The 245,076-nt window shown below is 49.9% G+C and overlaps 8 protein-coding genes across 22 annotated transcripts; 5 read left to right on the forward strand and 3 right to left on the reverse strand.

The window, feature by feature from the left end:
• The first annotated feature begins 16,851 nt into the window (after nt 1-16,851).
• Nucleotides 16,852-56,736, forward strand: UBE2F (ubiquitin conjugating enzyme E2 F (putative)). Of its 7 annotated transcripts, none has more exons than XM_084779511.1 (11): nt 17,083-17,421; nt 18,541-18,646; nt 21,461-21,594; nt 30,316-30,345; nt 35,755-35,820; nt 47,367-47,434; nt 48,340-48,410; nt 50,141-50,198; nt 51,412-51,444; nt 53,779-53,841; nt 55,378-56,104. In XM_084779511.1, the coding sequence occupies exons 3-11, from the start codon at nt 21,477-21,479 to the stop codon at nt 55,732-55,734; spliced, it is 864 nt and encodes a 287-aa protein (XP_084635637.1). In that variant the 5' UTR covers nt 17,083-17,421; nt 18,541-18,646; nt 21,461-21,476; the 3' UTR covers nt 55,735-56,104. The 7 variants fall into 7 exon arrangements, 6 of the variants coding, with proteins under 6 accessions (XP_084635638.1, XP_084635636.1, XP_084635637.1 ...); XR_014778789.1 differs by lacking the exons at nt 17,083-17,421; nt 18,541-18,646 and adding exons at nt 21,106-21,208; nt 56,177-56,736 and having other exon boundaries at nt 55,378-56,083; XM_084779512.1 differs by lacking the exons at nt 17,083-17,421; nt 18,541-18,646 and adding an exon at nt 16,852-17,011 and having other exon boundaries at nt 21,464-21,594.
• Nucleotides 56,737-60,410: 3,674 nt separating this feature from the next.
• Nucleotides 60,411-79,197, forward strand: SCLY (selenocysteine lyase). Of its 3 annotated transcripts, none has more exons than XM_084780117.1 (12): nt 60,411-60,596; nt 62,608-62,720; nt 65,841-65,937; nt 68,106-68,286; nt 69,971-70,098; nt 70,298-70,462; nt 71,440-71,546; nt 73,555-73,591; nt 75,407-75,490; nt 76,161-76,260; nt 77,023-77,098; nt 77,874-79,197. In XM_084780117.1, the coding sequence occupies exons 1-12, from the start codon at nt 60,426-60,428 to the stop codon at nt 78,031-78,033; spliced, it is 1,419 nt and encodes a 472-aa protein (XP_084636243.1). In that variant the 5' UTR covers nt 60,411-60,425; the 3' UTR covers nt 78,034-79,197. The 3 variants fall into 3 exon arrangements, with proteins under 3 accessions (XP_084636243.1, XP_084636244.1, XP_084636245.1); XM_084780118.1 differs by having other exon boundaries at nt 60,444-60,596; nt 65,837-65,937; nt 77,874-79,189; XM_084780119.1 differs by lacking the exon at nt 60,411-60,596 and adding an exon at nt 63,728-63,826 and having other exon boundaries at nt 77,874-79,191.
• Nucleotides 79,198-80,558: 1,361 nt separating this feature from the next.
• On the forward strand, nt 80,559-105,240 carry ESPNL (espin like; the record flags this gene model as incomplete). 2 transcript variants are annotated; one of them, XM_084779049.1, is made up of 9 exons in its annotated part: nt 80,559-80,867; nt 81,937-82,127; nt 83,499-83,685; nt 85,915-86,097; nt 93,875-94,006; nt 99,702-99,816; nt 101,025-101,131; nt 101,903-102,097; nt 103,651-105,240. In XM_084779049.1, 9 exons carry the CDS (start codon nt 80,574-80,576, stop codon nt 105,238-105,240), a joined length of 2,994 nt encoding a protein of 997 aa, XP_084635175.1. The 2 variants fall into 2 exon arrangements, with proteins under 2 accessions (XP_084635175.1, XP_084635174.1); XM_084779048.1 differs by having other exon boundaries at nt 80,574-80,867; nt 103,645-105,240.
• A 4,466-nt stretch (nt 105,241-109,706) lies between these two features.
• Nucleotides 109,707-122,313, forward strand: KLHL30 (kelch like family member 30). 2 transcript variants are annotated; one of them, XM_084780830.1, is made up of 8 exons: nt 109,707-109,742; nt 113,334-114,172; nt 115,139-115,274; nt 117,308-117,394; nt 117,724-117,879; nt 119,125-119,313; nt 119,687-119,832; nt 120,992-122,313. In XM_084780830.1, exons 2-8 carry the CDS (start codon nt 113,399-113,401, stop codon nt 121,247-121,249), a joined length of 1,746 nt encoding a protein of 581 aa, XP_084636956.1. In that variant the 5' UTR covers nt 109,707-109,742; nt 113,334-113,398; the 3' UTR covers nt 121,250-122,313. The 2 variants fall into 2 exon arrangements, with proteins under 2 accessions (XP_084636956.1, XP_084636955.1); XM_084780829.1 differs by lacking the exon at nt 109,707-109,742 and adding an exon at nt 111,459-111,561.
• Nucleotides 122,314-125,863: 3,550 nt separating this feature from the next.
• ERFE (erythroferrone) lies at nt 125,864-136,084 on the forward strand. 2 transcript variants are annotated; one of them, XM_084780120.1, is made up of 8 exons: nt 125,864-126,112; nt 128,537-128,659; nt 129,543-129,645; nt 131,522-131,784; nt 131,856-131,964; nt 132,045-132,135; nt 132,861-132,939; nt 133,912-136,084. In XM_084780120.1, exons 1-8 carry the CDS (start codon nt 125,945-125,947, stop codon nt 134,008-134,010), a joined length of 1,035 nt encoding a protein of 344 aa, XP_084636246.1. In that variant the 5' UTR covers nt 125,864-125,944; the 3' UTR covers nt 134,011-136,084. The 2 variants fall into 2 exon arrangements, with proteins under 2 accessions (XP_084636246.1, XP_084636247.1); XM_084780121.1 differs by having other exon boundaries at nt 131,585-131,784.
• Nucleotides 136,085-137,083: 999 nt separating this feature from the next.
• Nucleotides 137,084-165,146, reverse strand: ILKAP (ILK associated serine/threonine phosphatase). Of its 4 annotated transcripts, none has more exons than XM_084780483.1 (12): nt 164,956-165,146; nt 156,886-156,951; nt 156,360-156,416; nt 153,459-153,572; nt 151,206-151,332; nt 147,813-147,919; nt 147,121-147,214; nt 145,660-145,747; nt 144,355-144,476; nt 139,424-139,543; nt 137,532-137,613; nt 137,084-137,328 (listed from the first exon to the last, which is right to left on the reverse strand). In XM_084780483.1, the coding sequence occupies exons 1-12, from the start codon at nt 165,008-165,010 to the stop codon at nt 137,188-137,190; spliced, it is 1,173 nt and encodes a 390-aa protein (XP_084636609.1). In that variant the 5' UTR covers nt 165,011-165,146; the 3' UTR covers nt 137,084-137,187. The 4 variants fall into 4 exon arrangements, with proteins under 4 accessions (XP_084636609.1, XP_084636608.1, XP_084636610.1 ...); XM_084780482.1 differs by having other exon boundaries at nt 153,453-153,572; XM_084780484.1 differs by lacking the exons at nt 144,355-144,476; nt 145,660-145,747 and having other exon boundaries at nt 153,453-153,572.
• A 13,425-nt stretch (nt 165,147-178,571) lies between these two features.
• Nucleotides 178,572-180,285, reverse strand: HES6 (hes family bHLH transcription factor 6). The gene is made up of 4 exons (XM_084779234.1): nt 180,062-180,285; nt 179,897-179,983; nt 179,734-179,815; nt 178,572-179,514 (listed from the first exon to the last, which is right to left on the reverse strand). Exons 1-4 carry the CDS (start codon nt 180,140-180,142, stop codon nt 179,090-179,092), a joined length of 675 nt encoding a protein of 224 aa, XP_084635360.1. The 5' UTR covers nt 180,143-180,285; the 3' UTR covers nt 178,572-179,089.
• A 3,725-nt stretch (nt 180,286-184,010) lies between these two features.
• On the reverse strand, nt 184,011-230,030 carry PER2 (period circadian regulator 2). Its single transcript, XM_084778587.1, has 23 exons — nt 228,641-230,030; nt 218,275-218,523; nt 217,645-217,707; nt 216,553-216,707; nt 213,227-213,348; nt 212,283-212,484; nt 208,547-208,598; nt 207,622-207,764; nt 206,174-206,252; nt 203,620-203,726; nt 202,980-203,133; nt 202,560-202,668; nt 201,598-201,723; nt 200,974-201,058; nt 198,973-199,135; nt 198,761-198,867; nt 197,135-197,299; nt 195,360-195,599; nt 191,197-192,002; nt 189,698-189,884; nt 188,742-188,934; nt 187,208-187,358; nt 184,011-186,118 (listed from the first exon to the last, which is right to left on the reverse strand). The coding sequence occupies exons 2-23, from the start codon at nt 218,502-218,504 to the stop codon at nt 185,969-185,971; spliced, it is 3,789 nt and encodes a 1,262-aa protein (XP_084634713.1). The 5' UTR covers nt 218,505-218,523; nt 228,641-230,030; the 3' UTR covers nt 184,011-185,968.
• Between the last annotated feature and the right edge of the window lie 15,046 nt (nt 230,031-245,076).

Here is a 245,076-nt window from a genome sequence, read left to right on the forward strand (position 1 = left end):
CAGAACCATGTGACACACAGATAGCGTCATGTGACTGAGCAACGTGTGAGGAAGGTGCTGTCCCTGTCTCCCTTTCCCGACAGGACCCTTTGGTCATACTACCTTCCCTGGGAAAACTATAATACACAGGATAAGGGAAGGCCAAGAGGGTCAAGGGGTGTGACCTCCTTCTCTACTCAGGACTGTCCTGTTGGTCCTTGGGTGTCAACAGACGGCAGTGACAGCTTTAATTTGAAAAATAAGATTGAGCTATGAGCCGGGCCGTGGTGGCCCACGCCTTTAATCCCAGCACTCGTGAGGCAGAGGCAGGCAGATCGCTGTGAGTTCGAGGCCAGCCTGGTCTACAAAGCGAGTCCAGGACAGCCAAGGCTACACAGAGAGACCCTGTCTCGAAAAACCAACCAACCAACCAAACAAACAAAAAAAGATTGAGCTATGGCAGTGCGTGCCTGGAATCGAAGCATTTTGGGCTGTGGAGTTTGGAGGATTGCTGTGAGGCCAGCCTGGGGTGCATAGGGAGCCCCTGTTCAAAAAAAAAATAATTGGAGTTGGGAGGGAGAGGGGGAAGGCAAGAAGGAAGAAGAGAGGAAGGGACAGAAGAGAAACAAGCAAAGGAAAATAAGATTGGGCTCCTTTGTGAGCTGAACTGGAGCGCAGCCTGCCTTCCAGGGCTTTGACGTGGAAATCCACAAGGAGGGGGCAACCCAAGACTTTGATAAGTCACAAACTGGAAAAGCAGCAGGAGGACCAGGAAGCTCAGCACGGGAATTGGAGCATGGAGCTGACCGCAGCGTTTCATTCCCCGAAGCTGCTTATGTTAACAAGGTCTCAGGGTTTCCCAGGAAACTAAGCAGGGGCCAGGCAGGGAGGCGGTGAGCCTGGACCCCCTCACGCATCAGCCTTCTAGGGAACTCTGGTCCACTGGGAGTGGATCTTGAGCCATTCATCAAAAAAGAGCCTTCGCAGTGTCCTGCTGAGGACAAGGCAGCCGTGCAGACCAGCAGTCTTGAGTGTTTTGTTCCCAGTGATGTCTCTTCTAAGAATTCACCCCAAGTACGCAATTAACATGTGCAAAAGGGCCCCGTGGGGACTGCGAGAGAGCAGAGCGGAAGAGAGGAGACACCCTCAGTGGCCTCACAGGAGGACCACTCCATCGGATTAACTCCAGATGACAGAAGACAACTGTTTCCTTAAATGACGAATGTGGGGATGTTTCACAGAACATGGAGTTCATTGGGGGGGCGGGGGGAATGCAGATTTTTTTAAACAGGAAATTAAGGTGACCTCTATGTTGTGTTTGTTTGCACACATAGTCCCTGTCCCAAGCCTCATTATGTTGGGGGAAGGTCATGTAATAGGCCTCCCAGAGGCCAGAACAACACGCTCAGGTCTATATCTGGCTGCCACCATCTCAGCTACTGGACGTCACTTCCTGGTGGAGGGTGATACGGTCAAACCCCAGCCGGATGTTCTAGCTGGGTGTCTGGAGCAACTAATTCATCTCTGGTAGTCACAGGGGAGATGAGCTGGCATACGTGAGCCACCTGCCTTATCCAAAGGATGGTATTTGATCTCCTGAAAGACCAAGTGGCCAGTCAGAAAAGTCTCATCCTTAGGGCCAGGCAGGAAGCATGCCTCCCTAGCAGCTCTCAAGACAGGGTTTCTTTGTATAGTCCTGGCTGTCCTGGAACCAGCTCTGTAGACCAGGCTGGCCTTGAACTCTCAGAGCTACCTCTACCTCTGCCTCCAGAGTGTGAAAGACATTTTTTAAAAAGAATTCAAAAATCTACATGTATATGTGTATGAACATTTGGCCTGCACATATGTACTGTACCATGTGCACCTTCCCAGGTTCTCTGCAAGAGCCATCTCTCCGGCTCTGAGATGCTTTTCTTTGTGGTGAACAATAGAAAGCACAGCGATTTTTAAAGACTATTCAGAAAATCAAGTTCCTTATGGGGGTAAGCGTAGATGGGCTAAGGGACTGCTGACTTTATTCTGTCTATTCACACGCAGGAGAGACAGAAAGTTCCCGACAGAGGCAGCTCACAGAATGATGATCCCTCTTCTTGGATCCACCCCAGCCTCACTTCCTGTTTAGCCACACACCATGCGCAGAACTTTCTCCAACACATGGGCAAGAGGCCGGCAAAGCTTGTTCTCTGATCGCCCCTGGTATAAGGCCATGAAGTGGACAGGGGTACCTAGAGGTCAAGAGCAGGTAGCAACTGCTGTTCTTGCTCAGTACAGGCTGGCTGTCATGATAATGTCGGCACCTACACAGCCCAGCCCATCCAAGGTGCAGAAAGATGCGGGGTTCCACATTTTAAAAAAGGGGACAGGAGGTGGCTCAGCTGGTCGAGTGCCGTGAAAGCATAGGGACCTCAGTTCAATCACCTGATCACGTGATTAGAAAAACTAAACCAACAAGCCTGGTGGTGCCCACTGGTAAGCCCTGTGCCAGGAAGGAGAAAACAGGTGGCTCTCTTGGGCTCTCTGGCCAGCGAGCCAACCCAGACCAATGAGATGTCTGTGTGCCCCACCCCCATACACAAATGCAAAGTCAGCATGTACAAATGGCAAGCAGATGCTGGCACCACCTGCAGGGAGGCAAGCCCGTGGCTCCCTGCCCCTCGGTGTCCTACCTACGGAGGAACAAGGGACTCTGTGGCCTTAGTTCAGTGTTTGCCAAGAGAGCCCTTGGCATGCCCCAGCCCTTCACACGTGGGCTCTTCCTTCTGGCCTTGTGAACTCGCCTTTGGACTCGTGGCCTGACAACTACAACTGTGACTGTCCCCCCTGGCTGTATATCTTTCTGCCTCTCAACATGTCCTTTTGTGTCACCCAGAGGCTAAAAGATGAGTGGATAAAAGAACACTTACTGGTGGTCACAACAGGAAGCACTAAGTGCGCACCTTGGAGAGTTTTCCCTTCCCTTCTGTATCCAACAGACCTGAAACACTCTCCCTGGGGCTGCACTGCAGACCCCCACCCTGGCCTCTGTTTGGGGAGTTGGGGGGAGAGAGGGGCGCAGGATCTTGCTTTCTCTTGCTTTTCTGACATCCAGGTGCCAAAAGGCTTGACTCCTCCCCTAGGCTTGCAGATTCCAGTCATGGGATAGGGCCCACCCAGTGACCTCACCTGCCGGCCTCTTTAAAGATCCACCCTTTCAATAGGGATCTGAGATGCTGGGACCTCAACATATGAATTTGGGGATGAGACATTTTGCCCATGACAAAACCCTGCCTCCCCTACTGCCAGCTGGCTCATGGCAGCCAGTTGAATCTGTTATGGGCTCGTGTTGCAAATCTCCATGAAAACTAGGGGAAAAATAACTCTGGCCAGAAGTGCTCCAGATACATCAGAAGAGGGAACAAAACCTGCTTCTCATCAAAGCCCATCAGCTCACATTCTTGTTGGGAAACACAAGGCTCAATTAGGAAGGCGGGCGGTGGGGAGGGTCTCGGGGGAGACTCCTCGGAAAATTCCAGAGCCCGTGTTCCTGGCTTTCATTTTGTCTCGTTTTCAGAAAAATAGACGGTTGTTCCTCTCCTGCTGCCATGTTCATGGCCAGATAATGTTTCTTGTTCCTGAGCTGATAATGTTTCTCCCCACTACCACTTAGACAAGAAACAACGCAATGAGGGTGGAGGGATGAACAAAGAAACATTTTTGTTTTTTCTTGGCTTAACTGGGTCAGCTCTCGGGGAAAGCAGGGATTGTGGGTAGAGAATGTTCAGGAATGTGGGGGAGGTCTGTTGGATACAGAGAGTGGTGGAGTCATGCTACTGTAAAGAAAGAGCTGCCTGCGGGTCAAACGTGAAGAAAGCACTGGTGTGAGTCACCAGGAAGGATTCGTACCTCACATGCCTCTGCTCCCTGCAGTCCTCACTCAGAGGTCATAGGTCATGGACTGATATATAATAGGATGACTGGGGTACAGGTGGGGCTGCGGCACATGCTTGGGTGTCTCCGAGTGTGGTGGCAGAGCTTGGCTGTGAAGCCTAACAGGAAGGGACTGTTCTGTAGGAACATAAACATAGGACTTAGCTCAAGTCCATTTTTTTTTTTTGAGACAGGGTTTCTCTCTGTGTAGCTTTGACTGTCCTGGACTCCCTTTGTAGATCAGGCTGGCCTCGAACTCAGAGATCCACCTGCCTCTGCCTCCCAAGTGCTGGGATTAAAGGCATGCGCCACCACTGCCCGGCTCAAGTCCACTTTTTGATGCCCCCTTTCTCTTCGATCTGTTTTCCTTGTTCAACTTGCTCCTTTCCATCAAAACGCTTCATAAATGTGAACCTCATGACGGTGTCTATCCTAGGCTGCTTTGAGATTTCCTTGGCCAATACAATTAACCTAACACATCTTCACTTTAGCCTCAGGCAGACTCTTTGGACAAGGGCAAAGAGCAGCCCCACTCTTCATCAAAATACCACACGAACAATCTCTAGACAACATGCTAAAATCCTTCTCCTCTGAAGCCTCTTGAGCCAGACTCTTACAGTTCAAATCACCCTCAGCACCACTGTCTTCCATGTTCCTGCTAGGATGGCCCAGTAAGCCCCGCTTAAAGCATTCCACTGCTTTCCTAATCTTAAATCCCCAAATCCACATTTCTCCAAACAAAAGCATAGTCAGGCCGATCACAGCAATACCCCACTCCTGGTACCATCTTCTGTTTTAGTCAGGGTTTTATTGCTGTGAAAAGATACCATGGCCATGGCAATTCTTGTAAAGGAAATCATTTAATTGGAATTCACTTACAGTTTCAGAGGTTTAGTCTATTATCATCATGGCGGGAAGCATGGCAGCATCCAGGCAGCCATGATGCTGGAGGTGCCACTCCCTATGGGCCAAACATTCAAACACATGAGTCTATGGGGGTCAAACCTATTCAAACCACCACAGCTAGGATGGTAGACATGCCTTTCCTGGGCTGATGCTTATGAGGAGGCTGGTGTCCTAGTGCATAGAAGGTGGTCAGTGAACAGCCCTGTTAGAAAGGAACCTCTTGCTCCATTTTGTGTGTCTGCAGAGAAGTTGAGTGGCCATCTGTAATCCCAGCAGACAGAAGAGAGTAGCCTGAGCAGTGGCCATCTTAGTATACAATGCCGAAAACTCTGCCTCAAACAAGGTAGAAGGAGATCGTTCTCTGATCTCCACATGCAAGCTGTGGCACACATACCCTAGCGCACACACACACACACACACACACACACACACACACACCAAAACCACACACATACGCTTCAAAAAAAAAAACTTCTTTTACTAGGAAGTATTCTGCAAATTGAGCAAGACATAGGTAAACAAACAACAACAACAACAACAAAAAACCCTAGCACTAAGATAATTTTTAGCATTCATTTTGATGCATGTTGCCCAAACTTTAATTTAATAGGTACATAAATAATAAATAGAAATTTTAAAAAATTGGCTTATTCTACTTTGTAAGTAACTTTTCCAATTTAAAAATATATTATTAAGAAATATATCAAGGAACCAGGTGTGGTGGCACATCCTTTTAATTCCAGCAGTTGGAAGACAGAAGCAGGTGGATCTTTGAGTTTGAGGCCAGCCTGGCCCACAGAATGAGTTCCAGGACAAGCAGGCCTACCCAAAGAAACCCTATCATGAGAAAAACAAAACAAAAATTAATTTTAAAAATATATCATTAAAAAATGATCATAGAGTTTTTAGAAGTCCCAGAGGCAAGGGCTTTATCTTTTTTGTTTATACTTTTATAAATAATGCCCCGAAGTGTGCTTCCTTATTTTTGTCCTTAAAATAAATGTTTAGAAATAGACAGATGGGTCAAGAGGATCGTTGTGCTTTGAGTAAACACAGCCAGACCCACGACAAGGGCTTGTACCATCCACAGTCACCAATGTCAGACCCACCACAAGGGCTTGCACCATCCACAGTCACCAATGTCAGTCTGAACTGCAGCTTAGGCTTTTGCCTAAAGGGGTCGTGCTTTCTTTTCCTCAGCAAAGGGGAAAATCATCTGGGTGAGGGAAGACATTCTCGGCTGCTGTTCCCACGCATGTCTGACTGTGCGGTGGCCAGGCTGTGTGTCGTGGATACTGACCACAGGAGTCTCAGTGAGTCATCATGCAGATTTTCACCACAAACGAATTCCTCCTCACATGATGTGCGCCAAATCTGGCTTTCTTTAGCTTTTTTTTTTTTTTTTTTTTTTTTTTTGACATCGAAACTCAATCTGTAGCTCTTTTAAAAAGTTGTGTTTAAAAAAAAAAGTTGTGTTTTTCCTCAGGATTTTGTGAGCTCTCCTGTTTGTGTCATTTTATTAAGTAGATTAGAAACTTTCCTCTTGGCTCTGTGTCCTGAGTGGTTTCTGGAGCACGTGAAGCACAGGGAAGGACCGTGGAAATGCTTGGTAGAATTGAGGGGTGCCTCGCCTCTCAGTTGTAAGTGGTGCACACAGGCAAATGCTGAAGAGGACTAAGCAGGAGGATCACCGGGATGGCTAGCCTGGGCTACACCCTAAGCTAGGTGTGTACTGTCAGCACTTGGAGCCGGAGGCCAAGGATCTAGAGTTCAAGGCCATCCTCAGCTGCAGTGCCAACTTCCTCCAGAAGAGATCACGTAAACAAACAACAACAAAACCAAGATGCCCCATGAGGTGATTAGGACATGCCAATTAAAGAATGGAATGTCATTTCATTCTGTGTATGTTATATTGGCAGGTGTGTGTGTGTGTGACAAAATCATGATGTCACTTGTAACCAAGATGTAAAGGATTGTAGCTCTTGGCAAGGTCAAAATATCAGATCCTAGCCAACTTTTTTCTTTTAATGTTTATGAATTTTGTGGAAGAAGATACAAGTGAAACAACTGTGCTTGTCAGAGAGCTTACTGCACTAAGGAGAAACCTTGCTTGGTTTGCACCGGGACTGTAGGAAAAGTGCCTTCATGGCAAGACTCTACCCATCAAAGTACCATGATGTAAAGCTGACAGCTTCCTTGAAGGGTTTCCATTTCAAAAGAGAATGGCTGAGAAGGTAAATCCCTCAGATCCAAGCTCCAACGGGACCACCAAGGAAGATGTTTCCCCAAGTTCAGTCATGCAGAGACTCGGGGCACAGTGCAGCGTGGCCCAAAGAGGCCGGACTACAGTGCCAGCTCACAGTGGGATTTGTCATTGTCCACTTAATGCTGGTCTTGAGAGCATTCCTATAACCAGCCATGAGGAGCACCAGGCTCCCTTATCCTGACATTGCTGGATGGAGTGGTTTCAGCGACAGGTCTGAAGTGTTCTCTTCTTATTGACTTGAAGACTCTCCCTCCGCGTTGGATCAGATCCTGTGTCTAGTGCACAAGACACCAAACACAAAAAGATCAGTTGGGTGGCTTTAGCCTTGAATATGGTTACTTTTGCCACACAGAAGTTTAAAAACTGTCAAGTCAACTTTATTTGCCACTACTTTCATGACTTATACTGCTTTTGCTTTCTTTTAAAATAAAAAGGCATTTTATTTTATGTGTATGAGTGTTTGCTTTCATGTGTGTGTGTGTGTGTGTGTGTGTGTGTGTGTGTGTGTGTGTGTATACACATGCATGCACTTGGTGCCCATAGAGATCAGAAGAGGTCATTGGATCCCTGGAACTTATGGTGATTAATAAGCCACCATATGGGTGACGCGAACTAAACCTCAGGCCTTAGCTCTTAACAAGTGCTCTTAACTGCTGAGCCATCTTTCCAACCCCTCTTTTTATTTTTCTAACTATATTATTTCATCAAGTTTCCCTCTTTTCCTTTCTTTTATTTATTTGTTTTAGGGTTGGGTTTTTTTTTTTATTGTTTTGTTTTTTTTTCTGTTTTTATTTTGTTTCAAACAAAATTTCAATATCCCAGCTTGGCCTTGAAGGGACTCTAGCCAGCCTGGACCTGGCAAACTTGGCTCTGGTGAGCTTTGCTCTTCTCCCCCATTCCCTCTGCCTTGCTAAGAACTGTTAGGTTACATTCCTGAAGCTAGCCACCAAGGTCTAGTTCCTTATCTGGCCACTTCCTCCTCCGGAAGCTGAAGTCCAGCAATCAAAAGCCCCCTAAGCTCACCTAATTAATATGCCCAATTAAAATTAAACACCTCATCCTAACATAGGGGTTCCTCTTTTATCTTTATAAACTGCCATTTTTCTATGTGCCACATCTGTCGCCTCTCTATCCAGAGGCAGTCCTTTGTCCCACTTCTGAGACAAGGACCCTTTCCCCTCCCCCATGTTCCCTTCCCCTTCTCCCTCCTCTTCTATCCCCTGTCATTGTTTCTTATCCCCTGCCCTCTGGGGTAAGTAACTCTCCTTTGTGCTAAGAACTTGGTCTTGGCGGTCCTGAGCCCATACTGAGCCATTCAAACCTTAACCTTGAACTTCTGATCCTCCCGTCTCCAAATCCTGATTGCTAGCATCCTAGATCTATTCCATCCCTGTATCATAGGGATGAGGGATGCAAGGCGAGCCTCTCCCAACTAAGCTACATGCCTCGGTCTGGAAGGGAAGTTTTAAATTCAGTGTCCACCCTGTGTGTGTGTGTGTGTGTGTGTGTGTGTGTGTGTGTGTGTGTACACCTTTGCCTTCCCCAGGACAGCGTTCCAGGGGTGAATTCTCCTGGAGCTGGGCAAGCTTGCTCTTTTAGTTTGCATACTCAGATCTACATTCCACTCGGAAAGTAAACCCCTTTGTAATCTCTTCCTTGAAGTGGTGAGCAGAGCGGGTTGGAAGGTTGAGGTTCAGACCCGCAGGCAGAGCTCCCTTAGCAAGTGTAACTCGTCCGCAAGTGGGTTGTTGTTCGCGGACTCTGTTCTCTCTGCAACCCTGGGATGCCCCCTGGAGGCCGGAGCTGTGTTGCAGCCAGATCCTTCAGCTGTGCTTGCAGCATCTCAGGTCGCAGCCCTCCCCTGGAGAAGCTCAGCCAGAGTTGCTGCTAGCCACACAGGACCCAGGCGGACTCAGAGAACTCGCCCTCTGCCCCTCCTTCCATCCCCTCGCCCCAGCCGAGCAGCTGTTCTCAGCATCCCTAACGCGGTGGCCCTTTAATACAAACACGGTGCCTCGTGTTGTGGTGACCCCACAGCCATAAAGGTCTTTTTAAAAACCTTTTGCTGATTCTTTTGAGGTCATATATGCTGAAGCTCTGCCCACTGTGGAACGCAGTCTCCTGCGGCTGCCTGCAGATCAAGATGTAGGACTCTCAGCTCCTCCTCCAGCACCACGTCTGTCTGCATGCCGCCATGCTTCCCACCATGATGATAATGGACTAAACCTCTGCTCTGTCAGGACCCGTCAGCCTCCCAAGTAATGACACGGAGGCTTTGCATTAACGTAAAAGCTTGGCTTTAACTTAAACTTGTTCCCAACTGCTTGCATAACTTAAATTAATTAAATTAAATTATACTAATCTACACTATGCCATGTGGTTTGTTACCTCCCCTCAGTACTGGCACCTGTTTCTTCCTCTATGTCTGGTCCTCCCTGCCCCCCCTCCCTTGGTGTCCCATCTATATTCCCCCGCTTTGTTGTAGGCCATTCCGCTCTTTATTAAACCAATCAGAAGGTGATGGAGATGAATGTTTACAAAACAGGCGATGCTTCATTAAAGCAACAATACCAAAGTCTGGCTAGTATTCAGCTCGCTGCCAATTAACATTTGAATAATACAAAGACAACGTTTACACAGAGCTCACGAAAACCACCCCAACATTTTCTGTTATAATAGTTGCCTTAGTCACGGTGCCTCTACGCAGCAATGAAACCCTAAATAAGACAAGTATGTAGACCGGATCCCCGCTGGGACCCCTCTCAGGTATCCCGTTGTTGCCCTGTGTCACGGAGATCCTGTGGCCTCGGGTCTGTAGGACCACCCCTTCCTGTACTGAAGGAGTTCAAAGATGAAGTAGATGTTGGCGCGGGCCAGCCCAAAGCCCTGGATCAAGGCCTGAGTTGGTCAGCCTGCCAGCTCTCCTGCACCACCACCACCACCAGGGGGAGCTCTCCAGCACTGCCCCTAGTACATCCAGTGCCGCAGCCAGCATGATTAAGGGCCGGCTCTCATGCCCTTTGGGCTGGCTTACCTGCCTGCCACAGGTGGGAAGGAGAGTGGCATGCACAGACGGACAGAAACTTAATTTTGTTGCTAAAACATAGCTCTGATTTTTGCTATTGTGAATTGTATTGTAAATATCTGGCATACAGGATATTTAATATGCGACCCCTGTGAAAGGCCTCTGAGCATGAGCAGATACCAACATGCAGGGGATAGGGGGGAAGGGATGCTTTCCCTAGGACCTTCGGTATCCCAGATCTCTTTAGAGGTTTCTGTGAGATAGACACAGGATTAGAACCTGGTGCCCTTATATATATGTATGCATTGGGTTCCATCATCCCTCAGGGTCTGTTTACTCCCTCTCACCCCAGGATCTTTCACTAGCTAAACTGGCTGCTGTGAGCCACCTACCTCTGCCTCCACAATGGTAGGACTATAACTGAGTGCTAGCATGCATGGCTTGCATTTGTTTGTTTGTTTGTTTGTTTAATGTATGAGTGCATGTACACCTGCAGGCCAGAAGAGGGCACTAGATCTCATTATAGATGGTTGTGAGCCACCATGTGGTTGCTGGGAATTGAGCTCAAGACTTCTCGAAGAGCAGCCAGTGCTCTTAACCTCTCCAGCTGCTCCTCCCTATGGGAAGGAGTGTAAACTTTGTCACAGGTGAAAGTAATCTTGGCGGGCTTTCCATGGACACTCCCTGAGATTAACCTTGAGATAGACTGGGTGGAGCCATCCTGGGCCTGGAATTCAGGAAGCGGACCAGGGGACTCCACTCGGATTATTGTGTTTCTAGTCGACTCTCGATGGGGAGAGGAGACCACCCCTTGTGCGTGAGAGACACAGGCAGCGACGATAAGAGGAGGCAGCAGGTTCAGACCGAGCTCAAGCACACGTGAATTGAGAAAAGGACCAGCGAACAGGCCGGACCAGCGCGTAGGCCAGAGACACCAAGGGACCCATCCCGTGGAACGGATACAGAAGGTTCACTCTTGTTTCCCTTTAACCTTTTTCCCCTCTTGTGTGAGATAGTTGGGTTGTATAATAAAGTTTAATTTTTAAGAAACAGAGCCAACACCTCCCCCACCCCAACTTTTTAAAATAGATTCTGAAGATAGAACTTTGCCCTTGTGCTGGTAAGGCAAAGACTTCACGAACTGAACTTTCTGACCTTCCTTTTTTTCCCCCCCAACAACACAATATGTAGCTCAGGCTAATCTTAAACAGCTATCCCCTGCCTCAGCTTTCCACTGGGATTGAAAGCACTGAAATACTACTTTTCTGGCATGAGAACTGTGTTCCAGGTTAAAGATTGATCTTTTGTTTTGGTTTGAACCCAAGGCCTCTCCCAAGCTAAGCAAGATGCCCTACCACCAAGCTCTGCCCTCAGCCCAGTCAGAGTTTGTTTGTTTGTTTATTATTTTGTTAGATCAAGCTGATTTTGAATTCACAGAGAGCCACTTGCCTCTGCCTCTTAGTGCTGGAAATAAAGGTGTGCCCTACCACAACTGGCCCCCAGTCCTGTTTTAAAAGAACCTAATTGTCATTATGAAGACAATATAAACAAAAGTGGTTTGATTTTTGTTTGTTTGTTTATTTTGTTTTGAGACAGGGTTTCTCTGTGTAGTGTTGGCTGTCCTGGATTTGCTTTGTAGACCAGGCTGGCTTCGAACTCACAGCGATCCGTCTGCCTCTTGAGTGCTGGGATTAAAGGCCTACGCCACCACCCCGGCTTTTTTTTTTTTTTTCTTTTAAAAGCCAGGTGTGGTGGTGCAGGCCTTTAATCCCAGCACTTGGGAAGCAGAGGCAGGTGGATCATTGTGAGTTCAAGGCCAGCCTGATCTACAAAGTGAGTCCAGGACAGCCAAGGTTAACACAGAGAGACCCTGTCTCCAAAAATAAAAATAAAAAAAGAAAAAAGAAAAAAAAAGGAGGAGGAGGAGGAGGAGGAGAAGGGCTGGACTGGAGAGATGGTTCAGTGGTTTAGAGCACTTGCTGTTCTATCAGAGAAGCCAGCTTTGGTTCCTAGACCCATGTCAGGCAGCTCACAGCTATCTGTAACTCCAGTTCCGGGAAATTAGAGATTGAAGCTTCTGGCTTCCATCGGCACCTGAACTGGTGTAAACATACCCACGTGCAGACACGCATGTACACATAATTAAAAATAATTTTAAAAAATTTAATAAAAGGAGAAAATTCACCCCAAATGCTCCTGCCCTATACAAAAACCACATTTATTTTCTTCTAGTCTCTGATTTGTATTTGTCTTTTTTAGGTTGCAGTCATTGTCTGTATGTAATTTGAATGGTGCTGTTTATTTTATAAGCAATTTTGTGGCTCCACACAGTCTGCATAATGATCGAGGCATATGGCTTTACAGCGTTCCCACAGGCAAACTGGAGGTAGCTTAGGGAAAGGCCGCAGTGCTCACAGTGCTCCCTGAGGGGCCTCCACGTTTCTGCCATTACACAACGCGCCTCTTCGCGATGTGGTTTCCTGGCCTTTGGATTATTTCCTCTGGAAAAGGGTGGAAGTACTGGGCCAAAGTTTCAAAAGGTCTCTCTCTCTCTCTCTCTCTCTCTCTCTCTCTCTCTCTCTCTCTCTCTCTGTGTGTGTGTGTGTGTGTGTGTGTGTGTGTGTGTGTGTGAGTGTATGTGGCAGTTATGTGGAGGTCAGAGGACAACTCTCCTCCCATGTGAATCAAACTCAGGTCATCATGCTTTGGTGGCAACTGCCTTTAGCTGTGGAATTATCTCAGCATCCGTTTTAAAATCTATGTATGTATGTATATATGTATGTATGTATGTATGTATGTATCTATCTATCTATCTATCTATCTATCTATCTATGGTCTTTCAAGACAGAGTTTCACTGTGTAGCCATGGATGTCCTGGAACTCCCTTTGTAGACCAGGCTGGCCTCAGAACTCACAGAGATTCACCTGCCTCTGCCTCCCGAGTGCTGGGACTAGAGGTGTGTGTCACCACCCCTGGGCTATTTATATTTCATGTGTGGGTACATGTGCATGCCTCAGTTTGAGCGGAGAGGTGAAAAGACAACTTGCAGTGGTCAATTCTCCCCTTCTACCAGGTACTGAACTGGGTCACCCTGCTTGGTGGCAATGATCCTTCCTGCTAAGCCATCTGAGCAGCTCCTCCCTCTTTGTCACAGCACCAGGAAGCTGAGTAACAAGCTCCTAAGGGGTTGTTTGGCTGTCCTCTCCTGGCTCCGCCTCCTCTGGAATGCCACATGAGCTGCACCCTAGTGTCAGTCCTGCTGGTGCAGCTCTGGTTAGGGAGGGGACCACTGCACCTGGGTTGTCACTTCTCCCCCACCTCCCACCCGCACCTCCAGTGAAAGTAGAAGCTCACAGTAGGAACCGCCCCCAGAGGTCAGAGGTCACATAGAGATGTAGCCTGTGAGGACACATCCTACACAGTGTCAAATATTCAGGGATAGGGATGGGCATTCGTGTTCCTATTTGGTTCACTGAAGTCTTTGCCTCCCATCTCAACCCCAAAGACCCTGTCTCCAGGGGAAATCCCATCAGCAGCCCGTTCTGAGGCAGTGGAGTTACAGCTTCAACAGTTCAGGCCACAGCATCAGAGTCAAGTTCCTTCTGAGCCTCAAGACATTCTGTTTTAGCTTCTAGAAGCTACTGAACTCACACCCTTAACTTGCCCAAGCCTGTTTATGTCTTCACATCTTTCCCTGAAGTCCTGACTGAGACTGTCCGCCTCATTCCCATAAGGACCCCCGTTATGCTAAACCCACTTGAAAAAAAAAAAAAAACAAGACAAAGGAAGCCAACTCAGGAGCCAAGTCTCTTACCTATAAACTGGAGCTAAAAGAAAACTCTTCACAGCTGGGCACTCAGGGAGGCAGAGGCAGGCTGTTTTGAGTTTTGAGGCCAGCCTGGTATACAAAGCGAGTTCAGGACAGCCAAGGCTACAAAGAGAAACCTTGTTTCAAAAAGTCAAAAAAACAAAACAAACAAAAAAAACAAACAAAAACCAAACCCCCAAAGAAAAACAAAACAACAACAACTAACTATTTACTAGGGTTGCTGTATATAAGCTAACATCACAGTAGGCTCTTAGTAAGTCTCTGGTGAGCACACAAGGCTACTTCAAATGGACCTAGAAGTGACTCGCTTTTTTTGCAATGTTGAGATTTAGGCATATTGGGGCACTGGTGCAAGCCAGTTGTGTCTGCCTCTGCCGTCTGGCTTCAAGGCCTGATCTTCTCTCAGCAGGACCCTGCACAAGAACACCTGGCAAGGGCCCAGAGAAGATCATTAGATGGAAGGGGCGGGGAGGGGAAGAGCTCTGAGAAAGTGCTGGTTACGCTTAGGAAAACAAAACAAAATAGCAGCGAGCTGGACAATGAACAGATGTTTTCTTGAGAGGAGAAGGTGGCTTTGTTAGGTCGGAGGTTTAGGGACAAAGGCAAGATGGCCTGGACTAAGAGGTCCCTGCTCTTCTCTTCTGACCAGGAGCCCTTCCTTTAAAAAGCCCAGGCAACAGCCTGGACTACAAAGCGAGTTCCAGGACAGCCAAAGAGGTTACACAGAGAAACCCTGTCTCAAAAAACCAAAAAATAAAAAATAAAAAATAAATTAAAAGCCCGGGCAAAACACTGGACAAAGCCAGCTCCTAGGTCTGGATTCCAAAGTGACCACTGGACCTGGGACCCACCTACAGGGCCCTGAACTTATCAAATAAGGTTGTAACCCAGGACCCCACCGTCACATCACAACTCCTCCCCTCACTCCCCTTTAAGAAACTCCTACCTCACCTCAGCCTTGTGACTCCACTGGTCTCCTGTAAGATCAGTGAACCGGCAGGAGATAAGCCCCCCCCAATAAACCTGCCTTTTTACTATAAATTCAGCTCGATTCAATTTATTCTGCCACTGGAGAAGCCATTCAGGCTTGTCATAAAGAGTTCACTTGACTACCATCTCTGTTTACAACCTCCCTTAGATCAAAAGCCTTTTTATTTTTGTTTTGTTTTGTTTTCAGACAGGGTCTCACTATGTAGCTCTGGTTGCCCTGGAATTCACTATGTAGATAGGGCTGGCAGGCCTGCCTTTGCCTCTGCGAGATCTGGGATAAAAGCCCTACACAACCACCATGCCTGCTTGCTTTTATTCTTTCTATCTGTGTGTGAGCATATGAGAGATGCACATGTAAGTGTGTGTGTGTGTGTGTGTAGCCATGTGCCACCATGCACATGGGGTGGTCTAAGAATAACTTCCCGATTTTTACTTTGTGTTTATTGAGACAGAGTAGCCTTGGCTGGTTTTGGAACTCTAGTGTAGGCTGGCCTTACACTTCTGTCTGCCACCCAGCTCAGCACAGGAGCTTTTCTCTCTGCAACCTAGGGCAGCTGGTCCTATTTTCCTGAGGATTCCTCTGCCAAAGCCTCACCTCGCCCCACAAGAGACGACAGATGATTCATTCACTGGGCCCAGGGGCCTCATTTAAGGTCTGAAGGGATGTAGCTCAGAGGTAGTGGTTGTTTGTTTGTTTGTTGCTGTTGTTGTTTGCATGTGAGATTTCCTGGGATCCATTCCGCAGAACCGCAAAGAAAATAAAGAAACCTTGAGGCTCCTTGGCCTTTCCACAGCAAAGTCCCTACCTCTCTAGGAGTTGTGCCTTGCTAAGAGACAGTTTCCTGACAGTTTCCATCTCAGGAACAAGTTCCATCTTGCTGGCAGGGTCAAAACTCAGTTCCCAGGCCCTGGACCCCAACTCCTATTTCGCTTCTTAGATGTTTATCATTCTAAATTCCAGGTCAGAGTCCAGCAGGGGACCTGATTGCAAAAGCTGAATCAAGGACTCTAAAACCAGGTGATCCTGAAGCCAGTCACCAAGGTTAACTTCCTGGCTTAACTCCTTGTGTCAAATTTTGATTGGTGCAACAGCCCACTCCCGCTAACCCTCACTTTGTGTTCTCATCCTTTTAAAATGTTGTACAATCTACTTTCAGGGACACGGTTCTGATCCCACAACTGGCTGCCTCCCTGTGCCTGCAGAAAGTAAAAGCTTTCTCGGCTTTCACCCCGAACCAAACAGCCTCTCTCTCCCAACGTCGCCTATCTCCAGTCCCACAGGGACAGAGAAGTCTAATCCCACGAGCTGCAGGTAGATCCTGCACATGGAAGCCCAGGACCTCACATGTGCTAAGCAATTTCCCTACCATTGCTCTCCATGCAGGGGTGCAGATTTTTGTTTTGAGGTATAGGGTATGTAGCTGAGGCTGTCCTGGAACTCACTATAGAGAACAGCCCTTCCTCTGCCACTCGAGAGCTGGGACTGAAGGTGTGGGTCTCAACTCCCCATCTGAAACAGATCTTTACATTACAAATAGGAGCCGGGTGCGGTGGATAATTTACAAATAGGAATACGAGGAAGGGGGGAGGAGCAGGAAGAGTGCCTCCACGCCCAGGAGCCACGTCGGATAATCTGCACCTCTGATAACCCGGTTGGCCTAAGGCAGCCGCAGACAGGTCATCTGTATTAGGCACAGTTCCGGGAACAGGGGCATAGCTCCACCCGCAGGCTCTACACTCTGAAGCCATCAAAACAGCCAAATGAATGGGAACAAACCGGAAAGCCGCGCGCTGGGCTACAAGACGCAGGCGCCTCTGTGACCAATCGGCGAAGGTCTCCCTCGTGTCCTTCACCAATGAACGACAGCCGTCTAGACGGCCTGCGTACACGGCTGCCCTCGCGTGGAGCTACCAATAAAGTTCTTTACAGATTTGAATTTTTTTTTTCTTTAAAGCGCCCACAGCGGTCATGGCACAGTCCCCGCCTCTCCACTTCCGGTCCCGCCGCCGGGAGCCGGTGCGGCTGTAAAGGCCAGCGCGTCTCGCTGCGGCCGCTGGCCGGGCATGGTCTTGGGTGCCGGCCCGCCTCTTCGGACTCGCGGTGCTCAGGTGAGCCGATCGCGCGGGGCCGGGCTGTGGCCGCGGCTCCTTTCGCCCGGTGCCAGGCGGGACCGCGAGGTCGGCGGCTGACGGGAAGCGCTGGGCGGGCAGCGAGCCCCCACGGCTCTGAGGGCCGGGCCGAGGCGGACCCCGTTCGGCCGCCCGCAAGGTCACGGTGCGGAGCTTCGGTCGGCCGGGAGGCCGAGGCCCAGGCGGAGAGGCCGCTGCCGCCAGAGGGAAGCTGGGGGTGGACGCTGCCAGCCACGGCGGCGGCGGGGAGGAGGGGCGGCCGTCCCGCCTGGCCCGGTTCGGTCTCTGACCCGGTTCCGCGGCGTGTCATCTGGGGTGTGGCCTTCTCCTCGGGGGGCTCAGTTTTCTCCGTCTCCGGTGGGCATTGGACCTGCCCCTTGGCGTTGCCGGTGGGTTGTAGTGGCTGGAGAAGGTTTCGCTTGGCCTGTAGGTTGGGAAAAAAAAAACTGCTCTCCTTAAGAACCTGGTAGGGCTGGCTGGTGAAGGGAAAGAGGACATCCCAAGGCCTGGTTATCAGATTGAACAGAAGCTTCCAGAAATGAGCAGGGTGGTATTGAAGAACAGTGAGCCGGTGGGCTTGGGGCTGAGGCTTCCTAGCTGGTGGGGGTCGAAGGTAGGGAGGTCGGCGGTGGGAGACAGAGTCATAGGTGGAAATGAAAAGGCACAGAGATGGGGGAGCTTCAGGTATCCCACCTGGACGGAGCTACCTGGCATTTGGTACCCGAAATCAAAGATAGGCGCCAGAGGTGGTCAGTCAATCAGACTCCTGGGCATTCGTGCCGTACGGACGGTACTGGGGTGTGGGCATTTTTATGTTCGGATCTGTTTCCTTAGGTTTGGGACGTTAAGTGTCCCTAGAGGCCTGTAGTTCTCTCTTAAATGGCTAGGACTGGGATTTGGATGGGAACTCTCAGTGAGGAAGGAGTTAGCCTCACCTTGAGCCGCCTGGCCCTGCACAGGTGGCACAGCCAGATTTCACCACAGCTGCATAGGAATGTTGAGTAAGCATGACTTGATGAGGCTCGGTAAATAACAAGCGGGGATCCTCTTTGGATGGCCTAAGAGCAGGTCCCACCCAGAGGAGGAACTGACTGGGCCAATTACAACTTGTGGCATTTAGAAACTGAGTATGCTGTTCAGAATAGCTGATCTGTACCCGAAACCCTGCCCTTAGTCACAGTGCAATTTTCAAGAAACGGGAAGTTTTGGTCCAAGCTGGGTTTTCCAGAGGTGGGACCGTGTTGAGGAGGGAAAGAGAATTCTGAGGTGAGAGTAGGTAGTCTTCTACCCTTTCTTGATAGTTTGAGTAAGTGTTTTTGTTTGATCCCGTCGTGTGTAGATTGAAGTTTCTGACTGTGGGAACATTTTCCCATGTCATGGGAAAGCGAAACAGATGGTAGAAAAACAGGTGGCTGCTCCAGTCTTAGATCACCCCCGGGATCTTAGATGCCCTAGAAAGTGCAGGTGTGTCTTCTGTCCCAACAAGACCAGTTTTGTTCTCTACACAGATTGCTTTGTTGAAAACGTTTACAACTTACTGACGATTACAAGCTAGAGTCTCCATCAGGATGAGCACACCAGCCAGCCTCTGCCTCAGATAAAGCCTCAGTGCAGGTGAGGGGTGTGAAAACATTCAGCACAGCCCTTGGCCAGCAGTGGCGGGGAAGGCCCTGCCTCTCCAGGGGTGTGGAGCAGCCTGTGCCCTAGCTTCCTTTTCAGTAAAGCTCTGCTGTGACCAGTAGGGGACTGCCCGCTAAACTCTTAATCAGTGCTTTATTTTTCACTTTTCACCATTTGCTTTACCAACACCAAAGGTGAAAACCTGATGCTGCTCATGTGGACCCTCCAGAGATAGATATGCTTGTTGTTATATTGGCCCACTGTCAGACACCCCTGATGCCCCAAGGTCTGGCCATGTGGTGATGGACTTAGACTTGGCCAGGGTTGCAGGCACTACCTCATGATCTCCCTTGAGGAATTCCTGACAAGATCAACCCAGGTGAGGGCCAAGGCAGGAAAGCATTGTTCTATGTTCTGTTGTTTTGGTAGCTTGCGGGCATAAGCCCCCTTGGGGTGGGGTGGGGTGGGGGTGACAGCAGTAGATGAAGCCTTGAAGATGTATGTGTTCTTATTAGGCTCATCTCTTCACATAGATTGCACCTGAGGAGGAGGCAGTGCAGAGTGGGCCTCAAGAGCAGGAGCTGGTGTGCTTTTGAATGGTTGCCAGCTTTCTTGAGGTGTGACTGACTGATCAGGGTTTGTGTAAATCCATGACCACAGTTGTCCCTCCTCCTCCTCTCCTCCCCCGTCTTCTGCTGCTTCTTCCTCTTTGTTCTTTTGAGACAGGGTTTCTCTGTGTAGCAATGACTGTCCTGGACTCTCTTTGTAGATAAAGCCGGCCTCAAACTCACAAGAGATCTGCCTGCCTCTGCCTCCCAAGTGCTGGTATTAAAAGGCGAGTGCCACCACTGTCTGGCACAATGTATCTTCTAAAGGAAAACTAGTTTTTTGTGGTGAGTGCTTTTGGTCTTGGACAGTCAGCTCCATGCCTGTTGTTCCAGGGTGTATGTGTGTTAGAAATCTTCCCCAGATTTCAATGCTATGCTAGCATGCAATACAAGAACTGCTCGGTGCATTTAGACACATGCTGCTGGTTTGGTTTTTTTGTTTGTTTGTTTGGTTTTTGGTTTTTTTTGGTATATTTATTTTGCATTTCCGGTACATGATCTCCCCTTGTAGTCTAGGATAGCTTTTAACTGACAAATTTCCTGCCTCATCCTCCCAAATACTGATGTTATAGGTATGTGCCACTGTGCCCAGGGCAACTAGTCCTTATTATGGCAGGCTTATGAATAGTTTGGAAGATCATATCCACTGTCCTCTTTTTGTGATATGTTGTACAAAATGAAATCTGACTAGGGATACACAGTAGTATGCGAAACTAGGCAAAAGACCTGCATTTGAGGGTTTTTGGTTTTTGGTGTTTTTTTTTTTTTTTTTTTTTTTTTGATACCAGTAAAGAGAGGAATATTCTTGCTTTCAGGGTCTTAGCCTCAAATTTGACCTTTCAAACTTCTCATTTGTAGATTTTATATCCTGCTTGACTGAAAAATTAGCAAGCTGGTATTGGAAGGAAGTACTTTTAAACCAAAAAAGGAAATTACGCAAATATTGAACCATTTACTCTTTCGGGACTCCTCTGAGGGTGTCAGTATGAGGTCTGGTTGATGGAAGTGTGCAATAAAAAATGAAGCAGATTCTGGAGCTAGGACCCCTAAGATCCTAATGTAAATTGTACTCTGGGTGATACTGCCTTCACTCAGGTCCATCAGTTAGAACAAATAAAGCCTTGTAGGGAATACCAATAGTGAGAATGTAGACGGGAAGTTACTGTACCTTCTGCCCAACAATTCTGTTGCTCTAATGCTGTATTCAGAATAAACAACTGAGCAGAGTCAGGCGGGTCTACAAAGCAAGTCCAGGCTCCAGGCCGGCCAAGGCTACACAGAGAGACCCTATCTAGGAAAAAAACAAAACAAAAATAATAGAAGGCTTAAGGAGTGAGTGTAGCCAGCTACACAGAGAGACCCTATCTCAGAAAAAAACAAAACAAAAATAATTGAAGGCTTAAGGGGTGAGTGGAGCCAGGCATGGTGGCGCACACCTTTTAATCCCAGCACTCAGGAGGTAGAGGCAGGCGATCACTGTGCGTTCAAGACCAGCCTGGTCTACAAAGCTAGTCCAGGATAGCGAAGGCTACATAGAGAGACCCTGTCTCCAAAAACAAACAAACAAAATAAAACAAAAAAGGGCGAGCAGCAGTCCTTTATGCAGGTATCAGGGGCATTGCCTCACCTGCCTTTGGATTTTGCTGTCTTTCCCAGGGAGTTTGCCCCAGAAAGCCCAAAACTCACATCCTGGAAGCAGCCAGTGATGAGTCCAGTTTGGGGTATTATAATTTGCTTTTGACATTGACATTGCAAATCAGTAAATGCAACAGCCCTTTGAAGGCTCTATGTACTTTCCTCTAAGGGAGAAGGAAAGCACAGCATCAAATGTCTCTTCTGCCCTAGAGACTTCTGCTCCCAGGCCACACCTGGATCCTATTGCTGCAGAACATTACTTCATTTGAAACCAGTGCGGGTAGTGAATGAGTGCTAGTTGGCAAGCTTGGGGGTGAGTAAGGATAGATTGTGATTGAACTAGCACCCAGTCTGTACCTAGTGGGCATGAAAGTTGTGCCCCCCACAAACTTAAAAAGAATCACATAGCTTATTCAGATTCCTTCTGAAGGAATCCAGTTTTGTTAATATGTGTGGATATTTTTTTAAACAAATTTTAGAGAATCTAAAGTTAAAACACCGGTATACTTCTTCTGTCTATTGTCTGGAGACATGGCCCTTAATGTTACTCTTGCCTGTCTTCCAGAAGAAAGGTGGCAGTAATGCTAACGCTGGCAAGCAAGTTGAAGCGGGATGACGGTCTCAAAGGATCCCGGACATCAGCCTCCACGTCTGACTCTACCCGGAGGGTTTCTGTGAGAGACAAGTTGCTTGTTAAAGGTAATCATCAACCATGGGAGCTGCTCTTACACCCTGTAACAAAATGAAGCTTGCCTGGAGGCTCTTTGGGGATGGATGTAAAGTAGTCTGTGGACTGAAAATACTTTGAAATGACTTTAAAGTAGGATTATCAGCTAGGCATCATGGTATATAGCTTTAAACCCAGCAGTCTGGGGGAGAGGGAGGCCGATCTCTGTGAGTTCAAGGCCAGCCTGGTCTACACAATGAGTTCCAGGACAGCCAGAGTTACACGGAGAGATCCTGTCTCAGCGGATGGATGGATGGATGGATGATGGATAAATAGATGATGGATGGATGGAGTTACTTGGAGATATCCTGTCTTAACAAATGGATGGATGGATGGAGAGAGACACTTACAGTGGAAGGATTTATACCAGGGAAAGGATGGGATTGTAATAGCAAGGAGATGGTGTTAGAACTGTGGTGTCTGACACACCAGGAATATTCTTTGTTGGCTCTGTTATGTTGTGCTGTGGAAAATAAGACAGGAGTTGGCAGGCCTGAGGCATTTGGGTGCTGCTGTTATTTTCCTCTGCTGTCCCTTTTCCTGTGGGATGCATAGCAATGGTTTCCAGCCTAGAACAGGTACTCTTTGGATCCATTTTTGTTTCATGTAGGACACAACCTAAGGAGTCCTGTGCGTATCTAGCGTCTTGTCAGAATCATATCATATAGTACACAAGTGCACGCATGCACACACACACACACACACACACACACACACACACACACACACACCTATATGAACTGTTAAAGCATATTGTACTTTTGTTATTAGAAAGCCTGTTGTGCTGGGCGGTGGTGGCGCACGCCTTTAATCTCAGCACTTGGGAGGCAGAGGCAGGCAGATAGCTGTGAGTTCGAGGCCAGCCTGGTCTACAGAGTGAGTCCAGGACACTCAAGGATACACAGAGAAACCCTGTCTCAAAACAACAACAACAACAACAACAACAACAACAACAAAACCCCAAAAAACAAAACAAACAAACCAAGAAAGCATATTGTACTTTTGTCACAGAATTGAGATGGAGAGATAGCTCTGCATTTAAGAGCACTGGCTGCACTTCCAAAGGTCCTGAGTTTAATCCCCAGCAACCACATGGTGGCTCACAACCAACTGTACTGAGATCTGGTGCCCTCCTCTGGCCTATAGACATGCACACAGGCAGAAGTCTGTATACACACATAATAAATAAATCTAAAAAAAAAAAAAAAAAATTAAAATTGTCCTAAGGTCATAGTCACTGTCCATGTTTGTAAAGGACAGCTCTGTTTGATAGTTTCCCCTTGTGTGTGGGGGGGAGTCGGGGGGGGGGGGTTAAATGCATGTGCATGTTCTTGTGTGCATGGGTGGGGGCCAAGGATGCACAGATGTACGCATGTGGAAGCATATACATGTGGAAGTGCAGAGGTTGAAGGCAGTGGGTTTGTACGGATTTAATAGCATCTCTTATGTACTTCCTATACTTAAATCTTGAATTAGCTTAAGTCTTGACAAGCTTATGGATGACTGGTTGAAAATAAAAATATTGTTTACATTTTGTTCTTGACTATAAGTCCAGAACAACCTAGCTTGTAAGTCTCAGAGGGTAGGATATGGCTGGCCCAAAGCACCGCGTGTGGGTGAACCTAATGGCATTTTAATTTTCGGAATCCTTGAGGTTCTATCTGTAGAGGTAGCCCAGAGTCAGGAGGGCCAGGCTTACAAGTTTCGGGGTGCAGTTTCAGTGCTTAGAGCAGAGTGTTTTATTGCAGCAAAGAAGTCTTGGGGCATCAGCCAAGAATAAATTATTCCTTCTTCACATGATTAATAGTAGCTTTGGTAACAAGCACCTGGGGCCAGGCCCCAAGTTAGGCATCTTCTGCTATGACAAAACTTTATACTCCTTGTAAACAATAGAAATGTCTTTCTCATGATCTGGAGTCTGGGGGAGCTAAGGTTAAGAATACTGAATTCTAGCTGGCCGTGGTGGCACACACCTTAAAAAAAAAAAAAAAGAAAGAAAGAAAGAAAAGAATACTGACTTCTGTGGCTGGAGAGATGGCTCAGTTGTTAAAAGCACTGGCTGCTCTTCCAGAGGATCTGGGTTCAGTTCCTAGCACCTATATGTCAGCTCACAACTGTCTATAACTCCAGCTCCAGGGGATCTGCCACCCTCACAGAGACATGCATACAGGCAAAACACCAACAAACATAAAACAAACAAATCTTTAAAAAAAGAAAAGGCAGGATTCCTGGGCACTTGGGAGGCAGCCAGATTTCTTAGTTCAAGGCCAGCCTGGACTACAGAGCTAGTTCTAGGACAGCCAGGGCTACCCAGAGAAACTCTGTCTAGGAAATAAGAAAGGAAGAAAGAAAGACAGACAGAAAGAAAGAAAGAAAGACAGAAAGAAAGAAAGAAAAAGATGGATGGATTGGGCTCAGGGTCAAGCCACTTGCCCCACGTTTACTAGGCCCTTGGGCTCCATCCCCACCATCACAGAAGACATATATTGCTCTCTGGAGACAACTGTACTCTGTTTCTAAGATGAGACCTTGGTTGCTGTATCCTAGGAGGGAAGGGATGCTGGTTCTTTGAGAAGGAAGAACAAGAGTTTAATGTGGACAGAGCCTTCTGACTTAATCACTGCAGAGCTCTGCTTCCTAATACTAACACACTGAGGATTAGGTTTTCATGTGAATTTTGGGCACATTCAGACCATAGCAGATATTGAGTGTCAAACTGCAGCAGGCACTTTAGTGATAATTCTTGGTTTACTTTTAAAGTCTTGCCAGGTGGGCGCCTCATTTTCCACCTGCGTAGCTGAGACTTGGACTAAGAAGCCTGCAATCATTGGAGCAGGATGACCCGATCCACATCTTAAGAGTAAAGCAGGCTCTCAGAACAGATTTGAAGGGCAGAAATGCAAGTTAACAGAAAAGAGTTTTGACAGGCCAGGCACAGTGGCACACACCTGTAATCCCAGCACTTGGGAAGCAGAGGCAGGCGGATCTCTGTGAGTTTGAGGCCAGCCTGATCTACAGAGTGAGTCCAGAACAGCCAAGGCTACACTGAGAAACCCTGTCTCGAAAAACCAAAAAAAAAATTTTTTTTGACAGACAATATCCACCCATCCTGTGCGACTCACACCCATCCAGGGACTCACTTGGGAGCTTTCAGAAAGCTCTAGCTAGGCCAGTCATGGTGAAAAACTTTTCCAGACAAAAATCCCATTAAGGACTTCGAAAGAGTCTGTGAGTTTAGCAAGATTGCTATAATTGGTATTATTGTCCTGGGGCTCCTGTGAAGATTTCTTCCATGAGTATGGACAGATCATAGGAAATTGTCTGCTTCTCTCTAGGACTTAATACTGTAAGCCACATTCCTAAAGGGGGTGGCAAGGAGTTTGTCATGCAGGACAATTAAAAATAATCTTGAGACAATACAGTGGAGGGAGATGAAGGAAGCAGGAGGCTCAGGCATGATCACACTTTGCTCAGTTCTTAAGAGCTGTCACAGGCTGTCACAAGGCTCAGGCCTCCCTGCTCTGCTTCACTCAGGCGAGGCTGTGTTGAAGGTGTAGGGACTGTGGCTGCAGTCTGTACAGCCATAAAACCCGACAACAGTCCCAGTGAGGGCATCTTGGCAGTGCATCATAGAAGACTCATCTGCACTAGCATCCCAGAGAGCTAAGGGAAAGATTGTAGACACTAACCAGCCAAAACCATGTGCTTTTATTGATGGGGGAGGGGTTCAGTGAGCCCTGTCACTTACTGGTGAAGTGATTTTAGTAGAGGGAGGCAGGACAGAAAGGCTGGGTGCCCACTCCTGTCCTCCTTGCACCCAGGCTAGGCATATTACAGTATGAGGGATTGTGTGTTCATGTGTGGTTGGGCCCTCACTGTCTACCAGGGCTGCCACATGCCCCAGTGCTAATGTGGCTCCTGAAGGGGAGAGATCACCAAGTCTGTTCTCTGTGCTAATCTCCCACACTAATCTCTGGTGGGCCACAGGCCAGCTTTCTAAGGCTGTCACAGCATTTGACAGCATATGAATCTGAGGGGGTAGCCTAACAAGTCCTGCTAACAGTCAGGAGATCAGGCATCTGACTAAACACAGCCTTATGTGTTCTGTTGAAGGTTAAACACCAGTGAAGCTGTTCAGGGAATTTGGACAGTCACCATAAGTGCACCAAACAGCCTAATGGGGCAGGAGGGCCTGGGGAAGCCATAGATAGATGCTCATCTTGGTATTTTCTGTGTTCATGTCAAAAGTCGATGGCATGAAGCCCTGTGCTATGTTCTCAGTGGTCCTAGTGATAGAGGAAACTGCTTTTGGGGGCGGGGTGTTGGTTTGCATTATAGAGTGGTACTAGAACACCTTTGGGCCAGTTAGCAGTATCTAGAAAGTTCGCTTTCTAGAGGGGCTGAGACCTGTGCAGCTGTGCAGATGCAGTGAGGAGATGAGCACACAACCCGAGCCCAGTGTTGTGAGCTGCCCAAAGCAGAAGGAGGTTGAGTTCGTGAGGTAACTGGTAGATTTTGTAATCTGGTTGTGGTCAAGTTTCCAGTGGACTCTGTGGTTTGATCCTTACTTAGAAAGGAAAATAATTTAAATTCTCAGAAGAAAGTTATGTAGCCGCTGACTTACGCAGGGTGCCAGGTGCCTCCCAGAAAAGCCAGGCCACCTAGCAAAAGAGGCATTGTTATCTTGTGAAAGCAAGCCTTTAGCAGTTTAAAAGTACTTTTCAGCTTTCGTTACTTTATGGGGAAATGGTGTTCTTCAGGTGTGAGTTATGATGCTTTGTTTGATGCTCTCAGGCTTGCCAAGCAGCTGACTGGCTACTTTGCTTTAGTTTCATTTGTGTTGACACTGAGATTGTAATTACTGATGCTAACTAACATCAGTATGCCAGCATTTGAAGGGTTGAAGAACCACTTGCCATGTTTGACAACTCTCCTAGAGGAGCACTGTGCAGATTTGACTAAGGGTTTTGTATTTTGCGCTCAGCTAGACAAAGGGCCAGTCATCTCTGTTGAAATCCCCTATCCCAAGCATTCTATCCCTTGCCTGCGCTGGCAGTTGCAACCAAGAACGTTGGTAGGATTCCTACTGTGATCTGTGTTTGGGGCTCTCCTTGGCCTTTGTCTTCCTTGCATGGGTTACACTGAACATTATGAATACAGGCAAACCTTAAATTTAAATTACTGACTGTCATGTAAAATTAGAACTTTTTATTAAGTTTATGTATATAATGCTATTAGATCATATTTCCACAGGCAGTAGTCTAAAACAGTATGAAGGACTGACCTCCAGATTTGCACATTCAAATCTAAACACCTGGGTGTCATTAGGTAATTATTACTTTGGGGAAGTATTCATGAGGGTGGAGGGCCCTTGAATGGAACCAGTGCCCAAGTAAGAGATCCAAGATAGCTTCCTGTCTCTCCTGCCATTTGAACATACTGCAAGAATTTGCTGTTTATAAGGTACCTTAGCTCTTACCAGATTCAGAATCTACTGGTTTTGGCACCTTCAAAATTATGAAAAATTAATGTCTGTTTACAAAGGTTTTTTGTTTGTTTGTTCTGTTTTTCGATACAGGGTTTCTCTGGAATAGCCCTGGCTTACCTGTACTCACTTCATAGACCAGGTTGGCCTCTGCCTCCAAGTGCTGGGATTAAAGGCATGCACCACCACATCCAGCTGGTAGTTTTGTTTTAATAGGCCACATAGACCAAGAGTTAGAGAATAACACTAACTTAAGCGCCTGGGCCTACTGAGGAGTTTTTATGGTAGTGGGGCATCCAGGGTTTTAGAATCCTGTAGCTACTGGATTGTGAGGATAAGACACAGAGCTCAAATTACTAAAGGAATCTTTAAGAGACTGTGGAAGGCTTGCTGCATGCTCAAAGCATGAATGGCAATGGGAGCTGAAGCTCAGCGTATAACAGAGCCTTTGAGTGGAGCCAGGTAGCACTACTTTCTGTCCAAGGTGTAGACAGCTTGGTAGCCTGTTTATTGTGCCGTGTCCTATGTCCTTCCTGTCCACCCCCTACACACACACACACACACACACACACACACACACACACACACACACACACACTCCTTGTGATTATGGTTTTACATACCCAAATGGTGTGTGAATAGTAAAACAATTACTAATCAAATGAATTCATATACATTCTCTGTGTGATGACATTAGCACACACTACTTGCCCTACCTAGCCCTGACTTTGTACTCTTTGCCATTACCATCATCCTTGTCACTACTGTTTGGTTTCTGTGTATTCAGCAGATTGTTTCTTATTTTACTTAGCATGATGTCCTTTGGTCCATCCATATTGTCACAAATGGCAGGATCATCTTTGCTAATGCTGAGTAGTATTTCTTACACATTTCACAGTTTCTTTGTTCATTATTCAGTGTATACTTGGCCTGATTACATACCGTGGCTATCATGAAAAATAACTGAGCTTGGGGGTGTTTGTCCCTCTAAAACAGTGGTTCTCAACCTTCCTAATGCTGTGACCCTTTACAGTTCCTCATGTTGTGGTGGCCCCCAACCATAAAATTATTTTATTGCTACTTCATAACTGTTATCTTGATACTGTTATGAGTTGTAATGTAATATCTGATATGTCAACCCCCCCCAATGGCATCCTGACCCACAGATTGAGAACCACTACTCTAAAAGGTACTGATTCATGTATTTTGAGTGTATACTCAGAAAGGTTGCTCGGCCATAGGGTAGTTGTTTTGTTTTCCCCCTCTTAGCTTTTTGAGGGACTTCTGTTTTTTTATAACTGTATTGATTTACATTCCCATGCATATTGTGTGAGGATTCCCTTTCCTCTGTGTCCTCACCAACACTTGCTGCCTCTTATCTCTAGTGGTAGCCAACAGGAAGATGAAATAGCAGTCATGGTCTTGTTTTGATACTTGGTGATGCTGCGTATCTTTTCATAGAACTTTTCTTTTCTTTTCTTTTTTTTTTGGAGAAATATCTATTCAGGTCCTCTGCCTGTTTTTTGTTTGTTTTGTTTTTCTGTTGTGTGTATTCTGTAGTTTTTATGTTAAACCCTTAGCAGCTACATGATTTAGAGACATTTCTCCCAGCCTATATAGACTACACTTACTTTGTGCTGTAGCATTTTAGCCTACAGTAGTCTCACTGTTGAATTTCTGCTTTAAAAAAAAAAAAAAGTCAGGAGCTGGAGAGATGGCTGAGTAGTTAAGAGCACATACTGTTCTTCCTGAGGACCTGAGTTTGATTTCCAGCAATCACACCAGGCAGCTCACAACTGCCTGCAACCCCAGCTCCAGGAGGCTCTCACACCTCAGACCTTAGTAGGCACTTGCATTCATATGCACACACCACCCCTCCCAACACACATAATTAAAATAATAAACAAAAAAATTTAATTTAAAAGACTCAGTGCTAAAGCCAGCTGGGAGAATTTGCCCCACCACCACACCTGTGAATTTAACAGCTTATGTTTTAAGCTTTTTATTCATTTAGATAGTTTGGGTGAGGACACCTCTCCATCCACAGAAGAGGCTCTATTTCCCAGGTTGTCTTTTCGGTGCTCTTGGGTGTTAGTTGACTGTACATACTTACTAGGTTTGCTGTAGCCTCCCTCTTTTGTTCTGTTGACCTGTTTTTATGCCCATACTATATCTCTGTAATAGAATTTGAAGTCAGAAAGAATGATGTTAACTTTGTTCATTCTCAAGATTCTGTGGGTCTCCATATGGGTCTAGAGGTTCTGTGAAGAATGTCGCCAAAATTGTGCTGGGGATTGCTCTGTGTGAATGTCTTTGGCTGTTTGGGTCCCATTTGGTCTTTAGTTTCTGTACTCAGTATTTTACAGTTTGAGAGTACAATCTTTCATCTCTGTAATTAAATTTAGTTCTGAATAATATTTTTGGTAAATAGGATTGCTTTCTCTCTTTCTTTCTTTCTCTCTGTACAGTGTTGGAGACTGAACCTAGGGCCTCCCGTATCAACATTCTAGCCCTCGGTGTTTCTTCTCTCCTTTCCCTCTCCTCCCTCCTGTTTTTATGTACTTTTATTTTTTAAAGACAAAGTATGGCTCTGGAACTCCTGGGTGGCCTTGAACTTACAGAGAACTGGTATTACAGGTGTGCACCACCACACCTGGCATTGCTTTCTTTTTAATAGTCCATTATTAATGAAACATTGGTTTTTGTGTTTTTTGATTTACTAGTTTTAATGCACGTTTCCTTCTGTTGGGATTGCTAAGGCCTTCTTGGTGTAGCATGTCTTCTGTGAACAGCTGACTGTTCCACTAACTGCTTCCTGTGCTCCGTGGAACAGAAGCGTGAGGAGAGTGGGCACACTGCTTGCCTTATACCTGATAGTAGAGAGGGAGCAGGATACGGGGAAGGAGTTTGGCCTGCAGAAGGCTGCTGGGCTTAAACACCCAGCGAGTTAACAGAGAACGTGAACGGCATGGTCTGAGGCCTTATGGGAGAGGACTAGGGCTGAGAAGTTTAAGTTACAGAGGTAGCCGACTTAAAGGCACCTTTGGGAAAAGGCATAAACACAAATTAGGCTTAAAATATAAATTCTAGGCCAGATTTCAATTCATCTAGCTTACTTTTTTTCTTCTGTAATCTAGAGGGAATTGCTGATTTAAAAGTGGTGATATTATGAAGATTATTATTAACCACAGTCTCTTTATTTCTACAGAGGTTGCAGAACTTGAAGCTAATTTACCTTGTAAGTATAGCACACCGGTCACTTAGTACTATAGAGTGATGACATGAAGAAAACTTGTTTTGTTTTAATGACTTTGCATAGCAAAAAGCTATTTTCTTGTATATGTTAGGGATGAATTTTAATTCTGGACAAGAAGAGTTTTCTGTGAGATCTAATAAAATGAAGTTCTTGCTGGATATGGTGGCACATGCCTTAACCACGGCACTTAGGAGGCAGAGATGAGTTCCAGGACAGCTAGGGTTACATAGAGGGGACTCTGCCTCAAAAAGCAACAAAAAGAGGGTTTTAGTACTTCTGAATTGCACATGTAGAATGTTGTCTGTCTTGGTGTAGTGGAACCATGATAGGGCACACAGCCCTGTTTGTTAATGAGTGTGCTGCTGTTTGGTTCAGAAGGTGTTTAGTGCTGGTTTGTTTTGTGTTTGGCAAAAGGCAAAGCAATTGTGTGGTTCTTCTCACAGATGTGCTCCCTTGCTCAGCCTCTCCTGCTCACATATGGGCTTGGCTGTGCACTTGGATGATAGATATCAGATTTCTATTTTTCTATCATTAATCTTCCTACAAAGCTTTTACATTTCATAAGTTCTATGAAAGCTTTGACCATTTTACTTTTGGGTTTTTTTAGGGAGGGGGTGGTTTTGCTTTTGGTTTTGGTTTTTCGAGACAGGCTTTCCTCTGTGTAGCCTTGGTGGTTCTGGACTCACTTTGTAGACCAAGCTGACCTTGAACTCACATCGATCCACCTGCCTCTGCTGGGATTAAAGGCGTGCACCACCACACCTGGCCTGTTGTTGTTGTTAAGATTTTTATTGTAGTGTTTGATTTTAAAGTAGTTCTGAGTCTAAGGGTGGTTGCAAAGTTAGCTTGTAAGAGCTCAGACAAATTGTTCACTATGCAGCCTTGGCTAGCTTGGAGCTTACTATGTAGACCAGGTTGGTCTCATATAGCTCTGCTTGCCTCTGCCTTAGGAGTGCTGGGATCAAAGGCATGCACCTCCTGACCAAACTGAACAATCACTTTTGATGTCTGACATTAGTGTGTGGGGGGGGTTATGATAGAAAATAGATTTCTTTGTGTCTCAGCCAAAACATCTTAGTCCTGTGGATTGACCTCAATATTGCTTCCATTCAGAACTGAAGGTATTGTCTGGGAATTTTACTGGGTGGAGGGGGGCGGGGATAGCTCAGTAGTAGAGTGCCTTCCTAGTGTGTATTATATACCCTGGCTTCAATCCCAGGCACCAAGTAGTGAAAAAGGAGGTGGGGTAAATTTCTATCTAATAACTGAAAAGTAAAAGGGTGTGCTTTAAAATGCTTAGGAAAGTAAATGTGCATGGTTGTGGAAGATAAGCAGGACACCAAGGCTTGAAGCCCCGTGACAAGCCTGTTTGCCAGGCTCTTTGTCTGTGTTAGGACACTTTCCTATAAGAAAAGAAAAGCATCATACAGTGATTTTCTGTATTCCAGTCCAGTCAGTCTTTTCACTGTCTGTGACCCACAGCTCTCTACTGTCCCTGACTCACATGGATGTTTAATGTGTATTTTCATTAGAGACCACAGAAAGTTTTCCTTTAGAACTTGCTTATGTATTTGATGTGAGTCTTAAAGGATTTGGAAAAGACCTGAGCCTGTTTTCCCATCCTATGGCTAAGATATCAGATAGCACACATTTGACAGGCTTTCTTTCTTTCTTTCTTTCTTTCTTTCTTTCTTTCTTTCTTCTTTTCCCTCATGTTTTCTACAAATCATGCTAAAGAAAAAACAAACCACACAGGCGAATTCTTTGCTGTCTGGGTTAAAACCTTTCCAAACTATTTGTAGTCCCATAAGGATAGCTTTCTGTGTGGCAGTGTGTTTGGGAGTACAGAATGATCTCCGAGCTCTGTGTGTACAAGTGCATAGAAGTTGCTCTGAAAGCATGCATCACCTTAGATAGATACTATTGTATATAAGGAAAACTAATTTTAGAGTTTTAAGCTTCACATTTATATATATATATATATATATATATACATACATACACACACACACACATATACACATATGTACACACATATATATATGTGTGTTTTATATATAAGGATACATTGAAAAACATTATATGTAAGTTGTGAGGATAAGTTGAAAACATTTACATATAGCTGGCCGTGGTGGCACATACCTTTTAATCCTAGCACTTAGGGAGGTAGAGGCAGGTGGATCTCTGTGAGTTTGATGATGCCAGCCTGGTCTACAGAATGAGTTCCAGGACAGCAGGGATTGCACAAAGAAACCCTGTCTCAAAAAAAAAAAAAAAAAGAGAGAGAGAGAGAGAGTCTAGGTATTAAAAATGGACAATGCTAACCTCAAATAATGATTGAAGTATATTCTAAGCCTTCATCTTTTTTCTTACTTGCATCTCACAAAGGATAGTGATGCTATTTTCAAAATAAGGTCATGGTAAAACATTTTAAGATATCATAGACAGAATTCTCTGAAAAGTTGTCTAGTAACATAGGAAACAATCCTAATAGTTAACTAATGGGATTATGTAGAATTAGAAAGTTCTCCACAGCAAAGGAAACAATTACCAGCAAGAAGATACAGCCTACAGAATAGAGGGAAAACCTTTTGCCATGGGTCCATGAGATGGCTCAGAAGGTAAAGGAACTTGCCATGCAAGCCTGGAGACTTGAGTTAGGCTCCTGTAAAGGTGGGTGGAGAGAACCAACTCCATGAGATAAGTTGTCTCCTGACCCACGCACTTGTGCCATGCATGTGCATCATGACACACACGCACAAGTAATTTAAAATCATTTAACAATATTTGCCAACTGTGCATCAGATAGGACGTAAGTGTCCAGGATATATAAAACTGAAAAACTAAGCAAGTCAGGTGTGGTGGTGCACTCCTTTAATCCCAACACTCTGGAGGCAGAGGCAGAGGCAGGTGGATCTCTGTGATTTCCAGGCCAGCCTTGTGTACAAGAGAGTTGCATGACAGCTAGGGCTATTACACAGAGAAGCCTGTCTCAAAAAACATAAAAGAAAAGCTAAAAAACCCAGATCAGTTGATAAATGGGCTAGTGAACTTTATAGAAATACAAATGGCCAGTAAATTCTTGAAAAGTTATTTGACATGCTTGGCTATGAGAGAAATGCATAGTTCTCTATGAGAGAAAATAGTTTTGGGATACAGTCTCAACCCAGTTGTAATGGCTGTTACTAAGAAAACAAATGACAAGACGTGCTACAAACAGAGGATGTGGAGAAAGATGACCCTACTCACTCTTGATGGGAATAACTTTTTGTGGCCACTGTAGAAATCAATATGGAAGTTCTTTAAAAAAGAAAAAGAAAGAAAGAAAGGGAAAAAAAAGAAAGAAAGAGGAAGAAAAATGAAAGAAAGAACTTTGATATAACCCAACTATACTGCTCTTGCGTGTATACCCAAAGAATCCTAAGTCAGCACACCACAAAGTTACTTGTACAGATGCGTTTAGAGCTACATTAGTCACGATAGTCGGGTAATAGAACTTCCACACAATAGAATTTTATGCAACTGTAAAGGAAAATGAAGTCATGGCAGTTGCAGGAAAATGGATGCGCTAAAGATCTCTGCGGTAAGAGAAATAGCGGTGAGCTCCGTGTTTTTTTCTCATATACAAAAACTAAATTTAAAAGTACACATTGGTGAGCCAGGCACGTGCGCATTCCTTTAATCCCAGCACTCAGGGAGGCAGAGGCAGGTGGATCTCTGAGTTTGAGGCCAGCCTTGACTACAAAGCGAGTTCAGAACAGCCAAGGTTACATAGAAAAACCCTGTCTCTAAAAACAAAACAAAAAACAAAACAACAACAAAGTTGTACATCTGTGTATCTGTTTATGTGGGAGTGTGCTCACAAAACTAGGATCATAAATAGGAAGAAACTAAGGCAGATGGAAAGGAAAAGGAGGCTGGAAGTAACTGGATAAAGAAAGGAAAACCAGCCTGACAGCTGTGAGAGGACGGCTAGTTGGGAGAGGAATAGTTGTGACAATGGACGCAGATGCCTGAAGATGCCGTGATGAAACCCAGTACGTGTAGCTAACCTAAAAAATAATTTGAAAAGAGGGGAATGAAGCCAGTTTTCAGTATTCATAGTTCTAAATGTGATTTTTGCAGAAAGTCTTCACCTCTTGCTTTGAATCTCTTTCTAGAATAAAGAATGTGATAGTGTATTTCAGAAACTGCTTCTGACCTCTGTAGGCTGAGGTTTCCCCCACTGCTGTAAAAAAGAAAGCCCGCCAGTCTTAAATTGTTCTGTGCATTTTGTCTCAATGTATTTTGTCTGACATGCTCATTAAATACCAAAGTAAAACAACCAATAGTAAAATATTGTGAATTTGTTAAAACTTTAGCACTAACCTTGCTTTCATGAGTAGCCTGAACCTTATTGTCATTTGTCCCAATCAATAACATTGGACTAGATGGTTTTTAAGGATATTTTTCACTATTTTTGAATCCAATATTTGTTGAGAATGTTATCAGTGTAGAACTGAACAATGAGACTTGTAAGCAGTAACATTAGTAGACATACTAAAGAATTTATGTGTATCTTCTGAGTTACATGAACATAGGAAACTTTCCTGGGTATTTACATAAGTGATAGCTGTCTTTCTGCAGCCTTTGTGAAGGGCAATAGACAATCTCCCTTGCCTGTGTGGTGGCTCTCTGCTGGACTCAGGCCCCTTCTTGCTTGCTGAGCAGTAGGCCCAGAACACTGCTTGGTTACCAGTTAGGCTGTGAAGCCTTTGGTTTTTGCTTTCCTGAGACCGTGTTTCCCTATCTAGGCTAAGTTGGGCTTGAACTCAGAAGTCTGCCTGCCTTTGCCTCCCAGGTGCTGGGATTAGAGATGAGCACCCTGCGCTCAAGGAGCCAGAGGCAGGTGGATCTCTGAGTCTTTTTTTCCTCCAATGTTAACAGTAAACGCTGGGTGGCAGCTGCTCTTAGGTATCTCCTGTCTTTCTAACTTCACTTCTGATGGGCATGCACATCTGTGTGAATCTCTGTGGGGCCGACTGCTTTAAACAGTTTGACCTGGGTGTTCCAAGATTAGTTAGCCTTTACCCACATACACTAATGTCTTTGAGGGATAGTTTCTTTCAAAGAAAATACCACAATTCTCTAATGAAAAGAACTCTTTAGTGACCATTTAAAAGTTGAAGTAAATGCCTTGATTTGCAATTAGCTAGTAAGACTAAGGTAGTGAATGGCAGAAACAACAGAGCCCTAGTTTGCCATTGGGTATACTACATGGTTCCTGCTGAGTGCAGGGACCCACTGCTTGCCTTGGGAGTCAGTACCAATGGCTTCTGTGTGTTCAGAGAATAGCTCAGTATGTGAACCACTGCTCACTCCAGACCTTCCTAATGGCTATTTCTTTTGCAGGTACATGTAAAGTACATTTTCCTGATCCAAACAAGCTTCATTGCTTTCAGCTGACTGTAAGCCCAGGTAATAAATATTCCTGCATACTTCACTGTTCCATGTAATAGCAAGCGTAAAGGTCTGCTCAAATCTCTTTTTCTGGATTTGTCCGATAATATGTTGGTACTCTCTTATTCCCTATGATGATGAGGTCTGTGTCTTGCAGCCAGACAAAGCATAGCAAGTATGAGGCACTCAGTGTTCTGGTGACTCTTGAAAGCCAGGCAGCTAACACCAAGGAAAACTGCCTGCAGCCTACTGTTGAATGTGGGCTTTGAAGTAGTAAGTGCACTCTGCTAGTACCACAGTGGAGCCTGGCCTAGATCCACTTAGCTTAGTGATTGCTTAGCTGCAGGCTCATCTGCAGAGGAGCAGGGAGGTCAAATGAGTCCTGTCTCAGGGCAAAGTCCTCCTTAGAACTGATTACGTGCCTAGTCTCCAGGGGCAGCAGTGTATCTCCTTGGTCAGACTTTTCTAGTGAGGCAGTTACAGGAGGTACTGATTGCCAGCCCATGTTGGCCTCCATTTCCCAACCATTGTCAGCCAATTCATGCTACTTCAGGGTAGGTGGGGTAGGAAGAGTAAGGGAATCAATTCTCAGGGGTTTTCCAAGAAAACCACCCCACAGATGTTTGTAAAGAGGTACCTCATCAGTTGTTCCCCTTCTACGCTTTCTGTCCGAAGTGGAAGTGTTAAAGCATCCAGAGGAGGACAGTATGTAAACGATGATGTTATCAGCACTTCAGAGATGTGAAAATGATTTGGAGGATTATGGTACAGAGAAAAGGGAGAGGAATGGTTTGTCTTCAGGTCATGATGACAAGAGAATGTGACACTTGTTAAGGCTGGAGTGGTCTGCTCTTTCGGGCTTATGAGTAGGTGTCCAGAGCTGTTCTGGGGCAGTTAGGCCACAGATGTTTCTGGCATCATTTGGCAGCTGTAAAATTCATATTGTTTCATGAGCTGAGGTACATAGAAAAAGAAGAAAACAAATAGGACAGAGTTTCATTATAGAAATAGAGAATGTTGTCTTATTTGGGAGGGAGGGAAGAGTGAGGAACTGAGAATAATGAGTCATGGACTAATTAAAAAGTGAGAGATAACAGAATTTTGGTATGTGATAATGAGCCCACGAATAACCGTGGCCTTGTCTCTCTGCAAGGAGAATGGCTTATTTCTTGTGGAAATGTTTTATAATAATAAGTATCCTGTTTCAAAATGTTCTTTTATTTTTTTTAAGATGTATTTATTTATTATGTATACGTGTACACCTGCAGGCCAGAAGAGGGCATCAGATCCTATAACAGATGGTTGTGAGCCACCATGTGGTTGCTGGGAATTGAACTCAGGACCTCTGGAAGAGCAGCCAGTGCTCTTAACCTCTGAGCCATCTCTCCAGCCCCTCAAAATGTTCTTGATAGTTGATAATCCTGTTTACATCTAGCTGCATTGGTGTATGCATTCAAGAGACTGGGGCAGGAAGTTCACAAGTTCAAGGCTAGCTTGAACTACCAAGTAAAAACCTGCCTTAAACCTATGTGAAGGTTTTACAAAGTCCTCTGGGATGTACTTGTAACTTTGGTCTGATACCAGTTGCTTAGAGATACTAGGATATGGTTAGTAGCAGGACCCCATTCTTAGACATGGGCTGCTTTACAGGCGTGCTATCTTTTATTGGGTGAAATGGTGAAGACCCTGCCCATTCTGAAACATCTTGTATTCTCTTTGTTGTTGATGAGGGGCACTGAGTTCTCAGGTGCCTTCTCTCATCCCAGAATCACTGTGAAGAACATTGTTTAGTAAGTACTTCAGGCTCCTGTATTGTAGTGACTTAGGCTCTGTCAGTCCAGTGGCTCCTGAGCATACCTCTGCAGTCCTTGTTGGCTTACAGACTCTTGTCCCCACCCCCACCTCTGAACTGGTCAGCGTTATAATTGTGTTTCTGTGGTTTCCTCTGAGTGTTTCTCCCCTCCCTTCCTTGTTTTACCTGTTTGTTTGTTTTTACTAAAGCCTATGAATGTGGATACTGAGATAACATAGGACCACATCTTCATTCTGATTGTCTCTGATGCGTAAACAACTGTTACAGGATCAGTATTTACTATTCTATAGGTGATAAAAAGACTTTTTAAAAATTACTTATTATGTATACAGTGCTCTGCCAGCATGTACACCTACATGCCAGGAAAGGGCATTAGATCACATTATAGATGGTTGTGAGCCACCATGTGGTTGCTGGGAATTGAACTCAGGACCTCTGGAAGAGCAGTCAGTGCTGAGCCATCTCTCCAGCTGATTAAAAAAAAAATTTTTTTTTTAATTTTAGAACCTGAGAATACAAATTCAAATAATGGTCTCAAGAAGAACAAATATCTCTGGGCCAGTGTTCAGTTGACAATGTAGAGGTCTTACCAGAACTGGGTTAAACTCTGTGCTAAGTTCAACAGTAATGGCTGGTTGGTTGGATTCTGAGATCTTACTGTGCATCCCAGACTGACCTTGAACTTCCCATTCTCTAGCTTCAGCCTCTTAAATGCTAAGATCACAGGTGTGAGCCACCACATCACAGTAAAGTGTTTTTTAAGACTTTTAGTTATTAATACCATACAAAAGCTGCAGATTTTAGCCAGACATGGTGGCACAAGCCTTTCATCCCAGCACTCGGGAGGCAGAGGCAGGCAGATCACTGAGTTCGAGGCCAGCCGGGTCTACAAAGCTAGTGCAGGACAGCCAAGGCTACACAGAGAAACTGTGTCTCGAAAAACAAACAAACAAAAAGCAGACTTTAAAATAAGTTGTTTATATGCCTTATGGTCTGCCTAAGTTTACTTGTTTATTCTAGTAGCTTTTACATTTTTTTGATTGCCAAGTATGGTAGCGCACGCCTTTAAGCCCAGCACTCAGGGAGACAGAGGCATTGGATCCATGTGGGTTTGAGGCCAGCCTGGCCTACAAAGTAAGTCCAGAACAGCCAAGGCTACAAGAGAAACCCTGTCTTAAAAACAGTTTGTTTATTTACTCTTACGTACACTTGGTGTTTGGCCTATATGTATGTCTGTGTGAGGGTGTTGGGTCCACTGGACTTCAAGTTACAGACAGCTGTGAGCCGCTGTGTGGTTGCTGGGAACTGAATGCAGGTCCTCTGAGAGAGCACCCAGTGCTCTTACCTGCTGAGCCATCTCTCCAGCCCTTATTCTAGTAGCCTTGAACAGTGTTGAGGGCTGGAGAGACGGTTTACTAGTTAGATCACTTGTTGCAGAGAACCTAAGTTCAGATCCAAGTGTTGCATGGTAACGCACAACCATCCTTTACTGTAGTTGCAGGGGATCCAGTACCCTCTTTTGACCTCCTTATAGATCAAGTTTAAGTGTAGTGCACATATATACATGCAGGGAAAATACTGATACAGATATAAATCTGAAAAGGTGGTGTTACAGGCTTCTGTGACCACTGTCACAGAAACTTTTGTTGTCTGTATGAGACTGCAGTCACCTCTTGTAGAGCAGTTGCTGGGTTCCATTCATTAGTATTTTCATAGGAACTTTTGTGTCAGTAATCAGGAAGACTATTTTGTCTTGTTTTTCTTATAATTTCTTAGGGTTTTTTTTTTAAAATCAATAACATTGAGCTATTAAAATAAGTTAGAAGCTGGACATACGGCACACGCCTTTAATCTTAGCACCAAGACTACACAGAGAAACAGGGTATATGGGGCGTGGTTAGAAGTGTTCCTCAGAGTGGCTTTGTGTTATTTCTCTCTGAAGTAGTTGGTAGGATTAATTTGCCGGTGGTCAACCTGGGAATTCATTTCCAGGAAAGTTTTTATTTATGAATGAAATGTGTTTGGGAGCTACAGCCAATAGCATTGATTTATTTCTTCTAAGTCAGATTTGGGATAGTTCTTTGTCAGAATCAGTCCATTTCACATACCTGTAGAGTTTTATTGAGGCAAAAGTTGTTTGGAATGGTCAGTTGGTCCTGCTAATGTGCAGTGTGTACGATTGTGCAGAATGTTGTATGTGCCTTGCTGTGATATGTCACAGTTCCAGACAGGAAACTTAAGCATCTCTTTCATACTTCCATCCCTGGTCTTTCTAATGGTTGGTTTGTTTACTTGCTTGTTTAGTTTGTTGGTTTGGTTGGGTTTTTTGTTTTTTGGGGGGGAGTTGGTTTTTTGTTTTGTTTTTGTTTGTCTGTTTGTTTTTTGAGACAGGATTTCTCTGCGTAGCCTTGGCTTCCTAGACTCACTTTGTAGGCCAGGCTGGCCTTGAACTCACAGTGATCCACCTGCCTCTGCCTCCTGAGTGCTGGGATTAAAGGCGTGCACCACCACGCCTGGCTTTCTGATGGCTTTTAATTTCACTGTGAAGTTAACCACTGTGAGAGCAGGGTAAATTTAAGAACAGATTTTTTTCATTGGTGAGTCTTTTCTTTCAAATAACCCTAAAAACAGATGGCAATGTGTTCCCTTCTATGTGTACTAGAGATGTGCGAGCTATCTGCCAGCAGTGTCTTCTGACTTTGAGGAAAACACTCACTGCTCTTTTCTTACTCCTTCTAAGAACTCTGTTGGTTTGAAGTTTGCTTGTGATGGTTCTCAGTGGGCCACTGTGTCACCTAATGGACAGGTATGTCATCTGTTTCATGCAGATTTTTCCTCTTCCTAGCACATTCTCTTTAGAGGATTCTCAGGCCATTTAATACCATTGTTATAAATAGCTTCTGAGCTGAGTTGTGGCTCAGTAATAAGAGTGTTTGCCCAGCATTCCTGAGGACATTGTAGTGACTACCAGTAAAAATTACAGTGTGGGCCAGTAAGATCGCTCATTGGCTAAAGGTACCTGCTGACAAACTGAGGTCAATGCCTGGAGTTCACCTTGTGGAAGGAAACTCCTGCAAGTTGACCTGACTTCCAGTTCACATCTCCATGTGCATGTGGGCACACTAACACATGCTAAACCCACAGCACACTAAAATAAGTAAGTCCATGAATACAACAAACTAATGCAGTAAAAATGTGATGTAAACAATGCATGTTAAGTGTCCTAAAGTGACATGGCATTCAAGTTTTTTTTTAATTAAAAAAAACAAAAACAAAAACCCAACCTTCTGTTTTCAGTCCCACATGTATCTTTAAGTAGTATAGGTGGTTTCCCTATTTTATGTTTCTTGATAACCATGGTTAGCTGTAAGCCCTCATTGTGCTCTCTACCTCTGCTCCTTCTCTTAAGTCTCACTCTCACCTAGAATCCTGTTTAAATTGCAGCCCTTCTTTCTTGCTTCTCCCTTACTGTGTTCGCCTTATGTGGAGGGCTGTCTTGGGTCGATGTAACAACTGTCAAGAAAGTGCTGTTCAGCTAATAAGCTGGACAGAAGGACAGGAAATGGAAGGCGGGACATCCTATAGAGGGGGTGGAACCAAGTTGGACAGTTGAGGGAAAAAGAAGAGGGTTGACGGTTAACTGGGAAGGAGAGAAATGTCTCCGAGGATCATAGTGGCAAAAGCTTGGGGTATATGTATGTTATAAGGTTTAGAGTAGTTTATGTTAGTTTACGAGTAGATTTGTATCAGTTTAGATTCTGCTGGCAGCTTTAAAGTGCGTTTCAGTTTCCCTGTGTTAGTTACTGGCTTCTTAGGCCGAACCAATACAGTTTACTGTAACACCTTACACTGTACAACTTACTTGTCCTCTTTTCCATCAAAGTGTAAGCTTCCCAAGGGCAGACATTGTCTCTTATATTCCCAGTGCTTAGAGCAGTGTTTGGTGGAAACTTACAATTTAAGCAATATATTACAGATTTTTATGCTAGTAAACATGAGATAAGATTTCATGTATAGTGATCTCTAGGCATTTCCCCCAATTCCAGTTGTTTTTTGAGAATGAATGTTAGTTCAATATTAATGCATGTAATACCCGTCTCTCTTATTTATTTTTATAGCTATAACTACTGAGAGTTGCTTGTTCATTAAATAAGTTGATTGACATGTTATAGTTTTATGTCTTTTGTCTTTGTATTTCAAAGGTGTCAGTCTGCTTTCTAGTTCTGTGATAAGACACCATGAACAAAGCAGATTGTAAGAAGAAGGGGTTATTTGAGTATATTGGTTCCAGAGGGATAAGACTCATTATCAGAGCCGGGCACGATGGCGCACACCTGTCATCCCAGCACTCTGGGAGGCACTGGCAGGTGGAGCTCTGTGAGGTAAAGGCCAGCCTGTTCTACAAAGAGTTGTGAAGGATCCATGAAGCGAGGTGTGTGACAGGGGAGGCCCTGAGTGGAGGCCCTAAGAGGCCATTGTGAAGCTGTGGAAGTCAAGCCTGAGTTGCACTCGAGACCTCATGATGTTGGAGATTCCATAACCATGGGATGTCTGCCGAGGTGAGCTGCACACAGAGATTAGAACTAGCCCAAGAAAGAAATAGCAAAGCCCAAAGGGCAAACCACTTAAGCCCCCTAACATCAGATGTAGAGGATTTGGGGTTGCCCTGCTGGGTTTCAGGCTTGCTTTGGTCCCGTGTTTCTTCGTTGTGGCAAGATTCCTTTTGGAAGGAAAATGTATATTCTGTGCCATTGTATGTTGGAAGTACGTAATTTGCCTTTGCTTTTACCAGGGCTTACAATGAAGAGACTGCCTTGAGTCTCGGAAGAGACTTTGCCTTTCAAACAGTCTTGAGACTAAAAGACTGGTGACTCTTGAAGGTGGACAAAAGCATTTTGTAGTATGTTTTTTGACCCTGAGACTATGGGACAGGGAGTGGAATGTGGTGGTTTGAATGAGAATGCCCTGTCCAGGTTCAGTCATTTTAATTCATGATTCCCAGTTGTTTGGCACTGTTTGGGGAGGCTTGGAAGTGCAGCCTTGCTGGAAGAAGTACATCAGGTGGGCTGAGCTTGTAGGTTTCACAGACGCCCACTATTCCCATTTGCTCTCTCTCCTACCTGCCATGCTCCCCACTATGATGGTGGTGAGCTTTTTTTGTTTTGTTTTATCTCTAGAACCATAAGCCCACATCAAATCTTGCATAAATTGCCTTGGTCATAGTGTTTGATCACAGCATCAGAGAGGTAATATAAAAGATAAGTTCAAAATTAAAACTAAAAATCAAGTATTTCATGCCCTTGGAATTGATTGTTAGATCTAGTATATAGCTGGGCTATGTTGAAAGCAGATTAGAAGAAGCCTTCGCAGCCAGGCACTGGAGCAGGTTGATAAGGTTTCTGAGTTCTGATCAAACTTTGCTGACTCCTTTCACACCTGCTGCTCTTCCGCAGGGTGTCGTGTTTTACTCAGGTACTCAGAGATGAGAGCATTGACCATTAATCATTTAGTTTGTTCTTGCTGGCATCATAGTGAATCTTTTGTCTTGTTTTTAGAGACAAGGTTTCTCTGTAGCCCTGGCTGTCCTAGATTCACTTTGTAGACCAGGCTGTCCTCAAACTCACAGAGATCCACCCACTTCTGCCTCCCAAATGCTGGGATTATAGGTGTGCGCCACTGTGCCCGGCTCATAGTAAATCTCACCACCACATTCTTTATACTTTCATCTAAAACTTGGTGCTGCAGATTCGCCTCATTTCAGGTTTTCCGAATTGCCTGCCATGTCTATTAACTGTCAAAGTAAGTCCACTGCTCTCTGCTAAGGTCTTCCTTCACTTTTCATTTCCAAGAGTCTCCTGAGAGCTTTGTCATTTAGGAGTTGTGACTTTCTTGGTAGAGAGCATAGTGTGAGGACTGGGTTTGAGAGGGTGCCCTGGTGACTGCTTTTGGCACATTGTTTGCTTCTTGCAAGGAGAAACAATGTATTCTTTCACAGCAGACAGGGTTTCTCTATGTTAGATTGGCTGTCTTGGACTCACTTTGTAGACCAGGCTGGCCCTGAACTCACGCCTGCCTCTGCTTCTGGGGTGCTGGGTTTGTGTTGTTTTGTTTAAGGCAGAGTCTTACGTGACTTGGCTGGTCTCATAACTTACTATGTAGCCAAGGATGTCAAACTTGATGATCCTGCCTATACCTTTTATGAGTGATGGGATTACAGGTCGCCCGGTTTAAGACTAAACTTCCTAAATGAAACATTAATCATCTGTGGATCATGTCTCAACCCATGGCAGGAACTGTGATATGGTATGTCCGCTGCCGCTTTTGTCTTGAAGAACCACTGTGGAGACTGGGAGATTCAACAGTCTCCCGGTGCTTCTCTTCGCTCTCTGGGCCTGTTCATACCATGAAGTAAAACGCCCTAGTGGCCAGCTCTGTGTGGGTGGGTGTATGGAGGAGTGGGAGGTATTTGTGTGTGGATGTGTTTGTGTGGGTGTGGTGCCTTAAAATAGGGAATGGTTGTGAAATGGGAGGAGCAAAGTAGAGCTGCTAAGACTTCTGGGCCTTGAGAGCACATAGCAGTCATTCTGGTGTAGGGCAAGTTAGTGTCCATGAACCCTTAGAGAATTTCTTCCCAGGAGTCACCTATCTCATCTGTGATTCCTTGAAGGCAAGAGGGAGCAGGCTGTACAGCTCCAGTGGAAGGAAGGTTAAGTCTTCCAGCTGTAGCAGTGGGAGGGGAGCCAGGAGCTTTCTCTTGCTGTATTTCAGGATTCAGTCCCAGTTGCCAAGAAGTAAAATGTCTTTAGCTTCAGTGACTGTGGCTAGTGGTACAGAGTTGGCACACACTGTGCTGGGCCACGGTATATTATGCACTGTAGTCTTCAGCCTGTCGACTCTAGAGGAAAGAAGGCCTCCTTCTCATTGGGCTGTGTGACTGTGGAGCCAGAGGAGCTCAGCAACTGCGGTCATCACCCTGAAACCTGGGCCAGAGCTGAGCGAGGCCTCAGTGCTGTATAAACTGCTCCTTATGCAAATCAGTAGTAAAGTGAGGTAGGTCAGGTCTGACTCAGCTTTAAATAGGGAAGTGCTAACTAAGAAGCAGATTATTTTCCTATGAGGGAAAAAAAACTAGAGCAGTCTATTCTTAGATCATAGTCACTTAGGACATAATTTCAATTATTAAATGAAAAGTTTGGGCAGAAGAAACATGAAGTAAGAAGCACATTAGACACACTAGCATCTTTGTGACTAGCGGGCGGCAAAATAAGAGTAATTGCAATCAGTGAGATACAAAACCAGCTAGAGCAGCAGTATAGTGAGGAGCAGGGGTGGCCACAGCACAGCCTGTCCTGTGTGGGGCGCAGTCACTCCTAAGGACATTTAGAGTGGGCTCTGTGGTCTGCAGAGTGAAGAAGCCTGACAATGGTGATTGAAGTCAAACTACAAGGGAACAAGATCACTAAACTTAGAGCTGAATTTACCAAACAACTTACAAAAACAACTATCTTTCCCCAAGACTTGTTACTGTGTCACAAATCCAGATACATTTACAAAAGGTAAATGACTTTAACATCTTAAAAGAAGAATAATTTGGTTTTTTTGCTCACCATTTTAGGGATGACAGTCCATTATGTAGGGAGGGTGTGGCAAACAGAAATAAAAACAGCATAGGAAGTTGGGCGTGGTGGTGCACACCTTTAATCCCAGCACTCAGGAGGCAGAGGCAAGTGGATCGCTGTGAGTTCGAGGCCAGCCTGGTCTACAAAGTGAGTCCAGGACAACCAAAGCTACACAGAGAAACCCTGTCTCGAAAAACCAACCCACCAACCAACCAAAACAAAACAAAACAAAACAAAACAAAAACAGCATAGGAAGGAACCAGCAAGATGTGGCCCATAGGGCCTCACACAGTGTTGCTTCATCCAGGTCACACTTCACAGTCACCCCAACCAGTTTTCTATTCAAACCCTGAACTAAACATACAGCTCCATGGTCAGAGTCCTCATGGTTGGTTTCTGGAAAAGGCCTCACAAATACTCCCAAGCTGTGATATCTCCTAGGCTGTTCTCAACTTGGTTGAACTGACATGGAGATTAATGTATCAAACAGAGGAAAATTAAGTAGCCAATTGTGAGGGAAGAAAACAAACACCGTGTTCTGTGAAATGAGTGAACTTTTTTACTAAGACATTCACGCAATCTTGGTTGTGAAAGACCTTAAACTACTATACCACATACAGCATCTGTAAAGTAGAACTGGCTTTTTAGAAATGGAAATGTAGCTGAGTTTGAGGCCAAGCATGGGCTACATACAGAGTAAGTTCCAGGGCAGCCATGGCTGCTCAGGGAGGAGACCATGTCTCTAGGTCCCACCCCTAACCCCACCCCCCCAAATGGCAAAAGTGTTGTAAAGTGACAGCTCAGTGATCCAGAGTTCTTGTTCTTCCAGAGGTTCACAGCATCCACACCAGCTCATACGGACTATAACTCCAGCTCTGGGGGCTCCATATGCACTGCCCCCCCCAACAAGCATAACATTAATTAAAATGTTACAAAGGCAAAGGTAAATCTAGGAGCCTTTTTCATCTGTAACATAAAGATACTTGCTAACAAGAGCTGGGCACCAGTTCTTAGGAAAGAAGTGGAAATAACCAGAAACCTGAGCTGTTTCAGCCTTACTAGCAAGGACTGAAATGAAGCACAAAAAGTGTTAGTCTCTTATGAGATTATCAGACTATGAACGTTAAGATCCTGTAATGACAGTATTAACTGTTGGTTAATGTGGCACAGCCTCAAAGTTCCTTTCTTATTTATTTTGTGTGTACAAATGCCATAGTTGATTGCTGTGGTGTAGAAGTTGGTTCTGTCCCCCATGTGGGTCCTGGAATTTGAACTCAGGTCCTCAGGTTTGGTAGTGAGCACCTTTGTTTGCTGAGCATTTTACTGGCCTACAGCCTCAAGGTTCTTAAAAAATCCTACTTTTATCAATGAAGTATTTGCAGATAACTTGCTTTGTGTGTCTAATTCACGTAAAAAGTCGAAGCAGTTGGTCTTAGTGTTGTAGCTCAAAGATGAAGACAGTGCTAGTCATGTCACAGTGAGCCTGGGACTGCAGCGCCCTCTGCTGGCCGCAGCCCCTGCAGCTCCTTGTTGAAGCTGGGTTGGCTCCAATTAGACAAGAGGGACCCTGCTGTGGTGCTTGCAGACCTGAAGAAGCCTGCACATCCTCCTGGGTTCTCGCCAACGCCCATTTCCTAAGGGCATGTGCTTTCCTGGAAGCTTAGCCAAGCACTCACTGAGGCAGTGGGTATAACTCTCCAGTTCCTTGAGCCATCTAGCAGGGTGCTGAGTAAGCATGTGCTGAGTGACACAGGTGCTGGGAAAACAGCAATCAGAGCTCATCAGCTTTCCCACAGAAATGGTATCCTTGTAGGGAAGCTGGCAGCTGGCCTGTAAAGAGTAACTCACACAAGGCAGGAGATGTTTAAGAGAGGCACGCCAGCTGTAGTGCCATCCTGAAGATCCCTGCCCCTTTTTCTCGGAGGGGACCTTTGCCCTGGAGCAGGTGGTGATGGTGGCAGTGTTGACAGAACATGGCTCTGCAGTGCCAGCTTTGCTGAAGGAACCTGGGAACTCTGGTCCTAGTTTTAACCTCTTTAGTCTGTGTTTGCCATATCCTAATTCGTGTTTGCTTTTGTTTCCTTTTTTTTTTAATTTAAAGATTTTTTTGTTTTGTTTTGTGTTTTTAATAGATGAAGGTTACTACCAGGGTGGAAAATTTCAGTTTGAAACTGAAGTCCCTGATGCCTACAACATGGTGGTGAGTAGCTTGTACCTAAACTTCACCCCACACTCCAAGGCAAGGCGTGGAGACATGGGGACACTGCCCTAGGAGCATGCTTCTACAGAAGCTCATTGTGTTTCTTTTGTGACATTAGCAGCAGTTGAGAGTTTTAGTACAGAAACTCACAGGTACTCATTGTGCCGATGTTCTGCCTGTATATTCCCTGTAAATGTCTTTTAACTGATTTTATTCATGGCATAAGGCCAAAACTCCAGAAGCCATTAATTTTATAATTTCAGGTAAATAATACTCTATAGCTATGTGTTAGTCTCGTAAAGAGCTTTTTACACACTAGTTATATTAGAGGCTGCCACATGGCTTTTGATTTTGAGGATAGATCAACAGATAAGTAAGTAGCTAGACAGACGGATTTACAGGGAGCATAGCGGAGGCCAAGAGCCATGCTGTTTGGTGCAGAGCTGGGGCATCGGTGGCATGGGCTGTGTGGAGTGTAAGCACAGATACCAGTAACTCTGCCTCTCAGGAACCTAACACCGTATCTGCACACAAATGTGCACAAGCATTCATGTACACGTACAAATGAAAATAAATTAAAGAATAAAGTAGACTAAACCTGGTCTAGGAAACTGTATTTAGCACTAGTATCTGCAAACACATCTGGCTGAGAAGATGATTTTTTTGAGAAGATGGTCAGCTGTGGATCTGTGACTTTGTGACTTGGGCATAGCAATTTGGGCTTCGGGTTAGAATTTGAGACTGAGAGATCGTGTGCGTGCGCGCGCGCGTGCGTGTGTGTGTGTGTGTGTGTGTGTGTGTGTGTGCGCGCGCGCGCGCGTAAAAAGGCCACACATTGGGGAGATTTGTGAGTGACATTCACTTTCTCTCTCTCTCTCTCCCTCCCCCTCCCCCTCCCCCCCCAGCCTCCCAAAGTGAAATGCTTGACAAAAATATGGCACCCCAACATCACAGAAACAGGGGAAATATGTCTAAGGTGAGTCTCTTCCTCCTTTCTGTACATGTGTGAACCTCTTGAGAAGTGCCTGGGCCAGACTGAAGCAGCTGCTTGTACATTCTGTACTGCCCACTCTTGCCAGGGCCTTGCTAGTCCTCACTGTGCGTGTGATGATCTCTGTTTCCACCTCCTTCAGTGAGCAGCCACAGCCCCAATTTACGACTAACACAGGGTGGATGGTAGTGGGGTAAATAAAACCCAGGAGAAAAATGGCAAGAGTCGCACTTGAGTGACATCAGCCACCTGCACTGAAGACACTTTCCATAATGGTTCTGCTTTCACGGGAGCACAAGGTCAAGGTCTAGCAATTTCAAGTCTCCGTGAAAGGTGACGGCTCTCCAAGGAAAAGCTCCAAGGATAATGGGGAGCTTTTTTCATAGCAGACAGAGCATTTGAGCCTTTTCTCTGTTTGGCTCCTATAGTACAAGGATGTTAATGATGGCTGTCTGGGCTATATGAACTGTTTTTGATCGAGAGCCTCTCTGTTAGTAGGACTTGGACAAGCTGTGAAGGCACTGTTCTCATGTTCAGCTACCCTGGGAAACAGGCTTCTCGTGTTCAGTGTAATATGTTGGGACCTGAGGCTCTTCTTAGGCCTGTTTCTCCATTTTCCTCAGTTAGCATTAACCACTATGTAAGGAAGATGAGCTGTATATGGATGCTTCTCTCTGGTCCTTTTTTTTTTTTTTTTTTTTTTGTCTGATAAATGCAATCAGTGCCATCAACCCATGCAAAAGCCTTAAAATACTGTCAGGCATGGTGGTGCATGCTTTTAATCTCAGCACTTAGTGGGCAAGTGGATCTCTGAGTTCCAGGCCAGCCATGGCTTCATAGTGAGACCCTGTCTCAAAACGAATAACAAAAACAAACAACAAAAAGCAAACACACCATAACAACACACAACAAACCATAAACACAGAATCAAAAGAGAGGATCCCTGGACGGCTGATGGGCCCTGACACTAGACAAAGGAGTTGAGGCCACAGGAGAACACCACTCATCAGCCTGTGTGGTGCCCAGCCACACTGGCAACCAGGACACATGCAGGAACACCATGAGGGGCATTAGGGCGTGTGAGAGGGAAAACAGACCAACCTCAGCATCGGAGGGTACAGGCTCACACACTTTGGGCAAATGTATCCTTCTTTTACAGGTAAAATAGGTCTCGCTATTGGAGGACTTATGTTTTGGATTATGCCTGACACATAAATTATAGGCCCCAATCTTCAACCATTTCTTCTATAGTTTTGTTGCTGTCTCTGTTTCCTGTTTCCTGGCTATTAGACAACTTTTTGTGTGTATATTGTTTTAATAATACTTTTCTGATGGGTATGGTAATACATGCCTATAATACAATCACTCACTCAAGTGGCAGAGACAGGAGAATTGGCACAAGTTTTGAGCTAGCTTGCAGTATGTAGCAAGTTCCAAATGAGCTAGGACTAAGTCCCTGTCTCAAAAAAAAAAAAAAAAAAAGTTTTACCTTTGCTTAGGAACTCCATGTGAAGAATTAATAGTCTACACAGTTAATAGACAAAATAACAGACATTGTAACCTACATATAACTTTGGAGGTGAAGACCGTCCTCAGGAGGAAGAAGACTGAGCAGCCGAGAAGAGATAGTTTTATAAAAGCGCTGCATTCCTTTGTTGTGGATAGAGACTCTCAGTATAGCTGCAGCTCCTCACTAATGTGTGTTTCTCTTTCAGTTTACTAAGAGAACATTCAATTGATGGCACTGGCTGGGCTCCCACTAGAACACTGAAGGTGAGAGTCAGCACTCCTCCTGTAGACCTCAGGCTACCAGCTTCCTGTAAGAAGTACACTCTTGCTCCCTCCTGTCCCAGCCACACACCTTCTGGGTCTGCTCCACCAAGTATTGCTTAGCCAGTTCTAACTGGATGAGCGTCCTTGTTGCTCAGCACCATATCATTCCAGAACGAGCTTGTCGGTTTCAGAACCACAAGAGAAAGCCTCGCAGTCTTGTTCATTCACAGGGAGCTCTTGAGCCTTTCTAAGTGCCTGCAAGAGCTGCAAAGTGTGTAGTTACTTCCTGAGTCAGAAGGACTATAAAGTGATGGGTAGATTATTATTGAATAGGCACCACAAGGGAGAAGAGTTCAAGAAAAAAATTGACCCTGATCCAGTGTCAGAATATGCAGACTTAATGCGGTTGTGCCCTGTCCCTCCCAAACTGTGGTCTCTGACACATGAACCACCCAGCCTTCTGTCCAGTCTTTCCCTGTGTCCTGTCCTCAGGATTTAGCTCTGCCAGGCTGTCCCATTACACAGAAGGTTGTTTTGTCCAGTCCTCCAATCACGACACCTGCTCCTCCTGCAAGTCTCTGGCATGGCTGCCAGTTCCTCTGTAGTCTGTACTGCTCGGGGCTCAGATGCCTAGCCCTCTCCTTCAGGCTTAATGCTTTTCTTCACCTCCAGCTCTAGTCACTAGGCAGCTCACACCAGAAGGTCAGATGTGACAAGATAGGAGGGAGAAAGCAGGGATGTCCCTGAAAATCACAGGACTTTGGAATTGAAGAATCATGTAGAGAAGGCATTTCTGAGCTTCATGGCTCCCATCTGAGGGTGAGATCTCTGAGTGCAGATGAACAATGGTTTTCAGTGCTATTGTAGTGGGAAGTCGTCATCTTAGAAGTGTGAATCTCCCTTAATTCTTAAAGTAAGGAGAGATGGTTAAGGTGTCAAGGAGTAATTTAGCTGTGAACCCCAAAAGGCAGTCATGTTACAAAGCAGCAGGCTTTGTTAGACAAATTTCACAAGTCCAATCTGTGACAGGAGGAGGTAGAGTGTGCATGTGTAGGTAGGCCCATGGCTCATGGTCCCTGCATCTGTTCAAGTAGGGAAGACAGTTACAAAGTTGGTTAGAGGTTAGACTTGGAAGTGCACTACAATGCATATTTTGATAGTCTATGATGTATATTTCTTGGTTACATGTTTAAAAGACATTTCTTTTTTTCAGGATGTTGTTTGGGGATTAAACTCTTTATTTACTGTAAGTATATTACTAACCACCCCCCTGTCTTGAGTTTTTGGCTGCTGGGTTTGAAACACAACCCCAGAAGAGCATGGGCGACTTGGAAGCTAGCCTCTTTCCTATTCTTTAGGGCCAGATGCTGTACTGATGCACAAACCTAGGGGACCTCAGAGACATTTGGAGGTTTTCTGCCTTCTAGAGCATATCTGCTGCTCCTCCTGTCATCTGGGGCACAACATGCTTGTTGTTAATGTTTAGCAAAACAAAAGTAGTACAACTTCTACTAACCTGTGAGGCCCTGCCCAGTGTTGTGTTCCCAGGGAGCACGCGCCTCCAGAGAAGCCAGCATTTGCAGGCATTTCAGGTTCTCCCTGACTCCTGTCAAGATACTACCTGGTCTTTACCATGCAGATGGTCTTACTGGTGTGCTCAGCCATTTTGATGTGGGCCTTGCCTTCTTCTGTGAGATAAAGTATTTATATCCCCTGAGGCTGAGCCTATTTAAATCTTCCCAGCAGTTGGGCTCCACTGTTTTTTAAATAGATTGATTTATCTTTATGTATATGGATGTTTTGCCTGTATCTGAGTCTGTGCAACAGCATGTGTGGCTGATGTTCACAGAGGCCAGAAGAGGGTGTTGAATCCCATGGGACTGAGGTTACAGGTGGTTGTGCGCTACCTTGTGGGTTCTAGGAATCAAGCCAGATCTCACTCTAGGCCTATCTGGGCTGACTTTTCAAGAGGACTGGGCAGGTCAGCTGTGGCCTCTGACCTAAGCCTGGGTATACATGGAGAGGTGGAAGGAGTGTGCTCCCCTGAGTTTAGGGAGCAGAACTATCCCCGAATTGTTCTTTCGCACTTTTAAGTAAAAGTTAAAGATCTTTAAAGGAAAGTCAGGAGGGGGGTGGGGAGAAAACATTCAGGCAAGATCATAAGAGAAAGTATGTGTACACTGAAGAGATACAGCAGATATTAGAGAGAAACTAATGCTTTAAGAAGGAAATGGAGCTGGTGTGTGGCCTTAGTCCTAAGACTTGAGATATGGAAACAGATGTATCTCTGAGTTTAAGGCCAACTGGATGTATATAGTGAGTTCCAGGCTAGCCGGAGCTATAGAGAGAGACTCTTGTCTCCAAAAGGAAAAGAAACGAAGAGCCAGTGAGATAGCTTAGCAGGTAAAGGTCCTAACCTGCTGATAATCTAAGTTAAATCTCCAGAACCACCACTTTCTAAAACTTGTGGGCATGCATACACTGTTACATACATGATAATAAATATTTTTTAACTTACTGCAAGAAAGCAGTGGAGCTGGAGAGGTAGCTGAATCAGTAAAATGCGTGATGTACAAGCATGAGGGGCCTGAGTTCAGTTCCAAGAACTGATGTAAATGGCTGGGCATAGGTTTATGCTTATAATTTCAGCCCCGGAGACAGAAGGATCCTGGAGCTTGCTAGTCAGCCAGCTTGGCCTAACTAGTGAGTTCCAGGTCCCAGTGAGAAACCCTGTTAAAAAAGCAAGGTAGAAGGCTCCTAAGGAAGTAGTACCTGAGATTGACTTCTGGCCTCCAAACACGCCTATTTCCCCACATGTACCCTCACATGTAAGAACCTGCTAATGTGTGCTTACACACAAAGACATTTCTATTTGAAGAGCTTCGTTGTAAGAATGGTGGTTTAAGCTGGACAGTGGTAGTGCACGCCTTTAATCCCAGCACTTAACAAGGCAGAGGCAGGTGAATCTCTGTGAGTTTGAGGCCAGCCTGGTCTATAGAACAAGTTTCAGGACAGTCAGGGCTACACAGTGACACCCTATCTCAACACACACACACCTCCCCCCAAAAGTAATGGTGGCTCAAGGCCTGAGAGACGACAACTCAGTGGTTAAAAGCACTGGCTGCTTTTCTAGAGGACCCAGGTTCTATTTCTAGCATCCACACAGTAGCTCACAACTTCCTTAACTCCAGCTCCAGGGAATCCACAAGCACACACACATAGTAGTACACCTGTGTGCATGCAGGCAAGACACCCATACACATAAAATAAAGTAAGTCTTTTTAAATGGTTGTCATTCACCAGTTACCAGATAGCATCAAATTAGTGTGATTGCTATCATCTTCAGTTCCCCAGAGTGGGGATAGTCATGTGTAGACACACCCTTGACTTTTACTCAACTTCAGCCACCATTTTGAAAACCACCCATGCTCAGCACTTTGCAGTGAGGGACTTAGAAGCTTGGAACTCTCTGAGTTGCTCTGCTAGTGACAGATGCCCTGAGACTTTTTGTAAAAGGAAGACTTGATACTGCAGGAAAGCAGATTCTCCCCACATCATCATGAGTTGCTCTCTTTTTAAGGATCTTTTGAATTTTGATGATCCACTGAATATTGAAGCTGCAGAACATCATTTGCGAGACAAGGTGAGCTGACAGACGGGCTGCTTCTAGGTAGAAGATAGGAGTCTCTTGACTGGAAAAGTGAGAACTTAAGTGGTGGGTTCTGAGCAGCCATTTAAAGCTACTTACATATGATGTGACAGTAAATGTGTGGTTTGCTCATAATGAAAGTGGTTTTTATTGCAAGTAAAACCATAGTAAAATTTCATTACCTCATTAGCAATAAGGGAGGGCTGGGAGGTATAGCTTTGCGGTAGAGCACTTGCCAAGCATTGCAGAACAAACCAGCAAAACCCCACCACTGTGGTTCAGATATGGATCAGGGAAACGGGTAACATCGGGCCACCTGCCTCTTTCCACACCCTTTGCTGAGGTTGTGTACATTTTGTCTTCCCCCCCCATCAGTTCATATGCTCATTCCTTTGATCATTCAAGTTTTTCCCCTACAGGATATTTTCCTACTGTAAGCAGCAAGTCAGTAAACACAATTACATCCTTAAGTACTGGTATTTGATTTAATCCTACAGCCAAATCACTGGATCAAAGATACTGTGCATCCTTAATCTGGACAGTGGGCTAGCTGTTTATCTTTGGGGTCAACAGGGCACTACACACTGCCTGGGACATTTCTTGGCATATCAAGTGTTGCAGTGTGCTTGCTTTGCACCTCTGAATAGTTCTCTCTTATTTTTGAGCCACTCTCATATAGAAGAGTGTTTGGAATTAAAAAAATTTTTTTTTCTAATGTGCCTGCTGAGGGCCTGGCCCTGTGGCAGTTATTTGCACACAGCAGGGGATAAAGCTTTGTTTTGTACATCAAACACTGTTTCTGTCTTGCCTTCTTCAGATGGGTTTGAGGTGCTTCTGGGGGAAAGCCTATAAATCAAATACCTAAGCCCTGGGACCCAGTGTAAATGTAGCAAGCTGAGAGAGTTGACATCACTGCGCCTGTGGCTGCACTGTGGGGCTATGGCTAAGTGGCAAGTGGGTCCATGGATGGTGTATCAGAACCTCAGGGAAGACAAGGGATGGAAAGACACCCGGAACGACTTTACATAAGAGACTCCTATAGAAGACCAGAAACAGTCTCATGTGTCCTGAGCAGGAGTGTAGAAAAACTTCCAGCGTGACCTGGGCTGAGGTGGCTCAAATTGTTGAGCCTTAGTAAGTGTCTAAGAGGCTCATTTCTGTTTACCCAGTGAAAGGGGGTTAGAAGCAACAGGAACTGCAGTAGGAGGCCTCCTGAGGGCCTAGCCTGGATTCACCCTAAAATGAACGCAACACAGGTGGCCAAGGTGGACTAGAAATCTTCTGGCCTGAGTTGAGGATGGGTGTGGGTTAGATGGATTCTCCATTCCACATTCTAACCCTTTGTGGTGATTCCTGGTGAGCTCACAGTGTTGACCAGCTCTGGAAAATGGGAGTGATCTGGAAGACCTTCTGAGGTTTCTGCATAGCCCTCCCCAACCACCTTGTCTGAGGGAATGGCCAGTGTGTGAACCTTTGCACAGGCCTGTTCTGTGCCCTTCCTCACCACACCTTGCACTGTCTTGTGCACAGGTTTGCACTGGAGTCGTGGAGAGGTGGAACAGTGGTGACAGGAAGCCAAGCTTCCCCACATTTGCTGTGTTCCTCAAGTGTCATTTTGCTCTCACTCTTTGTTGTATCCACTCCATCGACAGGAGGATTTTCGGGACAAAGTGGATGAATACATCAAACGCTATGCCAGATGATAAGAGGAGCGATCACAGGTCTGAGGACTTTGTCACAGTTGTCTCTGATGTGAAACAGCTCGAGGTAGCCCTCCTCCCCGTCCTCATACTCCCTGTCAGCCCCTTGGGATTGTTCCAGTGCTACAGCCATGCTGCCCTGAAGAAGACCTTCCTGACTGCGCAGTATAGGTGGCGAACAGCATAATACAGCAAGAAAGTGTGTCTGGGCATCGAAGGGGTTGCCTGCTTCCCTTAACACGGTCACTGAGACTCCTGTCTAGGCTGTCTGCTGGGACTCCTCCGCAGTCATAATGAACTCACCACTGAGGATAGCGCTTGCTTCCCTTCCCCCAACAATTGGTGTCCTGCACAAGTGATGTAATGACATGTTTGGTGTGACTGGCAGATTGGCAATAAGAAACCCGCTATTAACTGTGATTGGATGCACATTCTCTTAGCTTCTTCCACGAATGTTGGCCCTGCCTAGATGTGAAGCTTCCCAGAATGCATAGTCATTCACTGTAGATCTTACTGAAATGCGTATTTTATTTAATGTAAGTATATTTTGGAACAGATTTGTAATTTGTACAATTTAATGCTTTAATTATTTTTTTTCTATTCTCATTTACTTTGTATTCATTGTATAGAGCAAACACAAAGATACTGGGTCAAGCAACTGTTGAAGAGAAATACAAAGAGACCATTCTAGACACATAACTCCAGATGCAGCAGGAATCTTGCTCCTAGACACCAACTTCCTTCAGGTCTACATGTGGCAAGGATGCCTTGAACTTTAGAACCTACACCTGGATGATCAAAACCAAAGGCAGGGGAGGCTACCCAGACACAGCAGGCTGGGGCTTCCTGAGCCAGGGTGGTGGGTGATTTTGCCATGGTCACAGCATGAGCCAGGGGCTCCTTAACAGTTTCTCTTTGCTGTCCTGCCTGGGGAATCAGCTCAGTCCCTGATACTGCCAAGACTGCACTGTGACTGTCTTCCAACTTGCCACTGGATTCAAGTCCTAGTTAGTGGGGGAGCCTCATAGTCCTTGGCAGGCCCAACAGCAGCAGCAGCAGTATATGCCATGCTCAGTCAGGGTAGCACACTTCAGGATCAGCCCTGGACAGACCAGTGGAATATTCTAGTTTTAGACATTTGAACCAGTGAAATCTAATGCAAAATAAATGCATGTCTGGTTTTACTCACTGCCTGCCTAGCATTCACACTTAACTGCCAGTCTTCCTACCTGTTATCCTTGGTTTAGTGTGATTCACAAGGTCAGTCTTGCATCCCACTTGGCATCAGGAATTGTGTTAGTTAGCCATGAGGGTGGCCTCTACTGGCAGGCCACATACCTAGGTGAACAGAGCAGGAAGGATGGGGTCCAACAGTGACTGGTGGTCTAGGACCTGCCCAAGAGCCCCAGCATTCTCCTCTAATAGCCTGGGAGAATGCTGTGACTTAGCCCTCTGCCAGTGTTGGTGTCCCTGGGCACTCAGCAGCCAGTCACTATGATACCATACACCTATTGGCACTTTGGTGCCAGCAGCTGACCATGGTGTCTGCCTGGCAGTGCTAGCATCAAGGTAGGGCTTCCTTACAAGACTGCTTCAGTGGAAATGACACTAGTGCCTATCAGCCTGCCTCAGACTGTGAGAAAGGCGCTAACCTCAGGGTACTACACAGTAGCATTTTATTAGAGGTCAGATAATTTGTGATGTGACATTTCCATCACATGGAAGTCACTCTCTCCAACCCGCAGACACGCCCCCTAGCCTCACCTCTCACGTTGAACAGTGGTGCTTGCCTGACCTCCAGACTGCCAGCTTCTTAAGTGCCCCCTTCCCCAATCTGGCCAAAACAACATTCTAACTAGTCCTTATGACCCCAACCAAACTGGTAATTACCAACCTGCCAAGGAAGTGTGATCCCCAAGCTTATGGAGAGGCTGGGCCAGCACTCTGGGAAACTGGGAAGAGTGGTCTGGCCTGGGGCAGAGGAGCTCTTGGGCAGCTTGGACACTGCTGGCTATTAGCCTCTGCCTCCTGGGTCCTGGCTCTGCTCTGGAGGCGGCTGCTCAGACTTTGGTGTAAGTTGTGTGTTGTCTAGCGCTCTGAGAGGAAAACTCTTGTGGGGTGGGCCTCTCAGAAGGAGGGTCACATCTCTGATTGTCCCTTAAGCACCTACCCTAGCAGGTTGCATTTGCGATCTTTCTAAGGAGCTGAGGCAGGGGTACCATTAGGTGGAGTCCAAGTCTAGGAGTGTACACTGCTGTGCCTCTTCCAGCCCTGCTCTCGCCATTTGTTTGCTGTTTTCTTTTTGTTGTTGTATGGTCCAAGCTGGCCTTCTGCTTTTGTCTCCTGAGTGCCAGGATGACAGGTGCCATAACACCCAGCTCATTTTGGGTTTTTACCGACTGTATAGGAAGCTTGCAGGCAAATTCCAGGGATAGGGTCTTCAGTTGTGGGTGACCCCCGTTTTTTGTCCTGTTCAAGCCCCGAGAACCCTATAGACACCCTGTAGTTTCCACTGAACAGTCAGCAAGGCTCACACTTGCAACAGCAGTCAGCACTGTGGAGAAGCTCTGTGGCACTTCTTCCCAGGGAACACCACTGTGCTACCCCGGCCCCACCCAGTTCTGTAAGTGTAGAGCAGTGAAAGCTCTCAGCAACCTCAAGCCACCCATTATTTGATTTTCCTCCCTGTGAAATCTCTTAGAGGTTATGTTCTGGTTAACTTTTAGTTGATCTTATTAGACCTTAAAAGTCACTCAGATTTCTGTGGACATCAGGATTGTTTTGTTTGTACTCCTGCATGTCAGAAAAGGGAATTGGATCCCATTATAGATAAATGTGGGTGCTGGGTATTGAACTCAGGACGTCTGGAAGAACCAGCCAGTGCTCCTAACCACTAAGCCATCTCTCCAGTCCCAGAGTTTTCTTTTTGGTAAAAATAATCAATAATGGGTTGGCAAGACAGTGCAGTGGCAAAGGTGCTTGTATACAAGCCTGGTGATCTGACACACACACACCCAAGCCATGTGAAAGTGGAAAGAGAACTGACCTCACAGAGCTGTCCTCTGACCTTCACATGTGTCATGACACGTGCTCACACATTAATAAGAATTTTTAAAACGAAAGTCTATAAGCCAGCAGCCACAGTCTCCATTGCCTGTCCCCAGGTGGTCTTCACCGTCATTTAATTATAAACACGCCATCTAAGATTCAGAACACTGCAGTCCCTCTATTTGTGAGCTGAGACGTGCTCAGTAAAATGCTAGCGTATGGTAACACTGTTGGGGATAGTTTTGCCAAAGAAGAATTTGGAAACTAGAGCCTGTGATCCCTCTTTGGAGGACCTGTATCAGGCACAAACAGCACAGGGCTGGTGCAGGAGGCCATACTGCCTGTGCTTACTGAAAGAACTACAGTTGGAGAGTAACAGTGAAAGCCTTTACTAAGAGTCTGTTTGGACATGTTGAGTGGCATAAAGAACTGAATCACCTCAGATCTCAGCTTTGGACTCATTTGATCTCATTCTCAAATTTCCTGAGCCAGTAATTTTTCCAAAAAGTGTCCTAGGTTTTTAGCTTATTAAGACCATTAGCCTCAGCAGACCCTGCCCTGTGGGTGCTGCAGGCTCACAAACGTCTGTAACTCCAGCTTCAGGGGATGCAAAGCCCTTCTCTGAAATCCGTGGACACAGGTACTCACGCATCCTACACATACACATAATCAAAAGGGGTTTCTAGCCAGGCTCACGGCTTTAACCCCAGCACTCGGGAAGCAGAGGCAGGAAGACTCTTGAGTTCGAGGCCAGCCTGGTCTACAAAGTGAATCCAGGACAGCCAAGGCTACACAGAGAGACCCTGTCCCAAAAAATAAGTAAATAAAAGAAAGTACCAGGCAGAAGAAAAAGGGAGAGGCAAAGGTTTTGGCGGTTCTGAGGATTCCACAGACCTCAGTGAGAACAGAGGCATCTCTTAGACTGGCCGCATCAGCTCCACAGCAGTGTTAAAAACATGCAGTTCACTTTTGCGGCCTCCAGGGAGGGCAGGGCATGGTGGGTGTACTTTGAAGCCCCCCCTTCCTAAAGGGATGTGGCATTCTTTAACAAATCTAGTGATTCCTTGGATAAGCCCACATGCAAAACTCTTGATGATTTGAAGTAAAGTTTGTAAAACACATGACTGCCCAATAAAGAAAGCACCAAGCAGCCGTGACCACACTATCAGTAAGCAAGTGAAATAATGAAAAGCAATGCCACCATCGCTACGCTAAAAGAATAGGATAGTGGCCAGTTTGATAAACACTAGAGCTTTCTTCTACGTGCAGAGCTCTCGGTTACATTCTTATTAGCACAGAAATAAAAAGATGCACAGGCCTTGTGCCCCGCAGGCTACAGAGCACCATGGAAGGAGATGAGAGGTCTAGAGTGGAAAGCCATCCTGTGTCCAAGGCCCCGAAAGGTAGAGAGGTAGCCCCATTAGCCATCCTTACTGCACTGTCCCACCTCAGCTTTTGTGGGGTGCACTTGCCTCACCCTCACTCTCCTGCAAGATCAAGACAGCCTCACAGGGAGAGCTGCAGGTCCGGGCTGCTGTGATGCCCCTGGGTTGCACCTCACATCCTAGCACTTGTTCCTCCAGCAATTTTGCGGCAACAGGTGAAGTCACTGGTCCTTCTGTTACTGGCTGACAGCCCAGGCGGGGGTGGGCTATCGGGCACCGTGGCAATAGCAAAAGCACTTGGATCACACGCCCAGAGCGGCGCGCGCTTTGCGGAGGCCGGTTGGGCAAGACCTACCGCGCGGTGGCCGCTGTAAGACAGTTCCCAGCCACAGACACATGACCCCACATAGCCAATCAGCCAGTTAGGGGCGGAGGCAGGATCCCCATGCGGCTCTCAGATTGGCCGGAGCAAGGCGCGCAGCCAATAAGGATACCGGGGGGACTCCGCCCTGTCGGAGACTTTGGGGTGCTTGGGCTTGAGGTGACCTGCCAGCGATCTAGTGATGGAGGCAACGCGGAAGGACACGCGGGTCCGTGCGGAGAGTCCGCCCAACAGGTGAGCTCCCTCCGGGGAACCAGCAAGGCCTGAGGACACCTGGGAGACCTCAGGGAGGGACTGGAGAGGCCGGCTGAAGCAGAGGGTAGAAGGGGGCCCCGGGTGACAGCTGTGCCCAGAGTGGCCTCATTGCCTTCCCAGGTGTCGGGCTCCTTCCCAGTGCATGGGGTTCTTGAAAGCTGGAGTAGGCAGCCGAATCGCAAAAATATCTAAAGGAATCACTGCTGCTTAGAAGATAGGGAGAGCAGCGTGGCCTTGTGACAGGGGAGGCTCTTGGGGACGATCTATAAGACCCTTTTGGCCGCTTCGAGGTAAAAAGTGCACCTTGGAGAGGAAGCCCTGAGCGTACCTGGACGGTTGAAGAGACATATGGGCTCCTACTGGCCACAGTGGCGCGGGGCCTCCTCCCCTGGTGCTCAAAGAGCAGGGGTGGGGTGCCGTCCCTTGTTCAGTCTTTTCAACCCAGAAAGAAATGTGTCATTCCAGAAGCCTCCTTTCCCTCCCCTTCGCATCTTTTTTTTTTTCTTTTTCTTTCTCTTTTTTGTTTTTCTCTCCCCTCCCCCACACCGGCCCCACAAGAGTCTCCCTAATTAGCCCAGGCTTCTCCGGCCTCCTCCTGCTGGGATTATAGGCTTACCCTCTCATTATTTGTTCTCATCTTCAGTACCCATGCCTAGGATGTAAAATTTTGAGTCTCGCTGGACGTCGTAGAGCGTGCCTTATAACCCCAGCAGTGGAGGATTTTGAATTGGAAGCCAGCCTGGATTACACAGTGAAAACCTAAAGGCCTCAGTTTGAGCCTTCACTAGACATTCATTACGCAGTTTGACTTTCTCTAGGAAGTAGCAAGTAACAGAGTCATCTGTCCGTTACTGCTAAAATGCAAACCATAAAATAGCTCAGGCTAGCTATAGATGGGAAAGCCACCGTCACTAGGCAGATCCGTGGGTGTGCAGCCCTGTGGAGTACTTCCTATAGGGCTTCCCTATAGGAAAGCACAGGCTTGAGGCAAAATCTTTGCAGTAATGGTAAATTCATTAAATCCAGCCAGGGTCAGGTGATTCTATGGGGTGGAAAGCAAAGATAAAAGATGAAAGCTCCGGCCTGCTCTATTGTGCTCTTTGGCTTAATGGGCATAGTTAAAATCAAGTGAAATAATTACTATTTTCAGACCTGATTGCCTACCACAGAGATTTCTGGAGGTCAGTGACCCTGCTGAAAACACAGGTAGATAGCTCTTCTCAGTGGGGATCTTGTGGGCTTTGCACTCTGTGTCACCCCACCCTGTGAGTGGAGCCCCTGCTGTGTGGCAGCCTTGTTAGGGCTCAGAGGACAAAGCTTGCTTGTTCTGGGAGCAACTCATCTCTTGCTCCCTAGCACGTGGTAGCTCTTGAGTCAGGTGACAGATGAGGCTACTGTGGAAGACAGGGAGAGAGGGAGGGAAGAGTGGACCGTGGAGTGCCCCCAGGGCCAAGTTGAGACCTATAGTTTCAAAAAGAACAGTGGAGCCTCACCCAGGCAGATACTCTGAGCGGTGACTTGAAAAGTTTAGGTGGGGGTGGGAAAAGAAAACAAAATGCAAGCCTGCCCTTGGGAGGGGCCAGCTGATCAAAGCCAAGGAGGGGAGAGCCACAGAACATGGAAACCTGCTCCTAGAAGCCACTCCAGGAGCAAGGACAGGAGCTGATGGCTAGAAGCCACTAGAAAATTCCCCGGGGCCGAGGGGGGTTGAGGGGGTGGTCCTGGAATAAGGCTGTAGACCTGCCCTCCAGCAGTCAGTTAACCCCCCGCGCTACGGGAGATTGTGACCACCTCATGTGGGGCAGGTACTGGGTGCCTAGAAACCATGGTGCCTCCCGCCAAGAGGGAGAAAAAAACATGGAGAGATGAAGCCTGATGCTCCACCTGGGCCTTCCGTCTGCAGGCAGAGGACCCTAGCTGTGAGTCCCCCAGAGCGCCACAGCCTCCACCCTGCCTCCCTTCCCTTGACAGGCTGTTCTCCTTCTTCCAGGAAAATCTACATGGACTACAACGCCACCACACCTCTGGAGCCCGCAGTCATCCAAGCTGTGACAGAGGCCATGAGGGAAGCGTGGGGCAACCCCAGCAGCTCATATGTGGCAGGTAATTCTAGAAGACTCCATGACAGTAAAGGGAGCCAGGGGCCTCTAAGAGAAAGTGTATACTAGCCTGGCTTGGTGGTGCATGCCTTTAACCCCAACACTCAAAGACAGACTGTCTCTATGAGCTCAAGGCCAGCATGGTCTATAAAGTGAATTCCAGGACAGCCAGGGCTATACACGGAAAAACCCTGTCTCAAAACAAAAGACGGGAGAGAGGGGAGAAGAAGGGGGAGAGTGAGAGAGAGAGGGGGGGGGAGAAGAGGGGGGCCAGAAAATAAAGTGTATGCTTATATGAAGTGGCTTTGTTTGGGACTGAGGTAGACTTCCTTTTTTCTTTCAACTTTAAAGAACATATTCTTCCCATATATAGAGGGAACATTATTATGAAATCCAGTTACTACAATGAATGGCTACATTGCTTAACAGAATTCCCAAAAGTTTTATTAGAGCACACTTTTAAAAATATAAAGCAAAATAATTCCATTTTAATCTTTAAGCATTGTATCCCCAAAGTCTAAATAGCATCTTCTCTGTAGGTCAGCACCGTATTATAATAATCTACCTGATCTGTTACTTAAAGTCTTCTGTCCTTATATGATATTCTAGCTAGGAACCCCACATCTGACACATTTTTTTTCCACATTCATTAATTCATATGTGCATTGTGGATCACACACAAGGATGTCAAAGGGCAACTTGTATGAGTTGGGTTTTTTATTCCCAAGATAAAACACATCTTGAGCAGTCATTTTTAGAATTTTTTTAATGGCAGGTCACTGGTAGTGTCTGGAGTCCTGCTGTCATCCTGATGGCTATAACCTTTCAGGCTGTAACCTGTCACCCTTACCCCCCCTACTCCCACCCCCGTGAAGAAGACCTCCCTGAGATCTGTTTATAAGCCTGTGCCTATTAATCGCCTTTTACGAGACTCACTGTCTACCCCATGCATTTTGGTAATGTGCCTTCAGCCATCAAATCTATGTACTTATGTTGCCCTTTTTCAACAAGTTAAGCTGCAGGACTGAAGAGGCCTCAGTGGACAAAGCACTCCCTCCTCAATCATGAAGATCTGGGAATTCCAATCCACAGAGCCTGCGCAAAAGCCAGGCAAGCTTGACAGCATGTCTGTAATCCCAGCACTCATGAGGCAGAGACAGGGGATGCCCCAGGACAAGCTGACTAGCTAGACCAGTGAGTCTGCAGGCTCCAAACCCTGCCTCAGGTTTAGCATGAGACCCTGAGTAAAATGGAGAGCACCAAGAAGGAGTCTTTATTTAACCCCTGGCTTCCACACGCATGTGCACCCAAACGTGTAAACATACATGCACAGCATAGCACATGCATGTGAACACACATGCACAACACAGCAAATACACATGCATATGCATGCAAAATGAAGTAAAATAAATTTGAAAAAATAAAGATTAAAAAAAGGGCAAAGTTTGAATTTGTTGCTTGGGTTATATAATTATATATAGCGATATATATATATATTTGTTTTGTTTTTTGAGACAAGGTTTCTCTGTGTAAACCTTGCTGTCCTGGAACTCACTCTGTAAACTAGTGAACTTGATCCATCTGCCTCTGCCTTCTGAGTGCTGTGATTAAGGGCATATGTCACCACCATCCGGCTTATAACTATATTTTTCTTTCTTTCCAGTTTGCCTTGGTAATACAGAGTTTTAAAAGTGAATTTTTGGGTGATAATTTGCTTTTCAGCAGCAGCTAGTGCCTTGCCTTCCGAGTTAATGTTTATCAGCAGGTGGCAGGGCCCTGCACCCTGCCCTGAGCTGTGTATTAGGTCACTAAGCTGTTCGCTAGGAACTAAGGGATAGCTAGAGCACTTACGATGACCCACGGTAACTGACTATCACACAGGTGGTCCAGCCCGGGGTCTCACTAGCACCTATGTCCCTTTAAAGGGGTGGGGTGGGTTTCATACCAGTTGCTTATTAAAAACTCTGTAGCAGCTTAGTGACACAAATGCTAGTCACTCATTAGCTTGTCCGTTGGCTCATTTCTGGACATTGCCTTCTGCCTGTTATCTCCGGGAGTACAGTCAAACCTCTGATAGGGTACACTAGAGAAGGCTGGGAAGATTAAGGCATCAGGGGACCTGGGCAAGCAGTGGGGAGACCATTTTGGCTGCTTTCTGTGGATATTGAGTCAAAATGCCAGAAAAGGGAAAGACAAGTGAAAGCATTCATCGCAGATTTTTGTTTGTTTGTTTGTTTTCAAGATACGATCTCTCTCTGCAGCCCTGGCTGGCCTGGAACTCATTCTGTAGCCCAGGCTGGCCTTGAACTCACAGAGATCCACTTGCCTCTGCCTCCCAAGTGCTGGCATTAAAGGCGTGTGCCATGACAGATGTTTCACAGTATTAGGTTTTAAAATCTAGAGCGGCTTGCACGGAGGCTCTGCGCGAAGCGTTTGAGTGCTCTGATGTATCTATCACGGCCTTGCTGGAACAGCCAACAACAGCCGGAAGTGAGCTGAGGATGGTGGAAGGGTTCTGACCAAACGATTTTACAGCACTTGGACGTTGGCAGGGACGCAGCATCCAGTTTAGGGAGCACTGGTGTGTTGGCAGAGAAGCCCCATGGTGCCACCTTTCTCTGACACACTGTCCAGTGGAACTGGGTGGCAGCTAGGACACCTTATTGAAGGCAGATGCCCTCAGTCTTCCTCCTGTGTCTCCCAAGGCTGACCTGCAGCGTGAGAGAAGGCCCTGACTGACTTGGGGGGGTGTGATGTCTCTCACATTGTTTTGCTCCTCCTCCTCTTGTCCTGTGTTGAAAGAAGTGGGCAGAAAGCCACAACTCCCACCCCAACCCCAACCCCAACCCCCAGCATCCAGTCTCAAAGCAAAGCTGTCCTTGGGGAGCTCAAAGAATCCCTCACCTCGAACCAGGAAGTCCTCACTTGAGACCCTTAAGTCCTGGATGTGGGCACTGACTTGCTAAGTGTCACTGCGGCCCCTTTGCAGAGATCCTGACAAGTGGTGTGTCTCCTTCAAGAATCACCCCAGTTCTAGGCTCCCCTGTGTGTGGTTGGACATGGAATTGATAGTAATGGACTTGTTTGTTTGTTTGTTTGTTTGTTTTTAATCTCTTTAAGGTAGGAAGGCCAAGGACATTATAAACACAGCTCGTGCGAACCTGGCCAAGATGATCGGGGGAAAGCCTCAGGACATCATTTTCACTTCCGGGGGCACCGAGGTAAAGCCACGGAGCTATAAATTGCTGTTGAGTACGGGAGGATTTTGCTCTTGACGGTGTCATTTTAGAGTCAGTAGTGCTCTGGCTTCCTCCCGTGTACTCTGAGACCCTCCTGTGATGTCCTGCTAAGTTATTCATATCACTGAGTTTGAGGTTTCATCCGTCCCAGAGGAGCTCATTTTTAAGTTGATCAGCTGTACTTGGCAAGAAACCTAAAGGAAGATTCTGCAAGGCCCCAGGGGCAGTTGTTGGCTGTGGGTCACAGGATGCTTCAGCCATAGCAGCTTTTAAATTAAAAGTGAACTGGAGCTTTCTAAGAAGGGCCATGGGTCCTGCTTGCAGACTGGAGGACTTGGGTTCATTTCAAGCTTACCTGTTGGCTTAGTGTAACCTCTGTCAAAAAAAAAAAAGTCAGTGAGCTCTCACAAAGTAACTTACATGGAAACTAAGTGTCAGAGCTTTCTGTCAGATTAAGAACCCAACTAGAAGGCTGGATATTCCCAAGCCAAGCCTGTAGAGCTCTGGTAACTAGGCCCACAGTTTTGACAAGGACAGACAGTTGGTCAGAAATGGTGTGCCCATTGCAGACCCTGCCACATGACTAGGTGGCCACAAATCTTGCCTGCTCAGGACAAGTCTGGACAGCTGTTGACACAGTAGTAGGCCATAAGATTGTCACATGACTGACCGGGCAGTGTTGCAGGACTAAAGATCACACTCAGGGAGGCAGAGGCAGGTAGATCTCTGTGAGTTCAAGGCCAGCCTGGTCTACAAAGTGAGTCCAGGACAGCCAAGGCTACACAGAGAAACCCTGTCTCGAAAAACCAAAAGAAAAAAAAAAAGAAAGAAAGAAGGAAGGAAGGAAAACATTTAGCTGCTGCCTGGGCTCCTCTGCAGTGTCTGACAATGAAGGGTTCCTCAACAAAAACTTGGATAGCATTTACTTTAAAGGAGAACGTCTGCTTGGGCAGCTGAGGCAGGAGGATCACAAATTTAAGCCAAAAAAAAAACCCCCAGGAAAACATGGAATTCTGTTACAACAGAAATAACAAGTAAAATTTGAATTATCAAAGAACAAGGTGAGGAGAGTGAAAGAGCCGTGGGAAAAATGCAGAGGACTCACAGTTACTCAAGAGCAAATAAAGCAGTCAGTGCAGGAGTCAGAGGCTTGAGCTCCCTGCAGCACAAGGGAAGCCCTGGGGCTCTCACTCTGGCCTCGCGTGACCAGTACTGAAGGAACCCTGCCACCAGCAGCCAGCACATACCGGGGGCCTCTGTGACAAGTATTCACAGATCATGCTGCCATCACAAGTGGAAGTTAGAAACTTTCTGTGGGAAATTAACCCACTGAGGTCAACTACTACATGCCTTGTCATCCAGCCATTCCACGTGTAGGTGAACAACCCGGGGAAACTGAGGCAGTGTACCAAGACTCCTCTGGATTGAGGAAACATTCTTGGCAGTGGTGTTCACGGTTAGCCCAAATCTGGGGTGGACCCAACCCATAAATGCTAATCGCTGGCTTCCGTGAGAAAAGAAGGCCTAAAGGAGGCCCAAGTGTGAGTGCCGGGCCCCTGGAGTCACTGCAGATCACTAGAAGTTACACACACACACACACACACACACACACACACACACACACACACACACACACACACCTGCTGCCAAGCAGAGTCTCCCGGCCCAGATCTAGGGCCACAGACTGTAGAATGACCTGGGCTAGGAAGGCAGGGGGGTATTTTAGTTTTAATTTGATTTTTAGTTTTTACACTTTTTTCTTTCATCTTAGGGGTGTGTGTGTGTGTGTGTGTGTGTGTGTGTGTGTGTGTGTGTGTGTGTCCTCCAGCTTGTGTTCCTCCAACCAAGAGTTGAATACTCTTTCCTGACAGGTTTATGTTAATATAAAAGTTCCTGCTTATAACAAAACAGGCACACTTGAAGTGAGTTCTAGAGTACTTAGAGTGTGGAAACTTTCCGAAGGTGCGGCCCTGTGTGTGTGGGGTCCATTCCCTGGCCTTTTCTTTTTTTGAAGTGTTAGGCACAGAAGAGAGGAACAAATCCATCTGTAGCCACTGGCAGCCTTGCTGAAGGCGCTCTCTCTCTCTCTCTCTCTCTCTCTCTCTCTCTCTCTCTCTCTCTCTCTCTCTCTCTCTCTCGTGTCTCTGCAGTCGAATAATTTAGTAATCCACTCTATGGTGAGATGCTTCCATGAGCAGCAGGCCCTGAAGGCGCAAGCGGCTGACCAGCACAACCCTGAGGAGGGGACCAGGCCCCATTTTATTACCTGCATGGTGGAACATGACTCCATCCGGCTGCCCCTGGAGCACCTAACGGAAGAACAAACAGCAGGTCAGTCAGTGTCCGTGGGGACCAGCCTGCCCCTCAGTGAGGGGGACAGAGAAGCGACTCAGAGCGGCTTATAAGAATTCCACATACGCTTGACACAGGCCAACAATGTTTTGATGAAGTCTAATTGCCTTTTGGGTTTTTGTTTGTCTGTTTTCGCTTTTTGTGGCGTGTCATATCTGAAAAGACTTCGCCCTAGCCCAGGTCATGAAGATTTAGTCCTGTGTCAGCGCCTAGGAGGTTTTCAGCTTTAGTTCTTTAGTTCAGTCTGTGGTGTACTGTGATCTAGGAGCAAGAACCCATTTCTCCTTGTATGGGATTGACTTTGTCTTATTTTTTGAAAACTATATTTTATGTACAGCAATGCAATCAACATGTTAAGTAACACCGCAGTAGAACAATTGGGATAGTTTTAGCTAACCTCTTGTTTCCAGTCTTGGTGTCATTGAGTCCATGTTACTTAGAGATGGGTGGTGGCCGGGAACAGTGATAGCCATAAGGCCTGCTCAGACATCTCATAGTGTGACGGAACCTGGCCCAGGAATTCTCACCTTTGGTTCATAGAGTTCCAGGGGACAAGGGCCATAGCACACCATACGGGGCTTCCCTCCAAACCTCAAGGCCAAGCCTGCCCTGTGAGGGAACCTGGAAGCCGACTCAGATGGGAGAGCCTAAGGGGGAGGCAGCGCCAGCTTCCGGGAACTGTTTTCAGATGGATTCCTTCGGTCAGGGCTTGTCTGATGGCTGTGTGGCCCATGTGCACTGGCCTGCTGTCCACACATCTTTTTGCCACACTTCACGGGATTAGTTTTTCTGGTGTTAGTGTTCTTTTAGATAATGTTTCTTTCTTTCTTTCTTTTTTTTTAGATTGATTTATTTATTTTGTGTGTATGAGTGTTCTGTCTGTATGTACACCTGCAGGCCAGAAGAGGGCATCAGATCACATTATATAGATGGTTGTGAGCCACCGTGTGAGTGCTGGGAATTGAACTCGGGACCTCTGGAAGAGCACACAGTGGTCTTAACCACTGAGCCATCTCTCCAGCCCCCTAAATAAAATTTCAAAACACAAGTGAATCTTCTTACAAATTCACATAATTCCAGCTACAGGAAATTTAGTGGCTGTGCTGTGTATAAGGGCAGAACATACCAAAAAAGAATTTCCTTTCTTTCTTTCTTTCTTTCTTTCTTTCTTTCTTCCTCCCTCCCTTCCTTTTTTTCTTTTTTGTTTTTTGTTTTTTTGTTTTTCGAGACAGGGTTTCTCTGTGTAGCCTTGGCTGTCCTAAACTCGCTTTGTAGACCAGGCTGGCCTCGAACTCGCAGCGATCCACCTGCCTCTGCCTCCTGAGTGCTGGCATTAAAGGTGTGCACCACCATGCCCAGCCTTCTTTTTTCTTTTCTTTTGGAAGAGGAGCATAATTGCTCTTGTATCTTGCATACAGCCATGGCCATGCACAAATCCACCTCAAAATGCAAAGGCCAGAGAGGTCTTCTCCCACTGACTGTCTTGGCTCCAATTTCTCTAGTGAGTGTCTGTCTGCTAACGGAATAGGCAGCTGTTGGACTTCGCCAACTGTGAGCCTTTCTCCTAATGTTTCTGAGCTTTGACGATATGTTCCTCTTTTTAAAAAATATGTAATTATGGAGTCTTTGCATGATATCCTTAATATATATGTTTGTATCTCAGAGGTCACATTTGTCCCAGTGTCGAAGGTGACCGGACAGGCAGAGGTTGAGGATGTCCTGGCAGCTGTACGCCCTACCACGTGCCTCGTGACCATCATGCTGGCCAACAACGAGACCGGCGTCATCATGGTGAGCCGGCCTTTCTCTTTCCAAGGAGGCCCTGGGGAAGAAGGTGCTTGACTGGGGCATTTCCGCGTGTCTCCACTTCTCCTTTTCCTGTCCTTGACTCCGTGGCTTTGCTCTGCCCACTGCAGCTCAAGTCATTCAGTCCGTCCCCATCAAATCAGAACCGCACATTCATTCGGCTGCTTGCCTTTCCCCACTTCAGCCTGTTTCTGAGATCAGTCGGCGTATGAAGGCCCTGAACCAGAGCCGTGCCACCTCCGGGCTGCCCCGAGTCTTTGTGCACACGGATGCTGCCCAGGCACTGGGGAAGAGGCGGGTGGACGTAGAGGACCTAGGTGTGGACTTCCTGACCATCGTGGGGCACAAGGTACGTGTGCAAGGGCTACCTTTCCTCCTCACTGACTTAACAGCCATGGCAGAGCAGAGCCCTCAGCACTGCTGTTCGTTACTGACGAGGTCACTGTCGTCGTCCAGTGAGCTCCGGGTGCCTGTCAGGGACCAGGTGCCGAGATGCTGTGACAACAACTCAGGAAGGGCTTTGTCCTCGGGAGCTTTCAGTTGCATGTGTGGGACGGGACCAGTAACAGCTAGGATGATATCCGACAAATCATGACACGGAGAGCAGGGCACCCCAACCTGCATGGAGCAGCACAGTGGGCTCTGTGGAGAACGGGTGGCAGTGGGCTTGGTACACAGCGAGCCCTGGCTACAGAAGAAACTTATCTGCTCACCTGGAAGAGCATGCCAGCATAGATGAGGTGGGTCCCGGAAACTGTTGCTTCCTCTAACTTGGTTGAACTATGACTTCTCAGCAGGAAGGTCTGGTCTCAGAGACTCTTCGAGTCTCTGTATAGTATAGATACAAGGTCATAGCAAAGACCCCACTCCCCACCCCACCCCCGAGCTTCTGTTTGACAAGGACCAGACATTTTGTGCTCCATTTTGCAGCATAGTCCTTAGCTGGCCTGAGCACACACCAGGACACTTAACCCTTTGCCTTATACCACTGGAAGGCATAGAGTACCATATAGGACTAGCCCTTGGCCACTTCCGGTTCCAGCCCTTTCCTTTACAATCTGCTGTACCCCGTGTAGAGCTCTCCCAATATAGGGCTGGAACAGGAGTCTCCCACCTGCCCATCCTCAAGCTGGGGTCCCGCCCTGCCCCTGGGGTCTCTTGTGACTCTCATACACCAAAGTGAAGGCAGAAAGACAGCCCAGGCCACAAGGAAAAAGCAGGACCACACACGCTCCCCAGAGCACTTTGTGTCTCTAGCTCTCAGACACAAACGGAACAGGTCCCCAGGCAGTTCCCAGTGAGTAAACAGCTGGCTTTTCCTTCCAGTTCTACGGTCCCAGGATTGGTGCACTGTATGTACGAGGGGTGGGTAAACGTACCCCCCTGTATCCCATGCTGTTTGGAGGCGGACAAGAGCGGAATTTCAGGCCAGGGTAAGGTTGGGAGTGCACAAGCTTCTGCCCGGCTGGCCGCGCCACTGTCAGCCAGTGACATTTTGCCGTCTCTCTGTCTCTCAGAAGCACAGTCCACACCGCCCCAATCAGAATCCGGCCTGCTGACTGGTTTCTACCGTGGGGCTCAGAGCTGCAGACTCTTGGGGGTGACTCAGAGGACGTGACAGGAGGTCCCCTTCCTCATAAATGCCTCGGAATGTTGGGTTCCTTGTGCCTGCAGAGCTCCACTGTTCTCTTCAGTGGGGGCTCAGCAAGCACAGAAGGTGCCCCATTTTCCTTTGTGAAACCCCCAGATCTCCATTGCATACATGGTGCTTTAGCCCCAAATCAGTGCTTCTAGAGGGGTGGGTACAGAAACAATGGTGGCTCCTTGACATGAGTTCTACACCCCAAAACCAGCCATCCGGAAACTGCTCCATTTAAAGCCTGCAGGCAGACCAGCCAATCAGGAAGAAGAAACATTAGGTAATGCATCCTCATAGACAGTGTGGTGCCCCATACCAGGAGTGACCAAATAGACACCCAGGCTTCCACCCAGAGGCCCCACCACGGTGTCAGTAGAAATCATAAAGAGACCCCGGAGTCACCGCACTTCAGTTACAGGACACATCCTCTTTGGATATCAAGGGAGCACAGCCCAAGTGAGCCCTGGGATGCAGGCGCTTTCCCTGCAGGACAGAGTCAGAGTGAGCCAGGAAGAGCACAAAGGTTAACCAAGATGCAAAGTCTCACAACACATGAAAATGGACAGGTTTCAGGCCAAGGACTAGAAAGGTCTTTAAGCAAATGAAGAGAGATTGTCAACGTATGTCAACCCCAAGAGAGCAAATATGAGACAGCAGACACCGTGAAATGCTGCAGCAAGGAATCTTGGGCACCCTTGAAATGAGTGAACCAGACGGAAAGCACCATGTTAAGATCCAAGTGGACTTTTTTTTTTTTCTTTTTTTGGTTTTTGGAGACAGGGTTTCTCCATGTAGCCTTGGCTGTTCTGGACTCGCTTTGTAGACCAGGCTGGCCTCGAACTCACAAAGATCTGCCTGCCTCTGCCTCCCGAGTACTGAGATTACAGGCATGCACCACCACGCCTGCCTTCAAGTGTACACTATGTAACTAAAAACTGCAGCAACCCGAGCATCAACGTGGATGGACTGACCAGCAGGATAGCAAGACAAAGGAAAGAAACTCGAACTGAAGGAGAGAGTAATGGGAATGGGACCGCAGGAAATAGAAAACCGGCAGAGCATCAAGGACCTCTGAGGCCATCGAAACTGGTGTGACACGTGTGTCATTGAACTCCCTGTAGGAGAGAAGGCAGAGAACGGGGTCACCTGAGAAAACATGGGTGGCAATAGTGGCACACACCTTTAATCCCAGCACTCAGGTGGCTGAGGCAGGTGAATCTCTGTGAGTCCCGTCCCCAGCACTTGTGTAAAATCTGCGCATGGCAGCTCTTCTCTCTCCCTAGTGCTACGTTGCATGGTGTTGGGTAGATCCCAGGGGCTGTCTGACTAACTCCTATCAAATCAGCCATCTTCAGGTCCGGCGAGACCCTGTCAGGTGAAGGGTGACCAAGGAAGACACTTAGTTCAACTCCTGGTCTCCACATGTGCACACACACGCGGTGCACTTGTATGCACGCATGTGCACACATAGGAGTATATCATATATAACAGTGGCTTTGTGACCAGCTTTACTACAAAAGGGCTGGCTGCCTCCAGGAAATATGTTCAGTGACAGATCTGACACCATCTAGATTGTCCTTGTTTCATTTCTGCTCTAAAATACCCTGACCAAAAAACCCCCCAGGGAAGAAAGGCTTTATTTAAACTCATAGTTGCTGGTGACAGTCCATCACAGCCGGGAAATCAAGACTCCAGGAGCAGCGGGGCCGGGCCACACCCATCATCATGAGTACAGAGCACAGAATGCATGCATATTTACTGTTCCGACAAGCTTATACTCCACCATGCCTTGTCTCCTGCAGGACAGAGAACACGCCCATGATCGCCGGCCTTGGAAAGGTAAGCCTCGTGACCTCGGGCAGGAATTTTGGCCCCATGAGGGCACTGATTAAGGAGAGCCTGCAGTTTCCTTGGTGAGGCCAGAGAGCTCGCTCCAGGTGTGGCACACTCAACATCATTTCAGTGCTTGGGAGGGAGAGGCAGGAGGATGAGAAGTTCAAGGGACCTTTGTTCTCTGTGGTAGGGTAAGTTGCTCCTGATGACCCGGTGGGAAGACAGAACTGACTCCAGAAACTTGTCCTCTGACTTCTACATGCACTATGTCGTTTGCATTTTCACACATGTGTGCGTGCATGCATGTGTGCGTGCATGCTCGTACACCCACACGTGCACACACTCTCTAATAGAATAGTTTAAAGGGCAAAGTCTTTGAGTCTCTTCTAGAATGAGAGGTGGCGATGCTGCCCTCACTGCAGGCAGTCAGGCCTGTGGTCCCCTGCCGAGCTGTGGGGTGTGAGGTGGCGATGCTGCCCTCACTGCAGGCAGTCAGGCCTGTGGTCCCCTGCCGAGCTGTGGGGTGTGAGGTGGCGATGCTGCCCTCACTGCAGGCAGTCAGGCCTGTGGTCCCCTGCCGAGCTGTGGGGTGTGAGGTGGCGATGCTGCCCTCACTGCAGGCAGTCAGGGCTGTGGTCCCCTGCCGAGCTGTGGGGTGTGAGGTGGCGATGCTGCCCTCACTGCAGGCAGTCAGGCCTGTGGTCCCCTGCTGAGCTGTGGGGTGTGAGGCACCCAGGTCAGGTGTGGGACTGTTGGCCTGTCCCCTCTGGAGCCTGAGCTCTGCAACTGCTTCAGGAACTGGGCTGTGCAAGGATGGGCACGTGGGATCCACAGGAGGGAAGCAGAGAAAGAGAAGGACACTGGTGTTCACTTTCTTCATTTTGTTTAGTCCTGGACCTCGGCCTGTGGGATGCTGCTGCCCACTTCTGGGTGGGTCTGCCCTCTGAGGTTCAGCCTCTCTGGAAGCACCCTCACAGGCATGCACGCCCATGGTGTGTTACCATGGCGATTCTAACACCAGTCCAGTTGACAATGAGAGATAACCATCATCCTTGGGGTCCCAAACCATCCAGGTCCCCCTGCTTCCTCTGTCATCCTGAGGAGTCTCCCGCCTTCCAGGTCTCCACTCACAAGGCTGGGAGACCCCTCGGGACTTCAGTCCTCATCTGTGGATCTGAGGCAGCAGCTGGGGCTGTCTCTTCTTCCTCCAGGGTGCCCAGGTGTCTCTTGTCCATTTTCATTGCCCACAGTGCTGGACAAGGCAGGACTTTTCTTTGGCTGGGCATCTGCCATGGTTTCTATGGGCCTGTTGTACAGCAATGCGTATGACCCTTACATGTCACAGCAGGTCATCTTGGCTCTTACTGGATCTAATTACATGTACACCAGGCACTCACGTTCTTATTCTGCCTTCCTGAGGCCTGCGCACGTCACCTTCACCAGGGTAGGCAGCTGTCCAGGAGACACACTGCCTTCTCCCTGCAGGAGAAAACACCTAATCCTTGGTCACTATCTCCTTGAACCCTCGGAGACCTGGGGACCTGTGTGGTCCCTTCTTAGCAGTAAGCCTGCTGTCCTAGTGTTGTCTCCTTATGGAATGACACTCCTTAGGGACTAAGATTTTCTCAGGGCTTATTTGCTGTGCTGTCTGTGATGCCTGGAGCCTGCAGGGAGCACCTGGTGACCCCGATGAGCACGTGGGGTCACCAGGCGCTTGATCACACACCTTGCAGGGCCACCGCCTGGAAAGGCTATTTACAAATGTCTGGTCTTTCAACCCGAGGATTGTTTTCTCACCCTATCACATGTCTGTGTCCCTAGGCCGCTGAGCTGGTGAGTGAAAACTGTGAGGCTTATGAGGCCCACATGAGAGACATCCGAGATTACCTGGAGGAGAGACTGGAGGTGAGGAGGGCCATGTGGGAGGTGGGGGGCCATGTGGGAGGTGAGGGGGGCCATGTAGGAGGTGAGGAGGGCCATGTGGGAGGTGGGGGGCCATGTGGGAGGTGAGGGGGGCCATGTAGGAGGTGAGGAGGGCCATGTGGGAGGTGGGGGGCCATGTGGGAGGTGAGGGGGGCCATGTAGGAGGTGAGGAGGGCCATGTGGGAGGTGGGGGGCCATGTGGGAGGTGAGGGGGGCCATGTGGGAGGTGAGAGGGGGTATATGGGAGGCATCCTAGTGTGGGAGAGTGTAGGCAGCTTGGATGGTGCCAGACACTATCTCCCTGTGAATGAAACTCAGTCCAGTGTCATGGGGAGCAGAGTAGGTCTTGGGGGAAAGAGGGGACTGGGGCCGGAAGTTAGCTGGCACCAGAAATCCCCAAAAGGGACCCTGGGCCAATCAGGAGAATCTTTTCTCACAGATACATGGTTATGTGTGAAGGGTGAACGTGTTCAGTGCATTCACTTGTTGTAGCTTTGGGGTCCATAGTCTTCCCCAGAGCTGTTATGTCAAGATAAACACATGTTGAGATTCTGTTTCCAAGAGTCTAGATATCAAACAGGTGATAGGGAGAGGGTGACTTTGAAGTGATGACTGTTTCATGCGTGTGTGTGTGTGTGCGCTTTGTTTTTAGGCTGAATTTGGTAAGAGACTCCATCTGAACAGCCGGTTTCCAGGGGTGGAGAGGCTTCCAAACACCTGCAACTTTTCCATCCAGGGGTCCCAGCTTCAAGGTGATTACCGATCTCACCCTGGTCCCCGTGAGTTGGAGACTCACGGGTTCAGGTCTGAGCTGCGACCTGCCTCTGCCCTCCTGTACTGCCAGCACAACGCAGCTGATGTTATCAGCAGGGAGCTCTCCAGGGCGAATGGTTAGGTCAGCCAGGACTGAGAGCAGACTGTGCCCAGGCCAACCCATCTTAGAAAGGGAAGAAAATCAGTCCAGGCCAGACAAGCTCGACTGCTTCTGCTAAGCATCACATGAGAACGCCTGATGCAGTTCCCTGAGAGCCTCAACCCAGGGCCCCAGAATGCTTGAGCCACATCTGCAGGTGGCTTTTGTCACCCCTCATCTTCCTGGATCACAGAGGAGCCCACTGTCCTGACGGGACACAATGGAAATGGAAGCTGAAACAGATGCTTGAAGACAGGAAACAGATTTGCTCACTCTTCTCCGAGACCACTGTAGAGGAAGCTAGTCTCCTGCCCCTCCCCCTTTCCAGGGGGGAGTGTGCCCGAGATGACCTGTGTTGATTTAAGCTGTCAGAACCCCAGTATCCTTGAGGAGGCGGGTTAGAATACCACTTTCAAAGTCAGTCTTAGGAGGCAGACGAGATTTGGCATTTCTGTAGCTGGAAGAAAAAGGAAGTAGTTTTCCCGGGGGTCCCACTTGCCTTGGGACTCAGTGGGTGGTGGCAAGGAACCAAACCCGGAAGGCTGGGAGGGGTCGGAGATGGCCCAAGTCCCACATCTAGGGACACATGTTCTCTTCACAGGGTACATGGTACTTGCACAGTGCCGGACCCTGCTGGCCAGCGTGGGAGCCTCGTGCCACTCAGATCATGAGGACAGGTGGGTATTCTTAGCAGCACCCAGCTCTCAGGGGAAGGTGGGTGGTGGTGACTCGGGGCCTAGCCCCTGAGCTGCAGGCTCGTGGCAGGGGAGAAGGGAACAGGTATGGGGGCCTGCGGATGGGAGTGGGGCTGGGTGAGAGTGGGACAGCAGTCAGCAATCAGCAGCAGATCCAGAGCTGGTGGGATGGTACAGTGGGCACGGGAGGGGAGAATGCAGAGGGTCCTTGTGCCAGCCAGCACAGGGCAAGGCTCTCAGGGATCAGTGGCTCACAAAAGAGAGAGACAGGATCTATGGAGGATAAACAATGCCTAGAGTTCAGCACCTGGTGGCCAAGGCTCCCTTAGGAGCAGGAAGAGTGAGGCCAGCTGGGGAGCAGGGGCAAGTGGGAGATACAGATGGGAAGGGCGCACTGGGTGGCATTGCTCAAAGAACGTTCACCATGACCCCGGTATGGGAGAGGCCCAGAAGCCTGGGCTCAGTGCCGAGCTGAACGTAGACTGTGGGTGCCTGGGAGGGAAGTGTTAGGAAGCTCATATAAAGCACAAATGGGTCCCGGGGAGAATGGGAGAATTTTAGCGGGACCTTACCTATGAGTAGGCCTGAAGGAATGTTTGGGCCAGGGAGCTTGGAGCCAGGGGGACTCCAAGAGGTGACAGCAGGCTAGGTAGGTAAGCACTGAGTGGACACAGCACATCCTCTGCTTGAGGATCTGGCTGAGAGGTGGGGGACACAAAGGAGAGAAGCAGCAGCTGACGTTGTTGCTCCTCGGCAGGCCATCCCCAGTGCTACTGAGCTGTGGTATCCCTGTGGACGTGGCCCGGAATGCGCTCCGGCTCAGTGTGGGCCGCAGTACCACCAGGGCTGAAGTGGACCTCGTTGTGCAGGACCTGAAGCAGGCTGTGGCCCGGCTGGAGGGCCAGGTCTTGGGCTAGCGGCCACTCTTTCCCTCAGCGGCCAGCTGGACTCAGGCCACTCGATCCATAGGAAACCCCTGGCCCCTAAGCTATCCCTTCTCAAGAGCTGCGCTGAGGTGACTGTCTTACTCTGGGGTACAGAGTGAAGAGGGCTGCCTGCCACACAGAATCCCACTCCAGCCCGCATCCTTACAGGCTCAGGACAACACTGCCACATAGGACTTCCCCCTGCCCCTTCTGCCAAAGGCCAGGTGGAAATGGAAATGCCCCACGAATCAGGCAGCCTGTCAGGAACGCCTCATCCCACAAGTTACTTTGGCCATGAGAGAAAATCCTAGTCTTTGTCCCTTGTCACTTAGCTGCTATTGTGAAAATAGGAAACTTGGTTTTGTCTCCATGACCTCCCATGTGCACCTGTGAACTCCCCACCCCTCACGCCACCCCACCCCTCATGCCACCCCACCCCTCATGCCACCCCACCCCTCAATACAGCCCTCTCTCCCTCCTCTGGCCTTGGCTTGCCACTGCCCTCTTGCCTCCCTGGCCTGGTGGTTCCCAGGCCTCATGTCTTATTCCTGGAGGTCACAGGTCACCTTGTTACATGTCTTCTCCTGCCCTTCTACTCAGGGATTCAACTCCAGCGTGGGTGGCGGGAGCCTGGAGCCTGAGCTCAATCTTTGCCAAAGTAGGAAATCTGATCATTTCTCTCCCTCGGCTTTAATTTTATTTGCAAAGGTTCCTGTCATCTTGCGGACGTGTGACACACATTGCACCAATATTTATATAGGAATATCTTCCTGAAGAACACCTTTAGCGTGTGGGTCTATGGTCCAAAGGATGATGCAACCCGTGGAAACAGTTGTCAGGAATGTAATAAACAGCTGGGCCTGGTGGCGCATACCTTTAATCCCAGCACTCGGGAGGCAGAGGCAGGTGGATTGCTGTGAGTTTGTCTGGTCTACAAAGCAAGTCGAGGACAGCCAAGGCTAACACAGAGAAACCCTGTCTCAAAAAAACAAAAGGAAAAGAGAAAAGAAAAGAAAAAAAATGTAATAAACTAATAAAAGATGTCTGCACTGCTGGGATGGCTTGGTGGTGGTACGTTTTCTGTCTTGGTGCTCACAAGGCTGATGTATGTCTGCCTGCCTGCCTGCCTGCCTGTATGTCTGAACTGAGGAGGAGGTTTCTGATGTATCACTATGAAATGACACTGCAACCCAAGGGCTTTGAAGGGGCTTCTGGTACGCTGAGAGAGATCCCCTCTGGGCACCAGGGTGAGGCAATGCTAGTCCTGACTTCCCCAGACAAGGACCATGGATGGTCCAGACTCCCAAGAATGCTGTGGCTGGAGCGGGCAATGTGGGGCCGTGAGATCATCGCCTTAGAGACCCAGCAGCCACTGGAAGCTCAAGCCCGGCTGTGAGCAGCCAAGTGTTTTGGAAGGTAGGTGTGGTTTGTATGCAAACCTGTTTGTGTTTTAATCCCAGGTGTGCGATATGGGGGCTGCTCCAGTTTGTCCACAGCTGATGGTTGCCTCCTGAGATGGGGAGCGATCTTTGTCAGCTGGGAATTACCTCTTGTGGGGGCGTGGTCTTTGTCAGTGGGGATGAAAGCCAGACCCAGGGAGAGACTGGAGGCTGTTACCCTCTGCTGCTCCTGGTGCTGTAAATGCAGTTGGAGATATCCTGAAACTGCTTGGACTTACCCCAAGGAACTGGACGACCCTGAACAGTAGAAAGCAGCTAAGGAAAACTATGCCCCTCTCCCCGCTAACCTCTTTCTCCCCTACCTGGTGTTGGGGTGTTGGAAGGAATTGGGGTGGAAAAGGGAGAAAGAGAAATAAGGAACCCAAAATTAAAAAAAAAAAAAAAAAGATTTTAAAAGTACGCCAATAGCCAAGGACTAGGTTTCAGATACAAACCAGCTGGGCAGGCACAATGGAGCAAACCAATAATCCCAGCACTTGAGAGGGGTCTCTGTTCTCTGTGAGTTCCAGATCACCACTTAGTGAGAGACACTAAGTTACACACAGACAGAGACAGAGACAGAGTCCCCTGTGGGCCTCCAGTGATGGTATTTAGACCTTAAGGAGTGTCATAGTAAGCCTACTCCTCAGGGAGAATTGAGAAATCTCCTGGGTGGCCTGCTAGTCTCTCACTGAACTATTTGCAGGGACAGGTTTCCAAGCCTGTGCAGACTGTAGCTGTAAACATGGTACTGGAGACCCATCCCAGGCCAGGAGCCCTGCCGAGGCGTCCTCTTACGTCACTTTGCAGATGGTAGGGTGCCAGCTGCTGAGTGGCATCTGCTGGCCTGACTTGCATACCCCTTCCTCCAGGGCCAGCACTCTGGAGGCTTAGAAGCTCCAGGCACCCAGCCCAAGTTGATTGGGCCAGGCTTTGAGGGCCAGTCCCCAGGGCCTGCCCCTCTGTTGCTGCCTCCCATCTGCCCCGGGAGCCGCTTATCAGGTAACCAGAGCCCTCCGCAGCGTCCACGCCTGAAACAGGAAGCCCTGCTGGGCCTGTATACAAAGCCGCCACTGAGCATTGGACTTAAGGATGGAGGAGCAGCAGGCACTGGTGGCCTCCAAGGACGGAGATGTGGCCACCTTGGAGCGGCTGTTTGAGGCGGGTGCCCTGAAGGCGGGCATCACTGATGACTTGGGGGCTGGCCTGGTGCATCATGCCACCCGGGCTGGTCATCTGGACTGTGTCAAGTTCCTGGTACAGACGGCCAAGCTGCCCGGCAACCAGCAGGCGCACAACGGGGCCACGCCAGTGCACGATGCAGCGGCCACTGGCAACCTGGCAGAGCTGTGCTGGCTGGTCCGTGACGGGGGCTGCGGGCTGCAGGTAAGCTACACTAAGGTAGCTCTATGGCTGCAGTCTGAATCCTTGGAAAGTCCCAGAGCTCTGTCTCAGTCAAAGATGTGTGCCTTTGCTTCTCCTCCCAACCACTCCTCAACTCCCCCCCAAAAAAAAAACCCAGCACAAAGCCCTTGAACACCAAGGCCACACACTAGTCACCCTCATATGTATCCAGTGCTGGCACAGAAAAGCCTCTGGATTTTTCTACCCCTCCCCCAGCAAGGAGTACCAGGGCTGCCAGTGATGGATGGCCTTAGCACTTTAGGGATCACATCTGTGATCAGACCTGATCAACAAAACCTGCTCCCCAAAGGGTCAAGAAGTGGATTTGGGCACTCGGGGTCTTGGAGTCCTGGGGACACAGGGCCGTGACGGTTGTGCTAGCGAGAATGTTCTCAAGTCTGGTGACCATCCTGCTAGAACATTTCTATAAGACCCCGCCAGCCTCCTCCTTGCTTGCAGGCCTATACCTGCTTGGTGCAGGCAAGGGACTGAGAGCCACCTTACCGTACCCCGCACCCAGCACCCAGCGGTGTGCTCTAGCTGCCACATGCCTTGAACTGGCTCTTCCAATGACCCTGAGAGCAGAGGGCAGTCATTGGCCCATTTCCAGAATTCACACTGGATCATGGCACCCTCAGGGAATGCCCAGGTCTGCCAGATGCTTGGTACTTTCTGGAAAAATGCCTTGGAGCCCAGCCTGGGTAGGGATGAGAGGCAGAGGTCTAGAAGCTGCTGTCTTGGAACACCTGTGGTGGGAATCATGCTAACAAAAGCCTTTCTGAGCATGTGTAGTGACTCAATTGATCAGGAAGGCGGGCAGCTGGGGTAGGATCCCAGAAACCTAGCCCGGCTTCCTCCTCAGTCAGGGTGTTCCTTCAGACTCAGTGGGGGATGGAAGAAACAGGGAGGGAGCCAGTTGCTGACATTAGAGGGTCCTCCAAGAGACTAACAGGCAGCTGTTTCTGGCCATGCAGGTGTTGCCCAGCCAGGCTGCACTTGGAGCCTGCATTGGCACCTGCATAGGCTCAGTGTCCTGCTTGTGCCCTGGTAGGACCAAGATGCCTCAGGTGTCTCCCCACTGCACCTGGCAGCCCGGTTTGGACACCCAGCGCTGGTGGAATGGTTGCTACGTGAGGGTCATGCAGCCACACTGGAGACGCTGGAGGGGGCCTTGCCGCTGCACCATGCTGCTGTCAGTGGTGACCTGACCTGTCTCAAACTCCTGACAGCCGCCCACAGCAGGTGAGAGCCCGGAACCTTGTCTATAGTGACTGGCCACTGAGGGAGGCTACACAGAGGGGAGACAAAAGATGTGCTGGTGGCCTGTGAGGCAGGCCCTGTGATTCTAGAAGCAGAGAGTACACAGGGGCAGTCGGCATGGGTACAAATTCTATTTGCTTGGGGCATAAGTACAGCATTGCACAGGTTCATGGGGGGCTGCAAGAACTGCACCCAAATGGTGCTTGGGAAAAACAACTGCCTTCAGTCATGCTAGCTGGGCTCATCCTCCACACTGGGAGCCCCTTGATGGGACCAGCCTTATCAAATCCAAGACCTTGTGCCCCACCCTCTAGGATTTGTGGATGAGGGAAGTTAGGACCAGCCCCACTGAAGCAGGCAGCCTTCAGTTTTCTCTTCCCTCCTTTGTTGTGTTCTGGTCTCAGCCTTATGCAAAGCTCGCCTTTCTAGAACAAAGATGGGCAAGGGGCCTTTGTAAGAAAAGAGACCCAAACCCTTGCCCCTTGAGTAAATCATTCAGCTCTCAGCCTCAGTTTCCCCTTCTGCCAGCTGAAGCTTGTAATAGCCTCCCGGTGGCAGAGTAGAGGTGTCCCTCTGGCACAGATCCAAAGTCACTCAGTGGATTGCAGAGTAGTTTGAAAACACATCATTACTCCCCTGCCTCCTGAGTGGCACCCTCCTCAAGGGCCCCAGAGCTGAGGATGTAGAACAAAGTCATATACGCTTGAGCCAGGAACAGGTAAGAGCTCAGCCTTACTGCTAAAGGAGGCCACCTTCTCCCAGCCCCAGTGAGCACAGCGCTGGGCAAAGCAAAGACCCTGCCCAGTGGATACAGAGTCGTGTCTGCCCAAGGATGTTCTGTGGCGGCAGCTGCCACTCCCAGCCATAGTGGCGCAGAGGCAGAAAGGGCCCTTAGGAGTTAGGGGTCAATTCTGTGTCTCTACAGGGGTGACTAAGAATGCAGAATCAGTCAAGATTGTAACCGTCACCCATTTAAATGACTGACATGAGTAAGTGTGACCCAGGCAAGGGAAGAAGGAAAGAAAAGACACTGGTTTCAGGGGTATGGTGCACAGAGGCCATTGAGGCAGAAGCTGAGAACTAGGGAATTAGAGAAATTCAGACTATATGGTCAGGGGTCAAGGGCAAGTCTGTGTCACCCAAGGATGATGTCAGTTTGGGGGTAGGGCACTGGCCCTCTGGTCACTGGGAAGCAAGAACTCACCCAGGCCCAAGAGCAGCCTGCAGAGAAAAAAACAAAAACAAAACAAAACAAAACAAAAAACAACAAAAAAAAGAAACCCAGGTGCTGCCCCGCTCATCCTCCCTGGGGCAGTTCTGAGTGCAGGCCTCATGAGCCTCTCTCCATTGCAGTGGTGTGAACCAACGGACACGCAGCGGTGCCTCTCCACTCTACCTGGCCTGCCAAGAGGGCCACCTGCATCTGGCACAGTTCCTGGTCAAAGACTGTGGGGCCGACGTGCGCCTACGAGCCCTGGATGGCATGAGCTCGCTGCATGCTGCCGCTGCCCGTGGCCACTACTCCCTGGTTGTCTGGCTGGTAAGGGGGGCACTGTGGGCAATCAGGCATCTGGAAAGGCCAGACCCTAGAGCCAGCTGGCCCTAGAAGGGGGCTCTCGGGCACTGGGGACACACATGGCACCTGGAGTGTCAGGTGGACTTCAAACCTCTGCAGTGCCCACAGGACTGTACGAGACATGGCAGCCCAGAGGGTTCTCAGGGCCTCTTCTCAGGAGTTGGGTGCTTCTCTGGAGGTCACTCAGTGTTGATGGTTTCCAGGTGCCAACACCTGGCTTAAGCTACTCAGCTGCATTTAAGCCCTGCTACCCCTGAGCCCTGGACCAGCACCTTACCTTTCCCACAAAGGAAACTCAAACCCCAGAGTAGTTAAGAGTTGGGCCAAGGTGGGGTGTGAGAAACTTCTTACCCTCACAACAGGAAACCAGCTGTGGGTACTTCAAAGGTCCACTAGAGATTCCATAGTGGCCGTGAGATGGGGAGGTCCCCAGGGAGGAGGAGGAGGCGGCGGAGGAGGAAGAAGAGCTATGGGTGGGCAGGAAGTAGCTTTCTGTGAACTGTGGTGGGGGTCAGGACTCAAGGCGGTTTCCCAGGAGGGGACATATCACATTCAAAGGCAGGGAAGCCTGTCCCCCTGGGCCTGGGATAGTGTGACAAGACAGAGAGAGCCCTAGGCAGACAAGGCCTCTATCCTGGGGACCCCTAGGAGGCATGGAAGACGTTAAACTGAAATCTGCCTGCAGGATAGAATGTCATTCTGAGGGAGGGAGGGAGGGAGGGAGGGAGGGAAGGATGGGGCGTCCCCTTCCTGCTCCCCTTCGGCTCTCCCTTCAGCCTCCTATCAGGATCTTTGTACATGCTGCACCTTGCTGAGATCACTGGGGGTCCCATATGGCTGGCACCATAGCAGTTGTTTCTACCCACCCTCAGGAGGTTGGGATCTGTCCTCCTGCTAGACTCCCTCTGTATGGCAGTTAGTGTAAGGAGACACACAAGGAACAAAGTTCCCCTTACACCTAACCTCCCAGGGCGTCCCAGAGACTATGTCACCTGCTTTCAACTTTCCTTGCAACACCTGCCCAGCCACTGGCGTCAACTGCATGTGCTGCCCCAGTTCCCCCAGGAGAAAGCCTTGGCTCCAGGCTGCCCTGTTCCCCAACAGTTTTTGTCCTCAAGGCTCTGCCCATGACCTTGCTTGTGGATCTAACTCACTCACGCTAGACCGTGACCGTCGCCTGTGCTGTGCCTCAGGTCTGAACCTTGAGCTCTCATGCCACCTGGATATGATGGGCCAGTGGGATGTGACTGGAGAAGTGGCCACAGCGGTGGCATGTGTCAGGGCACAGGTGACTTATCTATGGAGACCCTGGGATTGTGCTAAGGTGGGGCACACTCTGTTCTGAGAAAGAAGTGGCCACAGGACCACAGGGCCAGAAAGACCATTCTTGTTTGGGAAATCTCCAAATCTCCCCCTGCCCTGTCCCCTGGGGCCACAGTCACTGTGCTCTTCCGATTAGCTCAGTGGTAGTGACTCCTTTCCACAGCAGGAGGACCTCTCCTTTATGGAAAACATTGGCGCTACTCCTAGCAACAGAAAGAGTTGGAAGCCACAGTCCTTAGCCCTGCCCCGAGGAGACAGAATCTTCCAGCAGACCCCTCAGAACAGAGTCAAAGGCAATCCCAGACGTCCACGTTTCAGCAGGCAAGCCTGTTGGAGAGCGAGCATGGCTTTTGACTGGGCAGCCTGAGAGGCCCTGTAGCTGGGTGTTATGGAGCCCACACCATGGTGCCCTCACAAGGCAGATGAGGCCAGAGACAAAGGCAGGCCTCAAGGCACTCTGAAACAGGACAGGGCCCAGGCTTTGTGAGCCGCTCAGGGCCAGAGCTTTGAGGAAGGTCCCATAGCACCCAGGGCTCTAGCAGCATCCTCCCAGAGGGCCGCCTGTGCCAGCATCCTCTCCGTTCTCTCTTGCTGTGGCATTTGGCTTGTGGACTTGCAATGTTCAAATCCTGTGCTTTACATAACCTTCCCTGCCCTGGGATGCCACATGGGTCACAGGGCATGTGGGATGAGCCAGCTCTGTCCCAAGCTTCCTGGGACTATCTCCACTGCCCACTCAGGATCACAGCTAGGGAGCCCCATTTCTGCTCTGAGTGCCCGGGGGGGGGGGGACCCCTCATCCCTGAGAGTGTCTGCCCTCAGATCTGTTCTCCTCTGCTGACAGCCTGTCTTCCTGGGTTCTCTCACCAGGTCACATTTACAGACATCGGCCTGACAGCACAGGATAACGAAGGAGCCACTGCCCTGCACTTTGCAGCTCGGGGTGGCCACACACCTATTCTTGACCGGCTCCTGCTCATGGGCGCCCCCATCATGAGAGACTCCTGGGGAGGGACTCCTCTGCACGATGCAGCTGAAAATGGACACATGGAGGTAAATTGCAAACGAGGGGGAGGGGCTAGGACTCTGAGCTGGCACTTTGTCAGTGTGCCATTGAGTCCTCCCAAAAAAGTCCCTTGAAACAGGTGCCAGGTAGTACCCTTCTATAGAAAGCAAAAGGGAGTACAGCAGGCAGAGCATATACCCTAGGTCACTGGTTGGCTCGGAAAAACCTGTTTTCTGCTCCAAGCTTGGCTTAGTGATGTGTGGCTGAAGGCTATAGGGTGAGTGAGCAACCTCGACCTGTTGGCCCAGGTGGCCCAGTTTCCAGGAATGAACCTCCAGACCCCAGCACATTCAAGGGTTAAAGTGTCGTAGGTCAGGAGGTTCCAAGCCTTGAGGGCTAAGGCAGCTGGAGGCCTTTTTGGGTCTGGTTCCATGGCAGCTCTTTCTCCACTACTCTTCTTGCCCTGAGAAACTTGTGCTCCATTGCTCCCCACCACTTCCACGTACTTCCTGGATGCCTGATGAGTTCTGAGGTTGCCCCCACCACTCGCCAGGAAGCCTCGTCTCTGGGGGGGTCACCACTGGAGACAGCCCGAGTGACTCAACATGGATCAGCTGTTCCTAGCAGGAACCCGAATATTCAGGGAGCCACGTCAGCAATGCCAAGCAAAAGAACCCCACCCAGTGTAGCCACGGAATCGCTGAAAGCAACCCTAACCCAGCCTACAGCAGCTACCCAGCGGCTTTTCTCTAGCTCCCTACCTTCCGGGCAGAGACTCCCTCTTGCCTACCTCAGCCTCCCTGCTCAACTCACTCCAGCTCTGTCCCCTACTTGGGCAAGGTAAGCCTGGAGAGCAGAGGAGCCTGCGAGAGTCCTTAGGAACCCTCTCTGTCCTGTCTTGTGAGGACAAGAGGTCTTGGGTGGAATGACAGATGGCAATAGGAGTGACTCCCACCCCACCCTGTGGGACTCTGCTGGTCCCCAGGACAGCTGCTCTACGGGCAGCTGGTGACAGATACTCTGAGCTCTGCCCGCCAGCCACTAGGCCCCAAGCACAGAAAGGTGCTTACAGAAAGGTGATGCAGGGCTTTCCCTAAGCCGCCAGATATTTTCCCATGGAAGACTGTGGGGAAGCCCACGGAACAGTTAAGACTAGCCAGTTCCACAGGGAGGAGTCCTCAGAGGAGTGCGCCCTGCCCTTGCGTCTTCGAGAGTGCAGGGCTCACAAGAGTGCATGTCCCGCAGGGCATGGTGACACACGTCTTTAATCCCAGCACTCGGGAGGCAGAGGCAGGTGGATCGCTGTGAGTTCAAGGCCAGCCTGGTCTACAAAGCGAGTCCAGGATAGTCAAGGCTACACAGAGAAACCCTATCTCAGAAAAAACAAACAAACAAACAGTGCATGTCCTCAGCAACTCATGGCTAGGCTCCTGCCTTCCTCCCCCCTGGCTTACGAGAGCAGACCAAGGTCTGGGCTGACACCAGACACACTTTGCCCATCCATACATGGCAGCAAGGCACTCATCTGCATATAAGTAAATCAATGCATCTGCTCCAGGCTCCAGCCTTTCCCCTAATTGCTGCCAAGCTGGACCCTGTCTTCACAGCTGTTCAAATGAGGGCTACCTGTTTCCGTGTTTAAATCTTCTCTGTCCCATGACAGGTGCGACAGGTGCAAGAGGTCACGGCCAGGCTTTCTAAGACTGCCTGAGTCTCCACTCCAAGCTCTCCAACGTAGCTTAACTGCAAGACAACTTTGAAGTGTGTCAGCAGCTCACTCCGCCCCCAACTCTGGCTTTAACTGGTCCTGAGCGGGGCCTGGGGAGGACTATAACAGACTCCCCCGGGGTGCTCACATGTGTCAGATGAAAGGACCATGTACAAACAGTATCAGTAAACCAGTATGTAAAAAGACAAAGAAGACTGGACTGACTCCTGAAGCCGAGAGGCACACACATGGGAAGGAGAGAGCAAGCTGGGTGAGGTCAGTGTGGCAGGGTGGGGCTGGAGAGATGGTAGGCTGAAGCGAGGCTCTTGGAGGAGAGAACTCACGGCTGGAAGGTCATAACGTGGCATAGGAAGGCCACCGAAGGCGGCTTGTATGGCGTGAGAACAGGTGATTTTCACACTGTTTGAAGAGGGCACTTTGGTAGGACAGGCTCCGGAGGCAGAAAGGACAGGCGTGAGGGAGGCTGCCTCAGCTAGGTGTGTGGCTGGCTATAACTGACTGTTAGCTGTCTACCCAAACTAAGTCCAGAAAGAAAGGCCAGGCGTGCCACTAATGCCCTGTCTTGTGGCGGTCTGGCCATCTGCCGGGTCTCGAGCCTGCAGTGCATGTCCACACCCTCCCTTGTTCACAGCATTCTCTCAACAGACTCAGACCTAGATGTGCTTATCAGTGGCAGTAGGTTCTGTGGAGGTGACTCCTCTGTGGGGTCCCAGAGACTTGGATCTGGCTTAGGTGGTTACAGTGACTAGGGTGCACGCTGGGGACAGGAATGTTAGCGCTGCTACAACAGCCCTGCTCAGGGAAGAACACACCTGTACTGGTGAACCTCTTCATGGCTCAGGGCCCGCCACGCAGGTGTGAAAACCCTGCCTGTGAGCATCTGAGCCGAGGTGCTCAATGTGCCTTACTAGAACTCAAGTACGCATGTGCACATCTGACCTGCTTGTGACCAGGTCGTCACTAAGGTTCCCTTTCTAGGAATGGCTCCACAGTCTGCAGAGGACAAGCATTTTGTTTCAACCCAGCTTTTTTTTTTTCAGGAGCAGGGGGTGGTGATTCAAGACAGGGTTTCTCTGTATAGCCTTCACTGTCCTAGACTTGCTTTGTAGACCAGGCTGGCCTCGAACTCACAGCAATCCACCTGCCTCTGCCTCCCAAGTACTGGGATTAAAGGCATGTGCCGCCACACCCAACTTCATCCCAGCTTTAAAAATGATGCCAGTGCTAGCAATCACTGGACCTGATGTTGGAGCCTCATCGGGCTCTCTCTTTTAAAAAAAAAAAATTTTTTTTTTTAAACTTTGCCTTTGGTTTTGGCACTATACTTGTTTTTGTCCAAAAGGCCAAGAAGCTGTGCTGATTTTATTTTTAAAATAGAGTCTCATGAAGCCTAAAACTCACCGTGTAGCCGAGAATGACTTTGAACTTTTTTTTTTCAAAGATGTATTTATTTATTTATTATGTATACAGTACACATTAGATCACATTATAGATGGCTGTGAGCCACCATGTGGTTGCTGGGAATTGAACTCAGGACCTCTGGAAGAGCAGTCATCTCTCCAGCCCAACTTTGAATTTAACCCTCCTGCTTCTGTCTCTTGAGAGCTGGGCATGCACGACCACACCTGGTTTGTGTAGTATCGGTGACTGAGCCTCGGGGTTCATGGATGCTAGACAAGGCCCGTGCCAGCTGAGCTAGCTCGCCAGCCACAACAGCCTGACGTTCCTGCTGTTAGCTGTGATGAGTCTGCATACAGGTAAATAAATCAAGCTGTCACCAGTAACCTGCCCATGGTGATATAGACCTATCTATGGGCATGCACCTGGGGGACAGGAACAAGAGAGTCACAAGTTTGAGGCCATCCTCATTGTAATATCCTGTCCCCAAAAGGAAAAACAAAACAAAAACCCAAACGACAACAAAAAACCCCACAGCGTAATCTTGACACACTATGGAGTAAGCCTGTGGCGAAGATTGCTATTTAGCTTATTAATTAATGAGGAGTCCGCGTTTCCAAGTGACCCTGTGTGCACAGATAAGGAAGGCTGAGAGCCTTCACAGCTGGGCAGAGATGCAGGTTGCTGGCCACTAGGCATCCCCGCCTACTCCCTTCCTATGTGTTGGCGTCCTGTGCAGGACCTCAGAGCTGGAGGTCAGAGGCCTGGACAAAGCGCAGAGGGACACTTCGGCCTTTATCCCTCTCCCAGCCTTTCTCGGCTGTGTCTGATTCAGCCATCTGGCCCTGCTGGTTTCCAGTGCAGGGTTTTAATTATTTAGAAACGATGTGTACAGGTCGATGCTATTGCACACGGTGTTGTGTTAGAATAGTGAGCGAAGCATTAAGAGGAGCTGGGGGGACAAGAGGCTCAGGGTGTCCTGGGGCTGAGGATTCAGGACACATCCTCAGTGACCCAGAGCTTCCCCCTTGTCCACAGGACAGCTGTGGAGCAGGTGGATGGAGGCTCCTTGGGCCTCATCATGACCTTGGGAAAAGTCTTAGCTTCCTCATTCTCTTTCTGCAAACCAGAAGCAGCCACTGTTCCCACAGTGGCTTGGAGATAGAGCTGGAGCCTGGTACACGTGGGGCTCATCACAAGGACTTGTGCGATCCCTGCTCCCAGCTCAGCCGTGGGCCTCCAGCTGGGGACACAGTGGTATCCGCTTTTCAGACAGAGCGTGGGGACCAGTGTAAGAAGCTGGGAGGGTGAGAGAAAGAAGGTCATGGGGGGGGGGGGGTTGGGGGAGGGCCATCTTCAACAGTTCTGTTTCTACAGCTTTAAAAACCCTTCAGTCTTTCTAAGTAAAACAAACCTGCAAGTCTACATGTTCTTTCCGGCCCTTGCTGATCAAGCTCCCATGTGGAACCGCCGTCCTGCAGTCTGGGGGGGGTGGGGGGTAGGGGGTGGGGGGGTGGCGGGGTCTCCCTCAGTGCGGGGGGTGGTGGTGGTGGTGGTGGCAGGGTCTCCCTCAGTGCAGGGGCGGGAGCGGGCAGGGTCTCCCTCAGTGCGGCTTTGCGGCTCAGAACCGTCTGTTCTTCTTGTGTGTTTGCCTCCAAATATGTCCTCTTCAATGGTGAGGGGAGCCTTTGCCAGAAATAGACTGGTAGCCGGGAGGCAGCTGTGGTGCGGGGCGGGGCGGGGGTGGGTGGGTGGGGGGATGGGGGGTGGGGGTGGGGGTGAGATGCACACCTGCAATTCCAGCACTTGGGAGCTGGAGGCAGGAAGTTCAGGGGTTCAGACTCAGCCACATAATAAAGTTGAAGTCAGCTAGTGCTGTAGGAGACCCTGTCTGGGGGGGGGGGGGGGAAACTTGGCAATTTCCAATCTTTCTTTTTTGTGTGCTTTACCGTGATCATCCACCGCCTCCTGCTCTTGTCCAATAGCAGGCTAAGAGCCTGTCTTCTGAAGTCCTCTCGCCTTCATTTGTTCTTTCCGCGGCCTCTCTACCATGAGGGGACAGGAGGCAGGTGGGCCTCTGTTTATACCACCTGGGGTTTGCTGGAACCTCCTGGATTTGTGCTCTGGCACTAGCCATCTCTTCATAAGAGCCTCAGCCGTTATCTCTTGGACCGCTGCCCCATCCTGTCTCTCCTCTCCTTCTGGCATTCACACTATACGTGCGCTGGGTGGGCTTCACTATTCTGTGTTAGTCAGCATTCAGTCACGGAGACCACACGATTTATAAGGAGGAGAAGTTTGTCTTGGCTCACAGTTTCGAGTGTTTAGTCCACCATCACTCTTTCGGCTGTGGGCTGGTGGCCACACAGAACATCGTGATGGGAGCGCATGGGCTGGGTCTCAGCTTTGTGTGCCCCACCTCTGAGAAAGGGTATGAATAGGGACCAGGGTCCCAGCATCCCCTGCTGGTCTAGCATCATTCTACTAGGTCCCGTCTCCTCAAGGTCTCCCGGTATCTCAATGGTGCCACAGTCAGGCCCCTGAAGGATGTCTGTCCTAATGACAGCACACGTCTACGGTTTCCTGTTTCCTTTATGGGCCTCTCTGCAGTATCTCTGTTACATTTTTAAAGTTACGTTTTGAAATTAGCTTATTAACCAGTGGGCTTCCATGAGCTACCTCCATGCATCCTTAGCTTTTGGTTAACCCACCTGCTGCTCCCACTTCTTCTCATCCTCCTACCGCCCCGCCCCCCACTCACTACTTTAAGCTCCCAGAATCCCTTGCCCTTCTTGCATATCACGTGTATTCTGTTATCCCTGCAGTTACTTCTTCAACTGGGTTGCGAGGTGGCTTCACGTGGCTTTCCACACACCGTCCCTCAGGGTTAGCCTTCCCAGTCACTTCCTCCTCTCTCCCATGCCCCTCCCTGCGGAAGTCTTTCAACGCCCAGTGTTCAACACTGTACTTGATTTTGTCTAACCCACCTTCCTTCCCTTCATGTGGGCCCTCCAGGTCCCTTCTAGCTGTCTGGCATCTACTTGTGCTTCAGGTTAAGCACGCACAAGATTTGAAGCTGGATCCAGGTAGGAGAGAGAGCATGTGGCGTTTGTCTCCCCGGGCCTTGCTGACCTCGGTCAGTCTAATCTTCCCCATGGGTCAATTCTGACCCGTGTTCCCTTTACTAGTTCAGCTTTCAGTTCTTAGTTTTCAATCTACTCTATCAGTTTTGTTGTTGTTGTTGTGTTTTGTTTTGTTTTTACATTTTAAGACAAGGTCTCAGGTATGCCAGGCTGGCCTTGAACTCACTATGTAGCTGAGGGTGACCTTGAACTCCTGACCTTCCTTCCTCCACCTCCACGTGTGGGTATTGCAGGTATACACACACCACACCTGTTTATGGTGCTAGGGGTCGAACCCAGGGTTTTATGCATACCAGGCAGGCGCTCTGCCAACTGAGCTACATCTCAAGCCCTACATCACTTTTATTGTCTGGGATACTAGGTTTGAATATTCACACTTGGGTTTTATTTCTGTAAAAGTTATGATCGTGGTGGGTTTTTTTTTTTTTCCTGATTCTATTTGTTTGGTTTGATCAGTTCTCAATTTTCCCTGCATCCTTCACTTCTCTTAACTGTGTGCTTGTGTGCTGGGCAGTATAATTAGAGAGCGGTCTATGGGTGTATTCGGAGTGGTTTCTTATTGCCTTTGCCAGGCCGAGTGTGAGAGCTACAAGCCTGGGCCCATTTTATTCTTCATCCTAGGCTAGAGGTCCTGGGCCACCATGAGGCTTGAGGCAGTCAGCTGGCTCATAGGTGCCCTTTAACCTACATGGGAGGCGGCCAATGAGTGGCCTGTATGCAGCTCCTGGTCTCCGTGATCCCTAGTGCTTCAGGCTACTAGGGGAAGGCCCTGCTTGTCAGCATCTTTATAGGATGGGGCGAAGCTGAGCGTTAGGCTAGCCCTTCCTCCAGCCTCCTTCCTGGGCTTAACCTAGTCAGCCTTCACTTCTCTCTCTCTCTCTCTCTCTCTCTCTCTCTCTCTCTCTCTCTCTCTCTCTGTGTGTGTGTGTGTGTGTGTGTGTGTGTGTGTGTGTGTGTGTCTCTGAAGCTTTAGGAAGGCATGTTATCTGTGTCATCCTTGGGCTGGCCCACTTGCTTCTTGGTAGTGGACCATTTGCTCAACTGTTTTCTCCTGCTACAGCCTCCTTGGATGTCCAGGCTTGCACCTTGGTCATCTCTCACCAGCCACCTCTGCTTAGAAGCCCCAGAACCCTGGGGATCCTTCATACTGGCAAAGTCCTCCTCCTCCCCGCACCTACACACCCCACCACTGTTGCAATCCGCTGCAGGCTGTACTTTCTTTGTCCATCAGGCTTGGTGACCTGTCCCCTTCTACATATCCTCTGTGCTGCAGACCCTGTGACCTCCCCCTCCAGGGCACCCCAGCCTCTCTTGCCCCTAGGAGTCTCCCACAGTGTATCTAGCTTAGATGGCTTATGTCAATGCCTCAGCTAGGCCTTGCTTCAGCTCTGGAGGAGCTAGCTCGCTGAACTGAAACAGATGCCTCATTCACCTCAGTGAGGAAAAGGCCCGAGTCACGAACAGGTTGCCTTCAGCCAGGGAAGTGGCCTGACTGTCCCCATTGACACCCAGTGAGCCAGCCATGTGTGTCATGGGACATTCCTCTCTCCGCAGTGCTGCCAGACTCTGCTTTCCCACCACGTAGATCCATTCCTGCGGGATGAAGATGGGTATACCGCGTTGGATCTGGCAGAGTATCACGGACACCAGGATTGCGCCCAGTACCTGCGGGAAATGTCTCGGCCGGTAAAGCTTGGGGTGTGGAGTGGGGGGGGCTTTGTCTATCCTGGAGAACTGGGAGGGTGGGGGTGGCAGCTGGCTACAATGCTCTTTTAACTCACCTGTCTCACCTCTAACACTGGCAAGGGCAGGAAGAGTGATAGGAAGATGCTGCGACAGGGGCCAGGCTGTGGTCAGGGCTGAACCAGGACTGGACAAGCCAAACCTGTCATGTGGACCATAGAAACAGTATCTGTGTCTTGGGGGCGTTACTTCAGGCTAACCATGCTCAGGGGTGGAAGCAAGACCCCACCCTGGCTGAGGTGACCCTCAGGCAACACGTCATTCTCCAGTGGCAGCAGGCTCACTTCATGTATGGCTCTCGGTCTCCCCATCTCTCAGAGCCAGGATCCTGGACTGTCCTAACTGGTCCCTGGTCCCAGCACAGGACAAAGCCCAGCAGGGATATGCTAATGGAACAGATAAGGGAATGCACAGAGAAGTGGGTTGGTGTGAGCAGATGGCCAGAGAGGGAAGTGGAGGAGGTTGGAGGATGCATCTTGTGGATGTAGTTTGGTGATTTGGACAGACCTCTTCCAAGTGCAAGCCCTCTCTCCTGATCCAGCCCAAAGCAGAGACCATGATGAATTTTATCAGTTCTCAATGGTGCCATCCTTTCGGGAAGATCAACTATCCCACCCATGTTCAGGTGAGGGCACTGAACTCACTGAGAGGGCTGGCTCACTGAGAGGATTCTATGCTTCTCTTCCTATAAGGATGTCCCCTCAGAATGTCAGGAACCAACTGAGGCAGAGCCCTCGTTGGCCCTTTGTCCTGAACTGGGCACTCACATGGTCATAGCCAAATGTTACTGCTTGAAACCTGCAGCAAGCCTGACCCAGCCTGGCGCAGTTTAAGCGGGCCACGAGGGCTCATGGGAGGCTCCTCCTGGGGTGCAAGTCTTAGAACCTAGCATCCAACTGTCTTAGAAATGACCATGGTTATCAATGCCAGGTCCCTGCTCTGACTGGAACTGAGGCAAATAAATGGTGAGCAAGGCTGCACCTTCTGGGCCCAGGGAGACTTAGGCACTGAAAATTCTAGGCTCCTGTCCTTATTGAGATCTGTGCTATCCTTGGGTAGCAGCTGAGATCAGCAGGTGAGAAGGGTGGCTGCTCTCCTGTGCCCATTTCCGAGGTCCCATCCAGCTTCCAAAAGTCCCTGACTTGACCCCACCACAGGTATGACGTGAATTCCAAGGCAAGAGCCCTCTGTCCAAGCAGGCTCTTGGCCTTTCATCTTCGTAGCCTGGCACAGCCAACCCCTCCTGGGCCTTACCTCGCCTCAGGGAGAGGTTCTCTGCATGTGTGTGCCTTCCCTCATCTCCCTGCCTCTTGGCTGAGGGCAGCCACCCCATCTTGCCTTCCTGGGGTTGATCTGGTCCCAGGTGTGTCTTTGAAGTTATATAGGACCCAAGGCAGTGCCTCACCATCTTGCCTGGGGACTGTCGTGTCTGCATGGATGCTTTTTCTGTAGACTAATAAGATACATCCACTTCCTGTACCCCAATACTTTCCTTCCTGCTCATATCTGGGCATCCACCCAGGCCCTGCAGGCCTGACACTTGACCCTGTGTATCTATCCCAGGAATTGTTCAGAACTTCATATTTAGGGTGAGATCGTGGTCACTGTGATGTCATCTTGATGGTGCCTGGTGACAGCCAGGGGTGCCTGGTGACAGCCAGTGGTGCCTGGACACCACCACCACTAGTGTTAGCCTCTAGGCCTCCCTTTTCATGGGGAAGACAGGCTGTCAGCTGCAGGCCGGCAGCAGGGGGAGCGAGTCTGATGCAATATTGATGGAAACGCAATATGCATAGGTCGTCTGTACCGGCTCTCTCCTGTGGGTCTGAGGAGATTGTGAAATCTATTATTCCCTAGACACCACTGTCCTGATCTGCTCCTGGGGGACCTGTGGGCCCAGGAGAGGCAGCTTGGGTGCTAGGCTAGTAGCATCAAGAGCTGTGCCCCAAGGGTGCACCTTCAGTGACCATTTTACATCAGGGACCTGTGGGACCACAGCACACCCTCTGCTGAGTGTGGGTCCTGCTTGGAGCCCTGGGGAAATGCACGCCTTGCTTCTCCTGGGACCTCGGTATCTCTCTGTACAGTGGGAGGTTGGGCCTTTTCTCCCTAAAGTGAGGCAGAGGCCAGGGGTGATTGAGGTGGTAGCCTGCTGCCCACCCATCTCTCAGTCAGTTGGTAGCCTGATTCCCTGGTGTCAGTGTGAGTCTGAGGGCTGTTCCCGAAGTGTTAGCCACTCATAGCATCCCTGGATGGTGTCTGTGCACGCCTCCAAGCCCAGGAAATGCAGCCCTCATCCCGTACGGTTTGGGCTGCCTTGCTTTGCCTACCTTATGCTCACTCCCACCAGTGTGGTGCTGGATCCTCTTGGGCACATGGCACCAGCCTTGACTTCCTTGTCATCAAGGCAGTCTGAAGACCTCGCTCAGAAGCAATGCTCGTCTCCTGCTCTCGTGATGGCGTCAGCTTAGTCTCCTTCATCTCACTGCAGAGGGCCCTAGGGTCCCTTCATAGGCACAAGGGAACATGAGCTGGCAAAGTCTGGGCCCTTCCCTGGATGGAGTCTTGTCTCTGGGCGGAGTGGAGTTGACTGCACACAGTAATGGAATCTCAGCTGTGGTGAACGGTGTCCAGCTCCGTCTGAGGTCATGATTTTCTCAGCCCGGGTGGCATTACAGGCCTGTAACCCAGCTCGCCACAGCTGCCCTCCATGATTAATGCATGCCAAGGCACAGCAATGCTCAAATCTCACCAAAAACAAGGAAGGAGGTGGCAGGCAATGGAGCCAGAGGGGCTGCCACCCTCAGAACAGCTGTTCCAGGCACGATATGCCCAGACATTAGGGCTGAACGATGGAATCTGGCGCCTGCCCCCCTCCTATATCAAGGATTGCCTCAGGGTCCATGGCCAAGACTGAGAGGCAAAACTGGGGGAGGGGGGGCTCCCATTGCCCTGAGAGCACCATAGTCAGACTTCCTCCTGCCCACAGCCAGAAGGGTCAGTGCTAGTGGTTTCCTGTGTAGGTATGGTCAGATATTTCCCATCATGCCTCATTCTCAACAACCCACCTGTAGCCATGGCATGGGGCTCCCACTGACTTCTCTTTCTTGTTCAGTGGTGAGGAGGGCAGCAGGGCCCAGTCAGCCCAGGGACCTGAGGTCCTCAAGCTGTGGAGCTTTTCTGAAGATGGAGTCCATTTTCCCATCCCAGGCCAACATCTCACCTCTTTTGTTCTCCCAGCCTGAGGAGGCTGCTGCCGCCCCGCTAAACCCCTGATCTTTCCTGAATGAAGCAGGCAAGGGCACTTTTTGCCCATTCTCTTGCCAGTAGGTTGAATGGCAGGGAAGGGACCTGAGGCTCCCAGGGGAGGGAGGGTTCCTTTGCTCCCCCCCACCCCCACCCCCGTCCCACCCCATTTGATATACTAATGCTCAAGATGGCTGCCATGTCCTCAATGAGCTTATGCTTCAGCCTGAGGCAGCTCCATGTCAGAGCGAGCAGCATTCACATTGTTTCTGGTCACCCCTCCAACGGTCCTTAAGGGTCAAGCTCAGCATCTGTAGAGAGACTGTCAGGCCCAGGGGCTGTCCCCCAGAGCTTCTGCAACCCCTTCTCCAACTATGTGTTCAGCTCTGAGCCCCTGGCTCCCCACTAATGTGCTGGGAAGGATGCTGCAAGTTGGGGCTCCTCTGGATAATCCAAGGCCCTCCACCTCTCAGAGGTATCCCTAGCGCTCTACTGTGGAGCCTAAGGCGCCATGGTAAGGGATCCCACACCTGGCCCCAGCCTGCTGGCCACCTGACACCCGGACCTTCAAATATTAATGCGATACCTCCCACTCTGGGGGCACAGCTTCGACAGCCCCTGACAGGCGGGGCTGGGACAACCCCGGCTTGCTGTGCTCGGCTGCCTGGCATTTGCTTCTGAGAGCCTCGCAGGCTGAACCAGGCAGATGTCCCAGCCCTGCAGACCCGTGTGCTGGATCCTGGGCTCTGCAGCCTCCCAGGACAGATGAGGTGCACAAGAGGGCATATGGGGTTTGGGGGTTCATGCTGCTTTCCTTTCCCTCTGACCCGGTGAGCTGAGGGTGTTGGGCGGTGTGGGACGGGACTGAAAGGACAGATCCACACTGGCTTTAGTACGGAGTGGCTCAAAGAGGCCAAGAGTTTGCCTGGGCAGCAGAGGCTGCCACCCTATGGGGTGCAGGCAGAAGGCCACCTCTACAGATGTGGGTAAAATTGGAAAGCAGGCACAGCAAGGCAGTAGCCCAAGCCACAGCAGGGGTCCCAGGTTCCTGACACAGATTTTGGCTGTGGGCCACATGTTCTGAATGACAGCTGGTTCAAGCCAAAGCCCCTGCCCTGTTCAAGGGGGAGTGGGGCGGGGTATCTCACCAGCACCATCTTGGGGACTGTTGGCTTCCTCTGTCCCCTGGAGGGAGGTGTTGGGGCTTAGGCATGACTGTGAGGTGGACGCTCAGGGGAAATGCTATGTGTGCCCTGTTAGCTGAAGCCAGGAGCTAGGTATCTGCATGCCAGGAGGGCACCGATGTCATGCCAGCCCATGGGCCTCACATCTCTTCTCCTTAGCCAGAACCAGCAGGAACAAGGACCCGCAGCTTCCCTGGGTCAAGCGTCACTGCTGAGACTAAGCAACACTATGCTGGGCAGCACATTCAGGCCAATGGCTTATCCAGTGGTCAGTAGCTGAGGAGAGTAGAGGTGACCAAGGACGGTTGGCCACCCAGCCTAAACACAGAGGGGCCGCCTCTCCAGTCTTTGATGGTCCTGTCTTGGTACAGCATGAGCACCGAACGCAAGTCCTGGCTTGCACTTCTGCCTGGGGCATACGGTCCCAGCTGCTCAGCCCTCACTATGGGCTGAGAAAAATGTCAAGCACCCATCCTGCCTCACTGCCCAACTGTCCTCTCGGTGGCTGGGCAAGGCAACCCAGTAGTTTGGGGAAGGTTGGGCAGCTTGACTCTCCAAAGCCAGGCTCCCTAAGATGGCAGCTCAGCCCCTGGGCACAACTTAGAGGTCACACTCAAACTCCTTGGCCTGTGCTGAAGCACTAACGCCCTCACTTGAAAAGGGGCTGATGGGCTTATATGGACCTGCCACAGCCCTCCCCCTTTCCCATCCCACCCACCCTCCCAAGCCCCCCCTGCCAGATCTCATTGAATCTGCTACCCCTTGTTATGTCCCCCCCCCATGTCAAGGAGGGAGTCAAGTTCAGGGAGCCATGTGTGCCTGTATGCATATGTGCTCCCATCTGTGTGGGGGTGAGAGGTGAGCGCAGCCAGCTCAGCATCTAGCCCTGGAAGAAGGCTGCCCTAGGGGACCCGGAGCTGGGCCCTGAAATGGGTGGAGGGTACAGTCTGTTAGGAAATCCAGCCACCCAGCATGGTTGTGCAGGGACATACAAGAGGGCCAGGATCCTGTGCCTCCCTCCTGTACACTTCTCTTCAGACCCTCTCTGAGCTGCACATGACCCCAGGAGACACCTCCTCCACCCCAGGTCTCCGCCCCGCCCCCCCCCATCTCTTTACCCCCCTGCAACATGTTTGCCGGGCAGAGCTGTGACAGACTCAAGTCCAGACTCACCTGAGTCTCCACTGACCAGGCTTGTCCATCCCTAGGTGCCAGTCCTGATGACACCCCCGCCCCCGCCATTTCCACCACCTCCACTGTTGGCTGCGAAGCTCTCCCTGGAAGACGAAAGAAAAGGGGACTCGGGACCCAGGAGTCCCTCACGTGAGTGCTTGGCCACAGAAGAACTGGTCTGGGCAAGGTATGGAGGGCAGCAGAAACCAACTGGGAGGACCTTCTCAGAAGTGCTGGGCTCAGGCAGCCGAGCCACGGTCTCTGAGGTTGACAATTTCTATCTTGGATAACCTGAGCAGAGAGGAAAGCCGGTGGTCTCAGTGGGCCAGTGAGCATCCCTGAGCATCAGGAGACGAAGAGGGTCTGCCAAGTGAGGGTCACAACCCTTAGAGGATTATGACCAACTCTTACCAAAAGGCCACAGGATGGCATGAAAATATTAACAGGTGCCACATGTGTCTTGGCCCATGGCTAGGTTAGAGCTACACACTCACTTGCAGGAGTTTGTGTCTGCCTGTGTGGGCAAGTGTGTATGTGTGTGTGTGTGTGTGTGTGTGTGTGTGTGTGTGTGTGTTGTCTATGTCTTTATGTATGTATGTATGTATGTATGAGTGTATGTCTGTATGTGAGTGTGCATGTATGCCTCTGTGTGTATGTATATGCACTTGTGTGTCTGCACATGAGTGTCTAGAAATGTCTGCATCTGTGTGAGCATGCGTATGCCAACCTGTTTGTGTTTCTGTGTGTGAGAGCACATTCATGTGTCTGTGTTTGTCTACCTGTGTGTATGTGTATATGTGAGCATGATTGTGTTTTTCTCTGTATGTGTCTCTCACTCTGTGAGAATGCATGTGTCTGTGTGACTCTACATGCATGTGTGTGTGTGTGTGTGTCTGTTTGTCTAGCTATATGTCTATGAATGGGTCTATGTGCCTGCCTAAGGTGTGACACAGGTTTCTTGTTCAGGGTGTGGCACTGGTATTTGTTTATAGTGCATAAGAGATAGGAGACAGGCTTTGGGGGAGACAGGGCTGAGTAAGGTCCCTGAACCTCCAGGCCTTATGGGCTCCTAGCCCTGCCCAGGCAACCCAGAAGCTGGGAGGGCCTATGGTAGGCAGAATTGGGTAACATATGAACTTTCCAGGTAGCCAGGTTGGGCAGGCCTTCTTGAGGCCTCTATGAGGATCCTAGCGGCAGCATTTTGCCTCTAACCTCAGGAGGGCTTTGGGGCAGGGCTGTGAAGTCTTGGGCTCCAGGCCTAGTGTTCCCGGAAGTGCAGGGCTAGCCTGGGTCCAGGAGTTCCGGGCATCCATGCTTTCCCATATCCCTGCCCCCTGACACCCCTCTGACTCCTTCAGCTGCTGTAACTCTCAGCCCAGGCTGGCCTGGACAGCCTGTCCCAACGGAGCCAATGGCCTGTACAGCCCCTGTGAGACTCACTACCAGTACCCCAGCTGCCCTTCAGGTAAGTCTCTGCCCCTCACGCCCCAAACCTCCACCTCAAGGCTGCTGCACCCCATGTTCTCTCAGCCCAGACAGCTCTGACTACCCCCAACTCTGGAGAGACAAGATTCTCAGGCTAGCTGGGCATGGTGGCACATGCCTTTAATTCCAACACTCGGGAGGCAGAGGCAGGTGGATCACTGTGAGTTTGGAGCTAGCCTGGTCTACAAAGTGAGTCCAAGACAGCCAAGGCTACACAGAAAAACCCTGTCTCAAAAAACCAAAAATAAATAAATAAAATAAAATCAAAAGAATCTCAGGTCAGCAGCAGCCAGGTCCTGTCACAGGAAACACAGAGCCATTTCTCATCCCAGAGTCCTGACCTCTGAACTCAGGGTCGGAAGCTGCTGTCACAAGAGGCAACCGGACACCTTCAAGGAGGTCCTGCAGCCTGCTCCTCTGGACCTTTCAGCTAGCCCTCCCCACTCAACCCCCCCACCCCCCCCTTTTCCAGTCCCAGTTTTCCCTGGGTCCCAGGGGACTGAGAATTGCCAAGTGGTGCTCTCGTCCTCTCAGAGCATACAGTTCAATACAGGCTTGCACTGAAGAAGTGGTGGGCCGGCTTTGTCAGCACAGTTGTTTTTACCCTGTTTAGCGGTTTCTCTAGGCCGTGTTAGGCCACACCTCGCGCTCAGGGCCTTACCTTTATTAGGCGAGGGACTGGAGGGGTTGGGAATCCCGCCTTGCTCAGGCTCAGGTCCCCTTAGGAACCGTCACCTGCCTGTCTCTACAGGGGCCGGAGATGGAAGCCGGGCATTCCCATGACGGCCTGGCCACTCTGCAGCTGGATGGGTTGCCTTCAGGAGACCTTGACATGCTGGTGCCCACAGAGGACGAGCGTGGCCGGCCCATCCCCGAGTGGAAGCGGCAGGTGATGGTGCGGCAGCTGCAGGCGCGCCTGGGTGCAGACCATCCTCCCGAAGATCAGGTGTCACAAGGAGGGAAAGGGGTGGAGCCAGAGGAGGAGCTCCAGGCCAGGGGGAGGGGGCGGAGCCTTAAGGAGGAGGGCAAGGCTCCAGGAAGAGGGTGGGGCTCTACAGTAGGGAGTTGGGGGTGGAGTGGGGTAAAGTAGGGGATAGAGTCGAGTTGGGTAGAAGTGTAGCGTGGGATGAGGAGGTAGGAACATGGCCACCAAGTGCTAAGGGGAGGGAAAGGTACCAATGGGGTGCTCCAGCCTTGACCTGGAACCGAAAATAGATGTCGTCCTCCCTGCTACTGCGATCTTAGCTTCCTCTTCTGCCGTACTGTGGTTCAAAATCGGATCACAGGGGCTCCAGGCAAGGCATTTATGGCTTCAGAGGAACAGGCCCCATGCGTTCTGCCACCTACTAGGGCCAACCCTACTGTCCTAGAGCTTAGATTGCTGTAGAGATACCAGCAGGAAAGTGCAGTCCAGTGAGGGCGGGGTGCGTGCCAACCCATGGGGGGAAGGGCACAGCAGTGTGAAGGTGGGGAGCCATAGGGATGCTCAGGAGAAGTTCCTCTCTGGGCAGGTGACCTTGAACCAGAGCTAGAAGGACGTGAATAGGAACCCGTGGGAATTTGGGTCTAGGGCATTCTGCATTCTAGGCATAAGGGGAGGCAAGTGCAAAGGTCCTGAGGTGAGGTGGAGTGGGCAGGCGCCAGGGCTGAGCAGTGCAGACTTCTGCTGGAGTGGAGTGAACTGTGATGTGGGGGGGGGGAGGGGGAGGCGAGAGGGGGTAGCAGGTGTCTAGAAAGTGTCTGTCACTGAGCAGAGAGGGGGCTGTGACTTGGCCTGATATTTCACGGGCTTCTGCACACTGTCTGAACAAGCAGAACGAGAATCTTGTCCTAAAGGTGTGTGGATTGCACTGCGTCCTGGTTTAGGGCTGAGCAGTCCGTACAGGGCTATATCAGCAGGGGCAACCGGAAGAAGGCTTTAAAGCCAAAGTAGGCACATTCGTTGCACCACAGGGGCTAAGGGCTCCTGCCTGCCGCATTCTGACTCCGACAAATATGTCTACCTTCTGCCCTGTCTTCAGGGGTTGGGGGCACAGCAGAGCAGTGGTGGGAGGGGTGTCTGCCAGGAAGCCCCCTTGGAGTCCAAGGCTGGGGTCAAGGTTCTCTCAGAGACAAGAGGCTCTGGGATATGGGAGAGGGTCGCTAAGGGGTTTAGAGTGATGCCTTGCATAAGGCAGAGGCCTCTGTGTTGGCCCCTTGCAGAGTAGACACTAGCTAGAACACTGCTGCTCGTCCCGAGGCTGGTGAGGAGGCAGGCAGGGCTGCTCAGGGTTAAGGGAAGGGCTGGGGCCTCTTGACACCAAGGGTTTTTAGGAGGCCGCCGGGAGCACACAAGTCTCCATCTTTCCCCAGGCTCCCACCCTGGACTGGGTTAGCCAGGCACCAGTTTCTCTTTATAAAGCCAGGGAAGGGCTAGGCTGTGGGGAACCAGACCATCAAGCACTAGCAAGTATGAGCTGGGGTGGATGCTGACCCAGCCTTTCCTGTGCTCAGGACCAGAGTCAGAGTGGGAGTTCGGGCCCCACAGCCGCAGAACAGGCGACTTGGCGGTATTCACAGACACACCAGGCCATCCTGGGCCCCTTCGGGGAGCTGCTGACAGAGGATGATCTGGTCTACCTGGAGAAGCAGATTAGCGACCTCCAGCTCCGGCGCCGATGCCAAGAGTACGAGAGCGAGCTGGGCCGGCTGGCAGCCCAGCTGCAGGCTCTCCTGCCTGAGCCCCTGGTCAGCATTACGGTCAACAGTCACTTTCTGCCCCGGGCTCAGGGCCTGGAAGATGAGGAAGCCCCCGTCCCAGCTCCTGAGCTGGAGGCCTCAGCAGAGTCCGGAAAGACCGAGGCCAGGGGGCAGCCGCTGCCCTTCTGGTGCAGCCACATTGGCCGCCTGGTGCGCAGCATGTCCCTGCTGCTGAAGGGCATGAATGGGCTGGCTCAGGGTGAAGAGAAACCGCCCTCCCCAGTCCCGCAGGACCCGGGCAAGGAGACCATGGCTGGTCCCCCTCGGAGCGAGGCCCAGCGTGAGATCCAAGAGTGTGGGGTATCGGTGCGGACGCTGCGGGGGAACTTCGAGTCCTCCCGGGATCTACCCTGTGAACTGGGAGCTCGTCCTGGCCAGTGTCTGAGAGGTTGCTGGTCGGCACCACCACAGCCCCGAGGTGACCCGATAGGTGGGGAGCCCAGGCCAGGCGACACAGAAGAGGCCAGCGACTCGGGCATCAGTTGCGAGGAGGCCCCGTCAGAAGCTGGCGCTGGGCTAGGGATAGACCTGGCCAGCCTGCGCAAGGAGCGCATTGTCATGCTGTTTCTGGGCCACTGGAAGAAGTCAGCCTACACACCCGCCCTCAGGACGGCCGCCTGCAGGACCCTGGAGGCTCAGCGTGCGCGGCCCAAGGGCCCTAAAACGGCCAGTAGTTCCCCGCCGCCTTCTCCGCTGCAGCCCAGCGATGGTCCTCGACTCAGCCATCTGTGGCAGCAGCGTGGCATCATCACTCATCTGCTGGGCACCTGGAAAGCCATCATGGAGCACGTGCCGGCCCGGCAGCTGAGGAGGCTGAGCCGCAGGGCGCGCGGACCCCTGTCCCCAGAGCAGTTCTTGCCACATGTGGACGGGGCACCCGTGCCCTACAACAGCCTCTCGCTGGATCTTTTTATGCTCGGCTACTTCCAGCTCCTGGAGTGCGACCTGCCTGCAGAGGAACGCAAGATGCGCCACCTGCTATGCTTCGAGGTCTTTGAGCACCTAGGCGCACATGGCTGGGAAGCTGTGCGTGCCTTTCATAAGGCTGTGACCGATGAGGTGGCAGCAGGCCGCCGTGCCTGGACCGACGGGTTCGAGGACATCAAAGCCCGCTTCTTCGGCTCCAGCCAGAGTCCCCCCTGGGACGTGGAGCCCGGCCGCAAGTTGGGCCTGACACCACTTGGGTCCTTGCCCCACGCTGCCCTCCCTGGCCCCGAACCTGCGGCCCCAAGGCTGGGGTCAGACTCCCAGCGGAGCAGCTTCAACAGCGGGGACATCTGTGGCTACATTGATCGCAGCTTCGCCTTTTGGAAGGAGAAAGAAGCCGAGATGTTTAACTTTGGGGAATGACGGTTCATCTGGTGACATGGGATTCTGGGGGAGGTTTGGGGTTCCACTTTTTCATTCTTTGCACTTTCTGGGGTGGGGGTGGGGGCAGTCAGGTAAAGTTATCACGGTGAAGGCTGACTCCCTCTTCACAGAGATCAGAGGTCTCTTAAGCCACTGTGTCTATCTCTCCTGAGCAGTGACTTGGGGTCAAAACCTCACTTGTGGGGTTTTAGCCCTCAGGCCCTCAGGTGGGTATGTGGGTCCTGCAGCCAAGGAGCTGGCACCCCAGCACCAGGACCCCCACCCCTTAAGTCTTGTTTCCATCAGTCATGTGGATGTCTCACCCTTCACTTTCCATGATGCAAGTGGTCTCAGCTACATCAGCAGCCTCTCCACACCTCCCTTGGGGCCTCAGCCCTGGGCCTGCCTCTCCTTCTGTTTGCTTTCCCTCTGACAACTTCCTTTCTGTAAAACCAGAGGGAGCTATACCCAGCTCTCCATTAGGCCTCTGTCTTGCAGCTGACCAACCCTTCCCAGACCCGCAGTTGGAGGCAGAGACAGTGGCAGGCCCACAGGAGGGCCCTAAGAGCGGGGGTCCTCCTGCTCCAAGAATACCCATCAAGAGGCGAGGGAGTCCTCGGAGCAGAAAGGTTGGTACCCGCTAAAGGGAAACTGAGCTTCTTAAGCTGAGAACAGCAAGGGTGGGACATACTAGGGGTGTTCATTTGGTCATTTGGATGTCACCCGCATAATTCCACTTCCCACTTGGGAAGAGAAAGGAGCCGCTGAACATCCTTGGGGGATTTCAGGTATCACAGAGAACCATAGCAGCCAGGTGCTAGAGAGGGAGCCCCCAGACGGCTGACTGTGAGATAGGGCTTGATTCCAGCTCCTGGTGACAGGCAGAAGGATAAGCCATCAGCCAGCATGTGGGGCTCAGGAGAACTTTAGGGTAGTGGCTTTTTGAGGCCATGGGAAGGGGTCTGCAAGCCAAGCCCTTGTGGCAAAGGCATGCACAATGGGGAAGAGTCTCCTGCAGTGTCCCCACATAACCACTGGGGGGAGCAGGGAGCCCTAACCTTGGCCTCTTGGACTGCGTACATAGTAGACCCGCTGTTGGTTGGAGCAGAGCCTGCACAGACTCAAGACTAGGTAAGGGTCCCGTGGAAAGGCACCTCCAAGGAGATAAAGTTGGCATAGCTAATGGGTATTGGTGCTGGAAAAGCCACAAAGGGCAGGTGCACCCTGGGACCTGCTCTGGGGTGACTGTGTGAATCCCCCTACTCTGCCCTTGCCTTCCTCTGCTTCCGGAGCCTCACAAAGGAGCTGAAACTGGATGTGTGTTTGTTAAATAAAGTTCCTGCTTCTGGATGGTGCACATTCGCTTATCACTCCAGCCCCTGGGAAAACTGCCTGTCCACAGTGCCTGGCTGCTGAGTGGACACTCAGGCGCCAGCTCGTTCACTGCGGCTGGAGCATCAGGGCAAAATCATTGCCCCCAAAAGATCCAGACTCCTCCCTACATCATGGGATTAAGGAATGTGGTACTGATGCTGGCTTGCCTATTCCAGGTCCTGGTGGGATTGAAGGGTTGGTGTGTGAGGAAGTTCTGCCCAGAGACTCGCCATCACTCAGATGCTCACCATCCTGTGGTACTTCTGGAGTAGACACTACTGGGCAGGGCACCTATAGGATAGCGACTGTCATCTTTTTTAATGTAACAAAGGAGCCTGGGTTACAGCAGTCACAGAGCCGAGCCTTGAGTTTCCTAGGCAAGAAGAGGCCCAGTCCTCACAGCCTTTGGTCCTCAGTTTCTCAGTTGAAAGGTCAGATCCAGACTCTCAGGGACACACAACAAGGTCTGGAGTACGTGGAGCTAGATAGGACATCAGGCCAGGGAGGCAATGGGATTCAAACCTGGGCTTGTGACCCAAACAGAAGGCAACTTCTACAGGAAGCTACCTAGAGATTCTGGTACCCTGGCCTAAGTGAGCCAGGTAGCTGATTTTTAAAGACATTCTAGGTTGTTCTGATGCCTTGTCCAGCAGGCTAGAGCTGTCTGTAGCAGCTCACCTCTGGGGAGCAGAGGCTCCACATAGGCAGAGGCCCCCTCAAGAACACAATCACAGTTGGACACATAAGTCTGTCACTGTGCCGGATAAACCACACTGAGTACCCATAAATATATATCCTGGAGGTTGAGGCCACAGAGCAAAGCTTCCAAGTGAGCGAGGGCCCTTTTGTCAGTTTGTAAACGTGCACAGAACGAATATACAGAGTGATGGAAACCATGCCAAGGCGAACGAAACAATCCCACTCCCAGATCAACAAAGACTTGCTGCGAAGTCGAGCTTCCGAAGAACAACCGTGAAGTTCATTTCAAAGAAGCACAGATAAAGAAAGCTGCCCTGGCTTGCACATTAGCTCATGTGTTTGGACTCTTGGTCCCAGTGGGTGGTCCTGTCTTGGTAGGATGTGGAACCCATTGAAGACAGAAGCTGACTGGAAGAAGTGGGTCATGGGGGGAGGGGCCTTGAGGCTTCATAGCCCAGGCCCAGTATCTTCTGGCTTTCTATTTCCTGATTCTGACACAGTATGACCAGCTACCCGATGCTCCTGCTGCTATGCTTTCACCACCCTGATGGACTGTATCCCCTCAAACCGTGAGCCAACGCAAACTCATTCTTAAGTATACACTGTTTTGCTTGCATGTACACCTGCAGGCCAGAAGAGGGCACCCGATCTCATTACAGATGGTTGTGAGCCGCCATGAACTCAGGACTTTTGGGAGAGCAGATAGTGCTCGTAACCTCTGAGCCATCTCTCCAGGCCCTGCAAACTCATTCTTTTTTTTTTTTTTTTTAAAGATTTGTTTTTTTTTTTTTTATTATGTATACAGTGCTCGAAGGCCAGAAGAGGGCATTAGATCACATTATAGATGGTTGTGAGCTACCATGTGGTTGCTGGGAATTGAACTCAGGACCTTTAGAAGAATAGCAGAACAGTCAGTGCTCTTAACCTCTGAGCCATTTCTCCAGCCCCCCCAAACTCATTCTTTAAGTTGCTTCACCACAGAAGCTATGAGGCCAGCCTCTGAGAAGGTCCCCAGAGACCCTGGCCCCAAGTACTCACAGCTCATACCCTCTAGAATATGCAGGATGCTGAGGGGTGGTCCTCACCTCAAAAAAAGCCGGTGAGGAGAGAGAGCTTGTGGAGATCCGGGGGTTGGGATGGGGATTCAGTCTTCCCCCTCCATGCCCAGCAGGTCCCTAGCCCAAAGTAGCCTGTAGATTTCCAAATCTTGGAGGACCCTTAGTGCAGTCTGATGGGACATTCTGAGAGGACCGCCCCCCAAATGGTACTTGTGTGGCACTGCACTTTTTTCTTTCTTTTTTTTGTATTTTTGAGACAGGGTTTCTCTGTGTAACCTTAGCTGTCCTCCAATTCGCTCTGTAGACCAGGCTGGACTTGAACTCACAGAGATCCACCTGCCTGTGCCTCTGGAGTACTAAGATTAAAAGCGTGCACCGCCACCTCCCAGCTTGTGGCACTGATCTTTTGAGACACTAGATTTTGGGGGCAAATTGTTTCACTGCGATAGCTGACAGATACAAAAGGGAAGCACAGAAAAAGAGCTTGGTTCTGACCTGAGGTGTGATTATTATAGGACATCGTCCTTCAACCAAGGTGGTTCTAAGCCAAGAACAGAGAAGCATGCCTTTCCACACATGGAAAGCAAGCCCTGAGATAAAATGCTGTACCCAATCACAGGATCTGAAGAAGGGACAGAAACAGCATGGAGCATGGTGGCTAACTGCAGAAGGAGAGAGAATGTGTTTACAGCAGCCCCCTTCCTGAAACCAGTCTTACATGTATCCAAAGACAGTGTACCAGCCAGGCCATAAAATCAAAAGTGTAGGACGCCGTCTAACTTGTGGGACCCTATCCTGGGCTGGCCTCACAGCCACAGGAATAGCCACACACCAGCAAAAGCAAGTGTGCCTCCTCCAAGCCTGGCCCCTCTGCTTGTGACCTGCACCTTTTAAAGATGGTGGCACATTCATTTTTGTGAATTCGCACTCAGGATCTATTCTGGGGAAATAACTGCATAGCTGATTCTTTTCATCACAGCGTCCAAAATGGAAAACGACCCGGAAGTCCATGAATAGGAACTGTGCCTGGTGTCATCTCCACTTTAAGTTTCATCCCTGTCAAGATGAAATTGAAACCCGTGTTTTCAACCCAATCTCCTCAAAACTCATGATTCAGCATCATGTGAGCAAGGCGGTGACATGCACTCAACCAGCCAAGCGTACACGCCCTGACTGGTGGCCGACAGTCTGTGAGAGATACTGTCATTTGCTGTTACAGAGCTCTGTTTTATGTTTTTCAAAACACATGTGTGACTTTCTTTCTTTCTTTCTTTCTTTCTTTCTTTTAATGTCATCATAGGATTACTTTGAAAGGGCAGCTCTTAGAAGCAGTCTGCTATTTTGAGCCTCCAGTGCTGTGTCTCCTGCCAGGTCTGTCTTCTGATGATGCTCTGGGCTTCTTATGTTCATGTGGTCTGCTGGGGGACCTGATCACTTGGCACAGCCAGTAGCTCCCTGTGACAGAGTATGTGTCACAGTCCCCCGTCCCTCACTCCCTCTAGACCGAGCAAGCAGGCACTGACCCTGCGAAAGGAGTTGTAAGCCAAGCCAAGCCTTGCTTCAGTTCCCTCCCCTTGGTGGTTCTCAATGCTTAGCACACGAGGACACTCATGAGGGTCCCCTGTACCACGTGAAGCTGAACATCAAAGCCAGAGGTCTCCCTGTGGCACAGAAGCAGGGTGAAGGAGAAGAGCCTGGGGATGAGTAAGGAGCCACAGAGCCAATGACCCTCCACAAGGAATCCGACAATGAGAGGAGCCTGGTACGCCCTGCAGGGCTCTCCTGATGGTGACCTTGTTCCTCCAGGGAGCGAGGCTGTAGCTTCTGACTTCCCCACTTGCTGTACTGGCCAGGAAGGTGCCATGTATCCAGCACCTTAAAAAATTAGCCAACTCTGCCAAGAGGGCTGTGGGACTCTGTGAGAGCATCAATTCCACCCTAAAGCGGTATTCTGATGATCCTTCTAAGGCCCACATGTGAGAAGGAAGGTGGTGGTGAGGCCCAGCCCGGTCACTCAGGTCCTGCCTGTACACTAAAGCCCCTTACACTGGAAGCTCATCTCTCACCCTCCCTCCCTCCCCTGATCCAACCTGACTTTGGGTGATATCGGTACCCTGGACTCTTGTCCGTGAAGTGTGTCCCCGTGAACCAGGCATGACACAAAAGGTTGCAAAGTTTGGGTGCTTTATTTTATTTTATTTATTTATTTATTTTGCTCTTGGTCACTTTTTTAAAATATATATTTTGTTGATTTATTCATATTACATCTCAGTTGTTATCCCATCCCTTGTATCCTCCCATTCCTCCCTCCCTCCCATTTTCCCCTTATTCCCCTCCCCTATGACTGTGTCTGAGGAGGACCTCCTCCCCCATATATGCTAATAGGTTATCAAGTCTCTTCTTGGGGCTGCTTTATTTTTAGATGACCCCATTTCTTAGCTGCTTGAAGCACTCAGGATGGAGGGAAACACCAGGGCAAGCCAAGGCCAAGGCTTTGTTTATTTCATGAGAAGTATCCCGGTCTCCCCTACCCATGCACCAGGTGTCAGGGAACCTTGTCACTGCCCCAGCACTGCCTTTATGGCTGAAGTCCCACCCACTGTCACCGTGGACCCCAAGCTTAGAGACGGACTTGTGCTTACTCACGACGTGACCGTCCCACTCCACAGAGGAACTGGGGCCATCTGGGTCCCCATCAGTACAGCCGTAGAGCAGTATAAGAAAGTCCTCAGTGCCAGCTGCAAGCTGCTTTCTGTGGGTACCACTGTCCCCAGCATGGGATCCTTGCTGTCTCTACTCTGCATCTCGTATTTTCTCAGACCTTCCATCCCCAACCCCCCAACCCCCCCACCCCCACCCTCATGTAGCCTGACTTCCTGGGTGAGTCAAACACACCCTCACCCAAGAAGCCTCCACTGTCCATTCTAGCCCTCAGGTAACCCAGAGGCCTCCCCTGTGACAGGATAGCCTTTCAAAGGAGCCAGTCTTCGAAGAGCTGTGACCTCACTCCTTCCCCCACTAGTTCCCCCTCCCTCCCATGCGGAGGCTAAAAATACCCCTAAATTCCCACGTGGCCTGCCCTGCCCTGCCCAGCCCAGCAGGCCTCCGTTGTAGCCCACACTTCAGCCTAAGTCCTGCCCTTTGATCTATTATCTCAGCAGCAAGGGGCCCCAGGGAAGAGTGCAAACAGGTAAGAGCAGGTGTTCTACAGGGCGGTGAGTTCAGGCTTGGCTCGGTAGAGTCCTCTACAGGCAAGGGGCTCCTGGGAGCTGGAAGGACCCGCTGAGGGAGGGAAGGCTTAGGAATGCAGGCAGAGCCACGGTAGCCAGGCCTGGTTAAAGCCGTTGCCATCCTGCCCTTTGAGCAGCCCTGGTAAGACTCTTAACTCCCCCTTTCCCCGCCAACCTCTGAGGAACTGCAGGGCAGCGGATGTCAGCAGGTGTCTCTGAGGCTCCTTGGAGAGCTGCTGCACACACAGGCCTGGCTGCACCATTGTAGCTATAGTTGATAGCCAAAAAGGCCTAGCAGTGACCGGAATGTGAGGCCTGTGGGCACAGCCCCACATACATGGGCCCCAGCCAGGGGCCTCCCTAAGAGGCTAGAGAACACACATTCCTGATAGGTAGGAGGATCTTGAAGCCACAGGCCTCCTATGTTTCCTTTTGTGGTCCTGAGCCAAGGCTGATCCTTGAAAATCCTCCTGAGAAGGTCCTCTGTGTCGGTCCCTGTGCGGTAGGAAGGACATAGCATCAGGGATTGGGGTGTGGCCTATGGCACAGGTGCTATGTTTAGCCAGTCCCCTGGATACAGCCTTGTCCTCTATTTCCTCATTCCCCAGGCATCCATGGGCTCAGTCATCCTCCAGCACTGTGGTGGATGTGTAAGGTAGCCCAGAGGGGGTGATACCCTACCACCGTGTAGCCTTTCAGCTGTGAGGGACTCAAGATGGGGCCTCCATGTAGATCCTCCCCTCTCCCCTTGGTCCCTCCCACCCGCCTTCCACCTTCACTTTTCTCTTCCCTCCCTTTTTTTCTTAAAAAATTATTATTATTATTATTATTATTATTATTATTATTATTATTATTATTATTTTGGCATAGTCTCACTCTGTAACCCAAGCAGGCCTTGAATTTGCTGGTGACCCTTGTGTCTCTGGGATCGCAGGTGTGCCCCACCATGGCCAGTGACTGTTCCTCTCCTGGGTGGTTTTTCTTAGGGCAAAAATAGCAGACATGCAGGTCTAGAAGTGGGTCTGCCATCTGGCAATGCACACAATGCTACAGGGAGCCGCTATCATTATATGTCAAGTTCCCTGTACTCAGCCATGGTTGCAAGCCAGGCTCTGAGTTCAATCTCTTCCCCCATCCCCAACCCTCTCCCCCCTCCCAAGCTCCAACCCCCACCCCCAGGAGCTCAAAACCCTTTCACCCTTAGCCTTTCCATAAGATGTTGAGGAAACAGGGCCCAGAGATAGTGTGGTTCAACCAAATCACCCAGCAAGCTCATGCAGACAGCGAAAACCAATGCAGCAGAGCAAAACTTCAAATGCCTCCAGTGGCCTGCTCAGCAACACAGGGCCTGAGAGAGAGGAAGCCTCTTGGGTGCTTGGAGCCAGGAGGTGCCTATTCCTGGAGGGAGGTCTACACTGTAGAAGACAGGAGGCCCAGGGCTTGTGTTCGCTACAAGGCTCTGTATTGCCCTAACTACCTGGCCATGAGTATGTCTAGCCCTCAGCTTCCTCCCTATAAAGTGGAAGCAACAGTTGGCTTATCCCTAGGGCCGAGGATGTGGGATAGAGGAGGATGTCAGATGCCCAAAGTGGCCCTCACAGCGACCACACTCAGTTGGTGGGCACTTGCCAGGCGTGGGGTCGGCTGATGCCCAAACAGTCATACAATGAATTGCAGGTGGATGAGCCCATAGCTCTCATGGCTGACCTTGTTTTCTTACTTATGTGCTCAGGGGAGCCCCAGGAACTACTTCCGGGAAAGAGGGTGGGCCACCAGGGTCTCTGTGGGCACCGTATCATGGTGAGGAACGTGGACAACCTGGACTTCCATCTGCCGTCACATGCCCAAGACATGCTGGATGGCCTGCAGCGTCTGCGGTCCCTGCCCAAGCTGGCCGATGTCACACTGCTGGTTGGTGACCAAGAGCTGCCCTGCCACCGAGGCCTCCTGGCGTTGAGTAGCCCTTACTTCCATGCCATGTTTGCCGGAGACTTTGCCGAGAGCTTTTCGGCACGTGTGGAGCTGCGGGACGTGGAGCCGGCTGCGGTGGGCCAGCTGGTGGACTTTGTGTACACAGGCCGGCTGACCATCACTCAGACTAACGTGGAGACGCTGACCCGCACCGCCTCACGCCTTCACTTCCCCGCTGTGCAGAAGGTCTGTGGCAGATACCTCCAGCAGCAGTTAGATGCCACCAACTGCCTGGGCATCTGTGAGTTTGGGGAACAGCAGGGGTTGTTAGGCGTGGCCGCCAAGGCCTGGGCCTTCCTGAGGGAGAACTTTGAGGCGGTGGCCCAAGAGGATGAGTTCTTGCAGCTGCCTAGAGACCGGCTGGCCACCTGTCTAGCCAGTGACCTGCTGCAGGTGCAACCGGAGCAGAGCCGGCTAGAGGCCCTGCTGCGTTGGGTGCGCCATGACCCCCAGGACCGGGCTGCCCACCTGCCTGAGCTCCTCAGCCTGGTGCACCTGGATGCTGTGCCAAGGCCCTGCGTGCAACAGTTGCTGGCCACAGAGCCACTGATCCAGGAGTCAGAGGCCTGTCAGGAGGCCCTGTCCCAGGGCCATAGTGAGGTGAGTCAGGGGCAGGGGACTTCCACCTAAGAAGTGGAGGAGGAGCCCCTGAGCCCCCACCTGCATGGGGAGAAAAGGGCGGGCACCCTCAACAGTGTGCTTTGCTTTGAGTCCCAAGGAAGGAGCCTAGAAATGTCTGTGTCTTTAAGAAACCTACCAGAGCCAGGCGGTTGTGACTGGCTCACCTTTAATGCCAGCACCTGGGAGGCAGAGGCAGGTGAATCTGAGTTTGAGGCCAGTCTAGTCTACAGAGTGAATATTAGGTAGCCAGGGCTACACAGAGAAACCCTGTCTCAAAACAAAAACAAAAACAAACAAACAAACAAAAAAGAAGCCTACGACTGAGTGAGGATGGGCCTAACGCACAGTGGGAAGGCCAGCCCTGGGAGGAAGCTGGGAGCACCTGGCAAGGGCTGGCAGTCAGGGAGGACTCTGGAGGAGCCAGCGTTGGGGCCGGGTCATAGAAGAGGCATAGAAGTTAGACAGGAGGAAGATGAGGAAAAGCCACCCAGGCCAGTGACACAGCTGCATAGAGGTAAGACACTATAGGGCCTGGATGTCACCAAGTGCCCCTGAGGGAGCTCCAACTAAATCTGTATGGAATTCCATGCCTGCTCGTGCTAGCTGTGGGCTGGCAGCAAGCAGGTCCTGACAGACTGTCAGGCCTAGCTGTGCTTGCCCCAGGGGTGACCCACAGCACCCGAGAAAGCAAGCCCTTTGTGACTCCTGAGAGAGACACAGCTCTCCACAGGGTGGGGGTGTCCACAGGGGAGGGGTGTGCACCACCATGTCCAGCCCATGCAAACATATGTGCACAGGTGCTCACTGATGCATAGTCACATGTATGTGTGCACCCATGCTAAGGCCCAGCTAGCCTCAAACACAGGCACTGACAGGCCCAACACGCAGGGACCCTTGGGTTGGGCAGACAGGGGCTAGCCACTCTGACCTGGCTCCCACCCACAGGAGCTTCCTGACCTCCCACAGAAGATACAGGAGGTGCTGGTGGTCGTAGGAGGGCGGGCACTCGAAGAGGACGAGGAGGGTGGTGAGGAACCCAGCCCCCACACCGGGAACTTTGCCTTCTACAACACCAAGGCCAGTAAGTACCTGCCATGCTTGTCAAGGACATGAGCCATGTAGCACTTTGGGGTACATCCAGTGAGGTGAACAGAGAACAGGGCACAGGAGAGGGGTGGGGACCTGCACTAGCCCTGCTTCTAGAAGGCTGGTTGTTAGACCTTACCAGAGTTGCACTACTTTCAGTACACTTTCCCTCTGCTAGGAGCTCTACCTCTGGTTTCTATTAGTCCCTGGGGGGCGGGGATAAAAGGCCCCATGGCCCAGCTGGTGCTACTCAGGGAGGATGTCCTAGCATCAATTGTTCTAGGTTTCCTTGCCCTGGGTGGGAAGCAAGGCTCTAGGGGGAAATGGTAAATAAGAGACTGCAGACAGCCCAGGAGTCAGAGTTCAGGTCCTGAGTCAGCCAAAACTGTCATCCAGTTTGGCCCCCGAGGAGGGTCACTTAACCTCCCCGGAGGAGCATGATCTGTAAAATGGGTTCCCCATGCCTCCTCCCATGCTTGTAATGGGGGGCTGGGGAAAGGGTAGTAGGGCACCCCACAGGGCCATCTGCCTGTGCTGACAAGGGTTGGTGGCCTCCAGGGTGAGGCCAGCACCCACTGCACCAGCTCTGGCGGGCTGGAGGAAGTCCGAGGCCAGCGGTCCTGGTCACAGGCTTACAGTGGGGATTTGGGGTTGACGTCAGGAGAGAGCAGCTGCCTGGCAACGATGGTCTGCCAATTGCTGGGCCATCCTCACCCTGGGGTGACACAGACATGAATCAGGGGACACTCCGTTCCTACCCATGGTGCCAGGCTCCACTCACCATGAGTCCTAGAATTCTACGTGTTCCCAAAGTGTCACAAACAGTCAACAGTATTCCAGGGGACTTCCCCAGGGCCTGGCCTCCCACCAACACTTGCAATGAGTTCATTCATAGGATTTGAGTTTCCCATGCCTATGGTCTCCTGATGGCTTCTTTCACTCTGTCCCTCACAACAGTGAAAACAGCCACCGCCGGTGGACATCTCCCATGCACCTCACACCTCACACCATACCTTGATTCATTTACTACTACTACTTCTTCTTCTTCTTCTTCTTCTTCTTCTTCTTCTTCTTCTTCTTCTTCTTCTTCTTCTTCCTCTTCTTCTTTTTAGTTTTTTTGAGCCAGGGTTTCTCTGTGTAACAGCTCTGGCTGTCTCGGAACTTGCTCTATAGTCCAGGCTGACCTTGAACCCATGGAGATCCACTTGCCTCTGCCTCCCGAGTGCTGGGATTAAAGGCATGCGCCACTACTGCCCGGCTCTTTTTTTTTTTTTCTTTTTTTTAGTATGTATTTATTTATTTGGGCCCATGTGTGCAATGGTGCACAGGCAGGAGTCAGAAGACAACTTGTGGCAGTCAGTTATCTCCTTCCATCATGTGGCATGTTGATGACCTAGGCCATCGACCTCCATGGCAAATGCCTTTACCGGCTGAGCCATCTCTGTGGCCCAATTCCCTGCCCCCACCCCACCCCGTTCTATAGCCAGGGGAGCTGAGTGGGGCCCTGTCTAAATCCACACAGCTAGTACATGCAGGATTTGGACTTCACTCTACCTTGTCTCTCTTTATGCCTTGTAAGTGGAGAGAGGCTTGGGGTAGATGGATAAACAGCCGAGCAAACGAATCCGTGTGCTACTACCTGCTCGTGATGCTCACGCATAGCCGATACCCTCTGTGACCAAGGTGGACTGGGTCCATTTAGGGTCATTGAGGTGAACTTCAGGTCAGGGCGACACCAGGATGCAGATCCTGGACTGCCTTTTAGACCCTTGAGCCATACTTGTCCAGTCTAGGTCCATGCTCTGAGGGATACCGTGGAGAATCTAATAAGCTAGGATGCCCTGCCCCCACCCCACCCCCACCCTCACCTTCCCTGACTGCACTCCCCACCTGCCCTTCCTCTCATCACTAGTGCAGCTGGCTCCTGATAAAGGCCCCAGGGCAGGCAGGCAGGGCTGGAGGAAGGGGTGGGGGTGGGGGAGGGGAGAGCAGAGCACCTGCAGGAGTTTGCTTCTCTCTCCACTCTAGGGCAGTGGATGGCGCTCCCAGACTTCCCTGACTACCACAAGTGGGGCTTCTCCCTGGCAGCGCTCAACAGTGATGTCTACGTCACAGGTGGGTGGCCCGGAGCTCCTAGGAACACCCCGATCAACTTGGTACAACACTGGCCCCTCAAATCAACTCCCCCACCCAACAGGATCCTAGGAGGTCTACTAAGACCTTCCAGACCTTTCTGTGCATCTGAAAGTGAGGAACTTCCAGAAGTAGAGATGGGAGGGAGGATCAGAAACTCCAGGTCATCCTTGGCTATTCAACAGGCTTGAGGCCAGCCTGACTCAAAGTGGCAAAAACCCTAATCATTTCCAAGCAAATATATAAAAATGCAGAGTCCACCGACAGGCGCTAGGAACTGCCACAGTCTATACAGAACATCTCTCTGGCAGGTGGCTCAAGGGGCACCAAAACAGACACCTGGTCGACTACCCAAGCCTGGTGCTTCCCTCTGAAGGAAGCTGTCTGGAAGCCCGTGGCACCCATGCTGAAGGCCCGCACGAACCATGCCAGTACAGCACTGAATGGAGAGATCTATGCTATTGGTGGTGAGGCCCCACCCCCTTTCACCATGCCCCGCCCCCATCACCATGCCCCGCCCCCATCACCATGCCCCTCATGCCTAGAACCACAGGTTCTCATTCCAAACCCTCACTGGGGATGCTGCCAGGGAGAGCTCTCTGCCTTGTGGGGTTAGCGAGCCCCATGTTGATAGTCCTCAGAACCCCTGAGGTAGCCATGATGGCCGGATAGCCATGAACCATCGAGCCCCTGTTTTCCTATCATGGAGGACTGAGAGCCCCAGGGATCGAAGAAATGATTACACACACACACACACACACACACACACACACACACACACACACAGAATGAGGGACTCAGCCTTCAGCTCAGAGTCACTGGGAAGTCTTGGAGATGAATGACCCAGAGTGACCTTCATGATGCTATCAGCCTCACACAGGGACAACCGCATCACCCAGACACCCCAGTGTCATAGCAAAGAGTTTCTCTGGACAGCATACTAGTTAGATGAATATTAAAATAGGCCCCGTTGGTGGTCCCCAAAAGCCACAGGCAGCAGCCCAGCTTGAACCACTTCTAATGCTTAACTGTTCTGGCTGGGTCCCCTTTTCTCTAAGACTTGCTGTGTTCCTAGTTAGAAAGCAAAGAGCAGGCTGGAGAGACGGCTCGAAGGTTAAAAGCACTGACTGCTCTTCCAGAGGTCCTGAGTTCAATTCCCAGCAACCACATGATGGCTCATAACCATCTAAAATGAGATCTGGTGCCTTCTTCTGGCCTGTTGGCTCATACGCAGGCAGAGCACTGTATAAATAATAAATAAATAAATAAATAAATAAATATTTAGAAAGCAAAGAGCACACATAGTCACTGAATCCCACGCACCTCAGGGTCCCCAGGGTCTCACAGAGGCTTAGACTAGGAGACATGCACCCCATGATAAGTTATCACAACTGGCACATCCATTCCCCTGGAGGCATCACCACAGTCTTATGCCTTACAACCTGTTCTCCCAGGACTGGCCCTAGGGGCCGGTGCCCACCGTCACACCCACATACCATTTCCTGGTATGGTCTTGGGTAAGCCCTGCTGCCTATCATGGGGACCCAGCTCTCTGCCCCTCCAAGTTATACCTCTTCCAGTCACCTTCCCTTCCTGGGGCCTCTAGAGCCATCCCTGTCACCTTTGAAAATCCAGACCCTGAGTTTTCAGGACCCTCCCCTATTCCTGGACCCCCGTGCCCAGCTCCTCCCCAGCTCAGCCATCCTCCGCAGGCACCGCCCTGGACGCAGTAGAAGTGGAGCGTTATGACCCCTATACGGACAGCTGGACTCCTGTCAGCCCGGCCCTCAAGTATGTCAGCAACTTCTCGGCTGCCAGCTGCCAGGGCCGCCTCTACCTGGTGGGCTCCAGTGCATGCAAGTACAACATGCTGGCTCTTCAGTGCTACAGCCCCGTGACAGGTGCGAAGGCCTCCCTTAGGACCCGTCTACCCGAAGCGACAAGGTCGAAGTGGGGTCTTATGGTTTCTGGAACTGGCAGAAGAGAGTCATGGGGGGGGCGGGATGTGGGTTGGACAGACACAGAGGCCCAGGGGCTCCCAGCAGCCTGTGGGAATGAGGTGAGAAGGTAGCCAGGTCAAAGCCCCCCTCTTGCCTGCTCTATCTCAATGAGAGGCAGGCAAAGCTGAGGAGGCTTCACTGCCCCCAGGCCGATCCCATTGGCACTGAGTGTGTTGGGGTTCTGGCGCCCTCAGAGTGGGAGCCTTTCATGACTTTCCCCAGTGAGGTGCGTTCCCCTCCCCTTGGTGAGGTGATTTACCCATGTGCCCTACAGATGCATGGAGTGTGATCGCCTCACCGTTCCTGCCCAAGTACCTGTCGTCTCCACGGTGCGCCGCTCTCAACGGAGCCCTGTACCTCATTGGTGACAACACCAAGAAGGTCTATGTGTATGACCCGGGGGCCAACCTGTGGCAGAAGGTGAGTCTCCTCAAGGCCTCCCTCTGCCTGCCCCCCCACCCCCACCCCGTGGAGCCTTGCTGGACTCCTGACACCCCAGAGGTTCAATAGAATGGAGGCGTGGAGGAGTGCCCAGAGAGGGCGACGGGAGAAGTGAGGCAGCGCTCAAGGCTCTCTCGAGAAGATAGTTCTAGTGATAATGGCTGTTGGTCACTCTTCCCTTGAGCTCTTGTCTTCCTTCTCGGGGACCCAATGCATATTCAGTGGTGAATATGGTCTCTGGGGCAGCCATGGATAGAAAGGAAGATGGCGAACCTCGCGCCCTGTGGGAGACCGAGCCAAGCAGTTGGATCCTGAGCTAGGAGTGAGGAGTACCCAGCCCGGCCAGTGCCATTTCACCCTTACTCCTCTTCTTCAGGCCCAGGAGGCTGTGGGAAGTGGACATGTCCAGGTGCCATCCCGGGGACCCAAAGCCCTGGCCTTTCTCCTCAGGCCCAGGCTGGGATGCCCTGGGTCAGTCCACCTACCTTTAGACTCAGTCCCAGCAGCCTGATGAAATGGTGGCCCCCACCTCCCAACCCCTACCCCCAGCCACTAGTAAGCCTGGTGACAGCACGCCTACTGTGCCCTATTGCCCATAGTTGCCTTTTCGCTTCAGTGTCCCACTGACTGGAGGCCCCGTTATAACAGTCAAGCAGGTGGAAAGCAAGCCCTGCCAAGGTGCTTCTTGCCCGAGCCTCCCAGCTGAGCTACAGCTGGGCTGGGTTCCCAGTAGTGTGGGACTGGCTTTGACTGACCTTGTTGGGCCTGTAGCGAGGGCAGCTGCCTGCCGTCATCTTCGTGCAGAGACAAAGCAGGCCTTTCTTATCCTCTCCGAGAGCATTGCAGTGTTCCAATGAAGCCAAGCGAGGTTCCACCTAGACTCCAATGGAGGCAGCTCTGGCCTCAGACCTCAGCACTTTGCTTGGATCCTGGGACTCCGGGGCCTGAAGGAGCCATCCTGTTAGGTGTAGGTTGGAGAGAGACCAGTGCCTCACTGGTAAAGAGAGTCCGGCATAAGCATGTCAGGCAGTGATGAGCTCTGGGATTCAAGGTCAGGTGGTGGTCCCCAGCCCCATCAAGGACATCCTTGTTTCCACACTTCAATTGCCCACTGGCCCCTGATAACTGCCATTTGCAGGTGCAGTCACAGCACAGCCTACACGAGAACGGAGCACTGGTGCCTCTGGGTGATGCGCTGTATGTGACAGGTGGCCGCTGGCAGGGCATGGATGGAGATTACCATGTGGAAATGGAGGCCTACGACACTGTGAGGGATGCCTGGGCTCGCCACGGCTCCCTGCCCCGTCTCTGGCTCTACCACGGGGCCTCTACCATCTTTCTGGACATCTCCAAGTGGACAAAGCCCTTCAGCCCCAGTGCTACTCAGGAGCCCTAGGAAGGGAGGAGGAGATCCTGGGTCAACTCTCCATCCTGCAGAGTGATCCCTTCTGTGCCCATGTCCTCTGTTCACTGTGAGCTGCTGTCCCCTCCAGGGCATGGGCTGGGCTCAGTATCAGATGACTACCAAATTTTGCCACCACGGTAAGAGTGAGACGCTGATATGCACATGGTCGGGGAGAGCTCTGTTGTCCCTGAAGGCCTCAGAGAAACAAGCTGAGGGGTCCTGGACTGTACCCTCAGAGCCAACCAGATCTACAGCTTCCTCTCTCCCCTCTTTCCTCAGAGATGAAGGCTAGGCGCTCCCCATCGCTAGCCTCTGTGTGTTGGTGCTGTGTTTACATATCTGCTTCTGCGATGAAGGTGGCCCTGCCCCACCCTGTGACACTAGGAAGGCAGCCCTTAAGGAGATACTAGGAAGTCAGGGGTGTGTGGTACAGGACTGGAGAGTGAGACAGTGGAGGAACCCTCTAGGAGAGAGGTTCTCAACTTTCCTAATGCTGAGACCCTTTGACACAGTTCCTCAGGTTGTGGAGACCCCCAACCATAAAGTCATTTCATTGCTACTTTGTAATTGTAATTTTGGAATGTAAATATCTGATATACAGGGTATCTGATATCTGACCCCTCACCCTGGTCTGCAGGGACTTCTGGGTGTGGACCTTGCCTGTGTCAGAAGCTTGCTTCCAGTGGTTTGCTGAGATGGGGTGCGGGTGGGGCTGACATCTGATGCGCTCTCCTGCCAGTCATGATACGATGTGAGGGACGCAGACCTTGGTCTCCCTGAGGTCGTGCGTGGCTCAGTCTCCACATGTTCTGTGTGTCTCTTTCCCTCCATCCCGCCCTCTTTTTTTTTTTTTTTTTTTTTTTTTTTGGTTTTATGAGACAAGGTTTCTCTGTATAGCCTTGACTATCCTGGACTCACTTTGTAGACCAGGCTGGCCTCAAACTCACAGGGATCCGCCTGCCTCTGCCTCCCAAGTGCTGGGATTAAAGGCGTGCACCACCACCGCCCGGCTTCCTCCTGCCCTCTTTTGCTCTCTTTATTCCTTCTCTCTTTTCCTCTCCTCCAGACAAGCAATAAAAGCCTCTCACTGTGCATGAGTGGTACGCTGTCTGCACAGACCAGTGAGGGCCTGGACGGCAGGTTGGGAGTTAGTCTGGCCAATATCAGCTAATAGCCTCGAGTGGCCCCAGCTCCCACTGCATGCGGGTCTTCTTCTCCAGGAGCAGTTCAGGGGCTCAGACCGGTTCCTGACACGCCTGGGGGTCTACGGACTGGACTGCCACTCCATCCTGCTTCCCAAATTAGGCTTCACTTTGCTCTCAGACCATTGATCTGACTCAGAAATCAAACAGACAGCTCACACCTGGGCTCTGAGTGCTCCCAGGGTGTGAGGGTTGAATAATAACGGCCCCCATAGGCTCATATATTTGAATACTTAATCACCGGGGAGTGGGACTGTTTGAAAGGATTAGAAGGATTAGGAGGCGTGGCCTTATTGGAGGAAGGGTGTTAACCAGGAGTGGGTCTCGAGGTTTCAAAAGCCTATGCTCTCAGCCTGCAGATCAGGATATAGTTCTCATGCTCTGGAAACAGCTTGAGGACTCTGCACCATGGGGAATGCCCTCCTGGGATTACCCTAAGCATGTCCCCCCCAGGGATGTTCAAAGGCAAAGGCTGAGAGAGTGAGGCTGACTTTAATCAGAAATGGGAAGTTGGAAAGGCCATGCATCCCCGGGCCAGTGTGAGTGGAGGAGACACGTGCCATCCAGTGCATGGTTCTCGGCTTTGCTGAATTGTGCCTCATCTGGCCGAGCTTCAAGGCAGAGCTGTGGACATGCCAGATGCTAGCAACAATGGCGTATCCTGACCCCCACTAGCTTCCTGGGACCAGGGAAGTGGCAGATGCATACTCAAGATGGTACCGAGAGAGCGCAGTGTCTGCTGTGTAGGGCTGATGTTCCTGACTCAACTGGCCCCGTCTCTTGCTAGGGCCACCCACTGACCAAAGCAACCAGAACCTAGGAAGGGGAGACAAAATACTGGCACAGGCCACTAAAGCCACCCTAGGGGCACTGAGTGAGTGGGGAAGGGGACAGCCACCAGTACAACACAAAGACACTGGAACACACCAGACACTCAGGAGATGCTCCTGTAATGCACGAGAAGGCCACAAGGCAGACCAAGAATCATACCTCAGAATCCCCAGGGAAACAAAGACTCAGACATTTGAAACTAGCAAGGACTTCTGTTTAGGATATGGAGTACTCACAAGCATGTGGAGCCTACAGGAGCGCCCAGAATCCTTAGCGCCCTCAGGTCCTTCAGGATCACTCAGAGCCTGAGAGCACTTGAGCCGCCATGCTCTAGAACACGTCAGTGTTCTATGGCTGTGAAGAGACACCAGGACCAAGGCAATTCTTAACAAAAGAAAAGAATTTAATTGGGGGCTTGCCTATGGTTTCAGAGGCTCCCGAAAGTGAGCATAGCGACGCATATAGTGCTGGAGCTGGGAGCTACATCCTGATCTGCGGGCTGAGGGAGACTGGGCCTGGCATGCACTTTTAAAACCTCAACACCCACCCTCAGTAACAACACACTTCCTTCAACAAGGCCACATCTTTAAAAAAAAGATTTATTTATTTTGTATACAGTATGCATCAGATCACATTATAGATGGTTATGAGCCACCATGTGGCTGCTGGGAATTGAACTCAGGACCTCTGGAAGAGCAGTCTGTGCTCTTAACCACTGAGCCATCTCTCCAGCCCCAAGGCCACACCTTTTAATCCCTCTAATCCGTTCAAACAGTTCCACACTCTGGCGACTAAGCGTTCAAATGTATGAGCCTATGGGGACCATTCTTATTCAAGCCACCACACCCTGGGAGCACTCAGAGCCTGCAGGAGCACTCAGACCCCACAGAACAGCTGATTACAAGACATGGCAACTGGGCCTGGATATGCTTTCGTGTGGTGACTCCTCAATGTTCGCACGCTCTATCCTGCATTTTCCTCATCTGTATGATGGGAACATCATGTGATCTGAGCACTGATGGATGGTCCATCCGTGTACTAGGCAGGACAGGTGACTCAACAGCTCTCTGCAGGTACTCTAGAGGCCACAAAGCTTGTCAGCCTTGGGCAGGCTCCCATTGTCTTTGAGTAAAGGGAGATTTCATGCCCATGACCTCAGCAGCCAACGGCCTTCCTTTGGAGGAAGAGGGACACTGGGAAAGCTTGGCTCACTGAACTGCCAGGAAGCCGGGTCAAGGCCATGACATGAGGGCCCAAGAATGAGGATTAGATTTCTGCCACGCAAGAAGGCAGGCACACGGGGAGGTCGCTCCTAGCTTTGCCTGCCCTGTCCCACCCATTGGGCACAGTCTACTCAGATGCAGGCACCACCCTCAAAGGCTCCACTTCTGAATAAGGGGTGCTGTTCCTTCGGGGTTGTGGGCTGTGGACCCCATGTTTAGTGCCCTATGAGCTTTGCTGTGCACCCCAGTCCTCCCAGACGACCTTGTTTTCAAATGGGACCCAGCATATACACAGGAGCCTTTCCTGAGAGCCCGGAGTGCTGGAGCCCCTGGACTGGGCTGCGTCATCACCTTGAGCTAGGGTCCAGGAAGCCATGCCAGCACCAGAACGGATTGGATCTGGGCCCTCTGGAGGAACCCATGACATCACTAGGACAGTCCGCTGTTTGGGAAAATAACTAGTTTCACATGGCAACAGAGCTACAGCTGGGGCCCTCATTGGGAACAAAGTAGGGTCACTTAACATCTTAGGGTCACTTAACATCTAAGGGTCACTTAACATCTTAGGGTCATGCTCCCCAAATCAAGGTCCCCGGTCTGATTCACTCTTTTAGGCTTTATGGGCACCTGCACTCACATGAATGTGCGTGCACACAATTTAAGATGAAAACAAACCCCAAAGAAAGGCAGGTGTGCCGCTTTAACTCAAGCCAATGTAATGAGAGCAGCCCAAGGCAGAACGGGCCTGCCTCTTTGAAGGAGAGCCACTCTGAGAAGGCCTCCTCCAAGGTTAGACCTTTAGGGTTTTTCACATCTGTCCTGGCTGGATGCCCTGTGGTGGGCAGTGGGCAGCCTAGGGCCCATCTGCCCCCACATGTGGCTTAGGGCATCCAACCAGGCTGGGTCAGTGCTCTGTAGCTGTTAGCATTGAGAGGCCCCAGCACTGCAGATACTTCCGGCGTGGGGAAGAGCAGGAACACCTTAGAAGTGCTTCGGGGTTCCCTAGCTTGAAAAGGATGAACCTTGAGGGCTTCCATACTCCAAGGTACTCAACCCATGCCATCAAGGCCTGGGATACCAGGAGAATATAAGGGAGCCTGGGGCTCTCAGAAGACGCGCAGAATGATGGTGTGTGGGGGTGTGTTCTCGGGTGTCCTTGGAGAAAGAGGATGGTCTTAGAGGGCCAAGGGTGCAGGGCTAGGAGACGAGACGCTGGCCTTGGCCTACAACAGGACGGAAGCCAAGTGGAGGTATGCACGGACCGGATGGGGCACCGCCTCCACTCTGAGTCACCTGTGCCTGCATAGCGCGCCCTAGCCGCGAGGGGGCGGCGGCAGCGAGGGCGGCGCGCGCGAGGCGGGGGATTCAAGCGCGTTATAAGGCGCCGATCGGACCAGCCGCTCGCCGCTGCCACTGTCCCCGCCGCCCGCATGGCCTCGACCCGCAGCCCCGTCGGAGCGCGCCTGCTGCTCGCTTGCGCCAGCCTTCTCGCCACCCTGGGCCTCGGTGTCCCCGAGTCTGCCGCGCCCGTGGGGAACCGTGCACGCCCGCAGCCTCCCGGGCCCGAGCTGCTCTCCCCGCCTGCCGACAGCCCGCCGGTAAGACACGGCCGCCGCCGGCTGCGCCCCACACCTTCCTGTCCCAGGGGTCCAAAGACCACGGCGGGAAGGTGGCACCCCTGGCCGCACAGTGTCCAACACCCCAAGCGCCCCCTCTCAGGGGCTCAGTGAAACCCAGGGTTGTGTGCGCCCTCTGCACAGTGGATTTGGCGGCAGAATTCTACTAGGCCAGTAGGAGAAGTTGGGAAAGGTGTGAAATGCACATAACTCTCTCCTCGCGAAAACTGTCAGGCTAGCGGAAGAGCAGGGCTCTCAGACCCGATTCGGTTTTCTTAGGCGACTGCTACTGGGAAAGGAGTGATGTAACCAGGTTCTGCCCATTTCCTTTCAGGATCGCCGCCACCTGAACTGCCGGGGAGGGGGGACCGGGCGAGGCAGGGTGGGGACGGACGAAGAGGCTGGAGAGGGTGTGGCCAGACATCTGGGGAGGGCGGATTGGCAGCCCTCACTGGAGCAGGTCAGTCTTGTGAGGGGATCGCGGAAGAGTGCCTGGGTCTAGCTGTTTGAACACGCTGTGGGCCAGGCACAAGAAAACCCCAAGCCAGAGCTCTTCTATTCTCAGCACCCCAGGGCCCAACAGAACATCCGCTAAGACAGCTGATGGTGTGTAAACGTACCACAGTTTTCTTTATCCATTCTTCAGTTCAGGGACATCTAGGTTGTTTCTAGATTCTGGCTATTACGAATAAAGCTGCTATGAACATTGTTGAACAAATGTCCCTGTATGGTGGAGCATCTTTCAGATATATGCCCAGGAGTGGTACTGAGGTAGCATTATTCCCAATTTTCTGAAAAAGCGCCAGATTGATTTCCAAAGTGGTTGTATAAGTTTGCATTCTCACCAGCAATGGAGGAGTGTTCCCCTTTCTCCTCATCCTTGCTAGCATGTGCTGTCATCTGAGTTTTTGATCTTAGCCTCTATTGGCTGTCACTATTATTATTATTATTATTATTATTATTATTATTATTATTATTATTATTATTCACATTACATCCTGATTGTAATCTCCTCCTTATCTTCCTGTTCCCACCCCCCCTTTTCCATTCTATTCCCCACTCCTTGACCTCTGACAGGTGGGGTTCTCCTCCCCCACTGTCTGACCACAGCCTATCAAGTCTCATCTGGATAGCCTGCATCCCTTTCCTCTGTGCTCCCACAGGGCCTCTCCCCTAAGGGGCAGTGATCAAATCAAGGCTAAGTTACAACCTGGCCACGCTCTACAAGGTGTCCCCAGGGCCTTCCACCATTTCATTTCTGCCTCACCCAGCTGCTTCCCTTGACTGGAGTACAAATGTCCAATACATTATTGGTCATCCTCAACCCACCTGCCTCCTCTGCTCCCCCCCACCACCAAACCTCCCTCCCCCAGCCATCAGCTTTCAAAACTTTCACTTAGTCATTTGGAAGCAGGTAGTAGCTACAACTCCCAGTGGGGTTTTGGCCTTGGACCCTCTTTGGGAGTGTCAAGGTGTCACCAGCTTCCAGAGAGCTGGAACCCAGCCCCCACTCCAACTCCTGGGGACCCAGACCAACATGGCTCCATGCATTTCAGTGCCGCCCTCAAGCCACATTGATCTGAGTCTATGCACAGGCTACTGGTCCCCTGGAAGGGTCAGTACACCTGTCCCACCCTATGAAAAGCCCTGCATTGTGCATTTTCACTGAGGGCAATCAGACCAACAGGAAGCACAGAAGCCTCCATCTTCCGAGCATAGCAGCCTGACCTGTGACCCACAAGACACGAGTTCAGATCATTCTGAGATCCTGGGTCTTTCTATCAAACACTGCAGTCTGTGCCCGTGACTTCTTCTAAGGCCTTTTGAGCCATTGCCTTCCCAGCTGGCAGCCCTGCATGGAACCCAGACTGCTCGAGACCCATTGACGTCTTATGTGCCAAAGGCCTCTGCCAGGAAACAAGGCTCCCCTCAGAGCTTGGCTCCTTGGGCCAGTGTTTTAGAAGTGCTGAGAAAGATAAAGACCCCAAGCAGTGGCCTTGAGTCATGACATCTGGCCTCTGCCCCCACCATGACCTGTGACCACAGTGGCTCTGAGGCTGGTCTCCTTGGCACTTCTGACTGTGAGGAGGAACAAAAGGACCTACTGTCAGCCAGCATTCACATATTCATAGTTACCTCTTAACCACCTGTGGGCGCCAGTGACTGTCAAGGGTGGCGAGATTGTCCCCAAGGAAGAACAGGAAGATGTGTTCGAGAGCACGTGCTGGAGGCTCATCGCCCCCCCCCCCAGCCCTACACCGCCCCCCTTCCCCCAGTGAGCTATCATCCTCCATGGGCTGGGGTTGAGGTTGAGAGGACACTACCTCTGAGAACGCAGGTGACAAGGGCCAGGGTCCAGCAAGCAGCAACATAGAGCAAACCAACCTGTGGCCGTCTGTGTTCCAGGAGCCCACTGATGCTCATGCACACAGTGTGGATCCCCGGGATGCCTGGATGCTCTTTGTCAGGCAGAGCGACAAGGGCATCAACAGTAAGAGGAGGAACAGGACCAAGGCCAGGCGACTGAAGGTGAGCAGCTTGTACCCACCACCCTCATCAGCTCCCTAAAACCCTTGTCTCCCAACAGCAGATGCCATAGGAAGAACCACAGGACCAAGTACAAAGCTGGGGTACAGCAAACCTGGAGTTAGGAGGCTGCATCCAACCACTTACCCCATTTACCCTTAGGATGCCAGATGCTTTTCCCTTATGTCCAGAGAGAGAAGCTTGCCCAACATATTTGGGAGTCGGGGTACCTACAGGCTGCTGGAGTGATACAGGCTGGGGGCCTCTCAGTATGGTCCTGGCCTGGGCAGGAAGCTGGCGCTTGGACCTGATGCTGACTCCGGCGCTGAGTTCCTCAAAGTGATGCTGGAGCAAGGCTGGCCTTTACTGTGTATTACGCTTTTCTATGGAGGGGGCTTACCTGCCCAGGACCTGACCCCACTGTGGGGGGCCTGAGAAGTGGGGAGTTGGCCCTGCACCCTTAGCCACCTGGCCTTGTCCAGACTTCTCTATGCAGGAGCTTGCCTCCTTCTCTTAGGACCTGACCCACACCAGTATAAACTCCTTCAGGGGCCCCAGAACCAAGTGCTGGGGCAAGTGCAGTGGAGACTTGTTTGGTGTGTCCCGAGATGCGGGTCCCCAGAAGCAGCCCGGACTGGGCCTCCACATGCAGGCATGCCCTACCCTGTAGCGCCCCTTATGAACGTCACACCCACACAGTCCCGTCCTTCAGCCTTTCATTCTGTGCCTGGTGGCAGAGGAGTATGAGAGCCCAAAGGACCTCCGCCAAAGAGGGAAGAACCCACAGCCATTGTGGGAGCTCTCCTGCCTGTCTCGCTGCAGGACCCGGCGGAGGGTCACCCATGCCCTTCCCTCCAATGTTCTGACCACCAACCTTGCCTTCCAGCTTGGCCTTCCGGGACCCCCAGGGCCACCAGGTCCTCAGGGGCCCCCAGGCCCCTTCATCCCATCTGAGGTTCTGTTGAAGGAGTTCCAGCTGTTGCTGAAAGGTAAGGGTGCCACCCTGTGGCACGCGCTCTGGTGTGGTAAGCCAGCAAGGCATCTCTGGAGGGTAGACTTCAGTAAACACCTGATAGGTTGCTCACCAGTTGGCAGCTGTACCTGCCGTGGGGCGGGGCCAGGGGTGGAGGAAGTGTGGCAGGCAGAGGCCTCAAGGAGGAAGAAAGACAGCCTCAAAAGGCATGAATTGTTCTTCCCTGGGGAGCAGAACCTCCCTCTCCAAGTTAGGACAGCAGCCCACTATCTTCTGGACTTGATTGTACCAAGAACTGCTAGGAGCTCTTTCCCCCATGTCCATCCCATGGCTTGTTTAGGCTTTTTTTTTTCCCAATGCATTTTATTTTTTTAATTTTTTAATTTTTTATTTTTTATTAATTTATTTTTGTTACATCTCAATGGTTATCCCATCCCTTGTATCCTCCCATTCTTCCCTCCCTCCCATTTTCCCCTTATTCCCCTCCCCTATGACTGTTCCTGAGGGGGATTACCTCCCCCTGTATATGCTCATAGGGTATCAAGTCTCTTCTTGGTAACCTTTTGTCCTTCCTCTGCGTGCCACCAGGTCTCCCCCTCCAGGGGATATGTTCAAATGTGAGGCACCAGAGTACGTGAGAAAGTCATATCCCACTCTCCACTCAAACTGTGGAGAATGTTCTGACCATTGGCTAGATCTGGGTAGGGGTTTAAAGTTTACCGCCTGTATTGTCCTTGGCTGGTGCCTTAGTTTGAGCGGGACCCCTGGCCCCAAATCTGCCTATCATAATGTTCTACTTGTAGGTTTCTAGAATGTTCTACTTGTAGGTTTCTAGTAGTTTTTAAAATTTTATTAATTTATTCAGATTACAACTCAATTGTTATCCCATCACTTGTATCCTCCCATTCTTCCCTCTCTCCCACTTTCATCCTATTCCCCTCCCCTAGGTCTATGACCGAGAGAGACCTCCTCCCCCACTATATGGTCATAGGCTATCAAGTCTCATCTTGGTAGCCTGCTTATTCTTTCTTTCAGTGCCACCAGGCCTCTCCACCAAAGGGAGGTGGTCAAATATGGAGCACCAGAGTTCATGTCAAATCAGTTCCCACTCTCCACAAAACTGTGGAGAATGTCCTGTCCATTGGGTAGATCAGAGTAGGGGTTCGATGTTTACTATTGTATTGTCCTTGGTTAGTGCAAGTTTGAGCAGTCTCCCCTGGGCCCCGATCCACCCATCACGATGTGGTGCTGCTGCTGCTGCTGCTTCTTCTTCTTCGTCGTCTTCTTCTTCTTCTTCTTCTTCTTCTTCTTCTTCTTCTTCTTCTTCTTCTTCTTCTTCTTCTGTTTTTTTTTTTTGTTTGTTTGTTTTTTGTTTTTTGTGTTTTTTTTGTTTTTGTTTTTTGTTGTTGTTGTTTTTGGTTTTTTGAGACAAGGTTTCTCTGTGTAGCCTTGGCTGTCCTAGACTCGCTTTGTAGACCAGGCTGGCCTCGAACTCACAGTGATCTGCCTGCCTCTGCCTCCCGAGTGCTGGGATTAAAGGCGTGCGCCACCACAGCCGGCTACGATGTTCTTCTTGTAGGTTTCTAGGACCCTCTGGGTCCTTCTATTGGCTTGTTTAGTTTTAAATAAGCTTATGAAAGGTGACAAGCCTTTGTGTTACTTCCAGTGTAGCCACAACTGGAAGTATTTATACACAACTTTTCCAAAAATATGTATGACAGAGAGGTGAGGCGAGGGGACAAGGATGGTGGGTGCTGGATATGCACCTGTCGGAGCTTGCAGTCAGATGGTGTGAAGGGAAGCTGACAGCTGTAGGATCAGGAAGTCTCAGTCCCCACGCTCTAGGGCCACAGGCAGGTGGGCAGAGTGCTCCACTGACTGCTCTATGTCAGGTGCAGTGCAGCAGCGGGAGAGCACCGAGCCTGAGCACTGCACCAATGATCTCACCACACCAGCCTCAGACATCCCCTCCGGGGTCCCAGCTGCTCAGGAGAGTGACAACAACCCGGACCCAGGGGCTGTGTTGGCGCTGCTGGCTGCCACCTTGGCCCACGGCCCATGGGCATCACGCGTGGAGGCCGCATTTCACTGTCGCCTGCGCAGAGATGTGCAGGTGGAGCGGCGGGCGCTGCATGAGCTCGGGGTCTACTACTTGGTGAGTGGGACTCAACTGGCTGGGCGGAGCATGGCGGGGACCCTGGGTGACCTCTTCTGTGTGTTCTGTAGCCTGACGTTGAGGGAGCCTTCCACCGGGGCCCAGGCTTGAACCTGACCAGTGGCCAGTACACTGCACCAGTGGCTGGCTTCTACGCACTCGCTGCCACTATCCACGTGGGTGAGGCCCTGGGTATGGCGGGAGAGGGAGGGGACCACCCGCCCGCTGACCTGGCTCTGGCAGGTTTATCCTCCCTGCAGCACTCACAGAGCAGACGAGAAGGGGACCACCACGACCCCGGGACCGACTACGCCTACTGATCTGCATCCAGTCTCTTTGCCAGCAGAACGCGTGAGTGGGCACTACAACCTGGCCCCTGCCAGTGTAAAAAGCTGCCTCCATTTCTACTACTACTGGGGCATAGGTGACCCCGGCCCCACCCTGCCCTAACTCCTTCCCAGGACCTATGCGACAGGCTCTTTCTTTCCTGTTTTGCTTCCTGACTCCAGGACTCTCATTCAGAAGACAGAGGGAGAGCCGTATCTGTAGGGGCCTTTGCGGGTAGTTCCCTAGGCCCCTTCTTTGGTCACTCCCCCACTCCTCACGCGTGATGACTTCTGTTGCCCATTGTTGGTTGTGCCCACCCCATGTGCCTCACTCACTCGGTTCATGGGAACATGGACTGTGGCCCTCTTTGCCTGGTACCGGGAATGGAGTCCAGGCACAGGGCGGGTGCTCTCACAGTCGGAGGAGTGAATGAACAGAGGAAGTCTCTGACTTAATCTGGCTTTGGACTTCCTGATCTGTTGGCTTTCTGTGTCGCCTGCTGCCTCCCGTCATGGCCCCTGTACCCATTTCCCACTGGAGAAGCAGGCCTTTGTGGCGCTTACATGGTCCTGGCCTTTCCTCCTTCTGAGGACCCAGTTCAACCCGCCCCCCCCCCCCTCCTAGGGATGATGGCTCTGGACCATGCACTTTACTGCATATGGTGTTGATCAATGAATGACAGCTGCACACTGTGAGTGAAGCTGGTGAGACCTGGGGACAGGCTGACCCTCTTTCTGTCTTGGGCACAGCTCCCTGGAGACTGTCATGGGGCTAGAGAACAGCAGCGAGCTCTCCACCATCTCAGTAAACGGTGTCCTATATCTGCAGGTGTGTGGGGCTGTGCTGACCCGTAGGAGGTGTGTGTGGGGGTCGGATGGTGTTGAGGGCCTCTGGGCATAGATGACATGCTGACATACCGACGTGCTGGTGCTGGGTGGAGAAGAGAGCCAGGCTTCGGGTCCCATTGTCGCTACATCTAGTCCCCCAAGCTGTGTTGCCGGCACCCCAGTCTCACTTTTAGACCTAAGAATCTGATAATATGACAGGTGCTTCCAACCACTGAGGCTCTCCATTGGGCCAGGAGGAGGGTGGGCACGGAATTTGATGATGCCTGAGCCCCCCAGGACTGTAAGAGGCCCAAGGTAGTTACTGCCTACATAGAACCTCAGTGACAGTCTCTCTTGTCACTGTGGTAGATGTGGACATTAAAGTGGCTTTAGTAAAAAGCAAAGTGAAAGGCAGGCGTGTGAACTATGATGCAGTGCTCATGTAGCCCTGTGTTGAGCTCCACACTGGGTGCTCTGGCTCAAGCCAGCCGTAGCTCAGGAGGCACGGAAGCCTCTGAAAAGGCTGCGTTCTCTAGGTGCGTCTTGCCTGGGTGAATCTTAGTCCTTATTCTGGCAGTTTTCAGGGAATGTGACACCACTGATATGTGGAGCACACAGTAGCAGCCAGGCCAGAGCAATGGTCGTGATGGTTCTGCAGGCCATGGCAGGCCTATGAGCCAAGCAATGTGATAGAAGAACCTGCTGGCCTCTTAAACCAGAACTGGGCCCTGAGCAGGAGTCGCTCCCACACACTGACATGTGATGCACTGGAGAGCAACTGAATGAGAGCCAGATGGACGAGGTTTGAGGGAAGGGCTCCTCAACATTGGCTCTGGAATTAGGTCTGTGCCTTCTCCCATGTGGAGCTGAGTAGGCCACAGTGTGGACGTGACCTGTGTTGAGTACTGCAGGCTGCCCGGGGCCTCTCCTGCTGGGCCGGCCTGATACCTGACACATATGCCCTTCCCTGCAGACAGGACACTATACCTCCGTCTTCTTGGACAATGCCAGCGGCTCCTCCATCACAGTACGCAGCGGCTCCCACTTCAGTGCTATCCTCCTGGGCCTGTGAGTGGCTGCTGCGGGCTCGTATCCTCACCAAGCAGAGTGGTCTGGTGTCTGCAATGTCAAGAGACAGTGGCCCCGTGCAGGAGGAAGCCCATTGGACGTCTGCACAAGCTGGCATTGCAAGGCCTCTTAGCGCAGCCACCTAGGCATTCCTGCGGAGGTGATGGAAGCAGCCTCTCCCAGAACCAGCAGCAATTTGTGGACTATCACAAGCCCTGCTTGGTTCTTCTGGGACCGTCCAGCATACTTGGTAGCACTTGCTATATCCCCAGCTGCAGAGCTGGCACCCCTGTGGCTCCAAACAGCCTCAAATTCCTTCCTATGGCCCAGCATCCTAGCCAGGCCACTACCTGGAATAGCTCAGCCTGCACAGGGCAGGGCTATTGTGAAACGACTGTAGGTCCTTGGTGCTCAAGAGGGGAGCCCAGGCCTTGTTGAACCACACATCCTGTCTACCTGGGTTCCTGGCTCCAAATACAGTCGCATTTACCACGCCACTGCCTGCAGCGCAGCCTCAGGGACCTAGGGACTTCGGAGGCCAGTGAGCTTTGCCTGGCAGCAGCTTCTACTTCTGAGGTAAGCAAGATAAAGTGCAGGCCCCTTAGTGGGCATCCTAACATATGGGAGCTGTACTCCTCTGCCATCCCTTTGACAGACAAGGCCATCTTCACCCTCTACAAAGGCTACCAGCCAACTTCCCAACCCTTGTGAGGCTGGCTCACTGCTAGGACCCACCAGGCACAAGGCTGAGCAGTTATACACACAAGCCACCTGCTCCAAGCTTCCCTCCTGAGACTAGCTCCCACTGCAAAAGGGATAGTCTGGCTGAGTGGGTGGCCTGGTGGTGGTGAAGCTGGCAGAGGGCTCTTCCCATGAGAAGCTGTGGGGCTGCCAGCCTGCAGCTTGTTTCAGTGCAGTCTTCCCATTTGAAACGAGACTGGCCCCAAACAGGCAGTGGAAAAGATTGGGCCCTCCAAGGTCCCAAAGGCCTACTGATGAAAGAGTTGACAACCAGCATGTCCATACCCACCGGCTGCTTTGGGATCTCCTGACCTAGCAGGAACACTCAAGCCTGGGATGGAGGGGATAGCTGCCAAAGCTGCTTCATCTTTTAGCTGACCGCAGGATGAGGTCACCGTATCAGAATGCCCTTCTGTGATCAGACTTCTCCCCAAAGCGGGCTGCCAACACAGAGCAACAGGTGAATGCAGGGCTGTCCATGAGCAGGCTTGGCGATTCTCAGTAGAGCTGGTACCCACCCTACCAGGAAGCACTGTGCTGGCCTGGGTCCTGACTCCCGGGCACTTTGATAAGGGCGTGGGGTAGACACACCCTTCTCTGGATTTCACTTTGTATCCAGTGGGCACAGACATGTTAGAGAAATTATCTTCTATCCTTGAGAAAGCCACATAACACGTATCTCGCCGTACAACTGTGTTACACAGCAACTTGAAAGTTCTTACTGCATCATGGTGCTGGGCAGAATGTATTTCCACAGTGGATGATCACACAAAGTGACGATGACAGGCAGACCTGAGAAGTATGACCTTTTCTTCCCAGCCCCCCTCACCAAAGACCATCGGGGGTAAGCTCTGGAAAGCACAGGAGAGATGCCTTTAGTCTTGGGGCTCCCACTGAAGGTAGCAGGGGGAGGCCACAGTGCCGAGTGCCTCCCAGGCAGAAGCACATAGGGACATGGGTCACTCAACAATCCTTGGGTTGCTACAAAAATTAAACTGTTCTGCTTTCTGATGAGGTAGCATTGTTTCTGCATGCCAGACTGTGCAGGTCCTGGTCCCTGAGCAGGAGGATTGCTGCCTCTTGTTCCCTGGGGATGGGTTAGCACTGATCCTCTGCAGTTACTTATATTTGAATTGCATTTATTTGGGAGGGTGCAGTGTGCATACCATGGCACGGAGCATGGAGGGCAGTTACAGCAGCCATTCTCCTCTTCTCTATAGGTCCTGGAGACTGAACTTAGGTCCTCAGGCTGGGCAGGAAGTGACTTTAGCTGCTGAACCAGCTCACTGGGCCCACATTCAGTTATTTTTAAAAGGTTGTATTCCTCTTTTTTTGTATGTAATAATGTGCAGGTGTTCTGCCTCTCTCTCTCTCTCTCTCAAGTGCTGGGGTTACAGGAATGCATCTCCACACCTGGTTTATGTAGTGGTGGAGATGGAAGCCAGGACTCCAATGCATGCTAGGAAAGCCCTCTACCAACTAAGATAAGTCTTTAGTCCTCAGTGTGTTTTTTGTAACAGGATCTTACTATGTAACCCAGGCTGGCCCCTTGAGTATTTGAATGTATACAAATGTCCTTGCATTTAATTTCTATTTATGGCTTTTTCCATGATACCCTAAGAAGTCAATTACGGTTTGTACGTATGTTTTGAGGTCCATGCTGCATCCACAGCACATTCCCTAGCTGGCCAACTGGTGATACTGCTGCAGAGAAAGACAGCGGTTGTTACAAGCAGATCTGGAAAGGTAGTCGTGCATTCTTACAGCCTAAGCCAAGTGTCTATAAGAGAAGCTGCTGCAAGCGCTCTTCACTAAAAAACCCCAGCAGAGTGTCTGCAGGCAGGTTAGAAGGTTCTTCAGGGGGCACATCATGCTCTTGGCCAGTGGTTCCCTGGCATGGGTTAGACTGTCCACCTCAGGCAGCAGAGCCGAGCACTTAACTGTCCTGAGATTGACATGAGTCTGATGGGGGGGTGCAGGGGGTGGGGGGAGGAGGAAGAGTAGTGACAGTGGAGTGAAAGCCACAACAGCCATCCTCCCAGGGCTCACTTAAGGGAATAGGAACAAGCTGAATGTAACTGTCTGGTGGGACTGGCACTCCACTCACCTCTGGGCTCCTGCTGGAACTGGACAAAGCCTGGCATCAAGGTCCCACTTCCCCAAAGGGGTCAAAGTGAGGGTGAGAGCATGTGACCTATGTACCAGGTCATCATGGGCCTGTCCAAGATACCCGTGATGCTTCTCACATAGATAGACCCAGACCCAGAGCACATTCTAAAGCAAACACAGTTAACTCAGGACAGTTGCTCAGAGCAAATTAAGGGAACTCAAATGACTAGGAAAAAAGAAACCTTTATTTACAACCATATAAGTCTCACAGGAGCACACACACCGTGCACAAACAAAATGAACCTGCAGGTCAAGAGTGCATGTGCAGGCCTCAGTGTCCAATCCTCACCACCATCACTGTCACATTGTCTGCCGAGCCCCGCTGCACTGCCTTGTTAGCCAGCCTGTTGCATGCAGCTTCATAGCGGGCATCAACAGCAGGCTTCCCTTCTCGGGTCTGGATCTTTTCATCCTACCAAAGTGATGAGTGAACAGGCCATCAGCATCCGTCATTCTCTCAAGACACTGTAGCCAGGGCAGGGCTGGCAGGACAGAGTGACTGGTGAGCCCCACAACAGGGCTTATGTTGAAAAGAACTCAAAGATCACCCCTTAACCAGGGATCGTGGGGCTAATGAGCAGCTGAGACAAGTGGCACCCCTCTAAGATACCTCACCTCAAGGCAGGATAAGATGAAGTTCACAGCTTCTTCTGGGGTAAAGACCTTGAAGAGCCCATCACAAGCCAGCAAAATGAACCTACAGTGCAAGGAAGAAACAAGGGGTTTCAGCCACAAGCTCTTGAGTGGTCTAAGAGTTCAGTGAACAGTGCTGGCTGCCAAATGTAAGGCAGGCCTGGGTTTCACTCAATACCCCAAACAAGAATGAAAAATAATAATGGCACACAGGTATGTAACCTTGGTCCTGGAAGTAGGAAGTGTGTCATCCTGGCTACACAGCAAGTTTGACACTAGCTGTGCTACACGAGACCTTGTCTCAAAAGATCAAAACCAACCGGACTTGATGGTAGTACATACCTTTAATCTCAGTACTCGGGTGGCAGAAGCAGGTGGATCTCGAGGCCAGTCTGGTCTACAGAGTGAGACCCTGTCTCGAAAAAATAAAACAAACCCCTCAAAACCAAAGCAGCAACATTGTGCCTGTCTAATAACTCAGTGGCCAAGAAAAATTTAAAGCAATAGAAATTGTACAAGAAAGCTAAAATGAATTGCAGGTGGAATATTGTATACAGTAAGAGGGACATTTCCCCACCCATACAGACTCATAGACCTCAGCATGAGAAGCTGCACTCTGGCACCCGAGGGACGACCATGCTAGCACTAGGTGCATAATGAACACACCTGTGAGCAGCCGCCACCATAGACCCAAGGATGGAGAGCTAAGGGCAAGTTAAGTGAGGCATCCTTGGGCAGTGTTTCCATCCCGAGGGCCAAGGTTCCAGGGTGGGTACCCCCACTTTCTGGTCAGAACACAGCTCACTCTCCCTGAGATGAACAGAGAAGCCTCTAAGCATCCATGTTTTGTTGTGGCAGCCACTGTTCTCCTGGCCTGGCTTTAAGGTAGCACAGCTTCTGTCTTCTGCCAAGGCCCATACACCCAGCCATGGTTTCTGAGCACACAGCCTATGGTAGGGACAAGTCTAAGAAGGCTACTCTTTCTAGTATTTTCAGTCAAATTCAGAATAATTAGTTACAGTCAGGGGAGCGAAGAAAACAAAGCAGAACCCAGGCAGCTGGCTTGTCCTAATCTAGGGCAGAGAGGCCATAACCCTACAGGGGGCCTTCAGACACAGCCAAGACCCCTAGGAGGGCTGACAACATGGCACAGGCAGGCCTAGGAGCTGTGCCTGGAGGCTGCTGTGTGGCTTCAACTCTCTGCCACCTGCGCCCTCCTTCAGCTCAGTTCTGTTTCCCTGAACTCCTTCCTGCTGGCCGTTTGGCTTAGGATGGTGATCCTGCTAGGGTCAGGAGAGCTCTCTGCTTGGTATCCTAGCCCTTAGCCACCCTTGCTAGGTTCCCTGTGCTGCCCTCACAAGCCTGTGCCTGGTTTTGATCTATCTGCAACAGGAGGCACCTGAGCAGGAAGTCTTTCTCGGCCACTCAGGCTCTGCTCCTGTGATTGTCTGCATTTATGAGCAAAAACCCAAATGCCTCAGTGAAACCTAAGACCCCACTCAATCTCTCCCAGAACTTCCCCCACTTCCCCCTCCACCCACAAAGTCACTAGCCATCATCACTAGCACAGACCTGGCTATTCCACGCTGTCACTTGAGTAACCTGACATGGATCTGGATGGTCCTGTTGGAAGGGACCTTCCCCACTGCTAAAGCCTCCAAGCACAACTCCCACACTCCTGTGATAAACCAAGTGTCCACCTCATTTGCTTCCTGACCACTGCAGACCCCATGAAGCCAGAAACCACAGGTGTCCTCTCTGCACCCCAGGGCGAGGCATATTGCAAAGACTGACCACAGACTAGAGAAAAGTCAGCAGGAGAAACAAGCCCTTGTATGTGTACACCAGCACTTTTGGTGACCATCTGCTTTTACCTGTCATTGGGGGTCAGCTGGCAGCGTCTGATATCAGGCACAGATGTGACCCCACAGCGCTTGTACTGCCCATCTCCAATGGAACGGGATACCTCCAGCACTCCCAAGACACGCCCATCTCTATAATAAAGGGAACAGTGTCAGACCCTCACCTGACAGGTCACAGGTCCTTGAAAGCAGAAACTGAGATTGCACGGTAGAGGAGTCTGATATTTCTTTTTGATTAGTGTTTTGAGACAGGGTTTCTCTGTGTAGCCTTGGCTATCTTGGAACTCACCCTGTAGACCAGGCTGGCCTCAAACTTAAGAGCCCCACCTGCTTCTACCTCAAGTGCTGGGATTAAAGGTGTGTAGTGGCCACCAACACTCAGCTGGCCTAACTTTTTTTAATTACCTCAGGTGAAGCCCAGACACACACCTAGGTCATTCAGGGCCTCCTCCCCTGGGGTGGGGATTCACTCTGCTGTACACCAGCAGCAACAATGGCCAACATCCAACCTAACCATTGGTAGGCTCAGCAGGGAGTCTCACAATGCCTACACACATACACACCCCATTTCCCATGCCCAGTTATCCTGACAGGATGGGGTAGGTCCTAAGCCCCTTAATGACTGTGGTAAGGTGGCCAGGAAAGAGGGTGGTTTGCTTTCTAATTGGCTTGGCTGTGCTTAGAGGATCTCTGAGGCTATGACTACCAGATGCTGAGGTGATCTCACACCAACAATATTCACAAGTATACTCTCATTATATTCTCATTCACTTTTTGGTGACCAGAGATGACATGTAAACAGGAAGAGGCACCTAAGGCAGACACTATGACCAAAGAGAACCAATACAGAGTCCTACTGCCCTCAAGAACCAACCTAGCTCAGGCACTCATTGTGACCTTCTGGGCCCTGAGGCCATCATTTTTAAGATTTGTAAATGCCAAAGCAGTGTGGTGGTTTAGTATCATCAAGGTTCCTAAGTCACAAATGAGATGCTGTGCAGACAGACAGGTGTGACAGGAAGTTTCTCCTGGGCAGGTGCTGCAGTCCTAGAGGCAGGATTCAGCCCAGCCTCCATCCCAGTCATCCCCAGTGACTCAGTTCAGACACCCTAAATGATTGTTTTTTAATCCCTAAAGACTTTTGCTGGCACCTGGTAAAAGGAGAGCATCCTAGAACACAAATCATTAAACAGAACGGGATAAAGTGCATGCCCAGGAGCCGTGCTGAGCAGGAAGAGTTGGTTGCTCAGCTTGGAAGCCATGAAAGCATCTTTTCTGCAGCCCTCAGACCTTACACGTGTACAGCCCTCCTACTCGAGTTCTCACAAGCTAAGACTCCTGCTCTTCCTGGGTTTGGGGCTCCTCTGGCTACTGAAGAAAGTATGAGCTTGCTGACTCCTTCAGCAGGAGGGCAAGGGAAAGAGCACTCCATGCTGGATGCGCAGTGAGGCTGGAGCGCAGCAGTGCCCAAAGCCAGCATGAGCACAAGCACTGCAGACAGCTAGAAGCTCTGCTTTGCTCCTGAGGACCAAGAGATGAGACTCAGTCCAGGCCCAGGTGCACGGTGCTGATGGACTGAGCCAGCAGTGTCTTCAGATAGCTTCTCCCTGCCAGGCTAGACCCAGCCTTGTAAAGGAAAATTGATGATGATGATGATGATTATGATTATTTAGATAATGCCAGAAAAAATATCAGTAGAGATGGGACCATACCATCTCTAAACAACCTTTGAACTGTGATGGGGGAGGAAGAGCCACATAACATAAACCACATTTACTGCTTTAAGTGATCTGGAGGCATTATAGACATTCATGCAGGCACACAGCCATCACTACTGCCCATCCTTAGACTGTTCTATCGGCCCAAACAAAATAAACCTCTGTCCCCAGTTAGGCACTAATTCGTCCCTTCCCACCGAGAAGGCTCATTCCAATCTCAGGCTCCAGGACTCTGGCTCAACAGGGAGAATCGCAACGTTTGTTCTTTGTGACTGGCCTATTCACTCCACACACTGTCCTTAAGATTGATCCATATGGCCTCTGTAAGGTCTTCACGCCACCTGAAGGCTAACACCCTGTTCTTCATGTTGTCAATGGCTACCATACTGCTGTCCCCTTGTGGCCACTGAGAACGTGGTGTAGCAGTGGTTTTCAACCCTCCAAATGCTGCAACCCTTTAATATATAATTCCTCATATTGCGATGACTTTCAACCATAAAATTACTTTGTTGCTACTTCATAACTGTAATTTTGCTAATGTTATGACTCTAATGTAACTATCTGATTTGGGACCCTGTGAAAGGGTTGTTCAACCCACAAAGGGATCCTGCCCCACAGATTGGAAACCGCTGGTGTAGAGGGAACTATTGCTGAGTCTGGTGTGATCCCACTGTAGACTGCAGTGTCCACACAGTGGCTGCCTCTTTCTCCATCCCACCAACAAAACAAAGACTTCCATCTTTCATGCAACTTATAGGGGAAAAGCCTTGAAACTGAAAACTGAAACTAATGATCTTAATAACCAAGGCAGTAACAGAAGCACAATGAGAACAGTCCCTTCACGCTGCACACGGTACTGACAGGATCCCTGGCAGACACACAGTATGTGACTGTCACCCTGCACACAGCACTGTGATAGTATAACTACAAAGAATTACATTTCAAGTACAGCAAAACACCAAGGAACATGTTCATTCTTAAACAGTTGTTAACTTTGTGGCTATGATTTTGAAACTATCTGGACAAAAAATACACTTTTATTTCAAACCAAGTTTTCAGTAGAAACAAAATACAAATATTGAATCAAAGAGAAAATACTATACTGAGAAGTCTGGGCTATGAAATCCCTACTGGCCTATAATTTTATGTGCACAGTGTTTCTTCTCTGCTCTTGAACCATCCCTGATGAAATGAGCACTTAGCACAAGATCTAGTTCTTAAAGCCCGTGGCACATGTAAATAGGGTAGTGGAGGCGCCGAGGGGACCAGCCTACCACAGCAATAAAAGCATGACTCACACAGCAGTTCACAGACAGGACACACAGCAGGGAGCAAAACAAAAGACCCCACCCAGGTCAGGATCTCTTTTCAGTCTTTGAACTAAGATTTAGCCATCCCCCCTCCCCCAACACACACACACACACACACTTTTCAGAAGAAATTCTGCTCTCTACCCATGAGGAGAGCCTTTCCTGAAAGCAGAGAAAGGTGGTTTGCAGACAGGAAATAGTACCATGATGCACCTCTGCAAACCATCGCTGATTACAGGAAGGCATCATGCAGTGGCATGCCTTGAGCACAGGGCTGAGAACTGAGGCTCATGTTCACAGACAGCACAGTCTTCTGCAGGACAGAGCAGTCCCATGATTTTATTTTCAGTGCTGTTACTCAACCCCAGGGCTGTTCATGGTGGCAGAGTGGCTACTAAGCTACATCCCACAATAAACATCTTTGCCAATGCAAGGGCGGGAGGGGGAATCTAAACATGTTTGTTTTGTTTTGTGTTTATGTCTATGTGCCTGTGTGTGCTTGTATGCACTATGTGCATGCAGGTATCTACAGAGCTGAAGTTACAGTCGTTTTGAGTGTATGGGTGCTAGGAATTGAACCCAAGTCAATAAGAGCAGTAAATGTTCTTAACTGTTAGGAGGTGTCTCTAGCTCCAACAATTTGAATCAAAAGAAGGCTTTAACTCTGACTTCCAGTTGTGAGGGATACTTTGAAAGATACAGTGAAGAAACGGGTAGTTCAGAATGCTGGTGACTTTCAGTAGGTGCTAGACTAGACTAATACAGTTCAAAGCCTAATATGAAATTCAAGCTTGAAAAAAGAGGACATACAATTTGGAGAGGACATATTATGGAGAGAGGGCACAATAAAAACACATAGACTACATGTATGAAATTCTCAGTTATGATATGCATGGATGTCAGTGTCCACACATCTATATATAGCAAATGCCTATTCCAGTCTTACACACACAGAAAGCAACACGGCAATCGCTAACCAGAGTCCAGTGGGAAATCATGAACTTACTTTGCTATTTTTAACTTAGTTTTCCATGTTTGAAAATTTTAATTAAACCTAGAGGAAGAGAGAAGCAATCCTAGCTCAGGCAGGAGAGTAAACCACTGCTCTGGGACAAGGCTCTGCCAGTCTCTGGCCTTCCACTTCATTTTTCTCTAAGGAACAGCTTGTTGGAGCCCACCCATTGAGGGCCTGAGCATGGCTCTGAATGCAGTGGAGACTGGGAAGTTAACAGACAGGCTCTCAGCTATAGGAATTTCAGTTTTAAAGTATCCCAGAAGCTTGGCTAAAAGTAGATTTTTAACCATTTATCTCCAACAGAACAAGAACTTTAAAGGACAAGTTGTAGGAAGAAGCAGAAAACATTTGTGGTCACACTCAGAAGGCAATGTCCCTGACGTGGAAGAATGAAGCCCTCATTTAGCCTCCTCTGGCCACACAAGCTACAACTACAGTGGCCACACTCCACACTTAATTTATTCAGTACAACGGAGGGCAGTATGTAAGCTGGCATGGTAAGGCAGGCCAATAATTCCAGCAGTGAGGAGTTTGAGGCAGGAAGATCAGGAGTTTAAGGCCAACTTTGGCTATAGACTAAGTCCGAGACCAGCCTGGGCTACATGAGACCCTATATCAAAAATGAAGAGTAACCAAACAAGGACATTATTTAAGAAGCTTCTCAGACACACTGACAATAGTGAATGGTAAGTATTGACTTGAGACAGGTTTTGTCTTTCTGCTCAGTCAGGGAGACATAGTTCTCACTTACTCTCTACCTCTACTGAGACATGAGTGAACTACAAGTTGTTTATATGCACTGGAGACCTGAGATGGGCCTTACTACACTGCGTCCCCTGCACATGCAATCCTCACATGTATGAGGCCTCAGTTCCTGGGGATCCCACAAGTCTCCCATACCTGACATTGCCTCCGGCCTTCTGTATCCTCATGCGCTCCTCATACTGAGTTGGGTTGTGCTCTTTGCTGAGACTTAAGGCTGCATGTTTCTGGCTTTCCTCATTATATCGACACAGGATTGCCTGGGAAGACAGAGATCACAAGCCGTGGAATTCAGTGAGCAGCATCTAGGTATTTGTTGAAGGGAGACACACTCACAGTGACTTCACATTCAGCTGCCTGCTGACACACACAGGTTCAGAGAATCCAGCATTATAGAAATAGAAAACAGGAAAGTTGTTCTCACATTTAGAATTAGAAATTGCCAGTTTTGGTGCCAATTCTGGCATAAGCCTTGCTGGTTGACCACAGCCAATCACTCACATGGCCATTGTCAGTTGCATCAATGACCCAGAAGGGAGGCATCTGACAAATACCACAGTCAAAATCAGAAGTCTGTGACTTTATCTCTGAGAGGTGAGGCTATGGGCAAGCAAGCATTGCTCCCCTGTGTGTGCTCCCATGACCATGGTTATTGTGTCCAGAGGATGCTGAAGTGCAGAGGAGTAATATGCCTGAAGTCACACAAAGAACCAGGGTTCAGCCTGGGTCTGGGTTTGAGGAGTTTGGAGGAGGCACACTTTCCCCCTGCTGTGGTTGGAGGTACTTGTCCTAAACACCTGTACACTAGAACTAGTCTACAGAGTCTCCCAAGAACATAGCCCTATGAGGACAGGCTGCCACGCAGCTCTCAGCTGCACTCCTGCTGATGAGTGGCCAGCCCTAAGCACCAGAGGACAGGGGCTGTAGAGGCTGCTTAGTGCTCGTAGTCACTGAACCAAAGGACACAGGGCTGGACGGAAAAGCATCATGCATTGAACCATGAGGCCATTTCCTACACCTCTTGGGCTTTCCCTGGGCTCTGCAGGTGCGCTGGGCCTTGTACTTTCCTTTCACAGCATTCAAGCTCCTCTGAGGTCACACCAGTTTGTAAATGCAATGTTAATATCTTCACTCAATACCAACAGAGTCAGAAAAATGAGGACCTAAGCTACTTGCACACTGACTTCACTCCAAACCACAGTGTCCCTTAACAGTATACATACGAAGAAAGCCACTGGGGGGGAGAAACAGGGATTAGGTATTAAAACAGACAGCTCAGGGTCCTCTGGGAGAACAGACTGTTGATTCTTTCCCGAGTACACACTGAAACACTCCTCGTAGCAACCCCACAAGAAGGCCCAACCAACTACCAACACTAACTTGCTGAGGTTCTCTCCTTGAGACATGCTGTCACCTAAGCAAATGGCTCAGACTATCACATACCCGACTATCTCCAAGGTTGGCGATATACAGGGTGTTGTCCACAGCCAGGACACATGTGGCAGTGGACCCATCTTTCCAGGCAGGCTTCCTGGGGAAACACATCAGAAACACAGTCACCAACTACTGGCGAGTGCCCCGAGACTAACTTCTAGAGCCAAGCAGCAAGTCTGTCAGGCTAAAACAGAGTGTATCCTCTAAACTACTTCATAGTTTGAACATAGGTGGTGTCCCCAAATGTCCCTATGTCAAAGGCTGGGACCCCATGGTGACACTATTAGGAATTACAGTGGGCTTCTAGGAGATGGGGTCTTATGAGAGGGCTTAGGTCACTGTGAGTTGTGAGATCTTACTGCAGGTGTGCCCTTGTGGAGGGCTGTGGGGGCTCTGGCCCATTTTCCTGGTCTCTTACTGTCTGGCTCAGATATGACCACTCATTCTGATACTCCTACCATCGTGTGCCACTTGAGTCAAAGGGCCAAACTACCTGGGTTACCCTATGCGGTGCCTCAAGTCCAGAACAATAAGCTAAAACAAAACTTTTTAGTTTAGGCTTGGAATGTCCACACATACCTTTGATTCCAGCACTCTAGAGGCAGAGGCAGGCAGAACTCTGAGTTCTAGGCCAGCCAGGGATACACAATGAAACCCTCTTTCAAAAAAATAAAAATAAAAAATAAACACCAAACACTTCTAACATGGCCCGAGTCAGATCTTTCATAATTGTGATGCAGAGATATGCACATTTTTAAAAGATTTATTTTATGTATACATGTATCTTGCCTACATGTATGCAAGTGCACACCTACAGACCAGAAAAGGGCATTAAACCCCTTGGAACTGGAGTTACAGATACTTTTGAGCCACCATGGTAGCGGGGGTGGGGGGGGTGTCCATGTGTGGTAGAAACTGAACCTGGGTCCTCTGGAAGAGCAGTCAGTCCTCTTAACCACTGAGGTATCTCTGAAATTCCAACATTTTAATTTTAAGCATTTTTCTTCAGGGCGTGGTGGCGCACACCTTTAATCCCAGCACTTGTGAGGCAGAGGCAGGCAGATCACTATTGAATTCAAGATCACTATGGAACTGAGTCCATGCAGCCAGGGCTACAGAGAGAAACCCTGTCTTGAGGCGGGGCGGGCATTTTTTTTTTCTTTTTCTGCTTTTATTTATTTAAAAATTGTTATTATTGCATGTATGTGCATGCATGTGTGTGGAGGGCAAGGCCAGCTTTTGAGGAGTGCTACTATATGAGTTACAGGGATTGAACTCATGTCATGAGAAATAATGGCAAATCTTGACCATCTCACTGGCCTCATATCCTTTGTAGTTAATGGTTTTAAGAGCTTACATGGTGCTGGGTACTTTCAAGACAGAAAGCACTATGCTAAACAGTATCACAAGACCTGAACCGTCTTCAGGAAAGCACCATGCACTTAGCATTCTGCAGGGAGTTATACCCACTGGCTTGAAGCTTGTTTCAGGAACTCTTCATCTGTGTGCTTGAAAGTATCCAGCAGGCATCTCTTCACAGTTTTCTCCACACTGATCACATCTCCTGGTAGGGAAGGGTCAAACACAGTAACCTCTCAGTAACCTCTCAGGAGGGCAAGACTGCTGCCCACTGTCGTTGTCACATAGGAACTTTTTCCTAAGCATGTCCTTATTAACAAGCTGTTCCTCACCTGCAGGAGCACCATGTGAATTTGGTTGTACTGGCTTCCCCAATGTAGAGGCAGACAAGACACTAAGCACAGCCCAGACACTTGACAAGAAGCCAAAAAATGCTGCTCTATTCACACAGCCCCTTTCTTTTGATCACAAAGCTCACTCCTTTACCAACCAAAGACATTTGTTTTCTTGTTGTTTGGTTGTTTTGGGTTTTTTTTTGAGACAGTTTCATGTAGGCCAGGATGGCTTCAAACTTACTGTGTAGGTGAGAATGACCTTGACCCTCTCTCTCCTGCCTCATGAACCATACTGCCCAGTATAGGGTACCAAGGACTGAATCTAGGGCCTCATGTATGCAATGCAAGTAAACTACCCACTGTGCTGTATCCCCAGGCCCATCAATGACTTTTGCCAAAGCAAAATAACCTATCTGACAGACTCAGCCATGCAAACAGCAGAGGCAAGTCAAATGTTCACAGACTCACCTTTAGGAAATTTCCTGATTAAGTTCTGGTGCAAATTCTGTGCAGCAAATTTTGAGGCTCGAATTCCTCCATGTCCATCAAAAACAGCGAAGTATGAAACCCGAGTACTGGAAGAAGGAATTAAAAATCAGTTATGTACTTACATCAAAGATCACACCTCTTACTGAAGCCGGTTTCATTAATTTTGATATGCGGGCTCCATATTTAGCCTAGTCTGGCCTCCAATTACAGACCACTGCACCCCTGCTTCGGAGTCCTCAGATTACATACAGGTATCACCACATCAAAGCTTTGAAGTCTTATCTCAAGCAATGAACGGCAAGATAAAACAAGTCATGGGGCTGGGAAGATGGCTCAGCAGTTAAGAGCACTGACTGCTCTTCCAGAAGATGCAAGGCCAATTCCCAGCAACCACATGGCAGCTCATAACTCTCTTTAACTCCAAGATCTGACACCCTCACACTGACATACATGCAGGCAAATACCAGTACACATAAAGTAAAAATAAATTATTGAAAAAAAAGAGAGAGAACACGGGGGTGGGGGGGGGGCAGAAACGCTGTTGAGACACCAGTCACACTGACATACAATGGGGGTAAAGGTAATAATGTTTAAGAGATAAATATTTAAATAACTTTCATCCATTTTAATTGTTAGAAACTCAAATTTGAGTCCAGTATAGCAGCTTACACCTGTAATCCCAGAAGCAGGAGCAGGAGAACTGCTATGAGTTTGAAGCCAGCCTGGCTACACTGCCAGTTTCAAGACCAGCCTAGCCTTCAGAGTGAGACCCTATCTTAAGACACAAAACAAACAAAACCACATTTGTTTCCAAAACTAAGCTGTGGGCCAGAGAGATGGCTCAGCAGTTTAGAGCACTTGTTCTTGAAGAATACCCAGGTTCAGTTCCCAACACCACATGGTAGTTCACAATCCCTAACTCCAGTTCCATGGGATTCAAAGCCCTCTTCTGGCCTCCATGGGCACCGGGCAGGCAGTGGTGCATATACATACACGAAGGCAAACACTTACACACATAAAATAAATAAATAAAGATATAAAAGTAGCTGGGTGGTGGTACACATCTTTAAGCCAAGCACTCAGGGAGGCAGAGGCAGGAGAATCTCTGTGAGCTTGAGGCCAGCCTGGTCTACAGGTCTACAAAGTGAGATCCAAGACAGCCAAGGCTGTCTTGAAAAACAAAACAGCAAAACAACAAAAATGTATAACTAAGCTGTATAATTTCTCAGACAGTAAAATTAGAGTCCAGAACTTTTATCCTGTTTAACTAGACTTTAACAAATGAAAAAAGTTAGTCATCCAAGATTCTTGTCAAAAATGTCCATAAGAACAAGGGAGAAGTTACAGGATTGTTACTTAATATCTAACTTCAAAGCTTATGGTGACAGTCTTAGTCCTAGTTCCTGTTCAGCTTTTGTCAGAAAACCCACGTATGTGGTAAAAGCCACTAAAAAAAACAAACCAAACCAAACAAACAAACAAACAGACAGGTGTGATAGCATATGCCTTAAAAAAACCAAATTATTTATTTTTATCTTATATGCACTGGTGTTTTACCTACATATATGTCTGTGTGAAGATATGCTGGAACTGGAGTTACAGACAGTTGTGAGCTGCCATGTGGGTGCTGACAGTTGAACCCAGGTCCTTTGGAAGAGCAGCCAGTTCTCTTAATCACTGAACCATCTCTCTAGCCCCAGCACATGCCTTTAATCACAGCACTTGGGAGGCAGAGAGGCAGGCGGATCTCTGAGTTCAAGTGCAGCCTGGTCTACATATTGAGCCAGCCAAGGATAAACAGTGCTACCATGTCTCCAAAAAATAAAAACCTACTTTAGGAACCAGATGAGGTAGCACACTCCTGTAGCCCCAGTACTTGGGTAGGCAGAGGCAGAGACAAGCAGATCTCTGAGTTCAAGGCCAGCCTGGTCTACGAAAGTGAGTCCAGGACAGCCAAGGCTACACTGAGAAACCCTGTCTTGAAAATCCAAAGGGGGAAAAAAAGGCTTTAAACACCCAGTTTAAAATCTTAAAGAACAAAAACAAAAACAGAAAACAAACAACGTACTTCAGGACCAACTACATGGCTCACTAGGTAAAGAACTTGCCTTGAAAGCCTGACAACCTGCATTCAATTCCTAGAATTCAGGCAACGGTAAATGGAGAAACCAACCCAACAAAGTTATCCACTGACATGTCATGTATGTACCCTCCACCCACATCATAAGCATACACAATAATTTTAATATTAATAAATTACTAAAATACTATTAATTATAATTCAATGATTTAAATAATAAAATTTAATTTGAAAACTATCTATGAGAAATGCCTTTTAGTGCTAAAGTCAACTTTTATTTCAAACTTTTAAAAATTCCTTTGCAATGTTAAGACATGAGCCACTAGAAAACAGCCTCATCTGGCTTACAACCTGGAACCTGTCATTGTGTGATTAGGCATCACCTCGGGACAGACACTTCCCAAGGCCCTCTCCTGGCTTTGAAACCATTATGTTCTTATCTCTGTCATGGTCACTGGCTCTGCAGCAGCCATAATGATGAATTAGACAATGGCTGTTAGCACACTGTATGTTAATAAACAACTAATATCAGGGAAAGCCACAGTAAGTACATTATGCAATTATTCAACACTTAATACCATGTATATGACATAATGTTAGCATTTGTGCAATATGCTGCTGTCTGAGAAATGATCAGAAGCCTCAATGCCCTGTGTGCAGCTGCAGAAAACACTGCCTTCTTCCAGGCCATTTGGACTTTTTAGTCTTTCTGGGCCCTAACCATCTGCACAGCCTCTTCCAGTGCCATCTCTCTGCTGTGTTTGCTTTGTTCTTTTTTTGGAGGCAGAGCCTCGGTTTGTAGTTCTGGGCTGCCAGAACTACACAGAGTGCTGGGAATTCAGGATAGGATGACAAGCATGCACCACCACACCCACATTCCCACAGACCTTGCTCAGCGCCTTCCAGCCCATCCACTCTCTGGGACATAGAGTAAGAGCACAGCCAGAGCTGATCAGTCACTGTGAAGTCCATGGCAGGGAGGCACTTCCCACTCAGTGCTCAGGGGCAGGCCGGCTGAAATGTCAGGCTGGCCAAATCTTTGCTAAAGGGCAGTCCCACATTTAGCAAAGTAATATTCTGGTCTTTATTCACCAATAGCCACTGGCTGCTCCACCATGACAACAAAAATATCCTCAGATGCTAACAAATATCTCAAAAATATTCTCCCATCTAAGATCCACTGATGCAAAAAGCAGGCTGCTCATTACATCAGTCTTTCTTGGGGAAGCACACAGCCCAAAGAATGGAGGGTAAACAAAGTCACCCAAGCTTGCTGGAATACAAGTACTTACATGAGGGAAGATGGAGGATTACACTCCTGAGTGATATCATTCAGGATGACATGGGCGTCTTGCATCTCCTCCCTCTCACCCTTCCGCTCTGCCACATAGCCTTTCAAACCAAAGATCACTGAAGAGGCTGAGGAAAGAAAACAAAAAGCCAATACAAAACTGTGTCTCACTCTCTAGGAAGCCCTAGTCCCAGAGCAAATAAGAAGTACTATGGCAGCCTTACTCAGCATCATCACAGTAATACAAATAAGCAACATCCCTCAAGGCATCTCCCTAGTCATAAGTCTGTAGCCAATCAGGGTTCTGCCAGAAAGCCTGGAGCTGTGGCAGACAAATGAAGTCAGTGGTGAACACAGAAGAGCTCCACTAAGGAGTGAGAGTCAAAGAAGTACTGCCTCATGCAGACATGGGACTAAGGAGACGGGAAGAGAGCCCTCAGCGTAAATTTCATCTGGTGACAATGTAATGAGAATAGAAAAACTCCCATTTCTAAAGAAATTCCAATCAGTGGAGTTGCCAAATACTCTGCTGGAGACGCTGAAAATATGTATTTGCATGCTCTAGGCTACCTACCAATGGTGTAATAGTCACTTTAATTCCAACTGAGGAAGTGAAGGAGTAGAGAGTCTTCTCTAGCACGGAATCAAATCTAAAGGCTGGCTAGTTTAAGTTCTCTACTGACTCCTGGAGCACTTCTACAAGAGATGCCTTTGGCCATGTCCCAAAAGCACTGCTACATTACTGCTATGGCTCTCACTGAGGAGATTATTTGTGGCAAATGACAGAGCAATCAGGAAGCAAAAGTCTACAGCCATTTCTCAGTCAGTACAGCAAGTGAAAGTCTACAGCCATTTCTCAGTCAGTACAGGAAGTGAAAGTCTGCAGCCATTTCTCTCAGATAGTACAGGAAGTGAAAGTCTACAGCCATTTCTCTTAGTAAAGGAAGTGAAAGTCTGCAGCCATTTCTCTTAGACAGTAAAGGAAGTGAAAGTCTGCAGCCATTTCTCTCAGTCAGTACAGGAAGTGAAAGTCTGCAGCCATTTCTCTCAAGACAGTAAAGGAAGTGAAAGTCTGCAGCCATTTCTCTCAGACAGTAAAGGAAGTGAAAGTCTGCAGCCATTTCTCTCAGACAGTAAAGGAAGTGAAAGTCTGCAGCCATTTCTCTCAGACAGTACAGGAAGTGAAAGTCTGCAGCCATTTCTCAGTCAGTACAGGAAGCGAAAGTCTACAGCCATTTCTCTTAGTAAAGGAAGTGAAAGTCTGCAGCCATTTCTCTCAGACAGTAAAGGAAGTGAAAGTCTGCAGCCATTTCTCTCAGACAGCAAAGGAAGTGAAAGTCTACAGCCATTTCTCTTAGTAAAGGAAGTGAAAGTCTGCAGCCATTTCTCTTAGACAGTAAAGGAAGTGAAAGTCTGCAGCCATTTCTCTCAGACAGTAGAGGAAGTGAAAGTCTGCAGCCATTTCTCTCAGACAGTACAGGAAGTGAAAGTCTACAGCCATTTCTCTCAGACAGTACAGGAAGTGAAAGTCTGCAGCCATTTCTCTCAGACAGTAGAGGAAGTGAAAGTCTACAGCCATTTCTCTCAGATAGTACAGGAAGTGAAAGTCTGCAGCCATTTCTCTCAGACAGTAGAGGAAGTGAAAGTCTACAGCCATTTCTCTCAGATAGTACAGGAAGTGAAAGTCTACAGCCATTTCTCTCAGACAGTAGAGGAAGTGAAAGTCTACAGCCATTTCTCTCAGACAGTACAGGAAGTGAACGTCTGCAGCCATTTCTCTCAGACAGCAAAGGAGGTGAAAGTCTACAGACATTTCTCTCAGACAGTACAGAAAGTCAAAGTCTGCAGCCATTTCTCTCAATTAATAAAGGAAATGAAGTCGACAGCCATTTCAGTCTGTTCAGGAAGTGAAAGCTTATAGCTATTTTTCTTAGTCATAGCTAATCAAGAATTTCTAAACAAAGACTGGTAGTCAGAAGGAATGGATAATCAAAAGTCAATCATTTCTGAAAAGGACTAAGAAAAAAAAAACATAGGTCCTTTTCAACACTAAAGAGCAATGTGGTTTCCTGTCAGGTCAGGCAAGCACATGAAAAGCAAAGGTAGTCTTAGAAATTATTTGCAAAAGGGAGCCGAGTCCACTTCTTAAACACCGAGAAGTACTACAGTTAGGAAGCTGGGACTGGTTTTGCTCTGGGATGTTTAAGATAAGAAATCTAATACATTTGTTTTCAAACTGTCTGAAAACCTTTACAAACTTTCTTTTCCACAAGCTCTTCACCGCCATTCTTCTCTTCCTCGGGGGTTTTCCTCTTTGCTCCTTTCCCTTCGTTCTTCACCACCTGGGAAACTGAAGTGGCAAGAGAACCTAGAAATGAAGTAAAAGCCAGACAGAAGCAGCTGTAGAGTGCAGAGCGAGTCTCCAGTAGACTAGGCTCCATCTAGTCTAGCCTAGAGACATAAGAACCAGCACGGACAGTGCCTGGGGCTAGGACTTCTGGTGGGAGATAGAAGACAGGGCAACATCCAGGCAGAATCAAGAACCCAAGAGTCTCTGTCCAGGAGATTTCTCAGTAGCAGAATTTTGTATACAAACAAACTTTTAGCCTGAAGCATATTTATGATGTGCTAATCCACAGACCCTGAGTGACCAACAGGGAAATTCCTGAAAGTTGTAAAAAAAACTCTTATGTTCCTGTTGGAGGTTGGTCTGATGTATTTTGATGCTAATTACTGCTTGCTGTCTCTGTGACCCAGCAGTACCTCACCTAGAGTCTAACCTATTTGACCAATAAAAGGCCATCATACCTGGGCAGGGCAAATGGGATAGGTGTGGCTAGGGTTCCCGGGCTTGGAGAGACAGGGAGAATCTTGGGAGGAGAGAGACCAGAGGAGAGAGAGAAGAAGGCTTGCCATCATGGGTTAGACGGAGGAAAAGGACATGGCCAGCATGGATGGAGGATTTGGCCCAGATGAAGAACATTAGCAAGTATTTGGGATTATGGATGGGAGGTAGCTTGATAGAAATTATTAGAAGCAAATGGCATGGGATTGGGGCAGGGATCCCATACCTGTCGCACTATGGGAAGTAGTTTAGGGGATTAATATTTGCCCTGCCCCAGGGCAAAATAACTAAGGCTATTTTAAAATATAACAGGGGTCTATGTCCTGATTGGTTGCTAGTGGGTTAGAAAATACTGCCTTAGTAATAATTATAGACATTATTAGGCCATGTTGGTAAATCAACCGCAACATGCTCCCAAAGAAGTTAACAGGCTCCTAAAAGGCTCAAATGAAGTTAAAAGGCAGGTTCTACCTGAAAGGCACAGAATGCTGCTGGAGCTGTACCTATGCCTACCTAACCGCCCTAGCAGTGCTCATGTGTTTGCAATGCATATGGACTAGCTTCAGTTATTAATCTCTGGCCACAGTTTCTTCAGCCATAACAGGGCGAGCCTACCGTCTTCAGGACTGTGTGAATACTGACAGGGGTAAGGCACAGAAGCCATCTATGGTGGGCCTGTTACGTCAAATGTCTGTAAGTGTTCTCTGCGGCCATCCATTCAACCTACTCATTACCTAAGGAAAAAGCTCCAGGCTAAGATTCAACTACTCGCAAAAGGGCCTTTTCCCACAATGTTATCACAAAACACATGACATCCAGCATAAAAAAGGGTATCCCAATGAGAAAACCGCCTGGTGTTTACAAGAGTTTCTCGGTGCCTCTCCATCAGCACCATGCTGCTAATTGTTTAGGTTCAAGCTTTCCTGTCTGCATCCTTTCTAGGTGAACCCCACTGCACTAAAGACATGGTCTGCATATTAAGCACTCTTCACTAGGGCTTATCGTACAGACTAGAACATGGTCAATTCTTAAATGGTTTTTGCCCACTTGAGAAGAATGAAGTTTTCCAAGTTTTCCAAGAAATCCAAAATATTGGGCACTAGAATATAAATGTACATCAACAGTACTGTATAAGTCTTCTAATCTTTAGTGTTTTCTGCCCCATGAATAACTAAGAAGTAGCCAAGCTGAATCATTTTAAAGTTAAACTTGTTTTGCATATTAATCCTCAATAATTAAGAGCACTGACTTCATTCAGAAAGTTTTCAAGGCTGATATGAGCATGCTATAATTTTTGATAGGAATCCCAGCCCTGAAAACTTTGAGATTCTTTTTTTTTTTAATTTTTTGGGTTTTTTTTTTTTTTTTTTTTTGAGACAGGGTTTCTCTGTGTATCTTTGGCTGTGCTGAACTGGCTTTGTAGACCAGGCTGGCCTCAAACTCACAGTGATCCACCAGTCTCTGCCTCCCAAGAGCTGGAATTAAAGGTGTGCACCACCAAGCTTGCCTCAACTTTGGGATTCTTATAGAAGACAATTAAATTCTCTTTCTAAATGACCCTACTGATTTCACAGGGATTTAAAAAAAAAAAAAATTGGAAAAGTAGCAAATGTTCTTTCTACTTGGCAACAAATAGAGCCTTTCTGTTTTGTTTTGTTTGTGAGACAGAGTAACAGAGCCCTGAACAAATGGAACTTTTGACCACAACATCAGGACCACATCAGCCCTTCCAGGGAATCCCCACACAGCAAATCCAAGTCAGAGGCTTCCACTAGATGGAGTAACCAGGCTGCAGCTATAACATAACCATGCCCCTTATTCTTCCCTTCTCCCTGACAGGACACAAAAGAGCAGCACGCTGTCATGTAACTGTGTCTGTGGGGATTGGGAGACTGAAAATTATTTAAAAGTTAATATCAAAGTTCAGGGTGAATTTCTGCCCTTCTAAATGAATATCATTATTCTGAGACAGGGTCTCACTGTGTAGCCCAGGCTAGTCTGGAACTCAAGTTTCTTCTGCTTTAACCTTCTGAATGCTGAATTAACAGGCAGATGCCACTGTGCCTAGGTCTTAATTCTTAAAAGTCAGCTTAGCAGGTGAAGGCAAAGTTAATGACAAGAAACAAAATGGTGATGTAGTGCTAAGGTCTCTGATCTCTTTTCCACCTGAGGGTGCCTGTTCAATCTTAATAAAACTTATCCATACCATATTTAATGTTTTTCAAAATCCTGCTTAACTTGATACATACAGTTTACATAGTAGCAAAGTAAAGATCATCTCCACCCACACCTTGAAATCTCTTTGCCTACCTGGATCGCCACTGCCAGCAGGTGGAAGATCATCAAAGAGTAAAGGTCCCCCAGATCCTGAAACACAGAAGAACCCAGAGTGAGCCCAAAATAAATAACCAGGCTTCAGTTTAAGAATCCATCCCACCAGGACACCTATGCAACAGGTTATCAAGACAAACTCAAAACTTGTGTCAATCCAGTGCAACTCATTCTGCAGGGAATAATATATCCGGAACCTATTTTAAAGTCCTATGATTTCAAAGGAAATAGAAATTCTGTCTTAAAAGAGCTGAATTTTACTTCAACTAGTAAAATACTAAATTGAACCAGAGAAAATGGCTTGTGGTGTTTACGCAGCACTTCTCAGAGCTACCTACTGCAGGTCCTTCTGCCTTACCTGAGGCCATGGGTTCAAAACTTAAAGACAGCCAACACCTAAAACATCTGTGTGTTAAAAATGGGGGAAAGGGAGAAAGATTGAGACAACTACAATCCCAGGATGAGCAGACGTTGACACACACCTGGGAGAGCCTGGAGACTGTACCTGAGTCAGCACTGCTGGCCGGGGGCAGGTCCTCAAAGAGCACGGGTCCTTCCTGTGCTTCGTTCCCTAAAACAGAAAGCGTGTTTTTAGAGAGCAGACGATGCCCCAGGAGAGACTTCTACACGGAACACATTTGTGCCCTCCCCTGCTTCAAGATAGGTTGCTATGAGTTAAATTTTCTCCTTTCTGTTAAACAGACATTTAAAACAAACAAACAAACAAACAAACAAAAAACCTCTTTGGAAGAGCTATTCACTATGAAGGGCTTGTTTCCAGCAGTCACAGTCAACATAAAAACAACGAAATGATGAGCCTCCTGAGTGCTGAGGCTAAAGATGTGCATGTGCCACCATGCTTCCTCCCCCTTTTCTTGCCCCCAGTACTAAGTATGGACTGCATTCTAAATGTGTGCTCTACCACTAAACTATACATAATATACCCTTGTTCCTAAAATCTTCCCTTAAAAGAGAATTACTTAAAGGGACAAGATGACTTGGTAGCTCAAGACAGAGTTAAGAAGCAGAGAGAGCCTTCAAAGGCCCATCAGGACTACTGAATGCTTTTTTGGTGACTTCTAAAGTGGGAGAGGACCTGTCATAACTTGGTGTCACCAGCAATGTGAACCAATGGAGGAAACAAGAGTTTCAGACAGCTGAAGATGGTCAGGCCTCAGAAAAAAAGCCAAGGAATGTTTTGGGTTTGCGTTTTTTTTTTTCTTTTTTATCTGAAAATCAGAAGATTAGAGCTGGAGAGGTGGCTTAGAGGTTAAGAGCACTGACTGCTCTCCCAGCAGTTCAATTCCCAGCAGCCACATGGTGGCTCATAACCACCTATAATGAGATCTGGTGCCCTCTTCTGGCATGCAGGCACATATAGGGTCAGAATACTGTATAAATAATAAATAAATATTTTTTTTAGTCTTAAGATTGAAATTCTAAATGTCTTATGTCCCATTATCATTTTTCATATAAAATATAGTCATTATTCCTTACTCCCCAGCTTCTAAAAGTTTTTCCAAAATTCTACTTAAACTATTAAAACATATGAACTGACACACAAGAGAGTCTGGAGAACAACATTCTGATGGAGTGTGGTAAGCACACCCCTTACCTACCCTTTCCAGATCCAATTACTCAATATCAATGCAGCCCAACTGTATTAAATGGGAAACTACTCTCAACTGTACACTATTCTAAGTTAGCATAATGAAATCTTGTGCTCCCCTAGCCCCCTACCCACTGTGTATCTCTTTAGGGAATCCTTGCTCTCCATGCTGTATGTTCCTTAATCACTGAGAAGCCATTAGTGATTAGTGGCCATTTTGGTTATCAGAGTGACCGCCATAGAATTATGCCATCTATATTCAAGCAACTTTTATTTTACTTAAGAATGTCACCAAGGCACACACCGTTTTTTAAGTTTTTTTTTTTTTTAACAAGTGTTTTGCCTGTAGGTAATTCTGTATACCATGTGTATGCCTGGTACCCAGAGATCACAAGAAGGCCTTGAAGCCTCTGGGACTGGAGCTGCTGATGGCTGCAAGCTTTCATATGGGTGCTTGGAATAGACCCTGTGTCCTCTGCAACAAGAAGTGTTCCACTGAGCCAATCTCTGGCTCCCAAAACACATACGTATTATGCTATAGTATGATTATTTTATTATTAGTTACTGTCAGTCTCTTCCTGAACTTAATTTAAAATTTCAACTTAGGGAAAAACAGAGTTTTACATAGAGTTTTGGCATCTACATAGGTTCTTAGAATGTATGGCTGGGTATAGATGACCACTATATAGCATGCTTACCTCCTAAGGCGCTTTTGCAGAGATCTGGGTTTAGCTCCTAGCACCCACAGACCCAACACTCAGACTTTGTTCTACTGTTTGTTTCTTAGATCACATGCAAAAACCCTCTCACTTAAGTCAGTTCATTTAAATGACTGAGGTTTATCTATATCATGATTTGTTCCCTATATAAAGATGAGGTGGGTATCAATTCTGCTTTTTACCCTTTGTGGTGCACATGAGCATCTACATGTTGGTACATGTGTGTGCTTCAGTGCCATGTGTATATATGGAGGACAGAGGTAGACACTGGCTGTCTTATTTGATCTCGTCTAGCTAGCCAGTTTGCTTCAGAAAGCTATCTCTATGCCCCAGTATTGGGATTAGAGGCAGCCATCATGCTCACCCTGTACTGACACAGGCAGTGGGGATCTAAACTCACCTTCATACTTGTATCCAAACTCTTTACCCACTGAACCATCTCCCTAGCCCAATTCTCCTCTTTTAAAACAAAAGGTGAAATTTATTAATTCCAAGGAAAGGACTGTCTTGGGGGATATTTATGTCAGAAGTGCTTAAATACATACAAAACCTCTAAAGCCAACAAAATCTCTTTTGCTTTATTCCCATATTACAAATGAGAAGATATACTCTAACCTGTAGGCTTCCCTCAGCAAGCTGAGGAGCCACAAATGCTTTCACTTTTCTCAAGAGTCGTGAATGTATGGAAGCAGGAGGCAAAGCTGCCCAGCTGCCTTGGGGTCACTGAAGGACTGCTTCTGCCACCATTCCAATACCCAAATCCAGGGATGATCACTGTCTTACATAAGTGTCATCTAACCCAAACAACCCACCGACATCATCCTGTATACTTCACATTGTCTCTAGAATATCTGTGCCCAATGCACAGTACACACTGCTCGTAGACTATTATTTAGCAAGGATAACTAGAAACCAGTCTACACATGTTCACTATAGCTTTTTAAATGTTTCAATTTATGGTACACTGAATCTACAAGTATGGAACCCACAGACACAGAGGGCTAACTCTATTCTAGGGAGCAGAGCACTGAAGAGTACTCACTCTATGTATTAATTCCTCCACGAAGCTCCTAGCATTCTATCAGCTCACTTCCAAAGCTCTAGCAATCAAACCACTCAAAACTGTATTGGGTAGGAGATGATGAGATGGCTCAGCAATTAGAGTACTTGCTCTTACAGAGAATGTGGGTTCAATTCCTGGCATCCACATGGTGGCTCACAACAATCCCTAACTCCAATTCCAGGGGATCCAAGGCTATCCTGGGACTTCTGGGATTACCAGACACACAGACAGGCAAAACACCCAGATACATAAAATAAACGTTTAAATGATGATATAATCTAGGACAACTAGACCTTATTCAGTGGGCCAGGACATCCAAGCCTCTTAAGGAGAGGGGTGTGTATATTACAGCAAAGAGGCCAGCCTTAACGAACACCCTTCATCTAAGCATGATCTTTCCACTATCACCATCCAATAGGAAAAGCCATCTTTGCATAGGTAACACGTGTACTTTCAGTTCTTACAGGTACTCAGATTTTTGCTTCATGCCAGCCTAGTCCCTCCTCAGCCATAATTCCTAGTGTTCAAACAACACTGTCACCAAGGAACAGTATGTTGTTCTTACCCTAGGATACCATCAGAGGTACTTAAATAACACAGTGAGATTACCCTCACATCTTACAGCTGAGAATGAGTTGTAAAATGAAATACTCACTGCTAAGGCTCAACTGATTGTTTAATAATCCTGTAAGGTACTGTTACTACTCAATGAAAAGGAAGCTGAGACACCTGCCCAAGAGGAGTGGGCTGTGAGGAGTGGAATGGACATTCAAACCCAGCTGGCTGACTTCCCAGTGTGGGCTCTTGCTGGGCACCTGCCTTGGACTTTACAAAAACACTTCATACCCTTACAGTTCTCCTACAGCACAACCGCAGGCTCAGGAGGACCTCTTTAGTCATCTTTCATATCATCAATATGGTCAGACAGATGTTTGTATCTGGATCCTTTAAAATATACTGTAGATTATAAATACCACACTTGAGCTTAGGCAAAAGGCCAGGAACAGATGTGGGTCATAAACACTATACTATGGAACTTTTCATTAGCAAAAACTGTACTATTTTGAATAACTAGAAATACAAAGTATGTGAGCTACAGCTGTCAGCTACTACCAGCCAATGTGCAACTTTGACCCATCACACTAATACATTAGGAACTGTGTATCTTTCCAGTCACAGCTAATATCACCCACTCCCTGCTCCCCGTTATCTATATCTACTGGATATTATGATGAGACTTTTTTTTTTTTTTTTAAGATAGCACCTCACTATGCAGCCTAACTGTCCTGGAACCTTCTACGTAGATAGACCTAGACCAGTCTGGCCTTGAACACAGAGCTTTGCCTGCCTCTGCCTTCCAAGAGCTGGGATTAAAGATGTGCATTAAGGGGTTGTCTTTTTATTAATTCTGTGAATCTTTCAGTCATTAGGTACTACCACAGCAATCCTTCAAAATATATATTGTAATTCTTTCCTCACTTCACTTTAGCTATGACTTGCATTTTTTTTTCTTGCTTAAACACCAAGGTTTAGAAATAGTATGTTTTGTTTTGATCTTTCAACTTTTATGTTTGAATTTCCAATATTTTTCAAATAAATATAAGTGGAGGTATGTACTGAGCATGTCTGTGTGGGCACGTGTACATGTCCCTGAAGGTGGGTGTAAAGGGTATGTGTGAAGGCTAGAAACCGATGTCCAGGCTCTTCCTCAATTGCTCCCTTACTTTTTGACAGGGCTCTTATTGAACCTGGAGCTTAGCAATGTGGCTAGGCTGACAGCAGCTGACCTCCAGAGATCTGCCTCCCCACTGCTGAGACTACAGACTGTGTCTTCACACCAGCTCATAAAATACTTATTTTTAAGTTACTCTATGAAGCAAATAGTTCTTGACAATTAAAGATCAGTTGTATTTGAGGTGCTGGGGATTGAACTTAATACTTCTTGTGCTAAATATGTGCTGTACCACCAGCAACAGCCCCAGGCCGACTGTCGGGTGGTTTTGCTTTTTGGTACCAGTTCTGAACCCAGAGCCACACACATGCAAGCCACGTGCTCTACAGTGTGCTCTAGCTCCATCCAGCCTGCCAGTAGTCTAACAACCAAACAAGTGAACCACTCTGTGTGACCAAACCAAACAGCCTATGTCAGCATTTTATGGACCTAAGAGAAAAGTTCCACTCCTGAATAAATAAGTATAATTTCCTTTAGCAAAAGAGCCATCTTTTAAAAAAAATTGATATACTCAACCATCAAAGTCTTTTAAGTCCTGCGGCGGAACCTGATAATTTAGCATACTATCTGAAGACAAAGAACACATACTTTCTACATTCTTTTTCCAGGGCACAAAAATTAGTCTTGTGGATATAAACATAGGACATGGCTCTAAAAACAAAAAAACAAACAAACAAACAAACAAAAAGAATTAAACAAAACATGCCTGTTGTGTTGAGTGGTGGCATCATCTTCCGCTATCCACTATACACTGAGCACTTTTTACAAAATCATTGCAACTGCCCCTTTTAATGTGCTGTTACAGTGCAGATCCCATGGATGTTACTAGCCAACATCTACAAAGCCCTGACCATTTGCTCCAGCCTGGGCCATGTGTTTCACAATGTACAGGTACTCTTTAATTCATGCAGTACCTGCAGGAGGCACCACCAGTATATACCAATAATTCCAGAAGGTACAAGCTGGATTAGAAGACACGGTCACGTTCCATTTGCCAGACAGGTCTTTCTAGTATGTGAAAATGACTAGATTTTTAATTTTTTTATATACTATTTTGAAACTTTTGTTACGCTAATCCGTCATACATGCAATTTGGTCAACTTTCTGACTACTTAGCAACCCACATGAGCTACTGAAACAAAGTAGGGTATCCGAACATGGTCCAAGAATGGAGTCTGAGAATTCTGCTTGCTTGTGGGAAAACAAAACAGGAATCTTGTGAACTCAGCTTCTTCAAAGCACAGAACTGTTCTTGGAGTGTGTTTTTGTGTTCCTCCCAGGTGTAGAGGATAGGAGTGAGTTTATTTCAGATTACCCATTATTGCTTACTGCTGTTAGTCAATTAAATGTTTACATGCCTCTATGTAAACTTGGCACATTTTTGCCAAGTGCAGCTTGTTCTTGTGATTGTACACTTTACTCATGAGATCCTTAGCCCTCAGAATAAATTGTCTAATGCTCTGAATAAAGTTGGCTATATAACATGAGACATTAGTCAACCTCTTTTATCAGCTCCATTCTCCCAGGTCTTACCATCAGCTATAGGTAAACAGTATAGTATGCAAATTAATTTTTAAAATCATAGTATTAATTTTTAAATCATCATCTTGGAGCTAGAGATGATGGCCCAGCAGTTAAAAGCATTGGCTGCTCTTCCAGAGGAGCTAGGTTCAATTCCCAGCACAGAAATGGCAGCTCACAACTGTGGCTCTATTTCCAAGGGATCCTACTCCTTTCTTCTGGGTCTGCGTAGGGCCAGACACAAGTAGCGCAGGCAAAACACCTGTGCACATTAAAACAAAATGTCTTCTTTTTGGGGTGTGATGTAGCTATTTTGCTAGCACTGTTGCTGTTTTTTGAAACAAAGTGTCATTATGTGGTCCAAACTGGCCTGGAACTCAACATCCTCCCTTCTATAGAGTGCTGAGATTACAGGTGGGGAGAGGGGAGGCCACCTAATCTGTTTCAACAGCTTGCTACAGTAACTTTGAATCTCAATTCTGCTAGTCTCTTCAGTATTTAGCCCTCAGCTTTCTGTCCGCCACAGATTCTGGAAACCAGTCTTCTTTGTTTTAAAACTTCAAGAATACATTATGACAGTGTCAGCATCCTCCTGGCCAGCAGCAGTTCCTAAACTCACTCCTAGAGGCAAAGGATTTTAAGTATCACACAGCCTCTATGCAAGCAGGTCAGTCTGGGTGAAAGCTAAACTTGGGGGTAAGGGGTAGGGTGGGGAAGGGCAGAGGAGAGGCGCAGGAATGGGCCCTCTGCATTGGATCAGCTAAGTCCCCAAGTTTTAGTATGGAGTTGTAAGGTTTTATGTCACGTCAAGAGAGGCCTGATCTCAGAGAAGACCCAAATTAAGTTTGGATAAAAATCAATAGGAACTATGAATGATGACAGATCTCCAGGCATAGCTGGTAATCCAAACTCCGCACCAAGCACACTTAGCTACAGTGTCTACTCCAGTGACTGATTAAGACTCCCTGTATAAAGCTAGCTTTACTCACAACTGCAACGGTGGTTATCTTAAAAAGAATGGCCAGGTCAACTTCACAGGCTCAGGGCCTAGTTATTTAGAAGCTCGGGCTCCACCAGAGTGGGTTCGTGGGAGTTAAGTAACGGTGCCATTACCAGAAGCAAATAGATGACGCTACAAAGCATCTCAAATAAAGTCTGGAGGTGCGCTGGTGAGAAACCAAAGCATAGGCCGTGAAAAGGACAGAACAATACCTTCTCATGACCCCAGGTCCCAGCACTCCTCCGTGCCACCGGGGGGGGGGGGGCAGAGGACACGACCCCCCCCCCCCCCGCTCCACCAAACTGGAGATCTGAACCCCTCCCCCTTTTGAACACCTTGTTGTTTTCTCTGAAAACCATAAGCTTCTCCATCTCGGGAAGCCCTCTCTAAAAGCCGCCTCCTTCCCCAGTCTCTCTCACAGGACTTGAGATTCCGATCCACTGGAAGCTTGGCGTTCCCATGGTTTTTAACCTCGGCATTTGCAATCAGAACTGAACGCCCTGGCGGCAAAGGCTGGGTCCTCTCTACCTTCCTATTCCCTGCCAAAGACGTTCCTCAAACGTAGGCTGCATACAGCCCCCCGCCCGCCCCCGTCCCCCGGGCTGGCCGGCCGGAGCACCCTGGGTTAGCCGTGCAGGCGCCCGGCATCGAGGGACCGGGAGTAGAAACTTGTCTAAGTTCTCGGGGTTTCCAGCAGGCAGTTAGGCCCGAGACCAGAGCACCCGGCTGGGAGTCTTGCTGTGGCCAAATTAAACCCAGCGTGCCCCGACCCTTCGGCGCGGGGCTTCGTGCGTGAGCTACGCGAGGCCCGGACAGGGACCGCGCGGTCGCTGAGGCCCCCGGGAGGCACAGGCCGAGACTGAGGCAGCGGTAGCGCGAAGATGGCGGAGGCCGCGCACCCCGGCGCCGCCCTCTTCCCCGCGCCGCTTACCGGCAGGCGGGCGCGGCGCGCGCTCGGGCTCCGGCAGGTCCCCGAACAGGTCCATGGCGGCGGAGCGGTGGAGCGGAGGCCCCGCGCTACCTTGGGTGGTGGCGGCAGCGGCGGCGGCGGCGGCGGCGCCGTCAGTCACCGCGGGAGACCCTGCCAATCGCGCGCCGCGCAGCCGCCGCCCCAGAGTGCTACGCGCGGAGGCGGGGCGGGGGTGGGCTGCGCACGCGCACAGGCACTTCTTGCCTGGGCATCTGTGTCCCTTGACATATTGATATAGGGTCTCCTAGGACGAGTGGAGTAGTGGCGCAGAGCTTGAAGTCCTGACGGGCTTTTGGCCCACACGACACGTGGCAGTCATCCTTGCACTCGCGCGGTCTCCTGTGCTTCTGCCGGGCGTTTCCTGTTCACCATGAAATATAGAACCTTCTCTAACACATACACCCATTGCCGTGATTTTTTCTGCCCAGGTAGATTGGACCAATAAACAGACAAGAGGAAAGACATGCAATGGAGACAATAGATTCTGTCAGGGACTTGAGGTGCTCTGAGCATTCACAGGCTAGTCTAGGGACTTAATGGAACCTAGAGATCTAGAGACGGTAGGAAAATTAAGTCATGGAAGATGCAAGTGGTAGGGCGGCAGGTCCGCACCTGTCCGCTGTTCCCAGTGCGATGGAGCAGGCACAAAAGCCTCTGACCACCCGGGAGCAGGGTAGCCCGCTTCCCCTTCCTCTGAGTGCCACCAGGCATCCCCACCAAGGGGAAGTGGTCAAATAGGGGGCGCCAGAGTTCTTGTCAGAGGCAGTCCCTGCTCTCCCCACAACCGTGGAGAATGAACTGTCTATTGGCTAGATCTGAATAGGTTCCCTTCTGTCACAGGTCTAGGGGAGGAGAATAGGGTGAAAAGGGGGGGAGGAGGAGAACAATCGGGATGTAATCTGAATAAATTATAAAAAGTCATGACAAAGTTAAGTCCACACGAGGTAATTTAATGATATCCTGTCTCAAAAATAAAAAGTAAAAAGTAATTTTAAAAAAGAACCCTTTAACAAAACCTTGTCTCTATAGCTCTGTCTGGCTGTTATTTGATGGAATTATCTTTTGTGGAGAAAAGAACTTGCTGGGTGAGCAGACTGGACTTGAACTCACACTGCTTCCACCTCTCCAATGCTAGGATTATGTACAGGACTGTGTCACCGCTCCTGGCAATTGGAATTCTGATTTGATCCCAAGTTCTCTTCTATTCTTTTATCCTTCATAATCTCGTCCACTTCAGGTTTGGATTGCTGCTCCTTTGGACATAATTTAATTTTCCTACCATCTCTAGATCTCTGGGTCCCAGAAGTCCCTAGATTCGCTCATGGATACTCAGAGCACCTCCAGTGCCTGACAGATTCCATTTTTCTCCACTGCCTGTCTTTCCTTTAGTCTGTTGCTTAGCCCAATATACTTGGGCAGAAAGTCACAGCAATGGGCGTATGTGGCAGAGGAGGCTCTTCATGGTGAATAGGAAGCAGAGTAGAACAGCAACAGGAAGGGACCAGGACAACATATAATCCCAAAGGACCAGCCCCCCAGGGACCTACTTCCTCCGCTTTCCACCGCCCCACCACCTGCCAACAATCTATTAAAGTGGTAAACCTGCCAATGAGTTAAACCCGTCATTAGGTCAGAGCCTCATAGTCTAATTGTTTCAGAACACACTCTTTCTTGCCCCCGCCAATGCATTTTACTAACTTTGTAGACATGTTAATCCAGTGAAGGTGACAGCCAGTGACAACCCCATCACAATGTCCATGTGCAGACATTTGTGTGGACTTAATGTTGTCTGCTTCTTCAGGTAGACAAGAGTGCATTTGTTGGATTATATAGTAAAAGCATACTTTTTGGAAGAAATGAGTGTGTTCCAACATAGCTGTTCCATTTTACACTCCATTATGGGAGTGTCTGCTCTCCCATATCCTTGCCAGCATTTGTTCTAGTGTTCTGGATTTTAACCATTCTAACAGGTGTGCGGTTAAACTTTGAAGTCAAACTTTACAGAAAGTGCATGGATAGTAATTATAAAGCTGAGTGACTTTCATAAGCCAAAAACATCCATATAACAAAGATCGAGAAAAAAAATTCAGTGCCATCTGCACACACACACACACACATTGCAGCCAAGGCCTCCGAGATCACTATTAGCACTCTGCTGTGGAGTTTGTCTGGCCCTGAACTGCAAGGCTTTAATAAGCCAAGACAGAAAACTGTTGGCTCTGTTTATTAACAATTAAACTTTATTAAACAACCCAACTAGCATATACAAGAAGGAAAAAAAAGGTTAAAGGGACAGAAGAGTAAACCTTCTGGAATCCGTTTTTCAGGACGGGTCCTTAGGTGTCTCTGTCCCGCGAGCTGGTCCGGTCCCTTCCTCTCTCTCCGCGCGCCCTGCTCGCCTTCACCTGTTGTTTTTCTTTTCCCCACCTTCCCAGTCACAAGCAAAGGGCGGTCTCCTTCTCCCTTCGAGGGTCAATTAGGAAAACAATAGCCACGGTAGGGGTCCCAGGTCGGCTTCCTGAATTCCAAGCCCAGGAAGGCTCCAAACAGTCTGTCACAAGGTATTCATGGCTTGCCCCAAGGGTAAAGCCTGCTAAGACTGCTTCCACCTGTGACAAAGCTTAATCTTTGCCACACATCCCCTTTTTCTTTTAAAAAATTAAGAACTATATACACATATATACATATATACATACTCATCAGGACATACAAAAAGACATAACAAAGTCCTTTTATACTTGTTAACCTAAGGGAAAGTATACCACTATCCTACCAAAGAGAGTCCTTTTCTTTCATGAGAAATTGTAATTATTAATCTACTAAAGCTTTTAGTAACACTGTGGCTATCTAGTCTTTAATACCATCAGAGACCCAAGAAGGAAAATCTATCTAATAAAGGAAGTGCTGGCAGACAACTTCCAAGTTGCAGAGTACAGAGAGAGCAGACTGCCTGGATATTTACCGAATTCTCTCCTTCATTGGGGCAATCAGTCTTCAGCCTTATCTGCCCAAAACATCTAATGAACTGCTTTTTGAAGCAGGAAATCCGACGGTCTGGTCCATCTATTCTCTTTAAAGCTGGACAGTCATCTTTTCAGCATCTTTGTTGATCATTGTAGACAATCATCTTGTCATCAGCAGTAGAGATAAGAGCAGTAGTAGAGCAGTTTTTTCGTCTAGTGACTATTTTGTCACCAGCGTCTCTTGAAGCCCCCATCTTCAATGATGTAAATGGAGAGGCAGCCAGGAGCGGATGTCTCTCTCTGTCAGGAAAGCCCTCATCATTAAATGCCATATTCTGTGGATCTCTGAAGAGCAAATCTATCTATTCTTACAGTTATTAATCTATTTCTTTGAAGACATATACGAGCTATTAAACAAACCTGCTCTATAACAAAGTGAGTATCTAATAGGATTTTTACATAACTAAATACCAACTTTTATCCCCGATGATTCCAAACAGTTTTTTATAAGACATTAGTGGTACATGAATAATACATCAAATAAACACTGAACAAAAAGAACGTAAATTTCTAACATACAATATACAATATTTTGTCAACATTTTACAATACATAAGGCAAAAATGAATGGAATGTACAATTTAAGTTCATATCAATGTGAAGCAAAAGTTGAAGTCTTAAATTTCCATCAATCAAAAGTCTTAAATTTCCATCAATCTACAATACCAATGTAGAATTTTTGAAGTTAGTAGATTCAATAATCTACCTTTATTTTACAATCCTGTATCCTCCCTTCCTTCTTTCAGCTGACCTTCCTTCATCGTCTTTGTGACACTGATGCTGTCAAGACTGTGGTCCACTCAATTAGATGTACCACTCTTTGTCTATCTGCTCTTAGTGGACATGCGGGTTCTGACATGTCTGGAGCTACTACCCACCATGCTGCTTATAAACATTCCTATGCATCTGGTGGACACAGGTTTTTATTTGTTGGAAAATGCCAACAAATTGGATTGTGGCGCCAAAAGCTATCTATATATTGAGCTATATTAGGTAAATACTCTTAGTTGACTTGTTTGTTGAGATGAGGTCCTACTGTGTAACCCAAGTCAAAGTTTACCATGTAGACCAGGCCTGAAACCTGGAGCAATGCTCCTGCCTCAGTCTTCCAAGTGTTGGGATTACAGACACCACGTGCCACCATCTTAACTGGTGAAATGTGATCAAATACACATTAGAGTTACAAGTTCAGGATCCTTGAGTATGTGATCATGGTGCCTAGCGTATGCATGTCACAAAACCGTCACCATAGCAACATGGTCCAAGAATGGAGTCCTGTGAGAATTGTAAGTGCTGGTGAGAAAGCAAGAGCCAGCTTCTTCAAAGCACAGAATTATTGTTTTTGTGCTCCTCTCAGGTGTAGAGGAGTGAGTTTATTTCAGATTACTCATTGCTTGCTGCTGTTATTCAATTAAATGTTTCTACATCTCTATGGTACATTCCTGTGTACACATACAAGTGATGTATCTCAGCTTTGCTGTGTGCTTGAACAGAAGACAGTTTCATGGCTGTCTTCAAATGCTGGACTTTTGGAGAGCTGGTGAAGAAACCCAGATGAGTTCCTTCCTTTTTACTGAGTCTAAGGATGGTCAAGGTACTTCCGGCTCAAAAATCTGGAGCAGCAGGACAGGGGTATAAAGGAATTAGGCACCGGGCAAGGGAAGGTACAGTGTAACTCTAAAATCAAGGTATCGCTCCTCTGGATGTTCCAATTTTCCATTTTGTCCAACACAGGGCAAGGCAGGGAAGAGCTATGAGCTTCAGGCAAGGGTGTAACTTGGTGACAGTGGATACTGTTTCTCATGTATAACCACCTAAGTTTTATCCCCAGTACAAACAGTCCCTCATTGAGTTTATTACTTCCATAAACAAAGCCAGAGGTGCCAGCTCTTCATGGAGCTTGAGCAGAGAAATTCTAAACGAAGTTACCAGAGATTGCCATGGGGATGATGGGACAGCCTCTTGCAGAACCAATGGCTCGAAGGAAGGCGTGAAGGGAGTGTGGACCTCATCGAAGCCTTAGGGAGCCTTGAGGGGCCCCATATCGAGGTGTACCTGATCTTGACCCCTGTGGATACAGGACACCAAGGCAAACTTCTCCCGCCTTCCACTCTTATCACCTTCCCCAGTCTACTCAGGGATCTCTTGCCGTATCAACTGAGGGTCCAAGTTTGCTCTGGGAGGGACAGCCTGGCAACCCAGCTTTAGATGCTTTATGTCACTCAGAGAGATTCAAGGGAACCAGCTGCCTTGGAAAGGACTCAGCGTAGACCAGAGGAAGCTCTAACAGGAATGTACCTGTGACCCCCCAGGGTATAGCTCAGGCTCTATCAGGACTAGAGTGCTGATAACAAGATGCTGAACACAGTGTTGTGCCCTGGTCCTGGTAAGACCCACTCCAAGACACCTGAGGACATTAAGAGTTTGGAAAGTGTCATGGCAGGCTGTGGAGATGACCCGCAATATCACCCTTCCTGGGATATGTACTCCCGTGTGGACCTGCTTCCTCAACTATGATCTTGAACTTAAAACAGAAAAAAAAAAAAAGTCAGATGGATGAGAGGCCACTTCATTTGCTCTTGCTTGCTTGCTTAATCAGATGGGAAAACACCTGTCATATTGGGAGGCACACTGTGGATAGGCCTTTGCAAAGAACAAAGTGAGGCCTCTAGGCAAGCTAGGCCTCTAGGTTTGCTGGAGAGGAACTGAAATTTGTCAGCTGCATTTTGTGTGAGCATGCCAGCATCACCTTCACCTGAGAGACCACAGCCTAAGCACACTCAGACTGGAGCCTTGTGAGACACCACCAGGCAGCAATTCTACTAACCACTTGGTCCCTAACCCCCACCCCCATCCCCAAGCCTGGAATCTGTTTAAGATGCTAAACTGTGTTGGGGGGGGGGCAGTTTGTTACATAGCAACAGACAGATCTGACTGAGTTTCTTACACAGGGTGAAGGCCATGAGGGTTTATGTATGCAGGCACACCACACCACATCCTACTGGTGCTGTGGCACTGCCCCCTGGAGTCCCCACTAAGGGACAGTGGGAAGCATAGCTGGATGGGATGAAGTCTGCCTAGACCCAGCCAGGTCTGAGGAAGCTGCTGCCAGAGACCTTCACAGAAGATCAGGGTCCAGCGTGCAGAAGCTCTGTACCCAGCGGGAAAGGAGTCGTCGTCGTCAGTGGAGCCAAGGAAGACAACATTGCCGAACCCTCCTGACACAGCCCAAACCCCTCCATAGAGAAGCCTTGTGTGCTTCCCCCATTTCCCTTCCATGTTTGGAGAACAGGAGCTTCATCTCAGGGACCAAATTACTCTAGGAACTTAACTGTGGAAATCAAACCACTGGGTTGCGAAAGGCAAACCCAGTCCCCTCTGCCACCCTCAAGCCCTCCAAATCTTGCAGGGCTCGTGGGCTACACGTCCTTCAGGCAGCCTTCTTTGGGGCCTGCCTGTCGGAGGGAATTCAGCTTTTCCTCAACTTTAACCCTGTTCATTTATCCTGTCCCGGCCTTGTGTCTGACACACTGATGTTTTGGGAAGTGTCATCCCCTTTGAAATTACGTTCTGAAGAGGCTGTGGGCCCCTCCCCAGGACTAGGCTGAGCTTCCCGCTGAAACTCCTCCTGCTCACCACAAGGGTTGTCCCCAGTGATTTGTTCGCAGCATCCCTAAACGGGATGTACAGATGATTCCAGTATCCTCCTCCTTCATGCCAAGGTTCAGGCCTGTTTGGGGCCCAAGCAAGACCCACATCTTGTCTGCTCTTGCAGAGCACAGGGACAGCCAGGCCTCCAAAAGAACTCCCAGGGCCCAGAGCACTGGTGCAGATGGGTCTTGAGCCAAGGCAAAGCTATAGGAGAAAAAGTAAGGGTCTAGTGTTGGTAGGACCTGTGGGGTTTCTGAGTGAGGAGGCACCAGCTGGTGACCAGGATTTTCTGGAAGTCTCAGGTTTCAAGTTCCCACCACGTCCTTAGCTAGAAAACAAATAGGAGTTTGGGCTCAAGGCCAGCCCCAAAGCTCTTATATTCCATCCCATAGGCAATGGCCTTTTGCTCCCTCTACTGCCTTTGTCCAGAATCCCTCTGTAAGCACGGATGCTAAGGGCTAGATTTCAGTTCTATGGACTGGGTGGTTCCTCCTCAACTACCAGTCCAAGCCAGCAGAAGCTGTCTGGGAGCACTGCAGGGAGAAACAGGAAGGGCATTTGACTTCCCATTTCCAGGTTCTTCAGTCTGGCCCTTCTCCCACAGAGCACTCACGTTGGTGAAGGTGGGCATGCTCCTGTAGGCGTCCTGTTTCTCTGGGCAGGATGCCCACAGTCTCCCTCAGCATGGTGAATACAGCAGCTAAGGTGCTGCCCAGATCCTGCAACAGAAGGAAAAGGAAAAGTCACTTGCCCTGAGACAGCTTCACTATGGCTCCTGGGTCCCCCACTATGGGGTAACAGTGGAAGCTGGCTTTGCTCCTGTGGGGACCTAGGCAGCTACAGGCATAGCTAAGATGCTTGGAGGTCAATTCAGTTGGGCCTGGAGACAAGAGGGGCACCCACCAACAGTGAACCACTGCCATGGTGGCCAGGGGCTCTGGAGATTCAGTGCTGTGCTCCCTGGCCCGCGCTAGCCAGCCTGATCCCTTGGCGGCTCAGCAGGACGCGGCTGCTCCTCCTTCCCCTGACAGCCCCTCTGGCGCCCTCCGCACGCACCGTTGGTGTCTTGGTGTCGTTGGCACCGTTGGCACCTGCTCGCGCACAGGCCTCTAGAAGCCCACGGGAACTGCGAAGGCCCCTGGCTGCACTCGGGAGAGGCGGGGCTGAGGCTTGTGTTCCCTAAGGTGGGGCTCCTGCAGTGGCAAGGAACATCACAGTGGAGATGGGTTTACGAATGGTGGGCTGATGGGAAGTGGGATGACAGGAAAAGGAAATCGCGGGTGCCTGCAAGATTGACAGGGTTTCTCTGTGTAGCCTTGGCCATCCTGGACTCACTTTGTAGACCAGGCTGGCCTCGAACTCACAGCAATCCACCTGCCTCTGCCTCCCGAGTGCTGGGATTAAAGGCGTGCGCCACCACGCCCGGCTTTTTTTTTTTTTTTTTTTTTTTTTTTTTTTTGAGCATGCTTTAATCCCAGCACTCTGGAGGCAGAGGCAGGTGGACCGCTGTGAGTTCGAGGCCAGCCTGGTCTAAAAAGCAAGTCCAGGATAATCAAGATAACATAGGGAAACCCTGTCTCGAAAACAACAATAACAACAAAATAGTATTTATTTTATTATACATATGAGTGGTTTTGTCTGTGTGTTTGCTCACCACATGCATGCCTGGAGCTGACAGAGGACAGAAGAAGATATTGGATCTCCTAGAACTAGGGTTACAAATGTTTGTAAGCAGCTTTGTGGGTGTTGGGAACCCAACTGGAGTTCTCTGCAAAAGCAGCCAGTGTTCTTAACCACTGAGCTATCTCTCCACCCTAAGATTATTGTCAATAGAGGTCAAAATGGTGGGCAGACCTGCTGTGGCAGTGTCAAGCAAGTGGCTGGATGGTTTTCGAAAATAGTATTATAATGCTGCAGGATTCAATAAACTAGGGTTAATGTGAGATGATACAATATATCATCCTGTGGCTGGTAGGATGGCTCAATGGCAAAGATGGATGTAAAAGAGGCCGTTAAAAGGCTTCCTGAGGACCTTTGTAATGAGAGAATGTTTCACATTAAGAGAGCCCTGGACCTGACTATGAGGCATCCGATCTTGGTCTAAAGAGCAGTGGGGAAAATATGAGGAGGACAGATTCTACCTTGAACCCTATCTAAAAGAGGTTATTGGAGAAAGAAAAGAGAGAAAAGAATGGGCGAAGAAGTGATCTTATATGTAAGATCTATGGGTGTGCCTGGTCTCAGGATATTTTTATGAAGTTATTTCAACCTGAATCACAATTTAAGAATCATTGGCTCTGCAGATACCTCACTTTAGATAAAGTCTATTGTAAACATTGAAAAAAGATTATTATTAATAATCTCACTACTTGTTTCTTAATTATCTTAATTATTTGTTAATTAATACTCTTAATTATTTGTCTATTCGTTTTGTATTTTGAGACAGGGTTTTTCTATATATCCCAGGCTGTCCTGAAACTCTTTGAGTAGAACAAACTGCCCTTGGACTCACAGTTTGCCTCTCCCTCCTGAGTGCTGGAACTAAGGCATATGCCACTATCCTGGGCAGCTCAAGATTATATATATATAAAATTTTAAATTATATGTTAAATATTCATCTATTAATATTTAAATAATATTTAAATATATTAATTTACACTTAATATTATCATGTGCGGGGTATGGGGGTGTGTGTGTGCATGTGCCGTGGTGCATTTGTTGAAATCAAAGAACACTTTGTAGAGCTGGTTCTCTCGGGCCTGGGAGTCATGTCATCAGGCTTGTGCTGGCAAAGGCCTTCACCACTGGGCCATCCTACCAGCCACAGGATTCTCCCCTCCAATCACAGAGGCGCCAAGAAGTGTCATCACCTGGGAAGTGCATTCAGGCACCCATTAGTAGTGTTCCTGGTAGTTTGTGATGCCCATTTGACATGGTAGTACGTGGCCAGGATGTATAAAGAGCTACCCGTTTGGAGAGAGGATGGATAGATGGGCATTATGAGGGGTTATGAGGGGCAAAAGGCAACAATATAGGGTTGAGGGTTGTAGGGTAAAAGGGCCAAAGGGGAAAAAAAAACCACCCTGACCCTGACTTAACCACAAGCACAAAACCACCACCAAGAAACAGAATCCCACCAATCTCTGAGCTCACCACAGAGACTATACAAACCATGCCTTCTGTGCGGAGTGATGTTGTGGTATTCCTTGGCTCCCTACTGCCAGGATACCTCTCAGAGCAGAGCATAACACTTTCTCTGGGCAGAGCTGTTTGTTACACTTGTTTTGCTGAGCCTTCTGCCACAGCTGAAGCAGAGCTGTAATGGATCTGTAGGAGATGCCTTTCCCGTAAGCTGCAACACTTACAAGGTTAGCAGAGCCTTGGGATGAAGAGAGGTTAAAGAAAGTTACTGGGCTGGGGAGATAGCTCAGGGTTAAAAGCGCTGGGTGCTCTTGTAAAGGACCGGAGTTGAATTCCCAGCACCCACATGGTGTGGCTCAACCATCTGTAACTCCAGTTCTGAGTTCTATGGTACCCCACAGACAGGCAGGAAAAACATTCACATACAAACATAAAAATTAAAAAAAAAAAGTTTCTGAGTGAGGGCGTGATAGCCCAGGAGAGGTTCTTTGCACATGGCAATGGGATTGTGTCTTGAACATGACCTGTGTGTCACAGAGAGGCAGACAGTCAGGTGTCTTGTCTGGATTCACACATAGCAAAGGAAGAGTGACGCCCACCAAGTGAATCAACCAACCAAATAATCCAGCTAGTGCTAAGTGATGCCACTAATATCTCGAAGCAGGATTCACTCACGGACAGTGGGTAGAGGTTGCACGAATCAGATTGCAACTCTGATTGCCCGGCGCACAGTAAGGCACCACACTCACATCCACTGGTGGGAAGGACAGTGAGTTGGTGCTGCCTCTGTAGCAGACAGTCCTTGGGAGGAGTGATGGCTAGCTGGTCCCAGCCTCAGTTTTGCCTGGCCAGCTCAGCCAGGGGCTAGATACTCAGTGGTCACCAAGGGTAGAGCCAGGACAGAGGCAGAAGGTCCTGGTGGAGAGCATGGTCACTGGAAGGCTCCCTTGTCACTAGCAGATGTAGCTTGTGTGTGTTGAGGGTACATTGCAGTGGTCTTTGCTGAGCTGCCTAGAGCCTGTTTTGGTTTTTTTGTTTCGTTTTGTTTTTGTTTTTTCTGTTCCTATGTTTTCTAGACAGGGTTTCTCTGCATAGCCCTGCCTATCCTGGAACTTGCTCTGTAGACCAGGCAGCCCTAAAACTCATTAGATTTGTAAAATAGTCACATCATGGGCTTTCAGTACTCTCCACGCTGCTAGGAGAGGCATCAATAATTGGAGAGGTGTTGGCAAATTGGAAGGCCTGTTCCAGATACTTAAAGAATGTATCCTTATATTTTTGTTGCTCTAGAACCAGTTCTGGTACCAAAATCTGTTTGTTTGTTTTTTTGTTTGTTTGTTTGGTTGTTTTTGTTTTTTGAAAAAGGGTCTCTCTGTGTAGCCCTGGCTGTCCTGAACTTGCTTTGTAGACCAGCCTGCCTCTGCCTCCTAAGTGCTGGGATTAAAAGCATGCGCCCCATGCACCATGCCCAGCTCCAAAATCTGTATTAGTCAGGGTTCTCTAGAAGAACAGAAGTTATAGAATAAATCTATATCTATATAGATTGATAGATATAGATATATAAAGGGGCTTTTTTTTTTTTTTAGAATGGCTTACAGACTGTGGTCCAGGTAGTCCAACAATGACTGTCTACCAATGAAAGGTCCAAGAATGCAGTAGTTGTTCAGCCCAGTAGACTGGATGTCTCAGGTGGTTTTCAGCATACACTGGAATCCCGAAGAAGTAGGCTCTAGTGCCAGTGAAGGAATGGACTTGCCAGCAAGTGTGAGAGCAAGCAGACAGAGCAAGCGAGCTCCTCCACGTCCTTTATATAGGCTGCCAGCCAGAAGGTGTAGCTCAGATGAAATGTTTATCCTCTTACTTTAAGAGATGAAAAGTGGTTCTTCCCACTTCAAATGATTTAATTAAGGGGGGGGGGGGAAATCCTTCACACATGCGCCCAGCTGCTCGGGGTCCAGTTAATTCAAGACGCAGTCCAGGTGAGCACCAAGAATAGTCGTTACAAAGCACAACCCTGTTCGTTGAAAGCCTGAGTTGAGCCCCAGGAACCCCGCTTGGGACATCCAACCCATGGCAAAGCACAGTTTTGTATGTTCTTTTCAGCCATCAAGTTCACGGCCACTTAATGTGGCTATTATAGAAAACACAGAATCAGAGACTTGGGGTAGCGTGGCAATTTTCAGAGGAGAAACTAGGCCATCCAATGCTTTAGCAGAAGGCCTGTGAGGAAGCCCAGGGGCTCCAGGGACAGGAGGCAGAGTGAATGAATTAATGGTGTCGCTGAAAAGGAAACTTGTGGTCCCAGACTGTGCCTTGGGTAAAGACACTTCCCAGCTGAGGCCAACAGTGGTTGTCACTCTAGAAGCCAGAGACTGTGCTTGAGGATTACAAAGAGGTTGGCTCTGGGTTGGAGAAGCATAGGGCTGGAGCTCAGAGCCCGTGGCTTCTGACCTCGAGTGGGTCCCAGACCCAGTGGCAAATGTATTACAGGTCACCTTGCAAAAGGAGTAAGGCCTCCCCGCTTGTCCAGGGTCCTGTAGAAAGATGCAAGTACTGCTGTCAGCAGAGACTCTCCTGCAAGCAGTCTCTGGATAATGCTTTCTCTCAGCTGTGGCAGCAGAGCTTAGTGCTTACTGATAGAAGCTATGCGAGAGGGCCCATTATCTGTGTCCTTATGGAGGTCTACACTAATTTGAGGAGATGAAAATAACCCCGTTATTTCCATTACTCCAGCTGCCCACAGCTCAAGCTCAACGTGAAGATTAAGTTGCACGGATTCTAACCTGGCATAGCAATGAACCCCAAAGGCTGAAACACTCTGGGGACCAGAAGATGCTTTGCAGCTTTTGAGAAAGATGCTCTTAAAGGCACATGACCTAAGAAGAGAGGCAGATGCCAATCCTAAATCGTCACATGTCAGCTTGCCTGCTTGTAGCCTAGTGAAAACCATCTGCTTTGGGGGCTTGGAGAGGAAGGGCTCTTTCATGGTGCTAGTGGTTGCTGCCAACTGACTATGGAGATCCGTAGACATACTAGCTGCCCATCCCATCAACTTCCTCCTCCCTGAGGATCCTGACCTCCAGGGTCTAGCCTAACCTCAGGTCCAAGACGCACTTTCACTTCAAGCACTCCTTGTTTCTGCAGTGGCACCAGGGGAAACTCCTACAATCAGGGAAAGTGGCAAGCCAAGTCTACCATATGGCTCAGCTAGTTTAAAAAAAAAAGAAAGAAAGAAAGAAAGAAAAAGAAAAAAAGGTTTCCCAAACAAGCCTGAGGACTCAAGTTTGATAGGACAGGTCTCCTCAAAGTTCTCCTCTGACTTCCTCATACATACCTATAATCACGCATGTGTACACCCTTAACATTTTTTAAAAGGGGGAAAAAGTGATAACCTAAGGAAGATTGACACCATTACTCATGAACCTTAAATCAGGCCTCTGAAAGACACTTCCAAGGCAAATAACTAGCAACTAGTCATTAGGGTCCTTCCTGGCAGCTCAAGAAAGAACAGTACAAGGACAGGTCATTTCCCTACGGCTTAGTTACCCTGGAGACGAACCCCAAGTTAGTGGAATCCTCTAGGATGCACACTCCTAGGAAAGTGAGGCAGCCTAGAGAGGTCCCCAGCAGTGGAGGCATCTCTATCAGCACCACACAAACACACTTTGCAGACAAAGGGGGAACCCTTTAAAAAGATGCTCACTAGTGTTGGATGCAGTTGAGCACTCACACACCTGACACATCAATGACAGGACAGCAGGGGCAACTATCTCCAGGTTCTTTATTTCATTCAATTGGCACATCTGGTGGCAACCAAATTCACACACCCAAGTGTTTCAAACAGCTGTCAGTGACACTTCGGCATGAGCCTGCGCCCTTTGGTCTCCTAGGCAAAGTAGCACACCTAACCTTCTATTCAGGTCAGGACTCCTATGGCCTGCGTGTCCCTGCCCCGGACACTAATGCTCAGCTTTTGCGATTTAGAAGACTGGTCACTTCTGCCCTAGGCTCTTCAGAATGTCTAAAAGGCAGGGATAGGCGAATGTGGAGGAGCCCTGGCAGCGCTATAAGAGTCTCCCTCCCTTCCCCCCCCCCTCCCCATCCAGAGCTATAGGGTCCATGAAATTGATCCCCTCAAGAAACAGGGTCGTCATGCAAGCCATCCATTGGAAGAGTGAGGAGGGCATCCCTAGGGGGCATCCTGGGCTGTCTCTGCCTCATCTGATACCCAGGGAGGGAGCCGACTTAAGGATGGCAGCCCATCATCCTTAAGGTGTTGGTCACCAAGGCCGCCACACATTCTGTGCCAAACGAGCTTCAGTCAGGCTGCTTAAGGATGTGGGCACCAAATCTGGCCCCTCAGGGGGCACCCGATTTAGTTCAGCCTCCGGGATCTCCTCTAGGTCAGAACACAGGTCATCCCCGGGACCTGGGGGACTGGATAACGGGGACCCTGGAGACCCCCCCGGAGGCCAGCTGCTCCTCCCAGAGCCTCCAGGAAGCCCAGCTAGGGAGTCTCCCAGCAGGTCCCGAAAGCTGCTACCCTCTCGTAACGGCATGGACTCTAGCAGGTGGTTCAGGAGTTCAGCTGAGACGGTGGCATCAATGGCTTGGCACGTGGACACGAACGTGTGCACCTCATGCATGCACTGGATGTAACCAGCGGCGAAGCGCTCGCTTGCTTCGGCCTGCAGCTGCTCCCGCTCTGTGCAGGAGGGTGAGAAGAAGAGAGCAGCATTCCGTACTGTGAGCAGTGACTACCATGGCATGGACGATCTGTTCCGCGGGGTCGGGCCTCACCCTGCTCTTGGGGGGAGCCCCAGCCATGGACAGGACCGGGGCTCCGGGAGCCGACACGTCCCGCTTCTGGGTGGCAGGCGTGCCCAGTCAGCGCCCCCGCCCTCGATCCCCCACCGCCACTCACCCCGCGCCCGGCCCCGCAACGCGCCCTGCACACGCCGCACAGTCAGCTCCAGCACCTCGGCGTTCTCTAGTTTGGCCTGCACCTGCGCAGAGGGGAAGGGGGTTGAGTCGGGCTGTGCGCTCCAGCGAACACCCTGAAGCCCACTGCACCCTTCCAGGCGCACCTCGGTGCCGGCCAGCAGCAGCCGCAGCTCCTGAAGACTCTCGTTGATCCGCGCACGTCGCTTCTTCTCCACCAGGGGCTTCCGGGCCTGTAAGAAGAGGCTACTGAGCCCCTGGCCCGCGCAGCCTCCCGCAAGCCCATCTACCCCGGGGGCCCCTGTCGGCACCTTGCGGTCCCCCCGTGCTTCCCAGCGGTCCTCATCCTCGTGGCCTGCACGATCCCGGCTGGGTGCCTGGAGCGGAGCCATGGCCCTCAGCGCCCGGAGCTCGACGCCCGGCGCGGAGTGCAAACCACACTGCGAGGTGGGTCCGAAGCCCGGAGGCCTCGCTGGTTCTCCGAAGTCTTCCGGCCCAAGGTGCCCCGCCCCTTTTATAGCAGCTTATTTACATGTCAATGCACCAATTGGCTGTGCGTGGCCCGAGCTGCCAGCCGCGAGGCAACCTGCAGCCAATAAGAGCGGCGCGCTTTGTCAGGCCCCGCTGGTCTCTGGCAGCTGGCTGGGCGGAGCCCACAGCTCGACCTCCTGCCACTCCCGCAGGGGCGGGACTCTGGGGCAGTGACCCCCAGCTTCTGTCTTGCTTATGTGCTTCTATCTCCCTCCGCCGTGTTTTGAGGCCAGATCGGCCAGCCCGAGAGCCCGGACTTAGCTATCTATTCTTCGATCCGTGCATCTATCCATTCTTCCTTTCCACCCTCCCTTTATTTAGCCCATCCATCCCTACAGTGCGTTTGCTTCCCTTAGTTTACCAAAGATGTTGCCGAGAATAGCGCTCCAGCCCCCGGGGCCTCAGAGCCGGCTTCAGGCGGTGCAGCTCCAAAGTCAAGTCCATACCCTCGGGACCAGGAAGGGGGTTCGGGTCACAGGTGGCGAGAGTGCAAAGTCCAGGAAAAGTGGGGGCCAACTTAACAGCAGGAGTAAGTAAGGACGGCTCCTGGACCCTTGGGTGTGTGGACTCATGAGGACACCTGTAATCTTCTTACTCCAAGGTCTGTGGTCGTGCCTACTGCACTTCTTTCTCACCTACCAACCAGTACCTTGCCTTTTCCTAGCTCCACCTCCTACTGCCCCCGTCAAATCTCCCCGGTCCTTGCTCATCACTCTGTACCCGCCTAAGCTCCCCTCATTTCCCTCTAGTCCCTCAACACCCAAAACCAATGCTCTCACATTTCCCCGCCCCCACCCCTTTCACGCCCACCGCCCTCCCCCTCGGGTCCCCTTCGTGTCCTCCTTACCCTCTCCATCCCAAGTCTCTCTTGGCTCCTCCCCCTTTCATCTTTGGGCTCTGCAGGCAGAGGCTGCCGTCTGGCCCTAGTAACTTGATGCCCGTGACAGTTGGCAGCTGCAGCCGCGTCGGCAGAGAAAAGCTGCAACCCCGGCCAGGAGCGACAGGTGTTGGCCGCGCCTTTGTCTCGCTGGCTTTGTCCCACAGGCAGCAACAGGCACGCCTGTGTCAGCCAGACGCCCAAGCCTCGCGTCGTCATCGGTCCATCTGCCGCCCTGCCTCGCCGCGGGAGGGTGTGTGTGTGTGTGTGTGTGTGTGTGTGTGTGTGTGTGTGTGTGTGTTTGTGTGTTTTCCAGTGTTCTTGGTTTCTGTTGCTACTTCAGAGAGGGAAAGGGGCCAGCTCTCAAGCGGCCTTTACATGTGCCATCCTTAGGCTTGGGCACCACTACGCACTACTTCAGAGGATGCCTCATCACCATTCAGGTCTTGGTAGCTGGTGCTGTCAGCCTGGCTGGAAAGACCACGCAAGGGACTGGAGCAGCTGGACCGGAAAACACCTTACCCTTCTAAAGATGGGTCTGCAGACTCCTTGTGGCTCCACAGCAGAGGGCCCCCCAAAGGCTTCAGGTAGATGAGATGGGTGAGAGGTTTGACGATCTCTGGAGTCGCCTTACTAGTGGCGCCTCTCTCTCTCTCTCTCTTTTGCTTCTGAATTGTTCCTGCACGCTGGTCCTGGACACCTCCCCCAACTTATTACCACTCGTCTGGATATTCCCAACATGCTAAAAAGCTTGGTTCTTTACCACCACCACCCCCCCAGGGGCTGCTGAGCATCCTCTGCTCCTAGTGGTTAAGACTCCTGAGTCGGGGTGGGAATGGTCCCAGTGAAGCCAGTCTTGGCTGATTTGTGACTTTACTGTTTAGCTATCAGTTTCCAGTAAAGGTGACTACAAAATACTTACCTTTAAGTTTCTACTACTTTGAGATAGGAGAAAATAACTTTGGTAGGGGTTTTGTTTTTGTTTTGTGTGTATGTTGCCTAGTTTACAAACGGTGTTGTACGTCTCCCTGTACCCAAATGAGCAAGGCCAAAAGATAGCTCCCATGGGTACTGCAGAAGGGTCCTGAGGAAAGACTCTTCAAAGTATCAGTTAGAAGCAGAGGGCAAGCCGGGCGTGGTGGCACACGCCTTTCATCCCAGCACTCGGGAGCCAGAGGCAGGCGGATCTCTGTGAGTTGGAGGCCAGCCTGGACTACAAAGCAAGTCCAGGACATCCAATGCTACACAGAGAGACCCTGTCTGGAAAAAAAACAAAAAAAGAAAAAAAGAAAGAAAGAAAAGAAATGGAGGGCAAAGAAACACACACACAGCAAATTGTGCAAGAAAAGAATGAAAATTCACTAAGAGCGTCAGGGAAAAGAAAGCTACCACAAGGAGAAATGTAACCTTAGTCCATTCCTAGGTTGGGAACCAATGAGAGCACACAGAGCTTTGTCCTGCCCTGTGTGAGTTGGGGGTGTGTTGCAGAGCGATGTCTAAAACTGAGGGAAAGAAAAATGAACCAGTTGGGGCCGTGACTCAAGAGTGACTAGGCTGGAAGGAAAGAGGTTAGGGACAGGGCAGGGCATGAATCAGGCCTTTTTGGGGGCAGGGGAGTTGCTTGAGGTCCTATCTGCAACTTATTTTAGTGAGTCTACTGGTCAAGTGGCTTAGACCTTCTGTCCCAGAAGCTTGACTACCCACCCCATCCTGACCCCATGAAACCCTCTCTTTCCTGCCCCACCTTCCACAGCTGAACTACTACTTCCTGTCATTTGTCCCCTGAATCATGTCCTACCTTCAAAGTTGGCCTGCATGCAACCTTCCTGAGCATTCGGGCCTTTTGATCCCCCTAGAGCCAGGAACAGAGGCCAGCAGAGGCTGGGCAGGGCCATAGTGGCCATAGAGAGACTAGTTAGCGGCAGAAATAACAGGCCATAAACCCCCAAAGGGACAAAGGCAACAGCCATGTCCTGCAGACATCCAAGCGCTTTGTGGGCAATCTGCCCAGGAGACTCAGAGAATTTCCTTTTGGTTTGAAAAAGAGAGGGGCTGCCCTTGAGTTACACAGCAAAGCGCAGCTGGAGCCCTCCATAGGTCCTCAGTCAGTAAAATAGCCATAGCTGCCAGGAGAACTCCATCAACACGTGCAGGCAGACAACACATTCAGGGCTCCCAGAAGCTGAGCATGAGGCCCAGTGTCATGTGGCCCCTCTGTTCAGGTCCCTGGGAGCCTGCTTTGGAGAGAGGAAAGGGAAGCAGACCTCTTCAGAATAACTCTCACTAGGCTGTCAATCAGGAAGGGCCAGGGTAAGAGGCCTGTGACCCCCAGTGATGCCTGTAAGTCTTTTCTAGCATGGCAGCCATCTGATTTCTCTGCTCTTAGCCCCGAGGCCAGCACACAGGCCACCAGGCAAAGGCAGAATTAATGGGAGAGTGGGTGCTAAGCTGAGGGTCGGCCCAGTGGATCTGCTAAGTAACCATGTGTAGGTGAAAAGACATCAAGAGAAAGGAACCAGGGATGCCTGGCTAGATCTGCATTATGGGAGATTCCTGCAAGGCGTGAATGGGTCAGGGAGGCTGCACCTGTGAGACACACAGATAGGAACTGGGCCAGTTGAGAACACTGTGCAAAGGAGTGATGAGTCAGCCTTTGGGACTGAAGATTTCCTCATGTACCATTTTTGAAGTTCTTTTAAGAATTTTCTTGACAAAGTCATTCTATTTGGTTTACTGGTCTATTAAGAAAAAACATATGCAGTGCTAGGGTATAGGTCAGTGGTAGAGCACCTGCTTAATTTGCACGAGGTACTGTGTTGAATCCCCACAGCCATGACAAACAATGCATACAATTGAAAATAAAAATATACTTGCTTTATTTAACAATTTTCTAAAAGGCAAAAAAGTCATAAAAAGACACAAGCAGTCACACAAATATATTGCACTGGGCGAAGGTACATTTGGTTTGCGCATGAACAAACCGCTTGTCCGGCAAGGCTCACGAATCATCGCACAAACTCTGAGAGCTTATTTACATTAAAAAGAAGGCTCAGTTTAAAAGAGAGACAATCTCAGGACACCCGTGTAAGCACACATTCTAAAGAAAACAGGACTGGATGCTTGGCATCTTGTAAACAGATTCACAAAATTATCCTAGGAAGTCAACTTCTTAGCAGTTAACAATCAAGGACTATATATTAAATAATCATAAAATAACGCTGATGGTAAACATTCAAGATAGTAGAGAGAAGGTTTTGGCAGTTTTGTGTTTAAGTAACAAGCGTAGGCTTAGACCATCATCTATCTACCCTTATGACTGGTGAGGGAGGCAGCTGTCTGTAACATCGAATTTCCACTAAAACATGGCTACTACCTTATCATAGTGAAAGGTGGCATTGCTTTAATAATAAAAAAAAATAGAGTTCTTGTGTTTATGAAAAATAGGGTTAATTTTCAGGCATCAGATGGCTTTACTAGGAAAACCATGTGCAGTAAGACATCTTTCTAGTAGGTGCTTTGGACTCAGGAGACTGCGTCCTCTGTCCACTTTTAAGTCACATGGTTCCTTGCTGGTGACTTCTCATTCCACCAGGGGTCACCAGGAAGCATGCCAGGGTAATCTTTGGATGTCTGGTGCAGCATAGGTTTTATAGAGCTGGGCAGAGAGGTCCCCTTCTCCCCAAAGGGTTCCAGTGAGCTGAGGGCCAGCAGCACAGACAGATGCGACAGACACCTGAAGCCACGGGAGCCAGGGAGCCAGCCAGGAATATAATGGGGAAGCTGAGCTCCCTACAAACTGGGTAACACTGATGGTGGCGATGTGGGTCACCGCTCCCTTCCTGGTGTTCAGGTGGCTGCTCTCTGCTGGGCGCCTTTGTATGGGAGGTTCCAAGCGAAGAACACGTATAATTGTGTCCCTGTAGCAACAAAGTCATGGTTGCAGAGGCCACCATGCAGATAGGGTGACATGGCTGACACCACAAATCAGTATCTCTACTTCCTAGGATATTTTTAAATTTTTAAAAGCTCTCTACAAACTGGCCACGATGGTCTAAAAAGAATGCAAGAACGGCACAGAAATGTACAGTATGTGGGTGCTAGTCTGATGGTGGCAGTCACAGACATCACTAATCTCCATTAGCCCAAAGCAGGCAGTTCACCTTTGTCTACAAACAGAAGCCACGTGTCAGACTGGAATGTTGACTAGAGGATCTGAAGCCAAAGCTGCCACACCATGCTCCAAACCACGTAACGGAACACGCTGAGGAGGTCAGGAGAGGAGGTCTCTCCACTTGGTATGTGAACACACACAGAGCAGAACTGCATGATAATGTAGGTCAAAAAGCAGCCCTCCATCTGATACCATCACACAGTGGGTAAGTTCCAGAAAGCCTGGCCCTTGGCTGAGAGCCTCAAGTGGCTTCCCTGCTGTATGTCATATCCAGGTATGATATCTCAGGCCAGTAGACACTGGAACCCTGGAAAGAGGTCTCCAAGGTCAAAGGACTTCTGAGGCCCTTGAGGCAACCTCTGTAACACACAGATCATCTCAGTCTCCCTCAAGCTCAATGACAAATCTCACCTCGTCGTCCCCCAAATTCCATATTTATATTTTTAATACAAAAACGTATTTCCTCCTAAATCTCCCTGTAGTTTTGTCAACCTTCAGAAAACTATGGTGTTTTATGGGTTTTTTTTTTCTAAAACAAAAAAGCAATGTAAGTATGTGTCCATTTCATTAGAAACAACGAGAAGATCTTCCGCCTCTTGCGAGCACCATCTAATGTAGATCGCTGGCTAGGGGACAGGGTTATGTCTGCGCCTCCTTCTGGGGACTTGTCAGCTGTCCATTTTCCTCCTCTTTGGCTTCTGAGGTGTCACTGAGCCCCAGGGAAGGACCGTCTTCCTCATACGGCAGGCAAATGTTGCCTTTCCCGTCACTTTCACAGTAAACACACTCCTTCAGAGAAAACAGGCGACAGCAAGAAGATGTAAGGACCTGAAATCCTTGCTGTCACTCCCCTCCAGAAAGGTAGGGAGGAACGGAAGCCATGCACTAGGAGCCACTCCCTGCCTCAGCGAGCTGGCTCCTGGTCATCAGTCTCCTTCCAATGACTTCCATTCAAAAGTGTTGCACGGCACATGCTCAAGTGGAAGAGGTATGTGAGTGTGAAAGACAACTGTGGGTGGCCAAATGACCACAGAGTCTTCGGCAAGGCCACTCCCCCTCTAATATGTGGAGAGCCTCTCCTACCTCCCCTTAAGAGTACTTAGACTTGGGAAGTGTCTGACTGCTAAGATGGCCTGTCGGGGGTGAGGGAGGCATGCTGGAGGTGGGGAACAGTGGCTTCAGTCTGTCTAGCTTTCAAATTTGAGAGGTGTGATCTGCTAAGGACCAGATGGAATAGGAGAGGCATGCTGGCTGGTTCCAAGGTCAGCAGCCTGGAAAGTTCTCCATCCAGTGAGCTGAGAAAGGGCACAGATGCAGCTAGTGTTCCCTAGCTGTAGCATCGGGGAAACGATCACCTTCACCAAGCTGAGTATTGGGAACATGGAGGCCTAGAGGGATTCCTGGTGTCCAGGAGCTGGAGCGGTTAGCATCTGTGATTGACAGCCCCAGCCTGGAGATCAGGGTGGCTGCCTTCATGCCACTGGACTGCAGTGGGGCCACGCTGCCTGCAGATGGCAGCAGAGGCCTGGGGAGCGCATACCGTTCTGGCACTCTAAGGCCCAATGGGCCATGGCAGGAAGAGTAGGGTGGACAGAGAAACGTCTGTGTTGCTAAACAGAAATCAGAACGGTAGGAAGGGAAGCCATTCCCTTTGGCCAGCTGTTCAGGCCAGCCAGTTAAACCTTCGGAAGGAGTCACACGTAAGGGTGGGAGAACTTTTCCTCTTTTTGTGTGACGGGAATCCCCGTTGTACCCAGCTTAGCAGACTCAGACTTGCAATCCTCCTGTCTCAGTCTCCCAAGGGCTGGGATGCCAGGTGCCCCAGCTGTAACCTCTGAGTGCCGTGTGAGAGGGAAGGCTCTTGCAAGCATAACTTACCGCCACATCAATGGCTGCCGGCAGACCGCCAGTCTGGACCCACGGATGAACTTCTCGAAGCTCTCGCCTCTGGCCCTCCGTGAAGCGGGGCTGGGACCTCTGCAGCAGCTTCAGCTTCTCCCGATCCTCTTTCAAGACCGTCTGCAGATCCCTTCGTGAAGAGTTAGACATGCGTGAGTGCCACGGGCTGAAGGATGGCTGCACTTGCCTTCTGCCAATTTCAACAATGTAGTGGTGGAGGGTCATCCTCGAGATAAATTATTTTGTTTAAGGTAACGTGATCTCTCTAGTAAATATTCTTTGGTCTTTTAGTTGATGAACAGGGTCACAATTTCAGTTTTTCTTAAGACTAGCTGTGGGAGCCTGGCAGCTTCAGGTGCAGTCTAGGCTAGGTCTCACTGCGTGGGCACACTTAACTCTCCAGGCCCGGGCTGGAGAGATGGCTCAGAGGTTAAGAGCACCAGAGGTGCTAAGTTCAATTCCCAGCAACCACATGGTGGCTCACAATCATCTATAGTGTGATCTGATGCCTTCTTCTGGCCTGCAGGTATACATGCAGGCAGAGCACTGCATACATAATAATAAATAAATAAATAAATAAATAAAAATTCTGGACTGCTGCTGAACCTCTGACATGCACTCTGGTGCCCAGGATTTGGTCACTGCTCCTTGGCAAGATGACCTAGCAGGCACACAGAGGAAGGGAATGTAGGCTATCCTGATGAGACCTAATAGGCTGTCGCCAGACAGTTGGGGTAGGAGCCCCCTACCCCCGGCATCAGAGGTCTAGGGGTGGGGAATAGGCAGAAGAGGGAGCAAAGGTGGGAATGGAAGATAAGAGGGAGGGGATAACAATTGGGAGGTAATGTGAATAAATTATAATAAATAATCTTTTTAAAAAGAAACCAAAAAACTATCCAGGCTCTGGGACCACGCTGATTCCTTTCTGGGTCAACACCAGCCTGGGCCTCATCTGTCTCCCACCTGAGGCCTGAGGCTTGCCAGCAGTACTCCTACGTCACTGACCAGAGGCCTGGTGCTTTCAGGAACCTACGGGCTCCCCCTTCCTTTCTCTTAGCTCCCGACTGGGTCTGCTCTGGAAAGGCAGTGACCTCACCACCTACCCAGGGAAGCCTGATCTGCAGTCAGAACCTGGGCAGACCCAGAGTTACTACGCAGGCTGATCACCCACCATTTAAAAACAAACAAACAAACAAACAAAAAACTTAGACACACAGCCCATTTACCCCTAAGGCCCTTGAGGTGACACGGCTCAAGGGTTGACATTGCCACCAATGTATGGCAACAATGGAGTGTGCTCTTACAAGAGTTGGTCTCTGGGGTTCTAACAGCCCCAGGGCAGCAGGCAGCCTGCTGCAGGTCCAGTGGAGCCACCAAGGAGGAGCCTCGTTTCCCTCCACTGTCTCTGCCAAGTCTAGACAGTGTTCCAAGGGACAGCCTGCCTATATGGATAACCTTGGCTTCAGAGACTCCTACCCAGCCCTCCAGGCTTCCCAGGAAGTGCAACAGTTACCGGGAGGGCAGCTGGTATGTCATCATGACGCTGTCATCTGTGTTGGCCATCAGCAGCCAGATGGGGTCCTGCAAGACGTACTTAATGAACTGCTCACTCTCCTCTGTGGCTGTGACCATTTTCGCCTTGTGATTGTTCTCTGAGGAGTCAATGCTTCCAAAGTATTTGCTGGTGTGACTCGTATCACTACTGCCTTCAAATGCATGAGACACAGATCGTTACAACCTTAACGTTAGAAAGCAACCCTTGCACAACGTGCTTCTGTGTACAGCCACGGCAGCTCCCGAGGGCCGGGTTGCTTAGGTAAAGGCGGCCCGTGCTGGCTCACCTTCCCCTCTGCTTTCCAATCTTAATGAGGTGACTGGTTCAGAACACAGGGTGCCTGCTAGCACCACGGAGGTGCTTCTGGCCTGGGGTGAACCTAAGCTCAGGCAGGGGCCTTGTCTGGGAGCCCTGACCTTGGTTCCTAGTTCTTACTGTCTGTGGACTCTGGAAACAGATCCATCTTTCGGCCCCAATAGAAGCGCCCTAGGTAGGAAACTGCTGGCCTGATTCACTCCCAGCTGTGGCCTGTGTGCAGGTTACAGGAAAGCTCACTTTAGGGCAGAAAAGGCATCGGGATTTTGAGGGTGACCCTTGCCTCTGGAGGATCGAGGGCAATCGATTCCTGCCAGTAGACGTCTGATGGTGAGTTGTGTCTGCACAAGTGTGCCCACACATTGCGTCTGGGAATCCACAGACCGGCCCAGCAAGGGCTGGCAGGACTGTAACATCTGCACTGACACAGCAATTGGAAGCTTACAGACAGGACCCTGAATTCTGATGGCGAGGGCCTGCCGTGATACTGTGTAGGGCAGGAGAAGCTGCGAACTCGCAGAATGGCTGGGGACAGAACACTCTGTGCGACTCTTGTATTCACTGGCTCACACACACCCGTGCCCTCAGCACAAACATACCTGCCCCGCTTCGGGATGCATCGCAGCCCAGCGAGCTGGAGCCCAGAGAGTCTGAGGTGGCGGATGCCCCGCTTCTAGACAGTGCTGAGCCAGTGGCCGAGCAGAGGTCCTCACCCAGCAGGAGGTTGAGCAGGTCACTGGATGTGGAAATGGCATCGCTGTTCTGAGTGTCTGAGGGCTCGTTGCACTTTAGAGACAGAAAAAAGGCACCACTGATCATAGGGGCGTACAGGACAGCACGGCACACAATCAGGCAGGGCGGAGCCAAGGGAGGGCCAATGGACAGCTTTTGTGCAATGATAGTCACGGAGCACAACCCTTTCCTTGACCTACCAGGTGAGGAGACTTCACGGTTACGGGGAAAGGGTAGCTGGTACTCTATGAATACCACTCAATAAAATGTGACTTTGGGAGAGTCATAGCAGATGGCAGGGCTTGGACCCCAGTAGAAATAGTGCCATGCTGCCCCAAAGACTGAGGTTCTGAGCTCCAGTGGAGCTGCTTGGCTTAGGAAGCACCTGGAGTCCCAGTGTCTTAGGGGGCAGAGAGGCTCTGGGAGAACCACTGCCCCCTTATATGGCCCCACGTTCTTTTTATTCATTTTATTTATTATGTATAGTGCTCTGCCTACATGTGTGCCTGCAGACCAGAAGAGGGCACCAGATCTCACTATAGATGATTGTGAGCTACCATGTGGTTGCTGGGAATTGAACTCAGGACCTTTGGAAAAGCAGCCAGTGCTCTTAACCTCTGAGCCATCTCTCCAGCCCTGGCCCTATGTTCTGAACAGCAGTACCAACACCCTGCAAAGGCAGTCATCCCCTGGAAGCTCCCACCACACAGTAATGGGGCTGACTTGGGCTTCGTCTACTGCATACCCAGATCTCTTAGAAACCACTAATGGAAAAGAGCCCTTAACACTGTCCTTATGGCTCTCAGGGACAAACCCTAGGGAACACTGGCTTCTGAGCCAAAAGCAGAAGTCCTCTCTCATCACTGTGAACCCCAAGGGCCTGTGCTCCTGGCTACTGCCTGTCCCTTTTCCTCATGCTTTGAAGACTAGTCAGACAAGGGCACGCCTTTAATCCCTGCACTCAGAGCTGAGGCAGGCAGCTCTCTGAATTTGCAGCCAACCTGGTCTACATAGCAAGTTCCAGGACAGCCAGGGTTACGCAGAGAAAGCCTATCTTGACAAACCAAGAAAGAAAGAAAGATGTGAAACCTACAAATGTTCCCCAAAGTGACAAACCATCACTGGTCCTCTGGTTTGCATCATTTGTCGTCCTCCTTTGCTTCTCACAGAGCTGCAGATAATGTTCCACGGTAGGACCTCATAACCGTGAGACAAACATTCCAGAAAAGACTCTGGAGGCTGAACCCAGGCCTCGAGGCTGGCAGGAAGGACTCATGCCGCAGCCCCTCTGACATGAGGGTGTGTGCTGATGGCCATGGTACAGCCTACTGGCCGACAGGAAGGAGGCACAAGAGAGAATCCTTACTGTTGGAGGCGCCTTTGGCTGCCGGTCCCTCGAAGTGCCAGACTTGCAGTCCAGACCAGAAGCTGCTGTTCCCACAGTTCCCAGGGTCCCCGCAGCTCCAGTGCTACCTTCGGGGGCCTCCTCTAGTTGAAGCAGGTTAAGCTGCAGTGGACTGCTGCCTCGGGACTGGAAGAGCGGTGGGGAGGTCCTGCCCGAGGCCACTGTGCCTGCCGGAGGGGTGGCTGGACAAGTGCACGGTTGTCTGAGCATGGAGGTCCGACTGGGGAACTCAGCCTGGGAGGCGGGAGTTACTTCAGAGGCAAGCGTGGGGTGGGCTGGAAAGTGAGGCTGGCTGGGGAAGAAGGCCTGAGGCAGGTTTGGAGCTGCTGGTGTGAAGGGGTAGGTAGGTAGCATGAAGGCCATGACTGGGGCCAAGGGGGCAGCGAACGGCAGGGGCTGTACCGCCAATTCAGGCTGGGTACCCATAGGCACAACAGGCATGGTGAAGCCGGAGTGAGCAGCGGCAGGTGGTGCCACCACAGTCCCTGGTGTGGGCACTATTCCAGGTGCCTGGAACACAGGTAGGGGGTAAGCCGGCACTGGGGCAGGGAACGGTGCAGACGGGCAGCTGGACTGGGATGTGTCGGAGGGTGACCAGGCAGTGGCATTCAGGCCCACGAGGGGTGGTCGGTGGGACACAGGTCCCCCAGACCCTGTGCTTTCAGAAGACTCTCGAGTCTTGGCACGCTTGGACTTCAGTTTCCTGTTCTTTCCAGTTTTTTTCCAAGATGACTCTATTCCGGAAGTATTTCGTAGTCCTGGGGCAGCTGAAATGTGGGAAAAACAACTAGAGTTCAAATTGCAAAGTGCCTGCACGCTGGGCTTGGCAACGCACACCTTTAATCCCAGCCCTCGGGAGGCAGAGGCAGGCGGATCTCTGTGAGTTCGAGGCCAGCCTGGTCTACAAAGTGAGTCCAGTACATCCCCACATGGGGCAAAGCGGCACTCCACGGCAGGAGACAGTGACTGAAGATCTGAGAACCTCACAAGAGGCCAGGAAGAGTGGGGTCCAGTATCTTAGGGCATGCCCTCAGCAGCCTGGCTTTGAAACCCTGTCTCAAAGAACAGAGACCAAACCAAAACAACAAACAAACAACAACACAGTGGCTACAAGTGCTACTGTGTCAACTCACAGAGGATGTAGAGTGTAGACACCTGATGGCACCTCTTAAGTCCGAAGCCCTGGGTACCACACTCGGTTTTCCTCACCCCATGGCCAGGAGAGGAACTGGTAGGTAAATGGTAGGGTTTTTTAAAACCAAATCCCGTCAACTTGGAGGTGCAGCTTTACTTACAAGGCCACAGCCCCTCCATTTCTCTCTCCTGTAAGTTCTCTGTCCTTGCTCTTGTAAATGCCTAAATATCCTTTGACCATTGAGAAATCAGGTTGAGATGGACCCGGAAATGTCTTCCTTGTGACTTAGCTTTCACGGTACTAAAAGGTGCTTTGTGAGCTGTTGAGGGGGAAGGTACCAGCAGCCTAATCTAGCCGTGAACCCCGTGAGCTACAGTGATGACCACTGTGGCAAGATATGTGCACGGGTGCACAGATGGACTCGTGGGAGGAGAGAGGTGGGTGTAGGGTGGATCTGGGAGCCAGGAGGAAGAGGTGAATAGAAACTATATTTTATGCAAGTCTCAAAAAATTAGCAATTAAAAAGAGTCTTTTTAGGACATGGTGGCGCATGCCTTTAATCCCAGCACTAGGGTTCAAAGCCAGCCTGGTCTACAAAGCAAGTCCAGGACAGCCAAGGCTATGCAGTGAAACCCTGTCTCAGAAAACTACAAACCAAACCAAACCAAAGAGTCTTTGTCCAAAATAAAATAAAAACAATGACAAAAATAACCCATTCTCTGCTATTACTTGATATTAAAAAAAAACACATATTAGTGTACAGACACTAAGTAGACCCTACCACTGCCACCACTGTTCCCTAAAGAGATGTTACATGTTCCACCTGCCACAAAAGAGCAAGGGGGAGGGGGTGGCTGTAGCCTGGGTCTAGAGTACCATGGTGAAGGCTTAGTTGCTGGCCCTGGAGGAGGGAGGGAAATGGAACCTTTAGAAGGTGGGTCTAGCTGGGAGGAAGCCAGGCTGCTGAGGGCATGCCCTAAGATACTGGACTCATTTCCTGGTCTCTGTGAGATTCAGTTGCTGTCTCCTGCCATGGAGTGCTGCTGCTTTGCCCCACATTGGGCTAAGCAACTGTGGCCAGAAGCCTCTGGAATTGTGACCCCCAAATAGACATTTTCTCCCTAGAAGGTGGTCCTCTGAGATAGGTGTTCACAGTGACAGAACAATAGTCCTCGGAGGCCACGCCGAGGCTTTCTGTCACGAAGATGAGGGATGCAACCGTGACAGGAGGAGCTTCACATATCCCCACAGTCTTCCTTGTGAGGCAGCCTAAGAGCCTGTTTTCTTCCCATTTCAGCAGAATAGCAGGCCTAAGGCAACAGGTATGCAGGAGCCATCTGTGAGCATGTGCCGAGAGGGGTGGGCCCCACAACTTTATCACATGTTGAGACAAACAGCCCAGTTCAAACACACTGCTCTGCACAGAAAGGTTTGCTGAAGATTTATTTATTTGTTATCCATACAGAAGAGGGAACGAGATCTAATTATAGATGGTTCTGAGCTACCATGTGGTTGCTGGGAATTGAACTTAAGACCTCGGAAGAACAAGCAGAGCTCTTAACCTCTAGCATCTCTCCAGCCCCAGGAAAGGTTTTAAGACTCTGTCTCTCTCTCACTACTTGCTGTTTTTCCTACTGGAAATTCTTCCCTCAGAGGGAAGAACAGTGGTTGGAGTGCACGGACTGTCAGGATCGCCCCAATGTTGGTGATCCATGTACCGTACAAGCTGCCGGGTCTAGGGGTGTGCGGGAACTGGAACTGTGTACACTTGGGTCTGCTCGGGGTTGAGATGGGTACCCTCCTTTCATTTCCACTGAGGTTCCTGTATGTGGCAATACTTGGGGTGGGGGGTGAGGACAAACAGTGGAAAAAGCAACCCTGCCTGGGCCTGTCACTCAAAAGCAGAGCAGGGGCCGGGCGTGGGGGTGCACGCTTTTAATCCTAGCCCTCGGGGGGCAGAGGCAGGCAGATCACTGTGAGTTTGAGGCCAGCCTGGTCTACAAAGCGAGTCCTAAACAGCCAAGGCTACACAGAGAGACCCTGTTTCGAAAAACAAACAAAAAAAGCAGAGTAGGAAGCTCGCAGAAGACCCCAGTTCAACCCCTGGCTTAATCCCTACCTTCAAAATAAGTAAGAAAGGCAGACGAAAAGATGTGACCTCTAAAAAGAGGCCACAGTTTACTCAGTTCCCTCCAGTGTGTCCTGGTGGTGTGTCTCCTGAGCTCAGTCTCTTTGGTCCTGGATCAGAGCTCCAGAGAAGACCTTGCTTCTCTGGCCACTGCAGCCCCTGCCTCTGGGCTTAGGAGCCAGGTGAGTGTATGGGTTGAGCCAGATCCCATCGTGAGTGTGTGGACAGGCTCAAGAGCCAGGCTCCTGGAACAGAAAGCCCTCAAGAAACTAATGGATTTTATTTCATTCCGGAACATAACCACCTAGGGATTATGGGCCCAAAGAATAGTTTTGTGCTAACGAGTATGGCTGAGGTTTGGGTCCATAAGGCACCCCGAGGCTGGGACGGTGAGTCTATTGGAATCCCAAGAGCAGACTGCTAACGGTTCTACCCCACTACGCTTATCATTTGAAAGCTGAACTTACTTTTTACCCCAGGGTCCCAACTTAGGGTGTGGACAAAAGCCCCAACCATCCGCTTAAGCTATCCTGAAGCTCCAGGACTGTTTACAATTTGGTTCCCTTGAAAACATGAGGCTGTGTCCTCAAAAGTGTTCCCAGGCTGCAGGGCCAGCAGGGTGGCAGTGGCCACCCGACATGAATACCTCCGACCTGAGCACAGTTCAGTACAGAAGCAGCACTGTACGCAGGCCTCTGGAGTAGTATTGAGCCAGGCCTGCTGGCCCACACCTGTAATCCTAGCTCTACAGAGGCTAAGGCAAGGAGATTGCTGTGGGTACAAGGCCAGCATCACCCTGTCCTAAAAAAAAAAATAACAAAGTGTTTACAAAATGCATGCTCCATTCAGGTCAGCACTCACCTCGCTCGCTTGTCTGGGCTCGGGACCTCTCCTGCAGATAGTTCTGGCAGTGGGCCTGCAGGGCGCCGAGCCTGCTCACCTCCCTGAACCTCTGCAGGAAGCCCTGCTCCTCTCTCTGTGTATGTGCAGCCAGAACTTCCTTTGTGAGGCCCAGCTTTTGCAGAGGCCCTTTTTCTTGGCTGAGGCCACCTGCTGCACCGTCCAGGGACTCAGGCCCACTGGCCATGTCTTCTACTGTCTCTGCAACATAAAGCAGGCTCTGATCAGCATGTGCTTGTCAGTGCAAACCTACTGAACTGACAACTCACACCCAGTTGATTCATAATGCCCATAACAGGGGGCACCATTCCCCATGCTTGCCTCAGTTTCCAAGGAAGTCTCAGGCAGAGAGTAGCAGGCACACACCTGAAGATCCACTGGGCCAGGTGTCAGGCCTATGAGCAACAGGAACCTGGGAGCTGTGGGCTTCCTCTCTGGCCCTGAAGACATTCCTAAGCTGCCCAAAGCTCTGGCATACAAGGGACAGAGCTAAAGAGGTACATTTTCCAGGGCTTAGGACCATTTATGTTGGCCATTATGATTATATGGTCCATGGAGCAGAGAGGTCAGAGCAAGCTGGCCAAATACTTGGGAGTTGAATTTCACAGGTACGTTGCTTCTCATCATTTTCTTCTTTCCAGTAAAAATCAAGCTTATAATTCACTGTGTGTGTGTGTGTATGCTTGTGCATACATGCATGCATATGTGCATGCACACAATCAAATATATGTGTATGCATATGTACACATGCAGGTGAGGAGGCCAGAGGTCCGTGTTCAGTGTCCTCCCATTGCTCATCACCTTATTTTTTTCTCCCATGGAACCTGGAACTCGCCATCTTAGTTAAATTGAGTGGCCAGTGAGCTCCAGGAACCGCCCTGTCTCTGCCCCCCTGTGCTAGAATTGCAGGTGGAGGCCACTGTGTGGGCTCTCTGTGGGCACTAGGGATGGGACTCAGGTCCTCACGCTCACTCAGCGAGGCACATTACCAGCTGACCCATCTCCCCACCCCTAAGCTTTATTTCATTAAGAGAGCTCAGCCACAGTCAGTCTCCTTACAATGTGTTCTGGCTCTTTTCCCTATGTGGCTGCTTGCCTCACTTTTTGCTTAGGGGCAAGGCTGAGCAGACAAAAAAGTCCCCAAGCCAAGTTAACTAAGTGGGGACTGCACCTTACGGACAGACACGAGGGCAGACAACTGCCACCAGGTGGCGCCACAGCACAGTCAGGACTTGTACTTAGGCCCTAGCTGGCCACATCCTACCTCTGAATTTTAAGTACCCAAAGATCGTTTACTGGGACTCTTCTGGTAAGTTTGAGTAAACATAAAAGTTCAAAGTGGTATTTCTCATTTCTTAAGTCAAATTTTCTGTGTATGTGTATTACAGATATATATATATTGTGTGTGTGTGTGTGTGTGTGTGTGTGTGTGTGTGTGTGTGTGTCTGTGCAATCAAGCCAGAAAAGGATGCCAGGTTCTCTGCTTTGTCACTGTCTACCTTATTCCTTTGAGAGTTAAGGTCGTTCACTGGACCGGACACTAGGCTGGTGATCAGCAAGCTCCAAGGACACTCTTGTCTCCACCCTCAAAAGTTCTGGAGTTACAGGCACGCTCTTGACCATGGTCACATTTTATGTGGGTGCTGGGGATGTGAACTCTGGTTCTGATGCTTGTGCAGCAATTGTTCTTACCCACTGAACCATTTCCCCAGGCCCCACAAGGGCCTCTGGCGTACCTAACTCCGGCTGTGGCTTTTTGTCACCCACGTGGACGATGGTGCTGCTGTAGCTGCACTGGCTGGTGAGGGACACCACACTCTCGGCCTTGCCAGGCAACGTCAGGGAGCTCAAGTGAGCACTGACCTCCGTGTGGCTGGTCACCTTGGAGGGCCGGGCTGCCTCTTGATGTGAGAAAAACAGAAGCAAACACATATGCAGGATTAAAGCCACTGTCCAGCTTAGGAGCTGGAGATGCAAGGGACCTATGGGGCCCGTGCTGGCTACACCCCCACCCCAAAGATGCTTGATCCTGAGAGCTGGACAGCTTGTCCTCAGGAAAAAGGTGACGAGGAAATGATGACAAAGGAGCAACTTGAACTTCACATTCAGAGCCCAGGACCTCTGGGAAGGAGGCATCTAAACCAATGGTTTTCAACCTGCAGGTGGGGTCGCCTAAGACCATCGGAAAACAGAGATTTATATTATGAATCATAACAGTAGCAAAATTACAGCTATGAAGTAGCAATGAAAGTCACTCTATGGCTTGGGGGGTTACCACAATGCGAGGAACTGTGTTAAAGGGTCACAGCATTGGGAAGGCTGAGGACCTCTGCTCTAGATGGCTGTGCGTCATGCTGAGCCAGGGTCCTCTGCTGTGTAGCAGGGGCTTCCCCAATAAGCAGGCGTGGGATGGGTAGGGGGTACGGGGTGGGGGTGGGGGTAATTGGGGCTGGCCACTCTATTCCATTCACAAGCGTCCATTCTCTTGTGCTTTACTACACGGGTGCTCTCTTTCTTCTTTAACATGTGATTACTACTGTGGGTGTGGACGCGTGTGCCGCAATGCACGTGGAGGACAGAAGACAGCTTTATGGAGTTGGTCTTCTCCCTTCTAGGCACTGAACTCAGGCTGTCAGGCTTGCACAGCAACTGCTTCCACACACTGAGCCATCTTGCCAGCCCTGTCTGTCTCTGTCTCTGTCTCTGTCTCTGTCTGTCTGTCTGTCTGTCTGTCTGTCTGTCTGTCTGTCTGTCTGTCTGTCTGTCTGTCTCTCTCTCTCTCTCTCTCTCTCTCTCTCTCTCTCTCTCTCTCTCTCTCTCTCTCTCTTTGATCCGAGGTTTTACTGTGCAGCTCAGGCTGACCTCCAGGTCAGGAACCTCCTCGGCCTGCCGAGTACTGAGATTACAGGCATGAGCCGTTGTAGCCAGTGGGATTCCTTTCCGACCTGGTCATCATTTCCAGGGCTTAAGCAGCCTGAGCTTTCCAGTGGCCACAGGGCACGCTAGTGTTCACAGGCAAGGGCTTCTCTAGACAAACTAGGACCTTTCTGCACCGGAACGACTGAGGCTAGCACTGCTATAGGAGGGGATGGAGCTCAGTGCTGGCCCCTGGCCACCTGCAGGCTTCCCAGGTCACTTCTCAAAGCTTGGTTTAGTCTAGACATCCCCTTGGCCTGTGAAGAAGGGTATTTATTGACTTTCCAGATACTTTGGTCATTTAAAAACTTTGCTGGTGTACCTACAAAGCCGTGAAAAATTAATTCAGGCAGGAAGAAGGGACACGCAAGGGCTTACGATGACTTCTGACTCCACACTGGAGATTAAGGGGTCACAGGTTAGACAGCTGGGGACGAGGAACATACCTCCCGCATGCAGCCCAGGGCTGACTGTGGCCTTCCGAGATGGGATGTTGGCTGGGAACTCACACTTCCTCTTCAGGGTGGCAGCCTCGCTGCAGCTCTCCAGGTACCTGCACGAGGGTTGGAAGGCGTCATGGCGGGGGGGGGGGGGGGGGGGGGGAGGTGTGGATGAGGAAGATGTCAATGGCAAGGAAGGTCAGCCGCGCCCTGTATACCTGATGACGCTGTCCAGGCAGCTGATCTGTTGGTAGGAGCAAGGAGGCTGGTTCTTATAGGCCAGCTCCTCTGGGAAGCCGGCCTTGGCTAAGCCGGCCCCCGAGCTGTCCCGTTCAACAGCGGTGACAGCTTTCACCTGAGATGAGAGGCTGCTTTGCATTTCTGGAAAAAGAACCAAACATTGTTTTTCATGTAATACCTTAGATCTGCCAAATGAAAGCAGTCCACATTTATAAAGCACTTTATTCTGCTCAAAGGCAGGAATAAGGATTCACAATGTGCAGATAGGGGACCCCAGGGACAGTCTGTATCTGGAAGCCCCGTTGGTGGAACAGTTGAAGGGCTTCCGGGTGGGAAGTTAGAAGGCGTGACCTGTCACCCAGGCAAGGCCTACTTCTCTCTGGGCTTAAGAGCACACGCCAGGGCCATTCCCAGGGCCCAAGAACTCAGTGGAAGAGGATGGGCCTTAATAGCTTGAACTGTGTAGCAAATCAGAGCCCAGCTGTCTTCTCGTAAGCAAGGCAGGCTAGGCTGAAACCGGGGCTTGCATGCGTAGCCCAAGAACTCTACATGGGCCACCTCCAGAGCCCACTATATATTTAGTTAGTTAGAGACGAAGTCTCACTATGTAGCCCTGACTAGCCTAGAACTTGCTATGCAGACCAGGCTGGATTTGAACTCACAGAGATCTGCCTACTTCTGCTAGGATCAAATGTGTGTGCTACCACACCTGGATTTTTTTTTTTTTTTTTAATTTTAAGATAGGGTCTCACTAAGTCACCCAGGAGGCAGCCTGGCCTTGAAGGTGTAATCTTTCTGCTTTAGTATCTAGGGCAGAAAGGTCCCAAGACTCAAACTACCAAACCCTCAGGGCCAATTTTCAAACATAGCTTACGGTGACATTGATCATATAGCAATGGCTGCCCAGGCACCAGGCTGTGGCTTCTGTTTGTGCTCACCATGGGAACCATATGCTTGCCTTCCTGAAAAATCTCGAGCAATGAGCTCTCTTCCTCACTGCTGTATCCCCAACACCCAGCACTTTACTGTCCATCGTAGGTAGCTCTAGTTTCGAGAACTGCAGGTACCTAGGCACTCTGGTGAGGCAGCTGTGCGTGCGTGCGTGCGTGCGTGCGTGCGTGCGTGTGTGTGTGTGTGTGTGTGTGCGTGTGTGTATGCACACGTATAGACATGCATGTAGGTGTGCATGAAGTACAGACATGCATAAAGTGTGAGCACATGCTCACACAGCTACTCTGCAGGGTAAGGAGACAACACCCGTTCAACAGCCCCCACCCCCATCCCCATCCCTGCCCCACCCCCGACCCTGTGGCCACAGCTCCCAGTGCACTCAGTAGGCAGGGTCTGGGAAAGGAAACACAGTCTCCATGTCCTAGTGGTCTATAGGGTAACAAGGCTTCCTGGACAGCAGGAGCCGTACTTGTTCCTTTGCTGACCAAGGACAAGGTAAAGCACTCCCAGGAGATGACCTTCCCAGCCCTAGAAGAGAGGAAAAAACCAGGCAAGGCACGTCCTTCCCTCTGCTATCCTAACATACAGCAAAGGAATATGCGGTTTCTTTGCTGTTTTGGTTTGGTTTGGTTTGGGTTTTTGGAGACAGAGTTCCTCTGTGTAGCACTCGTTGTCCTGGACTCTCTTTGTAGACCAGGCTGGCCTTGAACTCACAGAGATCTACCTGCCTCCACCCCCCTCAAGTACTGGGACTAAAGGCGTGCACCACCATGCCCTGCCTATTGCTGTGTTTTTGTTTTGTTTTGATACAGGGTCTTTCTGTGTAGCCCTGGCTGTCCCGGAACTTACTCTGTAGACCAGGCTGACCTCAAACTCACAGAGACCCGCCTGCCTCTGCCTCCTGAGTGCTGGGATTAAAGGCGTGCGCCACCACCGTCAGGCTTGTTTTCTTTTTAAAACCCAGAATAAATGTAGATTTATTAAGGAAAAGTGGGGGCTCCTGAGGACTCAGAGGACATCTTTTTTACCTGCAACAGATGGTTCCTTTTGTTCTTCAGACTCATGAGAAAAGTGACTTTTGGGTTGAATCTTGCTGCCATTCTTAAGACTTCCCTTGATTAAAAACAAAATTAACGAGCACGTTATTCATTCTAGGAGACCTTCATCTGTCCGTCCCCCGCAGTGAGGGCAGACAAGCCAATGTCAGTCGAGCATGAAAGAAAATAACTTGGGGGGGCTTCTGGGTAGAATCCCAGGCTTTGCACATGTGGGCAAGTACTCCCCAAGGAGCTTGCTCACCGCATTCCAACCTAGACTCGGAAATCCTGAAGGAGCCATAAGGAGCCGGCCACAACTCCCAAGGTCCCCAAGGGAAACAGAGTAAAGGAAATTGGTGCTTCCACACCACCCTCCAGTTAGGTTTTGTTTCCGCTCCTCTGCCCTCCTACGTCATTTTCCTTTACGTCTTTAACTACAGTCTGGCTTCTTCATCTTGAAAGATGAAGCAAATCTCAGGTGACCCAAACCAGAACAGAAGGCAACTGGGCCAGTGGCCTCAGTCACTTCCCGGCTATTTCCAGATCGTGCTTTTTAACTTGGGACTCGCACTGGTAGGCTCGCTTTCTCAGGGGAAGGAGCAGAGGGGGACGTACGGATCTCCTCCGGTGAGACTCCTCATGACAGTTGCTGTCGCTGGATGACGTCTGACTCATAAGGTGCTCATGGGACCCGTTGCTGCCCAGGCTCCCATAGCCACTGGAGCCGCTGTGGGGGACAGGCTGCGGAAGAGCAGACAGATCACTATGGATGTGCTAGGAAGGTGTAGAAGAAGTTACCACAAGCCAACCTCCAACAGTGGCCTCAGCCTGCCTGCCCAAGGTCACACAGAAAGGGATGGCGGGGACTAAACCCCGAATTGTCTGGCCTTCACCCACAGTGTCCTGACCTCTGGCATGCAGCCACCAAGGATCTCACTAAAAGAAACATGTTCAGGTGGTGGCAATAGTGGCACATGCCTTGAATCCCAGCACTTGGGAGGCAGAGGCAGGTGGATTTCTATGAGTTCGTGGCCAGCACGGTCTACAGAGCAAGTTCCAGGACAGGCAAGGCTACACAGAGAGACTTTGTCTTTAAAAACCAAGGGGGAAAACAGAAAGGAAAAAAAAAGCACATGTTCAGCCAGCTGATTATTACACAGCTCAGGTCTTTTTCAGTCTATTAAGGTTTTAAAAATATAAAACTGATTCAATTACAGTTACACTTTGTGATCTCTGACCAAGCTGGGGACATATACTCAGTTGTGGGACTGACTATAGCTAATCTGATTTTACTGGAGGGTGATGTCACTGATTCCTCAGTGTTAGTGGTGGTGTTTTGGGAAAGAGTGAGTCTTGCACCAATGGAAATCACACCAGGACTCCGTGTATCACGGGCTGTGGGCTCTAGGCATTCTTCAACTGCTCATCAAGGTCATGGCTCAGACGTGGATGACTGTAAGGCTAGGAAAACTTGAGGGTGCTTGGCAGTTTTCAGGCCAACCAGACTATGCAAATTTGGCCCACTTGGGCAAACCTGTGGGGACAGGCAGAGCAGAGCAGTGCTGATGGGCACCCACCTGCATCAGTAGTCGGTGGATCTGCTCCGTGAGCTCCTGAACACTAGGGTGCGGAGTCTTCTCCTCTGGGATTGGGGAGGCTGCAAACACGTCCTCATTCAAAGGGCCTCTGCATGATTTTAAGTTGTCTCATCAGAAGGGCCTACCTGGCCCGGAGGTGGCACCCACACTGCCCATGGGGCTGGAATCTCCATCTCCACCCCCACAGACCCCCCCCAACCCATAGACACCCCCACCCCCACCAGCTGCCACACAACTCTTCAGGCTTGAGCTCCTCCTATCTGGGCAGGTCATCCATACCCATCTGCAAGGGGCTCCCTCACAGGGAGATGGCCCCATCTCTGCCCCCTGCTGGTGGGAAGTGAGAGTAGGCCAGGATCCCCTCAAAAACCCACAGAGTGGAACCCTGGGAGCACTCACACCCTGACTTTGTGCCTCCCAATGATGAAGGAGATCTTCCTACTCCAGGGGTTGATGAAGCTGGACCAGCTGGTGTCCAGTGTGATATACTCCCCGTTGCGGGTACGGAACCGAATGGGAGAATAGTCGAAAGGCTGCCCGCCAGCCTGCAGGACTAGAGGGTAAGAAGCAAGTCTCAGGGCTGGTGTGGGAGGTAGAGAACAGACACACACAGGCTGGCCAAGGTCCCTTCCTCAAAGCCTCTGCTTTCAACTCCTGAGTCTGCTTCCAATCACACTGCAGGGGGAGGGAGGAAGGTCCAGAAGAGGTAGTTTCATTTCCTGTATCAGGCTGTGAATCTCTCAGTGTTACCCATGTCTGCAAGGGCTTGGCATGGAGGGGTCCTGTGCAATCTACCTCCAAGATTCGCTAGAACCTTCCTGCCCCACAGATCAGCTGGTCTCCTCCTATTCGTAGACACCAATACTATGAATGAGAAGCCAAGGACCATCTATGAGTTTTCTTCTCCCTAGGACCTAGGGCTGATGGCATTAGGTCTCAGCAAGGAAGTAGGGCATCTCCTGGGGCTCAGCATTTCCAATGGGTCTAACCCCTTTGAGCACCAGCACACACGGGTCTCGGGGCTTTAAAGAAGACCTACTCTTCTTGTGGATGGCGAGCATCAAGGGCCGGTCGCTGGGGTGGAGCTGCACGAGCACAGGTGTCTCGATCAGGTCCTGAGGTAGATAGCCCAAGAGGGGGACCGCCCTGCAAGGCAAGGGGCACGAGGCAGTCAGCGTGTGGAATACAAATGTCAGGCGGGGTGACGGACTCAGAGGGAGGGCCAACCCAGGGAACCCCCTCATCCACAGTCAGACACAGGCTGCAAGTTCCCCCAAGTGGAAACATAGCAGAGGCGGCGAGCCTTCCAGCTTGTGAAAATTCCAGCACCCCTGTGGGTGTGATGGTAAAGAGGCTTCAGCTACAGCTGGGTGTCTGACTTCCTAAAAGAATACTTCATGATGTATTGATCCAATTTTGATCAGTTTCTAGTACTGATCAGTTTGCTGTGAGCCTCTCTCTGTTTAACCAGTTTTGGCTGAAAGCTGTCTTTTCTAAGTCAGAAGGTCTTCCTTCTGTCACTCTGCCCCCTGTGTCAGGCCATTTCCTGTGGCTCCCCTAGGACTCCCTGGCTAGACCCTGTACTCAGTGCCTGTCTGTGCTTCTGTAAAGCGGAGGTCCCTTGGTGTTCTGGGCTGGTCCTTAGTCACTGTAGGAGTGGAGCCAAAGCAGCTGTCTAGGTCTCCTGCATCTAGCTTGGCTAGCTGCCTCTTCTTCCTTCCCTGGCACCCAGGCACCCCAGCAGATGTTTCCTCCAGCTCCCCGCTCAGGTGGAAGCCCTTCTACACAAATCCTCAGACTAGAACTTTCTTCTCCAGGTCTGAGTTCATGCTCAATGTCTGAGGCATGCTCTCCGGCCTCCTGTTTCCTTTCAGACAGAGAGTACAGAATGTTCCTGGCACTCTCCCAATACAAGCCTGGCTGGAGGGACGGGGGAGGGGAGGAAGAAACGAGAAAGAGGAAGAAGGAGTTGGGGAGGAGGAGGAGGGGAAAAGAGAGAGAGAAGGAGGGAGGGAGGGAGGGAGGAACAAAGCTAAGGAGGAAGGGCTCTATGGCTGACCCTGAGTGCAGGGTTCCATGACAAGGCCCTGCAGGTTCCACTCACTAGGCACAACTCTGCAGACTGCCTCCCACAGGCACTGGCCTGCCCAGGTGCCTCACAGCTGGAGAAAAACATCTGTCAATCTGCACAGTCATTAGACCTATGTGGCAATGGCAGCCTCTCAGATGGCTTTGTACTCTCAGCCCCAGGATCTGCATCTGATACTGTCTTTCTGGTACCTGGGCCACAGGTGATCTGAAGGACACATCCAAGACCTAGGCCAGGGGTAGGTCTGGCCACAGAGCAGTGCCACATGACTCAGAAGAGGAGACCTTGTGTGCCTGGGCAGGCAGATAGAGCAGGACAAATAGATCCCTCAGAATCTAGGGAGTGACTTGGTCATTTCTCTGTCCACCTCCTATGGTATTTCCTGAGGACACATTTCTCTGAACCACTCCTAACAGCCATTTGGTTTCCACCTCTGCCTGTCAAAGAGCTGGGAGAAGGCACACAGTGGACTGTACCCGACTCAGAACCATGCACTTCTGAATCCAGTCAGGACCACTCACACCAGCCCTAGAACCCTCCATGACAGACTCAGTGAAGCAAGTTGGGAGAGCTCTCTGAAAAAAGGTATGGGGAGACCCCAGAAGACAGGTCCTGCCAATGGCATCTCCTCCTGACATTAGCCCTTGGCACCCCATTCCTGATCACCTACTAGGCAGAGTTTAAACAGGGTGACAATAGCAGGCTCAGCTGAAATAATATTCAGTTTTCCATTTTTTTTTTAAAGTAAGATCTTGAACTCCCTGTGTTCCTGTGTCAGCCTCCTCAATGCCTAGGTCACAAGGGTGTGCTACCACAACTGGATCTCATGAAATTGCTAGTGTAATTTCAAATTCTGTCATCGCCTGTACAGTCACATGTCCTGTAATAGTGAGACACAGTCTGAAAAATGCAGCATTAAGCAATTCTGTTGTACAAGCAGTGCCGGGCAAGCAAAGGTGAACTTGCACAGCACAGGTCAGTCACCAGGCATGGCTGCTGATGCAATGAAGGAACAGAAGGCACAGAAGTGTGAGGCTGCTGCCAGGCACCACGCACCCTCTCTTATGAAACACAGGGGAGTGCCTGCTAACACGATGCATTGTAAATACATAAACCAGAAACACGAGCACTGTACTATGCACAGCTGTAGCTACTACACTACTGTAGGATGGTACTGTGATAACCTTGTCACTAGATGATGGGGTCACAACAGTGTGTGTGGTCTGACTAAAACATCCCTGTGTCGTAGAACAGTCTAGTCACACATTTTTGTTGATTTACCACGTAGGTAAAAATGATATGCAACCTTGTCTTCAGCAGTGATGTTAAAGGCAACTTTTTTTTTTGTTTCGTTTTTTTGTTTTCTTTTTGGTTGTCATTTTCGTCTTTTTGGTTGTTACCAAGACAACGAGGAAACACTCCTAGGGACTGATGACATGAGGAACACAGTACTGACTCCCAGACAAATGGCAGCAGGAGGTGTGAACAGTGGGACACTACTCACCTTTCATCCACATCCTGGAACAAGCAGTTTGGTGTATGGGTTGTTGTGAAAATTCTCTTCTCAGGAGGAATTCTAGGGGCTGAAAGAACAGAATTTCCGCTTCTAAGAAAACATAGCTCTGTAGTGACTAGGGAGAAGCCCAAGGACTGAGAGTGATGGGCGGCCGATGAGGATGAGAAAGCTGACTGAACAGAGCCACCATGCTGAAAAGCAGGGCAGGCCCCACCCAGATGGCCACCAGTAAGCCCCTCGACCTCTCTGGGGAACCAATGGGAGCTGCCATGCTAGCTGAGACACATGCACCCAAGGAAGACCACATCCATGGTTTATAGGATGACACTACAGTACCCCGAATGAGTAATTTTTATAAAAATGAGTTACGTTTGGACTTAGGGTTTGCTAAGGGCATTGCCCCAGGAAACTTGATATTTGTTTCCAGGGTGGCCAGAGACAATACATTCCACACACAGGAAGTCATACATCCAGTGTTTTCGCCAACTATCACATTCTAAAATCTTTGGTTCTTGAAGGACTCTCATATTCTGGGGTAACAACTTGTTCCTCCTTGCTACATTTGTAATGAGTATTCGGAAGAGAATGTTCTGGACACAGAGATACATCACTGCCTTGCAGAGAAAGCATGTTAGAACACACTGCTATCACATTCAGGAAGAGCTTTGTTACAAAACAAGACAGAACACTAACTCATGGCTAATCAAAAGATTGCCATTCTAGGAAAAGGAGTCTAAATGCTCCTGGGGTGAGATGAGGCTGCTTTTGGGGGACAGAAGTCCTGTGACCTCTGAGTTGAAACACAGAAAACAAATAGCTCCTACCCAGGCACTGGAGGAGCCACGGGGGCCATGGTGTGAGAAACCTTGTTTAAGAGGGATCCCAAGAAGGCAGTCAAGATGGCCCAGCTTCCTTTGGGTTCCATGGGGAAAACCCGATTGTCAGGAGAGAGGGGGGCCAGAGGAGCCCTTAGTGGTGGGGCAGGATGGCTGAGCTGCAGGAGAAGACAGGCAGAGTGAAGGGCACCGGAGGACGGGAGTGCAGATGGAAGGCAGGATGGACCAAGGCAGGAACAAGGATGGCCCAGCACTGGAGGTCGAGGGAGTAAGCGGGGCTCTGGGGGTACTGAGCTGTCATGAGGCAAAAGCAAGGGTGAGAAACCAAGATGGGAGGAACATGGGCCTCAGACCTGCCAAAGCTGGTGTTGCTTTATGGCTCAAAGGCAGCACAGCTAGGGGAGGGGAGATGGACACAGCTGCCTTCAGCTGCTGTGGAGAGAGCCAGATAGCAAAGTGACTTGTATTGAATTTGGCGTCTGGAGACTGACAGGGCTGGGTAGGAGCCAAGGCGAACGAGCAGCTAGGCACTTCTTAGACATCATGTGTAGGGAGAAGGACGCGCTAACGTGAGCGCTCCCTGGCCGGGCATGGCTGTACCTTCATAGCCCGAGTGTACCCTCTCTGCCAGCAGCAGGCAGCAGGGCTGGCTCTCGGTCCCTTGCTGCTCTTGCACCTTGACCAGGTAGGGCGTCATGCGGAAGGGCTGGTAGCGGAGCTCATTCTCGTGGTGTTTCCCAACGCTGTGGAGAGAGGAGGAGAGAGGAAGTGACAGTCAAGGTTCTGAGTCACGACAAAGAAAAGCCGTGGCCTGCTAGCTAGCCCCGGCCCGGCTGTCCATTAGGGCTAAGCAATTCTTCCCTTTGTTGTTCCAGATGCCAAGGATGCTCAGGCAGACTGCCACAGCAAAGCCTCTAGTGGGAACCTAGGCCATGCGGGAGGCAGCACACATCTGTGCTCACTGGAGAAGCTGGCCAGTGCTCACCCTTAGGCCCTCTCCATCAGACCCACATGGAGGGGTCAGTGGTCAGAGGGGGCCTTCCTGCCTTGCTCTCGAGCAATCTGCACCTCCAGGAGAGCAAAGCAACTAAGAAAGGGAAGTTGATTCCTCAGTGTGATTCTGGGCCCAGCAGGGTCACAGCTGACACTATCCTTGATGTGCTGGTCACCAAGAGCCTGCAAGGAACACTGTGACTCTAACCAAAGAAATGCAGGCGCACATTCAGAGCTACGGGCACTGCCAGGGCCACGGGCCTAGGGAACGTCTTTCCTGGGCAACAGAAGGTCAGGGTGGGGACTCTCCTTTTTTGAGGGGAGAGCAGGTTGACTCATACCCTCCTTTGCATGTAGCATGTAACTTGTTCAAGGGGGTTTTCACACAGGCTCTACAGAAGCTGTGTCTGGTCTCACTCATGTGTGTGTGTGTGTGTGTGTGTGTGTAAGCACACGCACACCCAATTCTCCCACAGGTACTGGTGGTGGACCGTCTGTGTTGTTTTCTAGGTTAGAAAGACACTGGACTTACCTGACACGGCAGAAAAAAGACTTCTCCTCCATGCACTCTTGAGTGAAAGAATCTGCAAGAAGAACCCAGAGTCATTCACCTGAGTCGGCGAGCACAGAGTCAAACCGAGGCGTACACTGTGAGTTGGCCCAAGTGCAAAGTGAGTCCTCCACCGAGCTTTTATAGCCGAAACCATTCCAAATTGTGCCGTACACCAAACTGCACTGCACTGCAAGTTTACAGCTGTGGTTTTCAAGAAAAGCTTGGGGTTTTTGTTTTCTTTTTCTTTTTGAGATATGGTTTTACTACGCAGCCATGGCTGGCCTGACACTTGTGGAGATCCTTCAGCCTCTCAAGTACTGGCGTGAGCTAACAATGGCGGTTACTCTCTAAATGGCGCCCAGTGGTGCTACCAACACCCTGGTGGCTCAACTCCAGAAGACATGCTAGCCTGTGCACTTGCAGATAGATTGCTAAGCATTCACACTGCCATTTCTGAAAAACTTGTAATAGAAGTGCCTCAAGGCATTTGAAAATATCAACACTTTGTAAAATATCAACTTACTTTAAAATTTACAATGTCTTGGGAAATGTGAGCTTGCTGGGTCTCAGGACAGGGAAAGGGAGCAGGCGTCTCTATAACAGTTTGAAAGTTAAAAAGACCTTAGACTTTATCTTGCATATAGTATTTCTTCCATTCAAAAGAAATGAAGAAACACAGGAAAATGTGTTTTACTAGTTGCAGAAAATAGTACAGAATTACCAGCCTGCAAACGGAAAGGCCCCTTCCTGTGAAGCTACCAGGCTCTTTTTCTATTTCGAATGGACTTTGGCTGTCCTCTTTCTGGAGCGACAGCCCAGACTGCTCAGCCTTGCATCCACACACCGAGCCATTTCCTGTCCACCATCCTGAACCATGTCCCCGTAACTCACACTGCAAACTTTTAACAGTCTGCTCACTCTCTGTTTTTCCGGGAGAAAGCAGACAACCTCCTTCAGAGAAAACCCTCAAGCAACATGGCGCATCTGCCCCAGGCTGCCTACTGAAGGGGTACAGTTGCTGAGTTGGTGAAGACAGAAAGGCAATGTCTATCTGCGATGCTGACGGAGTGAAGTGGGAAGAAGGGGAGTTGTCGATGGGAGAGGGCGTCAAGTTGGTCACAGCCACTGATTCGGGGTGGTGCTGGCAAGGGTTGAGAACTCATTGGGTAAGCAGAGACCAATGGCCTGCTGGCCATGGACAAGACAGCAGATGGTCCCCAGTGCCAGGCCCAGAGCCATCCTGGCTCTGACGCTGCACTCTGGCTCCTCAGAAGCTGCAGTCTTTAGTCCAGCCTTGGCTCTGAGCATCCGGAGCCCATGAGGGGGATGTGATCACCAGCCATGGGTGGGCAGACACTACTCTGCTGCTGGATCCCCTTGTCTGGGACCATGAAGGCTAGCTCCCACTTGGCACTCCACCAGCTGCAGCTCCAGGACCCTGGAAACACAGCAGCCCTTTGAGGGTCAGTCTTTGGAGGAAACCGGCAAAACAATGAAGCCCACAAGAGGCTGTAGCCAGAAGGTGGGAGAAAGGGGCTGCCAGTGTGGTGGTATGTGATGGTCAGTAATGCAGTCCCAAGAGCCCAGCTGCCAATCAGTCACCCCGAAAGACCAGCCATCAAACGTTTCCCAAGTGACCAAAGCTCAGCCTGAGTTTAAGAGGAGCAGCCCACACCTTGGCCACAGGTGGCCCATCTCGCTTGCCATAGCTCACACTCTCCTCAAAATGCAAACTATAATCAACTCTATCCCATAGTCTCCAGTGCCACCCGGAAGATCCAAAGTCCAGCTGTGAACCCGAACCATCATCTGTTTCAAGGCGACAGGGTGTGGGCTAGGCACGCTGCTCCAGAGGAAGGCCGGCCAGAAGGAAACGGTGATAGCCCTCAAGCGAGGCTGAGCCCAGGGTCAGCAGACCTTGTCCTAAAGCTGGAGGACCACGTGTTATCCCAGGGACCACTTCCTGCACACGTGGTGAGGTTGGGTGAGACTGGGTCCCCAAAGCAACAAGCAGCCCGGCCCATGGCTTGCTGGGCTCAGTCCAGCTTTGGCTGTTAGCGTTGCCTGTGGTTTTCCTGAGTCGTGTGGCTTGCCTCTGGCAGCTAGGCTGCTGTAGCTTCCCAGGGTGGCAGCCCCTGACAGCGCTGCCTGACACAGTCTTGGTGATATTCTCTGGGGCAGCTTCCCCTGTGGCAGAGGAAGCCGCGTCTCACCTTCCTGCCTGCAGAATCAGTCTCCCGAGGACACTGCCAAGGCTTATGGCCTGCACCTGCTGGAGAGGGCAAGGGCTGTGCTTGCAGCCCTGAGTCCACGGCCAGAGCTGGCGAGAGCTATGCGTGGCTGCAAGGATCAGAGGCATTCCTGAAGATGTGACATGACCTCATGTCTTTCCCTGTGACGAGGAGGTCTTCGCTGCTGTCTGTCTCCTACCCACGGAATCCTTTAGCCATCTGGCTGACTGCATGCCTGCATCCCTTTCCACTCTGGATATGGCCGGACTGTGATGCTCCCTCAAAACAGCTACTCCCTTGACACTTCCATCAGCACACTGGTCACAACCACTTATGCAAATAAGAGAAGATTCAAGCTTTCCTGGGTCCTCCTGCCTTCCTCTGTGCCTACACCGGAACTGCCCTCAATTCTCAGGCCTTTTCTGGTTTTCATTTTGAAAACAGTTCAACTGTTCCTCACTCCCCAGTTCCAAATCTGTCTCTGCCTTTTCAGGTACCTCTGCAGCGACACCCGGTTCTTGGCACCAGCATTGTTTTAGTCCGTTTTCCGTTGTTATGTCAAGCTGACACAGAATGACTTAGGAGGAAGTCCGAGGTTTTGGGGGGGCCAGAATGTGCAACAGCACAGTGCCAGGATCCACGAGCTGCTGAAGAGGGTCGTATGCTGTTTCAAATCATACGGGAACAGTGTGAAGTGCAGAAGGGACCCATCCCCTCGGTACTGAGTCCCAACAATGGCCTCTGTCCCAGGAGAGAGGCATTAGTCTCTCTCCATGATCTCATCACTTCAGGACTGCGAAGTCAGCAAATTCCAACATGAGTTTGGAGAGGGCAAATCAAACTCAAACTACAGCGGACTGATCGGGGGTGCAGGGAGACTGGACGAACACAAGAATGCCGGAACTGGCTCCACGGAGAGAAGGCACAGAGTGGCCTGGCTGCCAGACAAGAAGGGCTGGGCAAGGGCAAGAAGCCTGGACATAGGTGGACCACAAAGTCAGCATGCACACTTTCCAGTGAGCAGGAGGAGAGCCGTGCAAGCCCAGAGAGCTTTATACGCTGCACTTATGAACCTGCCTCGGACCAAGGTGAAGATCCCGGGGAAGTGACCCTGACAAATATCATGCCTGACCATTATGGTGGCTGGAGCCATGAGGAGACTGACTACTGCCTGCAGGAAGATGGCATTCCACCTCACATTCCTCCGCCTTGCAGGCCAAGAGTCCTGCTCTCAATGACTTCACTTCTAAAATACCTAATTTCGAAGTGTCCCTGAAGTTTACAAAGCGGGTTATTTATTCTAGGAACAAACAACTGCTTGCCTCTTGCCCTGGACAGATCAGTGGCTGGCAACCCACCAGGAGGGTTCCGTAGGTCATTGTGACATAGCCAAGATGGGGAGCCAGTCCCAACCTCTCCCCTTGCCACCAGCCTTCTACACACTCCTACTTAGAGGGGACAAGGCGCTGCAGCCAGGACCTCACCTAGTCCACTGCACACACTCCAGGGTGGAAGCTTGTACGGGGTGGTGTAGCTGTGGAACACGCTGACGTCGTGAGGAGCCAGGAACTCCACAAACTTGGCGTCTCTGAAGGCATCCTTCTTACAGTGAAAAATGGAGGCAACTTGGTTCGAGATGTACAGGGTCTTCCCAGAAACCAGGGACACAGCCACAGCAAACATATCCTGAGAACAGAGAACGTCATCAGCTGATCAAAGTCACTACGGACTGACCAGCCATAGGTTAACAGGAGCACCCCAACATGAGGGCCAGGGCCAACCTGCCTTTCCTGTTCAAATGTAGATCTCCAACACAATGCACACTAGAAACAGCACACTAGGCCAGCCTTCCCCAGCTCCTGTCCTCTCCTAGCATGGCCAAGCTGGTCTCTTTCAGGTTCTGGGGCTGGCCTGCAGAGCTGCCTACCATTCTGAGCATAGGCCAGTCTCCTTAGAGGGAGTTGGTAGACAGAAAGAGGTAGAAAGGCTCAAGGCGCTAGGCTGAGGCAAGGTCAGCACTACTGCAGTGTGTGCTGGATCCTCACAGTACTGTCTGGTCTACCAGGAGAATTAGAAGGGGTGGGCTTTCTCCGCTCCTAGGCCCATACATGATATTTAGAAATCCGGACTTTGGACTCAGGCCTCACTACCACGAAGCCCGGACAAATGGATGGTGACCAAGTCTGTCTCTTTATCCTGAGGCCACAAAAAACTGGAGCCGTAAGCTCCATCACAGCCTGATTTCTCTGGTACTGGGAGCTGAGTCAGGGTGGGCCGGAAATGAAGACAGTCTCCCAAGCCCAGAATGTGACTTAGCTCCAGAATCACCAACATCATCGTTTTGTTTTATTGAGAGCTCTACTTTCTGACAGTGGGGCAGCAAGCTGCCCGAACCAAGGGAGACCCCTTGCCCCATCAGAAGACTCACAGCATTCTTTACTATGTATTCGGAGGTAATGCCCTCAACCTGCTCCATGGTGTAGGAGGGCACGTCCACGCCACAGGGCAGGCTCTCACTGGACATCAGCAGCTGGTAGTATTCCTCGTTAGCTGTAAGAGAAACGATATTCCCATTCAGCAGATGACACCACATGGCAACACACTGTCACTGGCCCCTGGGGGTGGGGTCCATCTTTCTCAGATGGACAAGTGCAAAGGGACAGCATTTCTTTTGGATCCAGGAACGCACAGACACAAGTGGGCAGCACCCATGAGCACTCTGGAGACTCTCTGATGTGCGAGGCCTTTGTTGTGAGCTTAAAAACTTACAACTACATTCCTTTAAGTCATAAGGGTGCACAGGGCCCTGAAGTCTGATGCAAGCACAGCAGTCTCGCTTAGGACCACAGGGGCAGCCCCTGCACCTGAGCCTTGGGTGGTCCCTTCAAAAAACTTCCCCTCGGGCAGAATCGACTGCTTGAAAGAGGAACAGGCACCAGAAGCCACATAGGAAAGAAAGTGCTGTGAACAGCATCTGTGAATGTGGCCACTGATCTGAGTTCTCATCTGGTGGGATACCCAGGAAACCAAGCCACAGCAGCTTGCACTGCGCATGGAAGCAAAGCAGCCCACTCCTGCCTCAGGAGCTCCACATGCCCTCAGGTAGCTGTAACGTGGGGTGGCTGTGTCCTGGAGTTTGACCCTGGGATCCAGCCAAGCCTGTGTGTCCCCTGCAGTGTGGTGGTGAGGTCTTTGGACCCGTGACTGGGCCTTATCTGATGACTTCTCCACCTTCACAGGCTGGGAGGTTTCTGCGCATGCGCGCTGCTGGAAAGCTTAGGAAAGTTCTTGACTTGGCAGAACTCCCAAGTTCTGAAGTTACTTCAGAGGCCAAACGTGAAGCATGTAAATCCACAGTCCCTGGAGAGTCAGCTGCGCTCTCTGAAAAGCAGGGTCTTCCTTAAGCACAGGCTCCAGGGTCAAGGCCTCCACTGCGGAGTCTGGCCTGACAGCACTAGGCATCCAAACACGTTTAGCCTACCCAGCACTGGCTAGCAGACAGCACTGTTAAGACCACATCAATCGGGGCTGGAGAGATGGCTCAGAGGTTAAGAGCACTGACTGTTCTTCCAAAGGTCATGAGTTCAATTCCCAGCAACCACATGTTGGCTCACAACCATCTATAGTGAGATTTGTATACATAATAAATAAATAAATCTTTAAAAAAAAAAAGACCACATCAATCTTCCAAAGAGGACAGCAGCTTAGGGAGGAGCCCACAGAGATTTCAGGCTGAACAGAGCACCCAAACATGTACAGAGGCCAGCACTCAGCCAAGTAATACTTCTACCTCTGGCTCCAAGGACCCAAGATCAATACCAGCAACCTGCAGACTACTGACAAAAAGCTGTCCAAATATAAGACCATCTGAAGTACAAATTCATACCTACACTATGGGACACAAGCCATGTTTGGTGACTTCAAGGCGGCCAGGAACACTAACAGCAAAGCCCACACTGTCTAGATCACAACCTTTTGGCTTTGTCTATTTTGATATGTGTATGTAACCTGTAGTACTCTGACCTCAGAACATGTGTGTGACTACTGTCAAAGGTGCAGTCATGAAGTGGGGTGGTGTTCACCCGGGTGCCACACTTGGGTGAAGTGGTGGAGGGGGGGTGTGGTTTTCATACCACCTGCCCATGGCACCTGCCTTCCATGCCTCAGTGGGATGCTAGCCTCTACCTGGTTGTTGCAAATCCATGCACACAGCTAGGGACATCCCCCACCATCAGTGGCTGGAAAGAGAAGGGATGAAACCCTTAGGCCTCTAAGGTGTGAAGGTGTTTTCTCCACAGTAAGGCACTCTCAAAGCTTACATCCCTGTGCCCAGGAACTGACTGAACACTTCTGGGCCTTTCTGCCAATGCCTGCAGCTAGACCATCCTGGAATGACCTACCCTGGGGACTGAGGCCTGGACTTTAGGGATGGGCCACCTTGCTTTCTGCTTGGGTACAATGTTCCCTGCTTGTCTGGGAGTCAAGGGCAACAGCACCTGCCCTAGAGCCAGGAGATGAGGGAAGCTGATCTGTGCAGATCCTGGGCAGGAGCAACTGAGGGAGGGCTGAGTCTGCTGGGGCTGCCAGACACCCACTGGCCCCTTAGACAGGAAAGCACCATAGCTCTTTTTCCAAGTTCTTATTTAGAAGCTTCAGTCTTCTACCTCATGGGACAGTTAAAATGCTCTGCCATATTCTGTCTTCTCAAACTCCAAACACAGTCGGCATCAGGCATTTTGAAGGCCCCAAGAGCACGAACCCTTGGTGCGCAGAGTTGCCCCTGACTGTGTACGCACAATGGTGAGGGCTGACCTGTGACAGAACCTGAGTGATTGACAGTTGCTATGCCCTGTCTCTTTCCTTCTTGGTTGAAATAACCACCAGGGCAGAAAATGTTTTGTTGGTAAATATTTTTAAACAAACAGGGGATGAATCACCGGAGTGAAGTCATGAATTAAGAAGTGTCCGGGGGAGGAGGCTGGAGAGATGGCACAGGGGCTAAGGGGACCAGGGTTCAGTCGGGTGGTGGTGCACGCCTTTAATCCCAGCACTCAGGAGGCAGAGGCAGGAGGATCTCTGTGAGTTCGAGGCCAGCCTGGTCTACAAAATGAGTCTAGGACAGCCAAGGCTACACAGAGAAACCCTGTTTCGAAAAAAGGACCAGGGTTCAATTCTCATCACCCATATGATGGCTCATAACTGCTTGTTAGCTCCAGTTCCAGAAGGATTTTGTGCACTCTTCTGGCATCTGATGGCACTGCAAACATTTGGTGCATATACATATACTCAAGTGCACACAATTAACATACATACATACATACATACATACATACATACTGTGCCTGGGTTTTACCTTAGTTGGTAGAGTGCTTGCCTCGCATGCACAAAGCCTTAAGTTAAATTCCCAACACCACACAAAACCAGATATGGTGGTGCACACCTGAAATCCTTCTGCCATTTCAGGGATGGATCTTAGGAAGGGGAGACTATTAAAGCTGTAGTTTGGGACATTTAAAACATGTTTTGGGGCTGGCAAGATGGCAAGGGCTCTTGCTGCACAAGTTTGGAGACCGAGTTCAACCTCTGGAACCTACGTAAGATGGAACAAGGTAACCCACTCCACAAGTCCTCTGACTTTCACACACATGCACGCCACCCACCATGTCTGTCTGTCTCTCTCTCATACACACGCGCGTGCAAAAAAACCAAAAACTTGGCTTTGGGGGTTTGAACAGACATAGGAGGTGCACGTACCCTTCACCTGCTTCACGCTCCGCAAGGCGTACTTCAAGGTCGCCAGCGTGCTGGCCTTCCCCTTGGCCTTCTTGTCCGCAGGGAGGTGGACCTTCAGCTCCCTCAGTGTCCTTATCAGTTCTTTGTGTGCGTCAGCTTTGGCAGACTGCTCGCTACTGTGGAATTTAAAAAAAAAAAAAAAAAAGAGGCAATCAAATGTGAGCCTATTGAAAAGAGTGGCTAGGGGCAGGGACCAGGCTCTCTGGCCTCCCTCACACAGGCAGCACCTTCTCAGTTGTGGTCACTAATGAGGTCTACACACACGGCCAAATGCCTCTCTCCAGGAGACCACAAGCTGATAAGAATCCCTGCTCTCACCCACACAGAGAAGTCCTTCCAACGAGACCCTTCTTCTGGGGTCAGGCTGGGCCTCATTTAGGAAGGCTGTTGGTCAACCCATGGCATAGTGATGCAGGCTTTGCCACTGGCTGCCTCCTTCCTTACCCCATGCAGAGGGACAAGGACAGTATGAAGGACAACAATACAGCCCCCCGGAGACATGAGCATGGGTCATGAGGACAGAAGAGGGGAGAGGGGACTTAGGAAGGAGAAGCTAGTAAGCAGAGGAAGACAGGTATGACAGCAAGGGACTGCTGATACCAGTGGCTTGTGTCAAGGAGAAGGTATCCAATGCGTGATGATAGGTCAGGTCCCTGAGACTTCAACGTCCCAGTCCCACATGCCTGGGAGAGTGGACTCTGCCCGGAAGGCGATAAGGAAACGTCTGTGGACACACAGATAATTTGTTGCCAAAGAGTGAGGAAGTTTCTGTTGAAGACACAGGACCGAGGCGAGGCTGCTGGGAGGACGCCAGGTACCCAAGAGCCACCAGAGCTCAGAGGAGCACAGGACAAGTGGCTGTGCAAAAGGCAGATGCCACCATTCACACTAACAGGCTGCTCAGACCAACAGAGTTATCAGAGCTTAAGAGGGCCACATTACTTCCAAAGCTAGCCCCAGAGGAAGTCCTGCAACGTGGCGAAAGAGCGTGAGGTAGGAGCTGGGTCCTACCTCCCTGAGAGAGCATGAGGTGGGAGCTGTGTTGGGTCTCACCTGCAGCCACTCATGGAGGGGTTGTGTTCCGGCTCTGTCATCATCAGTCTGAAGGCGTCAGGGCTAAAAGAGCAGACACGTCAGATCCTTATATGCCTCTTTCTCCACCCAACTGGTGAAAACAGACTAGGACTGTCACACCAGAGACTTTTCTGTAACTCCAGTTCCAGGGGATCTGAAGCCCTCTTCCGTCCTCTATGGTCACCAAGCATGCAAATGGTGCACAGATAACTCACATAGGCAAAAGACCCACACACATTAAAATTAGAATTTTTTTTTAAATTTAAAATGTTAAAACTGGGACGTAAGATCTGCAGATATTAGGAGAGTTGAGCGTGGAGAGATGGAAACGACAAAAGGAATGATGGGTTTTCTGTGACCTGCCTTGTACGTGTGTGAGCGGCCACCTCTAAGACCTTATGGGGCTATCTGTTAAGTGGCAGCAGACACAAAGACACAAAGAAGACTGTGATGTCATTTACTCTGAAGGACGGACTCCAATAAATACTATCTACAGAATTAAGCCATGCTGCAATCCTGGCACTTGCTGCTTGAGGATGGGCAAGAGGAAAATACGGAGGAAGCCACAGGTGTCCTGTGTGCGAGGACCTGGCCTGAGGCGGAACCTACCTCGGGTGGGTGTTGGAAGATTCCACTAGCATCCGCAGCTCTTTCCCACTGTCATCGCAGTCGCTGCCCTGAGAGTCCCGACCCATGGAGCAGTTTTCATTGGTTTCATTTCCACTAGAACCACTGCCCATGTCCACGTCTTCCTGGAGGACAGCCTGGGTGGGCTGAGGCTCCCCCGGCTCCTTGGTGGGGCTGGCGGGACTGCGGGAGAAGTCCACGTATCCATTCATGTCGGGCTCTGGAATGAAGCTGGTGAAGGAGGAGATTGCGGGCAGACGTTAAAGGGCACCAGTACAGCGAGGCTGGGGATGCAGCTCGGCAGTAAAGCTTTCACCTAGGATGCGTGAGGCCCTGAGTTCGATTCCCCAGTGTTAACAGCACAGCTGTCACCCACTCCTGTGTTCGTGTTCCTCATTCCTGGACTCCTACTGGCCCTGGATCAGCAAGACAGCTGGCCTGAGAGTCTCAGCTCCTACAGAGGTGCTGGCAGCCTTGTCAGCAGTCAGCCACTCACATAATGGGGAGATATAGCCACGCTAAGTGCTAAGCAGGCCCTAAGAATCTTCGTCCTACTATCTCCCCAGGTGACGTTAAGCAGCAGGGTCCAGAAACAAGTCCATCACAGCATGGTGTATGCTACAGAGAAGCTGAAGGCAGCCAGGCCTCCTGGAGATGTAATGCTAAGTGTGAGGGGTGACTAAGCCTCATGAGGCTGCTCCAGCAGGGATGTCGTGGCATGCTCCAGCAGGGATGCCGTGGCATGCTCCAGCAGGGATGCCGTGGCATGCTCCACGTAGATGCTAGGGGCTCCAGCACTGCAGGTAGCTACCATTGGCATAAGGTGGCTGGTGGGGTGGAGATTCAAGCTTACCCTGAACAGTCAGGGCCACTGACCTGCCTGAGCATCACAGACGTGGGACTTGGTTTATTTGGCAGGACCCCATGGCCACACTAGGTAGAAGCTTCAACTCATGTGCTTAGGGATAGGTGGGTAGAAGGGGCTAAAACCCCACCACTAACAAGGCTTCCAGAGAAAACTGAACCCCCTGAAGGGTCACAGACTTACAGAGTGGGTGGGCATATGGGAGGTCACAGCTCAAGGATGGGGGGGCTGTTGTATGTCACTGGGAGAAAAAGGGGGGCAGGGATACCATTCCCAGAAGGACCCTGGCAGGAAGCAGATGTCACTTAAGCTGAGACAGGTCACATCATGTTTATGCAAATAGCTAAAAGCAATTAAGGGCTTGGTGCTGGGCCCGGGAGAGGCGGTTACCACCACCCAAGATGGTAAGGAAGAGCTAAGGAAATCCAGACCACCACAGGCTGAGGAAGAAATGCCTGAGCGCTCTCTCCTCCTGACCTCTACTCTGCCAAGCACATGAGGAAGCCAGAAAACAAAGGACTTGCTGGGAGGCCAAGTGGCAGCACAGGTTCACTGGAGAAGTCCCTCGGAGGCACAGTGTCCCCAAAGTCTTCCTTGACATCAGGAAAACACAAGCTGCCAACGGAAGGCTCAGACCACACAAGAAGCATGCAGATGAGCTGGTGTGTAAGACACTCACCCAGGGCTGCATAAGATCGGGTACCAGGCAGCCCCACACTAGCCTGACCCAGGTGGGGTCCTGTGCTTAGAGGTCTCTCTGTGCTGACTTGGCCCAGCACGGCACTGCCTGCCTGCAGCGCGTGCTCACCCTTCCCAGGGTGGAACAAGAACAGGACTGCTCCTAGAGTCCCCTCCCACGCTGTTCCTCCCATAATTCACGTGAAATGACCAAGGAAACCTCACAGGGTCCCAACTGTTTGCCACCAAGCAAAGGCGTATCTAGGTGAAGCAGGGACGGGAGCAGTGGTGCACCAGGGATGGCACCGGGGTCTCACGCCCTGCCCAGCTGCCCCAGGCCCCAAGGAAGATGGGCAGCACCACAGATCCTCCTCTCTCTTCCTTGCCACAATGGGACAAGCCAAGAGTGTGACCACTGGGAAGATGCTACAGGACAAAAGGTGGCACAGAACAGCTGGAGGCCCCCTACAGGGCCACACCAAGGGAGTGGCCATATAGGTAGGAAACAAAGTGGGTTACATGCTGCCAATATCCTGGTGATGGCATCCTAAGGCCCAACCTGATCTTTCTTCACCCAGCACCTCACCAGGTCTGCACAGGGTGCACTGTAGGGTTGACTCCAGGGGGATGGGGCCACACAGAAGCTAGCCAGACGGAAGGCAGCCAAGCTGCTTCCTCAGAACGGCTGAAGGATGAGACCTTGTCATTTACAGGCAAAATTTACAGACAAAAACCAAAGTGGCGTTTTCAAGAAAGCTCCAACAAAGAAGCACCACCATTAGCTTCTAGGGAAAACCAACCCAGGGCTCGACGGCACCTACTTCTTTCTCCTCGTGCACAAACCTTCTACAGTAGATAGGTGTGATGAAGCAAGCAACTAAACCCGAGACAATGCCATATGCCAAGACAAAAACACTGCATCAGGACCAACAGCTCAGTCAAGAAGGGAGAGATAATCTGTGGGGTCGGGGGATGCTTGAGAAAGTCATTTGTTGCTGCTGCTGCTGGTTTTAGTAAAGTAAAGTCTTTCTATGTAGATCAGCCTGGTCTTGAACTTGTAATCCTCCTGCCTCAGCTTTCCATATGCTGGGGCTACAGAGATTATAGGTGTGCACATCACACTTGTCTAAGAAGGGAAAGGGGACATTACCTGGGAGGAGTAGAGACCAGGAAGAAAATGGCCATTTTCACCCAGGGAAAATAGTCCTCCAGAAAAGCCTCAGAGCCCTAAGATAGACAGGTTTGAAGCTGCCAATCTGTAGACACCTGGGTACCAGCAAACTCATGTACTGGAAGTCTAGCAACCCCAGTAGAAGTTACGCTTTCAGGAGCAAACAAAGGGATATAGGTATGAAGAGGAAAAGCGACATGTGACCTGCAAAGCAGGAAGGAGGGTGCAGGGTAGGGGCACCAGGAGACACTGTTTACACCCAGTTCTGTAAGGAAGAGGTATGTAGGGAAGTGAGGCCACTTCAGACAGGGACTTGCTTGCTGTGTTACAGATGGAGTTTGTCAGCACCCGAAGTCACAGGAAACCTAAAGGCAGGAATTGTCCCAGCTGAAGTCAGAACAAAATGTGCAAGTTCTGGCCTTTTGTTTTGTTTTGTTTAGCAGTTTGGAAGTTGTGCCCGAGTCAAGGGAAGAGAGAAAGGAGGAGACTTCTGGAGAGTGTGCCAAAGCATAGGCATCACGGAGCAGAGCTTCCCACAGAGAGACAGGAACGGATGGACAGACATTCAGACAAGCAGCACAAGGAAGAAGTCATTTTGCCCACTGCACGGTGACGAAGGACAGATGGCCTTGGAAACCTGGGAATGTCAGCACAGAGGCATTCTGGAAGGAGCGTGTGACCTTTCCTTTCTAGGAACGGAGACACAGAAATGCGTAAGCCCACACACAAGACGCTTAGAGTCTGTGGAACAACAGAACTCGAGCAGTGCCATGGGTGGGAGGTGTGGAGGAGGGGGAGAGGTGTGGGGGAGGGGGAGAGGTGTGGGGGAGGGGGAGAGGTGTGGGGGAGGGGAGAGAGGTGTGGGGGAGGGGGAGAGGTGTGGGGGGAGGGGGAGAGGTGAGGGGGAGGGGAGAGGTGTGGGGGAGGGGAGAGAGGTGTGGGGGAGGGGGAGAGGTGTGGGGGGAGGGGGAGAGGTGTGGGGGGAGGGGGAGATGTGAGGGGGAGATGTGGGGGGAAGGGGGAGAGGTGTGGGGGAGGGGAGAGGTGTGGGGGAGGGGGAGAGGTGTGGGGGAGGGGAGAGAGGTGTAGGGGAGGGGGAGAGGTGTGGGGGGAGGGGGAGAGGTGTGGGGGGAGGGGGAGATGTGGGGGGAAGGGGGAGAGGTGTGAGGGGGGAGAGGTGTGGGAGAGGGGGGGAGAGGTGTGGGGGAGGGGGAGATGTGAGGGGGAGATGTGGGGGGAAGGGGGAGAGGTGTGGGGGAGGGGAGAGGTGTGGGGGAGGGGAGAGAGGTGTAGGGGGAGGGGGAGATGTGAGGGGGAGGGGAGAGGTGTGGGGGAGGGGAAGAGGTGTGGGGGAGGGGGAGAGGTGTGGGGGAGGGGAGAGAGGTGTGGGGGAGGGGGAGAGGTGTGGGGGAGGGGGAGATGTGAGGGGGAGGGGAGAGGTGTGGGGGAGGGGGAGAGGTGTGGGGGAGGGGAGAGAGGTGTGGGGGAGGGGGAGAGGTGTGGGGGGAGGGGGAGAGGTGTGGGGGGAGGGGGAGATGTGAGGGGGAGATGTGGGGGGAAGGGGGAGAGGTGTGGGGGAGGGGAGAGGTGTGGGGGAGGGGGAGAGGTGTGGGGGAGGGGAGAGAGGTGTAGGGGAGGGGGAGAGGTGTGGGGGGAGGGGGAGAGGTGTGGGGGGAGGGGGAGATGTGGGGGGAAGGGGGAGAGGTGTGGGGGGGAGAGGCGTGGGAGAGGGGGGGAGAGGTGTGGGGGAGGGGGAGATGTGAGGGGGAGATGTGGGGGGAAGGGGGAGAGGTGTGGGGGAGGGGAGAGGTGTGGGGGAGGGGAGAGGTGTGGGGGGAGGGGGAGATGTGAGGAGGAGGGGGTGGGGGAGGGGGAGAGGTGTGGGGGGAGGGGGAGATGTGAGGGGGAGATGTGGGGGGAAGGGGGAGAGGTGGGGGGAGGGGGTGAGGGAGGAGGAGAGGTGTGGGGGAGGGGAGAGAGGTGTAGGGGAGGGGGAGAGGTATGGGGGGAGGGGGAGATGTGAGGGGGAGATGTGGGGGGAAGGGGGAGAGGTGTGGGGGAGGGGGAGAGGCGTGGGGGAGGGGGAGAGGCGTGGGGGAGGGGAGAGAGGTGTAGGGGAGGAGGAGAGGTGTGGGGGGAGGGGGAGATGTGAGGGGGAGATGTGGGGGGAAGGGGGAGAGGTGTGGGGGAGGGGGAGAGGTGTGGGGGAGGGGAGAGAGGTGTAGGGGAGGAGGAGAGGTGTGGGGGGAGGGGGAGATGTGAGGGGGAGATGTGGGAGGAAGGGGGAGAGGTGTGGGGGAGGGGGAGAGGCGTGGGGGAGGGGGGAGGTGTGGGGAGAGATGGGGGGAGGAGGAGAGGTGGGGGAGGGGGAGGGGTGTCTCTGTATGATACCTGTAGAATGTGGTCATTCTGGACTGATGCCACCCTCAACTCCCAAACCGGGCTACTGCCTCCACCGTGCCCCACCGCAGTCAACACAGGAGGAGAAGTGACTCTGGTGAATTAGTAAGCCTGAGATGGGACCCTTACTCAGAGGGACAGACTTCATTTTAAAAAGGAACTGAAGGCTCTTTGAGGTCTAGCTGTCCCTGGCATCTCCTCTATCTACCCAACCCCTTGGTCTAGCCTGTGTGTATAGTCTCACTCCAAAGACTTTGTACTGCTACTCCCTCTGGCCCACAGCACTCTCCTCAGATCCACAGAGAACTCCATCACCCTCTTCCTTAGGAGGGTGTGTGTGTGTCAGGATGGCATTTCCATTTCCCTCCAGAGAGCAAGCTGTATGAGAGCAAGAGTTTCCTGCTGGACTCCTAGGGTACAGCACATACTATGGAAGGCACATGCCTGGGACTCTGCATCACGGGACCCTGTGCACCTGCCAGGAGGAGGAGGGCCTAGCATGCACCACAGAGGACTGTGTACCCGCTGGAAGGAGCAGGCTAGCATAGGCTGGGACTACGTCACACAGAGTTCTGTGCACCCACTATGAAAGTGCTATAGGAGTAGCCCAGGAGAAGCCACAGGGGCACACATGCAGGCACCACCTGCCAGTGATCCCTAGGGTGGCCTTCTAGCAGACCAGAGTACAGGCCGTATCTTGCTCTCCCAGGGCCTTGACTTCTAGAACACGGACGACCAACAAGGAACTAGAACACACAGAATATAAAAAAAATTCATAGCAGGCATAAAGGAGTGCCAGGCCAGGACTTGAGTCAGGGCTAGGAGTGAGGTGCAGGCAGCTCTAGGTGCACAGCGCACTTGCTGACTTGTCACTTGAGCTCCCCTGGGTTAGACTCCAGGCCTCAGCATGGCCACACAGTCCTCCTAAAGCCCTCAGGATTTGTTCCCTCTCGACCCCGAATCCTCTAGACCACACCCATCTCATCTACACGGGCAGATGAGCAGCCCATTTCTTTTGCCTTAGGTTATGATGGGGGGCAGGCAGTAGCCGTGGCAGGGCACCTAGTAAGCAGTCCCCAAGGGCCACACTTTCTGCTGTACTCCACTACTTCTTGGCTATGTGATTTATTTATTTTTTATTTTTATTTATTTGTTTGTTTGTTTGTTTTTGTTTTTGTTTTTTCGCTGGCCTTGAACTCACAGCGATCCGCCTGCCTCTGCTTCCCAAGTGCTAGGATTAAAGGCTTGCACCACCATGCCCGACTGGCTATGTGATCTTAATGAGTTCCTTAGCTGGCCTCTGTGCCATGGTTCCCCGCCTTTATGATGGGAACAAAAGCAGTTCCTCTCTCAACACTTGGAGAATTAAATGGCCCAAATTATCTGGAATTCAGTAAATGTCTGAAAAATAGCATCTTTCAATATTGGGGCTAAATGACCATAGGGAAACAGACAGGCATGTCATCGTACTGTAACTGGGGTGGGATGGGGGAGCTCTAGCTTACATGCAAATGACAGATGCACACCCCATTCTATCCAGCCCCGCCCACCCCCACCCCCATGCTCCCAGAGTGTTCTGTATTGGGCTCAGTTCCTGGAACTCCTAATTTGTACCTGGCAGTTCCAATCCCGGGGGGAGGGGGGGTCCTATGTGAACAGGGTCACTGTTGCCACCAGGTTACCTTGGAGAGGAATATAAACTGTTTTTTTCCCCTGAAGAGGGCCAAGAAAGCAATGGCAGAAATATAAGGCAACAAACTAAGTTAAGTCGCCCGAGACCTCATTATTCCAGAAAAAAAACGCACTGCTTAGCGGGAGTGGCTCTAATGGACCAACATCAATTTGCCAAGTTGGCAGAACCAGCTGCTGGTCCAAGCAGACTTTGTCTCCTGTTCTCATAGTCCAGCACTCTGTCCCAGCTCTGATGGGTGGGCAGGAGGCCCTGGAAAAGAGGGTACCGTCTCAGGGAGGGGTCTGGGAGGGATGAGGAGAACTTGGCTGAGCCTGTTCTGGCCCGAGCCCACGCCTTCCCCTATCCATCCATTAGCCTCGCCCATGGACAGTAGCCAGCCTGAGGTCAGGAGTTAAGCTGCGGCTGTTGACCAGGTCACTCTCCTCAGCCAGACAGAGGCACATTAGGAAAGTGCCCTGGGTGATGAGATCATGAGTCTGGGGTGGAGGAGGGTACCCCAGGCTGGCTGCTGGGAGCTCACAGAATTGCCCTCTCAGCTTTTGCAGTGGGCTACACTTTCCATAGGAAATAGTTTAAAAAAAACAAAACAGTGGACAACAATGACAAAAAGAACCAGGAATGAAAACAGCTCCCACTGCCAACCAGGAACGTAAGGGCCTCTCACCCTCACTGCTTCCTGCCTAAGAGGGAAATAAATACATTTTCCAAGGGAAAGGAAAATTAGTAAAAAACCTACTTCCTCCAGAGGAAAGTACAGACACATACATCGGAAGATTCCAGCTTGGTATGTGTCCCTGAACCCTCTGACCAGCCGCACAAACAGCCTGAGCCTGGCTAAACACAGCTCAGCTAACTGACTGCTGTCCAACTTTATATAACAGGGACCTGTCAGCCTGTACCTTGAGGCTGCAAGCCCCATGATATTTTACAACCTCAACTATTATAGCATGTTTTCTACTTCCTGGTAGGAGCCAACTCCCTGGGGCCTGCCTGCTGCAATCCGGAGAAAATGTTTGTCCTGTTAAATAAACAGCCATGCTCTCCATGGTGACTACGGTTGGGTAACGGAGGAAGATGTGGCCAGGGCTGTCCAAATAAGGAAGGGAAGGAGGCATGCGGGCGGGGCACTGCCTCCCCAGGACTCCCCCACATACTTTTCAGTCCTTACCTATGTTGAGGTACCAAGCTGCAGACTAATCAGGTACCTAATGGCAGCCCCTGGTGGTGGGTGAGGTAGGGAAGGGCTGCTCAAATGCTGGTGGGGTCTAGGAAACCCAGACCTTTGCCCTTGGGGACTTGAGCGGATCCTATCTGACCAGGTGTTGCAGTGAACAGGCCCGCTGCGCCAAGATAATTATGTGAGGGCTGGTGAGATGGTTCAGAGGATAAAGGCACTTGCTGATGCGACTAGCCACCTGCTTTTGAGCCCTAGAACTGACTCCTTCAACTTGTCCTCTGAACACAGACACACACACACAGGCACAGTCACACGCATGCACGCGCACCCACGCATGCACGCACACGGGCGCACACAGGATACACATACACACAAAAATAACTAAATTTTTCAACAAGTCAATTGTGTGGCCTCTCTCCATGCATCTATCTACCTTGCTCTAGACTCTTGAGGTGACTACAGCAACCAGTCATGATACTATTCCATGAGCAAAAGACTTCACATGAGGGTCGGGTGCCCAAAGGGACATACCCCGGCTTGGGAACAGGCCAGCCTGTTCTCTGAGGAGGCAGCTTCTTCCCACAGGGTTGGGTGAAGAGAGCTCCACAGGGCTGTAGGTTATGTGTTTCTAGCCAATGCAGTTTCCTCTGCCTCCCATGATCAGTCCCTACCATTCATTCATCAACTACCCAGAGCTGGAGCTGAAGGTCCATTGAGATTGGATGAAATTACAGCACTGTAATAGGCCCCCACACCCACCTTCCAGAGTTTTCTAGAAGGTTCGGCGTTTGAGAGAAACTGTATAAATAACAGGAACCTTCCCTACTTCCTTTAAGCAGGATATGTCTCACACAGTGATATTATGTGACACCAGGCAGGGATTCAGAACTTTCTCACCGCTTGGGCAGATGCCTGAGGAAAAAGTACACAGACACAGAACTCCAAACTTGAACTGAACCAGATCTCAGAGACTGTCTCAGAAGAAACTGAGGCCCAGCCAGGGTAAACTGAGGTACCCAGTAACTGCCAGCTAGCTGATGCAGGGCTCCCCCGCTGCTCAGCCTCCACAGAGAGCCTGTGCTCCATCAGTTACGCACCAATGAATCACACCAAGATGACAGTGACAGATAACTGCAACCACCCACAGTGCCATTCTGTGCTGGCACACTGTACAGATGCCACTAAAATAAAGGAGTTCCTGGCTTCATTAGATTCTAAGAACGTACCAAAAAAAAAAAAAATGACTCTCATTGTATTTGAAAACCCGATTTCTCAACTCAAGCCTTCAGGCAGACTCTGTTTCTCTTATCAGACAAACCCAACCTAGATACCATAGAGTGAGGTAGAGTAGACATGTCCTCTTCAGGGCTGCACCTCTGGTAAGCCAAGTGAATCAAGGGGGAAGAAACATCCTGAGACGGCCAGGCCTGGTTTTACAGTGGCACAGCCTGCCAGCCTGCATCTGTGCCTCCTCGAGCTAGGGGTTACCCTGGAGGATTTCCAGGGAGCCTTCTGGCTCCCTTGCTCTGTATGAATCAGCTTTCCAAACTGGTTCCTTGTGTATACGTTCGTTACACAGAAACCCTGGCAACCAGAGTTCTTGCAGAAGAAGCAGGCCACCACCCACCTCTCGGTCCATGTCTGCGCTTGGCAGCCAAGGTATGTCCCAAAGGATGACGTGACTGCTCCAACTCAGAGTGGACCCTCCTCCCCCACGCCCAGTCCATCTGGAGACAGGGAATTCTGGCACGGAGGATGTCACGGAGAACAGAGTGGGTGGACAAGGTGGTCTCCCTAACCTGGGGCGGGGGACACGGACGGATGGACGGACAGGCGTGGCTTGGTATTGGGGGCTTTCTCCGTCTCTGTTTAACCCTTCCCCTACCACTGGGGGTCAGAGACTTATCAGTGGTCCTTCCCCAGAGCCAGACTTGACTCTCTGGACTCATAGCGAAGAGCCAGCTCCTCAGGGGACCTTCAGTATCCTATGGACAATTTGCACTGACCCTGGCCCCCTTGGACATCACCATGGCGGCCTGCGGGGAGCGGTTTATTAAAGAAAATAATTTAAAGAACCACAGTCTAGTGTGGTGACCACTAAATGGCTCTGCGCCCTCGGACAACTGTGTCATCTCCTGGACCTCAGTGCCTAAACCTGCGAAATAGGGGCATCAGTGTGTGCCTGGAAGAGGGTCAGCGCGCGGTCCCATCTGCATTCTGCCGAATTGCAGCCTTTCGCACAGTGGCTACTCCTGGCGCAGGACCCCAGCTCCAGCTGTTCGAACCGCCGGTTACGTAAGCCGACCACGATCGTCCCGGTTCGCGCCACCGCCCCGCGCCACCGCCCACCGCCGCGCCACTCACCGTTCCGCCGCGTCTGCCCGCGCGTCCGTCCCTTGCTCGGCCCGTCACTCGGTGGTGCGCTCGGCCTGCGCCGCAGCCGCCCGGAGCCGCTAGTCCCTGTCGCGTCGCCGCCGCCGGGTAGCCCTCCGCTGTCACATAGTGGAAAACGTGACCGCGCGCGCTGTGCCCGCCCCTGCGCGAGCCATTGGTCGCGGCGATGCCTCATTTGCATACCGGAGGGGCGGAGCCTGAAAGTGCAGCGCGTCAATTGGTGGAGACTCCCGTCGCTCTCTTTACATAAGACGCACATGGAACTCCATGTTCGCCGCCCCGGTTCCTCAATGAAGAAGCTGCGCACTCTTGCGCCCCCCCGCGCCCTGGCGAGTAGGTTCGTCCACTTCCGGCCCGCGGGACTTCCATTCACCTGGCACGGCGGTGGCCTGCTCGCGCAGCGCGGAGTGGCGCGTACCACTGTGGCGTGGGGGGACTGGTGCTTGGCCGCTGCGCCACTCGCGACCTGCGGTGTCCCAGGCCCCAAGCCTACTACCTGCGGCGACCTGACCGGCCTCGGCAACCCGCAGGACCGAGAAGGCTCTCTGCAGACACCCTTAGCTCACCCAACCCGGTTCATTCATTTCCTCTCTCATTCATTCATAGCGAGGCGCCGGAGGACGGACAGGGCGGGCCCCTCTGATCTTTTGCTGCACACCCACCCAGGACAGCCTCATGCCCTGGGCTGACGATCTCCCAGATGGGGCCAGAGCACTTCGCTTCCACGCTTTTGTTTTTTGAAGCCGTGTTGCAAGCGTTGATTCAGGAAATAAGGTCATGATTGCTGTGCAGAGATAGATACAAAGGAAAGAAGTGGTTTCTTCCTGCCCTCAATAGCATATCGAGAAAAGACTGGCGTTCTAAAGGGAAGCTTAACCAAACGGGGCGGTGTGGTTGTCTAATCTTACAGGCTCTATGGAGGCGGAGGCGGGGCACGAGAGGATGGCTGGGAAAGCTGAGCTTTTCCAAGGTAGAAACTACAGACACTCACTATGCAGGGTAGGGAACTCCCCAGGTTTAGGACAGCCCTGCCCCTGTGGCACCTTGGCCGAGGCTACTTGTTCTTTCCAGAGCACTCACTGTCTGGAAGCATATTAAGTATTCGGGCTCCTGTCCAAAGGGTCAAAGAAGGGAGTAGAACTTTCTCTGGGACTGGCTTGAAGCCCAAGACGTCCCTGTCTGACATAGAACAACTTAAAGGCTCAGAAAGTGCAAGGTGCTGGGGAGAGGGAGGGGCGAGGTTGTCTTGTCTTTGAAGGCTGAAAAGGCCCCTTGGCATTGCCCAGGAGCTGAGCCTTAGCAGCAGCCCACTAATCCCTCCACCGACTCCATCTTAGGATCTAGGGATAGCGAGGAAGTAACCATTATAAACAGAAGCCTGTGAATAAACTGGGCTGCTGGTCCACACAGCCAGCTAACCCACGTTGAAGAATTCCTGTGTGGGAGCCACTTCTTTCTCTCTGCCTGGCAGGACTGACATACAATTCCTCAGATGCAGATGGGGCCAGATGCTAAGTTCATCTCAGCAGCCTTTTCCCCAATGGAGCCTTAGGAAACCAGATGTTGACTCACACTGCAGGGGGCAGGGCAGCACCTCTGGTTCCTCTGACATTGACACCTCACCACACTCCCCAACGCACACAAACACAGAGCAGAGCTGGGCCAAGCTGCACCCTGCACACACCCAAAGAGCCTTTTGTTTCCTCAGTTACATTGACGTCAATGGTGGCAGCATTGTTCTGGAAACAAGAGTACACAGCCCATCCACCTGGCAGAGTCTTGTTCTTGGTCAGCTTTTCCTTGTCTTGCTCCACATTCGGCCTCCAATGTAATGTCACAGTCCCTCCCTAAATTTAGCCCTTTCTATTTCCACCAGTAAATCTTCCAGAAAGACACAGAAATCAATTCCTTTGGAAACTCCATACCGTGGGACTCTTTGGAAACTAATTTGTCTTCGGCTTCTCACTCAGTTGCATTCTACGTTCTTGTTACAGGAAACTTTCATATAATCCACAAATATTCCTGAATTTGGAGAGAAATGCAAAAACTGCACTACCTTAGTCGTCCTTCTTCTTCTTCTTCTTCTTCTTCTTCTTCTTCTTCTTCTTCTTCTTCTTCTTCTTCTCCTTCTTCTTCTTCTTCTTCTTCTTCTTCTTCTTCTTCTTCTCCTTCTTCTTCTTCTTCTTCTTCTTCTTCTTCTTCTTCTTCTTCTTCTTCTTCTTCTTCTTCTTCTTCTTTAAAGACAGTGTCTTGTTCTATATCCCATGCTGAGCTGCTGTTCTACTCAGCCAGCTAAGCTACACTGAAGAATTCCTGTGTGTGAGCCACTTCTATAGATTGTTGTGAGCTAGCTGCCATATCGGTGCTGGGAACCAAAACCTGAGTCTTCTGCAAGAGCAGGAAGTGCACTTAACTGCTGAGCCATCACCCCAGCCCCGAAGACACAGTTTGAAAAGAAGCCTCTTCCCCCGCTAAAGCAACTCTGTGTTGTCATGCCATGTAAGAAAAGATTAAAACATCAACCTTCCTGGTCGTAAGGACATTAAAAGAAAAGCCAATGGCTTGGCAGAGATAAGCACTGTTTCTTTTGGTGGGGGATGGGCAGTTATGTGGATGACAGCTCTGGAGGTTTGTGCTGTAGATCAAGCCTGTGCCTCAGGAACTTGAGAACTGAGTTGTGACTCAAAGTTTTCTGGCCTCTGGAGGTTTGAGACACTTTCTAGGGTTTGGGGGCCACTCAAAGCCCCGTGGCTCTGAAGGAGCCCACAGGGTGACAGCCTACCAACAAAACAACTGTGCCCAGGGTAATGCACTACCTATGAAATACTACTCCCTATCTCTTGAGCACCCCCATGTCTGAGATAGCACTCAATGTCTGAGGCAGTGCCTGTTTCAGTTATTTTTATATTAAATTATTTATTTATGTTTTGCATTTGGGTATTTTGTCTGGACGTGTATCAGTACACCATGTATGTGTCTGGTATCCTCAGAGGTTTTACAGTCTCCAAAATTGGCACCAACAGCCAAGGGCTGAGCGCTCAAACACCTGAGCCAGTGGGAAACATATGACATTCAACCTATAAAATGTTCCATGTCTAAGCCGGGTGGTGGTGGCGCATGCCTTTAATCCCAGCACTCGGGAGGCAGAGGCAGGTGGATCGCTGTGAGTTCGAGGCCAGCCTGGACTACAAAGTGAGTCCAGGACAGTCAAGGCTACACAGAGAAACCCTGTCTCAAAATAAAAAAATGTCCCATGTCTGAGATGGTTGATCCCTGGATCTGAAGTGGTTGCCATGTCCAAGGTGATCCCCAATACTCAAGGTGAAACCCTGCTATAATTTGGAATTGGAAGGGCCTCAAGCACCCATATGTTAAAGAATAGGTCACCAAGGTGGTGATGTTGGCAAGTGGTGAAACCTTGAAGGGGTGGGGGCCTAGGAGGAGGTTTTAGGTCTGTAGAGAAATGTCCTTAAAGGAACTGTGGGACACCTGCCTCTTAATCTTCCGTTCACATCAGTCATGAAGGCAACCATTTCCCAAATGCTGGCACAATGTTCAGTTTGCCCTTGCTATAGGCCAAAACACAATGGTGATAATCAATCATGAACTGAAACCTTCAAAACTATGACCCCAAATAAGCCTTTTCTCTTTATAAGCTGATTGCCTCATGTATTTGTTACAGTGATCAAGCTAATATATATATCTGTGTCCAAGGTGAGACCACATCTAAGGTGAATGGCACACCTGAGGTGATTCTTCATATTTAAGGTGATCCTCCATGCCTGAGGTAATCCTCTATATTTAAGGTCATCTTCCATATCTAAGATGATCCTCTACGTCTGAGGTGATCCTCCATGTCTGAGGTGATCCTCCATGCCTGAGGTAATCCTTCATATTTGAGGTGATCCTCTATGTCTGAGGTAATCCTCCATGTCTGAGGTGATCCTCTATGTCTGAGGTAATCCTCCATGCCTGAGATGATCCTCTATGTCTGAGGTGATCCTCTATGTCTGAGGTGATCCTCCATGTCTGAGGTGATCCTCCATGTCTGAGGTAATCCTCCATGTCTGAGATGATCCTCCATGTCTGAGGTGATCCTCTATGTCTGAGGTGACCCCTCTATGTCTGAGGTGACCCCTCCATGTCTGAGATGATCCTCCATGTCTGAGATGATCCTCCATATCTGAGGTGATCCTCCATGTCTGAGGTGACCCCTCCATGTCTGAGGTAATCCTCCATGTCTGAGGTGACCCCTCCATGTCTGAGGTGATTCTCCATGTCTGAGGTGACCCCTCCATGTCTGAGGTGATCCTCCATGTCTGAGGTGATCCTCCATGTCTGAGGTGACCCCTCCATATCTGAGGTGATCCTCCGTGTCTGAGGTAATCTTCCATGTCTATGATGATCTTCCATGTCTGAGGTAAGGGACTGAGACTTTTCATCCCTGAGAAAATCAAAGTTAGTCACACCAACAGGGTCCTTTTTCTCCCCCAAGACAAGATTTCTCTGTGTAGCCTTGACCATCCTGGACTTGCTTTGTAGACCAGGCTGGCCTCAAACTCACAGCGATCCACCTGCCTCTCCCTCCCAAGTGCTGGGATTAAAGACGCGCGCGCCACCATCGCCTGGCTCCAACAGGGTCTTTGATCCTAGGTGACACAGAGAAGAAAGCAGGAGACTGGAGATTCATATTCATGGGTGGGTGTGGCTGTCAGCGCCCCACCTTGACTGCACAAGCTGTGACTGCCCCACGGTCACAGGAGTCATGCTTGGCACTAACATGCCTTCTCTTCTTTAATCCTCACAGCTGTCTGAGGTGTATGCCTGGCCCCACTGCTCCTCCTCACAAGACATTTACAACTCTCAATGTGATAAGAATCATGCCTTTGATGGCCCTTGCCTACAGCATGAGCTCATGGTCACCCTCACAGCGTCACCTTACAGAGCCTGGGAAAGAACAGGGCACAAGTTATGAATGATCAAAGTCCAAGCTCCACCGGTCTGCTTCTGGAATATTCTCGCCAGCAGGAAAGCTCTATTGTAGTGTGGCTGGCAGTGTTCCCTGAATTTTTCTAATGTCCTTCTAAACATATAAAGGCTAGAGCAAAGGTTTTCCCCATGGGTTGCTACTCCCGAATTGTCCCTCTAGCCATGTCAGACTGGCGCGCATCTTCAAACAAGACAAGCCCAGGGGCACTGTAAGCCCTGCCTGGTTCTCTGCTTACAACCTACCCTTTAGTTAGGTCTTTTCCAAGCTTGCTGAGGACTGTGTGGTTTGGGGCTTTGTTGTCTCCTGTTGACTTCTTAAAGCTAACACGGAAAAACAGCACTAACTGTTCCCAGACCAAGGCTTATAGGAACTAACAAATGAGGCCTGATGGAGCTGCCCTCAAAAGAAGCCCCAGATGAAATGCTGGAGACTAGAAAAGCTTCTGTAAATACCGCCTTAGCCACGATCTTAGTCTGGAATTGAACAGCTTACCACAACTGATCTGTTTTCAGTTCTGCAATGTAATATCCGAAGCAGGCTACTTTATAATAGAAGAAGAAGAAGAAGAAGAAGAAGAAGAAGAAGAAGAAGAAGAAGAAGAAGAAGAAGAAGAAGAAGAAGAAGCTTATATAACTCATAGATTTGGAGGCCGAAAGTCTAAGATCAGGTGGGCCATGAATTATGGTTTTGGTGAGAGATTTGGTGAGATGTATTGGATGACATCATGGCAGAAGCACATCCAAGGAGAGAAGTAAAGACAGGGTGGGGTGGGAGGGGGAGGTAAAAGGCCACAGCTGTTTCTCTTAGGAGCCTAACTCCAGAACTAACCAATGTGTCCCATGCCCTCTACCCGTATCCCAAGCAGCTTCGGTGATCTAAGGACCTCCCCCTTGCCCCACCTCTTAAAAGGTGCCAAGCACCTCCCAAGGTCACCACTTGGATGACCAAGCTCCCAATGCATGGAACTCTGAGGGACAAGTCACACTGTAACTCACAAAGCACACCTGACCCTGTGTCTAGCGGGATCGTGACCACCAGAGATCACTAACCCATGCCTTCAATAGCCTTTGTCTACCATGTGAGCTCCCGGTCACCCTCACCGCTGGTTCCTGGCCAGCTCTGGCACAGCCTGTGAGCTAAAGGGAGAGGGAAGAGGAAAGAAAGTCCCAGGAAGCTACCACGACTCTACAAAAAAAAAAAAAAAAAAAGCCCATAAGCTGAAACTGTTTACCATCTGGCTCTTTGCAGAAAAGGTTTTCTGACCTCTGCTAAGAACCTAGTATTTTGGTTACACTACAATTACTAGGCTTTTAAATCCCTAGACAATTGTAATGAGAATAGGGCAAAGAGGCAATGAGACATTGAGCATCAGCTGGGTGTGGTGCTTATGAGTGGAGAGCAGTGACAATGACAACGGCAATGGAGGAAGATGGCTTGTGACTGATGCTGGACCTGGACACCTGAAAAAGGAAAAGTAGTGGGCTTAGGACAGTTCATCTCCCATTTAAGACAAACTCTGAAAGCCTTAGGGTTCCTAAGGCAGCTCGGGAAATTTCCATCTCCTACAGTCCTGGGTAAATTATTTTAAATTACACCTACGTCCTAGTGTCCAGAGTCACAGACTCGAATCCGGGCCCTGACAGGCATCTCTGTGTTCAAATAAGCCAGTCAGGGCATGGCCCTGACCCTGCGATGTGAACCATTTGGGTAGGAGGGCCAAGAATCTAACCCTTTCAAGTTTCCAGAAACCTCTATCCAGCAGGCACAATTACTTTCCCCAGAGGACAGCGCTCTTGCCTGAGCCCTCCGTGGGGCAGGGGCCTGCAGGATGGCATTTGGTTTAAGCCCCTAACCTTCCTTCAGGTGTCAGTTTTACAGGCCTCCAGCCAGAGCCTGTCAGAGCCTAAGTGCTCTGCCTGCAGGAGCTTGGCCACTAGCCATGGAGCTGCAGAGCTGGCCGACCTGTGCTGGGAGGCCCCACAGGCACATACAAGACAGCGGATTTTCACTGAGCCAGGGGGATGGAGGACAGGGCTCAACTGGCATGCGGCCCTCCTCTGTGCTGTGGAGTGTGGTGTCTGCAGTGCCTGGCAGGGGCACAAGGAACTAGCTCTACTCCCTTATGGTAATGACTCCAACAGAGTGGAAGTAAATGTTTAACAGCTCTCTAAAGGGGGGATGGGGATGGAAAAGGAAAGAAAAAGAAAGCCAAAGCTTTACAGCACGTACCTATTTCTATGATTAAAAAAAGAAAAAAAAAAAAGTCCCACTGTGGCCATATCTAAGCTGCTGCTAGGACCCATTAGCAAAGTAGTAAAACCAGCGAAGGCCTAAACCAAAGCCATAAACCAAAGCCATAAACCATGGGCCACCTGATCTTGGACTTTCGACCTCCAAGTCTGTGGGTTATATAAGCTTCTTTTCTTTATAAAACAGCCTGCTTTTGGATATTACATATCAGTACTGAAAACAGATCAGCCGTGGTAAGCTGTTCAATTCCAGACTGAGATCGTGGCTAAGGGGATATTTACAGAAGTTTTTTCTAGCCTTCAGGGTTTCATTTGGGAGTCCTTTTGAGGGCAGCTCAGTCAGGCTCATTTGTTATTTTCTACATGGAGGGACACTCAATCCCCAGCCTTGGCCTGGATCAGCATGGTCACTACAGCATGTCCTTAGACAGGAAGAGTTGTCTCCTCTCGACTGCAGTGAGGAGTGAGCTGTCGGAAGTTTGTTAGCTAGAACGCACTCTTCCCACGTTCTGTTAAGAAGACTGAATGTGGGACCACTGTCACCAAATGCTCTCAACCAAGTGTTCCCCACAAGCCACCTCTCAAGGTCATGGAGACCTCAAGCTCTTCAAACGGAGATGTTGCTGGAAGGCAGCCACGACAACAAAATGATAGCTCTGGATTTGTCCCAGTGGCAAGGACTGGAGCCCACTTCTGATCTTGGAGGATATAATATGTCCTCTCAATGTAGCAAAGGTTGACGGCACCACTGTCTCAGGGCACCGGTACACCCCACCTGGGTGCTTGGGTCCTGATGAGGTCACTGGGTGTTTCCTTTATTCAGCCCCTGCACTTTGGAGACATTAGCTTAGCACTCATGGTACAAGCCTGCTCCAGCCTCGCCATTCTGGCCTCAGATGGTTGACCTTGGGGTCAAAGATCAGGAGGAGCTCACAGAAGTCTTGGAACCTCTTGTTCTGTTTTCAGTTCTAGGTGCCAAGGGAGCAAGGCTTGTTGTGGAATGATTTCACCTGAAACACCTACCTTGAAGCTAAATACTGGGCTGAGAAATGCAGGTTGGCAAGCTATTGTTTTAAAGAGTTTACCTTTCAATGAGATGTTTAGGTCACCCATCTCTGTGTGAGTATATACTTAAAAAGCAAACCAGAAAGACACCCCAACTTTATATCCTCCCTCTGTGAAATAGGTAGAAACATGGTTTCATCTTTACATTTTCAGGATTCTTTATACACATCCTGCAATAATTTATTATACATAGGGCCCCTAAGATGGCTCAGTGGGTAAATATGTGTGCCATCAAGCCTAATGGACCACTGGCCTCCAGGTTAGGTGACACACATAGGCACATGAGTGCAGATGCATGTACACACACACAAGCCACTAACTGTAAAATACTTATATAACCATGTGTGTATAAGTGATGTATATAACATGTTTATATATTTACTAAGTGTGGTTATAATTTGAAAAATAATTTTTTAAAAGTGATGAACTCTTAAGTATAAAATAAAACATTTCTTTTTAAACAGATGTTTAGTGCAGGCTTAGAATGGCTTGCCTGTTGACTCTGGTCATGTGATTAGAAACAGGGTCTGAAGTGGAGCTGAATTCTTCACGTGGTTGAGCGCTTTTATTTGGCTTGTATCTTTAATAGTTAGATAAATATGAACCTCATGCTAATTTGATCAACTAGCTGCAGGAGATTACTAAGTTTATATTCCTGGTCCAAACCTGTGCAGGCATTATAAACAAAAAACACGCTACAGGACTGCAGGACTACGCCTATCTGTGGGTACTAGGACAAATATTTAGAATGTAGCTGGGGATTATGCTGGCTTAGTAAAGTGGTGGCTGTAGGTTCTCCTCCAGGGTCTGTGACCTCACCAGAGCCAGGCATGACTGCCCTCTGTTGGGTGGGCCCTAACATCAGTTAGAGAGCTATTGGTTATCCTAGGAGTTAAGTTGTATCACTTTGTTGCCAGTGGTTTTGTTTAGACTGGGCCAGGTGTGTCTGGGTCTCTTAGTGTCTTATTCAGACATATTAAAAGAGCATGCGCAGGGTAAAATAGGAAGAAGTTGTATTTAAAGAGGCAGTACAAAGTACACCACAAGGGAGCTAGAATGCCGAGGGCAGCGGTTACTGTCTCAAACTTCTTTTATGAGGTCTGAGAGGAGGAGGAGGACAAGAATGAGGAGGAAGAGGAGGAGCTGGTTTCTAAGGGTGCAGTGTGGGTGGCTCTCTGCTTTGACTGACAGCTTTGGGTTATGTAAAGCGTTATCGTACGTGTCGTTTCTCACAACGCATTCAGTTTTAATCATACATGCACATCCAATTATAGCTAGGCATAAAATAGTGAACAGGAGCTTCCCCCTAAAAGCTCACTCAGATGATAAGTTTGCTTTGCTGTACCCACATCCATAGCTAGCTCACGCTGGACCAGCCCCTCTCTCTACTTCCTATATGTGTCCTGGGTCATGTGTGAAGGGAAAGTAAGCATGGAGGGGAATTACCAAGAGGTTACTAAGAGACAGGAGATGTATTGCATTGTTTGGAGTGGAGTGGGTGTGCAGTTTGATGCTGATGGGAGGGACCCAGGCTGGGAAGTGCACTGTTTAAAAGGGGGTGCAAATACAGCACAAGTCAAGTGGAACCCCAGGGTTGCTGGCTCTTCTACACTTTCCTGCCTTAACCTTAGGTCACTTGTGGGTTCCAGAGTCCTCCTCAATTCAGAGCTTACTTAAAATAAGAATTGTTTCCCCCTTTCCTCAAAGATAAGCTTTGTTCCACCTTACAGTTTTGGTGTCTAGCAGTCCTGCCAGCTCTGGTTGGGCCTCCCTGGCTGTGCTGTATCATGGTGGTTGGTGTTAATGGCAGCAACACAAGAGGGAGAGGATCATATGGTGAGAGAGGAAGCCAGTGGAGTGAAAGGGGTCAATCTTATTCTTTAAATAACTCTCTATCATGTGTGGTGGTGCACACCTTTAATTCCAGCACTATGGGAGGCAGAGGCAGATGGATCTCTGTGAGTTCAAGGCCAGCTGGTCTACAAAGTGAGTTCCGGAACAGAATATAATAATAATAATAATAATAATAACAACAACAACAACAACAACAACAACAACAACAACAACAACTTTTTAGAGACTAACTTGGGGTTCCTCAACTCATTTCAAGGACAGAATTCCCAGTGACTTAAGGGCTTACCACTAGGCTAGGCCTCTGCTTTTATTTTATTTTTTAATTTTATTTTAGTGTGTGTGTGTGTGTGTGTTTGCCTAGTATGTGTGTCTGTGCACAATGTGAATGCAATGCCCTTGGAGGCTAGAAGAGAGCATCAGATCCACTGGGATTGGAGTTACAGATAGTTGTAGGTTAGTTTGTGGGTACTGGGAATTGAGTCTGGGTCCTGTATAAGAACAGCAAGTGGTCGTAACCATTTAGCCATCTCTCTACTCCCTAGGGGCCCCATTTCCTCCCAGTCCCATTACACAGAGGGCCAAGCTTCTGACACATGAGGCCTTGGGGGTACATGCTCAGACCATAGCCAAGCCACAGAAACATTCTATCCAAAGTTTCCTATCTCCTTTCTTTTCCTGTTGCTCCTCAGTCAGTGCTGAGGTCAAAAGCCAGCTCATATTTACATGAGCTCAGAGGTGAACTCTCCTTTAAAACATTCTGTGCTGGCTAGGATGGAGCTTAGCATCAGTTGTGTGTCTAGCCGTGGATACGAGAGAGAGAGAGAGAGAGAGAGAGAGAGAGAGAGAGAGAGAGAGAGAGAGAGAGAGAGAGAGAGAGAGAGATATGGAAGGAGGGCGGGAGGGAGGGAGGGAGGGGGTAAGTAAGGAGGGAGAGAGGGGGTAGGCAGAAAGGGAGGGAGAGAGAGGGGAGAAGGGAGGGAGGGAGAGGGAGGAAGGGAGGGAGGGAGAGAGGGAGCACTCTCAGGAAACTCCCATCTCCACTATAGTTAAAAGCCTGACCCACTTTCTGAAACAATGTTTTTGTAGCAGTCTGACCCTTTGTTGGGTTTGTATAGGAGCCCCGTGGCTGATCTCCAGCAGTGCCAGGCATGTCTTAGCTGCATGCAGGAGTCTTTGCAGGTGGGAAGAAAGCTTCGGTGTGACTCTCCAGTGACCTCTCACCTTTTTTCTCTCTGGAAAAGTTTGAAGACTCTGGTTTCTTTTTTCAGATTTCAAGGTCTCTGCAGGTACCAAGTCAACGGTGGACAATGGGAGTGCCCTGAAAGCATAGCCCCCAGCTGCTAATGGGTTCAGTCTCGCCAGCTGGGAACCAGCTCCTATCCCTGCCCCATCCCACTGCAGCCCCCATGTGGACAGCAGGCTCACTCTCATATGCAGCAGCATAACCCACATTAGCCACAAGGACACCAGTCAGGGTAGACTAAGCAAGTATGAACCACCTTGTAAGCCACAGCAAGTTGAATGTTTTTGCTTTTATGTTGCGTGTTTGTTTGCTTATAACATTTCACTGTACTCCTTGCTCCTCCCGCATGAAAACCCCCAAGAGCCCCAGGGTGACCGTGGCCTCATTCAGCAGCTTCAGCTTCTTGCAGTGGTGCAGACCTGTTTTGTCTTGTTTTTTTTCCCCTCAGTGCCAGCGTTATGCCCAGTATCATCTGTCCTAAATTTGTAACAATTGCAAGGCACATACAAATTGTATCTATTTGGGCTGAACAAAGAGAATGTCCTACATTGCTAAATGAATATTGGGAAAACATGCCTGGATTTCTGTCGCAGCAAAGACCAGACATGGGCATGTCCTCCCTGTCATAGGGTCATCTCAGGAATGATGTTCCAAGTGGCCAAGGGTCAATAACTTCTGGAGGTCCCCAGGCCCTGTGGCCACCACACCTGTCCAGTCCCAGACTAGATCTGCTGTCAGCCAGGCACAAGATGCCGATAAACACCTCCGGCCTCAGTGTTCCCCTCCACAAAATGGAACTGATACTGGCAGCTCCTAGGAGAGTCTGTGTGTGTGCATACGCACATGTGTGTTCGCATGAGTGCAGGTGTGCATGCACGTATATGCCTGTGCATGTAGAGGCCAGAGGTTGACAACAACCTGGAGTCTGCCAAGCTAGCCAGTGTAGCTAACCAGTTTGCAGGGAGGACGCCCCTGCAGGGGGACCCCAGCCTCTGCTTGGCTTTGTGGGTGCTAAGGATCAGATCCTCTGATTCTCACATCTGTGCGGCAAGAGCTTCAGCCACTGAGCCATCTCTCCAACCCTATTTTTTTTTTTTTTTTAATTAAAAAAGGAACACGAGCTGGGCTCAGAGGCACACCTGTAATCCCAGCTCTCAGGGAGGCAGAGGCAGGTGAATCGCTGTGAGTTGGAGGCCAGCCTGGTCTACAAAGTGAGTCCAGGACAACCAAGGCTACACAGAGAAACCCTGTCTTGACCCACTCCTCCACCCCCACCAAGGCTCTGTGATAAAACATGGAATTGAACAACTCTTCTACTTTTATTTTTTTGGTTTTTCAAGACAGGGTTTCTCTGTGTAGCCAGGCTGGTCTCGAACTCAGAGTGATCCCCCTGCCTCTGCCTCCCGTGTGCTGGGATTAAAGGCGTGTGCCACCACACCCAGCTCAGCTCTTCTAATTTTAAGCACACAGAATTTTGCACAGTTCACATTCGGCCCCATCATCTGGGGACCAAACACTAAGAGCATCAGCCTGTCTGGACGGCCCACATTAAACTACACCCCTGTCCTAAGGAATGGGAAACAGAGTCTTATTATGGTTTGATTTGCATTTCTTTCACATATTTGAGCATGTGTGCAAATGTGGGTGAGCTCTTGCCACAGGGTGTGTGTGGAGGTCAGAGGGCAGCTTTTGAGAGTCAGTTCTCTCCTTCCTGGCTGACCCTTGTTGAGGTGAGTCTCTCCTTATTTCTGCCACTGTGCAGGAGTACGCAGTCAGGAGCTGCTTACTCTCAGCTAGCTGGCCTATGAGGTTGTGGCAGGGGTGGGGTGGGGATCGGGGAGGGGGGGAGTGGTGGGTGGGGAGGTGGGAGGGTTGGGGGGCTGACAGGAGGATTCTCCTGTCTCCACTTCCCTTCTAGCGCTGGGATGCATGCTACCACATCTAGCTTTTTATGAGGTTTCATGGACTCAAACTCAGAATGTCAGGCTTGTGTGTGCTTCACCCGGTGAATCATCTCCTGGCCCCTTGACTTGCATTCCCCCTAGTTACTAACATACCGACCGTCTTTTCATGGACTTGTTCACTTGCTTATCTTAGCTGCAGTGTGTTCTTGTCTTGTCTTCTCCTGGGGCTCTGAGGATTACTTGAGGCAGTTCCTGAAAGGCTCATAATGTGGCTTCTGGAACACAGTGGCTACTGCTAGCCACTAGTAAGATCTAAAACCGCCTTGATGAGAAACACCGCTCGGCAGGAAAGGGAAGACAGAAATTTCCAGCAGGCTCCCGCCCCTGCTCACTTCAGACCTTTCCAGGCCTCAAGGGGCCACATGCTACCTGGTTTACATTACCTATTTCTCGGGGCTCCAGCTAGCACTACCTAGCTTGGCCTTCGCACATATCTGGGTCACACAGGGGAGCATGGAGTGTGAGCTTGAGGTCTGACTTACCAGAGTCAGAACACATGGGAACTCCTGGAAATGTGGCTAAACTTTGTAAATAGTTGGGAGACTCTGTCAGCCTACTGCTCAGCACAGTATATGTGATACATTGATTGTGTTCTGATAAGAAAAAATAAAAACAAACTACAGGATTCCCAGGTTGTTTATCCCGGGAGGCTCATGGTGACTTCTGTGTCATCTGTCTCCAGAAGGCTACTTACGGAGGAAAGATTTTTAGGGCTCCTTTTGGATGGAGGCTGTGTCCTCTTCCTCACCACCTGCTTCTGGAGGCTGCCCAAGCATCCCTGGCCTCACTGCTCAGGCCCACTACCGGACTCCTTTTCCTTTCCGTTTTGCTTGTGGGCTGTGCTCTGAGCCTCCCAAACAAGCCTACCTATCGTCCCTGAACCACACTCAAAATTCCCTCTTTCTAAAGCTCTGTTCTGGGAATCAAATCAGTATCGTTGCAGAATAGAAACAACACTGGCCGGGATGCGGGAAATGGTCCCTCACGGCATTCAGTGCCGACACGAATCGGGAGCTGTAGCTAGGAAGGAGGCTAGAGGTCCATCTTTCTCATGGCGGGTAGCCATTTGAGAATGCTCTGTCACCCACGGTCAGGGTCTGTCCCGGAGCTGTCAGCTCTGAAATTCAAATGGGGGAGCCTGGGGGAGGGAAGAAATCCAAATGGGAAGGCTCGTACTTTGGCCAAAATTTACTCCCAGCTGCCTGATCCATTCCCCTCTGTATCCTGTGGGTCCTGGGTGTCATTTGTCTGGTCCCTGCTGTCTGTGCAGGAATACCAGCCTTTGTACTGCTGTATCTGTTCTCTTAGAGGGCCCAGAAGGAGTTCTGCTGTGACTTGACTCGACTCTTCTGCTGCAGTAGGAAATTCGGCTGGATTTGGAATAGCCTGGGATAGCCGTGCATGACTGTTGTTGAGAAAAAGAAAGACTGGACAGGAGTGGGACACCTCCATGGCCTGGGCTATTCAGGAGAAGCAGGGACATTTGCCTAGGCAGTCCCTTCCGGTCAGAGTCCTGTTGCTTCTCAATCAGAAATGTGCCTTGGAGGTGAGAATTAAGCCTCCCTGGAACTCCACTGCCTGGGAATTGACTTCAGATCTGATCCTCAGCCAATTCTGTTCTTTGTCTGCAAGCGTCGGTGGTGTCACGAAGGTCCCAGCCTCTGTCGACACAACAGAACTGGGCTAGTCCAGAGTCCTTTCAAATAGTGGAGATGGTGCCCCCTGCTGGTAAGCAGCCTAACTTTACCACAACGGTGGCCCTCTTGCCACCGTCCAGTCTCCTACTTCTGACCCTTCATGGTGTTTTAGCCTTCAAGCTTCATTTTAGAGTCTGCTTTCTGAGACAGCTTCTGGCAGAAACTTCTGGAAAGTGGGCTTTCCAATTCAACCAATTTCTTGAATATAGGCAGACTGCGGCAGCGGGTCTAAGAAAGATGACTTTGGCCAGGTCTTCCCAGGGGGGAGACTACGGAGGTTCACACTCCTGGCAGCCATAGAAACGAGGGCTCTGACTTGAGGGGGCATCTGGTGACATGCCCCAGGGTCTGCCAGGTCACTGTTCAAGACTTCTTCCTTTTGTCCCTCATCCAGCCAGCAAGCTGACATGTCTAGGGTGTCCTGAGGAGGTATCCAGGGTCCCAGGGTCCGGCTCTGGGGCCGGAAGAGACAGTACAGGTCTGGAGACAGCCAACACAGCCACTGAAGCATCTGGTGGGACCACAAGGTCAGCAGGGCTGAATCACGGGGTTGTGGGCAGTGGAGGGTGGGGATAATCGGGCCAGAGGACTCACTCCCTGTGGGCCTGGGTGGCCGAGGTTCAGATGAGTGTGTGGAGTGCATGGGAAGACAGGATGGCCAGGAGCTCCCCATAGTGTCCGAGGCTCCCAGGTCTTGGCACTGGCCTGGAGCGCATCTTATGGTGCTCCTCTGACAAGACATCTCACTCCAGGAGAAATCTTCAAGTCCACTGTGCCCTGCTTGATCTGTGTCCCTTGTCCTCAGGTATTACTTGGGAGGACAAAAAGTACTTAGTTGCCGGGCGTGGTGGCGCACGCCTTTAATCTCAGCACTCAGGAGGCAGAGGCAGGTGGATTGCTGTGAGTTCGAGGCCAGCCTGGTCTACAAAGCGAGTCCAGGACAGCCAAGGCTACACAGAGAAACCCTGTCTCAAAAAAAAAAAAAAAAAGTACTTAGTTAACCTGCTTTAGACACAAGTCAACTCGACTTTTCTGGGAACTGTTTGCTTAGGCCTTAAGGGACAGCAGGGTTTTTGTTTGTTTGTTTGTTTGTTTGTTTTTTGTTTGTTTTTTAACCCTTTGAGAAATAGGACACATGCCTTTGTCCCTCCCTCCGGCAAAGTGACATGTGACTGTTAATTTTGTTAGTTTTAACTGTTATCTGACACAATCTAGAATTATCTGGGAAGAGAGTATTAGCGTAGAATTGCCTAGATCAGCTTGGTCTATGGGCATGTCTGTGAGGTGTTGTCTTCATTACCTTAATTGATATAGGAAGACCCAGCCCACTGTGGGTGGCACCAT

The sequence above is a fragment of the Acomys minous genome (assembly GCF_964271855.1).
Source record: "Acomys minous genome assembly, chromosome: 4".
Lineage (NCBI taxonomy): Eukaryota > Metazoa > Chordata > Mammalia > Rodentia > Muridae > Acomys > Acomys minous.

Bases quoted from the DNA above. Each gene is read 5' to 3' on its own strand.
- ERFE (XM_084780120.1), top strand. From the start codon at position 125,945: ATGGCCTCGACCCGCAGCCCCGTCGGAGCGCGCCTGCTGCTCGCTTGC. The intron at 129,646-131,521 runs GTAAGGGTGCCA...GCTCTATGTCAG, and splicing joins GTTCCAGCTGTTGCTGAAAG to GTGCAGTGCAGCAGCGGGAG. The intron at 132,940-133,911 runs GTGTGTGGGGCT...CCTTCCCTGCAG, and splicing joins ACGGTGTCCTATATCTGCAG to ACAGGACACTATACCTCCGT.
- PER2 (XM_084778587.1), bottom strand. From the start codon at position 218,504: ATGAATGGATACGTGGACTTCTCCCGCAGTCCCGCCAGCCCCACCAAG. The intron at 201,724-202,559 runs GTGGGTGCCCAT...GCTCTTCCGCAG, and splicing joins TCCACCGACTACTGATGCAG to CCTGTCCCCCACAGCGGCTC. The intron at 195,600-197,134 runs GTACGCCAGAGG...TTTATGTTGCAG, and splicing joins AAAGCCACAGCCGGAGTTAG to AGACAGTAGAAGACATGGCC.
- SCLY (XM_084780117.1), top strand. From the start codon at position 60,426: ATGCGGCTCTCAGATTGGCCGGAGCAAGGCGCGCAGCCAATAAGGATA. The intron at 60,597-62,607 runs GTGAGCTCCCTC...TCCTTCTTCCAG, and splicing joins GCGGAGAGTCCGCCCAACAG to GAAAATCTACATGGACTACA. The intron at 68,287-69,970 runs GTCAGTCAGTGT...TTTGTATCTCAG, and splicing joins AACGGAAGAACAAACAGCAG to AGGTCACATTTGTCCCAGTG.
- ILKAP (XM_084780482.1), bottom strand. From the start codon at position 165,010: ATGGACCTGTTCGGGGACCTGCCGGAGCCCGAGCGCGCGCCGCGCCCG. The intron at 145,748-147,120 runs GTGGGTATAACT...GTGTTTCCCCAG, and splicing joins CTGAAACAAGCTTCAAGCCA to GAAGCCTGCCTGGAAAGATG. The intron at 137,329-137,531 runs GTGAGGTATCTT...TCACTTTGGTAG, and splicing joins TCATCTTATCCTGCCTTGAG to GATGAAAAGATCCAGACCCG.
- KLHL30 (XM_084780830.1), top strand. From the start codon at position 113,399: ATGGTGAGGAACGTGGACAACCTGGACTTCCATCTGCCGTCACATGCC. The intron at 114,173-115,138 runs GTGAGTCAGGGG...TCCCACCCACAG, and splicing joins TGTCCCAGGGCCATAGTGAG to GAGCTTCCTGACCTCCCACA. The intron at 117,880-119,124 runs GTGAGGCCCCAC...CATCCTCCGCAG, and splicing joins AGAGATCTATGCTATTGGTG to GCACCGCCCTGGACGCAGTA.
- HES6 (XM_084779234.1), bottom strand. From the start codon at position 180,142: ATGGCTCCGCTCCAGGCACCCAGCCGGGATCGTGCAGGCCACGAGGAT. The intron at 179,816-179,896 runs GTGCGCCTGGAA...CCCTCTGCGCAG, and splicing joins TGCTGCTGGCCGGCACCGAG to GTGCAGGCCAAACTAGAGAA. The intron at 179,515-179,733 runs GTGAGTGGCGGT...CCTCCTGCACAG, and splicing joins GTTGCGGGGCCGGGCGCGGG to AGCGGGAGCAGCTGCAGGCC.
- UBE2F (XM_084779509.1), top strand. From the start codon at position 21,183: ATGAGTGCTAGTTGGCAAGCTTGGGG. The intron at 21,595-30,315 runs GTAATCATCAAC...TTATTTCTACAG, and splicing joins AGACAAGTTGCTTGTTAAAG to AGGTTGCAGAACTTGAAGCT. The intron at 47,435-48,339 runs GTGAGTAGCTTG...CTCCCCCCCCAG, and splicing joins CTGATGCCTACAACATGGTG to CCTCCCAAAGTGAAATGCTT.